The sequence below is a fragment of the Xiphophorus couchianus genome, chromosome 5, assembly GCF_001444195.1.
Source record: "Xiphophorus couchianus chromosome 5, X_couchianus-1.0, whole genome shotgun sequence".
NCBI lineage: Eukaryota > Metazoa > Chordata > Actinopteri > Cyprinodontiformes > Poeciliidae > Xiphophorus > Xiphophorus couchianus.
This window is the reverse complement of record NC_040232.1, coordinates 21,015,020-21,239,863: the sequence shown is the minus strand read 5'-3', so window position 1 is coordinate 21,239,863 and position 224,844 is coordinate 21,015,020. Positions and strand designations below refer to the sequence as shown.

General features: G+C 38.3%; 1 protein-coding gene and 4 long non-coding RNA genes across 6 annotated transcripts; 2 read left to right on the top strand and 3 right to left on the bottom strand.

Annotated features, from left to right (window-relative positions):
• Positions 1–4,298: 4,298 nt before the first annotated feature.
• LOC114145268 (uncharacterized) lies at positions 4,299–4,933 on the bottom strand. Its single transcript, XR_003595650.1, has 2 exons — positions 4,512–4,933; positions 4,299–4,398 (listed from the first exon to the last, which is right to left on the bottom strand). It is a non-coding gene; the product is annotated as an uncharacterized LOC114145268 (long non-coding RNA).
• Positions 4,934–9,516: 4,583 nt separating this feature from the next.
• Positions 9,517–10,689, top strand: LOC114145218 (uncharacterized). Its single transcript, XR_003595634.1, has 2 exons — positions 9,517–10,049; positions 10,312–10,689. It is a non-coding gene; the product is annotated as an uncharacterized LOC114145218 (long non-coding RNA).
• An 11,186-nt stretch (positions 10,690–21,875) lies between these two features.
• LOC114145220 (uncharacterized) lies at positions 21,876–34,079 on the bottom strand. Its single transcript, XR_003595637.1, has 3 exons — positions 34,050–34,079; positions 33,603–33,605; positions 21,876–22,049 (listed from the first exon to the last, which is right to left on the bottom strand). It is a non-coding gene; the product is annotated as an uncharacterized LOC114145220 (long non-coding RNA).
• A 64,015-nt stretch (positions 34,080–98,094) lies between these two features.
• On the bottom strand, positions 98,095–217,502 carry tsnare1 (T-SNARE Domain Containing 1). Of its 2 annotated transcripts, none has more exons than XM_028018544.1 (12): positions 217,417–217,502; positions 175,955–176,062; positions 161,926–162,003; positions 161,027–161,096; positions 154,995–155,085; positions 154,815–154,889; positions 154,586–154,642; positions 150,986–151,141; positions 134,122–134,194; positions 123,775–123,857; positions 116,367–116,476; positions 98,095–98,519 (listed from the first exon to the last, which is right to left on the bottom strand). In XM_028018544.1, exons 2-11 carry the CDS (start codon positions 176,037–176,039, stop codon positions 116,381–116,383), a joined length of 864 nt encoding a protein of 287 aa, XP_027874345.1. In that variant the 5' UTR covers positions 176,040–176,062; positions 217,417–217,502; the 3' UTR covers positions 98,095–98,519; positions 116,367–116,380. The 2 variants fall into 2 exon arrangements, with proteins under 2 accessions (XP_027874345.1, XP_027874346.1); XM_028018545.1 differs by lacking the exon at positions 217,417–217,502 and adding an exon at positions 177,474–177,565.
• On the top strand, positions 108,510–124,521 carry LOC114145138 (uncharacterized). The gene is made up of 3 exons (XR_003595618.1): positions 108,510–108,524; positions 114,862–114,869; positions 124,347–124,521. It is a non-coding gene; the product is annotated as an uncharacterized LOC114145138 (long non-coding RNA).
• Positions 217,503–224,844: the final 7,342 nt, after the last annotated feature.

Sequence of the window (224,844 nt, the reverse complement as noted above, 5' to 3'; positions counted from 1 at the left end):
GAGATAGTCCAACTGGCCTGAAGGATTTTATCTAGCAGGTGCTTTTGTTCAGTAAATAGGGCCATTACCTTATAAGTACCCTGGTAATGGCCTCAACGCATCTCACAGTTGCACAATTGTTCCTTAGACTTCGACTTCGACTGACTTTGTTGTCATTTTCAATGCACAGGGTGTATACAGAACGAAATTTCGTTGCATACGGCTCAGGATAATGTTTGAGGTTCCAATGTTGTGAGTAAAATAAAATACAGTATAAAATATGAATATAAATCTAAATATAAAATATAAAGTGCAGGACTGACAGTAAAATAGAAGTTATTTAGCTCTGTACATGTGCAAGGTATAAAGTGGAGACCAGTTTTTGAGTGCAGTCCAGTTAAGAGTTCAGCAGTCTGATGGCAAGTAGGAAAAAGCTGTTTCGGAACCAGGTGGACCTGCACCGGATGCTGCAGAACCTCTTTCCAGAGGGCAGCAGGGAGAACAGTCCATGGTGGGGGTGTGAGGGGTCACTGATGATGTTTCAGCCTCAGGACACGCATCCTGCATCGATGGTTGACCTGACACTTCGCCCTTTTGCCTGAGCTGGGTGTGGAAGGTTGTTGCCGAAGCAGTTTCTCCTTGTGTGCCTTCTTCTCACTCACATGAGAGTTACCGAACTCTTTTGCAAGCTCAACCAGGAAGTCCACACGTCTCTCCTGCACCCCAATGCATGCCTGATAAAGCACATGTGCATTCAGTGCTGCCATGTCAATCATGTTTGCCAGGTTTGCTGACCAGCTGTCACATAGTGATGGAACCTTGGTCACCCCCCGCAAGATTATGACTGAAATAAATGCCATTAGTTCTTGTGAACTAAATAGGTGAAGCAGTCACCTATTTATCCTCCACAGCACAAAAGGCTGCACGCAAATTTGCATGTGCTAAGTCTCCCAGATTTCTTTTGCTTACACTTTTTGCATGATTTTTTTGAGGTGGATCAACACAATTAATACCCTCTTAGCTTTATTTCAAAGAGAAACATTACTCATTTCTTTTAGAAAAACCTTTGCATATTTTTTGAAACAGATTGTATGTTTTGCAAACTCTATGTACATTTGGCAAAATGACCTGGATAATGCAGCACAACATCATGGATCAGCTGCAAAAGGTCACATCTCTCCAAAAACACTTCATGTATGCTTCAAAACTAAACTGAAGAGCACTACCTACAGGAGATCTGATCTCCTGCAGGTATCATAGATACCCACCCCCAACATGGACTATTCACATTCCTACATTCTGGCCTGACGGTCAACGGCCACATTTACAATTGAAGAAGAATGCTAATTTGAGCCATCAGAGTCGTCAGGGTGGACTCAGGGCCTTTTGGCCCTGTTCAGCCATTCTAGGGAGAAATCGAAAACCCAGCCATTCTAGGCATAAAGAAAAGGTGGGAAAATAATTGTAAAAATATATATATATTTCTAGGATTCTTTTTCCAGGTGGTCAGTTGTAATTTTCTCCAAATACAAAGTTGTTATTTGGAAAATACATAAGTAGTTTAGTTCTTTAGGGGTTTCTTGATGCAGGGGAGCTGCCAGGAAACTTGGGACCCATGACAAAAAATTATATTGCGCCCCTCTGCTGTTACAATTTCTTGAGTTTTTTTCACAATTTTAAAGGCATGTAACTGCCTTGCTTTCTTGTCATGAGTTTGCTATGAGACAGATAATCTGTGAAAACATGAATCTCATCGACCTCCTCCCTGACCTACTATTGACAGCTAAAGATTGTGATTGACAGAGCTAAAACCCACCTCATGCCTCTGCTTGGTTGTTTCTAGAGAGCACTGGGAAAAGGCAGAGGAATTAAATTATCAGATAATCTCTCAACATATTGACAGTCTTAACAAATATGTACTTTTTGTTAATAAAAGTTACATACTGCAGCTTTAATTTCACTTAGGAGGGGACGGGTCAGGAGGGACGTGGCAACGGATATCTGTAATTTAAGATTAAGGAAGGACTATCTGGACTGACAAGAGGCTGTATTTTATTATAATTTTATAAAGATTGTTTTAATTTCTGTCTTTAATAAATATATTATGTTATTGTGTAATTGTAAAAAGAGGAAAAATCTACATAGACTCCCTGGAATGATGCTAACTAGCTTGTCTCTGAACACAGTGTTGCTCACCTTTTTCACTGGGACAGGGGGAGGGATTATTCTGCTATGGGGGTTAGAGCTGCTGCTGACTGACTCATCTGTTAAGTGTGGTAAAAGGTACAGGTACAACTTAAATATATGAATATGTTGGTAGATTTTTTCCCCTTCCTTCTTTAAATGCTAGTGAAATGGAGGCAAACAGTCTGTAGCTAAGTTAACTATCCTAAATGGTTGATAATCTCACATGGTCTACTCACCTCTCGGAGAAAAACTGGGTTACAAATTGACACTCTTGTCATATTTCTCTCTCTCCTTTTGAAAACCTAACTTTATTATTTTTCTTGGCAGCATAGTACTTGCCACAGTCGTTCTTGTTGTCGTATACTGACTGCTGCTGAACATCGTCACCGTCAAGTTCGCCAAGCAGGAACGAACCATTCCATGCAGATCCAGGGAAGAGGGGTTCAGTGCAAATATGGATGTGTGCGTTTTGGTCTTTGAGTGGTAACATTTATTTTTTACTGATAATTTTTTTTTTAAAGAACACGATATAATTGATTTTGTAATTGACAAGGCCAAAAACTTTTTTTCTATTTCTATGAAGAAAAAAACAAAAACAAAACCATTTTGTGGAGGGCCTCCTGTCTCTCAGGGGCCCTTGGAATTGTCCTAACATTTCCCCCCTTAATGGAGGGAAAGTTAAAGAGGGAATGTCTTGATGTCACAATTTTTTTTTTACTTGCAATAATTTTCTTCAGTAGAAGGAGGGACTGTGTTGATTGACAATCTTTTTCACCTGTCTGCCATATTGGATTTAACTATTTTTTTGCACTTGCACTGGGTGGACAGTAGTTGATGGTGTATTGTCCACTTCAGTTCTGTGTGCATTTATTGTCCACTTCAGTTCTGTGTGCATTTATAACATAAAAATCCACAAGAAACACAAGAAAATGGCTTTTATGTAGCTGTCTACTACAGTGATCACTATGCCTGAAAGGGTTAATTTTCCTATCATTGTGAGGTAGTGTAACTAGTAGCATATTACTACAAAATTTGAAAGCTAGTAATTAGTTATTTCAGATACAGGTCAAATATTAACTCACTGGTGACTATTGGGTTAAACTGCTCAACTGCTTGTTCACACAATTTTCAAATCTACTAACCAAACTGCAGCAACTAAATTGTACAGGGCATCTAAATGTGGTGAAAATGACTTTGTGAAGTTCAAAGCTTGCATCAGAATGGGCAAGGAAGAGGATTTAAGAGACTCTGAACATGGTTTAGTGGTGTGAGGGATATTTTAGTGGCACACTTTGAGCCTCTTAGTGCCAACTCAGCAATTATATGCCTGAGTACTGCTGCAGACGGTGCCATTTCTTAACCTTTTACAGAGTACTGTCTTGACTTTGCCTTATATTACCTTGTAGCCAAGGTGATGTATATGTATCAATGCCTAGCATCAAATTAGAAGCAGTTTTACAAATGTAAGCAGTCTAGTCTGCCAAGTTCTGCTAATTTGAGTCGTAGATGCATACAGTTATATCTGCTATTTTCAAATTAACATCTCTATCTGGTTTGGAAACAGCTTGACAGCAAAAAACCCCAAGCCTTTTTCTTCTGCTACCAGTTGTTGAAAATTGGCAGATTATAATGTATCACCTTCTGCTGTTTAAAAGAACAATTACAGCACCTGACTTGCACCTCACACAAATGTATTGTCAACAGGATGTTCATTGTGGACACAATGTCCACAACGAACAATCACTTAGCCATTTTATGTCAATGGCTAAGTGAAGACATAAATATGTCTGAAGATGGAGGATGCAGAATGGAAAACCAAAGGTCTGCAGCCAGATGTGCAAAAGTGACATATTTGCAGTAGCTTTGATTTCTGCAGCAAGAAACAATAAACAGTGACAAGAAGTCAAAGAAGAAGATGGACAGAGTGAAGCAAGTGTTGATGATTTGTTGAATAGTAGACTAACATTAGTAAGTGAGGGAGACAGTAATGAAGAGATCTTCATTACTGGGACTATTTTACTGAAATCACTGTATTGCATTTTTAAAGTATTTTTGCACTTTATTAACAAGCACTTTATTTAGCACTGCACTTTAAGCATAGATTTGCACATCAGTAACAATTTGCACACAAGAAGTTTTAATTGTATTTATTGAGTATTTTTAGACATTAGCATGTAGCCTTTTGTTCTGGGCTCTGCACAGCTGCTCCTCATTGACGAGTGAGGTGGTTGCCTGTGGAGGGAGGATAATTGTTACTCAGAGCAATGGGCTACTAGTGGGTAAAACTGAGCAAATGCGTTGTGCATAATCTGTTGGGTGTGGAGTGCTAATGTAGAGTGACTCACCTGTCTTTTCTGTGTCCTCTCCAGGGTGTTTGGACAAATACTGCCCTGGGGGTCCAGACACCATATATAGTCTCCGGGAGAGGCCATTGAAAAGTGTGGGGGGGGGAATTGTTTATGGGTTTTGTGGTGTTTCATTTGGTGTAATGATAAAACATAAAATATTTATAAAAAGTAAATGGAAATGTTTATATTTAGTAAAAGGTATTTTAATTAAATAAGTGGATATTGATGAATTGAGATTCCCTTGTGAATTAAAGGTGGTTTGATCCGTCACAGCTGGGACTATTTAAGACTGCAGTTTTCACCTGTGAAGTGTTGGTTGATGTTGTGTGAAGAATAAAACCACTGCTGTTTTCCACCTGACTCTGCCTCAACGCTTCATCGTCACTGTAAAATCCTACCGCGAACGGCTACCTTGTTACAGAGACACTGACATAAATAAGGTCATAAGGTCAAAGTTTGTGTTTTGTAGCTCTGTAAAGTAATGCTAATCTACTGCCCAACATTACTATGCTAAATGTATGTAGTAAAGCCTGGTAAATAAAAATGTTTTTAATGGATTAGGGTTAGCCCTATACCCTTAAACCAATGCTCAAATTAATTACATCATGAACTAACATCCATCTGTCCGTCCGTCCATCCATCCATCCATCCATCTTCTTACACCCTTATCCCCAGTCAGGGGGACTTCTGGTGCCTATCTCCAGCTGTCCATAAACTAACAATACTTTATTATTAACATTAATATAAAACATAAACATGCATCAATTAAACAGCCAATCTTAAACTCATATAATTAGTATCACCAAGAAACAAAGTAAAAACTAAATATTCCTACTTAAAACTGAACTAAAACTAACTTAACCTTAAACTAATAGGACAATGTATGCATTAATGTTTGAGGATTATCTTGAGCGATCATTGCCTGACCAGTCACGGTGGACCACCTGGACCAGTAACGCCGGGGCCAAATTAATGTCCCAGTCCAGTCATGGTGAGAGACCAGCTGGACTGGCTTCATGCACTGCAAATGTTTCAAAATTGTGAAACATAACAAGAATACAGAGTTGTTGCAGTGTTGCTACCAGGATTGTATTTTTTCACACTCTTTTTAATCTCCTCCGCTCTTGCTGGTACAGATAATAGCTTTCTTGGGACAGATATGAGGAACGAGAGACACTAATGAATTCTTGTATCACATCTGCCGGGGAGCTCGCCACATGTCAGGTATTTACAGGAGGCTGATGGGGAGCTGTACTGTCCTCACACATTAACTATTACAGCTACCAGCTGCTACTTCTGCCTCCCAGTGTGGCTAAACCAGCATTTGAAAATAAAATGACAATTTATTCCATCGCTATTAATATCTGTAAACAGGATTTTTATTAAGAAAAATAAATAGATGTCCTTTTAATTGCAGACAATGGATCTGATGTCTGAATTTTATGTATACATTTTTAATCTTTTTACAACTGAAGCTAATAGAAAGTAGCAGCAATAAAATTGCATTGGGTGTTCCAGAAAAAGATAAAACACAAATTCTAAAACCCAAATTTACATTTTGTACAAATGAAATGTCTCTGTGGAAAGATGGTACCATTGGCATGGCCCGCTCTAAGTAATTCCACATTCACTCAGTCATCCAGACAGACCATTAGACCTCATTATCTCCCACCCATCAGCCTCTCAAATGAACAGCAAAGAGAGAAGAGGGCCCACGCAGATAAAAGGGTGATTAGGAGATGAGTCAGCTGCTGGAAAACCTGGAGCTGTCCCGGGGTATCTGCTGAGGTACAACTGGGAATAAGAGAAAAGATGTGGCCAATCTTTTTTTTAATGAAATAAAAGGTAGGTCTGCTAGTACCAAATTATCACCAAAACATACAAAGTTTGACCTATAGAAATATAATGTTTTAACAATTTGCTGAAGATATTTAAGTAGAATGAATGTGTACTTTTGATTAATGTAGAGGATAATTGTAGAATTATACAATGTTAAATACTTAACTGACTAATTGTTCTTCTTTGCATCCTTTCCGTTTTTTGAATTGCAGTGCGAGTTTTTGTTTGCAGCATTGTACTTTTTATTCAGACTCATGTGGGTCACCGGTACCCACTCCACCTGCTTCTGTCATTGTGTCCTAAGACATTTCACCCACCTTGCCTGCTGGTGTTGGTCAGAAGGGCCGATTAGAAATGGAAATGCTGATTTCATTGTTTTGTCCTAATAAAGCACTACATAAAACTGACTTCATTTCCTTCTTTCAGTTTTTAGTACTCATTTCAGTAACTTTAGTGTTAAAGTTATGAACCAGTTAAATTAGAGCTTTAATATTACACAATACATTGCTCTGTTTTGTTGAAATTTCATAAAGAAATGTTTCAGCTTGATGGCTGAGGATGAGCTGAAATGCTGATAAAATGTATCTGACATGTATCCAGAGCTGCCTGAGTTCTGTCTACATCCAAATCACATTGTCCACTTCCACCCTGCCTGCAACATGACATGACAATGAGAACCTGATGATAGGATTGAGTCCTCCTGATGGGATAGCTTTTCAACTAAATGTCTCCCTTCTTGTCTGGTCTTCTCAGAGTCATACTCAATAGTAATTGCAGATTTCTTCTATGTCTGACATCAAACCTCCTGTAGCATCCTCTTCTAAGACCCTGTCTGCTTCCACGTTTTTATGATGTTCTCCATTTTATGTGCTTCTCCACTCTGTCCCTCCTGTCCTGTTGTCTCCTGATTGATAACCACCTGTGCCACTGGCCATATTCTCTCCTGACCTGCAGTCTGTCAACGCAGGGTAGTCTGTCATTAGAAATGTGTGCAAAACTTTTCCGCTATTGTTGCAATTCCGCTAACGTCGATAAAACATGTTGGGTTGTGGGAGGAAACACCTTTACTTTGACATTGTTTAATTGACTTATCGTGAGCTAATAAAATTGTGCCACACTGCAAAGGTAGATGTATTCTTGCATAATAATGTAAACAAAATGAATGTGTTCAGTGGACATTCATAGTCTGCCATGTTTGGTTCCAGGATAAACCCCAACATCTGCAGCCACCTACCTGATTGTCTACCTGTCTTACCTCTCACACTGGTTGGTGTTCTGAAAAGTTTACTATGCTCTTTTAGGAAAAAAAAAAAACAATGTCTGCAGGTGACAGCTGACCACTCCAATTGTGTGTTCTGTCAGGAAGGGAACCTCTGGACAACCAGACTAATGTCTCATCAAAGAGACAAGCAGCCAAGTTGCACATCACATCACTTTGAGTGACAGCAAATCAATATACTCACAGTGATCACTGTGTGCGGGGGTGTGGGGGTGTGTGGGGGGGGGTAAGTTGGAGGATCCATTAGTGGAGAATCCTGCTGTTCTGTGTGTATAGCTCTGTGTCCTGGGCTTTTGTGGTTTCATATGTGTGTGGGGGAGAGTAAAAAAAAGCCTGTGTGTGGGTTTGTAGCAGGAGAAAGCTTTAAATGTTTTGGCTTGTACTTCATTGTGATCCAGTGTTATGTTGTGTGTACACATGTGTGTATATCTGGCTCAGTGTGGATTTGCACAATATGTAATTACAAACACCTCTGAAGCGTTCCTTGTGGACTGCAGGGAAAATACCATTAACCTCTGTTGCTTGGCTTCACAGCTACTGCAGGGGGGTGTGAAGGAGGTGTGGGGGGGCTGCTCAGAGACTCGGAGATTACAGCTACTGTTGTTGGCCGCTGGGAGCTGGCCGCTACAACTCCCATCTTGTTCTACTGGACTTCACGGGAGGTTCTGTATGCAGTCAGGGATTTGTTTTAATGCAGTTTGATCCCTTTTGGCAGAAGGGTTAAACAGCAACAGAGTGTAGTCCAGTGTTTTCAGGCTGGCCTGGCGCTATGAGGATTTGCTTATGAATCCTTTGCTAGAACTTGTGACCATAAAGTAAAAAACTAATGTTATTTTACTTCTGTATGTATATGTAAAGAAAGCCAGTCATGTTTTAAGGTATTTTACTGGCTCATCCTCAGAATTATGAGCAGGATACAGAATGAAAAGTAGCTTATTTACAATAATAATCATAAATATGCACAAAGAGAGACTTGGGTCTCAAACGTTTGTGTAATTTTGTGAAGAGATGAGCGTTTAGCTGGTATGAAGATGAATCTTGGTAAACAGGAAGTGACTTATGGTTTAGAGATCTGTCCACTTCCAGGTGTTGACCACTCTGCTAATTTGTGGTGGTAGGAGCTGGTTGCCAGGAACCCTAGACAGGTATGTGTTTGAATTAGTGAACAAGTAATTATCATGAATTAAATTGACCAGACTGTATGCTCAGATTATAGAAGCAGCTTTAACCTACCGTTTAATCTGTAACTCTGTAGATCCTCAATTAATGACTCACCTCAAACCCCAATCAGGGCCCCTAAAGTTCCAATCTGTCTCATTGGCACTGCCTATTGGCCCCTAATGGTTAACAATAATTCTTAAACTCAAGGTCCTAACAGATAGAACAAGAGGTAACAAAACAGGAGGACATGCCTGAACACAGAGATTAATTTCCTCATCGGAATCTCTGTGTTCAGATGAGTCTGCAGGCAGCAGCCTAATACAGTCCACTACTAACAGCTGCTGTACTAGAAGTACATGGCCCAATGAGTTTTAATACTCTCCTTTAATTTATTTTTATTTTATCTGGGTGTGTGGGGTTTTGGCCTGTCTGGGGAACAGTGGACTCAGCCGTCACGTTAAAGGAATCTTTTCCACATTTGACCGTTTTATTTTTTTTTTTTTAGTGCTGGAAAAATCTAAGGCCTGTTTGTCATTTTGACAGATTATAATTTACACTCTTGACTGTACTTGACTATACTTGGTGGAGATGTGCAGATATTTTCAACTTTACACACAGAGGTAACTAAATCAATCAATAAAAATAAAAATCCTTTATGATTATTATATCTGGTTTCGGTTCAGAAGTGTATTTCAAACTTTGTTCTACATGTGTTGTATGCTTGTGTAACCCAGGTTAATATAGCCTCATTAAAAATAAGCCTTTCCATAGAAACTAGCTATAAAATGCATAAATAGGAAATAAATAAAAAGAGAATAAATAGGTCCTAAAATAGTTAAAAATATAAAAAGTAATAATTACAAACATTAAGAATGCTGTATTTCATGTTATGATATTTTATTTGGTTAAAAATTTGTATAAAACAGAGTATTATTTTGTCAGCAGCTAAAACCGTCAAGTTGAGTAAAATCTCTTATTCTGAAGGGTCACATTGATGTGTAGCCCATGTGACTTGCTCCAGCCAACCGGGTTGCTACATTCTCTGGCGCTCGAAGAAGAAGCAGAAAGAGCGAAGAAGAAGGAGAGAGAACGAAGAAGCAAAGAGTTGTGCTGTGAAAGAGAGAGAGATAAGAGAAAATAGACGATTAAAAAGTCTACCTGCTGACTGGAAACCTTTTTTATTCTTCGGAGGAGGAGCTTTCCGCATTTTTTTACTGACTGCGTTCGGAGTGTTATATGTTACAGAACTGGACTTGGTGAGTTAAAAAGTGTATTTTATTTTCTGTGAAGGATGTATTTGTAAGACAATTTTATTTCATTGAAACGGAAAGCTAGAGTAGCACATTTATGTTGTTTTATGTTCAAAAACCGTGGAAGAAACGGATGAGCTGGTGTGGGTGAAGCATGTTTCCTCCACACACACGATGTTCAGCCGCCAAATCGGCGAGTATCTTATTTTATTCAGTGCAAAGTAAAGCTAAAAGAACTTTTGTTATGCTTTGTTGGTTATTAAACCAGGCCTTTTAAGGTTCTGCTGGAAATTGGACCGGGAAATTCGGAGTCGATTGCTGAGTTGGATTCCGCTAGTGAGAAACAAGATGGCGAGCCGTAACCCAGGAGCTACGCCCTCTGCTGGACATTGCAATTCATCCAAACTGGTATGACCTGCCCATGTTTTCCTGCTGAAATAGCACGGGATTCAGAGAAACGGGATTAACCCTTCAGGATCATCAGAAAGAAAAGACACTGATTTGAAGCACAAGTTATTCGGTCTTTTGCAGGATTGTTTTTGTTGTGTTTTATTGTTTTTTCTTTTCTCGAACCACATTCAATATCCATTGTTAGTGTTTAATGTGAAATTGTCTGTTGGTTATAATAGAAACAAGAAATGGTTAAAACAGAAAATTAAAAAACCATAACTTCTTAAAAGAACTCTAAATAATTAAAATTAGATTTAAAAGATTAAAACAACCAAACTGTAAATTAAATAGATTAACAGTATCAACTTGAACTTATATGGAACTATAACCTAGGTTAAAATAAATAGTATCCTTTAATACCTAACATTAGGTTTAAAATTTCAAGCAGGGATAAATACAATATTCTGAAAGAAACAGGGAAACTATTTTGGATTTAATTTTGTGTCATTGTACGTCACTTGTTTGGAATATTGTTGTTTCTTTTCTTTTCAACAAATAAGCCGGCGGTTTAAACTTATTTTCTGGTCTGTGGTCATTAATACACTTGCACATTTCTCTACTCCCGTAGCCGAACCTAGCACTGGTCTGATTGTCTGTTCTATAAACTGTAAACACATCGTGAGTGTTACACTTATAAAAATCACCAGTTCAGCCAGAGAAAACTAAAGATGATGCTATGTTGTGTTAACCTATTTATAATCTAAGTAGAGGAGGAGGCAGTTTACCTTGTTAAGGACAGCAAGGAAGGTGCATAACTATAACAAGCGCAGTGCTATACAACAAAATTGGCTTGTGATCTTTTCAATCGCACATCCCAGAAAATTTGCACCTGAGATGTTAAACGGAATGTTAGGTATTGTTTTTTTAATTTTTTTTTTGTCCTTTTGGGGTTTTCTTTTCCTTTTTGTTCGTCTGTGGTTCCGTTGGTTGTCCACCTGATAGTGCCAGAGGCTTCCTCCCGGGCAGGGCGTTACCTGTGGTTCAGCACATCTGTTGGTCAACATCTAATCATCCTGAGGTTTAAGAGGAGCGGACTGACTGCACTTCTTTGCCTGAGTGTTTGCCAGTGATGGTGTTCCTAGCGACGCTGTGTGAGCTCCTTGTAAAGATCTCGTTCTGGCCCTTTGGATAACCCATCCTCGTGACGCCGTGGTGAATACCCACTGGTTGCCCGAGTCCCACTTCCATTTCCTCAGTTGGATCTCAAGCCGTACCCGGACCTGCCAGTTAACAGTAGGACCGCTCCTCTGCCTCCCTCCACGCCTGAACCTACCTGTCCGTCCTCCACCGCAGCCTCCACGTAGCAACCTGGAACCACCCCCCATCAAGCCGTACTCTGGAATCCAGATCACCTCCCAGGACCTGCAAAATAGGAGACTAACCCCTAGCCCACAGCCTACCCTCTCCCGCAGTCATTATTCGACATCACAAGTAAGACTGTTCCAGTATACCCATGTAGCTCTCATTTCCTACAACCTTGAACTCAACATTGAATCTGTTATCCTTCAGTGCGCCAGCGACTCCGTGATCCTGCCCCTCTCCTGGAAAGACCCTCATCCATCTTATTTTGCTCAATTGTATTCAATAAACATTATACTACTGATTCCTTTACTCCTGTGGTGTTCTGCATGTGGGTTAAAAAACTAGATCCAAACATGACACGGAAGAAGTAACACTGGTTACTTAAATGGTGGTATAAAAACAAAAGCAGTGAAATCTTACTTAAAGTGTTTGGTTTACTATCCTCCAATTATATTTGATTAGTCTGTTGGATGGGGCTCAGACATAATTAGATCTTTTTAGGCCCAATCTAAAATCTAGAGCAGATTGATATAATTTACAAATTGACTGTTAAAAATACTATGTGATGGATATTTTTGGTTGCCATCAGTGAAAGTGACGGACAACCAAAAAGTCTAGTGCAACTTCTGAGTGGATTAGAGCTGTAGCTTTACAACAGTGCTGTGTCATGGAATTTTAATTCACATGTTTGTGGTCTGGTTAGTCGTGATCGGCATGGTGTGGGATGACGGGAAGGCAAGAATGATTTTTAAGGAGGACCTGGTCCTTCTGAAACAAAGCAGGATCTGTCTTCACCCTCAACACAAAGATGAGCAAGTTTCCACAGCAGTCTGAGCTGTAACTGAGTATTTCCTGTTTCCTGTTTATGATGTTCATAGTGCAGATCTTAAGATGTAGTCTTGACATCTGATTTGGTTTTTCAGATCTTAGGGTCTTGTCTTATTCAATCTATGTGTGATATTGGTTTGACAACATGTACTGCAGTAGTTCACAGATGAGTATGATTTTCTGGTGGAAAACCACGACCTTTGTCTTTGCAGTCTTTGCTTCAACTATCTTTGTGTTTTGATCACAAGTAATGTCACAATGAAGCTGGAGAAGGTTGGAAGGATTTGGGCAGGTTTGTAATGACGTAAGGGCGGAACCAAAAAAACAAGCACATCAATCAGTGTCACAGCTAAATTCCAATTTTCATCCAGAGAATGGAGAAGAAAAGAGTGATCAAAGTTTCCGGACACATACAACTGAAACTCATTAAATGGAATAAAGTTTTATATTCCTCATAGTCCTCAGAAATGTGCTGAAGCATGTTGCTAAGCAGAAGGGTAACTTAATTTTTCACCTAACCTCAGCACCTGAACTTGTATAAGTACAAAATAATAAATGGATATTTTAATTCATATAAGCCACTTTTGATTATTAGGATTATATAACATTCAATTCTAAAAATGATGTTCATAACACACTTTAAATTGATAAAATTTACATCTATTCATCTGTATTCAACTCATTAAAATCTTTTATGATGGGCAACAAAGACAGCCACCACAAAGGGAGATTTTCCTTCAAAGTTAAATGTTCGTATGCATAAAGAAAGAACTACAGAAGGGTTTGGAATGGATAAAATGCATTTATTTATCTGGGTAAGCCATCTTTTTACCATTTTCTTTATTACACACTTTGTGCTCTATCTTGGGGCCCCAGGCACTCCCAGTCCGCAAAGCTTTTGTATGATAAAGAAAGGGATGACTTTGGTAAATCTCCCCCACAAATCTTGTATACCTCTGGCTCCCACAGTGTGCTGCAGATCATGAATAATGCAAAGTGTTTCTCAGCTTCCCATCTTGTTCGCATATGACCTATAGCCAAAATGATTATGCAGATTTAGAGAAATATATAAATAATCAGATGTTATAAATGGTGACCTGAGGCACAGGAGATTAGTGTGCATTTATCAGTCAGTGGGGAACACAATGAAGGCAGTAGATCCTCCTGTTAGTTTTTTTTTTTTCATTCTTTAGCAAAAGCGATTGGCCTGAATTAACAGACTAATGTGGTAGCTGCTGTTTGCATAGACCTTTAAAATGTAATTATTTTCAGCTTTGCAAATGGGTGATGGAAACAAAGCCTTCAGCTCATGGATTATGTTGCCTTCTAACGTAAAACATCAGATGCAGCCGGACTATTCTGCCACTGTAAACTTACAGTGGTTTCTTAAATCCCACTTTGATATTTATAGCTCCAGTCAGGAGTTAACATTCACTAAATATGGTGACAAATATATACAATTTGCATTGGGACAACTTTTTCCAGACATACTTTCAACTTCAGTGAAATAAAAACAAGAATTGGATTGGCAAATGTTATATTATTGTAGATATTTTCATCTCTACTCACTGTATTCACAGGCACCTTTCAGCTGGTGATCTTTACCTCCCTGATCTTCATTTATGTCCCTTGATGTTGAATGGCTCATGCTCTTGAAAAGCTATTAAAAAACCTTCAGCGCCATGAATCCTCCAACTACTTCCTGTCATCTTCTTTGTGGTTTGCGCCAGTGGCAACAGCCGGTTGTTGATTATATGACTCATGGGTTGCAAAAAATGTGTTTGCAGTGCAGTTTTGCGAAATAATTTTGATACGCCCCCCCCAAAAAATGCATCTCATTATCCTAGGGCTAAAACTTTTCATGGAAAAATATGTTTGTTTGTTTTTCAAAACTGGCATGTTTCCATTAAGCAAATTTACTTTCGAAATGTCAAAGTGCACATTTATACGGTCAATGGACACAAAGCAACTCAGTCACCTCATAAAATTATTTGAATCAAATTAAGGAGTACATCCATACAATGCACTTTCCTGTGTGTGGTTAACTTAGTCCTTATTTAATTTGATATACATTCTGCATCAAAACTGGTAGTTAGCTGCTTTTCAGATTTGGGATCATTTGAGCACTTTTTTTTATTTTTGATGTTAAATTTTACCATTAACAGTGATCAGAGTAAAGGCTAAATCTCCAGGCACTTAATGTTCACATTGTAATGTAAACATTTTGAAATTTGAATTTAAACTTAAATCAAATAAATCAGATTCAGGCAAATGCTTTGCACCCTAAAACTCTACTGACCTTAAAGTGTTTTTTACTTCCTCTGTGGACACTTCAGAATGATTATTAGCATGAACTGTTTTTCTTTCTCATAAAGAATAATATTGTTCAAAATAGAATATATTCTCAGCGTAGTCCAAATGGCTCTGTGCTCAGCTGAGGGAATAAGCATCACAATGTCCAAATAAATTGTTCCAACTGACTGACGCAAACCAATGTGGTTCTAAACAGACCAAACTAACAGAAATCCTGTTGTTAACCAGATATCTGGCTGCTGGTTGGCTTGGCCAGGTAACAACACTGTTGAACAGAGAGGTTTGGTTTAGGCCACATAAGCATCCAGGTAAACACTGTTCAAAACATTCTTTTCATAATTCTTTGCTCTGTGTGTTGGGCTTAGTTTCACCAGTGGCCTGGGATATATTTTATATTGGGAAATACACCAAAATAGCGGCAGCTGTGGTTGCCAGATATTTACCATAAATACTGGCAACCAAAACTCTTACCAGTTTTTTACCAGTATGGTAAAATACTGGCAGTTTTGGTTGCCAGAATTTTACCATATTTTAGAAATACGGTAGCATTTTACGGTAGCTGCTAGCATTTTATCAATCAATCAATCAATCAATCAAATTTTATTTGTACAGCACATTTCAGCAGCAAGACATTTCAAAGTGCTTTACATCACTACAAACACAGAAACACAATGAAACATAGAATCAATAATCAAAACACAGCATTAAGTCAAGTTCCATCAATAAATTTGTAATTGATTACATTTCAAATACAATTCTAAACAGGTGGGTTTTTAGTTGAGATTTAAAAGAAGTCAGTGTTTCAGCTGTTTTACAGTTTTCTGGAAGTTTGTTCCAAATTTGTGGTGCATAGATGCTGAAAGCTGCTTCTCCTCATTTGGTTCTGGTTCTGGGGATGCAGAGCAGACCAGAACCGGAAGACCTGAGAGGTCTGGAAGGTTGATACAACAACAGCAGATCTTTAATGTATTGTGGTGCTGAGCCATTCAGTGATTTGTAAACTAATATAAAAAATAAAAAATTACTAATAATAGTATTTTAAAGTCTATTCTTTGAGCTACAGGGAGCCAGTGTAGGGACTTTAAAACTGGTGTTATGTGCTCTATCTTCCTGGTAATTTTACCGTAAATTAGAGCTATTTTTTTTTACAGTGTACACACCACAATAATTAAAAATCTATGACGCTCCTTTGACAACAACAACAATTACAGCTGATTTCATTATTACAAAATATCAAAAATCTCATCAGTATTCAAAGAGATTGACCTTATTAGAACCTTACTGGCAGAGTGCAGTAGAGCTCCGTGAGAGTGTTTATGCTCCCAAGAGGAAATTTCACTATCCGTCTATCATGTTAAAATCAATAAGCCGTTGCAGCATCAGTGTTGACATAGTGTCTAATTATCATAAACTATGGAGATGACTGGAGATACAGCTGAAAGTCATCTTTTGCATTGTCTATCTGCAAATGAGACTTGTCAAACAGGATGGAGCGCTTCTTCTGTCTTTATCTCACTCACAAGGACAGCTTTTATAAATGTCTTATATTCTAATACTTTTACTTTCACTCTTCTCCTTAGTCTGCTGTTAGGCTGCTTCTTTATTTGCAATATTTGTTACTATATCTAAAAACCCACCTACTAAACAGATGTGACAATATGAAAATGTAATATCACAATCATTGTGAGCAAATCTATTCCGGTTATCAATATCATTTCAGCTCTGATAAAATGTGTTGAAAGTAAGCAAAAAGCATTCCCACATACAGATACTGTTACTGCTACCCGAAGGGTGAAGCAGCAACATTAAGCACTTTAGCATCCAAAATGTCATCAAATGGATGAATATATCACAGTACAATAACTTCTAGGTTTGCTCAATTTGCATATCAACTGTTTTAGACAATGTAGGGGGAAAGTATTCACTGATATGCTGTTAGTTGATTTAAAAAAACCCTCTGCTTTACTCTCACTTCCTTCTGCTTGTGTCTGAAGGATCTGGCTGACATTGTTTGCTGGAGAATCAAGCAAAGGAAAACCTCTGGCATTAAGGTGGTAAAACGGTTTAATCACACATTTAAGGAAATGCAATGAAGCTGTTTTTGTTTCTTCCTCCAGTTAATTTTCTGATCTCTGATCTGGAGGACATTCAACATTCAGCATAAGATCTCTGATCTTATGCTGAATGTTGAAGAGTCCATTAATATTTAAACAGCCTATTTTATAGCCTCCCAGGCAGCACACCTATAGCACCAACACCTGGCTCTAACTTTAGGCTCAGTGTTTTCTACAGACACACACTTTCTATATTTGGATGTGGAATTGAGTGTCTTTAAGCTGGTCAGGCATTCTTACTTTGAATTTTTTTTACTAGCCTTTTGAAATTGTGCTCTAAGCCCTCCCTGAGGCCTAAGAGAAGGCAGACATAAACTAGTTAATCAGTATATTTAAATATAAAATTAGACCATTGGGGGTAGGGGGTGCCGGGAGAGCATGCAATGAAACAGAGGAATCCACAATCACAACTGGAAACTTAAATGTGGAGGCAGGGGTGGAAATGACAAACAAAGCAGATGAGTTAATTTTATTATTTATTATTCCTTTATTTAACCAGGTAAACCCCGTTGAGATCTAGATTTCATTTTCAAGAGGGAATATATGGGCCAGTTGTGGCAGAAGAACAGCAGGGGAACAGAGAGGGAGACTAAATGAGGAGGGGGCTTAACTAAGACTCAAAAAATCTACAAACCAACAGAGAAAACTAACAAATTTGAAATAAAGACAATGAAATGCAGGAAAAACACAAAAATAAACTAGGAAGCTAAACAAAGGAATAAACTAGTATGGCAAAATATGAATGAAGTATGGCAAGACCTTTCTGGCAATAACAAACCCAGAAATAATTAAAACTCATGTGGAGTGTGACACTGAGTTCATGGAAACTTGTTGTCAAAAAGCTGCAAACTAAATTGACTCAGCATCGTGCATTTCCATTGTTATGCTGATGATATTCAGTTACACTTATCCATAAATCCTGATGAATCATATCAAAAAGTATGGTAAATTACAAGTGTGTCATGAAGACATTAAAACCTGAATGACAGTAAGCTTTCTCTTTTTAAATTCTGACAAGACAGATGTTTTCATCCTTGGACTATGAACTCTAAAAAGGAAAGTCCTTAGTCAATCACTTGATCTGGGTGGCATTAAATCTTTAGTAAAGAACCTCTGGTTTTTTTTTCATCAAATTTTAAACAGATTCCTAATATATATATATTTTTTTCATCTCTATAATGCTACCAGAATTAGAAATATCCTGTCCAGGAATGATCATGGAAACATAAGAATGGAATCATCACAATTCTCCTTAACAAAACTAGGGAATGGAAAAATTGGTGAAATTCCAGCTGGATAAGGCCCATAACTCCTAGGGACTTGGTGAAGTATTTGAAAGAAAATAGGCTGCCCTTCCATCAATGTACTGCTGGGCCAAAGACCCCCTTCATTTCAGGCTGAGGCCCAGTCTAGGCAACAGTGCATGTGAAGCACAGCTTCACAGGCCAACATTTAAAATTCTATTAAACTGGGCCTAAGTCCTGAGAATGCTGAAGTCTAGGTCAAAATGTAAAAATTTCCATATTTTTGCTCCAGACTTTAGTCTAGTAAAAACCAGGCCCTTGTTCTATGCTTTGCTTTGTCCAGATGGTGTGGACCCTTGGCTATTGTGAAACGATTGCTTCCTGAAGGCCTGGACTTCGTAAAGTTTGAAACTTTACCCAATTGTAATGTCATATGTAATGACACTATCAAGCTTACTCAAAATTGCCTGCTCTGTAAACAGCCATCCTCCACTGAGAAGAGAGAAGTGCTGAGTCGAACAATTTAGGAGCGTGACCAAGATGGATGAACGGCTTCCTTCACTTCTTCCGTTGCCATTCCCAAAACTGCAGGCAGACTACAATTTTAAAACAGAACAAAAAATCGACATCACAACTCCTCTTTCTGTTCACTGAGTGGCCTGGTAGAAAATCTACTGGAGGAATCAAAGTGACTGGGAGAATGTCCAGACTGTGCTTTGAATCAATTTGAATCGAGGGCATTGCACATCAATGCAGTGACCAGGCTATATAGACTGTGGCGTTCAAATAATTTTAGTGGTTTAAAGGTGTAGCAGGACTATCATCATTTTGAGTACATTTGAGACCATTCAGTTGGTGAGGATGTGTTAGGTGCAGTTTAATCACCAGGCATCATTTAGCATAATGCTAAATGAATATGCCAAGGATATTTTTAAAAAGTCCAACAGCGAACAACTCTCTGTGATCTTTGGAAAAAACATATAATCAAAATCATTTTCAAAGTTTCCCCCCAAAGATTTGGTGTTTTTTGCAAGATAGGGTTAGGGCATGTGTTAGAAATGCAGTTTTTAAAATAAATGAAAGTCAGTATAAAATCCTAATATGGGTAGAAATTCAAGCTTATGTGTGTGTGGGTACTTGGATAAAACGCCTGATAGGAGAGTGCTAGATCAGAGATAAATGACTTCATTAAAGTGTAAGTCTCAGAAGCTGGAGTGAGCCACGTCTCCTCCCTCTGTGCCATCACAGATTATGAACTCCATAAATCAATACATTTCTGTAAAAGGATAGCTCTCGTTCTCCAGCTACATTCAGCCTCCAACACTGGGGCTGACACAGCTAAGGGCTTTCATATACTGTCATTATTTCTGCTTTGAGAGGACACTGCAGTGGCAGGGGGAATATGGTGATAGTGTCAAGTTTCCTTTTTCTCATGATGGTGGAGAAAATGTGCAATTACAATGCTGCACCCTTTAAGACCAACCTCTATCCCGAAAAGTCCTTCACTTTTAAATATCTCAGTATTGAATTTTTGGGGTTAATATGGGAGACTCATAACAAGAGGAATAGAAAGTGATCAAGTTTGCTTATTACCGACTAAACGGCATCAACAGACAATTATGGGTAATTTCACAGATCAAGCAGATTTTCCCAGATGCAGATGAAGGATGGAATTGGATGCAAAGTTTTCACAATTAAAATGATGATTCTCACAGAGATTATCAACTGCAGGATACATAAAGCTAAATGAGACATCATATGATAATAGCTTGATGTCTTAAACAAAAACATTAGAGATAAATTATCTACAAAATGATGGTGGTGTGACTAGAATAGTGAATTAGCTTCTGAGGAAATTCAATCAGTCAGAATATCCACTGTTTTATCACATACATTTGGTCTCTGTATCATTTATCATAAAGTCCAGAGAGCTGGTGGAATGTATCTTGGGGCAGTGCAGAGGAACGAACCTCAGAGATCCCAAAGTTAATATCTAATTCTGGGTTTCCCAGTCACACCAGGCTTCTACCAAGATCATGGAACATTTGCAGATCTTGATGATGGAGAATGGAACAGGGTGTGAGCTCCACCACACTTGACCCACGGAAACTAGACCAAGGGACTTCTTATGAGAATTACTGTTCCATTTTTTTTTTTTTTTTTAGAAAATGAAATGGATTTGGAAGATTGGAAGATATGGTTTTCTTCAGTGACCCCTCCTGGACCTGGCTGTCCTAGGATAAAGTAAACAACATTAAACCCATGTCGAAGGTTGTGTTACCAGATTCTTTGTGATGTTGTTTAATAACTCTGGAAAATTTAAAAAATATATTTAGTTTTGTGGTCAAGAAACTTTCCTTATATTTACTTTCAGAAGTCACTGCGAGGCATATAAAGTCAAAGAGGCCTGGATGGTACACAAACTAGCAGAGGGCCGAGACAGAGAGATTGCCGACTGTGCTACTATTTTGGTTGAAAATGTTTAGATTAGGGCTGTAGCGATTCCTCAAACGATCTGAGTACCTCAATTATTAAAATTCCTAAATTCAAATGATCTGCCTTGAATCTTCATTAAATTACGTTTCATCATTTAGCGCACCGTATTCTGGCTGGGTGATTATTTGTGTTAAGCAGCGCTCTCACTTGAGCTGTTGACAAATTCTAAGTGTTAGTGCTAAGTTCGGTCTGGGCAATACAGGGTTATTTCATTGAGTTATGATAATGTCCTGGTTTTTATCGTTTCGGAGGACCAAGAAGCATTCTTAAAATGACTGGCGCAATGCTTGGAGTACAGCAGCCTTTACAGCGAACAGCAGGGAAGAGCTCTTTGGGTGCATTATACAAGAGCGCACAGTGGCACTGCATATCTGGCAGATGTGTTACTGTGTGTGACGGAGGAGCCAAATCCAGTCGTTCACATGGACATAAAGCTATAAATGGATGGGCAAAGTGAGAATTCATCTATTAAATTTACTGAAGACGAATGCATAAACTAAAATCATAAACTTAAAACTGGACATTTATTTTTACAAATGTCGGTGTGAACCTGGCTGTTTATCTTTAAATTGAATATTGTTAGAATCATTTTATGATCATTGTTACATTAGTAGTGTTACTAGGGTCATCTATTGGTTAAAGTGAACATGTATGTGAGACAGAGCTAACCTTTCTTTAAACCTTAAAACATGTTCTTTAAAGATGGTCTTCTGAGAGTTTGTCGTAAACCTGTGTTTGTTTATACTCTGTGCCCCCTACGTAGAGATTCCTTAGTCGTAAATCTACCTTTTTGTTATATGTTAGTTCCTGAGTGACTGCTGATCTTATCAGCACCAGCCCCCTTTCTTTTGTTTTGTGTTAATAAAAGGCAAGTTCTACTTCAGAACACATGGTGAGCTGTTCAGAGGAGCAGTTCGCTGTGTCTTCTCCTTTTGCAAAAGCTTGGTTGAAAACTCAAACGTTGTCTGTGGTTCTTTCTTTGTATTTTAGGTACACAAAAATACCTATCAAATATCATTTCAGATTATTATCACTGTTGCCTTGCAGCAAAAAGGTCCTGGGTTTGATTCCTGGGCCGAGGTCTTTCTGCATGGAGTTTGCATGTTCTCCCAGTACATGGTGGGTTCTCTCCGGGTACTGGCTTCCTCCCACAGTGACATGACTTCTAGGTTGATTGGTCTGTATAAATTTTCCCTAGGTGTGAGAGTGTGAGTGCATGGTTGTTTGTCCAGTCTGTCTCTGCGTTGCCCTGCTATGGACTGGTGACCTGTCCAGGGTGACCCCGCCTCTCGCCCGTAGGAGATAGGCACCAGCACCCCTGCTGACCCCAATTTGATAAGGGTGTAAGAAAATGGACGGATGGAAAATTTCAGATTTTTGTGTAATTTTTGTCCAGGTTAACTTAAAAAGTGACCTATTATTGTTACAGGTCTAAACTACACAAAAGTAATTATTAGAGATGCTCAAATATTGGGCCAATGTTGATGTCCAATAGTAATACTGCTGTTATGGCAGCATTTACCAGCATTTTATTTTATAAAATTTTTTATTAAATTACCCGATGAATCGTCAGAATAATCGGTAGAATACTCAAATACTAAAATAACGGTTTACAGCAGCTCTAGCTTAGATCGACAAGACACCATATTAACATTATTTCCAAGTACTTGGAATGACTATAGAAGAACCCATCCGGAACAATATGAAGAGCTGATCACATTCTGTTTGGTTAATAGGTGAGTTACCCAAATAGAATGGGTAACTCTGTTTTTTCGTTTAAAAACTAAAAACTCCAGTTTTTAAACTAAGGTGGAGCACCATGAATTAGAGCAACAGCCACAGAATCACTGCTGGACAAACACTTTAATCTGCCAGCATTTTTACAGTTTTGTCATTTCTTCTTCATGACATGGGTTCCGGTGTGCAGTAGAATTTTAGTGCATGTTTTAGGAGCACATAAATATTTTATTGACATGAGTCGTACAAAGTCCCTAACTGCTTATTTTACATCACTATAATTTCCCTCAGCCAAGAAAGTTTTAATCCTGTTTTAATAGACACAAATGAGTGAGAGAGGAGAGTTAGTGCATAAATATGCTAATATGCCGGCTAACCCCAACACTGACTTTTTAAAAAATCAGCATATAAAATATTCAGCCCACCACCTAATGGAAAGACAGTCAACACTCTTGATACAAGAGAAAACTCAGAAAATGGCTGCTTATCAATGAATAATTAGCTGATCGATAATATCAGTCTCTTTTAACTCATAACTCATAACTAACCAATAACTTGCATCCTAGGCAGGAGGATAGTGAATAAAGATTATTGAAATGAAAGCAGGTTGAGGACAAGACAGGGTGAGTCTTGGAGTAATTGAACCAAGGAGTATTTACAGTGGCGGTTTTCGATATTGGCGACATGGGCCACCGCCCAGGGCAGCATCTTGTGGCTGACTTCATGAGCACGCCCCACTCCAAAACTCCCCACCACACCCCCTGCTCTTACAAGTTGAGGATCTGAATTTCAACAGTAACTAATTACATGCCAGGGGAACCTTTGTTTGTGGGAGTGTAACTCCAGACTGCCGCCCCTCACCTCAACTGGATGACAAACGCTACACCTTGTGTTAATTGCTGCTGCGTTTTTTCTGTATTTTTACAGTGGTCAACCAAACACTCAAAATGCATTCAAACTGTACGGATGTTAAAGAAAGAGTCAGTCATAAAGTGATTTATAGACTCTTTTTTTTACGTTAAATACAGTCTCAATCTGCTGCTCTTAGCAGAGAAAGTGTATAATCGTGGGTTAATTTGCCCTTCCCAGTGTCGGACAGGCGGGTGGCCAGTAGAGGTGGGTCAGTTTTGTCCTGTGTATTGTCTTAATGCCAGGTTAAACTATGGAACAGATTGGTTTCCCCCACACTTGTAGACGTTATGTTATGTATTTTATTCAGGGTGATAACTAATTTAAAATAAATAAGTGTTAAGGAAAAGTATTTTGCAAAGCATGTTCATGTCTAAGGTTAATTATTTAAATTAAGGTTTGTAGATTATTTTGTTTATGCCCAGAGTGAAAGTAAAACCAAGATTTAAGTGCTGAAGTCCTTAAACATTACAATTTAGTATATTGTTAATACTGAGTATAGTCTGAGTATACTGTCATTTACACTGTGTCAGCATAGTAGTTTATATTCAAAATTTGATTAATATTTAAGGGGGCGGTGGGGAAGGAGTGGTGGTTTGCCCAGGGCTAGGACTGCCTAATAAATGTCAATACAAATCTTACCATTAACTTATAAATTGCATTTTCTCATTCACAATTTATCTATTATTAAAGGTTTCACAACCTCAAGTAACAAACTTGGTTTTATATTCTGCTAAGTGTAGAATACTATGCTTGAAGTATTTCCATTTCTAAGCTAAATCAGATTAAAAAAACTCAAGATAGTGATAAATTAGGTGGAATCACTTTTGAACCATTTTTCAATCAGAAGCCAACTTCAGCTTCTGATTAGAAAACTGAAACTGAAGCTGGTTGTGTTTGTGATGTGGTAGGGAATATAAAACTCACACCTCTGCACCAACACACTGAGAAGATTTCAGAATCCAACATTATCAGCAACATATAATGGCCGTCCAGCTCATTGCAGGATTAGGAGCCTCTGTTTTATTGCGTGGAGGTCATCTCTGGTAATCTTCTTCCGCTTTGTCAGTTTGCTGGAAGGCTGGCTGCTGCCACTTCCTGTTCCCATGAACAAATAGCTTGAACTTTTATTTGTGTTGGTTTTTCAGATGTTTTATCAAATGACTTGTATTGAAAGTGCTAGGTTATGTTACTCCTCTTGAGAACTTTGCTGAGCATAAATTGGAGTCAGCATTTCCTTTTATCACCTTTGTTCACCTGGAAATACCTCCACACTGCTGACACAGCTCCTCCTCCAAAAACCGGCTGGCTAAAAGTCACGCTGCCGGTGAGTGGTTTGTTCAACTGGATCACCGTACGTAGTCGTCTTCTCTTTTTTATGTGGCTTATAGCATCTCTGGGTTAGAAAGTAAATGCTGTCTGTTAGAGGAAACAAACTCCCATCATGCGTCGGGTCCAGTAATATCCTAAATAATAATTATTCAAGTAAATTCAAAAATACTTAATTGATCCCAAACTAAAATTAAATAATTAAAGTACACACACACTGTGTCAGACAAATACCTAATGCTGATATCAGCAACAGTGAAACCCTCTTTATTTTCAGGAGTCCCAGCAAATGTGGCCAGCTCTGTTAAAAAACCTGAAAGGCTTTCAGTACCATTTGTTCAAAGGGAAGCTTGGATCTAGTTAAACGATTCCTACTCTGCAGCAAGTTAACCCATAAAGACGTCCAACACAGGCAGGTCTCAGACTGCTGCTGGAAACTGAGAGCTGAAGTGATTGGTCACAAAACAGACCTTTTGACTTATTGACAGCTGACTGGAGGGCAAAGACAGACACTTGTGAATGACTCACAGTGGTTGAAGGGATTAAAGGTCCTAACAAAGTGTCAGCGTCATGAAGTGTGAGCAGGTTGCCATTGACTGTATTTCAGGGCAGAACATCCATCATGCCAAAAGCAGACAGGATGAAATCTGTTCTTTAGTGATTGTTATTGGCATGTTGTGGTAAACTGAGGCATGGCTCACATCCAAACACAACTCCTGGAACATCATCCATGTCTCTGTCTTCTTTGTGCTTTGGAATGTAAAAATAAACAATAAAAACACCCAGACAGAAAAAAAAAGTCATGCATCAAGTTTTTGATAGATTTCTGCTATGTTAGCTGGTTGTTTACTGAATCTAAAGGGACTTAGTGAGAAAAATCAATAGCAAGACTTAAAAAAATTGCAGATATCCCTTGAGATGCGAGTTCAGAATGTAATTTAGCAAAGGCAAATTCATTTAGTAATGCTGCACTTCATACTCTGAAACCCTGAGAGGAAGCCAAGCGCTCCTCTCCCTAAACTCTGTTCCTTCGGGCCTCCGGCGTGCAGCGAGCACTTCACCCGTAGCTGTCCGCTGATCGAACACAAACTTGTGTGTAATTGTATAGAGCTCCTCTCTCGACCTTCTCTGTCAGGAGAGAAATAGGGGCCATCATTCATCCTTGCCATTACCAGCCTGCCTGCCGTGAATAATGCAATTTGTATCCTCTATGGAGTGCATCCAGAACAACAGACATTCCAATAAACAAACAGCAGATCGCAGTAGAAATCCACTTACAGGGACCAGCCTGGCAACCGGCAGCGCCATTAGAAGCCAGCTCAGGTCCCATCATTTCAGCCCGATGGATCCCTACCTTATCTGTTTTAGTGGAGGCCTATGATAATGAGCCTGCCAGCTTCGTTCTGCTGAAGTGCTGGAACACACACATAAAGTCATAGGCCCAGACAGAAGCACACACATGCACACAGTTGCCTCAGTAGAGAGTTGTGGGACCTCAAAGTGGAGGTAAAGGTCACTCTGTAACCTTTTGTGAGAACTAACAGCACTGAGTGAGGACTCAAATGGATCAGTAAAGCAGAGGCTGACGTGAATGTGTGTTTGTGGGAGCTGATGGATGGGAAGAGCCAGGATATTAGATGCATGCAGCTTATAATTGGAGTAGATGAGGTGTTGTTAGGGAGATTGATGTCACATGCTGTGTAATTGAGTTTTTAATTAACTTCTTAAATTGTACACGTAAGACTTGCTTTTCATTTATTGATGTTCCTGTTGTGTCATCCTCATCTTTAAGGTTCATTTAAGTTTTTATTATTAATTTTTTTTATCAAGCAAAAGTTTCAGAAGTGCAGCAGTCAGAATAACTGAAGTTAATTCAATCTTATTCATAACTCTTTGACTGATTACCATTGTCATGGTGTGGAGGCTTGACTGCTGGGCTGCCTGACTCGTCCTGAGCTGAAGGTTTCTACTGGTGGGCGTGGCCAAGCAGATGGCACCACTCACATCTCAGAGCAGTCGCCTCATCAGCCTGTAAAGAATGTTAACTGCTTTCCCTGGCTTCTTCTAAGATCTTGTTCATATGGATGTCCAGAAAGGCAGGACATTTTTTTAAGATTTATCTTTTAAGTCTGACCATCCATCCATCCATCCATCCATCCATCCATCCATCCATTCATTTTCTTACACCCTTGTCCCTAGTGGGGTCAGGAAGGGTGCTGGTGCCTATCTTTAGCGAACATTTCAGGTGAGAGGCAACAAACTTTCACCTTCTGATAAGTCAAGGGAAAAAGACCCACAACAGACTGCCTTTCATATAAATATATGCTATCCAAACCCGACACTCTTCAGGAAATTTAAAAGGAGGTGAGACGTTATCTTTTGCTCCTGAGAATCTACAGATGTGTCAGTTTATGCAATACTTACTGAGAGTGAACACTCCAGAGGTTTGTAACTCAGAGATACATCAGCAGTTAGGAGACATAAATAAAAGCTCAAAAGAAATTGTGCACAGCTGGCTTGAACGTCTGAACCTGTAGAGTTTGGTTGTGGTGACACAGTACGCTCAAGTGTTGATAGTAACTAGTACCCAAGTCATATTGTGTAAAGGGATTTTATAATAATAATGAATATAGGTTAATCATTTAAACTGTGTTGTCCTATAATATTCATTTACGGTAGTAAAAAAAGACAAAGCTGTTTTGAGCTGGTGAATCATGATTATTCTAATCATTTAAATGTTGTATGGTATTACTGAAACAAAAAAGCCTGATGAGATTAATTGTTCCAATAATCTCTAAAGTAACTGATAATGATTGAATTTGTCTTGCCTTGCTGTCAGAAGAAGTCTGCATGTTTAGAAAAACATTGTTCTACCAGTCTCACAGATTTTTAACAAATGAGATGTATGACGATACATCTGCTATGACTTCTTTTCAATGAGCTTAAATGTACATACAAAGTTAGAAGATTGTTTGATTTTTTTGAAATTGAAATGTAAGACACTGTTGATGTGAGGAAGATGGGATGGGAGAGAGACAAGTAAACATAAATTAGTCTGTTTTATTGTTTAAAGCAGGGGTTTAAATTTATACCAATTGAATATGAAAATGAGGGTTACTGCCTGAGGGTGTGAAATATTTTTCTATAAAAGTTGCAATATGAATAAAGAACATGAGTTCGTTTCTTATTATGCCTGGGTCAAACTTTCCCTCTGAATCCAAGTCTCCTGCAAATGCTGCTGAAACATTTGTCAAATTTGAGGGCGTTCTTTGGCAACACTTTAATCTCAGCAGGCTTCTCTGTGTTTACACAGAAGGCATCATTAATTTTTATTGGTTCTTTTCTATTGAGTGAGCATTAATAAGCATTGAAAGACGCAGTGGTGGGTTCAACAAAATACAACTAGACCATCGTTGTGTAAAAGATGAATAAATGCCTGAGCCCAATCTCAACAGCTGAATACTACACTGATCGACAGTTTACTACAATATTTTTGCATTAAGGTTTTTGTCATTTTTATGTCATATGCCTAATGGTCAAATCAAAGATTAATCCATCAACCTGGGTCCAAAACAATAAATGTGCTCTATGGCTACAGATGGGGGAGCATGTGGGCACATTTTCTTTGTGAAGTTGTAACTTTTCAAACGTGTGGTACAAATATTCATACACAACCTTACAAAGCAGGTCAAACATAGTTCATATGTCTATATATTAAGTATTTGCTCACTCACTTTTTTGAATTAAAAGACAGATTATTTCACTATTTCATTAATGTTTACTGTTTTAGGTCGGTTAGAATAGCCAGAATTATTATTTGAATAATGAGACAAATTTTTAAGAACAATTATTTAAAAATTTAAAAAAGTTAATTTAAAAAAGTTAAATTATTTTACTTTAAAGCTATTTACGAAAGATCAGATAATGAAAGTTTTTCAAGTTTCTGATCTGTGTCCCAGAGATGAATGTGTTTTGGAGTGAAATGTGTGAATCAACCCAATAACAAAAGCAAGCAATCTTGTGAAGGTCCTGGCAGAAGAGCGTAATTATCCAGTGAAAAAGGTTTATTTAAAGATGTGGGCTGAAGGCCGCTCAGAGAGGAAGAAGCCATTACGCCAGAAGCAATGTAAGAAGACAGATTACAATTTGCAAATGCATTCAAGGGCAAAGAGCTAAACTTTCTGAAATCAGACAGGAAACAATGGACTGTTTTAAAATGGCCAGCAATGAGTCCTGATCTCAATTTAGACATGTGGTCTGATGAAGTTAAATTCAAAGCCAACATAAAGCAACATCTCAATACACCGACCACTAGATTCAAGCTTGACTGTGTCTTCCAAATGGACAATGACCACTAAATTATTTGGTTGGTAAAAAAATAGCTTATTGACAACAAAGACAATGTTTTGGAGTAGCCATCACAATGTCCTGAGCTCAGTCCCACTGGTGAAAAGGTGTGTGTGGGCAAAGAGACTAAAAACCCAGACCCAGGAGGGAGGGACCAACGTAAACACAAGATATTTCAAGTCATGCCATTTAAAGGCAAATCTGCCAAACACAAAGGAAATGGGTGGAGCTATTCTAGCATTACCAAGTAAAAATAAGACTGATTGGTTTAATATTAAAATGATCTTTACTGGTTTCAGGTAAAGATATTTGAGTGACTAATTCAAGCTTAACTAATCAGAGTAAGTTATTGTGACTGGACTCAGTATGGTCCCTACAGTAAGCTAACATTTCATATTTTTAAAATGTGCTTCTAAAACTCTGAATAATCTGAAACAATATTCTAGATGTCTAATGTTCTTTTGCACAAACAGCATTTAAGTCTGTTTAGAACCTAGAGGTTTAACCCTGCTGGGGCTTTTATGACTTTGTAAGTCAAATTGACTACTTAATCATTTTTCAGGGTGCGTAATTGTAAAGCTTGTATGTGCCTGCCTGACTGGTACAGACCTCTTTGTGTGCTTGTTCTGCTGTTTTCCATTTGCCTTTCTGCCTCCTCCCGGCTACAACAAAATAATCTCGCTTTCTCCTATAAAATGGCAGCATCTGTAATAAATATGAGAAAGTGGCCAAGGAGCAGTCAACAGGACACATGTGGTGTTGGAGGGGGTGTCAAGTCTTTATCCCAAAGCAATGACCAATTAGTGAGAGCATTATCTTCTCAAGTGAAGAGGCTTTTAGTCCTACTGACCATTCAGGAGACATTCCCAGACATGCTGCCTGGGAAGCAGAAACACAACAACACATAACACACCCAGACAGGAAGTAAAAGTAGAGCCATTTCATTTCCTTCATCAGACACAACATGATAGATTTGGAAGGAGCCAGAGCTGTGCCCTGAAGGACAAAGCCCCCAACATGACCTCATTGCCAACTGCCATTTAAAATTCACATCAACACTTTGCAGCTTATGGAGCAATAGCATTTCTTCTCCCCTTATCTGATTAATTTTTCCCAGGGTAGACTCAAGTAACTGTGTGGTGTGGGTGTTTGTGTCCATGTGTGCAACACCACCTTTTGCTTTTGGGTCTTTTTGGGACCTAGAGCATTTTTTTCTATTACTCTAGTCAATAAAAGAACAGATGGGACTTCTCCAGAGGGATATTTCTGTAATGTCCAGTCGCTTAACATCAAATAGGCTAAAGGAACAAAAAATGATGATCTAAAGATTTAATAGACCAAACATCAACACAGAATCTATTTAAGTTAGAATGATGCTGTCATTTTTTGGCATGCTACTACACATGTATGCCTGTTGTAAGGACAGAGTTGAAAAGCAAGAGGAGTCAGAAATATTAGAAGCTTTTTTTTTTATCTCTTAACCATTAAAAAAAAAGATGATTGCAGAGATTATAAAGGAGGTCAAATAAACAAAACTGAACTCAGGCAAACAAATATGACCAGACTGCACAAATATACATAGCTGACCTGACAAAGAACTGACATCAGGGAATACAGTCCTGCTCACCATTATTGGCACATCTTCATGTTTTGCATAACTGAGTGAATATCTTCAGAAATAAATGGAAATGTTCAAAATGTATATCAGCAAGATCTTTCAGTTGGATGTCCAAAGTAATTTAACAGAGGCAACTGTTATTTCAACATACACCATGTTCCAAATTATTATGCAAATTGGAGTGTCATAAAGATGACATTTTTTGTTGTGCTATTAAATTTATAGATGGTATTGTGTGTCAGGGCTTTTTGAATCACTATAATTAATTTCAGAGAGTTGGATTGATTAGTTTGTCTGGTGAGCTCAATTAAAGGAAATCTGCTTAAGAAGGATGTTCCACATTATCAAGCAACTCTGTGAAGATATTTTGACATCCTACAAAGAAATTGAAGCAGAAACTTTCCACAAACTCACAAGTTCAATGGATGCAAGAATTGTGCAGGTGATATCAAAGGGCTCCTATGTTAACATGTAACTCAGTCTGTTGAGATGTTTTTGATTGAAATAGCTTTTGATTTTAGTACATGTGAACACTTAATGCTGCACATTCAAAGAATGACCGTTTGCAGTTCTTAATAATCCATAAAATATTTAATAAATCTGCTGTGCATAATAATTTGGAACATTTTGCATTTTGAGTTCTTTATTTTTGAAAAAAATACTGTTCTCATGGGGAGCTTTGTTTAGTAAAAATTGATTTATACTGTAATAGTTCATGACTTGAAAATTATACTGACCATCATTTGCATTGACCATTTAAGAGACAAAATATCACTTGCATAATAATTTGGAACATGGTGTAGATATTTTAATTCCTAAGGATAAAACAGAAAACCAGCATGTGAAGTAATACTTGACACCCCTCCTTAATATTTGGTTGCACGCCCTTTGGCAGCAATGTCAGCCTCCAAAGGTTTCTTATCTGCATTTGTAAGTTTGTGAAGTGCTTCTTGCACTTCTCAGGTGGTATTTTCTCCCACACTTCCTTTGCAATACACTCAAGCTCTTGAACATTGCTGGGTTTCTTTCACCAAAGGAACCCAAAAGCATTTATTCAGCTCCGCCCAAAGATTTTCAATTAGATTGAGATCAGGACTCATTGCTGGCCATTTTAAAACAGTCCTGTCAACCATTCCTGCGTGCTTTTGGAGGTGTGCTTTGGGTCTTACCTTGCTGGAGTACTCATGGTCTTTGCCTCAAACCAAGCTTCCTTACACTGGACAAGATATTTCGCTCTAGAATTGGTTGATAATATTCTGATTTCATGATGCCTGTGATACGGCGAAGGCCTCCAGTATCAGATGCAGCAAAGCAACCCCACAGCATTAAGGATCCTCCATCATGCTTGACTGTTGATACGGTGTTCTTTCCTTTAAAGGCTTCATTGCGCAGTCTGTAAAAATACTGTTGGTGTGAATTAACAGAAAGCTCCACTTTTGTTTCATCTGTCCATTAAACATTGTCCCAGAAGGCTTGAGGTATGTCCAGGTTCTCTTTTGCGAAGATCAACCATTCTATTTAATGTCTTGTCTTTATCAACGTGGTCTTCCTTGACTTCTGCCCATAAAGCCCCATTTTGTTTAGTGTGTGGCATATGGTACTAGCTGAAACAATTACACTGGACTGCTCCAGGTTGGTCTTCAGGTCTTTAGATGAAGTCAAGTCTATGATCAGTCCCACCGCCGTCCATAATCCTTCTGTATTCAATAAACCTTCTACTGATTTATTCCTGCTGTAATTGTGCTTGCACTAGAGACAGAACCTCATGAAACAAATTTCTTCCTATAATATTATTTCCTGTTATGCCTCCTGTTCACCTCTCAACCTCTTCCTTATTATATTATTCCCTCACTAAAAACATATGTGGAGTGTTACCGAGTTTTTTTCATGCATGTTTGTGAAATCCTATTTTCCATGGTAAACATTTGGGTGCCTAAATACTTGCTCTCACCAAGCACTGCATCTTCCAAGCAGCAACCCCTTTGAGCTGCAATTTCCAAGACACATGGTTGTCCACTGGTTCTTCTGTCTTTTTCAGTTTTTCTGTTTCCCAGTTCTCACTTCATGTCCATGTCCTCCCTCAGTCATTCCAGTGGAAGTTTCTTTGTAAATTGTTGAAGGCTTTGCTATCTGAAAACTTTCTACACTGCTGTCCTACCCGTTATACAAACCATGGCAAGTATTTTCAGCTTTTCACCATCAAACATAAGAAGAAAAAAACATGTCTAATTACTTTTTGATAGTTTAATTTTTTTTAATCATTTTACACATATGGAGTTCTTAGTTCTTGCAGGTACAACATTGTTACCAATTCATCTATTTTAGTGATGCAATCATGCAATCCATTTATGCCGCTTAACATGTCCTTTGGCTCTGCATATAGTAATGTAAATGAACAATGTGAACACAGCACACCAAGATGTGATCTGACCTACATACTGGTATGGGGATGTTAGTCCAATGGACGTGACTGATTCATCCATTCAGTCACGCGTTACCTCCTGTAGGTCTGTGGGACTGAATATTGGACTACATGTCTTTTATAATTATACATCACTGCATTCAAATAGAAACAGAAGCAAGACGTGACAACTGAAACAGTTATGTGAATCATGCCATAGTGATGGAAAGATGCTTTTTTTTCATTTTATGTTGGACATTTTTCTGGATTCCTGGATTTAAACATTGTTTTTCCTATGAATAAATTGATAAATGGTTTACAGGGAGGCTCTATTGTTAAGTTGTCTCAATTTTATTGATGTGCTAAGTTGTTTAAGCAATGATTGGACCTGCACTGATTCTGCCGTTAATTGCTTTGGAACAATCAAATCAGCAAAAATATGACTTAATGTTTGGTATGCTGGATGTCAACCTACTCAAACAGTTTTTTGTGAAGAGCATATAAGTACATAAGTGAGACAGAGAGGGAGAAAGATAAACATGCATAGAAATAATAAACAGGGCTGCACAGTGGCGCAGTTGGTAGCACTGTTGCCTTGCAGCAAGAAGGTCCTGGGTTCGATTCCCAGCCCGGGGTCTTTCTGCATGGAGTTTGCATGTTCTCCCTGTGCATGCGTGGGTTCTCTCCGGGTACTCCAGCTTCCTCCCACAGTCCAAAAACATGACTGTTAGGTTAATTGGTCTCTCTAAATTCTCCCTAGGTGTGAGTGTGTGTGTGCATGGTTGTTTGTCCTGTATGTCTCTGTGTTGCCCTGCGACAGACTGGCGACCTGTCCAGGGTGACCCCACCTCTCGCCCGGAACGTAGCTGGAGATGGGCACCAGCAAACCTACCGACCCCATTAGGGACAAGGGTGAACAGAAAATGGATGGATGGATGGATGGATGGAAATAATAAACTGTTGATGTATAACAGTGGGTTAAGGTTCATATTTTCAAATGAAATACAATGTCTTGTACAGTTAGCGTGGTTGGATGTGCATCTATAATAAAAAAAGAAAAAGGATTCATCGTATTCCTTTGTGAACTTTACAAAAATCACTATTGAATGCATTCTCTTTACTAAGGGACCATGGCACACATTGAAAATGGGCCAAGAACAGCAGTCGCAATGTACATATTATTTTAAGGATGCAGTTCTCCACCAGCTGAGCTTCTACAAAGCAGTTTACTAGAAATGCACCGGTGCAAGTGCTTCTTTAAAAATAACCCTATTATATACAGCTGTTACATTTAACTCCCCCCGGACAGTTTAGCTTGTGTATGAACCATGCAAGATGGTTCATACTGTGGCACAAGTTATGTACAAAATAAACAAATTAACATTGAAAACTACAAATACCACTAAACAAAAAAATAAAAAATAATAATAAATATAAAAAACCAACAGTGTTAATCAAAACAGACAAACATATATAAACAATCTGAAACATTTAAAATTAATTTCAAATAATTGACTAAATTTACTTTAAATAATATGCAGTTTTAAATAGTTTAAAACATTTATTTTAAATAATTTACTATCCGTTACATCATGTAAAACTTGACAGTAAAATATATTGCAAGTAGAACTGTAATATATTGCAAAAAAATGCATAAGGAGTTGCCGCTTCTCTTATATTCAAAATTACAATATAAACTTTTACAGGCAACGTTTATTAAATATTGCACTATATAAATACTTTAATGTGTGTCTGCCAATGCAACATTATATTGTGGAATAGATTTTATATTGTATTACCCAACATATTTCAGTAATTTTGGAGTAAAATATCTTGTCATAAATTTCTAATATATGAAAAGTGGCAATTTCTTATATGTTATTTCAGATATTGCAATAATTGGCCATATATTTGTCAACATATTTTGACGTACAGTATAACATGTGACCTTTTATTAATTTCTGTTTCAATTGACTCAGAGATTACGTACCTCATATGATTGCTTTTTAACATATAAACATTGCAAAAATACATTATTAAGAATTACAGTATGCATCATGTAAACATTAGCAAGGTATGTAGTAAAAAGATAAAACAGCAAATCGACCAACACAATAGCTTAAGCAGTCAAATGTTTCATTTCCAATGAAGTCAGTATTTCATTTTCAGGAGTACACCAAAAAACAAAAAAACATTCCATTTTTTTAACACTTCAAACATATTTATGTGTTCTGTTGCTCTTCAAACAACCTCAGCAAGTAATGATTATTTTGTGCATTCTGCTCTGTTTTGTCACTAACTTTGAGTGCCAATGGGTGTTTGTGGACTGTGTGAAACCTTCTTAAAACACTGTCCTTTCATTCACTCCTAAATTTGGAGTGAATCAGATTGAATCAGATTGGCCTTGCGTTGATGAAGCATAGTTTGGCGATGCTCAGTTAAAAGGTTTTCTCAAGAGTAGAAAATGAATTTTCTCATGAAGCAGTGTTGGCTCCAAAAGCCAGACCATGTTTAAATGTTGTCAAGAGAGAAGGCATAACTTCCTGTGGCCTCTGGAACTTTTTAAAATGACTGAGGCTGAAAACCAGTATAACAATATCTGTCTTTCCTCTGAATACTTCACTTTTGTACAGCCATTCAAAATTTAAACACAGCAATTTATTTATATTCTTAAAATGAGAAATAATATTTCAAGATTAAAGAACAAACAACAGTATTTTTTTTTGTGCAGGTGTAACCTGGTTCTGCTTCAGAACCAAGATTCTGAAGCAGAACCAGGATTCATCATCTGCTGTAAGAACCAGGTTCAATCTACCTTTAACGTTTAAGTTTGCACTGCTCATCTGCTACCTAACCTCCTTACAGAGTTCCACTTATTCCCCTTTTGCCTCCAGTTCCCCGGACAAAGATGCACATTCCATATTCATTAATTGTTCAATAAACTTTATTCATTTTTTCAATCGCCACCTGAGAGTGTTCTGCATGTGAGCTAATGCTGTATCTACAACCACTGAAAACACTAGTGTCATTTCATTAAACAATAAGAAATTTAAAAATGTGACATGAAAACTTGCTCCTGAATGAAGTGCGGATTAGGACAACAATGGAGAGAGCTCTGGTTACCAGCCCAACAGAAATTAAACGCAAGTCATTTACGCATAATGGGGTTCTATTAGTCAGATCATGCACAATGCCCTAGATCAAAATAACAAACATATGAATAGATCTCTTTCTTTCCATGTTCTCCAGGATTTCCAATCCATATGTCACGCTTTGACCTTTGATCTTATTTCTGCTGAATCTGCTCTCCTTCAATCACTCCTTGGCTCAAGTCTAAAGCCTTTCCTCTAGACCTTCTTCTGACTTTGCAAGGGTCAAACCACAAGTCTCACAACATAGCTTTCTTATCCAATCTTACACACAAACACACCCCCCCACCTGCGCACACACACACAGAACACATAATACAGTGCGTTCTCCTCACCATTTCAATTTTCCTTTGCCTCTCCTCTTTTGTGCCCCACCCAGTTTCTGTGTGTGCCCAGAGCAGTCTGCCTTCTGTGTGTAATGCTGCTTCCAACACCCTGCATGTGTAGGGGTGTGTGAGTGAAAAAAACGGAGAGAGGTGGGTAATCATTGCTTGGGTTCCAATAGCTACAAGATGGGTTTCTGGATGACACCACTATCTCTGCAAAACAGGCACAGGCAGACCTTTAAGTAATGAAAAAAAAACTCCAGCATCACCTTGTTGTCCAGAATGCACAAAAAGAGAAACCACACAGGGTGGGATTTGATTTGACAGTTACTTGGAATTAATAATACCAGACAGAGAAGCACAATGATGTAGTAGGCATTAGTGGTGCTATAAAAAGAGCTCTAATTGTGCCTGGGCTCTAGACTTAAGATACCGTGGTGAGTTACAAGAATAGCAGGAGCACCAGTAGGCAAGAAAGTTTTCCCAGGAACTTCACAGCAGAGAGGAAGTGTTGGTCTCTTTTCATTGCTGTTACTCAGTTTCTCAAGCTTGATGTTTTCTATCCACAGTGCAGACAAAAGGACTGAATCATAACTACTGCATCCTCTTCAAACTACATGGTGGAATAGCAGAATGAAACTTTCTATCGGTCCAACTATGTTTCTGCTCATTGGGCTCATAATTGTCCTTTGTTTTTACTGAATGAAGTAAATGCAAACAAACTGACTTGATAGTCTAGCACCTAGCTAGCCAAATGAGACCAAAACATTGCTTTTCTTCGTGCTCATGGAGCTGCTTTTCGCTCGCTGCTGCAGTATTTTCCTTTGTATGAAATGTTTAGATTAAGGATTATTTACATCTATTAGGGGAGTTGTAGCATTTCAATCTGCTTAATATAGATCTGTGAAGCTTCTCTGAGCTGAAAGCCAACTACATGCTGGACGCCGACAGATGCTGTTAGCATCAACAGACATGACAAACACTGATACTGGCATATTTCCAACAAAAGGAAAGCAAATTAAAGAATTGTTTTTTAGTTTTTTACAGATGATGATGATGAAAAAAGTTTTACAGATGATGATGGGATCATGAGATCTCATGAGACGATGATGATGATGATGATGATGATGATGATTGTTTTTACATATAATGGCGAAAAAAATCACAACCCCAACTTATCTTATTGTGGAGGCAACTTAGGTTATCCCATATATGGTAAGAAGAGTCATTTCCACCATCTGGTCTAAAAATACAGTGAAAATGTGTTTTTATATATTTTTCTTTGCAAATCTCATTATAATTTTATATATGAGTTCATTTGATTTCCTCCTGTTTATTTGTATTTGATTTGTGGTGGAAAAACAAGCCTGAAGAAGACCTTCTAAACATTTTATTTGCAGTTGTTCAGATATTTCTTATGTTTGTATTACCCACTGAACAAATTACCTGTATTAATTGATTGCATTTCTTTTTTTTTCCACAAACGATTTGCAGTTATTGCACCTATTGGTTTACAAATACCCTCTGTTAATTAGGCTTTGTTTATACTGCAAGCAACTTCCTTCAAAATTACCAACAAACCTTCTTTACAGATAACTTCAGAACTTTAATTTTCTTTATTTCAAGTATTCAACTTGTGTTTTTAATACAAATAGATAAATGTATTTGGTTAAATCTGTATAATAAATAACACGGAGGAAATGATAAATAATGCAAAACCTGGTCTTACCTAATTAAATCTACCACTGAGGTGTTTGCTGTGATAATTCAGTTAGCCTTTATTAACTTCTGATTCAGTTGTGTAGATTCTACATCATTTTGTAGTCCACTACTTTACTGCAGGATAGGATTTGTATAAGATTCATCTTCATCAACTATTAAGTCCTTATAATTGTTTTATTAAAAAATGGTAAGTTACACATCTGGTGTTCTTTGTAAATATGAGCCATTTTAACATAACATTCAGAATAATTTATGAGAAAAGATCCAACTATGTATGTTTTTGTCCATCTTGTTCATAATTCCAATATTTTTCTTGTGCTGTATTGGGGCTGAGCCCATCACAATAAAGGAGCAGAGAGAGAAAGAAAGCAGAGTAAACAGTCTGTCAAAGATGCCAGTAATGGAACATTAGTTTAAATAATTCCCATTTAATACATGGTCAGTCAAGCTCAGAGTCTCCTTTGTTGTGTTTTAGGTAAGGAATATACACAGTCATTCTGAACTGAGCTCAGAAAAGTTCAAGAAATAAAGATTTTTGCTCTTTCTGAATTCTAATCTGCAGCCATTAGGATCCACTGTTATTGATTTAATGGGGCCTAACATTAGTGTAGAACCATCAAGGCTAGAGGTAGTGAGACTGAGCCCTATCTGTTGCCTCCTAATGAGATGCTTGAGTTTATCTACCGGTGTAGGTAATGTCCAAACCAGGACAAATTACACTGACAAAGAGCTTCGTTAATTACTTGTGATTAAAAGATAACCTGTTAAGTGCTTGTGCTTCACCATCTGACATACAGCATTAACCTGGTAGTGATTTCCGTTGAGCCAGTTAAAAAGTTGCCCTCCTGTACAGTCTTTTGTTAACAAGCACAGTAGAATAGTTCTGGAGTTTTAACCGTGGGTTCCTTTCGACATCAGGTTTTGTGATTTTCTACCATTTTACAGTTTACATCTAATCTTTAATTGTGTTTATCAGAGGCTTCTTAAAATCTGCTGTATACAGAAGATCCTTCCTGCCCACTGCCATTGCCATTTGAAGAAAGTTGGATATTTCTAAAACCTGTATATTTCCTTTAAGAAACATTTATAAAGATTTTTTTTTACATATTTGTTGAAACTGTCACCATGTTGTGACAATATGTATAAGGCAGATAATCTGAAAAGATCTAACTCCCCTGTCTTCTCCCAGTGCTAATTAGAAACAACAAGAGCAACAATATATAAAAAACATATAACATATATGGTATACAAGGTCTTGCTAAAGGGCAAAACGACCGAGGCGTGGGGATCAAACCAGAAACCTGCAGATTGTGGGATGAACTTAAACCACCGTCATCACCATAATTAATTCTTAGAAATGTGTTTTTGCCTGAATGCTGAACATACATTCTACATAGCAGTAATTAATGAAGAATACTAGCTAATCTTCATTAATGTTCCTGCAGACTTAGCTTTATGAATCCAATATTTTCGCATTTAATGATTAAATTCAGAAAGTTTTCAGTGCAAAGTAACAAGCTGGGTTAAGCAATAGTAATAAAAGTCTCCATTGGTTTGTGAGGCAAAGCATTCCTGATGAAATGTCAGCATTCATTTAACTAATTCACTGACCTCCCCTTGCATGCATTCATGCCTTGTGTCTCTAGCCTCCTAAAAATAGCCACAGACTCCTTCTGAATCAGACATGCACTCTCCATTAAAACACTAACCTGCCTTCATTATTCAAGAGTCTGCTTGGTTCCTTCGCCTGATAGGTGTGCTGGGGGTGTGGGACGGGATAATGTAGAATCAGAAGTGACAGTAACATTCTTCTGCGCAGCATTCAAACACAGTGTTGCTCATTAAAAATGCATCTTGTTGAGTACGAACAGCCCTCGCCTTACAGAGTGGCTCATCAGGCGACTTGCTGGAGACAGTGGAGCATCACACTGACATTCGCCAAGGTGCTGCTCATTTCATTCAACAGGCTCAAAGAGAGGTTTGCTCCTTGTAGACTAAAACTTGTCTTTACAAGCAATGCGTTTTGTAAGGTGTCTAGCAACGTATGCAACCTGGATTACAATTTTTCTTTAAATGTGTTTGATTCTTTTATTTATTATACTGTGATATATTGTAAACACATCACCTGAAGCTAGTAGGTAAGACTGGGGCAAGTTGAGCCACGGCTTGTTTCTAGGAAACGGTAAAACACATTGATCATGTGACCAAATGGATAGAAAGCATCGTTAATGAAGTATGTGAAGGTAAGACTTTTATTTCTTAAATGTTTCACTCTCACAAGTGAAGTTAGTGTATCATACGTTTCATAAGAATTATGTCTAGATAATATTATTATTTTTTTTTTATAATAGTTTTTTTATATCAATTGTGCTATTCATGAGCTACAACATGAGGTCATAAATTGAAGATAACTTTCCACATAAACTTTGGATTCAAACCAGTATATACAACCAGTAAGTTTGGTACCTAGCTGAGGTTAACTTGTAGAGATCCCAAATGATAAAAATGGCTTGTCTTGCCCAAGTCTACCCTATGCAATATATATATACTATATATAGGCCTACAGTACAGACCAAAAGTTTGGACACACCTTTTAATTCAATGAGTTTCCTTTATTTTCATGACTATTGACATTGTAGATTCACACTGAAGGCATCAAAACTATGAATAATACATGTGGAAATATGCACTAAACAAAAAAATGTAAAACAACTGAAAATAGCCCTTATATTCTAGTTTCTTCAAAGCAGCAACCTTTTGCTGTGATTACTGCTTTGACACACTCTGCATTTTCTTGATGAGCTTCAAGAGGTCGTCACCTGAAATGGTTTTCACTTCATAGGTCAACCTGCCCTGTCAGGTTAATAAGTGGGATTTCTTGCCTTATAAATAGTCATGAAAATAAAGAAAACCTATTGAATTAGAAAGGTGTGTCCAAACGTTTGGTCTGTATATATATATATATATATATATATATATAAGTTTGGACACACCTCCGCCAAAGGTGGCGGAGAACGCCAGAGCTAAGATCCTGTGGGACTTCCAGATCCAGACAGACAAAATGGTAATGGCGAACCAACCAGACATTGTCGTAGTGGATAAACAACAGAGGAAAGCCGTTGTGGTAGATGTAGCAATACCAAGCGACTGCAACATCAGGAAAAAGGAGCACGAGAAACTAGAGAAATACCAGGGCCTCAGGGAGGAACTGGAGAGGGCCTGGAAGGTGAAGACCACAGTGGTGCCTGTGGTCATCGGGGCCCTCGGGGCAGTCACCCCCAAACTGGACCAATGGCTACAACAGATCCCAGGAACAACATCAGACATCTCAGTCCAGAAATGTGCAGTCCTTGGCACAGCCAAGATACTGCGCAGGACCCTCAAGCTCCCAGGCCTCTGGTAGAGGACCCGAGCTCAGAGGATAAGAACCACCCGCGGTGGGTGAGAAGGGAATTTTTATATATATATATATATATATATATATATATATATATATATATATATACACTGCTCAAAAAATAAAGGGAACACTCAAATAACACATCCTAGATCTGAATGAAAGAAATATTCTCATTGAATACTTTGTTCTGTACAAAGTTCCATTTGCACAACAGCAGGTGAAATTGATTGTCAATCAGTGTTGCTTCCTAAGTGGACAGTTTGATTTCACAGAAGTTTGATGTACTTGGAGTTATATTGTGTTGTTTAAGTGTTCCCTTTATTTTTTTGAGCAATATGTATAAAACTGCACCATTTTTGACATCTGAAAAGCTGTTATGAGTCAAACTGTGACTCATGTGCATTTAGCGCATACTGTTCTTTAGCTAAGGTTGCACTTTGCATCTTCTGTCCCATCCAGTATATGACCTTTAAAGTCTGCCATTACTGAGAATATGTTTCTACATTTTTGGCTGTTTGGAGGCGATAAAGGCTGAAGCAAACACAATGAGAGGCAACAAGGATGCAATGTTGTGAGAATTCTTTTAAAAGGAACAAGACAAACTTTCCCTGGTTATCTGATGAGACTTAAAGTGCAGGCTGTTGTGGAAATAATGTTGCTGCAATATTAATGATGTTGCATCAATGCAGTGATGCACTGGGCAGTTGGTAAGTGGAGGTACAACATAAATGCTGATTTTAAATCTGACAAATTATGTCTTTACTCTAAGTGGTTTATAAATAATCTAACATCAATTTGTCTGCAACTCCTTTAATAGCTGCAGCTCTGCAACTGTTTGTCTTTTTAAATCTTAAAACCAAAGGAAAAATAGTGAATGTGATGGAGGAAGTTTGCTTCACGGTTCATGGACTTAAAACATTCATTTAACTGCTCGGTTAACATTTGTAAAAATATTAACAGACAATGAGTTTGCTATTTTGTCAGAGGAAGTAAAGCCAGGCCTGGCGACATTTGTTGCATGTCTTTCCTCTCTCTACTCCGACCAGAACCTATTAAAGGAAGGCAGATCCACTGATAGACATCTCAGTTAGTGATCTTTGACTAGATCAGCTTTGTTTCTGTTTTACCTTAGTTCAGTCCTTTTATTATGTACTGTATGTCACTATGTATCTTGTTATTGAGTTAGATTCATTGTCATAGTTCTTGGTTTCATTGTAAAAGTTCTCACTAATGTACATAAAATACATTAAAATATTTTATGTACATTAGTACTTTCATGTACATGATGCTAAAATACATATTAAATGTATTTTTAATATTGTATTAAATGGGAGAAGAAGTTGCCATGTTTATTAACTTCCATAGGTCAATCTAACATAGATGTAATAATTTACCAGTAGATGGTGATGCAGTGATGCTCAGAGCATCTGTATGAAGGATAGAGGGCTTTAAATTACACATTAATTCCTTTGGAAGTGGCTTGACTTCCAGACATCACTCACTGACTCATCCTCTAAAGATGTGTTTATAAGGATGTTGGTTACTCACTTTGTGCATGTGCTTAAAATTACTCACCACCAGCTTTTACCAAGTCATGTGTGCCTTTTCCATTCAGGAGTTAGTGGGAAGAGAAGGCAGGTCTGACCTATATCTGTGGTTTAGAGGATGATGTTGCTACTTTCAATCATGGGACATCGTTTTAAAGATTTACCAGATACCTGAAGGTGCTATGTTTGTGTAATAAATCTCAAATTCTGGAATAGATATGTAGTTTTTTTAAAAAATGTTTTTAGTAAAAGTATTTTAAAGTTTTCTTTATAGTAAGCCATAGCTGCTGTAGCACTGTTTGCTATCTTTTTTCTTATGCTGTCATGTTGGAAACTACATTTTCCATGGGTTGAAACCTGAGGAGATGAATGGTAGTTTGTGTATTTTACCTCTTTGGAATATGAGTATATGCTTTCATGCATTCGTGTTTTGAATGGTGTGTTTATACTTGGAACATTAATTTTCAAGAACTTCATTGTAATGCTTTCTTTTTAACCTTTTTAGACATTGGCAGGATAGGAACTCTGAAGGAAATCTCCGGTTTGCAACTGGTGTGATAGATAGATAGATAGATAGCATTTATTGTCATTGAACAGAATTCAACGAAATTTCCATTGCAGCTCCCGTGCAAAAGGTCAAATATATACAGTATAAATAAGCAAACACACAATAATAATAATAACAATATATACAACTAAATTAACTAAAGGAACTAAAGGCACTCAACCACACCAAAGAAGTAGCAGCAGGTCCAATTATGGCAAAGTACAGATGATGTGACAGTGCAAAGTGCAGAACAATATGGCTGTGTGGGGGTGGGGGATATGTATGTGTGACTGCGAGGTTATGATATGTGTGGGAGGGGGGGGCGGCATGGAGTAATGGCTCTGACGGCTGTGGGGAAGAAACTGTTTCTCAGTCTATTTGTTGTAGTCCGTATATTCCTGTACCGCTTGCCTGATGGCAGCGGCACAAAGTCTGTGGCCCGGGTGGCTGGAATCCATCGCTATGGATCCAGCTCTCTTCTTGACCCGGTCTGTGTAAATGGAGTCCAGGTCTGGGAGGGGGCATCCCACAATGCCTTGTGCTGTTCTCACCACCCGTGTCAGTTGTTTCCTCTCCAGTGCTGTGCAGCTACCATACCACACAGTCATGTTGAGGCAGAGGATGCTCTCGATCATCGCCCTGTAAAAGTTCACGAGCAGCCGTGAGGAAAGTCCAGCCCGTCTCAGTTTCCTGAGGAAGAAGAGCCTTTGTTGTGCTTTCTTCACCAGGTGGGAGGTGTTTGTGTTCCAGGAGAAGTCAGACGTGATGTGGAGGCCCAGGAACTTGATGTTGTCCACACGTTCCACCACTTCTCCATCTATGAGAAGGGGAGTGTGAGCCGACCTCCTGGACCTTCTGTAATCCACAATGACCTCCTTGGTCTTCCCTGTGTTCAGCACCAAGTTGTTGGCTGAACACCACTGAGTGAGCTGCAGAATCTCCTCTCTGTAGTGGGTCTCGTTGTTGTCTGAAATGAGACCCACTACTGTTGTGTCGTCCGCGTACTTCACGACTGTGTTGGTGGGGTGGATGGCCACGCAGTCGTGTGTAAACAGGGTGAAGAGAGCTGGGCTGAGAGCTGCGGCGTGCCTGTGTTGAGGACCAGTGGGGACGATGTTGAGCCACTTATTCTCACCACCTGAGGCCTGTTGGTGAGGAAGTCTCTGATCCAGTGGCACAGTGAAGCGGGCAGCCCCACCTCGAGTAGCTTCAGCACCAGCTTGTCTGGGATGACGGTATTAAATGCTGAGCTGAAGTCTACAAATAGCATCCTGACGTAGGTGTTGGGATGCTGCAGATGGGTCAGGGCTGTGTGCAGAGTGATGGAGACAGCATCCTCTGTTGACCGGTTTGCTCTGTAGGCGAACTGAAGGCTGTCCAGGTTTGTGGGGATGAAGTCTCTGATGTACCTCAGAAGAATCCTCTCAAAGCACTTCATGATCACCGGGGTCAGAGCGACGGGCCGGTAATCGTTCAGGCTGGTGATGGACCTCTTCTTCGGTACAGGGATGATGGTGGAAGACTTGAGGCACTCAGGAACCATGGCGAGCTGCAAGGACAGATTGAAAATGTCCAGAAACACTCCTGCCAGCTGGTCGGCGCAGGTTTTCAGCGTCTGGCCTGACACCTTGTCCGGTCCTGGAGCTTTGTGGGTGTTGATCCTCCTCAGGGTGGCCGTCACCTGATGCTTCTGTAAGACGAGGGGCTGGTGCTGCTCTTCCAGTTGGGGTAGATGTACGGCTTCTCTGCTGCCCGCCGTGTCAAAGCGGGCAAAGAAACTGTTTAAGGTGTCAGGCAGGGTGGGGTCGCGGCTGGTCAGCTGAGTGCTGTGTTTGTAGTCCGTCATGGTTCTAATGCCTCTCCACATGCTTCGGGGGTTGTTGTTGATGAAATGTTCCTCAATCTGCTGTTTGTACTGGAGCTTGGCCTGCTTAATACCTTTTTTCAGTTCCGACCGGGCCCTGCTATAAGCCAACCTGTCTCCAGACCTGTAGGCAGCATCCCGGGCTTTCAGCAGGGCCCGTACTGTGCTGTCCAGCCATGGTTTCTGGTTTGGAAACACTTTTATGGTCTTAACAGGGAGGACAGCGTCGGTGCAGAACTGAACATAGGACAGAACGGACGATGAGTATTCCTCCAAGTCTGCGCCGTCCCTGAACACACTCCAGTCTGTATGCTCAAAGCAGTCCTGAAGTGCAGAGGAGGCCTCCTCAGTCCAGACCTGAACTATTCTGGTGGTCGGCTTAGTTCTGCAGGCCAGAGGCTTGTAGACAGGAATCAGCTCCACTGAGATGTGGTCAGACATGCCCAGATGTGGAGCTGCTACAGCCTTGTAGGCTCCGGGGATATTGCAGTAGACCTGGTCCAAAATGTTATTGTCTCTGGTGGGAAAGTTTATGGATTTGTGGAATTTGGGAAACACAGCCTTCAGTTCCACGTGATTAAAGTCCCCCGCCACAATCACGGCCGCCTCCGAGTTGGAGTTCATCTGCACGCTGATCAGGCAGTACAGCTCCTCTAATGCTAGCTTAGCATTAGCCCTCGGTGGTATGTAGACGGCCACGATCACAATGGACGAGAGTTCTCTCACCAACTTGAAGGGTCTGCATTTCACCGCCAGATATTCCAAGTCAGGAGAGCAGAATGCTCCGACAGAGTGTGTGGCTGTACACCAGGCATTGTGTACATACAATGCCAAACCTCCGCCTCTGCCCTTACCCGAAGCTGCAGTCCGATCCGCCCGGAACAGAGCGCGCCCCGTTATCTCCACCGCTGCGTCCAGGATGTTATCCTCCAGCCAGGTCTCTGTGACAACAGTCACACAGCTGTCCATCCGGCGAGAAGTAATCCGGAGTCGCATCTCGTCGATTTTGTTGACGAGGGACCTGGCATTGGCGAGGAAGAGGCTGGGGAGGGCCGGTTTATGAGGGCTAGCTTGTAGCCTAGCCCGTACGCCGGCTCTCTTACCCCTCTTTTGTTTGCGCTGCCTCCTCCGTCGCCTTGGCAGCATGGGGGGAATGATCATAGTCCCAGGTGTTCGTAGCAGCTCTGGAGGAATAAAGTCCAGCTTGGTGGGTGTGTGAAGTCCAAACTGTGTTCCTATGTCCCACAGTTCTAATCTGCTGTAAGTTGTAACGGCTTCCAGTAGTGTGTTGAGCGAAGACATCAATAAAAACAGGCTAAAAAAAATGAAAACACGGGAGCTCCGAGCCGCAGCGTTTACACGCGCCGCCATCTTGTTATCTGCATACACCTGCTGCTGCCATGGATACTCAGCCATCCCTTCAGATCCTCACTAGAGCCACGCTAAAATGCATGTGCCAACACTCTTCTTGAATGACTTTGAAGGCGGGCTGCACAGTGGCAGAATTGGTACAGTAGCACTGTGGAGCATAGCAGCTCTAAAGTGCTACTGCAACAAATCTGGAACAAACTTCCAGAAAACTGCCAAACTGTTGAAACACAGAGTTCCTTTAAATCAAGTCTAAAATCTCACCTGGAAAATTAATCAGCATATTTGCCTTGTACTGATGGTTTTAATGGCACTTGGCAAAATGTAATGCCTGTTACTTGTTTCAAAATTATTAACTAAATGATGTTTATGATGTTTTTATGTTGTCATGATATGAAGCACTTTGAACAGCCTTGATGCTGAAATGTACAATACAAACAAACTTGACTGATTGATTAGGTCAAACTCTGTGCTGGCTGTCAATCAGTCAGTCAATCAAGTTAATTTGTATAGCACATTTCAGCAACAAGGCAGTTCAAAGTTATAGAACACACAGTCAACAATTGTCAAGTACCACCGTTACACATATGTTCATCAATGTTTCATTCATATGTTTAAAAATCAGCTCTAAACATATGGATTTTAGTCTTGATTTAGAGGAACTCAGTGTTTCAGCTGTTTAACAATTTTCAGAAAGTTTGTTCCAGATTTGTTGTGCATAGAAGCTGAATGCTGCTTCTCCAGTTTTGGTCCTGGAGATGCAGAGCAGACCAGAACCAGAACTGGAAGGTTGATACAACAACAGCAAATCTGCCACAGGACTACAGCTGAAAATCCAGTTACTCAGATTAATCAGTAGAGCTACATTTTTTAAAAGCAGTTGTGACAATTATTGGTAGTACATGGGTGCAATGACTATAAGAAGACAGCTTGTGGCCCCAACCTCATGAATCAAACAAACACTCCTGAATTTTGGAAAAAAAAAAAAAAAAGCTTTCCAGTTTAGGTTTTCCCGTTTTATTTTCTGAATTCATGGCCTTTACCAAGTAGTTTAGATTAATTTCAAAGTCCAAAACATGCCATGATAGTTGACTCTTTAAATTGTCCTTGTGTGACTTACTGAGTTGCATCTATGCATGCCGGTTGGAGATGGATGTGTGTCAGTAATAGCCATCTAATGCAGCTCCCTCTGGGCCAATAAAAGCTGACAGTCTGCAGCCTTGCCTTCTGAAACACCACTGAGCAGGTTGGATGAACATTCTCTATGAATTCTTTTATGATGCTTTTCTCCTGTTGCTGGTTACAGTCACCAGCTGTTGGAAGCCATATTCATACTTTTATGTGTGCATGATGGTTTAAATATAACCAAGAAATCCTGTACAAAGAATCAGTGTTTTGTGCTACGAGAAATAAAAGTCATTAACAGAATTTTGTTGAGGAACATTAAATTTCAGCGAGAGCAGAAAGTCTCAGTCATGGTCCTGGACCAGGAAACACAGCTAAATAGCCTTTAACATTTATTACAGAAACAAAAGTATTGAAGAAGTCCAAGTCCTCCAAAAAGACTCTTCCAATTAATTAACTTTAATTGAGTATAATGTGGTTCTCCCCCATCTTTACAATGATTTCCCTGACTGCCGTACACTCAATTAAAACACAATATAAACTGACGTTAGCAGTCAACATTCAGTCTTTGCCTTTTCTTAAGACAATTAAAATGGAAAGGAAGCGGCGACTACTGCTCTGTCAGACATTTTTCTTCATTTCCTGCTGTCACATTAATTTTGTAATATTCAGCGGCATGCTGCTTGTTATGGATGGTTATAATCATTTAGGTGTCTTGATTGTTTTGTCTATATACTCCAGGGAGGCTCCTCTGCCTGTAGAGCAGAAGTAAAATGTCTCAGAGTGTGTCGCAGCAAAACTGATGGATGTAATAACTCCATGCTCATATGCACATTTCCACACAACCCCCTCTCCTGTAGTTTTGTCTGTATTATCTGTTTGGCAGTGATTGAGTGTGGCAGTAAAAAGGCAGTGAGAAAGACACAAGGCATGTGGGATGATTGCCGGGTGGCTTTGCAGAGGGTCCAGGTAATTTCCCCTCACAGTTAACTCAACGCCATCGTTTGTCAGATGCCACTTGCACTGCTGGCAGCTATTGTGCCAAGCAAAGTCAATGGTACAGTTTATGAATCTGCCCCGCCGTCAACTGCCTGGCTTATAAATCCAAACAGGAGTCAATTGCTCAAAAGACGACTCCATTGACACATCTGGCAGCTCTAGACAGTCGTAAGAATACCCATCAGCGGTACATCCTGGGGGCAGGCAAAGATGAATGAGAACGGTCCTGTCAGAAGAAGTGATGGCGCAGTCTAGAAAAATATTCTCGATAGATAGATAGATAGATAGATAGATAGATAGATGTAAAACTAAAGTTAAATATTAATGTTGTATAAAATGTGTTTAATAATAATGATAATATATGTAATTTTTAAGTACCAGTCATTGCAAAATAAAAGAAAATACAATTTTAAAAAATTTTTTTGAATTTTTGAAATCAAGAAACATCACATTATGCAATAACGCCACTTTATGTAATAATATAATAAAATCAGGCTTCACATTGTAATAAAACATAATTGGAACCACATTATGTAATACTCGACACAAAATGTCGAGTAGCTTAACTTTTTTTTTTTTCTTTTTCCAAGATGGCGGCACCCAAAATGGCTGCGGCTGCATGGGCTCTCGACAACTTGCGAGTATTTGAGCAAAATACGCCGCCTACAACGCTACAAACTTTGCATCCACCCAGTATGTTAGCACATGATCGCCAGCGTCTGCTGGAATTACGATCATCAAGTGATTTCGGACTCTTAAATACGACTACTCTGGAGTGTTTACGTGATCTCGGAGTGCTAGGAAGCAAGATCCAGCGGCCCGCAGCGCAGCGGACTCGCCTAGCAGCACTAGCCGGAGGAGGAGAAAGCGAAGGCGGTGCGACCGGCAGCGGAAGCGCGGCTGTCGAAGTGGACTAACAGCTAAGCTAAACGCTAACCCCCACAGATCGCCGCTTCTGTCCATCTTCCTCTCCAACGTCCGCTCTGTGGACAACAAAATAGACCATCTGCAACTAGAACTGTCTTCAAAGAGAGAGTTGAGGAACTGCTGCGCTCTCATTCTGACGGAGACATGGCTCAACTGTCCATACCGGACAACGTTGTTAGCCTGGAGGGGCTCGCTACATTCCGCGCAGACAGGAGCAGCGCTCTCAGCGGTAAAACCCGAGGAGGGGGGCTGTGTATTTACATCAACAATAACTGGTGTAAAAATGACATGACTGTTGCCAGTTACTGCTCCCCGGACATCGAGCTTCTGACTGTTAACTGCAGACCATTCTACCTGCCCAGGGAGTTTACTGTTGTTAGCATCACTGCTGTGTATGTGCCCCCCAGTGCTAACACTGACACAGTATGAGTGTTCTCTACTGGACCATCAGTGATTTGCAATCCTCACACACAGAAGGCGTTTTCATCATTGCTGGGGATTTTAACCAGGCCAACATGAAGACTGTTCTCCCTCACTTCAACCAGTATGTGGATTTTCCAACCAGGGGAGGAAATACTCTAGACTTGGCCTACACCAACATCAAAGAAGCATTCAGAGCAGCCCCCCGCCCCTACCTTGGCTCTTCAGATCACCTATCTGTTATGCTAATTCCTGCATACAAGCCCCTGCTGATCAGAACAAAACCTACAGTGAGGCAGGTGAGGGTGTGGACTGAGGGGGCCATGGAGGCACTTCAGGACTGTTTTGAGTGCTCTGACTGGGAGATGTTCAAGGCAGCAGCCACTTACAACGACCAGATCAACATCGATGAGTACGCCATGACTAGGCCTGTCGCAATAAACGATAAATCGATTAATCGTACGATAAATTAAAACTATCGACGTCATTTCAATTATCGGCATTATCGTCTCTTCCGGCCTTTTTCTCTTTCTGTTGATGACACCGAATGAAAAAGGCTCAACTCCGGTGCTCTCCACTGACTCCTCCCTTCCTCGTTTCCTTAGTGTAAAGCCCAGCGCACAGGACACGATCTTAGAGCTGTCAGCCGATTGTCGGCCCATTTTCAAAACCTGACAGATCACACATTACCTGACAGAAATCCTAGGTATAAGGGTTCGATCGGGTTCGGTCCTGCCGTGTGGTGTCCAACAATGGCCACAAAATAATGGCTACAAGTTCAGTGAACTAATTTTAAAACCAGGCATTAATCAATGCTTTACTACAATCTACCTGCAATGCATGTAACTGGTGTCGGTGTAAAGTCCTGACTGAATGAAAATCATTATAACCTATTTACGTCACGTTAACGAAGAACAGCTGAAAAGTTACTGGGTTTATCAACTGCGGTAGCAATTTCGCTCCAACTCCTCCTCTTGTCATTTCTATATTCTTTGCATGTTGAATAAACATTAATGTTGTTTCCACGTCGGCTGGACTTCGGGTTGCGCCGTGTCAGCTGTGTCCCCTCGCTTTCTGATTGGCTACCTGTCACATTCAACAGGCTGCTTTAAGCTCCCAGTCGGGGAAAAACCCTGATTTGGATCGGAGCCGCAACGACGATCTACCATAACACACCACACAATCTTAGAAAGACCAACGATCTAAGATTGTCATAAGGGGAAAAATAGGAGCAAAAAATCTTGTAGTGTGAACTATTGCATCAGGAAGTCGATGTGCCCATCTTCTCTATTTAAATCTAATTATTACTGAAGGGCAACATAATATACAGACTTCATAATCTGCACTCTTTTGGTTGAATGCAATATTTATTTCCACTTTGGCTTTATGTTGTTTAGTTTTTATCAAGTACATTTTTTGTTAATGGAGACTGAGAATCCATTTTGTTTTTGGTTGTTTTGTTTATTTTGTTTATCAGTTCCAGTGTTAAATATTCTTTTGAAAATAAAGTGTATCTATCTTTGGCAGGAAATCACATGCATTATTACGTCATTTCCATTAAATCGGTGTAAAAAGATCTTCAGACAATATTATCGTTTATCGCAATAATTTTTTGAGACAATTAATCGCTCAGCAAAATTTGCTATCGTGACAGGCCTAGCCATGACTGTGTCAGCCTACATCAACAAGTGCACAGAGGACGTCAGCATCACTAAGAACATTATCACCCGGGCCAACCAAAAACCCTGGATGACTAAGGAGGTACGGGAAATGCTAAAAGCACAGAACTCAGCCTTCAAGTCTGGCGACAAGGAGGCACTGAGGACAGCGAGAGCCAACTTGAACCGTGCTATCAGGTTAGCAAAGCGAACCCACAGTCGAAAAATACAGGAGTTCTTCCATGACACCAGCAACACCAGAAGTATGTGGCAAGGCATAAAGGCGATCACAGATTACAATCCATCCTCCCCCCCAGTGGGCGAAGTTGATGCTGAGTTTCTAAATGGACTCAATAACGTCTTTGGGAGGTTTGAGGCACTGAACAGTACTCCGGCAAAGAAAACTGTTCCCCACCAGGAAGAGGAGGCACTCTGCCTGGACACAGCCGATGTGTTGAAGACTCTGAAAAGAGTCAACCCACGGAAGGCCCCAGGCCCCAACAACATACCTGGGCGGGTGTTCAGGGAATGCGCAGGTCAGCTGGCTGGTGTCCTAACAAACATTTTTAACACCTCACTGGACCAAGCCACAGTGCCAGCCTGTCTCAAAACTGCCTCCATCATTCCGGTGCCGAAGAAACCTCAAGTCACCTCTTTCAACGATTACCGGCCTGTGGCACTGACTCCCATCATGATGAAGTGCTTTGAAAGGCTGGTAAAAGAACACATCGTCTCCAGACTCCCCCCCACATTCGACCCATTCCAGTTTGCCTACCGCTGAAACCGCTCCACTGAGGAAGCCATCTCCTCCGCCCTACACCTGAGCCTGGCTCACCTGGAGGAGAAGAACTCTCATGTGCAGATGTTGTTCCTGGACTTCAGCTCAGCGTTCAACACAATCATCCCACAGCATCTGGCAGGAAAACTGGGACACCTGGGCTTCAGCAACCCCCTGCGCAACTGGCTGCTAGACTTCCTCATCGACAGACCTCAGTCAGTCCGGATCGGACAACACACCTCCGATGTCATCACCCTCAGCACAGGCTCCCCTCAGGGCTGCATCCTGAGCCCTCTGCTGTTCACTCTGATGACACACGTCTGCGCCCCCAGGTTCGCCACCAACCACATCGTGAAGTTCGCGGACGACACTTGACGGTGGTGGGCCTCATCAGAGACGACAACGACCTGGACTACAGAGAGGAGGTGGAGCAGCTGGTGGACTGGTGCAGAGACAACAGCCTGATCCTGAACGTTGACAAGACGAAGGAGATGATCGTCGACTTCAGGAAGAACCAGCCCAGCCACGCTCCACTGCTCATCAACAGCTCGGCTGTGGAGGTGGTCAGCAGCATCAAATTCCTGGGGATGCACATCACCAACGACCTCACCTGGACTGGGAACACCACGTCTCTGGTCAAGAGGGCACAGAGGATGAGAAGAGCACACCTGCCCCCGCCCATCCTCAAGACGTTCTACAGAAGCACCATAGAGAGCATTCTGACCAGCTGCCTCTCTGTGTGGTGTGGAGGCTGCAGCGCCTCCGACTGGAAGAACGTGAGGAGAGTGGTGCGGACAGCAAAGAGGATCATCGGGGCCCCCCTTCCCTCCATTCAGGACATTTCATCCCAGCGCTGCGTGTCCCGAGGCCGAAACATCATCAGTGAACCCTCACATCCCCACCATGGACTGTTCTCCCTGCTGCCCTCTGGAAAGAGGTTCCGCAGCATCCGGTGCAGGTCCACCAGGTTCCGAAACAGCTTTTTCCCACTTGCCATCAGACTGCTGAACTCTTAACTGGACTGCACTCAAAAACTGGTCTCCACTTTATACCTTGCACATGTACAGAGCTAAATAACTTCTATTTTACTGTCATTCCTGCACTTTATATTTTATATTTAGATTTATATTCATATTTTATAGTGTATTTTATTTTATTCTGGAGTAACCTCACAACATTGGAAGCTCAAAACACTGTCCTGAGCCGTATGCAATGAAATTTCGTTCTGTATTCACCCTGTGCATGCAAAATGATAATAAAGTCAGTCTAAGTCTAAGTCTAAAATGTAATGAAATCCTTGAACGCATTGATTAAAGACATAGTTTATGCCTTTAATCATGTTCTGTGGCCAATAATTATTATTTACTGTCTTTTATTCACAATGGCCTTCATAGAATGCAGACACATTCACAGTATGGTGAATACTTTTGGAAAATATTGTCATGAGGAGAATGGCAGATGTCCAAGAAGAGTCCAACAGTCCAATTACAGTTTGCTGATGATTTGTAGATTTTATTGTATGGCTGGCAAGGCAAAAATAATATCAACGATCAGAATGATTAAACAAATTATCATAGCCATTTTGAAAACTCAAAACACCTATAAATCAATTATACAACAGCAAGTCTATAGTTTATATGCAGGACACCAAAGAATATTGTTCTGAAGAAGGATAACGAATAAACAACATTTTAAAAATTATGAATATGTGAATGCCATTGAAAGTTTTTATTCCTTTAGCAGATATTTATCCACAACAGCAACATAAATTTGTATTGCCACCATGTTTCAAGCAGAACAGTCCAGCTGACCAACAGCTGCTGCTCCCTCGATCATATCTGTAGTGGCACTGCATAAATATTAAAAAAAGATTTCATTTTCTGGTCTTCTGATAACCCAACACAATTTTCTTCCTCAAGGAGAGTGCATTGATTTACTCAAGACCAAAGCCATGATTGTTTTCTAATGCAAGTCAGCAAAGCAGAACGTGCTAAATTACTTTTCAGTTCATGGTGGAAATGCAAAAGCAACATATGTATGAAACGGCAAAATGTCAGTGATTTGTAAAAAAAAAACCAAACAAAAAAGAAAAAAGTAAAACAGTGCTCCATTTTTCAAAGCACTGATGATATGCAGATGCTGTCATTCACCCCTATAGCCAGACTTTATGTCCAACTCCCTCAGTGCAAACACCTGTTACTCTAGGTCTGTAATATTCCTTTAAGTCATAAATGCTTCTTCTCCTTTTTTAATATGATTTATTTCAATATGATTTTTTAAATGTTTTCCATTTTAAATAATACAAATAGTAATACTGTAGTAATAGTAGTAATTTTCCTAAACCATGTGAACTTGATTCAGATTTACTTGTATTATCAATGATTCAAAAGTAAATGTAAAATCTAATTTATGAGAAATATTTAGCTTTTTGAGGACTCTGCAGAGTGGCACCTGGAAGGTCACATGCTTTCATTCTTTAGTTGGAGCTTTTCTGTGAACATGAATATTAGATGTGGAAAAATAGCAAGGACTTTTCAGATAGACAAGAATCAGAAAGTTTATACAACTCAAGTGGTGCTTGAAGCTCTTAATGGAGCAACAGAGGAAGTGCATTTATTTTTTTATGGATTATTAAATGTTACTGAATAGATGTTTTCGTTGACAGGTTTCTAAAGGCCTTATAAGGTAATAAACCTGGTCTTACTGAATTAATGCTATGTTTTAAGAGGAATGTTTCAATCAGTTGGGTGAACATATCAAATATTGTCTTTTATTCTTTGAAACAGTTGTCCTGTCACCAACCAGGGTTACAAAATGCAAGCCAGTGACACATGAATAAGCTGCTGAAGTGTTTACATGACATGATCACAGCTGCAGACCATTTGTGTGAAAATGTGTACACTGTAACCTGGCACAATTATGGTGAAAAATTCTAGCTTTCACACAAATAACAGATATATATTATTTTCTATGTTTTCATGGTAAAGTGAAAAAAGTAGAACTTTTTTAGAAAATATGTCTTTTAACATAAAATGTTTTACATTTATAGTGTTGATGTTTGACATGCAGTAAATGGCTTTGGGCCGGGAATCAAACCCAGGACAGCTGTGTTCAGGACTTTAGTCTCACCATGTGGTGCTCCGGCACCACCACTGAACCACCTGCTGCCCCAGTATGCAGCAGTTTTCCTGGCCAGATCTTAAAGTAAGCTGACCACCTTGATTGGGAAGCAATCCCATACATGTGCTGCATCAAAAGCCTTACTTATAGTATGACACAGTTAGATTAGTAATACTCGGGGGGGTTAGCTGGACACCAGGTCCTGGAAGCCTCAAAAGCTGAACTGCAGTTTGCTATTCTTGCTAGCAAACAGTCATTGTCCAAAGCGTTTTGCCCTGTTGTGTGGGCAAATGCTCTTCAACTTATTCTAATTACAAAAGTAGCTTGACAATAGCTGTTTTCCACCAGGGAAAGACACATGGTGTGAAGGAAAAATTGTTTTATTATTTTTCTTATGTTTTCATTTAATTCTTTTACTCATCTAATCACATTAAATCTCACATGTATTGCTCAATCTGTTAGAGTGTGCAGACTCTGTTAGACAAGTTTCCTGTTGACCTCTCCCTGCTGCATTAAATGTCACATAGGCTCAGAGTTCTGAGAAATTGATACACATGCTAGGTGTCAGACAGATGTTCCTGTGAAGCAAAGATGTTCCATCAGCAAACTTGATTCTCAGAAACTTATATGTTTGAACAGAGGATGTTTACCATCTAAGGGATTAACTGACGGATAGGTTGCACCTTCCCCCACCCTGTTATCGCTCAACTTGTATGCTATAAAAAAATGTATCTGTAACTGATAGCCAGAACTCACTACAGCATGCTGTGTGCTGTTCTCCATTCACGGATGAAATAAAGATTTTGCTCTTTGCCGTTGCCAGAGTCTCAGCCTGATCTGTTATCACACAGATTTTGTTTCCCACAATGGTTAACCCCAACAAATAGATCAGTGACTGTAGTGTAACAACAGTGGTCCTCTGGAAATGATAAAGTGCTATACAAGTACAGGCTATTTAACATTAATGTTTAAAAATATTAAAAAGTGGGGAGTAAAACAGATGAACACATCAGTCACTAGTCAAGATTTAGAAAATGGGAGGGAAGTAATGAAGTAACAGAGCTGATTTGGAGCCAAGCTCACTGAAGATGGTTAAGCTAAAAGTCACAAACAGTAGTTTTCATTAACTTTACCATACTTTTCCAAACAGCTGTCAACTTTACACCATTGTTTGGAATTACTGCTATTGTTTCATTATTATTATGGCACTAGTATACCAATTTATAGGGTAGCAAAATACATAAAGTGCTTAAAGAAGAGGCAGCAATTTGTAATTCAAAATGCTAGGCTAGTAGGTTATGCTAATATTTCATTAACCTCTAAATTCACACAGGTTTCAGGCATCAACAGAGATGCAGTCACTTCATGAAGGATACTGTGAATCACACTAGTAAGCGTTCACCATTCCAGAGGAGAGGACTCCTCCTCCCTGGGTCTGGGGTATATGGGTGTTGTTGTGTGAGGTTAATGATGCAGAAATTGAGGTGATAAGTTGGGAGAATGGAGCAATCTGTGGCCTGAGAAAAGTAGCTTTCGCCACCTGTTAGCTTAGTTCTCCCCGCCTACTTCACCATCTGTTTGTGGAGGATAAAAACTGACCTGGCTAACTTCCCGCAGCAGCATCTTGAGGTTAAATGAATTCTTCCCTGCCCCTCTCTTATCATAAATGTCCACCATTCTGTCAGGTTATGCCACAAATGGAATAGACTGACCCTGGAGAAGACTGTCAAAGGACTCTGGTGCAACTAATGACTAGCTGTCCTAAATTTTTGCCCATTTTGTCTTTTTTATTTTATTCACATATGCCTTTTATTTAAAATTATATGAGAAACAAAATGCAGTGTGATTTATTTAGCAATTCCATACAGATTCTAACTTAAAAGCAAATCCATGTTCAGTTTGACATTAATCCCAAAAGACTCGTAATAAATCATTGACGTTGGCTGAAGCTGTAATATTCCTGGCTTTTTCTGAACAAATGTCTGCTCAGATTTAAGAGATTGACTAACAACACACCCTTTGGTTTAATTAACAGCTACTAAATACAGATGACAGAAATCTTACCTTTGAACAATGGTAGCATTTAAGAAAAGGCTAACTTAAAAAGTTAACACCTCTCATGATTGTATTCATCCAAACACATTTATGGCCAACATTTTTCAGTTCTTTCTCCAAATCAACTGTGAGCATACACACACGTATTGAGTGTTATACCTCAGGAACATCTCTATGTCTCTAAGTGTTTCAACATTTTACTTTACATTGTAAATGGCAGCACAGAAAAACTTAGATTATGCAAAGTAATGTGACAACAAATGGAAATAATTCTTCTTTATTAACTTTCCCTCCAGTGGGGTGTGCAGCTGGTTTTCACATACAGAGATGAAATGTTTTTCCAGTTTCTGGCTGTTCTAAAGGCTTTTAAAATGCAGATGGTAAACCAGTTTCTCAATGATATTTGCAAGAATCAGCTGGCCACTTTAGAAGATACTGTATGTTCATACAGTATTTTAACTACAGGAACACTTGCCTTTCAGAGCTGATTTTCACAAGAAACAATAAAAAAAAAGACTCCAGAAACACTGACACTGATGATTTGTGTCTCCATTTGATACAGTTCATATCTGTTGTAAAATCCGTCCTGCAGGTTTGCATTGCAGTCAAAAAGCAATTACAAGGCCGTAATTCAGTGTCACTATTTTTGTGTGTCCAGAAAGCTCTACTTCCCTTTAGCTAACAGTTTTCATGAAGGTTGATTGTGGCATTGACCCTTCCTGTGATCCTGACTGGACAAAAAAGGAAAGCAGTGAGAGACCTGCACACAAGATGAAAAGGGGGTAAAGAGCTTCCACTTTCCCATGAAGATTTACCTTTCTGTCATGACTTTATGTGGTTGAAATGGAAAAGAGAATTGGACCATGTTTACAGCACCATAAAGCTTTCTTTTAAACCCAAGGACTTGGTCACCCTGAAACTGTAACGCAGCACCCATAAAACTGAGGCTAACGCTGTCTTTTAAATCTGATGAAGCATTTATCGATTCTTTTTAGATCTTGTTTTATTTGCTCCTATTTCCCCACCTCTGTGTTAATAGAGGCGAATCAGAGGACAACAGAAAAAGACCACTGGCTTACCTGGGGGTTTAATAGTAACAAAATGCAAGACATAGGGATGCAAAAAACACAAAAAAAGCAAAAGTTACAAGAAGAAATTTATGTCAAGACATTAAGCTCAGTTTGATGGCTTCACTGTGGTCAGCATGGCAAACCTTTTCCAAAACAGAGATCTGATCTTTGAGTAAGTAGAGCTTTGTTTAAGAATACTTTGTTGTTTTTATCAGTTAAATGTTGATTTGATTCACAACATCAGATGAAGCAGTGTTGAATGTTTCTGAACAGAATGTGTAAAAAAATAAAAATAAAAATCATGCAAACTGATTACTGACAGATTGTGTCTTTTATTTGTTGACTTTAGAAAAATATGTTTACTGTAACTGGTTTTGCACCAACAGTACTACATAGGTACTTATTTATTTACTTATTTGATCAAAATAAAAAGTGGTTCCAAAACACAAGAGGTGGTAGAAATTATCAGTCTCTGCAATGGTCCACCTAAAAATTGTTATTTCCACAACAAACAGTTTTTAGTACATAGACAAAAATGAAGTGACAAACCTTAGTATACTCTGTGCTGTCACAATAATTTTAAGAAGAAGAGCAAAACTTTCTAAAGGATGCAGGCCATCTTACTCTTCACATTACTATAAGTAGATCTGGTTTCATCTTGTGTTTATTGTGATTAAAGTTATATCACAATATTTCTTCAAATGTGATACATTAGCTTATTTTGAACCTGAAACATATTTATTTGGGCATACTTTAAGTGTCATAGAATAATTAAAGCATGTTAACTATGAAAAGGGTGTTGCATTGAAGGAAAGTCTTTTAGGATAAACCCTGACACCAGAAAAATATTTTAAATGAAATACAAATTAAGTCCATCCACTGCCTAAAATGTAAAAAAGTTGATTTTTTTTCTATGGCAACAAAAATATTGAGCAACATTTATGAATGTAATTGCTTAAATATTCATTCACACACACACACGCACGCCCCCCCCCCCACACACACACACACCACACACACACACCCCTGCATTGAGGGTGATGACATTGTAGCCACAGGCTCCCACACTGAGATAAGCCTCCAAATTATTAACAACCTCAACAAATTCTTCTGTAGGCTGGAAAAATGCTCCTTTAGGTCTGGTCAGCATTCTGTCGGACAGTCACAGTTTTGCACTGGCTGGTTTGAAATGCCAGAACTACATAACATTTGTTTGGCATGATGTGCATATTATTCTTCGTTTGAGTGTTTTCTGGTAAGATAGTCAGATAATCTCAATTGTTTTCATTCTAAAACAATTGAATGAATTTCAATTTCTCATAGAGTCGGCCATGATAACTCTCATATGGAATATGGAATGTAACATTCTTTTAGGCTTTAATCTTAACTACCTAGGACTTTTGGCTCTTTCCCTTTAAGATAAAATTAAATATGTGGTCATAGTTGAGTACATCAAAACCACAACTTTTAGGTTCTCCATGTCTGAGTGGTAAGGTTACTTACCAATTGATTTAAATCTTACATTTAAATGCAAAACAATTTAAAATTTGTACTGAAGCTCTCAAATCAAAATAAAATGAATAGTCATTCTCAATAAACACATTAAAATTCTAGAACTATGGACTGTGTTAAATTCAAGCTTGGAAGGGGACCATAAGCAGCTGCATAGTTTACTTTGCTTTGGACTGGCCCTGAACACCAACCTGATCAACGCATTTAATTACAATAAAACATAGTAGAGTAGTTGACTGAGTTTCCAAACTGCATGCTAATCTTATTTTTTTTACAGTTTAGGTCCAAGAAGTGTTTTTCTTATTTTTTTTATCTGTTTTCGTCTCTTTCTCTAGCACTTCAGGCTTTCTAATGACAGAGGAGAACAAATGGAGCTGGGTGGTGCTGTTGTGAGAGACATAAAGGCGGTTTGGGGTTGTTAATTCCAAAAATTTCATGAGTGTCACTGCTTTCAACAATTTACATCCAGAGTTATTTTCAGTTTATGGCTAGATGTTTGCAGACATATTTCATGCTGCAGACAGTAATAGCAGATCTGTGGCTGGAGTTCCTGCAGTGAGTTGATGGGCCTTTGCTGTTTTCTTCGTTACCTTCTTGATTCAATTCAGAGGGCTGACCCAATTTTATCGATAGATTTTTCTATGAAGATTAAAATTAAAACACCAGTAACTCAGGCAGTAAGCCTTTCTGTAGAATCAAGCTGGGTCTAAAAATACAATTATTTATATATGTCTGATTCAGAAGATCACCTCAATAAATTATAGTATTATTAGAGTGTACGTTTTTTCAAATGAGGGAATATTTGCAAAAAACAATTAAGTTTAACCATTTGCAAATTGCATATCTTGTGAATTCAATTGAATACAGCAAAGACAACAGGAGAGGGAGAGAAAATAATTTACACAACAGAAAAAAGAAACAAGTTATACTATTTTATTCCAAGCTGTTTTAGAGTTAATGTGGTATATTAGCATTCTGGCAGTATAGGTATACTACTCTCATAAATTCATCTTCATCAGTTATTGCTACCAAACATTTGACACTGAGATACCTCAGTCGTTGCAGTACAAACAGTTCAACTTAGAGTCAATAATATTAGCACTTTCCTAGAGATAAGTTTTAATATACATGATTCACAGGATGTAAACCAGCTATTTAAACAAGTGAATGCAACAGACTTCAAAAACTAATACTGATCCCTAACTATCTACTGGTGTTTTACAGAGCAGTAAAACTGGTAAATTTTTACAGTTTTTGAATTGAATTTCTTGCCCATATCACCTACATTAGAGTCAGACTTAATTCTTTATAGGAATAATTTAACTTGAAAAATGTATTTTATAATTATTTCCTGAAAACGTGGTTAACTCTGCTAACAAGGTAAACCATCTCAGAGAGTGCTGTGCCCAGTCATGATTATAACTGATTGAAACAATTAGGAGGGACAATAGGACAATTTCACCAACTCTTATGACCTAAGGTTTTTATTGTGAAACAACAACAACACAAAAACATGTTCATTTTCCAACAATGAAGCTGCAGAATTCCAGAACCAATACAGCCAGAAACAGCTGGCAGGCAAAAAGATTAATAGTGGCCACAGTCATGCCAGACAGCCTCATCATGCCTGTAGCTGCAGTGCTGCTTATGTCACTGCCATCATCATCATCATCATCATCATGATCATCATCATCCAGCAGCAGTAGGAAGAGGTAAGAGAAAAGATCACATTACTATGCAGCCACAAAAAGAAGTTAATGTGCTCTTGAAACTGCTCTGCCTACCAGATGAGATCATTCAACTTGTGGCCTATGAAAAAGTTTCCTCACTCTTCTTCAGCACAGCATGGAAATGAGAGCAAAAAACAGAAGGTCAAAAGATACACACACAAAGAAGGAGCTGTTTGGATTAGTATGTGAAAGCACTGCGTTTGTCCAGACATATGATCAAATTCACTAAACACTTTTTGAATAACTTTTATGAAAGATAAACAATGCTAAAATCCTCTCAGTGCAGCATTAATAGATGTGTGAATAACCTGTCATAAATAAATGCTCCTGAGTGATAACACATGCTTTGTGTTGTAATTACCTTCATTACTAATTTTCCAGGCAAGTATTTCTTTTACTATAATCAGCATGTTAATGTGGCTGCAATTCAAAATGAAGTAATGTAATTTGTGTCAGAAGAATTGATTGGGACGTTAATTATTATGTGTCATACCAAATACGGCATTTTAAATTGAGCCGTAATTATGAGATGTTCCTAATAAACACATTTAATCACATGGGAAGCATTTTAGCACAGGCTTGTAAATGTGCAACATCCTTTTGTTACTTCAAAAGTGCCAAAAGGAATGTCTTTTTTTTTTATTTGAACTTTTATTTAGTAAACATAACAACCACAGATGGGCATTTATAGTACAAAAGAATTTCTCATGTTATGTGCCAACCAAAACCTTCAATGTGTCCTATTAGGATTTCATGTGACAGACCAAAACAAAATGGTGCATAGTTGTGAAAGGGAAGGAAATTGAGACATAATATTAACATTGTTTTACAAATAAAAGTCAGAATGTGTTGTGTGTTTGTTTCCAGCCCACTGAGCCAATACTATTTAGAAACACCTCTCAGTGCAATTAAAGCTTAAATTGTTTTTGGTTTGTCTCAGCCAGCTTTCCACATAACTTGAGACTTTTACCCCTTCTGCTTTGGAAAACTATTCAAATTCAGACAGATTAGAAGGAAAGATTCAGTAAAGATATATTTTTTTAAGTATTTTGAATTAGATTTAGACTTACTAGCCTAATCTACATTGGTTTATACAACAAATGGCAAACCAGTGTTCCTTTTACATTTAAAAAAATATCTGCCAAAATAATCTTGCACACAGATATTCCTTAGCTTATTAACCCTTTCTTATGTTGCATAATATAATTATAAAGATATAATCCATGATTATAAAGCTTTAAAATGTGACAACGTGTTTTCAAATCATTAGCTTATCTGTTTGTGATATAATATATTAAATGGATCCCTAGTTTTCAGATTTAATGGTTTCCTAAACCTGCTTTGTTCTGTAACCTTTCTTTAGTGATCAACAGTGAAAGTTGGAAACATTTTACCTTTTCCTAATATTTCAATCAATCTTTTATTGTTTCTTCACTTATTTTCAGCCTGGTTCTGCTTCAGGGTTGCTTGGTGAGGGATGATGTGAGGAAAACAGAAGTTCAAATTAGTGTGTGTGTGTTATTTTGTAAATGGACAGCTTAAAGTACATCTGTTCTGATTCATTAATACCATTTTATTTGTGCTTCATCACTGGTCATGATCACATCCTACTGAACCAATGGGATTTGACATACATCTGTGTCAAGCTTGCTCGCAACTACGTAAGAAATAGGACTGTATGTATAGTAGTTATTCATTTATATTATTCTGATAAAATAATTTCCATTAGAGAACATTTTTCAGAGTTTCGTTCTTTCTTATTCCAGTAAACAACTGAAGATCTTTTTTTCTGCCTTGCTGGGAACAAGCTGTATTCAAAGCTTGTTCTTTGTGTTTGGAGAAAAGCAACCAGGTTTAATGACTTGTCTGGCATTTTCAAGTGTAGCAAAGGGCAGATAAACTAAAAAAATAAATAAATAAAAAGAAACCCCTTTCCTTTTGCGTGTGCCACAGTGGCTGTTTATATCCTGCCTTTGGAATTTTTACATTTCCTCAGAAACTAGAACAGTAAACAGATCATTTTCCTAATCGTCTTTAAGTCTCTATACTTCACTTAGGTTGAACACGTTTTGTGTATAACAGTATCAGAATTGTCATCAAAGTTTTCTTCATTCATTTCAGTTACAAGCATATACAATACATTGAGAAATATCTAGAAGATTATTTTCAGCCCATCAAATATCAAATCTCCAGTTTAGGTTTTAAAATTAAAGTTGATTTTAAAAAAGGTTATAATGGATTGAAAACAGTGCAATATTATGACAAAATAATGGGAAAAAATAGCTAACCAGGTCTGTTGATCAAATTTTGTTAGCAAACCAGAGAATTGACAGAAAGAATCCAATTTCTTACTTTGTTTACTTCATGCAAATTTGGTAAACAGTGGAAGTACAACACAATCAAAGCAGGAGAATTTAGTACCAGTGCCAGACCAGCCAACTCTTATTCTACCTGTCATAGCCTCAAACATCTGAATTGATGTGTTAGAGCTCTGGAAGACATTAAATTATTGGATGAACATAGTGGAGGAAGGTCCAATAAAATCACCGATTAAAGTTCAAGAATGTTCTATCTATTGGTATCTAACCTTTTCAACAATAAACAGTCACCTTAACTGCTAATTAGCTGGACAATTTGGCATAAAATAATAAAGCTGCTACTTAAGATCCAAGCACACAAAAGCAAAATATAAATCTGCTGTCCTTTAAAACATACCAAACCTTTATCCAAACAAAACTCTTAGCATTACATTTGTGCATTGTGGTAATATGTTTGCTGTGACCATTGATGACCTCTGTAAACTTAAGTTAATATCTTTAAACAGAAGACTAACTGTTAGATATTCAAACATAGCAGGCGAATAAAAATTGTGCCCAGATTAGTTAGATTTTTTTTTTTTATATATATAATTTTATTTAATCATCCATCAACAACAGGTCATTGACCAAAGGAGCAAAGCAAACATGGCATTTTTTTTTGTTCCATCCCTTACTTCTCCCCATCCCTCCATACCTAGCTCCAAACAATAGAAACAACAAAATAAAGAAAAATATAAAATGTTAAAAAAAAAAAAAAACACGATAAAAACAACAATAATTATACAGCTGAAAAAAACAAAACACAAAACACAAGTATGAAAAACCAAAAGACCAAGACAGAACTCAAAAACGTAGAGTGGACAGCCTGTAAACAAGTGTCCACACAAGCATGGGCGCACAAACCAAGACACGACGTGGATATTTAAAACTACACAGGTTGACAATCACTGTCAATAGCCAGAACCACAAGTAACCGCCGAAGCTGCTGGGCCGGGGGCACAGGCACACACACACAGCAGAGCCAGCTCCTGTACAACTTTCAGGCTTTAGGGAGGGCATCCAGTCTCTCAAAATAAAATAATAGAGGGGCCCAAGTTTTATAAAATTTTTGGATCAAACCTCTAACACAAAATTTGATCTTCTCTAACTTAAGGAACAGGGACAGATCTTTCAACCAAAGAAAGGTGGGTGGGTGTTCTGATTTCCATGCTAACAGTATTCTTCTTCGGGCGAGGAGAGTTGAAAAAAACAGTACACTTTTAAAATCGTGTGTTAATGATATACCCTCCCCTGGGATTCCAAATATTGCCAATTCAGCGTTGGGTTGGATAGATTAGTTAGATTTTAAAGAAGATTGTAAAGGTGAGGGTTTGGAGTCATGGCTTTGATTAGGGAGAATAGTTTAGTTAAGGAGGATTTAACTAGGAAGGACCACGCCACAAAGATATTGTCATGATTTGAGTTTTTCTGTATGTTTATTTTAAGTTTCTGTGTCTTCTGTGTTGTCCTGTTTTCCCTTTGATTGTTCCCAGGTGTGTCTCGTTCCCCGATTACCTCCTGTGTATTTAATGTCACCTGTTTTTCTGTGTCATTGTCGGGTCCTTGTCGATTTTGTCGAACCAGTCTGTCTGTGCTGTCCATTGGTTTACCAGTGCTACCAGTGTTGAGCCTTTTGTCTTCCACTCAGCTGTGCTGCATGGAATTTGGATTTTGGATTGTTTTTGTGCCTTATTTTCTTGATTATACAACCATCATTCATCTCTACCTGGATCTACAGCGTCCTGCCTCACCACCTCACACCACAACTTATGACAGATAAAAATTTAAAGATTTATTGATGAAAGAATGTGGGATAAAGGGATGGAGGTATGGAGGCATGTGTGATGAAGGGATGGATGGATGAATGACAAAGGGAGGAATGAATGATCTTGATTTGGTTATCGGGGGACAATGATGGAGGACTTGGGAGGTTAAGAATATGCATGGGGGTTTGGTTTTCGGGAAACAGATCTTTTTATTTTTCCGAGCCCTCATAGGACACCCCAGACGAAACCTGCAGCACAAAGAAACCAAACATGGTTATTACTGAAGGAGGATGAAATGAAAGCGATAAAGGGTAAGGGAGGGTGGGGTTGACGAAGCGTAACAGACTGAGATGAGTGGGTGAGCAGAGGCTGCCTGGAAAATTAGAGGTGTGGTCAAGAGTGGTCGAGTTAACATTTAAGTTAACTTAAGTTAACACATTAACTCCATTTCACTAGCAAGGACCATGCCACAAAGATATGCATTTAAAGAGCTATTGATGAAAGGATGAGGGATGAAGGGAAGAGGGATGAAGGTATGAGGGATGAGGGGTGGACTATGAAGGATGTAGAGATGAGGAATGAGGGATGAAGGGATGAAAGGATAAGGGGTGGAGGATGAAGAGAGGAAGGATGAAGGGATGAGGGATATAGAGATGAGTGATGGAGGGATGGAGGGATGAGGGAAGAAGGGATACAGAGATGAAGGGATGAGGGGATGAAGGGGTGGAAGGATAAGTGTTAAAGGGATGAATGATCTTGATTTGATTATCTGGGGAGAATGATGGAGGGCTTGGGAGGTGAAGACTCTGCGTGGGGGTTTGGTCTTTTGGAAACGGATCTTCTTATTTTCCCGAGCCTGCACGGGACCCCCAAAAGTGTCTGATTTAAATAGAACAGATGAGAGAACGAGCTTGTCATGAATCACTGAGATTATTGTGGATGCATGAACAGTATGCTGGGGATAACCAGCAACTTAAAACTTGAATTGTCTCATCGGAGACGAAGGGATGGAGGAATGGAGAGATGAAGGTATGAGACGATGAAGGGATGCTGAAGAGGTGGCTCCTATGCAAAAGAGAATTGGTGGAATAAAGTTCGAGAGAGATGCTAGGTCTTAACAGGACTTGACTGAGATGGCTGGAGATGCAAATTCAAGTGGCTGGATTTCAGGATTATGAGATGAGGTGTGGACCTTGAGATGAAACGCTTGCTGAAATTCTGGTCTGAAATTAAAGACTTTCGCATAGGGGTTGAGGATGGAGTTAGGATGGAAGAGATTAAATGGATGGTCTACATGTGGTTCTAATACACTGTAATAAAACCATATGTAGACCAGTTACAACCAGATGTTGTAACTGGTATTACAACATCAGATGATGTAATACCAGTTTTCTGCCAACTATTAAAGAGCATTAATAATTGGGAGAAAACTGGTATGTAATAATAATATGGTACTATTATACTGTAATAAAACCACATGTTGACCTGATTACATATACTATTGTTGTGAAAACTGTTTAAACATTTTGCAGCTAATCAGAGTGATGAACAGCATTTTTATGTTTATATTTTCCTCGAGTTATTCTGACTGGAAGGCGCTTTGTTCAGCACAGTGTCTTTGCTTTTTTAGTTTGCTTGAAAGGTATTATGTGAAGATTTGATCCTTAGGAGATGCAATCAAATATCGTTCATTTACTTTCTCTGACTGAAGACATATATAAAGGAGCTATCATTAAAAAAGATTCTGTCTGTACCTAACCCAGTATGCACTGTAGAACATTTCCAGCAGCAAATCTGGTCTTCAGTCAGCCAAGAAGAGCACACTTCACCTCGCTGAGCTCCACTGACTACTGACTAAAATTAGCCAGCAAAGTGCTTAATAACATGGCTTCCACCTACTTGAATGTTCTCTCAAAAGCTTGTGGCATGATTTGATCCCTCTGGTCATCAAGGGCTTGTTGCCTGGCAGCGCCAACACCATGCTGTAGAATTCTCCAGGTGAATCCGAAGGCATTCCCAGACCAGCAGAGAGACACAGTCCCTCCAGGATGTCCCGTGTCTCTTCTGGGTGGGACCTGAACACCTGACCAGGGATACATCCAGGAGGCATTTTAAATGAGGCTAGGTCACCACAACTCCTCTTGATGTGGAGGAGCAGCAGCTCTCTGAGTTGCTCTCTGATGACTGAGCTTCTCACGCTATCTATAAGGGAGAGGCAGACACTGATGAGAAAAATCACTTCAGCTACTTCTATCCATGATCTTGTTCTGAAGTGACCATAGATGAGGTAGGAATGTAGATTGACAGTTAAATTGAGAGCTTCACCTGTTTACTGAGCTCTCTCTTCACCATGACAGACCGGTACAGATCGGTCACTGCAGACCCTGCACCAATCTGCCCATGGATCTGCTGCTCCATTTTTCCCTCATTCGTGAACAAGACGCTGAGATATTAAACTTCTCCACTTGAAAGCATGACCTTTTCTCCGAGCCAGAGAAAGCACTCTAACCTTTTTGGTCTTGGATTTGGAGGCACTGGTGTAATTAATTGATATACACTAAGTATTGATGCAGTTTTTAGTCAGGCTAATTCTGGAGTTAGTGGAGTTACTGATGTAACTACCTGGGCATGTAAGGTGGTCATGTTACATTTAGTTGTCATGATACACAACCAAGGTGGTAACATCCACAATTGTGTCTGTGTCTCTGTGTCGCTACTTTATGAAAAGTTCTTTCCAAATACAGTATATTACAAATGGTGTAAAAAGAAAAAAATTAAATACACTTCTTTGTTAAAGTACTTCTGTTTATTTGGTATTCCGGTGTAGTCACATTACCTCTCTGAATGTTAAATTTACTGTCATTTCACTTTGACAACACTTCTTTTTAACAAAGCACGTACTGAGTAAGCAGACAGCTCACATTGCTGGTGACAAACTGTTTAAAATCACACCTGTTTAAACTAAAAGAAGACTGGTCAACAGCTGGATATACATTTCATTTCTAATTATCCAACACATTTTTAGCTATAGGATTAAATTTCCAGTGGAAGATTAGCTAAGCAGGTTCATGGAAACTGGATTGGTGAATGGGTCAGTTTGATGTCTGATTTCAGAATTAGATTGACATTTGTTGCTGATACTAATAGTGGATGGAATAAATTCATTGCTACAGATTTAACAGAGGTTTTCTTACAGTACAGAGATGGCCAGAAGAGTGCATCTTTTTCAAATGGTAAAAATTTAAAGCAGTGTCAAATTTCAGAGAGGGCTTTACATTTGCTGCAAGCAAAATAAAGTGTTGTCTATAAATCAGCCAAGTACAAAAATAATTGTGGAAAACACACAACTCTTCATCAGCACCAGAAACAGCAGCAAGACTAAATGTGAGAATGGTAATCAGGAGGAAGCATGGAAATCAGAGTGTATTCACTGGTTGGTGCCATAATGAAATATGACAAATGATTTATGTCAGGCATTTGTTCTGCTACAAGAGGTAATTTGTTATGGTGAAAATGCAAAGACACTCCCCCTTTGTAATTGAATCACACAAAATAATGAGTATCCTGTTTGTTTGCTGGGACTGTTTGTCTTTGTTCTCTAATGTTTTGTTTTCTACTGAAAATGAATTATGCCATACATTACGCCAGCACATTTGATTAAAACTCAGTGATAATGTAAGAAAATTGCAGCGAAACCTTTAAAGTTTTAACTCCGCCAGAAAAACTTTCAACTTTGTTGTTGAGATTTTGCCACTTCTTGACTTTATTTCTCAATTTATAATTTTGACTGCTTTTTTCTCCCAAAAAAGTAAAGACTCCAGCAAAACTCCAACTCTGTAATTCATTAAAACCACTAAAAGAATTAATGGAAAATTTAAATTAGTATTGTAAGTAATTGCAGTAGCTTAACATAAATAACTTGTGCAGAATATACTCTGTTAATAATTTGACAGTCAAAACATTAAAACCAAAAACCTACAATATTTATCTTAGATGTCTGTGAACTACTTATTTTCAGCAACAACAAAATTTCTAACTGGTGACTATGCTGACAAGTATTTGAAAAGTTGGAAAGAAAAACCTTCAGTCTGAGTTTTATTGGTTTTTCTGCACTAAGCTTTGCCAATGTAAGTACTCCAGAATTTTCCTCTTATCAGAGTTTTTAAATTGGAGTTTTCTCAAGAGAGCAGATGTAGTATCTCATCTACAGGTATTCATTTTTGAGAAAAAAATGACTAGTAGACTTATAAATCATCACAGAGAAACTCAAGCCAAAAGAAATGGTTTTTAATTTTACTTCAGTTGCAATATTAATTCAACGGTTAATTTATAAACTCTTACACCATGTATACTTTTAGCCCAATTATTATTGGGCTAAAAGTATGAAGGTGTTGATATAGAATAGAATTTGTCATATATGAAGCCTGTAACATTCAAGCTCTATAAATATTACATCACAAATCTGATCACTTCTCTCCAGATCGCTGGAGGTTCTAAAAGAATAATCAGAGCCAAATATTTTAGTTCTCTGTTAGTTCTGGAGCCAGCTCCCAGTTTTAGTCCAAGAGGCAGTTTTAGTCCTGTCCATTTTTAAAACTTTCCTTCTTGACAAAGTTAAACAGACTTAAGTCTGAGCTAACGCTGTAGGCTTATGCTGTGTTCCATTTATTTCGAAAGTCCGGTCTTAGACCTCAACATGACATCACACCTGAGTTAACAGTGTTCCAGTTAACATAGTCGAAGTCAGAATTCTAATATGGCAATGTCATTGTTCATAGTATCTCTTTTTTGTACTTTCCATAAGCAAAGACCACTTTTAATAAGTGCAGTAAGAGTTGCAGGCGCCATCTGTAATGTTGATTTTAGACACATACTTTAAGTGTATCATGAAATATATGCATGTTTTCTCCACAGGTGTCTACTGTTGATGCGAGGAGTGGTCATATTGGATCTTGAAGTTGTAGTTTTAAAACTTCCCAGACTTTCCGAGTGGGAAGTATGACTTCAGGAAGAGGAAATTTTAGAGTTCCGACTACAAATGGAATACAGCAAATGACTGCTGGGGGAAGCTAATGACCACTTTTCCCTCACTTTGCTGCATTTTCTACTACTCTCCAGTTTTACAATTGTTGCTGTTTTTTCCATCTTTTATCTTTATGCTCTCTTTCAGGTTTTTCTCTTCATAAAGCTACTTCTGGTCTGATGGGGCAGATCAGCTACTGGTACCAACAACTTCATGAGCTTCAGTAGACATCCTGTGATGTCTATGGAAGACATCATGTAACAGAAACCATGCAGCTGCAGTTTAAGTGTTGCAAAAATCACCCAGTGCTATAATTTATTTCTATGCTGTCCAATACAAATGCTTTACACATAATGGGATGCTGGATGAATGAGGTGCAAAATGAATAAAGTAGTGAATGAATAAAAAAAAAATAAGAACAGGTAGTAACCTAGGTAGTAACATTAGGACATTAGGGAAAATTAACTGTTGCACAAACTGAAACCTACTGGAGTCTGTTTCTTCTATTTAGCAACTCTAGTCACACATACACGAGTAAATCTACTGTATATTTGAACTGAAGAAATACTTCAAATGATTAGGTACATGATGATATCTAAAAATGGCCACTTCATCACCAACTAATATCTTCATTAGTCAAAAGTAAATTCTGAGGTCTAGACAATTGAGGATCATTGTAGTAATTGTTGAGATGTAGAGCTGGTCCTTCTCCAGGATGGAGAACGTTTTTTCCAGGTTTCAGTAGAAGATTCCGAGTTATGCTGGGTATAAGACACTAAACCACACACCCTCTATCCCACACAGCGGCATCCTGAGGTCTCTACATGCAGAGATATTGTTATTTTTGCTTCCATGGTGTAGTCTTGGAAAGCATCCTATGGTTTCCAGGTCTCTATGAATCCAGGTCTGTATGGTGACAAACAAGTCACCATAATTAGTCGTTTTCACAAGCTAGCGGCAGAATATTTGCAGACTGTAAATATATGTGATATATGTTGAAGGCTCCTGCTAATAGGAGGAAGGATTCTCACAACGTATCAAAGCAGCAACTCATCCACAAACTATTCTATATCTTTCTAAGAGTGCAATATCATTTGTGCAAGTTGGTAAGTAGTTCTCCATTCCTCTCAGAATAACTTCTGATATAAATGACAGTGGACCTTTCAGCTCCATACCACACCTGGCTGGCCTTTCAGCCAGGTGTGGTATGGAGCTGATAGCTGCCATTTTCCTTTTCCAACATGTCTCGACCTCCACTTTAAGAGATAACTTCTAAATCTTTGTCCATAAATGATCAAAATTATTTGAAAGAATCAACACCTGAAACTCAATCACTCTAGAGTCTTGTAAACCAATGCCACTTTTCCACAGGCTCTACTGCAGCTCCTCTCTTCTCTGAAGTGATTGTGTTTCTATGGGCCCTGCAAGGTCTGTGGCCGTGAGGAACTTCTTGTACTTTTAGTGCAGTTGGCAAACAACTTGAGGTCCACTACTATCACCTTCTTTGTGTTGTTCTTCATAACTATGCAACCAAAATGGGTCTTATCATTTTTTCTGACAGAACAGAAGAAGAGAACTGGGCTGCTGCTGTTTTTATCTTGTTTGGGTTTCCTCTGACATAGCAAGAAGAGAGGCACAATTGGAGAAAGCAGCAAATATGATGAGAAGGACAGCAATATCTGCAGGAGATTCCTTGCTTTGCAGCCTGAGAAAAGCAGGTGGCCCAGAAGTTACATGGTAAGCTAATGCTAATGTTTGTATTCCAACTGAAAGTTGCAGTAGAGTACCAAAGTGGGACCATTTTTAGTCATTTTTAATAACAATTTTATGTTGTTGTGAATAACTTATTAGTGTCAGAATTGTCTCATGTTGGCACCACACATTTTTTAGTAAATATTTATAGTGTGTGCGTTTTTTGATGTTGGGAATTGGTCACCGCAGACCTTTCTGCAGGCCTCTTTGTGGTGTAGCGTCCCTGTATTCACTCTCACGGTGCTTTCACCCAGTGGGTTGAAAGCAAAGTTCAGAATATCTAGAGACATTCACCTTTCTGGAGCAGTGAACAGGGGTGGCACATTTTCTTATAGAGAATTTTGTGGGTGTTCTTATATTGTCAAAGTGCAACAACAATCTGTTCATTACTTGTTTTTAATTACTGCACAGGTTTGATTATAATTCATCTGATGTTCAAGATGTTCAGGTTACACTGAAAATGAATGAAGTGGTGTTCCTTAGTTTTGATCAAATCTTCAGTGTTTTCACATAGATACACTGAAAAGAATGATTGAGGGCTTAAGACAGCTTAAGTCTTCATAAGACAATAACAAAACAGAATCCAGTAATAGTGAAACGTTTTGGACATGTATTCTGACTTTCCTTCATTGGAGTAAAAATGCGTCTGAAGTAATTTGTTCAGAAGTTATAAGGTGCTCTGCATCAAAACTACTCCATAATCCACTCAACATCATAATAGCATAGTTTCTTTTTTTGTTTTTTGCAAATTGTTGTGTGTGTTTAATATAGAAAAATCATTATGGATGGTCAATGTGGGAGACTTACATAGAACAGTCAAGTAAAAGATAATATACCAGAATAACTGTTGCATAAACGTTTTACAAAAGAGGGTCAGACATACTTAATATGCTGATACTAGTTTACAAAAAATCTTTTAATTCAATGTTCTTTTCTTTTCTAAACAATCTCACAGATCTGTTGATCATGGTAACATTAAAATTGCACAACAAACAGCCTTACAGAAGCAGTTGTCAGTGTGTAACCAGTTCACCAGAATTGGATTAGACAGAGAGAACTCCTCAGCGTATTGCTAAGAGATACTATCAGCATTCAGCTGCTGTACAAAATCACTCTGCAAGCTCCACTGTGATTACTTTAATGCTATCAAAGCCCTGCTCTTTTTCAGGACTGTCTTAATTAGTACAACTTTAATTAAGGCCTGATTCCTCCAGCGCCGGCTTTACTGCTCAGTGCAGTGCGGTCCATTGTACATTTCAAAACGAAGCTACCGGCAGTGGGAGACCCCTGCAGAGAGTGTGCTGACTGCATGTTGGGAGTGATTACATTCACTCCTGATTGGCCATGTGTGTGGCAGCCTCTGTCATGTTTTGGTTAGACAATTGTACTCAAGTAAAGACTGGTTGTCAGCATCCCTGTAAGGCCTGATGATGATCGCGTATCTGCTGGAGGCAGAAAATAAATCTCATTAAAAGTGACACAGGGATTATTAAAACTTTTTTTAACATACATTGTGATACCAAATGTTGCCTGTCTCTACTATCTCAGCTTTTGGGGTGAATAATTATTGTAGTCTGTAAATGTGTTGCTGATGAAGATATAAGAGTACTGCTCAATGTAGAGCAGCAATTAATGTTTACCAGATTTCAGGCAAATTCCTGTCAGACTTGTTCTAGTTCTGACTTTAATGTATCTGACAGAAACTGCTGAGTGTGTTGGACCCATTAGAGCAGAGAACGCAGACACTGGAGGTCCAGATGCAGTCTGTGAGTGACAGTGATTGGAGAGCGAACCACAGTGTGTTCTTGAGGTGACAGTAGTGGTTTTGGGTCTTTTCACTAATGTGACGCTGAGACTGACCAAGAGACGAGATAGATTGAAGCTCTCTCTGTCTGTAGAGCTCCGAGCATTTCATATTTTACACGAGCGATTAATAGACTCAGAGTCAAAAGTTGTGTCAGAAGCCAAACAATTTTTGCATTTGGGATGAGTGTGTGTATGTGGGCGTGCTCGCATGTGTGTGTGTGTGTGTTGGAGAAGGGGGTTATTCCTTACCACTGCAGGTACAGGTCCACATTTATCATTACCAATAGGCCTATTTTAGAACAAAAAATTCTTGACCGTAATTACATTTGGCCTTGCCCCACCCCCATCATAATATTTTGTTATGTTACATTCAGAAAATAATATAACTAAAGAAGCGGAGTTAAACACATGAAATAAAAAAGTGTCCTCATAAGTTCGAGTTTGCTATAAGAAAAACTCCTGAATAATCAAACCCAACTGACCAAAAGACAAAGAAGCCGGCAATATACCTACACAATATGCTAGAGCTGAGAAAAAAATGACACATTCTCAATTTCTTGTAGCAAACAGAGAATGTGCCAAAGTGCTAGGTGTGATGTTTTCTGCTTCATTTCATGATGTTTTCTATGCATCGCACCTTTTCCCCTCCTGTACTCTGGCTGCCAGAGGGAAGCTCTTTATTAAAATGGATGCCAGTGTTTGCTCAGGTGAGGGTGGGACTTTCTGCCTTGTGGCCCCTTTTCCCAATCGCTGTTGACTTATTGCAGGTTGCCTGGTAATTAGGCTGGGTAATAGCCTGCTGTGAGCGACTGGGGTGCAATCACAGCCAGGTACTGTGATGTATCACATCATACAGAGGTGCCAAATGCAGGTCCTCCAGTCAGGGTCTGTGAGAACAGGGAGTCAAGGTGTGACAGGCCCTGCTTTAAGGAGGAGGTGGAAGTGTGAATTTAATGTAAAGGTGAGTGAGTAGTGTACGTTGTCATCTGATGGCTCTCTTCTAAGATCCGCCACACATATTGTTTTAATAATTGTTTACATGTAGAGAAATTAGCTCTGATATGTATAGTAAACATGATTTAGTCTGTATTAAAAACTAGGAGCTCAGGGATGGAGTGAGTTTGACGTAATTAATTAGGGTGACTTAATTAGCTGCGAGTCAGAGGATGAACAAAATGATTCAAAATATAGACACAAGCACTATGATTCTGCTTGGAGAATTTATGTGAATTAAATTTTAATTAACCGTTTTCTGTTGAGCTCTAAAACTCATTAACAACCTGGCAAGTCTGCCAAGTCTGCCTTGTTTTGTGCTTTCATAGATTTCAGGACATTCTCGTGGCAACAGTTATTTGCTACTACTTCATAATTGTGAAGTTTTTGTCTCAATCGAGAAAGGCATACAATTAAAAAAAACACTTCATGATTGGACAAAAAACCTGATTGTTTTCAGCAGCAGTCAGTGAATTTCAATTTGCATTGCTTAGTGTATTATGTTCCACCAAAGAAAGTACAAGGTTTTTCTCAAACAATACATATCAGATTAATAAAAAGTGAAAAGGTTTTCAAATACATGCGGCTGAAAAAATAAGTTTTAAACATGTCAATGTATTTCTACTGAAATGAAATTCCCACAAGACACTGTGTGAATGCAAAGAAATCAGAGCTAATTTGTTTGTACATGATGTTAAGCATGATGGAATCATATATGAAATAAGTATTGGATAGGAGTAAGACCTAGAAAAGCAAATAAATTACCTGACATCTGTCAGTATTTAGAAAGCATTCCTTCCTCATAAGTACTTCCTACATATGTCCAAATCCATATCAACTGATGGCCTATTAAAAAATTTCTCATCACTAAAGTATTATTTAAACTTATGAAAGCAGAGAAGCCTGCTCAAAATGACTTGAGCAGGCTGTTGAAAACCATACTAATGGAAATGATTACAGCTGCACTTCTAAACATTCTGACTGTTCCAGGCAGCACCATTGGTGCTGTAATCTACATGTGAAAAATGCTTCACTATAAACTAACCATGACATCGTGCATTTCACAAATTTCTGACAGGGGAATCAAAAGAATAACCAGAAGTGTTTTACAGAGCCAAAGAGCAGTCAGAGATTGAGAAAGCCCTGGCTGTATGGGGTATTGTTTTTCCCTAGAGAACAATAAGTAGTGCATTCAACTACAATGTGCTCTGTGTGCATTAACTGTACGAGACTTGGTGAAGAATAAGCACATAGAAGTGTGTTTAAAGTGTGCTGCATTATATTTGGACAAACTAGTAAAATGTTGGGAGAATATATTCTGATCAGAGGAGGCCAAAGCTGAAATCTTTGGGTTCTCGGTGTATGTGGATGAATGGGCCACATTCATCCACAACATTCTGAATTTCACAGCGCTGAATTCCACAACATTCCGAATTCAGCGTGTCGTCACAACCCTAACCCTCCATACAGCCTTTAACAACGTTTATACCAGTGGTGCAATGAAAAGTAGTTCACATGAGCACAGCAGATGTGTAGTTCCACCCAGATTTCGCCAATTGCTGCTGTCACTAGTCTGAAGGAGCTGTGTAGAAGGTGCAGGGGAGGAGTGCTCTGAGGCCAAAGATCGACTGGAGACTGCAGCACTGAAGAAGAGCAACCTGGAAATAGGCTTTTAAACAGGCATTTAGGTACCCATGAATAGTGGGCATGGGAGATTCAAGGATTTCTCAAACATGCATGAAAGGATCAAAACAGACAGGAATGTTTTTGAGGGAATAACATTACAACATGATGTAAAGCTCAAAATACTGTATTTTGCATAACCTCCACCCCTTTTAAAAATGATAAAGCCCAAATTGATGTCTGTGTTTAAAATCAAAGCACACATTAGCTGTTTGCTTTTGAATAAGACAATGAGAGCCTGTATGAAACCACATAAATATTTAGTAGTACTAAACGGAGCACAGTATACAGATAACTCATGGTGTGGACTGATCTGAATTAGAACCATGCACTACTGTATGTAACTTAACATGACCTTAATACTTGAACTCTCTCCCCTTGTGGGATTAAATGGAGCGCTCATCAGTTGCCTGACAGCCTGGTACTAATGGCTAATTGGTTTACTGTCGGTTTCAGGCCACAATAATTGACCCCACACCAAGTCGTTCTCAAAAAGCAGCGACTTCTGGCTTCATTAGTTCTCCCTTTGAAGCAGACAGAGGACAACTTTCCTGACCCTCGGAGAATTGGCTGCTTGATTCCTACAAATTGATGTTTGGCTTTCTGTGTGTTTTACGTTCCCTACCAACACTCTGCACTTTGATCATTTTTCAAAGCAATAGGGCTACGCAGAGACATGAGTCAAGGCTTTTACACAGCCTCTGGGATTTGGATAAGCGTTGGAACACTCAAAGAGTCTACCTGTTCACTGCAGGAGTGTTACACTGATCAGAGCGCAAAGGCACAGGGGGCCTGACATGCTTTGCACTAGTAGGCTAGAATCTAACTGTGAACACTGTTGTTTTATGTAGCTATTAGAACTGTAGACTTTCACTTTAGAAAAATATACTAAGTAAAGCCATGCTAATCTCAAATTAGTCAGAATATCTGTAGTGTTGCTTTGCAACCATAGAGCTTCTGATTAACACCTTTTCTTCTGGCTCTAGAAGGTCAGTACTTAGTTTAAACCAACAGAACAATGAAGTCAGAAGAAATCCCCTGTTCTACATAGGGCAATATGGCAGCTGAGGCACAGCCCAGATTTAACCAACAAGAGGTCAGATGGGCTCAACAACCACAGATGTTTGTTGTTTGTTATACACAAACATCATAGAAACATGACCAACATGCATGTTTTAGATGGCGGGAGGAAACTGGAGTTCCAAAGAAGGATTGTGTTGTACCTGGAGATCGCCCTTTATCATGCCCCATCCTCATCCTCACCCAACAGTAACCTGTAATGTGTACTTGACCTCTTCTCGCTCTCATTGTGCTTAGACTAAGTAGCATGTATGTGAATATTTTGTCACTAAAATTAGTGACAATGTTGAAATTTCTCATGATAGTAAATTGTTTTTAGATGTACCTGTACAATCATTAAAAACTGCGCCGATTGACTGAAAGGATTTTATGTAGCGATAGTTAACATCAAGTCAAAGCAGTTTTCACTGCTGCTGCACCATCAACACACAGAACTTGTAATTCAGAAAGTGCATTTATTGTTATAGGTCAGTGTAAACCAATACAAAGAATGAATACCTTCTGATAAAATAATGATACAGAACTGATTTGGAAATACAGCCGGCGCAGATTATCTTCCTTTATTACAGATTCCTGCTTTTAATTAATAGAGCCAAGGTCCTATGAAAAGATAATGCTTTGTTTTTGTTTCAATAAATCTGTTTAAAAAGGTTCTGTAAATTCCTTGATATTCATAAGGCCTGCTGTCTGTCTGCTGGAAGTTAGCTGGCCTGTCAGCCAATAACACTGGGCTGGAAATCACTTTGACTTCTCTTTTGCAATGGAAATTTGTTTGCAATGGAACTTCAAGTCACCCAGTAAATTCATTCAGGGGGTAAGTAGGAGCTATCGTCACATCAGTGTTTGCTTTATCCCTTCTGGGTTTCCAAAAGAGTGTGAAAATATTGATGACAAATCCTGTTTCTTTATGCAGAGGTAAGAACGACCTACTGTTCTGTAGTTGCACTTTCTCAGTTGGAGGGGGCAAAGAGCTGGAGTGACAGCTGGGGAAGAGGAGCAAGCCAAGGGATTTATAGTTCAGAAAAGACAGGCAGCTTCAAAAGCAAGACAGTGCCATTGTCAGAGAGTAATTTCATTTCATGAATAAGTGCTTGACTGCTTACAGTGACAGCCTAGTCCTCATCCTTCCTGTGCTGCTGTAGCTCCTATTCACTAACGTGCATATGTGATTCCAGAAAAGCAAAGACTAGTCAGATAAAACTCATGTTCCACCCAGCAGGATGTTCAAAATATTCAAAAAAGAAACATGCATGTGTGCGTGGAGTTGACTTTACTCAGGAAATGTCATTTCAATAGCTTGAGAAGGAAGTGCAATGTGGGGTTTTAAGTAAATATCATGTGTGTCTGGTGACAAGTTGAACAACGCAGCAAAAAACGTCTTTTGCTAAGTTTAGCAGCAGCTCTGCTTAGACATATTCAACCTTATAACACACTTCATCTTAATGCAGAGTACAAAACAGAGACACATCTTAGACAGCCAGTAAAATAACTGCTGCTGCTGCTTTCCTTAGAAAGTACCTCTGGACCAGAGTTCCTCTGTCCTTGACTTCTTTTTTGTGCTGCGCTCTCTTTAAGCTTTGGTGCAAAGTCTGCTTGAAAACGTTTTACTTTTGGCATTATAAGCTGAATTTGACTGTGCTTTTAATCATTAGGATTAGAATTGATTTTGAATCTGCCTTTTTCAAGAATCTCCACTTACAAACAATGGAGAGATCTGATGTTTCCATCATAGCTACACCGCAACTGCAGAATCATAAAAAAAAAATCAGAAAATGACATTGTATGATTTTTCAATAATTATAGGTGTGTGATAAAATAGAAAATTAGAACTTAACATTTGGTTCCGAAGCAGAACTTCTACATTTGTAGAAGTCAGATGTTTCCTGTATTTATTGGTAGGTTGGTACTGCAGCAGGGATTTTAGCTCTTTCCTCCATTCAGGTCTTCGCCTGATCTTTCAGGTTTTGTGGTTGTTTCTACAGGCAATGTGGAGTTTCAGCTCCCTCTGAAGATTGTCTATTGCCTTGAGCAATAGACAATCTTTGACACACTGTTCTTCATGTTTCAGGTACTTTCCTTCTTCAGCACACCTCAGTTTAATTGATGGCCAATTAACAACTTTTTACTGAACTGTACACATCTGAATCAGGTCTGGAGACTGGCTAGGCCACTCCAGGATCTTGAAATGCTACTTGGAGCCACTGCTTAGTTATCCTGACTGAATGTTTTTGGTCATTTGGGTCATTCTCATGCAGCCACTCCCCATCGTCAGTGCTCTACCGAGAGAAAGAGGTTGTTGCTCAAAATTCAGAGTCTATGGCTCAACCTTTTCTCTCCTGAATACCCTGCAGCTCTCCTGTTCCCTTTGCAGAAAATTTCTCCCCCATGCATGGTGTTCCACCCCCAGTCAAAAGGAAGAAAAAGGTATGAACTTGACCTGCTTGCAGCAGTCTTATAAATTATCTAACTTCTTCTTATTATACACTTAAATTACACTTTTATTATTTTTTTTACTTAACACCTGAACCTATTGAAACGGTCTCTGAAGCAAAAACAACCCATGGAACCTCAGAATGGGGTTTTATAACTTTGTTGTGTGGGTTAATGAGTAGTGGAGTGTATTTGTCATTTTGAGATTAAAACATGAGAGCCACCACACTCGGAGCCCAGCTCAGCATGCTGTTGATGCTTCATCATCAGTTATGCTTCCGTGCGCTGCTGCCTGATCGGTGGGACACAATAACGCTTGCTGCACCACCCCAGGTGGAAGCCTCACAGAGCAACATTTTCATGAAAACAAACACACTAATGTGCAGATGGGCTGAGTGGGACCTAGCCCATGATTCAGGGCCACATGTAACCGGGGGTGACAGTGCTCCATTTTAAAGAGGTTCAAGAACTGATCCATTATTCATAGGGACCCTTTTCTTCACGAGTCACACAGCTTAACTTTGCACTTTAACATTGTTATTTCTCTGGTTAATTTGGCACTGTCACATTTCTACTTTGGGTTGGTCATATCGACAGCTCACTGAAACATACAGGCTGGCATTCTATCAGTTACTTTTAAAAGGTAATGATTCTTAATGGATTAATTAATAATTGAGCAAGAAGTATGGTAAATATTTCCTCAGGCTGCATCTACCCTCTGCCATATAAAAAGATAATCCAAATCAAGTAATATTTCTAATGCTTTGACATTAAAGGTTCAAGGAGGAACATATAAAATCATGTAAACCATCAATTGGAAATGTCACAATGTAATCACCAATTGGTATTAGCTGCTCCATCAATGAACATCAATGAATGTCAAGCTCTGCATTGAAAACAACCCCCTGCTTGGGTTCAATAGTTCTTAGGATTCAACTATATTATCATACTTACTGCAATTACTGCATGTTCTGAAACACCACTGTGTCTCATTTGTCAGTAAGTAGACTCAAAGACTCATTATAAGGTTTCACACTACCTTCCTCAAAGTGTGTATCTCTACCTTTTCACTCCACAATTTCCCAACATTATTGATTTAAATGTGGTTGCTGCAAAACCAATTAGTCATAAAAGTGATTCAAAATGTTCAGGTTATTCTTTATTTCAAGGTTCATAAAGATCTCCCACCTTGCTCAAAGTGTTCATACACTGTCCCGAACCCAATGCAGAACAGTTAAGTATTTTACAACGCAGTGCAATGCCTTTAAAATCAGGGCACTTGGGTAGAAAGACTTGGTGTGTTATTTACTAAAACCTGGCCTATGATGAAGCCAATAAATCTGGATTCAAACACATTTCCTTTGTACATTCCAATCAATGTGTGTTAAGTAACTTGTCTCTTGACACACATCCACTTACATATGCAAATAGATGGAAATAAGCCATGCACATGCATATTGCCCATGCGTGTGTAACCTTATAGCATCTACCTATCATAGTTGTTTTAATTTTGCATTATGTAAAAATAAGAATAATGCGATGTTACGATGACATCAGTGAGAATGATGTCATTCTACCATATTAAAATGTCCATGTGTCTGTTCTTTTGAAAAAATAAGCAGAAATGAAGATAAAGCCACAGCATGTATTTGAAGAACTGGAGGATCTTTCAAAGCTGAAGTCAAATTATCAACATATGCATCCATTGTGCGCAAATTGTTGCACTTTTTATGCTTTTTATGGACCACAGGAAGTGAAGGACAGAGTCTAGAATTCTAAAACAGTGTAGAAAATTGTCGCCATTGTTGAAATTCTACTGGATGAATCCAAGTCAATGAAAGAAAGCCCTGAAATATTCCTGTAAGTCTGATCCATCTAGATCCTGGAAGCTTTGCTGCTCCAGCTCCTTTTAGTTGGATGGCCTTTGTTTGTTGACGGTCATTTGTCTATTATTCCATGACAACTCAGTTAGCTCCACCTCTGGACTGGGCTAGGCTATTTCAAGTATTCCACCACAAATTATCCCCGTGAATGTGATGAAAAATATGATCAGCATTTCCTGTTGCTGATGTGGTTTGCCATTTCTGAAATCGTTCACACCAGGGGGAGTACTTGTTTCCACCCCTCTCCTTCCCATTCCCTCCTTTTCATACTCTTTGACAAAAGAATTATGTCTGTTTTTGTTGACTGCTCAGTTCTTTGCCCAGAGGTCTTTAGTGCTTAAGCTTTTCATATTCACACATAGAAAAGCATAAAGGTCCCGGAACACAGATGTCAAAGCTAAATTACTTCTGAGGGATTACACATTCCCTTGATTAAAGACTGCCTGAATGAATTTAAATTTTATTCAGGAAAAAAAAGCTAAATAGTCTTTTTTAACCAGCAGCTTGTAACAATTGAATGTACCTCTGCCTCTCTTTCTTAATGGAGTACAACATTATGGCAATTCAAAACTCATCAAAGTAGACATTCTCTCATCCTTCACACCTTCATACTGCTGTTTCGTCCCAATCAATCGTCTTTGTTTGCAAGTAAGGAGACCCTACCTGGCAGCAGTCGGCATCCTGGGAAAACCCAGAGCAACAGTGGACAGAGTGACAACTTGAAAAACATCAGAGTTCCAAAATGTGTCTTTTCCTAGTTAGATAATGGGCTATTTCTGGCACAGAGATCAATCTTTCACATCATTAAGTCGTGTCATGGGGGCTTCTGCAGAGGAGCAAACAGGAGGGAAGCAGTGATGCTGAGATGAGGAATGTGATGAGAGAGCAAACTGACTTTTCAGCACAGAGTTCAACTAGTGACCAAGATCCAACTGAAACAGAGACAGTGATGTGAATTAGTGCCACAATCTGTATGTATAAAGAAAACAGTCTCATTTAGGGTTTTTCTACAGCAACTTTAATGAGAAGTGAAAAGGAGATGAACATTCAACCACATTATTTAAAAAAAAAACTTTAAATAAATTAATGAATATTTGGTAGGTAAGCATTTGCCACAAACCTAAAATTGTTATAAAAATAGGCAAAACTTAAAGAATATAAACATACATTTTCAGTTGTGTTCATTGATGGAGTGATCAAACATTAAACAACCTTGATGGATAAATAAGTTTTTTTTAGGAAATTAAGTTCCAAGAATGAAGAAATTCAGCAATCTATAGTCAGAACATGACTTTTGTGTTAACTGGCACTTCTGTTAATTTGATTTTAAGGGTATGCAAATAATTTAATCCTCTCTTCGGTCTTAAGGGATGGGGTGACTTAGAGTTTTTTACTCTGTGGGGTTGCACTGACTCCATGTTTGGAGGTTTACATAGGATTTACCTAAAATAGGTTTTAAAGAAGGTATATTCTCAGCTGTATGCCAAATGGATCTGCAGAAATGGTCTCTTATATCCAAGGATGAATGCACATATAGAGGTACAGCACATTTCTATATTTTTGCTTATCGGTCTCTTATTAAATAGGTCTGGTCAGTCCACAAATTTTTATATTTTTTTCTGACATTTCTCTGCTCTTTAGGAGGCAGTGGGAGAGATGAGACAAGCATGGCACTGGAAGTGGAAAAGCTCACAGAGCCACTCATTAATATGTCAGCGATCAGAGCGATCCTATAGATGCAGCTCTTACACTCTATGAAGGCTCCTACACCAGCAATCAATGGCTTCATCGTTCAGGGGATAATCAATAACAGGAGAACCCTGATGTTTAGCTGAGATCAGACATGCCAGGGGTTTCATTTACTGGTGGAGGGACTTCCTGTTTGATGGCTGCTCCATTGTTTGTTCAGCCATTATTCCCACTGTCAGTGTTTTTCATGAACCGATCAAATGAATGCACTCGTGTAGAGAGCTCACAGATTTGAGAAGTTTGAAATGAAACTTTTACATGATTAACCTGCAATAAATGCAACTTATCATGACATCGTTTTGTGATGCTTTCTTTAGGGGAAGAATTATGAATTTGTGAAAAGGGTAGCTTACCTCTCTGCAGATCTCACATATCCTGGACACCAATTCTTTAGAATTTCCCCTTTAGGTTGAAGGTTGAAGCACTTTCAGGCTGAGCATTACTTACCCCAGACTGCTCTGTTGCTCTGATAATTACCAATCAGAGTGCTCAGATTGATACCCTATTGTCTTCATCTTTTATAGTTTTTAGATATACAGTATACTTAGAATACCTTTACGTTTATTTTGTTGTTTTATATATTCATATTTAAAATGTCTCTATTAAGAGCAAATGCAATCAATGTCAAATCTGTTGTTTTTTTGCACAAATTTGATCATTAAAGAGCATCAAGAGGTGAAATAAAATCTGATATATTTAATCATTTTTAAATGAACAGAACAAGAAGACTTCCAAACAATAAAACACTGCAAATGGATCCTAAAATTCTGAAGCTTAGAGGAAATATCTATGTGAATGTATTATATTTCATAGGGTTTAAAGCAACAATTTGCATCAGCAGACCTCTCGTCTTGCTGGGCTGCTGTTTCATTTGGATCAGATGGTACAGTTTTGTTTCCAGCTGGCACTGATCCCACTCCACTTTGCAAACACTTCCGTATGTGCTCCAAAGTGATCATGTTCTGACAAAAATCTGCTTTCTTTTCTCATTTCCTGTCCAGATACTGGCTGTAATAAATCCTGTGTGTTAAGAAGCTTTTAGTATTAGCCTATATAGGGGATGTAATTGTATTGATTTTAATGTCAGCTGTGTCTTAACTGTACTCTGAGTAGCATTCAGTTAAGCAGTTTTGATTCTGTTCCTCTAAAGCCTGTGTAACAACATTTTATCTCAGCTTGATTTGTTCATGTTCCAACCAGCTTCTTTTTGATATCAGGAACAGTTGGCTTGTTTGCTTTAAGTCAAGTGTCTGGAGCCAAATCACTGACAGCCAGCTCTGTTTGATCTTCTGAAGAAGCTTTTAGATTCTTTCGGGTTTCTGTCCCTTTGTTCTGTGGCTTAAATCGAGTATTGTTGCATATCTTTGAAGAATAGCGTAATACCTCCCTTCTGTCAGGATGGAGTCCAGGATTTGAATTACATAATGGAAAAACAGCCTAGGATTTAAATTTTCTCAGCACAATTTTCTGCTGTGTTTTATAAATTTAATCATACATTCACATTTTATCTGATAACTCATAGCCTTGTGTTATTGTCATGCATCTGAAATGAATTTGATATCCATTACAAAAGAATTCCCGACTGCCCATCATCTGACAGATATCATGTTTTATGACAGTGGCAGCGGTGGTAGGAGTTTGTCCTGTAATTGGTGGGTTGCTGATTTGATTCCCATTCTGTTGTTGTTTTCTTGGGCACTTCACCTTGCCTGGTGGAGCCACTGCAAGGCAGCTTCACCTTTGTCAGTGGTTACAATCCAGTAGCTTGCCATCATCACTGTGTGAATGTGTGCCTGAATGGGTGAATGACTGAATGTAGTATAAAAACAGTATACAAGTATATATTTACCATTACTCATAATGTAGCCTTTTCTGATTCTCTGGTCCAAAGATAAAAACTTGTTTGCCATCCAGACTTTTGTGTCTTCAAGACATAAATACAATCAATTTTCCTTACTGATTTGATTCACCAACATCTCATGATGTCTGATATGTCAGAATTAGACTTAGAATCAGATTTATTATCCAAGATTGCGTGGACAAAGAAGAAATTTGACTTTGGTTTCACACATGAGCAGACACTAAGTTTAACCAACACTCTGCTGTGTTGACCTTCACAGTTTCCCACCTGAGTTCATTGTATCTATCTACATCCAGGCCTTACTGCTACCATGGCAGTAATCAGTAATCACTTTTTCCACCCAGGGCCATGCAGGTTTGAATTTTTTCTCCATTAATAATAAACATCTTCATTTAAAAATTGCATTTTGTGTTTACTTTTATTGTCTTTCAAAATATTTTAAATTGGATTGATGTTCTGAAACACTAAAGTGTGACAACTGTGGAAAAAATAGAAAATCAGGAAGGGAGTAAACACTTCTTCACATCTATGACATTCACTTTTCACGTGCCTTCTTTGGAAACATTATTGTCTACTCCTCTAAACGAAGAGTTAAACTGGAAGAGATCTTGCGCCCTTTTATGCTGACTGGTTTCTAAATAACAGATTGAAGGTTAAAGGTCATGTGAGTCCAGTCCTGGAATACTGAAGAGTTGGAGAGCAGTGTGGCCATGAGGTTGCCCAGTATGCTGTTAGCTGGTTGTCAGTTTATGAACACAGATGAGACATTGCATAGATACATTATGCAAGACTGATGCCCCAGAAAATGGGAATTTCTAAAAATAATTTTTACAGTGAGCAAAAGACAAAAAATATTTTCACAGAAGCATCTCACCTTGTTTATTTTCATTCATGGCTGACCTACAGTTTTAGTAGTATTGTTGTTTGCACTAAGTATTGGCAGTTCAACTCACTACTGCCCTCCTGTGGGTTATTTTCAGTTACTACTCTCCAAAGCTTGATAGCTGTTATCATTTCTTACTTTTGTACATTACATTTGTCAACGTACATCAGAAATATGAATTTCTTGCTCTTGTCCATCTAGGTCACCCTCTTAACCACTTTTTTTTTTTATCCACCGGCTTTTTTAGGAGAATTTAGAAATATTTCTTTTACAATAAATCTTAACTTTAACCGTACTCAGTGGCTGTAAATCAAAGCCTTCAAAATGAGGCAGTTCTGTGAACATATGATATGTAAATGACATGTGTTAGCTTTTTTTACTGAACGAATGCTGCTCAAACTGTAATGACGTTTAAACCTAAGAGAGTCTCGATATGCATTAACCAAGGAATTGTAAAGTAAAAGTAGTAATCTTGTTTCTAAATTGCTTTGAAAAATAGCAAATTAGCTTAATTAGGACTAACTGGCCATAACCACTCAATAGTGGAAGCTTGGAATAAACTTAATAGAAACACCCTATAGACAACATACTGAGCAGTGTAAAACAGATTTCTTCCTCTTTTATTAGAATGAAACAAATCATCAAAAAAATGTTAATATCATACAAAGATAATTTTAACTATGATAATCACATCTTTTTCAGGCAATTACGTCAATTTCACAAGCCACACCCAGCAGTAAAATGAGGATGCCACCCAACAGGACTCTGTCTGACAAACTGAGAATGGCTGAAAAAGCTCAAAAAGTAATTTCAGAGGCAGACGACCTCTGTAGACACCATAAAAATAAAAATAAAAAATTAAAAAAACTAAAGCTACATGTGATCACTTTTGAAATAAACAAGGAAATAAAACAGTGTTATGTGGCTATGTGGTTATTAGATAGGTTTGCACTAAGAAAAACTCTTGCAAAGAGATTCAGTGGAGATATCTGAATGAAGCACGCATAATCTCTTCTATTGTTAATCCACTTATTTTGTAAAACGACACATTTAGAACAGGAGACAGTGTTAGAAATGGGTGATTTCATTGTTAGTAGCAGCTGAATAGGAGGTGTGTCTGAAAGAACTCCTGTCAAACTACCAGCTGCATGAAAATCATTCCAAATGAGGGACTTACACACTGGGGCAATTGCTCCTTAGTGGAAGCAGAAGCCTGCGAGTATGGCAAGAAACCAGAGCACCCTGTCTTTGATGTTGTGAGTAACAGTAATATCTTTGTTTGGAACCAATTTCATTTCCTTTAAAAGCCTGACCCCAGCACTTAGTAGCTATAGGAGTTCTGTGGTAATGATGTGGGCTTGTGAGGAGAAACCTGATAGTAGAAAAGACCTGCAGAGCCCATTACTGCTGACCGCTGAACCACAGAGACCTTTAATGTGCTGTCACCAACTATCTGAACAGCTTTGTCTTGCCAGCAGTTCCTCTGGAAGGACATCACGCTGATTTGTAAAGCAGATCGATATGCAATGATATGGCTGAATTAAGTGGCAATCCATCATATGTTTGGAAATGTAGACAGCTCTTATAGAGCTGTAATACTTTCTTTGCTTCAGTTGTGCTTTGCCTTCATGACACTTTCTAGTGTTGGTTTGATGTGTCAGATAGATTTATGAAGGTAGCACCTAAAATACTTTCACATTCATCTCAAAAGGCTTCATCTCTTTTCGACTTAAAGTGTTCTTTGCTAGTATATATGTTGAAGCCATTTTTTTCCATTTTATTGTGATTTTTCAAAGGCCTTGATGAAATGCCTGGGGCATAAATTGGTCATATTACTTTCCTCTACACTTCTCTGTTTGCCACTAAAAAGAAGCTACACACTTTGTAGGTGGTTGTCAGTTCTAGGGTTGTAAGTCCTACATTATCTGTTCTGTCCATCCATTCACTGTCTATACATGCAGGACTATGGGAGGGGAGCTGGTGCCTTTCTCCAGCAGTCATTGGACTAGATTCTGGGTACATGAAGTGGAGACAGTTAATTCAATGATAAGACATAAACTGATTTAAAGGTGGATATTTAGTATGTTTATTACCTCTTTTAGTCATAACTATACTACATGAAAGCAGAGTACTTCCAATATAAAACTTGTGTTTCAAATTGTTGAATTTGCTACAGTGGACATTTGGGGTATACAATATACCACACTGGTTGTGTGGTCATTTCAGGTTTGCAACTACAGTCTACAAGAGAGGTTAAATGAAGCAGAATACAAAATGACAAAGTGTAGCAACAACGTTTACCACAAACCCTGCAAACAAAATACAAAGGTGTGTAAAACGATTTGCTCCCTACAGATTTCTTCTGTTTTTGCCTTTGTTGCCACAGCTTAATGTCTCAAATTATCAAACACATTTTTATATCATTCATAGAATATTAATTAACTTTGATCACATTTCTTGGCATGGACCACCCAAGACCACAATCAAGATATCACTTCTCTAGAACCTGTCTGACAAATTGAAATTGATATTGATATCAACAAATGATGTTTATTGTAGTAATACAAGCAGTAATTTAGTATTGGAAGAAAATACAGGTTGGTTTAGATAGGCTCCCACTCATTAATAAATGTGAGGCATTATTGATTTGCAACAACAAATTTCTGGGTTCAAATCCTGGCCATTCCTCAGCTCCCTTGTCTGTTGACTGCTGAAGATAGACTTTAGCACAGATTTAGTATAGCAAAGAAATGGACATATGGCTTTAGTTAGTAAAGGGATCAGTTAGTAAAGGGATAAGCGTATTAAGCCTTACTCTGATACATCATTGAAATTAATACAATGCAATTACATTTTTTTAATGTAAATTGTACATAAAGTAAACTGTAATTATTTATTACAGTTATTTTTTGGAATTGTAAGACAATTCCAAAAAATAACTGCACCAGCATGACTTCCTGGGGATACAACTGAAAATAATCCGACAGTGGAGAAGCAACATCTGGAGTTGAGTTTTCTGGTTGAGTCAAAGACCAATTATATAAAAAAAAAAGACCCGCATAACAGGACATTCATTGGAATTACACTAAATAGAAATAGAAGCAAGTGTTTACCTCTGGAGCTCACATCTGTACACATCATTTTTGACTGTCTATTTGGTCCAAAAAGTCATTTTTTAAATTTAGTCCAGTGAAAATTAATTTCTATGTCTATTAAACTCTGAAATATAAGCTAACAAAACATGATAAAAAGAACATAAATGGATGCAAAATGTTCTTTAAAAAATGCAAGAAGTATTTTAATTTATCTTTGGCACAAAGATATTTGCATGAAAGTGATGACAGCTTGGTGTAGAGGGTGATTTGTCAAAGGCAAGAATATAATTTTATTGCCTTTAAAAGGTGACATATCAAAGATTTTACAAAATATGAAGATAGGAATTCTCTACAACTTCACTGATCTGGATGCTTCAAATCAAATTGATGAGAAACTATAATAAAATCTGACAGGTTACATGTGATTAAGCTTTACTGATAAATATTAAGTAGATCAGTGAATGAAGTCATTCTACTGTGAGGCAAAAATCCAGACAGAAAACTCCTTATTTAAAGCCAAAAAAGTAAGCAGTGTGTAAATACACTGACCTGAACTTCTCATCTCCCACTATGGCAAAGTCTACATCCAACTGAGGACACACTGACGGAGGTCATGAGACCAAATGTCAATAAAGCACTTTAAAAATCCTAGAGGGAAAATTAGATGGCTGCAGAGTATCATTACCCAAAAAATAACAAAAAAGAAGACAGGAACATGTTGAAACCAAGAACTAAATGCATAAAGCAAATCAAATAAATAAGAAATAAACAGAACAGGAACTCAAATAATACATACACGTGTCATAACAAAAAATCCATTATGCATAGATAGATAATAGCAGAGTACTTCCAATACTAACCGTGTGTTTGTGTTGAATTTGCAACAATGGGCATTTATGGTATACAATTTGTCACACTCTCTGACAACCTACTTCCTGCTGTCAGACAGGTTCTGTTTAAATTATTTCTAGATTCTACAGACCTGGCAATTTAGCTAAAGCTGAACTAAAGAAACCAGAACCAAAACTGGTTTTAATCATAAATTATAACTTGTTTTTGTGTCAAACTGACCTCATAGGATTGTGGTCAAAAACGTATGGCTGGTTTCATGAATCACATTTCCCACTAGGATTTAGAATATTTTAGCCATCCTAGATCATTTTTCTTGTAGCTTTGAAATTACAAAGCAAATTGTTGTCAAATTTAGATCTTAACCAGTATCTGCCAGAAACACCTGCTGGTCCTTCATTCAGCGAGTTCAGTTTCTCTGCCCTAAAACTTAGAGTTCTGAACATACCAACGTCACTCAGTTGTTGTCGCGTAGGTTTTAATGGTTTTATTCTGAATCATGTTCCTTCTTAGAGTGGACCTTCACTTTATTGTTTTGACGACAGAGCTAGTGCTGGTATTGTTCCCTGGAGACAGACGAAGAACCACTATATTGTAAAACCCAGTCTCAGTTTTAGCTGTGTGGCCTATTAAGGAGGCTTTAATGTCTCACTGCAGAGTTCAGTCTGATCCACAGAGCCCATAGGAGCAATAAAATGTTGATTTATCTCCTTCCCCCACAGCTCTGCATCCGGAGCCTGGAGAAGAGCTAATGATGTACTACTGCAGCTATTTAAACCCCTACTTGAATGCTGGTTTAAATATGGAAAGCCAAGTGAGAAATTAGCAGCGGTCTTGCCAATGTGATTCCAGCTTGCCCTGTTCACCCCAGACACCCTGATGTGCATTTGCCCTTTTAAAGGGGAACGGAATGAAATATAACCAAAAAGAGAAATCTTGACTCATGAGAACATTCAACTAATTAAAAAAACAACTACTTTATCTACAGAACTTATACAAGTAAGGTTTTCACAGTCCTTATGAAGCAAGTGAACCCGTCTACTAGTTTTGATTAAGACCAGAATTAATCTTTTCCTTTTATAGATTGAAGCATTGTTTTCAATGCCATAAGTAATTATTTCTCAATATTTCTCAATATTTCAAATAGTTCATTTGTGCTTTAAGATTGGTTTTGTGTTCCAAAGTACTTTCTCAAGGGTCTGTTACTACAAGACTACTGAGTCTTTAATGTAATAAGCACTGAGGCAAAAATCCTGTTAGTAAGCAGCCTTGAGTGCCATTATGTGAAAAATTAGGTTCATCTGGTTGTTCAAGGAGGGCAGAATAGATGAAGCTGTTCAGTGGGCTAATGTAATGCTATGTGCATGTTCTCCCTGTGCATGCGTGAGTTCTCTCCGGGTACTCCGGCTTCATCCCACAGTCTAAAAAACATGATTGTCAGGTTACTTGGTACCTCTAAATTCTCCTTAGGTGTGAATTTGTGCATACATGGTTGTTTGTCCTGTCTGTCTCTGTGTTGCCCTGCGATGGACTGGAGACCTGTCCAGGGTGTACCCCACCTCTCGCTCGAAATGATGGATATATATAATGTCATTTAGAGTGAGAAATTTCTCTTTCAAAGTTAAGGTCTTGACTTATAGTCTGAAGGTTGCAAGTTCAACTTTTTCTTCACATTGCACCCCAGTGTCCCTGGTGAGGTAATGAACCAGAAATGAGCAGATTCTTAATAAGGTTCTGACGTGTCCATACATCCATTCATTTATCCTATAATCTTCTGTCTTTTGCCTGCGTGAACCAGCAGTGAGGATGTCAGAGCTCCATCAGTGAAACAAACATTCCTCTCCTCAGGGACACAAGATCACAAGGTATTCCAGTTAACTGGTGTGCCCATGGTGTACTCTAGGTGTACTTGAAAGATTGATTTTCTTCTCTTTTATTCCCATTTCTCAATTGGAATAAAATTATCTGGAATTCTGACAGGCAAATTTGGAAGTCTTCAAGCAGCCCAGCGTTCAGCATCTATCATGACCCCAGTGCATGTAACCAGCCATATTGTTTCTCTTTCCTACACAAGACTGAATTGCTGTGGTTAAATGAGTAGGAGAAAAAAATCAGACATTGTTGAGTCCAGTTACACTGTCCAGCTGAATCAGTGGGTCCAAAAGCACACCATACACTGAGGAGATACAGAGTCCCTCTGATCAGATGTGTGAACTTCTAACACCAGAAAAAAAGACTAGAAAGTTAAATGCTGCATAAACACTGGACAATGCAAATCAGATAGTAGTAAGTGAAAATAGCAGTGTGAGTAGAGTCCTCCAGCATACTGCAGAGATCACTCAGGATAACATAAGTCAGTCTAACTATAATCTTTATCAGAAGGTAAAGTTTTAGGCCTGGCCTGAATGTGTCCTTTAAAAGTAAAAGCTTGAGGAAGATGACAAATGACAGCATGTGTATCATATCAGTAAACATACTGTTCATGTCACCAGTGGTGGTCAGAGGCCTGGTGGCCTCACCAGCTTCACTATGGTCAAGCTGCACCAGGGGAGCTGGGGCTAGATGTTAATGCGTTTGTGTGTGTGGTGGTGAATGGGTGAATGACCTTCTGCATTAATGAGAAATTTCTGTTCCACCGCTGAATGAAACCATGTTGGATAACAGAAAATATGTTCAGCTTGTGGTCATTTCATTTGTGTCGTGTCTCCGGGTCCTGGGAGCTTCAATCTTTACATCACACTGACTGCTGTTCTGTTTTATAGATGTTGTTCATTGCTTTTAAATGAACTGGATTCTCTCCCCTGCCTCACTTTAACTTCGTAAGAACTTTATGATACATGAAATGAGAGAACTTTAAAAGGCATTCAGAGCTCAGCGGTAATTGGACTGCTTTTATCAGTCATCCTGGTCACTAAAACTGTTTTATAATTTTACTCTGTGTACTAAATTGTGTCTCAATGTTATACTCATCTCAGGATAACAAACATATGAAGTGAAATCCACATATTTTGAATCTTTCCCAGAGAGAGTGCTATATGATGAATGACTGAATAGTGTGATTTGGATCAAACATGCCTATTGTCTGGTTATTTCATAACCTGAGCACCTGACTGCAGTGTGGTGATTCAGCTTGGACAGTTTAGAGCATGAGTCACACTGAAACGGTGCCTGTTGCCAAGCAAGGAATATGACATAGCATTTGATGCTAAAATTATTAGTATTATTGTTTTTTACTATCTTTTGTGTGTCTCTGATTGCATAGCAACGTTTTATTTGAAACACAAAAACAAGTCAGAGCAATACTGACAATGAATGAATTGTCAGTATTGCTCAGTGGGCTAATGTAATGCTATGTGATACAACAGGAAATGTATCATTTTTAGTCTGGAAATGTTGAAAGATATCAAATAATTATGAATACAGTTATTTCCCACCAATATTTAAAATACAGTACATTGTTGGTATGGGTTGTGATAAAGAGGGAAGAAGCTGCCCTGCGGTAGAAAATAATTTTCTGAACTTTGTCTGCTTGATGTATTAGAAAAAAGCAATTTTGCAGCTGTAAAACATCACAGCAAACAAAACTGAAAAATGCAACACCTTAGGGATTTAATAAATGCAGAGCTTTGGGAAATGTGAAAGAAATTAATGATTGACAAATCTGAGATTAAAATAAAGCTGAAATATTTTAGCACTGCTGACAGAAGCTAACAGAAGATGATGCATGTGCGATTTAAACCTGCAGCACAGCGTGGCATTACACTTATCTCTGCTGAGGAGAAAACATAGAGCCTGGAGGAACTAACAGCATAATCATTCCTCTTAGAGATCAAATTAAGCCTATTACAATCTCTGAATTAGACCCCCTGCTGAAAAAGTGAAGACAATGAAGACATGAAGAAATGTTTCTGTCTGATGTTGATTAACCTGGAACATGGAGTGGCTTTAGGTTATTATGTTTGGAATTTCAAGGTCTTTGTTGCTCCTAGCTCAAGTCTTCAGGCATGAGAGGTTTGATGAATAGTACTTGAACGAATAAAATGATGCTGTGTGACTCTCTGTGTAGAAATGAAAGTCATATTAAATGTAGGACTGTGAGTCTTAATGATCATTCTATATTTGATTTAAGAGCTGGTGGATGTTTCAGAAAGCAAACTGTAAAGTGTTTGGTATTTTTAGTGATGATTCAGGCCAGGGAAAGTTAAAACACACTTTTATTCAGAATATTTGTTAACTACCATAGGATGAAAAATTATTAATATCCCTGGAATATTTCTACATTTTACAACATTCACAAGCTTTAATTTCTTTATGAGGATTTCATCTGACAAGCTAATATGAAGTGGTACATGGTTATGAAGTGAAAGGAAAATTAAAAACACATCCCAAGCTTTGAACATGCCTTAGAGCTCTGATCAGTCCAACATCTGATCATGGAGAGAGGATGGACAAACTACCAGGACATGGACGTGATCTCTGGACTGACAAGCTGGACAAGGACAGGATTAGCAACCAGAATGTCCAAGATGTCCACAGCTGAGGTGGAAGAATATGTTTACACAATTATTAATTTTGCAATTAACCAAATTGGTCCTTGTGGCAGAGAGACAAGTAGAAAGCCCTAAGAAAACCAATTTTTAGTTGCCATAGGTAACCCAGCAAACATGTGAATGAAGGTGCTCTGCTCAAATGAGACCAAATTTGAGCTTTCTTAAATATTCTCTGTGGGAAACAAACCCCCATTACCTGCTGCCTTTCCACCAACCTGCTCATAGCAGACCTGTTGGACATTAGATCCCACCTAACACAGTGGTGTCCAACCCTTTGCATCAAAATCCCCATGTTTAATGTTCAGAGGTGTACATCTGCAATGGTTATCAAACACGGATCATAGGATTCAGTTCAACAGCAACTGTTGATTTCATTGCTTACAAGGTTTTGTCTAAAAGTTAAGCCCTTAATAACAGAAATTCTACCATGACTTGAACAAATAAATAAATCAGCTATTACAACAACACAGCAATAGATTCAGCAAGAATATAAATGTAAAATAAGTCAATCATTTTTTGACAGTTTTCAAAGAACCACCTTATTTATGTTGGGTCATATTTTTTGTTTTCTAAGTCTTTTATTCACTTATGCACTGTCAGTAAAACACACATGCACACACGCACACACTCTTTGATGTTTTTTTGTCCAGACTTGAAAACTCCTCAAAAAACACCAATATTAGACTGACACTCTGGTCATAGCTCAACTTTAATATTTTTATTCAAAGAGCTTACATGACATTACATTATAATACTGAATAAACTTCATCAGATCTGAGTAGCTATCTGTTCAAAAATAAAATAAAGCACACTGTGTACAGCAGTAGAGACAGTCCGATTCTGCTTGGTCATTCCAGACATTCTCTGTAAAACACTGCATTTAGGAACTGGAGAAGTGCCACATTGATCAGAACCTCTTCACAGTGAAGACAGAAATGACAGATCAAACAGACAATATACATGCTCTTTAAAAACTGTGGTTTTACATATTAGGACATAGTGAAACGCATCTAATGGGTCTAAAATTACTTAAATCCAACCAAGTGAATGGAGTGAAAGAGGACATGAAAGTAGCCGGTGTGCGAAAAGATGTGAAAGATAGGCTTGAATGGAGACAGATAATTTGCTGTGGCACCCATAAAGGGAAAAAGCCAAAAGGAAAATAAGATCAAGTGGATAAAACACAACAAAATAAAAGCTTTATTAACAAAACAGAACAACAAAAAAAGGTTTGCTATTATTAGTTGTAATTATGACAAGTAGCAAACAGGTTCTGACAATTTACACTTGAGTCATGAATAATAAGTGTTTCTAATGATGAAAGGCGGCAGCTATGACATTAGAGAACCAAGAGCTTCCCAGAGTGGAAGTACCAAGAAATTCACCCCAATGTCAGATAAAAAGCTCCTAATACTCACTTCCTCAGGCCTCAGTGTGTCAAAAGTTACAATTCATGACTGAACATGTCAAAAAACACATAACAGGTAAGACTCATTTGGAAGAAGTGCCAAAAGAAATTATTTTATCTGATTAAAAGAAAATAAAAACATGACTTATGTTTTCAAAGTTGCATTTGAGTGACATTCATAAGACTTCTGGAACTAAATTATTTGAAAGGATGAGGCAAAAATCCTTTCAAATATAGACAAATATGGTGCTGTCAATATTTGACAATAATGGACAGCATCATGTTTGAGGAAAACCAAACACAGCATATCAGCACAAACACCTGGTATCAGTATCAACTGTTAGATACTGATACCAGATACTGAACTGTTAGATACAGGCCTGGATCATCACCCCTCAAGTAGAGGGGTGATGATCCAGGCCTGTTCAGTACCACTCACTTTAGAAAGAGGCAATTTCTAATAAAGGCTTCATATATATTTTAATGTCAAACTTTTCTTTGTTGGCTTCATTTGAGTTTCATAAATATCGACACAGTGGGAACTGTTGAGGTCAGATGTAAAGAAAGTTTAATGCCTGATATGTAAAACCATAAAAGTATCCTATATTCTAGTTTATTTTTACTATGACTGTGATGTGATCACTAAAACCCCTCTTGTGATACTTCTGGTTATAATTCAATGAAAACAGAAAGGAGTCAAATTTCCTAAAGAAAAAACTGAAAAAGCACAAGTCATGACTACATGAGTTTTGAGTTATGCTATAAAAGGCCTCCATTCTCAAGCTTGCAGACATGCACATTTAAGCAGAGCTGGAGATGATGGAGTAAAGATGTTTGTTTTCTACAGGAAACCAACAGAGCGGGTCGGGCATCCGACTGGGACACCGTGATTACAGCAGCTACCTGTAAAACACAACCAGAGCAGACAGAAGGCATCAATCATCCAGAAACATCACAACGGCTCCACCAGCAGCAGCTCTACCAGCAGCAGCTCCACCAGCAGCAGCTCCACCAGCAGCAGCTCCACCAGCAGCAGCTCCACCAGCAGCTTCATCTGGCAGCAGCTCCACCAGCAGCAGCTCCTCCCTCCTTAGTCTTATTAAAGACACAAGGTTCAGGACTCTCACTAGAGCCACAGACCTGTAATTTCTTTTGTGAAAAATTAATTGGTACAAATTCTAAAAGTGTCACAGGTTATGGGAAGTAATTTATGATTAGTGGTCAATGGCAGAGTTTTAATTAAGTCTGGGCCAGAGTTCAGAGTGCTTGAGATGGAAGTGGTTCATTAATCACAACCAGCAAACCAGCTCAGGACATGAAAGGCCTTTGTGCATCACTTTTATCTGAATTACATTTAATAACTGTCCTGCTAAAAACATGGCTGGGTAAACCCTCAAAGCACAATTTTAAGGATTAAGTTGCTGTTTGATTATAAAATATATATGGATGCAAAACTAACATGTTTATAAAAGGCATCTAGTTTTTATGTTATTTTTAGCAGTAAGTATATTTAAAAACAACATTTAAATGGAAAACTAAAATGTTCACAATAAAATATAGATAAACTAAATGACAAAATGCTTCTGCAAAAGTAACTGGAGGTCTGAGCAATTTTCCAAACATCCTCAGGTAATGATCAGTGAAAAATGTAAAATGTAAATGATCTGACGTGTGTCCAGGTAGATAACTGCTGACTAGAGAGAACAAACAGGTAAATGGGGAACTAATGGAGAGTTATCTATAAATTTGGATGTTGATATTCAAAGTTCCATGTTAGAGAAACAACAAGAATGTCCTCTGAAGTCAAAATTCAGAGTTTTTTACTCAATATGGTTGCAGGAAAACTTACAGCTTTAAACCATTTCTTAGCACATTTCATTATTTGCATTTTATTAAGCGAGAAATGCAGATAATGTCGCAAAATGTTTTTGAGTTATGAGATTGACATAAATACATTACTGTACTTGGTGTTGTGGTGCTAATTCTAGTTAGCACCTAGTTAGCACACTCTCAATGTGGTTGGATGTTTTTTCCACCTCCAACTTTTGAGAAAATGAAATTGAATACCTTCTAAAATTAAACAGAAGAAAATGTGAGGTTTTGCATATATTGCAAAATCAAAATCCCACAATGCTGCTGCATGCTAATAAACCATTTTTAATTATGATCATTTCTACCTCTGTGTAATTGGTCACACATAACTCACCAACATCTAAGACCAAATATTTTTGTTTGTTTTTTGAATGCATGCTTTCAGAGAACTGCATTGTTAGTAGCTTATACTGCTAACAGTTCAGGTCTCTGAGGTCAACTGAGGTCACTCCCACTGACCTTCTGATGTTCCACTGGGAACAGGTGTTGGAAACATCACTTCCAGGTCCGAGTTCTGATGGTCAAAGTGAATGGAGAGCAGCTAAGGTCCGACTTCCATCTAGTGTCTAGGACAGGATGCATTTGCCACCGGTTGATGCTTTTCTACACGAGACTGGCAGTCTAATGAACAACCAGTGTGATTCATTAACCAACAGACATGATTTCCATGTTGTGACTTTTTAAGTCTCAGTTGAACATGAATCATCTTTAATCCTACATGGAGTCCTAAATCAGATCCTGTTTTACCTTACAGTTCCTCAGAGCAGTTTAACCCTTAGAACAGACGGGGCAGTTCAAGGCCCGTGAGTCTCTTCAGCCCACTGACAACCTTTGAGTGGCATTTGTAGTAAAAGTGAAAACTTTGTTTAAGAATGCCAGTGAAACAGTTTTTATTTTGAAGGCCACCGTCTTAACATCATTGGGTGATTACATGCTCTCATCAGCGAGTTGCACCTTTATCTGGACCCAGTTTTCACATTTAAACACATTGAAAGTCAGTTAATTTTAATCACCCTACTGATGCTTGCTTTATACAAACAATACATTACTCAAAGTTACTGGGTGCCTCATAAGTGACACACTTTGTAATTATAACAAGACATGAAATATTTGAGACATTACACTTATTTTCTCTCCGTATGGACCTACATTGATGACAATATACCATTGATGACCTCTTACAGACCTCTATAATAGACTGTTAGTTAAACAGCTTTTCACCTATAATGTCCTGTGTACACAGCCAAAGACACACCACTTGATTCTGTGATTTCTTTTCTTAGATGATCTAGCTTCTAAACTGTATAGACTACAGTGCACAGGAATTAGACAGAATTAAATAAGGAGGAATAAAAGAGAAATCAAAGCTCACACTACATTTTTATGATTGGGACATCAAAAAACAACCAAAGCTATCATTACATTTTAGTGATAAAGCCAATTAAACACACACACAGTTGCCTCAATGGTTTCACAGCAGCATTACATCAAATAACCTAAATAATATTGAAGTTTTGGCTGAAATTCTTCCTCTGTGGTTTGGAGAAATGAAAAACTTCCATCTGACTAAGATGGGATTACAACCTGTGATGCAGGAAAAGTAAGCACGAAGAGGTGAGAATAGGGCGAGAGGGAGAAAACACAGAGCACCGGAGGGAGAGGAAGAGTGATGACAGGATTATGAAGTTTGACAGGAGAATGAACATGACCGCACTGCAGAGCCTGTCCATGCAAAGACCCCAGGCGACCGTCAGATCGGTGATTTTGTGCCCATCTGCACAATGTTACAATGCTGACCAGCTGCAGGCATGCCAGTTTAGGATAACAGAAGTTACGTTAAACACGCCAACCATAAGAAGATCTATGCGTGTGTGTTTGGATGTAGGTATAGAGAGGAAACATGTCAGAATGTCATGATAGATCTTATATATGATACCAAGACGTGGACATAATGGAGCCGGCTTGCTGCTGGAGAAAAGCCATCTCTGCCTGAGACATGCATTGAGAATAGATGAACATTTTCAACTTCATCAGGTTAGGGTTGACTGGTAGCTGGATTTTAATATCTTTTTTTCAGAGTGGAATGATTATACAAAATGTAATGGCATTAAAAAATTAATAAAAAGCAAAACTAGATTTTGGTGCATACATTTGAACTAATTGAGGATTTTTGCTATTCAACATTTTCAACTAAATCATTTTTAAATTGTGTTGAATTCTCCAGATTGGGTTTAAACTTGACAAGAGCAAGTTTCATGAAAGTCTCATCTGTTTAAGCATTCCTGCTCGAAAGGATTTATTCACAGCACTTGAATGATCTAATTCTCCCATCAATGAAAAAATCCCAGAAGGTCAATGAATATTTAAGAAGAAGAAAATGAGGATTTGCACAAATTGAGCAAATCTTTTAGAACCCAGCAGACTCTGTTACTAGTCTGTACATAAAAACAGCCTAATCAGATGTATCACCACTGCACCAAGACATGGAAACTGATACAGCCATTCTGTTCAAGGCTCAAGTCAGCCATAAAAAAGAACTGAGTTATTTCTACTAACAGATTTAACAAAGAAGACATCATCTCCAGGACAACAAACTAAAATAGAGGAACACATCTAAGCCTTACACCATCCAGAGCCAGAGTCAGATTCCCTTCAGGTAATCAGTCTGTTATAAACAGACTGATTCCAAGTTATAAACAATAACTTTGGAGATTGTTTATTTTTCCCTTAGTATTTACCTTTATTTGTTTAATCTGATTTTTATTTTTAATCTTGTCATTAAACCCAAACACACTGTAGTTTTTAAGTGTTAAATAAACTTTGCATTACTATACAAAAGTTTTTTTGTTTAGAGCCATGGTTCCACCTTCGTCCATTGTGCGATGAGATAACAGGCTCCTGTCCACTGCAATGCAAAGCTTAAAATGCAATTTTGTAAAAGGGACTACTGGAGTCTTCTCTGGAATGATCACTCTATGTCTGGCATTTATTTAATTGCCTTTCATTTAGAAATCAAAGGAGTTCTCAGGAAATCAAAGGAAACTTTAACAAAAAACTCCAAGCACAAAAAGAAACAAACTCAGAATATTTCTATACTGAATTCAAAAATAGTGCATTTTTTATTTAAAAAGACCACCTGCTTTGTGGCCCCCTGCTTTGTGACTCAGGCCCACACCTCATCCCTCAGCTAGCTCCGGTCTAAAGACGAAATAAATAAATAAATAAATAAATGATCCATGACTTTTGGTTTGCAAGCACCTTAACACATCAAGCTGCTTTTTAATAGCTGTAGTTATTTTCCACAGCTTTACAAACCAGAATCAACAGCCATTAAAACTATTTAACAACTAAATTTCATTTAGTTGTTAAATAAAAAGTCCAGAACCCACACATTATTATGCCAGGCCCTTTCCAGGCAACAGCAAGTTAACATTCATAAATCTGACTTTTTTTTTCTGAACCACCAGAAACATTTCTCCTTTTAATCAGGTAGCAGACAAATCTGCTTATGTTCGGTTGCAAGCGTCGCTATTAGAGTGAGGTGAAGTGGTTGATCACAAAAAAATAATGAACTGATTAACTGAGCAGAAATTTAAAAACACTCGGTGATAAAAAGTTGAGTGCAGACAAGGTCATTTCCATTTTCAGATGATAAAGAAACTCTCTTACTCTGCTCAATATTTACCGGCAGTAGAAGCGAGCAAGCATGTTTCCACCTCGAATCTGATGGACGGGCCTCTGATCTGGATCGACCCAAAGCTTTTTCAGACGAGTCTTATCTGTTCAGATCAACTTTGGTGAAGCAAACGTTTTCTTTAGTGGAGCTGATGTTGTAGCTTCCACAGGTTTCCACACAGTAACCCTCTGTTCCTTTTGTGACTCAGGCCCACACCTCACCCCTGAGACAGCTCCGGTGTAAAGAAGAAGCAGGCTTCAGATATGCAATATTAATATTTTCTTTGTGTGACTCAAGGTGCCTCAAGGTCAGGTATGAACTTGAAATTGCCCACATAAGGAAGAGGAATCTTCTGAGCTGTCCATGAAACAAACTTAAAACATACCATGTAGTTTATTTCAGTGGATCCTAAATAATTTGCTGATTTTTTCTTATTATAACTCTAAATCAGTTGCAGAAAATTCTCCTGATTGGGGATTTTTTCCTAGACCCGCGTTTCCCAACCCTGGTCCTCAAGGCACAATGCCCTGCATGTTTTAGGTATTTCCCTGCTTTAATCATTCAGCTGATTGCAGTTCAGCAAACACCTGTTAATTGAAATCACCTGGGCTGAAGCAAAGAAAGAACTAAAACATGCAGGGCAGTGTGCCACAAGAACCAGGATTGGGAAACACTGTCCTAGAACACATCTAAAAGATTTGAAAGAGCTTGGGAAGCTGAAAAGGCTTCTGATGCTACTTGACAATCTATTGGCAGACATTTTCAAAGAAATCCATCCATAATTGCCTTTTATTTTTCTTGCTGCTGATTAGCTGTAGTCCCAATAGCAGAGATAAGGAAGACCGTGGATGTTAGCTTCTGCATTAGTACTGGGATGGTTTACACTGTACGTATTGATGCATATTAAAACTGCGGTATATAATTTTATAAAGAAATGTGTTTTATACATATTTGTTGAAATTTTGATTATGTTGTGACAAAATAATATAAAGGACAGATAATCTGTGAAAAAAATCAAGCTCTTCTGACTTCTCCCGGTGCTTCCAATGCTAACTACAAAAATACACCACTCAGTCAGAAACAGTGGTGCTTCCAGCCTTCCCCCAGTCAGAGTCAGGGAGATGGTCTTAGTGCTGTCAATCACTTCATGTAGGTGCCGTTCATATCCTCCCCCTTGCTCTCTGCTGCACTGCAGCTCCTTCCCCACATTGGAGAATGCCACAAATGCTAAGGCTAGCTAGCATGGTTACTGATGACGGCATACAAACAGTTTTTCTTTAATGCTGAGGTCTCTCAGGCATGTCTGATCATCTTCATTAAGAGCAACATTAAGAGCAATTGTGTTAGCAGTGCTGCTGCTTGCACTCAGACATCTAATATTTGCTTATTTTAACACTAGTTTAGATTACATGTGCACTTTCCACAATGCAACTTAGTGTAGTGCTTCATGTATTAGAAGCCAAAGAAAGACAGAAAAAAAAGTCAATTCTTTTCTTGACCTGACATGAGTTAATGACAGCTGAGAGGAAAGCATCCAGCTGAGCAGACAAACATGCAGTTGAAGGTTTGCTGTGTTTCGCAGTGGAGCAAAAGGAGGTATTTTATATGGATGTAAGATTAAAGGTCATGAGAAAGTATGAAAATGCTTCTCCTCAACTTTTGGCTAATCATCCTTCCACAGCTGTGAGCTAAAGGAGTCAGCAGCCCCGTCAGATCACTGTTGTCACAGCGTGTCGTCTCCCACTTTGCAGTGACAGAGCATTACCCACCCAGCCTCTAATCCCCTTCAGCAAAGTTTGTGGTAAGCTGACGGCATGGAAGAAGATAAATAAGGATTTCCTTTTTTTTTTTTGCCCTGAAATAAAAAAAAAATTAAGAAGTTGCTTAGCCCTTTGCAGCTTCAGATAGAATTTCCTGACAGGTAACATGCACAAAAAGCAGAAATAATCAAACCTAGTGAGAATAAACAAAGACCTTCCAGCCTCTTCCTTCAGTGAAGAGTTAAGTTAGCAACAAATCTGTAAGCAAAGAAACTTTGCACACTCTGAGTAGAGACTGAGGACGTCAGTGACAAATGTCTTGCATTAACTTTGTTGTTTATGTTTCCCACAGAGGATGTGAAATAACCCTATTAAATCAAGTACTCACTTGGCCATTAATCTCAATGCAGCTGACTAGTCCCTCAAAGCTAATGGGGTTTAGAATTTGCATGAGGCGAGTTTACCCACAAAGCTTCGCCTAAGAGGATTGCTGTTCAGACAGAGAGCTTATTGTCACACTTGTTCATAGACACGGATTAACGATACCCGGCCCAAAGAACTCCAGGAACTGTTGCAGCAACTCATAAGTTCTCCTTCACTGGCTCAGATATCCATCACAGAGAGACAGACATTCAGCCTGCATGATGCACGGCAATATCGCCAGCTTTTGTCTACAAGATACCATAACATGTCAAGCCCCCTGATATAATGAATTATAATGAAAGTTCTTGTTACCAAAATATATGTTTGTGTTGTTTTGAAACTTCCAGAGTCAACTTTTTCTATGCACACACATTCTTGTTTCAAACAATTCCTCATTCCCGAATACACAGTATTTATTTTTTTGTCATATCATCAAAGCCTGCCTGATTTCTGGCTCTTGTGTTGTCAGTGGAGCTTTTTATGTGATTTGAATAAGCTACTTTCAGTGTGAGCATATCTGCTGTGTTTCATAGTGACTAAAGCAGCTTTTCAGGCTAAATATAACATAGATCAGCTGCATTAATTCTTCATAGTTACCGGAAGGAGAGAGGTGCTGTAAATGTGGCTTACAGTAGAACCATAACTAAAAGTCAGGTGGAAAATAGCAGCAGAAAAATGCAGAAGTTCTGACATAGTTTGATCAAAACATATTTTTATCGATCAGGTTACACATTAAAGTATTTAGAAGCATACGTAGGAACAATGATGCAGTATTGGATAATGATGTAACATTTGCAATTGATCTTCTAGTTTTGGCTATTTTAATGGTAATGAAGCCAATGATAATAACTAGCCAATGACATAATAAAATATGTTATTGTGGGGTATCATATAAGTGTATTTATAAAAGTTAATTGCAGCTAATAATACCATACATAAACAAGATTGTATTCCTTGGAAGAAAATATGTATATTTCCGTTTTTGTGCATTAATAATGGTGTGTGTAGACCAGCATATTAATAATTACTTTAAAGTCCATTTGACAAATATATCACTTTGCAGAATTTGTAAGAATGTGACCACATTTCACACACTTATACATTCTTCAAGGAAGAATTTAGTGTTTTGCCATTGATCTTATAAACAGTCAATAACATGACTATTTATAAGCACCTTAGATTAATGACAAATGTTAATACATCACTGGCTTTATTACAACTAAAATGGACATTATTAATATGCTATAGGCAGGTATTACATGTTTGGTTGACAGTGTTTTTCTTTAAATGGAGGCAGTTGGCTGGGTGAAGAAAATCCTGCCTAATATCACTAGGCTGTTAGTGATCAGTAGCACACTGCTGGCGGATGCTTAGTGTACTACGGAGCAGAAAGCTGACATCGTTCTTTCTCCCTACGTCCAGTGGGTGGTGAAGATTGCTACAATCGATAGTAGCCACACAGGCACATCCGCTAGAAGGAAACAAATGCACCCAGTACAACACTTTCATTCTATTGGCTGAGACCTTGCCAGGCGACTGTGCCAAAAGGCGTTTTCAAAAGGGAGCAGAGTCTGAGCAGAAACGTAAGACGTTTTGAGAAGAAGCATTACAAGTTTTGGGAAGAAAGACAAGAAGTCCTGCTTTTAAAATGAAAATATAAGCAAAAGTATTAAAAGTTTGACAACAAAATTCATAAAATCCTGCTTTCAGACTGAAAATTGATTATGATCTTGGACTATGGCAGATAAATTCCCCCATACAAAAAAGCATAATGCAAAGACATGATTTTTTCAAAGCACTTTTATTCCTAAGCTAAGGTGTTAAGTGTTAGTTTCTCTATCCATTGTTGCTTTAGAGGTTTTTAGCCCATTAAATGTATTTAACCTAGATCTCCATCAAGTTTGATATTCAGTATGATCACACAGGCTCTAACCAATTTAAACCCTAATGATACATTTACTGATGTTACTTTTAATTAGTCTTTTTAAAATGAACTTCCATTTTCAGTCATAGTTTTATAATAAACTTTCTAAAAATGTATTTTATAAAACAAAAAGAACAGCTGTATTGTTTGTTTTTCTGTAAAATTCATTAACAAAACTGAAGTCCCTTTTTCCAGGTCTTTGTTGCTCTAGTGGCTTTTATTCAACAATAGAAGGACAGAGAGAGAATGTGCAGACTGGTCCAGGGCTGAGAATCTGCATATTGTGTGTCTGCTCACTATTGAACCACGTAGTACCCCTGAAGTCCCAATTTTAAGCATAATTTGCATATTACTAAGTAAATTATTATTTTCTATAAATTATTAATTGTCTATAGTTGCCTCCAATTTCTTCTTATGATCAGGTTATCAGACATAAAGTCATCAAACTAACCTTAGCCATGATGCATCACATGACAGAATCCTAACCAATACACGAGCAATCTCAGCCTGACAGCTTTCACTTCCTGAGTCTTTCTGAAATAAATCAATACGGTTTATAAAACACATACACAAAAAAAACAAATATTCCCCAAATAAGTTGATAGAAAAATATTGATCACTGAACGTAGAGTGGATTAAGGAAAGTTTCATGATGATGAAACCAGGAAAAATTTAATTATTTGTCACAGAGAATCAACGTGTTTGATCAAAGCTTATTTACATCCTCATCATTAGTGTGATTTGTCACAGCGTTTTGCCATTCTAATCATTTGACCACGTCATCTACTTCACAATAGTTATTAATAATTCTTATAATGCTGAACTGTCAGCATTTTGCTGTGGTCGTCTTCTTTTATAAACTTATTTTTATCTGGCATAACAAAAAACATAAAATGGAGAAAAGACAAAAACCAAACAGCTGGAGATTCTCCTGAGTACTTCCAACATTTTGTCATGTTAGAAGATATATATTTTTTTATCTTACTCCAGTAAAATTATGAAAAAAATCTTAGAATTCCAAAACTTTTAGGAATTTTTTCAAAATCATGTCACAATGAGCTACTTTTAATCTGGGCCAGGTCTTTATCTTCGCTTTTTCTTTGCTCTTCTGTATGTGTAATCTGGTGTGGGTAGTAGGAAGTATAAGGCCTCATTTTCAGGTAGATGTAGAATTAGCACATCTTAGGACTATGCACACACTACCCAAATGACTGTGTAAACAAGATGTGAGGGCATAATTCCTTTAGAACCTAGTGTCAGTTATTGCATTATTTAGAATGCCGTAAAGAACTGGCCTATTGATTTCCAAGCTGAAGTGGCTCCCTTGTTATTTCTGTCATTGTCACCCTCATTAAACTGATGTATGGCACACACCATCCTTCATTCTGCCTTCTCTACTGCTGCTCTCCACTTCTCTTTCATTTGCTGTCTACCTTATAGTGTGTTGAACTCTACTAGGCAGATTTACTATGGCTTTGTGGCAGTTACAAAGTCCAGTCTGGTATAAGTATATGAGCACTGGTCTTTTTTTTTTTTTAGCTGCAGTGCTGTTGTGCCTTCTGAGAGATCACAATCACAATCATCTTTGCATATGAATGAGAGTTTTCTTTTCAAAAAACAGAATTTGGGGGAAGAATTTAGAGTGGCAGAGCAAATCAGCTATGCATCAGCAGGAAAAAGTGCTTATCTGCCAACTGGAAGGCTAGAATTTTAATTTCTCCCCTCACCACACATTGAAGTGTCCTTAGGCAAGACACCAGGCCCCACATTGTATGTCTGTGTGTGAAAGGGTGACTTGTAGTGTGTCTTGTAATTGGTCAGAGATGCTACATTCTACAAATCCCTTCATTTATTATTTTTAGAAAGTTTCCTGTAGCCAAAATTAGAGAATTGTAATGAGATTTAACTTTAACTTTTATTTAACTTTTGTTGCTTAATACATTTGTACTCTGTGTAAGTCTTCATCAGACAAACCAAGATGCAAAAGCTGTGTCTTGTTCTTGCTCTCATTCAACAGAAGAAAATACATATATATATATACATATATATATATATATATATATACTGTATATACACAATGGAAATGTCTGCCTGTCCATTTGAAATCCTTTAAAAAACACATTACTTTAGTGTTCCAAATTTTTGTTGAGGCTGATAGGAATCACGCTGATGTAGACTGTGCTACAGGTAAAACATCCAAGCTGCCATTTCTTATTAAATGTTGGGACTCTATGCATTATCAGGTCTTTTATAAAAGGCCTTGAACTGCGTGTACTCCTGTTAAATTGGCAGGCTTTTCTCTTCCAAAAACTGTGAACAAGCATTTTTTAATAGCCAAAGAGCCAGATTAGTCCATCACATTACAACATTTTACCAGTAACTGTCATATGCCCTGTCTTTTAAATGTTCTTTTGATGATCACAGTGGTAGGTCACAGGGAGGCAGTTTATTATTGTAAATCATGTTGGTAGTCATGTTCATCATGTTAAACAAATGCTTAACAGTGTTTACAAATCATGTTTTAAACTCTGGAGAAGAATTTTACAAAGCAATGCATTCTGTTCCATTTTTATGGCTGCTTTTCATGCTCCATCCATTTCATTTTTGCACCAGATTCACAAAGAAGATGGTGCTAATAAGAAAATTTACCCACATACATGGAATCCAGAAAATAGGAGCTATTTGCACCACTTTTTGCCAACAAACCCAGTAGATGTAGAAAGTGATTACAGATAAACAGTAAGGAAGAAGCACAACCTAATTTGCAATCTGTCTTAGTGATTTCAGCCTCTGGTCACTCATACTGTACATAAAGTTACAAAAAGGAGCCCTGAAAGTTTACAATACTTATATTGAATATTTCCCCATTCTTAAGTTCTACCACCTGCAGCATATCTTAATTTCTACCACTATCCATTACTTTGCAGATATATGTCGAGAGCTCTGACAATCTAATTTACACCAGCTGGTACATCATCGTCATTAAAGAACAAATGTCTTCTCTCTGAATAAAATATCTCAAATAACACCTTACTTAATGAGCGTGGCACTGTTGGGATAGCCCTGTGTGTAAAGGAGAAAATGCAAATTCAGGTACAAATGTATTTTACATTGCTTAATAATTCTGACTCCTGCTTTCAGAGTAATTACAGTTTGGATTTCTGCCAGACTATCAGACCTGTGTGATGTAAACTGCAACATCAGTGGCAGTAAAATATTCTCATCCAGATGCTTCTGTGACCAGTAATTTGAGCTCTAGATTGTTCTAATCACTGATTATACAGAATATTATTTTCACATTAGGATAAAACCTCCAGTGAGAGGGAACAAAGACTTGACCAAGAACAGCAGATCTAGAGGCTCCATCTCCTGATGATGGTTGACAAGTGCAAATTTGGTGTTTTTTTGGTGAAATGTCAGTCAACCACTAAGCTTGGCATTAATATTAATATAATATTAATAAAACTACACATTGGACTTGAATGCAAGACAGATGAGTCAAGCACATGTTTGACCCAGTACCACATAGAAAAAGGTTACACGAAAAACAAAAGTCTGGGACACCTAGTCTGGGACACCAGGGAAGCACCCACACCCCCACCCTAACCTGTACATAGCCAATCATCCCACTGTAAAACATTTTTCAGTCAACAGCATCTTTTCTGTCTTCTTAAAATGGCAAAATTCAACATAGACAGAACTCTGAGGTGTATATGTTACAAATCCTATGTTTAATCAATTTTGACTCTTTTGATATGTTGGTGTGGAAATCTTGGTGTAAGAGACAAAACTGCTTTAACAAAAAATGTGAATGTCAGCAGTAAAATCACAGGTGCTTCTGACTGGCCTGTACAACTTTCACACTTTGAAAAAAGCCAATTCCATTCTGTCAGTGATCTCTGTCTCCACTCACCTTTTCCCCATTGAATCATTCTTTTGATTCCCTTCTGTTTGGAGCAATAGGTATCAGCATTCGTTCATTTCTAGTGTTGTCTCTCTCCTTAATGTAGGCAGGGAGAGGAGTTGTTAGTCTTTTAGTTGGTAGAAAAAAAAAAAAAAATCACCGCTCAGTTTAAATGGTGTGTGCTCTCTTATTGACAGATTTTTATTTTTTTAAGAATTATTGATATTTATTCACCTTTTTGTCATACAGTCATCTACTTTTGATTAACAAGTTTTGTATTTTAACCTCCGTTGGGTGAAGCAGGGGAGTTTAGTGCCACACTCTCTATCTAAATATTAACTGTTGGTGTGTACTTGTTTTTGTTATTTTTATTGTGACCTGCTGTAAAATGAATTGCCCATTGAGACATGAATAAAGACCTGACTCTGAATCCACTGGAAGCCAGAGCAGGCCCCAGACCACCCAAGGACCAGGGTCCAGACCCCACACCTGCCCACAGCCCAGGGTAGAAGCAGATGTCTATGGACAGGATGGAGCTCTTGTAGTGGTGAGTATTAAAGCAAATCTGAAGAAGCCTCTGACTGAAGACATTCTTTTGTTGTATAAGAGTCTCATGAAGAGGATTACGTTGGATGCAAGTCATTCAAAGACCAGAGTTTTGACTTGCCTATAAATGAAATTCAGCATGGATATATCCTGATTTAATGATCATTTTTGTAATGAGGCTGAGACTAAAAATCATCTTCTCAATTTTAACAGGTATTGTGGAATTGATGTTATAAATTGCATAATATGCAAGGTGACAGTAAGTTCCACAGCAATGAGAAAAGTTGCTTACTCCTGCTTATAAAACCAGCTTATCAAACACAGTGAGGCAGTCGTTTCACTGAGATTAAAGTGTGTCTAAAATCCAAATGTTTGATGGAACGTGCTAAATGTGACAAACTTATTACGGCTGTGCTGAGACAAGACTGTACTGGGCTGAACTCAACTAGTGAGTAACAGCATTTCCTCCAGTAGGAATAATAATACTTAGTGTTTCTCCCCTCCTACACAAACACAAAGATTTGTTGTAATCCTGTCTCATCTGCTAAAACAAATTTTGGTCTATTTACATAAACATGAAGTGCTGCTAATCTGAGATCTGAGTAAATACAGAAGCAGTCAAATCCTGCTTGAAATACATGCAGCAAAAAAGCATAATGGAGAAATCTGCAAATAGTACAGCCTACAAAATTGTGTTAAAATTAATGAAGTTAAAATGCAGCCAGACATCCATTAATGATGTATCTGTAGATTATGTACTATTACTGTCTTACCCTAATGTTGGTTTGAAATGTACTGTAAAATTTGGAGAAGGTGTGGCTCTAACTAACATGTTTGTCATGAATGATTAACATTACATTGTGTGTATATACTGTATTTACTTGGAAGGTTTTGATTTTACAATATTTGCTATTACTCTCCTGAGTAAACGAATCAATAAGATTAACTTGTATTTAAAGAATTTATGCAGTATTATTGTTTTTGTTGTTGTAGCTATTTTCTGGCTGCACAAAGTTTATTATGAATATATAGTGATTGAACTACAATTGTGCCAAATCACCAATGATAACTGAAGGATAAATTAGAATAACACATGTCATCTGGCAAATTTGCTGTTAAAACACGTTTATCATAATTTTTCACAATACTTTATAAAGTGCTTAAGTTAACCAGCAAAAAGTTAGCTTTTTCTATCAAAATTATTAAGAGATATACAATTTCATTTTTTGTTTAGGAAACAGTGGATCAGTAGGTGGAGTCATCTTGCAAGCAGAAGGTTGTAGGTTTGATTTCAGCTTTTGCATTTCAATGTGCCCGTGGACATGGCACTTTACCCCATGCTGCCTTGTGATCTGGTTATTGGTTTCAGTGCAGCTGGGTGCGCATGACTCTAGTGTAAAGTGTTTTGAGTGGAACATATGACTGGAAAAATTATGCATATTCACAATTCAAATAGCAGAAGATTGGAAGAAATAAACATTTTCTCTGACAGCAAAAATATAAAGAAATAAAAAAGTGACTGAGTGCAAATGCCTTTCCCAAATGCAATAGGTTTAGGACACAATACAGGCGATGGTCTATGTGCACATCCAGGAGGAGTGAATGCTGCAAGTCAGTGACTCGATGCAATCTGCTGGGTTTCCTTAGAACATTTTTTAAACTACTTTAAATAACTAATTGAGAATATTTACTGTTTGAGAACTAAGATCAATTGAAATATAGGTGATTGAATTTAAATGATTTTTTTAAAGTGCCTTTAGATGTCATTTGTTGTGCAGTGGTACTATGTAAATAAACCAATATGAAGTGAATTTTTTATCAATCAAGCAGATGGTAAAGGATGGAAACTTCTAAAATGAATAATATAAATAAAATATCAGCAAAGTTTAATAGTAGTTCTGAAATTAATATCTACCGACATTGCCTGAGAGTTAAACAAGGCTAGCTATCAAGCCACCAGAAGGCAGTTTATTGATTACACATGGTAGCAAGCTTTCTGACGTTATCTTTAAGGAGTTATGATATGTTGCGTTCATGTGGTTGCTGTGATGGTGTGGATTTTTTTGTGACTTGTTCATTTAGAGGAGTTCTCTTCCTTGGCCAACTGACTGACAGATTACAGCAGAAGTGAAGGAGACAGACAACCATAAGAAACATCCCATTAAATGGAATTTAAACTGCAGGGCCAAAACAAAAAGTTGCAATAGTCCATGTTTTAAAACATGGACATAAAACTATTGAACACTCTTGAGAACATATTAATTTCTTTTTTTATGTGCTGGATACTAATATACTGATTACCAGATTCTTGGTGACATGTAAAACAATGCAGTAAATAACATTAAAGTTACCATACCTTTCATCATCATTTCTAGAATGGGAAGCATTTTTCTGCTACACAGGATTTGATTTCAGTACAACCCAAACATTAAACTTGGTGTGGCACTGAAAGGGTGAAAATGTGTTACTCATAGAAAATACCTCACTCTTTATCAAGTGAATTATACTTCAAATTGCTGCTATTAAGGACCTAAAATTGTAACCAACAGTTCAGTTCAGATGAACTGAAGAGTTCAGTTCTTCTGAGTGACTCCTGCTGTGCTCAGGTGAACACAGTCAGACAATAAAACAACAGTCCACCTCACAACAAGCTTGTTTCTTTTATTTTCTGCAACTGCCGTGTCGAGTCACTTTAGGGTTGACCATCAATTGCTGAGCCTCAGCACCAGGTCCTCACCACAGGGACATTGATCCAGCATGCTGTTTTATGAATAGAGTTCTTTGCTCCGCTGGGTTACCATTTTACTAGCTCAGAAGAAGATAAAAGACAATCAATATTTTATGCAAGCAGTAATATCTTCTATTGAACATGAGGAGGAAAAACAACTTCCCACCTCAGAGCAACATGAGGGTATAATTACTTTGGTTCAGTTTAAAGTACTGAAACAAAATAAGGGCTGTTTAATAATGAGGAATTTCAAATCAATTTAAATACAATGAATTAAGAGTTACTTTTAAAAATTAGGTGAATATAGCCAAGGTTTCATCTTTATAATTATGCACATTTACCAAGTATTAAGACTTCATGTAGCCTGTCCCAGATTAGAAACAAAGTCATGTTTTGCAGCCATAAATTATAGCATAAAATGTTTTGTTTTCAAATTTAAAAGTATACCAAAAAAATCATAAATGTGGCTACCATTCTTGTAAATTTAATTAGAAGGAAAAGGGATGAAATGAAGAGAAGAGGTAATTCATTGATGGTAAATGGAACATCGCCTCCTAAAGGTGACCTTGTTGAGCTGCCTTAATTACATCGAAAGTACAGAAAAGCACTATCAACTGTACCTGAAAGCAAAAGGAATTAGTCAGAAATGGGATTCAAACCCAAACCTTAGAGTGCATAAAGATACTGTAAGTCCAACTACTCCCAGCTGATACAGCTTAATCTCACACATCTTTGCTGTCTCCTCCCCTACCAGTGAAGTAGGATTCCCCACCATGAATGAGGATCAATAAACCATATAGATGCCACTACCTCTTACTGTCTTTATGAATTTAGTGAAATCATAACTTGCTATTGATTTAGAAACACCAGCATAAATGTGATTTGTTGATGAAAGTGTAAGGCATTGGTTGCAAACGTCACTCCTTGAGAAGTCCTACAACTTTTAGATGTCTCTCTGCTTCAGCAATCTGGGTTCAAATATTAGTTCATTAGCATAACACTGTAGAGCTTGACTGCACACTAGTGAGGCAATTTTGACATTTAATTTAAATGTGTAGGACAAGCAACACCCTGGTCCTACACATCTAAAAGTTGCAGGACTTTTGTCTTTGCATCTGATGGCAGTCTGAGGCCAGTGGCATAAGATCTTTCAATTTTGAGGAGAGATTTTGTACATCATTAATAATATTTTCTCTGCTCTGTGGTCTAAGTGTATGCATATCTTTTTTTATTTAGTTAGAAAAGCATGAGAGAAATAAAATACTATACATTTTGCATGGCATGTTTACTTATTTATAACATTTTATTACATCATACTACTTTTTGATACTCTATCACATGTATTGGCGTTTGCAGTTGTAATGGGACAAAATGTACAAGGGGTGTGAATACTTCGTCTATGTATTCTACAAGGCAAAAAACTTTACTGCTTTAACCAGAGCCCCAGATGAGTCAAGATTTTATACCATTCACTCAGTAAAATAAATGATTTCAGCTGAACAGGAAACTGAAGATATTAAAGCATCAACACTACAGCAGAACATAAATAATTATTTTTCTGTACTAGCCAGATAGAGACAAAATTCATGACCTTATCATTTAAGTACCTGTTCAACATTTATGTCATGTCACCTTATCATTTAATGACATGCATATAACTCAAAAGGGTCTGGGCAATATAATCAATTCAGAATGCAATCTTAGGTATATCACACCTTAGAAAATGCCATAACTTTTGTGTGGTTATTCCACATGAGCGTTACACAACCTGACTTTGTAAGTAAAGCAGTAAAAAAAAATGTAAGCGCCAGCTCTATACTTCGACTAAACAACAGTTACATTTCAATGCAAAACAAAAAGTGAAAAGGTTAATATCCTAATAAAGGTACGGGAGTGATTTGTTCTTATAGCTCTTACCAAAGAGGTAGGTTTCATTTTCTTGCTGAAACAGCAATAATGAGGATGAGGATGGCGAGAATCAAGGCTCCGGCCAACAGAAGGTAACACTTTCTTTTCCTCAACTGCCTCTGTAGACCAAAAGAAGCATATTTCATCATTAGGGCATAATAATCATCTTACTTTTAAGAGAATATATGTAAACATTTTAACATTACATTCCCACAATAGCATAGGGAATCTGGTTGTCATCTAAGCCATGGAGGTCCAATATATTTTATGTGCATGTTTTCACCTATTTGCTGCAACTGGGACGGTATGATGGACGTTTCTGTCCCAGTTTTTCTGTAGAGCTGTGCTTCGTAAACAGCAGAAGCAGTGCAGCTAGCTATGTGTTCCAGTGTGAACGGACAAGAAGCAGCCAGCAAGCAGCAGCTGAAAAAGGCCGCCATATTCCATTCATATTTCATTCATATTCCATTCACGCCTGATAGTCCTATGAAAAACGAGGAAAACGTGGTCAAATACAAGTTGCCACAAAAAAATCACATGCTCTAATACTTGGTTGGGCCACCTTTAACTTTGCACACCATAGCATTGTTTGAATAAACTTCTGCAATGTCACAAGATTTATTTCCATCCAGCTTTGCTTTCAATTTTCAGCAAGAAAAATGAAAGCAAATGATGATGGCAGAGTCCTACCACTGTGCCAATCCTTCTCCAGAACATACCAAGATTCTCAGTGGAGTCTGAACTCTCCATGTGGAAAAACAATGTCTCATGCTCCCTGAATTTATTTATGTAACATTAAATATACTTTGAAGTACATTTATTTATAAAATGTTACATTTAAGTTGTATTTTAACAGTTTATTTATTTGTTTGCTTTTGATCCTTCCTAGTTTAGAAGGTAATTAGTTCCATGAATTTTATTTAAGGGTAGAGGAGTAAAAGAGAGTGAATAAAAATGTATGTCACACTTTTTAGGAACGTGTTTGCTAAAGTGTTCTATTTCACATTACAATTATGCATTTTATGATAGTAAATAATATAAAATGCCTACAAAATACACTGAAGTTTATTGGTGTGAAAATGAGAAAACGTTGAATTAGTGTAAATAGTTTCCAAGTGATTGTATATGACTTTTTTAACTTTATGAAGAAAAAGGGATAAAAACAGAAACATATAAACAAAAACTGTTCAACAATTTTACCATGAAAATAAAAGTTGTTTTTCATTTAATTTCTTTATCAGCAGTGGGAAAATTGAGCTTCTAAAAAGGCAAGCCATTTGTCTCACAAAACAAATTAAATTAAAATTTCCAGGTCAATTAGCTTGTGGTAAAAAGTAGAAGACATGTTAGCTGTGGTGTGCAGAAAAATTGTAGGAAACATCGAAGAGCAGGGTTATGGGGATATTTCTATATTTTCCTTAGCTGCTTGTCTCCTCAGGCGGTGACGATGTGTTGGAGCACAGAATCTATGTTGTTTTGAAACGCTTTTTCTTCCATTTTTTCCCAGCCTGTTTTCTGCTACAAAGGCAGCGAGAGCAGCGGCGTTAGACCAGAGCTGAGGCTGGAGTCTTTAAATCCTGACGCGCTTCAAAGCACGGAGAGAGCAATTCATCTTCTTATCTGAGACTCAAAACAGGCTTTCTGTGTGGAAGAGAGAGGGAGTGAGGAGAAGAGCGAAGATGGAAAGAAAAAAAAAATGCTGTCGAGTAATTTTCCATTTAAACGTTCCACTCCACAACAATTTGCATAAGCAGCCCTGCGTCTGTGATAAGAAGATTGGTAATTTTCAAAGGCTCTGTGGGGATTGAGAATTAAAAGCCTTTCTCCACTATCTCCCCTCATGCAGCTGGCCACCACAGATTCCCCTGCCTCTCTCTCACATTTCCTCCTAAACTACTCCTTATAAACTTTCTCTTCCTCTCTCCCTTTTTTCCTCTTCTCTTTCCTCCTTCCTCCCCACCCGCTCCTCCCATACACCCTTCCCTCTCTTTTTCATCCCAATGCTGCTGTTATTTGGGGAGTACACAAAAATAAATAAGGTAGATTTGGGAACAAGAAAGGGCTTAACATAACAAAGGAAGTGTTGCTGTATTTTTAAACTGGAATTTTACAGAGCGCTATGCAGACTAAGCGGGAAGACAAAGCAGCAAAAAGATGGGACGCTCTTATCACCAACAACTTAATCTTCTAGCGTGTGTCTCCTTAGTGTTGGCACTTCAGGGCAGATGGGTGGCGCAAAACGTCAGAAGAAATACACACCTTCACACAGTTTGAAAATCAAACTTAAATCCTCCAATGGGAATGTCTTATAAGTTCTGGTATATCATAAATTCAGACAGTTTTAAGAGTTGTAAAACCAGTTGCCAGGTGACCTGATATGTTTGCAGCCAATTTTTATATCTATGATGAATTTTTATCTTTATATAAAATATCAAAGGAAGGTGAATGATAATTTGGAACGTTGCTGTCAGTTTGAATGTCTGGTCCTACAGTGGATCCTTATCTTGTATATCACATTTAACCGATTGACTTCCAAACTACAATCCACAAACAAATGCTCATTTCTATTATTACAAGCCATATTTCACCAATGTGAAAAGCATTCGCCAGCCTGATGCCAAATGTCCAGAATGGTGATGAAGTGGCTGATGAATTTGGGTTTTTCTGCTTCCAAAGGCATCTTACAGTAACCAAGCTGTCTGCTGTCTATCTGTCTCTATTGAAAACATGTAGTGCAGGATAATCTGATAATACATCAACATTATGTTAGGCACAACCTCAAACTAAAGATCAGTGTTCCTGAGCCTTAAACTCAACCAGTCAACTATAGTGGTGTGTAAAAGAGTTTGACCCTTTCTGATTTCCTTTTTTTTCCATGTTTGTCGCACTTCAGTGTTTCAGAACATTAAACCAAATTAAATGTTAAAGACAAGTAAACACAAAATGCAGATTCTAAATCTACATTTGACCACTCATGTTTGCAGAATGTAACCCTCCACATTGGAGGGTTAAAAAAGCATGAACTAACTTTTTAAGTCCATGCCACAGCACCTCAATAGGCAGTAAGATCCTTATCTGCCTTCTTATACGCAGAAGGCAAATAAGAAGCTCAAGAAGTACCAAAGAGGCCACAGGAAACAATGACACTCCTACAGGAGGAAGATATAAAGACTTCCACACTTTACCAAAATATTTGTGACTACTTAACATCTTAGCATGACATCATACTGCAATAACACTGTGAATGCAGTTTATGGTACTGCTCAACTAATCAACTATGTATCTCACTTATCTCTACATGTTGGAAATGCTTCCTCAGTCTCTAGGAGGGAAAAAAATATTGTGTGACATGAGAAATGTCCTCATAATCCAGTAATGTAATGCAATGATAATGACCATAATATTCTTCTCTCTTTATCACATTTGGTTGGGAAAATTGGAAGTCCATAAAATAAATAATATTTACAGCGGAACTGCCTCACTTGTAATCGGCTTATGTGCAATTTACATAAACCTCAGAGTCCCTTGCAGCCACCCTGATTATGATATTTAAGAGGAGCAGCAAATAAACATAGACTTCATGGCCAATTTTGGCATCATGAGGGAACAACCTGCAATAATAATCATCAGCGATGCAGCATAAACCTTAAACACCATCAGCATATTTGATGTTTTGCAGATTGGCTTTGGTAAAAAAGTTCAACTTTTGCTAAGTTGCCACACAAAACCATGCCCTGTGGTGTCCTCCAGAAGAGTTTAGAATTCAACTTTTTACTGTTTATTATTATGGTTTTGGTTTAGTGATGTTTATTCCAGATCAATGATACCTATTCAAAAATATTGATGTTTATGTGGTCAACATGTTAAACATTGTTTATCATTTCAGAACAAACATAATGATGTTTTTATTCATGAATATATATCACATTATATTCAGGAAAAGTTTTGAGATAATTCATCAAAGACTAATATTTTAACAGGGCTGTATGAACTTGTATTACACTGATCGCCATCAACAGAACCTGTGGATTTTGGTGTCCATTAATTTTAGCCAGGATTTTCTAGAAGACAGTGGAGGAATCAACACTAACAGAAAAAGAAGCGAGTATTAGTATATATAGAAATGAGATAATGAGATAATTCAGTCTGAAATATGACAAAGTGTGACAAACATGAAAGACACATGGTAAGTGCACTGAGTGATGTAGAACAGAGACATTAATGTGACTAAGGAAAAATGACATACTCTTTATTCCTAGAGTATGAATAAAGCTGTTCCGTTTGGGAGAATCACAGGTCAGTTTGGAAGTTTGTCTCCCTGACTTTGTGTGTCTGTCTTTGCCTTTGTTGTTTTTTTTTTTCCCATTCAGCTGGTCTGCCTCTGTAAAGACAGCGAACGTCTGGATTGGTGGAGAGCTAAATTGCTTGGTGTGAGCTCCGTCACGGCTCAGCTCTCCTTGAGATAATGAAATGACAATTAATGGGAAAGCTGTTGCTGTTCGCTCATTTGTTCGCTTGGAAGTGGAGCAGCAGCTTGGGAGGAAAGACAGAGAGCACTGCTGTCAAGATGGAAACTGGAGAGAGCTCAATAGTTGTTTTAATAGCACATATAGCAGGTTATTGGATGTCAATAATTTATGAAAATTAGGAGATGACTGACTAAACAGATCAGTTAAAAAACATTTTGTGTAATGGGCCACAGCCAGTGGATGTGTCTGTAGGCAGGGCTACAATGAATATCTGTAGATCTAAATCCAGCCCATCTGACAGTCAACAGGCAGGAGGCAGAGTAAACACATACACATACACATGTTCACGCCCCACACCCACATGTGGGAGAGTTCATTCTCCCACATGTTTCAGGTTGTGAGAGGAGACGGGAGTAACTGGGGAAATCTGAGGCCTGGATGAGGAGACCATCATTCAACCCACAAAGTTAGACCCTGATTTTACTAAGAAACCTTCAACATATAAAGTTAACCTTGCTGATTACTCCACTGCTGTATAGCAGCACGTTGTGTTCACTATTCCTGTTGAATGATGAAGGTGTTTACTTTTAGAGGCCACAGTTCTTTTGACACATATTTAAGATTTTTCTTCGGTTTTGGATTTCTGTAGCATTTTCAGCCTTATAAGTTCCTATTTTTAATTTGTCATTATATTCCTTTGTCTTGCGATTTGGGTCCTCCATCTTGTCAAAACTTTTTGACAAAAGATTTATCAAAAAGTCAAACCTTTTTGACAAGACATTAAATTAGTTTGACTAATTTAATGTCTTGTTCACGCTGGGCAATAAGGCTTAATTAATTCTTTAGCTTTCTCATACCAAATCCGATTTTCAATCGACCTGAGTTCAAAGTTTAGATAAACAAAACCTACAAAACAAGCTTGTCAAACAAAATGAATGGCTGTGGTTGGGCTAGCATCAGTTAGAACTATGTAGTTCTTCCAAAAATGAAATCGTCAAAATCAGTAAATGTGATTAATTAATAAAACTGATTTACCACCCAGCCCTGCCTGTTGTTATATCAGATAAGATTTTATTGTATCCTGTTATGAAATGCCAAAATCTTACCTGCAGTAAATAACTCTAAGGGTCCAAGGAAATCAATTTTTTTTATATATTTCTATTTTCTTCTCTGAATTCCAATTTTTCCACTTTTATTTTCTAATTTAAAAATTTCAGAAGTTAATATCTAATAGTATTTATTCAAGTTATTTAATAATGTTTACACAACTGAAAACAGAAGCAAAATAAACTAAACTTAAGAATTTGTAATAAAAAAAAAACCTAACAATTACCTTTCTTTTTTTAACAAACATTTCTGCTGGAAAAAGAAAACTTTCTTGTTTTATATGACTATATAAAATGACAGAACCAGAAACAGAAACCTGTGAGAATGTAAACATTAAAATATCAGCCTGTGTTGGCCAACCGCTAGCTGGAAAAATAATCTGTCTTTTGCAGTGAAGATACCAAATATGCTAACAGAGTTTCTATTTCAACTACTTAACCTTTCAAGAGATCTGCACTTAAAGACAAAAAACACTGACCTATCCCTTTAAGACTTGATGTTTTTTCAAGATCTTCTAGTAATTAAATTTGTTTGAGAAATAAAAGTAGATTTATTCACTTTTAAAGCTTTTAAATTTAAATAAAGACTTAATGATTGTCATTTGCTATAACTAAGAGATTCAGATGAAACATACAGTACAGACCAAAAGTTTGGACACACCTTTTGATTCAATGAGTTTCCTTTATTTTCATGACTATTGACATTGTAGATTCACACTGAAGGCATCAAAACTATGAATAATACATGTGGAAATATGCACTAAACAAAAAAGTGTAAAACAACTGAAAATAGCCCTTATATTCTAGTTTCTTCAAAGTAGCAACTTTTTGCTATGGTTACTGCTTTGCACACACTCTGCATTTTCTTGATGAGCTTCAAGAGGTAGTCACCTGAAATGGTTTTCACTTCATAGGTCAACCTGCCCTGTCAGGTTAATAAGTGGGATTTCTTGCCTTATAAATAGTCATGAAAATAAAGAAAACCCATTTTAATTAGAAGGTGTGTCCAAACTTTTGGTCTGTACTGTATATAAATATAAATATTATTATGTATGAAAAGCACAGTAGTTTTTCCTGTTTATCTGATAGATGTGATGCAGTTCTGTAGATGTGTACTGCATTTAAAGAGTTGTATACTTTATTAACCCCTTGACACTTCAGTCAATACATTATTTACCACAGCTAGAGGCTTACATAGCATAGACATATAGAGCACAGCCAACTGCTATAGTTCCTGAAAGAATGGCACAATATACACATATTTCCTTGAACAGAAAGAGCAGAAGCAGACCCTGGGGCATCTTTTAAAACGTCTCTCCAGAATGTGCTCTGAAGTGGAAATTTTAACCACCCCAATCCACAGAACAGAACAAAGAACATTCCTGCCTAATTTCTAACAGCAGTTGTTGCCTAATAACACATTTTTCTCTAATGTAACGTACGTCTGGGCCAACACCCCAAATGTATAATTATTATCTTGGTAAAAGGCACTCATGTACTACAAATTATATATGTTGTTCTGTTATTCTGCAAGACACAAGCACTTTATGTTTCCTCTCTCTACGTATAATTCATTGAAGTGAATGTGGAAGCTAGTAAAGGATGACATGAAATTACATCATCTGTGCAGTTATTCTGGGGGTGGTAGTAGGGGGAGCAATAGAGGGGGGGTGATAAAGCTGTGTAATCAAGTGAGCTAAGTCTCTGTTTGCATGGGCGATCAGGCTAAGCTTCCTGAGGTCGCATTACAATGCAAATGCCCAGTACTGTACAGTTAGAACAAACAAAGATTATGCAAAGCAATGTGCAGTAGACTATAGTGCAGCACAGCTGATTGGTTACCTGATACTGATTGGCCTTGGCAAGCTCCTGATTGGCCGATTCCACGCTAGATGATGTGGTCTGAATGTAGTCTTCAATACTGTCTGAAGCAAAGCAAAGACAGTTTCAGTCTCTTTCTATACTACATCACTGTTTGCAAGCAGTAGCACAACTTCACAGTGGTTAACCTTATCCCCTAATAAATGTGTGCATTAGTATCTCAGTGGGTTTAAAAACTTTCAAGCATAAAAGAGTCATATTACTAAAATAAAATCAGGGTTAGATGGACAAATCAGCAAACACTGAAATATCCCAACTCTTTCATGTGTCCACTAATTCATCTTCAACCTGAGGTTTGACAGGTGTAAGGAAAAGTCAATAAAGACCCAGGGATAAGACAACAATGTATGCTCATTGTGACCACACCCAACATGACATTTATTACTCCAAGGCTGAGTTACATGGTCTAAGTTCCATATATTAGCAGCATATTGGACAATGTAAAGCCAATGTTGCATTTCTCCCAAACTGAACTGTTCTTCCTCTGATACATCAATAGTTGATAGGTATTTTTGTGTACCTAAAATACAAAGAAAGAACCACAGACAACGTTTGAGTTTTCAACCAAGCTTTTGCAAAAGGAGAAGACACAGTGAACTGCTCCTCTGAACAGTTCACCATGTGTTCTGAAACTCTGCAGTAGAACTTGCCTTTTATTAACACAAAACAAAAGAAAGGAGGCTGGTGCTGATAAGATTAGGAGTCCCCAGGAACTAACACATAACAAAAGCAGTTTTACGACTAAGGAATCTCTACGTAGGGGGCACAGAGTATAAACAAACACAGGTTTACGACTAAGGAAACTCTCAGAAGACCATCTTCAAAGAACATGTTTTAAGGTTTAAAGAAAGGTTAGCTCTGTCTCACAGACATGTTCACTTTAACCAATAGTTGACCCTAGTAACACTACTAATGTAACAATGATAATAAAATTATTCTAACAATAGTCCTCTTCACTCTTCCATCAGGCTCAGGGTTTGTGTAAACAGATGTGGAGTCACAAAAGTCAGCCATCCTAGAAAGGCTGTTTGTAGTCTGTCTCCACTTTGCAACCCTGCCTGATAAGAATTTCCCTAATGCCTTTTAAGTCAATGAAAAAAATGCATTGCAAGGAGCAGAAGGTGGTGCATCTATAAGCTAGAAACTGATACTTAACATTGCTAGTAATGAAAGAAAATACTCATCATGAGCTTGAATGCCATTGCTTTTTGGATTTTAGTGATTTATTTCATTTATTTTTCTAGGCAGGAATTAATATTTAAAGTTTTTTTAATAAATCTAACTTTTATTAAAAAATATATGTTTTTCACATATTTATTAAGTCTGTGAAAAGAGCAATCTCTTCCACCCTGAGCTACTAGACCACTCCCAAGTACTGAACAAAAACAGCCAATCGGAGTCCAGAGGTGGGCCTTAGCGCCATCAAGCGCTACAATACATGTAGCGCCATGTAATCGCTGCTTGTGATCTGATAATGGTGGAGAAACAACTTACTGTTACAGAAAAACAGCTTCCCATCCGTAGCCATGCTAATTAGACTCAGCATTCATGACAGGCTGTGCTAGCTGCAGCGAAGCAGAGACCAAGCGGGAATGAAAAGAGGGAACAAGCAGCGCCACACAGACAGTTGACTCACAGCTCTAAGGCCCTCCTACTAGATCTGATTGTTTCTTTCTAGTCAGCACTGGGTGCACTTGGAGAAGTGCACAGATTATCTGTCTCATATCATACTGTAACAACACAGTGATAGTTTCAACAAAGTTGTAAAAAATATGTTGTTGGGTAAATTGTATTATTAGTAATTATCAAATATTTGTTGTATCATGTAGCCTTGTAGTTACATTTAGATAATGTTTCTGTGTGTTAAATAACTTTGATTCCATCCTGAGACTTCCCTGGGAAATAGGGGTGACAGCTACTCTCAGCAGCTGTTGCCCTGCAGCACTTCCTACAAGACAGAGGTGTTAGTTGCTCCCAGCAGAGTTTTACAGTCCTGCAATAAACTCTGCTCTGTTCTACAAAGCCGTTGCTTTGAAGCTATACAACGTGTCCTATTCGACGCCGTGCCTGGAGCAAGAAGGATTTAGATTGTAGATAACATGTGTTTAGTTTAGTGATTGTCTTTTAGCACTGCAACTAAAATGCTTTGACCCCACCCCATAGAGTTGCAGTGCTCAGTGTGAGAGGGTTCCTAAGAGCAATAAAAGAGAGGAACAGACAGATGTGTTTCAGAGCAGGTTGGAGATTTGTAACTGAAAGCACATCTCTGTCTGCTCTCCTCGCGAGAAACAAAGAATCTAACTCTCTTGTCTTTCCTGTGTTTGTTTAATAGGTATTTAGACCTGACATATGTCTAATAAAAGATACCGTACATACTGTTCTTTGACATATAAATTAAATATTTTATTATGACTGGAGCTAATGTAAAATTGTGAAGTTTTAATGGATTTTTCTAAATAATGCAGGGTCATAATAATACATGCTGTTTAAGCTGTAATATCAAACCATAATTATTATTTAAATGTAATGTAACCTTCAGGCACCATTCTAGCTGGAACTACTCAGATTCCTTTCAGATAGAATTTGACTATTTAAATGGACTGGCTGCTTGGAAACGACTCTGTCCACAAATCTTTAAGGTTGACAGGTGTTTGGAAGAATGTTCTAGAAACGTAAATTAACCTCTTTATTACAAAACAGAGAACCTTTTAATCAGCATGTTAAAAATTATATTTGTGTGCAACCATCTAATTAATTTTTTACACAGATTCAAGCAGGGACACACTGCAGAAAGATGTAAATAATAAAAAAATACAAAATATATGAAGAAAAATGTATGAAATGACCAAAAAAAAATAGAATGGAATATTTGAAAAACAAACCTGCAGATGGATAACAATGATAGCTAAGTAGTTGCAAATAATTGATTGCTAGCTTGTAAAAGTAGGAAGTGACATATTTCTCTTTTTTTTTCAGAAAAATGACTTGATATACATACCAAAGATCTAACTTCTTTTTTTTTCAAACTAAGCACCCTGCAGTAAATGGGCCAGTGATGGGCAATGTAAAGACCCATGGAGATGGAGGAAAAACATAGAAAGTCTAAGTTAAAACAATAAAACATTTGGATTTTCGGCAACAAGTGGATTCAAATAATAATAATAACTAGGTTAAAATAGGTTTATTTTAGTTACCGGTAGTTTTTTTTTTCTTTTTTTTTTTTTTTTACAATTTATAATTTTTCTTACTATGATCTCTCCATGTCATGTTTATTGCCTGATTAACTGTTGTAATATTAGTTCACAGCTGTTTCTGGTTTAAAACACAACACTTAAGTGAGCCTCAATACGGGCTGATCTTAGATCCTGTTATTTAAATTTTTCCCCCTTTATTTTGCTGTTGTTGCAGCAGTTCTGCCTTCAGCAGCAGGAGCCCTGGGCTATGTGTTTTACGACGAGAACCAGCCTTGGTCACAGGGCCAAGCATCATCCATGTTCTGAGGAGTGCCTCAGAACATGCAGCTGGGATTGAGAGCTGCACTTGGTCACATCAATAAAATATGTATTGGGAATGCCTCAGTTCAATAGGTCTGACTGAACTACAGTATGTCACTATTCTCATGCAGGCTGTCCAAAGGGATTCAGTGCTTCACTGCCCCTAATAAAGGGGCAGTATCATGCAAAATTGACTTCTTTGAACTTTACATTGTGTTATGTTATTCCCTCATCAAAAACATACCTGGAGTGTTGCCTTGATTCTTTCATGCATGTTTAAAAAAAATGTTTAGTCTCCCATGTCAACCATTCAGAAGTGCAAAATGTATTGGTGGACTAACTACCTCCTTTGAGGCACATCTCCTCCTTGAAGCTGCAGCTCCCAAGCTCCAGCCTCTCAGAGCGATCCTCTCCCACTTTGCTCCTTCTGACTAGCCAGCAGCAATTAGCAAACGCCTGGTGGAACTGCACAGCTGCTGGGGTCATTATATGAGCTACTTCTCAGTGCAATGTTGGTAAAACATTGTTAAAGGGTCAAAAGAGGAGGCATGTTGTGATGACTGTTGTGATGAGTTTCAGAAAGAGATTTTAAAAGGGTAACATAGTTTCTTGATTGTGCTGTAAAGTGTCACTATTTGCCTAAAAATACATAATACTGCCTCTTTATGAGCTGAATAAGTGCAAGTTTAGCAAAAGTTTGAATAAACCCAGATGTATTTCAGTTAAAAGTTTAGATTAAAAATGTAATAATTTCAGAATTGTTTTTAATTCTTGTAAATACACTGAAGCACTGGCTTCATTACCGGCAGGGCCATTGTTCATACTGTTACAGCACACAAACAGCCCTGACAGCCCATATCATTACTACTGATCCAGCACAAACTGCTGAAGTGGCACAGCCTACTCTTCTTTTCTGTATATAGAAAGTTATTGTGATGACACAGAATATGCTTGATGAAGTAGATGCTTCAGAGGGTTTTGCATCATTAACTAATTACTCATCTTAATTTACAGATTCCAATAACGCTGGGAGAGTGGCTGGTTGTTGTGGGGTGGTGTAAGTGAAAAGGCTACTGTCACAAAAAAGAGGGTACAGGCTTCCTCTAGAGTCTAGACAGACACTGGACTGCCTGATGGTGCTGAGAATTAGCTTTAGGATGTAGGAAGAAGGGGAATGACGTGCTGAGAATGAATTTTGCAGTTAAACCCAGCAGTAAAAATAGATGTTAGAGTTTTGTTCCTTCCTTTCTCCTTTCTATAAGTTCATCTGAGATACTTGGAGTATTTGTTTCTCCAAATAACAGATCAGATAAAGGACTGAATTGATGCAGGTAACCATAATTGTGATGAAAGGTGACCACTGTGAACTTTTAAAAAGTAAATTTATGTATGTATACAATTTCCTCCACCCAGAACCTCTACAGGACTAAGGCCAGTTCACATTGCTGTATACCTGGACAGACCTGGAGACAAGGTGTTAAGACCTTTGCCTTCTGGTGGACGCTGCAGAGCAGTAATTGCAAAAACCAGCTTCCACGTAGACAGCTTCTTCTCCCAGGCTGTCTCTAACTAGCAAAACGAACACCTTAAAGTCTGAATAGCCAGTTACTCTGCTGGAAACCAAGCAGAGGTGAGAAGAGTAGGTAAAAATTGCACTAGTAAGAGCAGCATTACTTTCACATTTATACTGGCTGGCCAAAAAAAAAATCCTCCAAAAAAGTCACATTAATATATTTTTTGACCGCCTTTAGCTTTGATTATGGAACACATTCACGTGGCATTGTTTCAATAAACATCTGCAACGTCATAAAATTGTCCACCCAGTGTTACATTAGTTTTTCACAGAGACCTTGTTTTTCTAGTGTTTCTAGAGTTTGACCACTGAGCAAATCCATTTTCAGAATTAAAATGAAATTCACCCACAAAACATTTTTTTACTAATTAACTGTCTAAGTATGTTATTTAGAATTATATCTTTATGTTTCTCTGCAAATTTTGACATTTTTATGCAATTTATTCATTTTGGCATTATTTTGCCTAAAATCATCTCTGCTGGTCTCCTTCAATCAAACAATTCATAGGCAGTTGAATTTTCCTGTTGGTTGCAGCGGTATAGCTTGGTACAACTTCTGCACAGCCCTTCATTTGGATATAAAAGCCCACCCCTTTTATTCTCCTCCCCAACCCCACCCCATGGTAAGAAAGAAGTTGGAGTAGTGAGAGTTACCATGGTGACAGGTTTGCATTGATCAGTAGCATTTCTTGACTGTGTGATTTATTTGCAGTGTAGGCACAGAGTGGAATGGGTCTGCTATGCTCTGAGTATTTGGTGAAGGTTTGGTGCTGAAGGGCTGCAGTGCTGAGGAAGCGGGGAAAGCTAATGGAGGCTAATGGTTGCTCTCGCTGCTCGCTCAGATAGACAAGCTATAGCATTGTCGCTAAAGAAGTCTCCAATAACACAGAAGAAGAGTTGCTAGATTTATCAATAGATGTTTTGAAAAAAGTCACTATAGCAGTCTGAAAGATCGATAAATATACCAACAAATTGGATAAGTTGACAAAAGAGCTTCTTTCTTCCTGATCACAGAGCCACTCATACCCCCCACTTATCCTTACACTTCGCCATGTCTCTTGTCTCTAAATTTGCTTTCAGAGGAGGGTTAGCTACACTTTTACTCTGTGGTGGCCAATTTATAAAAATGACCTCTCCTGCTCCCTAAACTCCTCTTTCATAATTTGATCATGGTGAGTCCTGGCACTGGCAACTTGAAATATGTCAATGACGTTGACATATTGACGTTGACAATATGGCGTTGACATATTGTCAATGCCATATTGACAATAGCATTGACATATGTCAATATTTGACAATATGTGCACATATGCTGAGGTCATCATGCCTACTACTTCTCAGAGTAACACTAGCAAAACAGTAGTAAAAGGGTGTATGGAGAAACTTTGTGATGGTGTGTTGCATTGGGAGTGTCAGAAGAAGCAGGAGCTTCTTAAAGAGACAGAGGCCCAATTTCAAGATGCTAAATTGCAAAGACAAAAGTCTTTAAAGTAATATTGGATATATATATATAGCATTTTTATGATGATTGTCAGTAACATAGTTACTTGATTGTGCTATGAATTGACACAATGTGCCAAGAAAATAAATAATATTGCTTCTTTAATACAATTTTAGCAGTTTCTGTAAGCTCCTAGGATTGTTTCTGTGCTTGGTGGCAATGATTTGACCCTTCCTAAAACCTGTTAAATCTGTTCAGTTTTTCCAACTGAAACCTCAACATGTTCAGTTGAACACCGCTAACTTAAAACCATGCCTATTCCAGCTTTGTACAAATGACAGGCTTTAACATGTCCTTTGTTTCCTGTACCAGTGTCTGTCTGCTAAATAACCTTGTTGACAGCATACCTTCACTTACAGGCCCATTTGGCGTGCCTATATTCTTGTGCTAACATGAATAGGCAATAAAAGCACAAATCCATTCTTCTACAATCTATTCATTTCTTTGTATTACTTGCTGCCTTTCTTGCACACACCTCCACAGCACAGTCATGTGTTATTCATATATGCTACTACACTAAAAAAGCCATGTTCACAAAGAGGCCAACAGCAATTTCAGTGCATCCCTTTTTAATGGGAAAAGGTCCATTATCGGCTGACTCAGTAATGATCAGATTGGACCTCTGCTGTGGGATAATGAAGTCTGTGGTCTTCCTCTAAGTCCTCCTCTATCTGTCTGCTCGCCCATTTGGATGGAGGCACACCATGTTCCTCCACCATGCCAATCCACATCAACACTGAAAGTCAACAGGTACTTACATTCACTGCAAAAAAGACACAACCTTTAATTCCCTCTATGTTTGAGATTAAATAAAGCTAAATGCTTTGTGGATTGGTTCAGTTAAAATGATCTACATTGTTTCCACATTGTTTACAATATTTGCTGGCCTGTTATGAGATTTTGTAATTTGAACTTTCTTCAAATTCACAATTTTACATATATTTTCTCATTGAACTGCATGCTGCTGCATATTTTATGAGTGCAGCAGAAGCTTTATAAAAAAAGAAGTTTTTTCAACATCTTTTAAGCTCTCTGTAATTAATTTAGTGCCATGGTTATGGCCATTATTCAGTTGACTGTAATCATGGCCAGCTGAAACCTGAAGCTGACTTATAAAGGTCTTGTTGTCTCCTTTACCTTAATATGCTGCTTTCCATCATTAATCATAAGAAAGATCAGACCGTACCTAACCCAGCATGCCACCCAGCTCCTGATGGTCATATATGGTCAGCTACTGTTTCGACTAAAACAGCAACCTCCTCCTGTGAAACCTCTGCAGACGGTCCAGAGGACGAAGGCATGTCTAGTATTCAGTCTGCCTAAAAGGACTCATGTCCTCCTTTTTTTTGTTTACCACTGGGTACACTTTCGCAGCATGCATCAAATTCAAATATTGATATTAGTCCCATCTACTTGAATGTTCTCACTAAGGCTCATGTAGCGATTAGGAGTGGCTAAATAGAGCAGGCTTCAGCCATTTTGGCGTTCTACGCTGCTTGTTTCCCACAACAATTGTATGTATTAAAAACAGAATTAGCCAGACAAACATTTCTGTGGCATTTATTCTTGCATTTAATTGTTAGATTAGCCTTAGGCATCTCAATGGAGCCAATAATAAGCCAAACTTATGGAGATCCACCGGTCTCTTCCTGATGTCTTGGTAGATTTCTTTCTCCATGATGTCACAAAAAGAAGCAATGTGTTTAAAGTTTTTCCTCAACTTTATCATCTGTTCATGGTCTTGCAACATGCAGCAGCAATAACAAAACTGTGACAGTTTAATAAAAAAAAATCTGAAAAATAAATAAATAAAATAAAATGTACATATGGATTAGCTGAAAAGTGTCATTTTTGTGAAAAATTGTCTGTCCGATTAACCTCTTAAAGCTGATTTAATGTCAAAAATGTATTTGTAAGAAAATAGAAAATGCTTTAACTTTATTTTTGTACCAGAGCAGTGAAAAGAGTCTCATCTTCACACCTATTTAGAAAATGCAACACGGTGCAGCATTTGATACATATCCAAAATAAAAAACAAAAAGTAAAACTAAAATAACACATATCAATCTCACCTTTATAGAGTGAGTCTCATGCTAATTTTAAAGATAGTATTCTTGACTTTGGAAATTATGTTGATTTAAAACTTTGTGGTTTATTTTGGCTTATCCATTTTGTTTTACTTTTTGCACAAAAACAAGAAGAGCTGTCAGCATCATTAACTTTTTTCTCTTTAACATGCTGAATGGGTCACAAAGAGAGCTGTGTGGGGAACACTGTTTAGATTATTTAAGCTCAAGCTTGGCATTTGGCTGATAACATGTTGTAGTTTTATTTTTTTTTCAAACTCATTATTCTTGGTCCTTTTTTTAGCAGTTAATAGGCTGTGAGTGAAGAATGACTGTCCCATTCCAGACAGTTTCGTTCTTCATATTAAACTCATCTTATTTGCTGTTATACCAAAGCAGTTACTTGGGGCCTCGTCCAGGATTCCAGAAGTTGTCAAGCACAAACATTTTTGGGTATGTGGTTTATGATACTAGCAAAATACCATGTAGTTATCTTTAAATATAATCTAAGGTTTTACCCAAAACTACTGCAGCTGTTACCAAAATACTTAAAAGTCTATTCACTTTTAAAAAAGCTAGTGAGTATTGCTCTAATGCTAATCAGGATGAGAAAACTCTTTTAAATAAGTCTTCTCTTATTGAAAGGTTATAAGGTTCATTTGAGGTTCTAAATTGAATCTATATAACATACATTTTAACATATTACTAACTTTAAATATTGGTTTCAAAAGTTTTCTTTTTTAAAGAAATAAACATTTGAAAATATGTGCTTTGTTCTGCTTAAATGTATTATTTAGAAGTGGTGTTATTTGTTTGTACTTTTATTTTATTATTTAAAATATCCACATTTGCAGTTGCCTTTATACATTTTTCTGTCTAATACTTTTTTCCCCAATAAATAAATCTGATGTTATAATCAGTCAGTTGCAGAATTGTTCTTTTAATCAAATACTGTTTTTCTCCTACTCGACTGATTTTTCTGAATACTATTTTCTACTTCTACTCGCAGAGAAATAATGAAGTAACGTTACTCTTCGGTACAGTTTTTACTTACTCTACCCTCCTATATTCATATATCTGTGGCAGCCTTAAATCCATGTTTAAACAGTTTGTTCTCCTTGACCAACTAAACTTTGCAAACCCCAAACAAAGCTACGGACAGTATTCTCAGCTTGGATCTATCTATACTCTGAGACCTTTCACCTCGCTCCAGAACTGATGTACCACCCAATCAGCTCAACATTTTCCACGTATGTCTCTTTAGCTTCACGGTTGTTTGACATTTATTAGAGATCAATTCTCTTTTGAGTGTTCTTGATTAAACCAGACGGAACAATCCCTGCAGCAGAGCATGTGTATCTCAGTGCTAAGTTTCATTCTTCTTGCCCAGAGTAAAACACTTCAGGGAACTGAGGAGCATTTACAGAAATCAGAGCGTCTAACTGGATTTTCTCTCACAGACCAATGTCTGTGTAATCCCGACTGCATTTTGCTTCACATCAGAGAAGCTTTTCTGGTGCAAAGGTTGAAAAGTTTGTTTTGACCACAAGAATTGTTTATGATAGTAAAGTAGTTTTAGCAGTTTTCTTATGAACTTTTCTAACTGAGTCAGGCAAGACAAATGAACCAGCCTTTAAAAAAAAGAGAGAAAAAAACAATACAACAACGTCTTACCTATTGTTTCTCCTTGTTCGTGGACCATACTGGCTAGGTCCTTCATTATTTGACTGACATCCAGCATGTCTCTCTACAGAAAAACAAAACAAATGAGAGCTATTGGTTAATTATATTGAAGGAATTAAAAAATGTTGGAAGCGTGATCTGCAGCAGGTGTTGTGCGCTTCTCTTTCTACAACCAAACCAAAAAGGGATTTAAGGAACCTGACTGGATCGGGGTTCTGATCATGTCTGAATAAACTGAGCTCCTAATATCTGTTTATGGTTGTGTGATATTGTGTCAGCCACAGCCCAACAAACATATTTTGCTTTCCTAAATTTAAGAACCTTCAGGCTGTTTTTGGATGCACTGCTTGTCAAAATGTTATATGCTAGAACAATTTTGATGATTTTAAAAATCATCAAAAATCTGCGGTTTCCCAAACAACCACAATGAAAGATGTTCATGGTAAAACCTTCCTGTCAGCTGTGTTCAGACCTCTGAACCTCTGGGAGTTTGGTTGATTTGTTTTATTTTTTATTTCATATACAGTATTTTGTCAATAGTACAGATGAAAGACACATCATAAGAATGTGTCTTTATGAAAACAATCAAGTATTTTCACTTAGACTTTTCCCATTATTATCACCCAGATATATTAAACCAAATACAAATATACAGCAAGTATAACATTCAATTCTATTAAAATATTGGGAAATTAAATATTACAGTTTTCTTTAAAGAGTTGTCGTAGAAGCTGATTATTGTGGGCAGAAAAGATTTCCTGTAGCAGTCTGTATCATAACGGGGCTGAAGAAGTCCCTGGATGGCAACACTGATATTCAGGTTTGTCTGTAATATTTTTTTTAATGTTTTTGAAGAATTCTTTTTTGCCTCATCATTTTCAGAGGCTCCAGAACAGAACCAGCCTCTGGTTCTGACCCTGGCTCTGATGCTGCTGACCAAACACAAGACACTGCACTTTCCACGGCACACTTATGCATAAGACAAGGGAGTGATACAGTTGCACGAATTAAGAAAGCAGACAATATAAATAATGAACAAAATACACAAACACATTATGTAATACTCTTGGACTGGTCTTATTATTAAGATTAAGATATTAGGAGAGCTTCTGAGAGTGACCCATTCCTTCACAAATATTAGTTAAAAACAGTCTACATGCTTAGGAGCTTCAGTTTATTCAGCTATTGCTGTGGAAGTGATTGAAACACCTGATTCTTATAATTTTTATAATTTGGATTATTTGCAAATACTTTTGGCAATATAGTATATGTTTAATAAAAACCTTCAACTAAAACACGGTTTGATCACGGAACCAAACATTTCCATTTTTCATGTGGCTGTACAGAGTTTTTAAATGAAGTAGGTTCCCCCTTTAATAACCAAATTCTGTTCGTTGGTGTTTAATCCTAACTACTCTCTGCTTTGCCTGACTGGACAAAAAAAAAAAAAACTTCACAGTTTTTATTCACTTATTCTTCTGTCAGGGCACAGAGCAAGCTGGAGCAGTTCTGGATGACCGCAACTAATTCTCCACAGTCTCTAAGCTTTGAATCTACTCTCAATATTTCTGCTCAAAGCAAATGAAAGCTTATAAAACCTCTGTCTATCTCCTGCTCACAGGCCCTCCCTCCCCCTTTCTATTCCTCCATTATGGCTCTGTGCAATCACAGCTGCGTTGTGTAGACTAACCCACTGGGCCATCCATCACAGGTGGCGGAGATTGCTGTGGAAACTGGCAGCCATCCTGTCACTTGGCAAAAAATGCTTGGAAGGAGCCAAAAAGGCCTCTGGCAAACCTTGCACTGCTAAAGACTTTTTTGAATTTACCTTTAGGCAGGCAGGTCTATCAAGCTGTAATAGAATAACAAATTTATTTTACCTGGCAAAGAACTGGGCAATCAGGGCTCATTTCATCACAATGACAAAACAGTGTGTTGCCAATTTAGTGTCAGTGGAGAGCTGTGTGTGGAACAAGCACACACACACAGCAGAGGAAAATGGCAAAGATGTTATGGGTTAGGGCCTTTGCCCAAGGGCTGAGTGTGTGGCCAGGCCTGGAGCCAACAATGTGCCCTTTTCCATTTTTCATAGGCTTTAAATTCTGATAGCAGTGAGCCTAGCAGCCTCTGGATACTGGCAATAGGCTTAGAACCAGGCCTGAAGATTTTTCCATTATGTTTCCGACAACAGGTTTATTACAGCGGGGGGGTTTATTACCCAGAGCAAAGTATATCAGTACTACTCAGAGATGGGGTTTAAATTCTGGTCCTTAGGGGAAATTAGGCAAAACAAAGGGCTGCTTCCACATTTTGATTGTTCACTACCTGCTAAAATTATTAACTTTTTGGAATGTATTCATTGTTTTAAGTATGACTTTATAATACTTCAGCAGTACTTCAGGACTGTGTCAGCTTCATGAAGGTCCCAGTCAGACCTTCGTGAAGGTCTGACTGGGACCTTCATGTCACACCATCTGTGGACTGTTTGCATGTTCACCCTGTTTTGTTATTTTCTCTAGATACTCTGGTTTCACTTCACCATCCAGAAACATGGACGGTGGATTAAAGAGTGAGATTAAATTGCTCTGAGATGAGAGTGTATCAGTATGCCTCTCTGTCTGTATTGGCCCAGTGAAAGACTGTTGGATCTCTTAACCTGAAGGAAGGCACCAGTTCATCGAGCTGGGGGTTTAAATCTGATATCTACTGGCAATGAAAGCATCATGACAAAGTTTCAGAGGATTTAGAGAGCTGCTTCTTAATATGTCTGAAAATTAAGAAACTTGATAACTTATAGGAACCAACTGAGGATGGATTTGGAAAAATAGCAAAATAAAGTCTGGATCTAATTTTTTAATTAATTTTTTCCTCCCCTCCAGGGGGTCTTTTTGTGGGCTCTAGTGTCCCTTATATAAAAATAGGCTGACAGGAAAGGGGGACGGAGAGGTGGGAAGACATGCAGTAAATGTCGACGAGTCTGGGAATCGAACCCGCGACTGCTGCGTCAAGGACTCAAGGCCTCCAAACGTGGGTCACGCTATCCCCTACGCCACCACAACACGCCCCTGGATTTAATTTTTATATTTGTTCTATGTATGTACAACCTTTATTTTGAGCTTAATGAAATGAAAGTAAATCTGAGTATATCAAATCAATGGGAGATACAGGAGGTTTGTGCCCCTTTAACTGGCAGTTAAAGGCCACCTTATGCTTCTTTCAAAATAAAAAGCCTCAGGCAAAGGACAACAACATAAAGGTCTGAGTACACAAATGTAAAGGACTTAATGATGATTTTTCTTCAAAGTTTCCTTTCACAGCTTTTAAATACAGACTTTTCTTATGATAAGCTTTCCAAATCATAAACACATTCAGTGTTGGAAGTGATACAGAGTTTGGATTAGATGAAGCCTCACTACTGACAATGTCTTCTGATCAGCCAGAGAAACCCATTTCCTCTGAACGCATGAAGAGATTATGTTTTTCTTTTCAAATGGTTTTGTCTTTTTCATTTGACGGGGAGTTTGAAATTTGTGTTTTGAGAGTCTATGTAAGACTCGTGTTTTAAACTTCTTCCTGCAATTGGTTCACTTAGTTCTTGATTTTCATTTTCTTTCCTACGTGAAATGACCCAAACTGTATTTGATCTTTTCATGACAGTCTGAACATTGCAGATTGGACACATACATTATCATAATAAACCCCATAAGTATCGGCTGATGCAGGTAAAGTAGTACTGCAAGAAATGCTTTTTTTAATTATTATTATTACTATTACTATTATTATTACTATTATTATTTTCCAGAAGAATCAGCTGGCAGAAAACCAGCCTCTTATTTATGTAAAGTTTAGCCTAAAGCTGCAGCAGATGCAGAGGGCAGCACTCTACTGCTTACCATGGCCAGGGCTCACCTCTCACTAAGCAACACGCAAAATTTGAACTCACAAAGAATCAAAGAAGTGTCCCCAGGCTTTTGTTGGATGCTCCAAAACATTACGATCTAAGCCTAAGACTTCCTCAGTGTCAACGCTCACCTCTGGTCTTCTGGCACATAGTCAATAGTGCTGTTGTTTCTGTAAGGAGAGTGACTAGAAAGAGACCATGCTGGAACAAATGAAGGGCTTTGGGTGGGTTCATTTCTTCATGAGACAAACATGCCAATCTGAAATTCAGACATTTTTTCTGTCTGATAAAGTGACCACAGCTGAGACAGCAAATAATTAAACTTGAGTCCAAGAGGGGAAAATAATCACAACAACAAACCTGCCGGAGAATCTGATTGACATTTTAAGTCAAAATGTAGCTCCAGCTGTAAGGATTCATCTAATACCGCTTGGTTTGAGCAGTTGATGGAGAAGCTGCAGCTCAGCATAAAGCTTTGCATCCTGTGCAGAAAACAGGTTTCATTTACAGTGGAAAGCCTTGTAAATGATAGTTCCTACATAACATCTGGTCAGGACATTCAGTTTTAAAAAATCAGCAAACCTCTCTGCAAAGCAAAGATTTACAGTTTGTTCATATATTCTGATGCATGATCACAAGAGGTTTACTATTCATTATAGCAGGAGGGGAAAAGGGATTCCAGAAAGTAGATTAAAGGGTGACACGTTTTCTGTCTTTGCAAAGATTGAAGTTAATAGAGGCCGACAGCAGTGACATTAACCCTCTGATGTGTGAGTGACTGACTATACAGTCTTCCGTGACTGGGTCTTTTTTGACCAGGGTTACAATCAATGTGTTTTTATGCCACTTTGTCATTTTGATTCAAAATAATGTTTTGTATAATACCTTTTACTGTGTTTTATTTCACACAAGTATTATTTCATGTTTGAAATATTTTTATTTTTCATTTTTTTAAACATTTTTAGAACAATTTGTTGAACATTTTTAAAACTTAATGACAACAGCTGCAATTTTACAACAGCAATGATGAAATGTCAATAACGGACAATGTCAACATCCATTGTGGGCATGAGTGAGAGTGTGGGCATGGGGAGGGGGTGCGAAAAAGCACATTTCTTGAAACTAGCTAGCTAACCAAGCTAGCTAACATTACTGTCTGTATTCTATTGTGCTGTGTGTATCAAGCAGGTGAGTGTATGTATGTGTGTGCATCCATCCATCCATCCATCCTCTTCCGCTTATCTTGGGTCGGGTCGAGGGGCCAGCAGCCTAAGTAAGGAGGCCCAGACTTCGCTCTCTCCAGCCACCTGTTCCAGCTCGTCCAGGGGAATCTCAAGGAGTTTCCAGGCCATCTGGGAAACATAGTCCCTCCAGCATGTCCTGGGTCTTCCCCGGGGGTCTCTGCCCGGAACACCTCACCAGGGAGGCATACTGATGCCCAAGCCACCTCAACTGGCTCCTCTCGACATAAAGGAGCAGCATCTCTACTCTGAGTCCCTCCTGAATATCTGAGCTTCTCATCCTATCTCTAGGGGAGAGTCCAGACACCCTATGGAGAAAACTAATTTCGGCCGCTCCTATCCGTGAACTCGTTCTTTTGGACATGACCCAAAACTCATGACCATAGATGAGGGTAGGAACGTAGATTGACTGGTAAATCGAGAGCTTTGCTTTTTGTCTCAGCTCTCTCTTCACCACGACAGACGCTGCTTCACTGCAGAGGCTGCATCAATCCTCATGTTGATCTCTTGCTCCATTTTTACCTCATTCGCGAACAAGATCCCAAGATACTTGAACTCCTCACTTGGGGCAGGACATTCTCCCCGACCCGAAGAAAGCACTGTATTCTTTTCCAGCTCATTTATTTATACATTTATTTATATAGCTATGAGTTTTTATTTTATTTATTGAGATGATAAAAAAAAGAACCTTGAAGACAATGATCAACATGTTTTGCATGTCATTCAACACACTCTCTCTCTTGGTTTTCTCATCCAGGGTGTCAGACACACACAGAGACACGTACACACATGCACACGCAAATAATACACATGCACAATAAAGTATAGGCAGTAATAGTAGCCAGTTGGTTAGATATCTAGTGTTGGCTAACTTTGAAGTAGGCTAATATGTTGATTCGTGACAATAACTCTGTCATAGTACTCATGATTGACACGCACACACATATTTGTGAGGTAAAAAATAAAGATAATTCTTATATGTAAAAGTTATTGCTATGTAAAATATTATTACTCACGGGTGACACTTAGGACTTAGTGTGTATGGTTCAGAAAACATGTGTTCCTGACAGTCACAGTTGGTAAGAAACAAAGATTCCCATTAAATTTCATAGGAAATGAATGCGGGTCATTTTTGATCCACTCATGGAAGAAAGGGGTAGTAATATAAAGCATGTAATTTCTTAAAATGTATAAAAGCTAAATTAAAAATTTTAATTGCATGACATGACATCAGTAACATATTTTTTGAGGAATACCTGGAATATGAAGTGATAAAAACTTTTCATTACAAAGATATTGCAAAAAGATTACTTCACCTGGTCAAAAAGGACCCACTTAAGGGTTAAGGGGGGTTATCAGAGGGTTAAAATAAGAAGTCTTCGAACTATATGATGGAGAAAAAAAAACAAAAAAACAAAAACAATCAGATGTGGATGTTTCCACTTGTGCCTGCAGAGGGAAGTGTGGCACAGTGGAGTACTCCTGTCAGCTTCCTTAAAGGAACCAACACTCTTAGAGCCTGTTGAACACAAGAGGCAGCAACAGGAAGACAAGTAGCACAGAGACTGCACAACCTCTGCTGGAGGGCTGGAGACATTTACGCAGTCTGGTACAATGACATGAACGTCATAGGGGACAAGACAGCTGGGCAACATTAAAAAATAAAATAAAATGAAATAAAATAAGAAAAAAAGATTAAGGAAAGCATTAGTTCTTATTACGGTAATTAAAATTTTAAGTTTATCAGTTAGTATTTTAAAAGTATCAAATGCTGTCTCCTGCTGCTCTGCTCGTCTGACCTTAGTGATGCTTTGGGAGTGTGCATTCAGACAGGTTTTCTCTTTTACAGTCCACTTCAACCGGACCGAGACCTAGGTTTTTAGGCGGATCAGAGTTCAGTTTTTAAGTTCATTTTGCAATTCAAATTTGCATTCAGACCGCCCCAAAAACTCAGACTTTCTAGACAAACGGATTAGAGTCTGATTCAGGAATCTAATCCTGGGTTGGTCTGAAAACACCCTTAATCACGACTTGCATATTCTATTTGAATGTGTGTGTGACTTGCAGTGTAAAATTGCTGTGAGTTTGTCAGCATGAAAAAGTGTTGAAAACGTTTTTTGTTTTTGTTTTTTAACTAGTTTTGCTAGCTCTGTAACAATAGGAGCTGTTATACTGGCCTTTTTTAAATATATTTGTTCAAACATGTTGAAATAGGAAATGCCATATAAACTGTCAATATTCCATGCTGGAATATTAAGAGTTTTCTTTGGAAACCAAAGAAAGCCCTCCTGTTGGTGTTGGTCTGATTTTAACAGTGTGTTACTGTATATCAACTGCCCTCTGGGTCAAGGAGCACATCAGCAGATTCTGTCATGTCAGCTGTGCTGTAGCAACATTCTGTGATGCATTTACTCACCATAGATACGTTAGTCACAATTTGCTGTCAACACTTGTCATCTCAAGTTTATTCTGTTCTTGATGTGTACTGGCCTACAAGAGGGAAAACTATTTCTTTATGATGTGACTCTTTTTTCTAAAGGGAAACAGTCAGCAGCTTTAGATAAACAAAACTTACGGAGGCAACTGATTAAACATTGTCCAAATGACGACGTTTTACATAATTTGGTGGGAATCATTACGTATTTGGCAAATTGATCTTATTACGATTCAGAAGACTAATGTGATTACAAATCAACTGATGACAAAATCAATGATTACCCCTCACTGCTCATGTTAGATACACAGGTTCCAAACATAGATGTTGTGCATTAGAAAATTCACAGTTATGGTGTTATAAGTTATAAGATTCTGGAAATGGCTTTCTGCGTATCACATGTCAGAGCTGTTTTTACCTGGTTGTGATCGTGTAATTTTTTTTAATCTTGCATCCATATGCACTTATCCATAGTGCATATGGATGTGTGATTCAGCGAAGTATCTTTAAGGTGGAATGTCATAACCAAATAGTTGGAATGAACTTTGCCTTTTAAATATGAGGGGCCGTTTAGGACAAAAACTATGTTTTGTCTCTCACACACTACTAAAGACTCATACACACACAAAATATTAAAATTGCACATATATACTATTAATCCTTGTGTTGTCTTGCAGGTCAAAAGTGACCCATTACCATGTTTACCTGTGGAAAAAATAACCTAAACTATCTTTTTCTGATTTTTGTGTATTTTGTGTATGCATGTAAGACAAACATTTTATGCATGTGTGATATTTTGGTAGTGTATATGCACAATTTTAGTATTTTCTGTGTGTGTGAGAGAGAAAAAAATTATGTGTGTATGACATTTTAATAGTATATATGTGCAATTTTAATATTTTTTTGTGTGTATGAGTCTTTAGTAGTGTGTGAGAGACAAAACATAGTTTTGGTAGTAAACTGTCCCTTATATTTAGGAGTTACCATTGGTCACTTTTGGTTACGGTGTTGTTTTACTTTCACTTCGATGTTGAAATGTGTAGCATAGTTTATGTTATTTTTTGTGATTTCAGTGATTTTCGTTGTATTTAACATATCCTGTATGCGGCTTGAATCCTATCCAAGAAATTTTATCTCAGCATGTCATATTTACCACAAACAGTCAGGATGCCAGAGTTATGTACTCCTCACATACCAGTTTTCTTCATTATACATTTTGTGTTTTTTTAAAATTAGTTCCTTGATTAACATGAGGATTGCCCTGTGATGAACCAGTCGCTTCAGTGAGGCACCACACCCAGCTACCCGGTGAGGATAAGCGAGTATCGACAAAGGATGGATGGATGAATTTTAGGACAACTGAGACATTTGTTAATAAAATCAGAATCGCCCTGCTCTACAAATTGATGTAGCAAAATCAGATTGTTTTCTCCTTCCCCTCCAGGTGACTGGCATTGTGCAATACAAACAGATGAGAAAATATGCATAACAAACACTTGCTATCTCCTTAACAACAGCACATAATAGTGCTGAGATGTGTTCCTCTATCACCTCCACCCACAGCACATATGGAACAGCCATGTGGGCTTGAGAAGTGCCCAGATTTTTAAATGTGTTTACTTTCATGCCATCTCCTATATTATGTAACCTGTACAGCATGCTACATGGAAGAATAAAGCTATTATGAACCATCAATGTGGAGCTTTGGATTCTGATAATATGTACAGTTAACTCTAAACACGCTCCCAGGGTTCATTTGATAAATTAAATATAAAGTACAACTGGAAATGAGCCCATCTCCAAAAACTCCAAATATATATATATATATATACAAAAATACAATGTTGCAATCAACTTGTCAACCTAACAATGCAGAGTCTGGATGGATGATATGGGTAATCAAGTTAGCAAACCAAGACAAAGGACATACATTTTCATCTGCTGCTCACTGTGATTCCTCCTAACCCCTAACACTCCCTCACATGTCTCTCACTTTATTTGAAAAGTGTGTTTAATGCAGATATGAAATTCTCCCTACATCTCCCACCCAAACCCAAAGGCGTTGGGAAAGAAGAAACAGTGTCAATGCTGCAGCATAAAAAGAAGTAAGAAGATTTACTCATAGTTTCAGTACTGAAAAAAGCGGGAAGGGTAAAATCAGAAAAAAAAAGACAGAGTATGACGACATTTCTTCTTACCAACTGTATAAGTGACATCTTTTTGCCCTCTATGAATAAATGGTTTAAAAATGTATATTCATGTTTCCTTTTCTGGCAGACATCCAAAGTCTAAACATCAGTGACGAAAGTGTTGCCAACAGCAGGACTGGAAGGACTTTAGGGACACAGAGACTACTGTTAAAGACAGAGACAGTAGTTAAAAAAGGATCTACCTGCTTCCTTATTTGAATTTCAAAACAACAAAGATGAAAGTATCTATTTATCTCTAACATTTCTCTAGTCTTTACTGCAATGGCCGTCAGCTCAGAAGCCAAAAATGTATTCATCTGTTTCCAAGGGAAAGATTCAATAAAATCACCTTTAACATTTGGAATGGTGAATTGATCTCTTATGAGAGGTTTTTTTTGTTTTATTTTGTTTTTTTCAAATGAGCAAATGACTTCTACTGAGGTTTTAGTTTTCTTATGTGCTCTTGTCACTACAAATATCTGTTGCAATTGATGGATTGCATTATTGAAAATATCCACTCTAACCAAATACTTTGCACTGCAAGTTTACTCACTATAAATAGCTACAGCAGTAGTTCTTTTTGTTATCAGTGTCTGAGCTAAATAAATAGCAGCTTAAATATATTTTTATTGTTTTCACCTCCAGTCACCACACGTGTAGCAAAAGATTAAATTGACTAGTTAAGAAAGTGAGAAAAAGTATAAAAACCAGCTCATACTCCAGAGTTTGGTTTCCAAGACAGATGGGATCTTCAGCTTGGCCTTTTGAGAGCTGCATTAAGAATAAAATGAAATGGTCTGATTATGCATGTGTTTTCATCATGCGTAAGTCGAGCCTGATGTTATTGGCATAGTATCGGTATCGGTATTGGTATCGGTCGATATTAGCTGTAAAGTTTTATAGGCCAGTCCGACAAAACAATTCACCGATATAAAAGGAGTTGTTTTTATTTGATGAACCAGTGACGACAATGTCTGCAGCACAGCACGTCATAAGACACTGTTAAGTATTAATGCAAAACTGATGTGCTTTTCATTTATTGCTTGTGAGCAAGTTGAGTTTAGTTGAAGATTTAGAAATTTGCACTGTTTGTGTTGTCATTATCTCAGAGAGATAAAAATGCATTTTGCATTTGGTAGCAGAGTAAATTGACAAAGATAATGCAGTATTTTAATTCCACAGTAGAGAAAGCCATATAGTTTCAGTAAGTAGGTATAGGCAAAAATATATCTGTATTGATATTGGTTATCATCCAAATGAGTTTCAGTATATCTGCATATCAGATATCAACCAAAAATCCGATATTGTGCATCCCTAAAATACTCCCTTCAATCTCATATAAATTGTCTTATAGGAGAGAATTTTGGATGTTACACCAAAATGGTCTCATACACATGCTTATTAGCATTATTATTTATTGAGCAATCAAATGTTAGTTCTTATTGGGCTTATTAGAAGAAAATGTATGTATTGTTTTTATGAAACAGTATATCTACTCTATGACAGATATATTCATGCGTCAGTTGGGACTATAATTTCTTTCTTCCATGTCTTAATTTTACAGTAATAATTGCAAGGAGAACATTTCCTGTCACTTATTAGTGGAACAAGAAACCTGAATTAGAACATAATAAGGTTTCAGTAGAATATTAGTGTTTTGATGTCACGCCAGGCTGTCATGATCTGTGTCTTTCTGTGTTTATTTAGAGTTTTCTGTCCCCTTAAGTCTCTTCGTTGTCCTGTCCTCCCCTTGATTGTTCCCAGGTGTGTCTCGTTTCTATGATTACCCTCCCATGTATTTAACTCCACCTGTGTTCCTTGTTCGTCGTCGGGTCCTCGTCTATGTCTAGTCAGTTCGTCGTCAATGTTAGCTTCTTCGTTGTCAGTGTGTCCATGTTCCTGCTGCTCGTTGTTTGGACTGTGCTTCATCATTAAATTCATCATTCATCATTCCTGGGTCCACTGCATCTGCCTCACCACCCTTCACCACACCGCTTCCTGACAGTAGGACCCGACCAGACCGAACGGTGAGGAAGCAGCTATTATGGACCCAGCTGGATTAAGGAGATTTCCTCCTAAAGGGCAGAGCGGCCCGAGGCGGAGGTCTGGCATGGAGGACAGGGAGCTGGCTGAAGCCCTTGCCGACTTGCAGCGGGAGCTTTTCCGGGGGACAAGACTGGTGTTGGCACCCCCCGGATACGGCCCCCGTCGATTCCTCTGTCCGGGAAGTCAGCGACGTGAGCCGCCGGTGGACCCGGCCCCTCGTCGCTTTCCGGAGCAGCCACCTCCATGGTCGGCTCGGAGACAGCGACGTGAGCCGCCGGTGGATCCGGCCCCTCGTCGCTTTCCGGAGCTACCCCTGCCGCAGCCGGTTCCCAGGCTTCGTCCCGGCTCGCCGCTGCAGCCGGCTCCCAGGCTTCGTCCCGGCTCGCCGCCGCAGCCGGTTCCCAGGCTTCGTCCCGGCTCGCCGCCGCAGCCGCTTCCGAGGCTTCGCTGCGGCTCGCCCCCGCAGCCGCTTCCGAGGCTTCGCTGCGGCTCGCCCCCGCAGCCGGCCCCGAGGCTCCGCTCCGGCTCACCTCCAGCCGGCGCACCCGAGGCCGAATCAGCCGGCGTTCCAGCCGATGTTACTTCCGAGACTCCCAGTGTTCCTTCCGAGACCCAGACTCCCAGTGTTCCTTCCGAGACCCAGACTCCCAGCGTTCCAACCGAGACCCTCTACGTTCCCTCCGAGACCCCGACTCCCGAGACCCCCAGTGTTCCTTCCGAGACTCCCAGTGTTCCTCCAGAGACCCTGACCTCCTGCGTTCCTACCCTGACCCTCTGCGTTCCACCCGAGACCCTGACCCTCTGCGTTCCACCCGAGACCCTGACCCTCTGCGTTCCTCCAGAGACCCTGACCCTCTGCGTTCCACCCGAGACCCTGACCCTCTGCGTTCCACCCAAGACCCTGACCCTCTGCGTTCCTCCAGAGACCCAGACCCTCTGCGTTCCTCCCGAGACCCCGACCTTCTGCGTTCCTTCCGAGACCCCGACTCCCGAGACCCTCTACGTTCCTTCCGAGACCCTCTACGTTCCTTCCGAGACCCCGACTCCCGAGACCCTCTGCGTTCCTTCCGAGACCCCGACTCCCTACGATCCTCCTGAGACCGAGACCCCCAGTGTTCCGTCCGAGACCGAGACCCCCAGTGTTCCGTCCGAGACCAAGACCCCCTGTGCTCCGACCGAGACCCAGTCCCTATCTGTTCCTCCCGAGACCCAGAACCCCTGTGTTCCCACTGAGACCCCCTGTGCTCCACCAGAGACCCTGCCTCGGGGGGCTCGTCATCGCCATCTGTGGGCGGTCCCCGGGACTCCCCGTTGCCGGCCGCCGGACCACCTCCGTGGTTCCCGTCTCCAGCGCCACGGACGGCCGCTGGACCGCCTCCGTGGTTCCCGTCTCCAGCGCCACGGACGGCCGCTGGACCGCCTCCGTGGTTCCTGCCTCCAGCGCCGCGGACGACCGCCGGACCACCTCCGTGGTTCCCGCCGCCGCGGACGACCGCCAGACCACCTCAGTGGTTCCCGCCTCCTTTGCCTCCGCCCACCCTGTGGGTAGTTTTTTTTTGTTGTTTATGGACTCTTGGCCCTTCTTGTTTTTCCGCCCACAACTGTGGGTTGTTTTCTTGTTAGTTTGGACTCTGGCCCGCCGTCCGGCACCCCTCCACCCACCCTTGTTGGGTTTTTTGGTTTTTTTTTTTTTTTTCTTGGGCGTCTGGTAGCCGCCCTTGAGGGGGGGGTACTGTCATGATCTGTGTCTTTCTGTGTTTATTTAGAGTTTTCTGTCCCCACCTGTGTTCCTTGTTCGTCGTCGGGTCCTCGTCTATGTCTAGTCAGTTCGTCGTCAATGTTAGCTTCTTCGTTGTCAGTGTGTCCATGTTCCTGCTGCTCGTTGTTTGGACTGTGCTTCATCATTAAATTCATCATTCATCATTCCTGGGTCCACTGCATCTGCCTCACCACCCTTCACCACACCGCTTCCTGACACAGGCTGATATTCTTGTTAATTCTGATGGGGCAGCCAGCTGTATGCAAAATGATATCATGAAATTAGCTGTTCAGGTTGTGATGAGAAGTAAAACAATACAATGTAATAATAAACATGTTTCATTATTAACTTAATATTTGAAAATTCTGCTGAATATGAATAAAACACTGTATGCTTATTAGAATTAATCTTGTGTAGATTTCAGCTATAGCTCTGGAGCTGAAGGGTATTTCCAGTGGACTCATAATCTTTAAGCAATGGTAGGATAGGCACGATTTACTATTCGATCCTTTTTTTTTTTTACCTATTAGCCATGTGTAGTGTTGAGATTCCCCTTGAACACTGTCCTGTCTTATGTCTTTTTTTCAAATTAATTTTTGATAAAAATTGTATCCTGTGCCAAAGCACATAAAGTGCGGATGGAAGGTGACAGTAAAAATGGGAATCTGAAGTGCAGCATTGGCTGGATAGAGATATATCAGCCTTACTAGCCTTACTATGTCAGAACATATTTGATGAGTCAACCCTAAAAGCTGATAAGAGATCTACAATAATCAAAAACAGTTGAAAGTGAAACGGTTTTCTAAACTGCAGATGGCACAGATGTTCTCACATCCAGTTAAAGCAACATGAGCTTCAGTTAGAGCTGCAACTTTGTAAGGCTCCTCTGGTCTCTGAGGGGGGAAAATTAACCTCAGATCCAAACTTTTCATGAGCGAGGGAGAGAAACTGATAATGATGACAGATACGAGGTTCTCTTGGTCCTTTGGGAGGAAAGTTAAAAGAAAAGTGAGGTGTGTTGGGACTCACTCCTGATTTACTGGTGGGAAGAGATGTGAGTGGGAGGGTGTTTGGATGGAAAGAAAGGAGGTGTGGAGATGAAAAAGAGCATTGTCAGATTGTAGCACTCCCCAAAGGAGAAACGTCAAGCCCCTTAGCCCGTGCCTGAGCGCTGCTGGTGACATTTGTCCATACAGCTATGACTAAAGAGCAAGCCAGGCGACCCTGCCTGAACACCAATCATCTGCCTGCCCCATCTCTGCCACAGTGCTAAAATGAGACTGTCATTTTGTACCGCTGTTCTTTCACTACATGTCACTGCATGGCAAAAAAAGATTGATGCTCTTCCTTTTTTCGTTCTTATTCAGAACCCAACTCTTTGTGGTAGGATTAGCTGATTTGGAACACTGATGAAGTTCAGACAGCTCAACTGGGCACTAAGATATGTCTTCATTATGCCTAAAGTGCTCCTAAAACATTATCATTAGCCTTGAGAGAGCTGGATGGCAGGCTGCGGTCTGGAATGGGGCTGCCATGTAAAGGCCTGTCATTTTAAAAGAGGAATCTGGCTGCCTGTGTCAGGTTTCTAACTGCTTTCATACAGTCAGATGTTTCAGATGTTCTTGTGGATAACAAATGAAGCCGAAGTCAGTTTTTGCCATGAAAGTTTTTACATTTTTATGAGATTGAATTTGTCGCTAATTTCAGTTAAATTAGCGACAAATTCAGATTTAAATTGTCCTACACTCAAAGGATTTTAGTATAAACTCTTCTGGCATAAAGGCAGCCATGACTTTCTGTGCTATTAATCTTAGTCACCATATAGGTGTTTCTGTGCTGCTTACACAGGAAAGGGCAAAATGTAGAATTTTGCAGCCGAGGAGTCTTACGTTTTCCCCCTGAAAGATGCAAAGCAGAAATGTAGGCAAAATACAGGAAAGCATTGAACATAAGCATATCGTGAAGGTTAATTATGGTGGTGATAGTGGATGGTCTTACATATATAACTGGCTCTTTATCCATCCATCCATCCATTTTCTAACACCCTTGTCCCTAGTGGGGTCAGGAGGGTTGCTGGTGTCTATCTCCAGTTAACGTTCCGGGTGAGAGGCGGGGTTCACAGTGGACAGGTCGCCAGTCTGCTGGCTCTTTATTTAAACTAAAGATCCATTTTATCAAATAAGTCACAAATTTTTAAAGACCAAGTTATCAAGTTTCAAGTTTTTATTAATTTTTAGGTTGACAAAGTGTTCATCAATAAAAATGTCAGACTGATGGTTTAAAGATCCATCCATGGATAGAAACATCTCTGTAGTGTTGTAGCTTTTGGTATTTCTGTGGTATTTCATGCCTGCTCCAAAAGGTAAGTTGAAAAACATTTTAATTCCAAACACATTTTTCAGGTATAGGCACAACAAGCCTTGATAATTGGGAAGCTTTCAATATCCAGAAGCAACTTGGGAGAACTGTGACAAAATGTTAATACGCTTTTGAAGGTAGCAGAAGAAAATGTTGCCTGACTGAATTTAAACTTCCTAACTACACCTGTGTTCGCCTCCAGGCTACCAGTATTTGAAGAAACATAAAACAATGTTGTTTTTCTTTCTCTTCTTTTCTCACCCAATTCTATGGAAAGTGAAGAGTGCCATATTACAATCAATAAATATGAAATAAGGATATTAATGTGTCATTAATTTATTTTAACTTTAAATAAATACAAATATAATCAATCAAATATAGAATTCTATGTGAATTAAATGCGTGGAGTTAATTTTAAAACCGACATCTAAATATTTCACAAATTAATTTATTTCATGCTCTTACGCTGAAGCACATAGTGAAATAATTCAAACTGTCAACTGCACCCATCAAACAGAGTGGGGGGGCTCGGGGCAGACCCTGACGTCTGATTGTTATCTATGTTCAAGACTAAGCGCTAGCTGGTGCAAGATAGTGGGCGGGGCTAACATTGATTTTGAAGTCTGTGGTTGCATCCTCCATGAAGGACCACTGTGAGCTCTCTGATGAACGTATTAGACATACTTCAGACCATTAACCAGAGTTAAATATTAATCACTTTAATTTTTAAAACTTATTGTAGCTCTCTGTTCCGAGGTACCATAATTATACATACTCAGCAACATAACAGTGTTTTGTTTCTACCACTTTAGAGTCATAGTACATCACCACTCCTTCAGGGGTTCTTAACTCTGCAGTCACTGGGTTAGTAGCTCACTCAATTGGACTTTATTTCAAACCTCCAGATTTATTATGGTGATCCCTTACTTCTATCTGAAGAAGAGCCTCCTCTCTTTGACGAAGCACCTCCACATCCTCCTCACTGATCTCAGACAGGAAAGCTTGGACTCCTTCCTCAGCACCTGCTGCTTCTGCAAACAGTGGGTCCTCTTGGTTCGGGTCACTGGATGGACTCTGGGGACTCTGAGGGCACATGTAGATTAGAGTCATCTATAAAGTTGTCATATAATTGAACTATTACCTGTAGAAAACATGCAAACATGACATGAAGACCCTGGCATTTATCTTCAGTTGAAGTAAATACTGCAATAGTGTCTTCACTGTCAGGGTTCTCACTAAAATCAGGAAGATAGAGCACATCACCCCACTTCTTAGGTTATTCCACTGGCTCCCTGGAGCTCAGAAAATTAAAATACTTAAAAACACTAAATTACTTAACACCAAAATACATTAAAGATCTGGTGTTGTTGGATCAACCTTACATACCACTCAGGCTTTCTGGTTCTGGACTGCTCTGCATCAGAACCAAGCATGGAGAAGCAGTATGCCGCTTCTATGTGCCACAAATCTGGAACAAACTTCCAGAAAATTGGAAAGCAGTCGAAACCCTAAGCTACTTTAAATCAAGGCTAAATACACACCTGTTTAGAGTTTACTTTCATAAATTGTAACTGGGATATTATTAAATTTAGTCATTATTCCAAAATTTTATGGTGATAATTTTGATTATAATATTTGAGAAAACGTGACATTTGTTGCTTTTATTTGTTTTGTGTTTTCATCTTATAAACACCTTAAATGACCTTTTTGTTGAAAGGTCAAAGTGGTCCTCCTGTCATTTGCATAAATACACAGCTCCCTGTCAGAAACAACCAATCAGAGCCAGGAGGAATGTCTTAGCAGTGTTGATCACACTCGTGCTCTCCATAACAAACAGCACTGATCAAGCTCAAGATTGACAGTGGGCTGCAACTGTGATAATGAAACAACTTAACATTACAGGATTTTTTTTTTTTTTTAAGTATGAAACATTGAAATGAGAAACGTTCAGTACTGCTGAAAACTTTAGACATGATTGTAGCTGCTGCCACATACTTTCTGAAATGGTTTTTAAACAGGTGAGGATTAACAAAACTAAACGAAGACACTGCAGTAATGTCCTGGGAATTCAACTCTATGCGTCTTTTTTATAACTGAAAAAAAATTTGCAAGAAATAATGACAAAATGTCTGTTTAGTGCATTTTGCTGTAATGACTAAGTGAATGTAGAGCCACATTTTTTCCACATGCTCCCACGGAAACATGCAAAGGAAAGAAAACAGAACATGAGCCAGAGTTAGAAAAAGACATGGTTTCCTTTTTTTGCATTGCTAATATATTTCACTTTTGTGAGGTTGATTGCACAGCTACTTCTTGGTTGAGGGGTCAGTATGTGTCAGAGCACAGGGACCAACCTGGGCTGACTCACAGCGCTGTGTCTATTGGCCAGTGTGACTCACCAGTCAGCTAATTCTGTAACAGTGTGCTCACTCCTCCACAAAGATACACGCCACTGTGGAATGAATTAGTTTAGCAAACAGACGAGGGGAAAAAACTGTCAAGACAATCATGCTGACACTTTATTCCATAAGTTCACAAGCTGCTGACATGCTCAAACAACTTCAAGTTTCCTCCTATTGATTTCTAGTCCATTATGATGGTTATTTTAAAGAAGTGTGTGGGAAACAGTCAATACCTTTGGTTGAGAAAATGCTTCCGGATGCATATGTATGAGATTCAAAATGTCACCTTTCATGATTTGATATTCTCCCACTGCAAATGTTTTCACTTGCTCCACAGTGCATAAGATGTTTTTAGATCAACTAGTTGTTCCATAGCACACACTCTGATTAGTGAACTCGCCAGGACACAATGAAAGTGGTCAGAGAAATATAATTTACCATTCAGCTTCCCACCCCCGGACGTCTCTCTGTCGCATTCTTGCAGACCCTGCTAATGTGCCTTTCAGAGAGGAATAAAATAATAATTTATGTGACTTTCATATCATAAAAAAGATGGGTTTTAGGGGTTCTATGTGGAAACAAATGTTCCTCATTAAACGGTTTCTGCCAGATCAAGCTGCAGTTCTCTTTTCCAGTTAAGAGTACAGTTAGTGTTTAAGTACATGTCATTGAGTAACTACAGTATGTTGTTAGAACACAGAGCTGCTGACAGAACTAAACACTTATGCACCCTTTGTTCTGGATTATTGCTTCACTAAGACATAAAAAAAAACTGCCCAGAATATGAATGGACTTTGCAGGTTCTTGGTGAGACCTTCTGGCGCACAGAACTTAAATAGACATAAAACAACAAAAATGTTCTTAGATTACTTAAAGCATGAACAAAACCTCTGCATGGAGATATGGTGGTCCTTTTACCATGGTGGCTATATATAATTGTCCCACCGACAATAAGGGAATAGTGGCAATGTGTTCATTCAGTGAGGAATGAACACATTGGGTGGGCACTGCTGACCAACGAGTCCACATCAGGCTGTTGCAGTTCTCCAAATAAGTTCCAGTAATTCTTTTGGCCCAGCAGCTGCTCCACTAGGCTATCTGTGTTTAACTCAACCACAACCATTTTAAAATTCAACTTTAACAAGTAATGTGTGTTCTCTCTGCCAGTGACATGCAGTCGGGGGAAGGCGGTGCGTCATCTGACGTCAAACAAAACCAATTTGTCCACTTGACTGTTCTATAAATTTGTAGAACCGCCAGGTTTTAAAAACTGTATAATTTAAATGTTTTTAGAGTCGAAATGCTGAATTTACTCGTTACATGTTCAACATGGGAAAACAGTGAGATCCAAAACAGTGAGGTGCAGCAGTGAGGGGCTATACCTCACTTCTGGTGGTTTACTGTCACACACTCTGATTGAAGCGGGCAGCTGGCACATTCATTACTGTCTCTCTTTGTATCAGGAATATATTTGATCACACATGTGCTACACATATTGATGTCCCACAGTCTGTCTAGCATATTTAATGAATCTGTGTCCTTCTGATTGGCCATAAATGCGTAGTACAAATGCAATAGGTGAGGCAAATAGTAAATGTGGCGTTGGGGGCAGCACTGATCCCTCTGGGAGGGAGGGAGGTGATTTTCTTTGTGTAAATAAATCATACATTCACCTAGACCTTCACATAGATTCCAACACGAATGCTCAGACAGACAGATTAATAAAAGTGATGACAACAGAATTTCAGCAAAAAACAGTAAAGCTGACAAAAATTGCAGCAGCTCACCAAGGTATTTTCACAACTGTGCTCAACATCAAATACTCCAGTTATTAACCCTCAGCTCTGATCTGTTCACGCAATGATAATAAATTAATTCCTAGCAGCCTTAAAAGAGTATAAGTTCCAACAAGTTATGTGCCACTAGTATATCGGAATACACTAGTATACTATACAGTGTATTCCACTCCGAATACACTGTATAGTATACTGTATTGTGTTGAAGATACAAAGGGCATCTCATTTAATCTCATCTCAGCTCATCTCAGCTCATCTCAGCTCATCATGCCACTCTCACATGAATGGTGGTTAAAAAAAGAGGATTTTCACCCACTGCATCAACTCACCTTCTTCTTGTCTTTCTGTGCTGGAGGGAGCAAGGCCCTTGATCGCTCTGCAATTTTCTGTAAGAGAACCAAATGAACAGACAGGGTCAAAAGAACCGATTTCTCCTCTATGTTAAGAGTTTTCTTTTATTACTGTCAGCATGTGAACAGATATGTATGGTTTTCTGCCAGAAATGCCAGTTGATTTATCACTAACAGTCAATGGAACATGGCTTTGAATTCCAGCTACCTTCTGAAGATCCCCGTAGCGCTGCACAGAATCTGAGAGTTCAGTCTTCAGTCTGGTCAGACGTAAACGATCTTGCTGTGCAACAAAACAAGATTAGCTTTAATTAGCACAAGTATTGTGTAATCTGCTGTCTATTCTTCAATTGACAACCCATGAGGGAGGAGTGGCAGCATAGAATACCCGTGAAGACCCGCTGATTATATCAGAGAGCTGTTTGATGACATGACTTGTGCTGGTGATGACTTTGTTGGTCTGCTGCTGAGTGGAATGTCTGGGGCAGAGACAGAGACAAAGTACTGGCTTATAGGCAGGCATGAGATGACATGTTCTCAGCATAGATATTGAAGCCATACATATAATCCACTGGTCACGTTATTAACCACAAACACAAATCAATTACCAAAAATAGCAATTATCAATAAGATTTGCTACCTGGATCACAAACCCCATTATATATACATAAAGCATTATGAAAACTTATTGACTGTGTGAATTTTCAAACAGTTTGTATCTTATTTAAAGTAAAAAAAAAAACAGTTACCAGAAAATATTCAAAAGTTTTTTTCAAAAGAACGACTTCATAATCTCAGGGGGGAATGTAAATTCAAAGATCACAACCACAAGAAGTTTGTGGTCAGTCTGTGGTCTGAAACTATAGAGCAGTTTGACCGTGTCCAAACATTAAAAACATTTCAGACTTCTGTATAAGGAAATGCTCTACGCTAAAAAAAGACACTAGCTTGATTATATTGTGTTATTATGTTGTTATGGCATCATTAGCATCAATATTATTGTTACTGTTGTTAATACTATAGAGCTAATATTAGTAATACTCTTATCTATGACAACATTGTAAGAACATGATTGGATGTACTGCATCATCAAGAATCTGAGAGTAGTAATGTATTGCTACAATACTTTAAAAAAAGAAGAAATCAGAAGTATTGTCGGTTTTGTTGGTGCTTTACAAAGAGATTTTGGCTTAAACATTTCACGTTATGACTAGCTATAGTTTTGCTGATGCAGGACTACCCATGGCATTAACAATGGATGTGGCACCCATGTAGAAAAGGCTACATCTCAGAGAGAGAGGTTTATCTGATCTCTCTGTCTGAGGTCAACGATGACCCATAAAATATTCACCGGTTTCAGATGAACACACACAAACATTGATCTTCTGATGGCAGCAGATGTTTTAAAGACTTCTCCCAGACTAAAAGACACACAACAACATTTCATTGTCAACACAGAAAAATCAAGTGAGTTTTTGTGGGTTGTTTACGTGGGTTGTTGTTTGTCTTATTTTCACAGCATATCATGCATAAGCTGTGCATGATTGCACAGCATATTACTAAAAGGTCCAACTTGTTTTACGTTTGGTCCTTTTTCCTTGGTTTCATGTCAGGAACAGTACTATGTTAAATATTGTTTCATTTAAATCAGATGAATGTAGGCTTAGGCTCCACATTTTTTTCCCTCAGTGTTTGAAAACATATTCACAGTTTATGTTAGACTTCCATTCAATAGTGCTGCAGTATCATGCTGTGCCAGTAGGAGAAATTATTGGCGGTGAAAACAGTGTATTCTCTGACACTGGGTTCGCTTTCCTCATAGTCAATAACTTTCTCAGCTCCCTTTTCAGGTTTCAAAGAGAAAAAGTAACAATAATATATAAATAAAATGTTTGCAAAGACAGTTTTTTAAAGTGAGTGTGAGCGTTTGCTACATGGGTCTGGTGTTGTTCTCTGACTATTCAGTTCACATAGATATCCCACTAACAGACTTCAGAAAATTCTCTATATTGGAAAACCTTTCCAGGATTTGCTAGTTTTTCTCAATATAAGCAAGTTTAGCTTGTGGACATGCTAAACTTGTCCACATGCTAAACTGTGAACCACAAGTTTAGCATGTAGTCCACAGCAGAAATACCTGTGAAACAATAACCTTGTTCAACTGCCCCTTAGCTATTCACATTCAACAGAATTGCTGATAAAAAAAAAACCAATATGTTACTAGGAGAAAAGACATATAGTGTATAGAATATTTATTGATAATGTTTTTTGGTTGTGTTGAACAATCCTTTGTTTTTAGGTTGATATATTAAAATTACAGTGTAGCACAAATTGGAGCTGAACTAGAATTCAGTTTGAAATATTATTAAATAATCAGCATGCATTTCTCTGAAAAAGGTGAGTTCACAGATTGTGCTTTCTTTACCCTTTGCCAATAAAATAATGGCCTAATTTGACATTTTTCAAATTGGCCTGGAAATCAGATGTTTTTAATGATAAACTGTTCATCATTAAAAGCCACTGACTGATTGCTTTGTTTGATAAGTTGATAACAGCTGACTATGCTGTATTTTGTGCATGCAAACATCACAACATGTTCAGTTTTAGTGACTGGAACCCACTGTGTGTGAGCGTGATTCATAGAAAGAGACTGGTGAGATTCTCTGAACATGTTTCCCACTATAACTGTAACTACTATCTATGAAATATGTGCTGTTGTGAATGGTAAGACGCAAACAGCTTATCTTGACTTAACCATTCTAATTATTAATTTATATCCTTTATATCCTTAAAAGCTTAATTTAATTATAGTTATCACTTTGAGACAGCTTTCTTAAACATAGCTTTATTTCCTTTGAATAATATAGTGATGATTAACCTAACTCAACATTGTAACATCCATACTCTCCCTTCTTTCATGTTTGTATTTTGTCTGTGACAAGTGCTGCTCAGGAAAGAGGTAGAACATACAACCATTTTCATAACTCTGCAGCATGTGTCCTAGAAAGTCAGCTTAAGACTGTTATTAAATATCCATGCTGTCAGGTCGTCCTGGGGTTACAATACACACATCACTCCACCTTGCAATTTTCCTGACTTGACACTGTGTCAGTCTGGTGTGCAGAGAAGGGATGCTACACAGAAACGGTTCAGTTATGGTTACTCAGATATTAATCTCCATTAAACTGATGGCAGGGGAAGGACCAGTAGACCACAGAAGACGCTTGTCAACATAACTTTGGATCTGTTGATTAAAAAAAATAACAATATATTTTTAATAAGTTAGGTTATGCATTCTGAGGAGGCTCATTTCTCAAATTAAAACTACATTTGAAAATAACCTGTAAGCCGATATTAAAGATATTTTTCATTTCAGTATTATTTTATTCTTATGTAAAATTCTAGTACTGTACTACATGTCTTGTTTCCATTAGTTGTAAGCAGACTCTCATAAATCATTATAATAAATCGTAATAAATACTTGAAAATGTCAGTCGGTTTAAACAACTTTTCATTCAACCCAGTATTTATGACAGACAATGAGAAAGAAATCTTTCAGTAAATATCAGAACAATGTAAAGCTGTATCATTTTTGTAAATTAGCTTGGAAAAGGCTGGATGTATTGGTACACAATGGCCAGAACAGTCTACAGTCATTAACACTACAGTATTTATCCATCCATCCATTGTCTATATCTACTTATGCTTGTAGGGTTGCAGGTGTTTAGTGCCTATCGCCACTGGTTGTTGGACGAAATCTATATTTTCTATGATTAAACAATAATCTGTGATGGGTAAAAAAAAGAAAAAAAAAACTTTTTATTTGAATTAAATCAGCTCCTTCTTAATGAATAACCAACCGTTTGCTGGTGTCAGTGAGAGAAACAGAACAGATATCTTTAAAATGTCAGCTATCATCTAAAAATACCATCTGACCTGTGCATTGGTGCTGATGACCTGCAATGATTCATCAATGCGTCAGCAGGAGTCCCACTCACAACAATCAGATCATGTCCACCTCTGTGGACCTGAACAGCATCACTACCCAGCAGGAAATCAGCTGGTCAGAGTCCTGCCTCTGCCTGCTTCCAAATAGAAACAGCATGGTGAAAGTGTAGATGCTTATTCTGCAAATTTCAATCAGCCACTCTGGTCGTATGTTTCTCCTGTGTGTCTGCCATTTGCTTTTCCTTTGGGGTTGGGCTAGTTGTGATGAGGGAAGCTGGGAGCAGCTGGCTGCAGGGGAAGGTGTGAGGCTCGGGGGAGGCATCGAGTGGGATCTGCATTCTGCAGAGCACGATGAAGGAGTGCTGGCTGTTCTTAGACTGCGGTCACAATCTCAGGATTCTAACTGATAGTGTCCAATTTTCTGAGCTCTGACGTGCTGGAGTTGCTTCTCTCAGCCTGCTGCCCTCGCATCGATTCACCTGACAAATCAAAATGTTTTTTAAAAGCAAGCAGTGACTAAAGTCACAAAAAGCAAGAGTGCTATGATGACACCTTGCCAACGTAAAAGTGGAGTCAATTCATCACAGCAGCCCAATCAATATCTTTGCTGAAAACATCAAGCGGCGTTCAGAATTCTTCTTCTTGGTTTATCTGATGGCAGCAGAACTATCTGAAGCAGAATCTGGGTGAACAATCTGATCAGGTCAGTTTGTAGCAAAAAGCAGATTATATTCCAGATTTATTTCCACTGTTAACCAAATAAGAATCAGAGGGACACATCTTTGAAGTTCTGTAAAGTTTGTTCTGTGCATCTACAATATCTCCACACTGTTATTGTTTCTTAACTGAAAAAAAATAACATTCATTCATAGACTTTAAAGATTTACATCTGTCACTTTTAACTTGTGATTCCTGGTTCACCAAGAATGTACCTAACGGTCTACCACTGTCCTGAGCCGTATGCAACGAAATTTCGTTTTGTATACACCCTGTGCATGCAAAATGACAATAAAGTCAGTCTAAGTCTAAGTCTAAGTCTATCTCATAAAGAATAATAAAAAAAAGTCCACCTCACTGCTATCATACACAAAGCTGCAGGTTTGGATTCCACGTGACATATAAATATGCATCTCAGATGAAATATACACCTACAGTTACTCATGCATAGCCGGAAAGCAACAGGACCCCACACTAATGTGGGTTTGAGAGGGAAAGTGATGCTGGCTGGTTGTGTAATAGTGGAGGAGGATGAGGTGGAGAACCACATCAACACAATGTGTGAATAAATATCTGTGGCATATTCTACCTTTTCCCTGCTGTAAGAAAAGTTTGTTTTTTTATCATTTATTGTCTATGTAAATTTGAGGTGATATTAGGTTGTTGCAGATTAACTATTAATTCAAAGTCACTGTGTAGTAGAGAAATGGTACACATGTTTTTAATTTAGACAGTATTGTGTCTAATGTTCAGGATTATTAACACAAAATGGAACTTGTTATGATTTTCTTTTGGAATTGTTTTTTTTTTTCTTGCCTCTCGTCCATGAAGACCAGATTATATGAGTGTTCCTATCAACAGGCTTTTCCACTGTTAACATGGGACTCTTGACTCTTTCTCTGATGAATACTTTTCATTTGGTTCTGGGGGAGAAGATTGCAAGATGGCAGCTCTCCTAGAGTGAACTAAAGTTTTTGTGCCGTGTATCAACACTGTCAGTCGTCATTTTAGCTGTCCTAAGTTTCAGTTACTGGGTTGGCCATTTACTGCCTGTCTTCCCCTTTGCTTCTGTTAATTAACTAACCCAGAGACTTTATTAACTGTTGAGTAAAGACAACCACAAAAACTACTGAAAATTTTAAAAATCACTCAACAATTATGCACTAAGTTATGTTGGTCTCTCACATGACAAAAACAAACAATGAAACGAAATGTGATCAAATATAAAAAAGTGCATAGGATTGTGAACATTACAAGTACTGTAAACAGTGGGCTAACAGACACTGTGAACAACCGTTGGCTTTACTTATACATAAATCTGAATGAACAAAAGCATCATTCTGTGTAAATCTTTTGGAACAACTGGATTTCTTGTTTCTTTCTCTTTTTATCGAACAGCATCAATGCAGTAGAAAATACAGACAGGTAAAAGTAAAAGCAGCCAAACATTGAAAGCTTCCAAGGCTGTCATAAAATTGTTGGATGGGATTGATGACATGCCAGCTAAAACAGCAGGAGGTGATGCATTTTAAAATGTGCAATCATCTTAGATTGGACACTTTGTCAACAATGTAGAATCTGGCCATTTGCAGAAGATTGGCTGAAAACAACAATCAATAGGATTTTAAAAACTAAGAGAAAATAAGAATGCTTAGCCGTAACAGCAAGGGTGTGTATGCATGCGGGCGTGCGCAGGCGAGTGCGTGCATGTGTGGTGTGTGCAGGGGTGTGCGGGCGTGTGCATGTGTTACTCACAGGTTCTGTCGCAGCTCTGTTGTGTCTCTGGAAGTACCCAGAGACTGAAGACTTTTCTCCAAGATGACAACTGAAGAAACAAATGCATGAAAAAATCTTTTGAGGTCATCAAAGGATCTCACACACACTTCCAGACACTTTAAGAATCAGTTGGGCAAGCTTAATATTTTTAACAAATAGATTGGAATTCTGTTAAAATGACCACATTGTTTTAGTAAACATTTAGTAATGAAATTTAAATCCATTGTTCTTTTCTAATAGAACAATGAGTGTACGGTAGCCAGTCAATCCAGACTACCGTAAGAATGGGCCCTGGGGGAAATGTCATTATGTCATAATACAGGAAATTTACGGGAAAATACTGATACAGGAGCACTGCGGGTAAGAGGGATAAAATGCGGTGACTTCCCAGCCAAAACAGGAGACTTGGCAGGTATGACTTGCGACGCTATTGGCTGACGTTTACAGAGCAATCAATCCAGGAGTACCATTTCTTTCCCTTCGTGCTGATTGGCTTAAACTAGGCAGTTCTTAGTGTTTTTAGAGGGAGTTTGAAGTATTGGCAAATTTCTTTCTATTCACTTGCAGCTGTGGTCACTGTGTTCCTTAAATTAAACATTAATGCTTTACTTCAGATTATTGTTTTTTTTGTTTGTTTGTTGTTTTTTTTTTTGAAGAAAAGTTCGTGATTTCTCAAAGTTTGTAAATGAGGATCAATAAATACCTCCAGCTAAATAAGTTCCTAGTCGTGGAGGGGTACGAGTCAAGGTCAATAAAAACTCCCAAAGAGGTGACATTTACAAATTACATAAAACCTAGAGTTTAAAGAGGCATGTGTTTTCATGTCACCCACACACATGCAAACCACACCGAGTTTAGGTGGTGAGTCATGACTCTACCATTGCCGTTGATCTGGAAGATATTGGAGGAGGCTTCTTGAAACACGTCTTGTAGTTCTGAAGGGCTGACCTGTGTGGCTTTGAAGAAAAAACAGTTTGAGAAAGGCAACATCACAAACATGTACAGCACTGCAAAAATCCCTGCACATTATCAAGGTTTACAGCTATCTGGTTGTTTGTTCAGAGACACCAGAATGACAGACCTTATGGTATCTCTCTTGACTAGTGATGATGGAGGTGGATTGAAAAAAATGTTGCATTTGCATTGTTTAACAATAAGACATGTTTTTTCCTAAAACAGAATATGAACACAATTGATACAAATTCGAACAGAGCCTAAATAATAATAAGCACCACAGGACTCTTCATAGTAGCAGACATGTGACTGTAGACTGTTATTAAAACCCCTGTTTTTACATACATGAAAGTAAGAAAGTTCTGTAGCCATGCTATGAAGCTCTTCTTATCTGCATTTAAGCCAGAAAATGAAACCAGCCTTTTTATAAGCAGGTACAAGCTTCAGCTGTTCATGACTAATCCAACCGTTCTGCTGCTGCCCTAATTACTGATACTAGTGCATATTAGAATACAACAGTAGTGGTCAGGTACAGTTTGTATTCTAAATATGCAATTCAGCGGTTGTAGTATTTTAAAATGATGTTTCTTGTTCATTTTAGAAAGTATATTTTTTCAGGAGCAGCGCTTCTATCTGGGGAAGGAACAGACTCAGTTGTTAGTGTTGTTGCCTGGCAGCAAGAAGTTCCCGGGATCAAATCATGACCCAGGCCTTTCCGCATACTCCCCCGTGTGTGTGGGTGGGTTCCCTCTGTACTTTGTGCAAATTATTTTCTATGAAATGTTGCTTAACAAAGTTGATAGAAATGATCAAAATATGGCTTCACATTTCTGCTAATGTCATCTCTGGACCATATTTTACCAACTTAGGAATGTTTGTCTTGATATGAAATTTAGAAACTTCTCTTTGCCTGCAATGAATCTATACATTGGAATAATAGAGATATGAATCAAGATATGACTTAGAGAGTCATCTCAATATCAAGTGAAAATTGGTGAAAATTAATGATGGGGATGGAAGTCAGCAACACTGAAGTATTTAAAGTGTATTAAATTGAACTTTGTGAGTTATCAAAAATATTAGCTTCATTTAAACCTTGAACTTCAACTATGTTAGACTCAATCCCAACCAAAAGTATTTAAAGAAGTGTTCTTTTTGATCACTTTCCCAATTTCTGATATGATTAAGCTAGCCACTCTAAACACATCATACCACAGGCCACACAGTCATTAAACCTTTATGTAAGAAATCTTCTCTTGATCAAGATGATTTGATAAATTAAATATATAATGTTTATCTAATCTTCCTTTCTTTTATGAAATTCTTGAGAAAATAGTTGCTAATCAACTGTGTGAGAATCTAAATGGTAATGACAGCTTTGAAGAGCTTCAGTCACATTTCAGAGCTGATGAACTCTAGTGAAAGTTGCTTGGGCCAGTTCTCTCTACTTATATTATATTCTATTACTCAAGTATATTCTTCCATAAATCCTGTTGAATCTAATCAGTTCGGTAGGTTACATCTTGAAGACATAAAAACCTAAATGACTTTAAATTTTCTGTTTTAAATTAAGACGATAGAGAAGTTGTCATGTTTGAACCAAAATCAAACCACTTAGCAGGTCTCTAAATTTGAATGGCATTATATTGACCTCAAGTATTAAAGTAAAAAAAAATGTTGTTATATTTTACCTACTTTTAAATCTGGACTTAAAACTAATAGTTTCTGTTGAAAACTTTATCCATTTTGGTAAAGCTTATATTTAGAGATATACACTTGGTTATTCTGAGCTGATTTTATAGCTATGCTGATATAGACTTAGGCTGCTAGAGAACAAAATGGCCACCTTTTCTCATGTTTCCGCATTCTCTTTCCCCTCTTAAACCATGTATTATTTGCTATTATTTCAGCTTTTGGTGTTATCATCTCGCAGTGTTGAAGCTACCGCTGGCCTAGCATTCTGGTGAGCTGTGACACTTTCTGGATGGCTGGATGGCTGAACTATGCAGCAAATAACTTAATGTTCTCTCTTAATTGTCTTTGTGTAGAGCACCCTATAATTAATTTTTTTGAGAATTTATCCTACATAGATCTATTGTTTCAAAATGAATAATAGACATGGAAGACCACCTCTGATGAAGGTTCCCTTTGTAGTAATGATAATGCAACAGACAGAATCATTAGGTTGGAATCTGTGGGCTGGATTCTTCCTGTTCAGAAGGACGTCATGGCTAAATGACAGGTGCGGGGTTAATGGTCTGAAGCTGCAATACATATCATGACCCTCATAAGCTTCATGCAAAAACACACCAACCCACACTTTAACCAAATACTGCAAACTATTAACTACTCAAAATAATCTTCATTCTGACATCATCATGAGCGCATATCTACAAAATGATGGACATGTTAAAATACTCAACAGTGTGAAAAGAAAGAAGGTAATTCATGTTAGTGTGTCATTGAGGCAGGCAGGCAAAAGTCAAACATAAAAAAGACATTTGAAAAGTACGTGTGCGAGTACCGTGACATTCTGACTGAACATCATTAACTTCACATCCCTGATAAACTCTTTAGGTAATAATGAGCAGTCAGCTGATAACTGTTACAGTGTAATAACATACATACAAAAGGTTGGTTTTCCAACTGAAAAACACTGATTAAATCAGAACGACCACACGTTTAACATAAAGCTAATTTATCTTCCATTTATGCTTCTCCTATAAAATAAATTACGCTACACAACAGATGCCAGATAATAAAAATTGATAATAATGTATCTGTGATTACATCTGCTGTGAAGCCTGTTCATTCCATGTGCTGTAAAATTAAGAAATGCAATTATTTATTTTGTTAACTGTGAGAAATTCAGGAGGATTTCTTAACCAGAAAAAAATTATCTTCAACAGTATAAAAGCTATTCTGGTCTAAAGATCAACACTCTTTAAATGAGTAATAATCACAACTAGAATCCTTCCTTCTAGTCAAAAATAGATGCATGGAGAAAAATACATGTGCAACCAGAAGTAATGTGTGATTAAGACATTAAATTGTAATAGTTGTTCCTTCAGAACTCAAAGGTCTGTCTCCTGTCACTTTTGGATTCTCAACCTCTTAAAGGTTAAAGAGAGAAACATATAATTTGTTTTTGGTATGTATACAGCATTTTTAAAACTCAAAGTGTAATTTCCTAAATAATGAAGCCATAAGCTTGACGCTCTCCGTCTTTCCCATTCGGTCCACTTGATGACGAAAACGACAAAACCAAAAGAAGGGACTGGATCCTCTTAATATAGTTGAATGGTTTACTTCAGAAATAATAATAAAAACGGTACAAAGGTTACCTTTCCACAAAAAATAAAGAGAAACGACAATTTAAAAGGAAAGAGAGTGAGGTCAAAAAACTGTGTGGCTCCACTCCAACGGCCCAACTGACTCTGGCTAGCCACACCCTCGAATCCTTAATTTCAATTAGATATGCAAATTTTCAAGACTTTAGTGTAGTCAAATATAGTAAATTACTATGCAATAGATTCAACTAGTTATCATTTTTATCCAAATAAACAAATATGAACATAACTTATCCTAAAGTCTGAATGAACAAAAACTGAATTTAGGCTTCTACACAAAGTATTGTAGTTACTTGACAGTGGAATAAAATGCACTATGTGCCTGAAAAAAAGACAAACGTAGTTCCTCCCCTTTAACAAAAATATTACATAAATAACTCAATTGAAAATAACTGATTATCTAATCACATTTGATAACAAAGCATTAACTATTGTTTATGTTTTAGTAAATAAAATCAAAAGAAAAGAAAATTTAAATGAAATTAATCAGAGCTTCTGCAGAGAAAAAGTGAATAAATAATAAAGAAAGCTGTGAAGTATATTTTTACTTAGCATATCTAAAATTGCTAATGAGAAACTGCAGTGAACTGATTGATGATCATCAGTAAAGTTAGCTTCTCTCTCTCTTTTTAAAAGAACAGAATAATCAAAACAAAGTGCCTTCATGTCTTGTTCTGAACTGGGCGGCAGCCCCTCCATGCTGGGGATAAATTATCATCAATGCCATGTTTCAGACAATCTGCAACCTGTACAATTATACTCTCAAATCAGAGAGGAGTCTAATCAGGAGCTCCCATCTCATTATAGTCCGGGTCACTGGTTGTCTCCTCACTGATCAGACATTTTTATTGTCCTAAAAAGTTCAATCCAGTCTCTGAGGTAAAGTGGCTCCAAAGGCTTGTCCTGTAATAGTGATGGTCTAGTCTTCACATCATACACTTTTTTAAAAAAAAATTTTTTTAATTTTATCTACTACTACTACTCAGTGGTAGTTGTTATTGTGTCTTGTCTCTATGCTGTAACTGCGAAGTAATTTCCCTGCTGGGATGAATAAAGTACTTCTATTCTATTCTATTCTATTCTATTCTATTCTATTATATTCTATATAACACACAAGGATGTTGCTCAGATGCATCTCCCATACATCTGAGGAAACATCTTTGCAGATCTCCATTTCTCTGGAGTTTCCCCAGAAAACATGACTGGGTGTATTTCCACTGACGGAACCAGAAACTACTTAAACAAATGCTATTTGAAATCTACCAGAAAACTACCCTGAAAGAAACAGAGGATTTGTAAGGTAGAGGTTTGTTGTGGCAGACTGTTAAGCATGTTAAACGGTAGAAATATTTTTTTCTCAAAATTATTTTCTTGGATACGAAATAAAGCCATCAAAACTGCTGAGTATTGTTGATTGTAGCATTTTAGTTTTCCATGGAACAGACACACAGCAGCAGCATGCATGCATGCAGCTGCACAATGTGAGACACATTAATTACTAAAGATCTGTGGATTATTAAAAATAAAAAAAAAACTGAACTAAACTGATTTAAATTCTGTGTCAGAGCTTGATGTCATCAATTATGAGTTTGGATGGTAAATTTTAAGCCTTTTCTTTCCACTTTTTCTTTCCTCCCACATTCTGAAGTTGGGATTGTCGCTCTCTAGCTCAGCATTTTCACACAGTGGTCATCTGTGGTATTTATGCTGTAATTTTGAGTGATTACTGTAAATATTATTAATTTACATATTGCTTATGTGTAAATTATTACATATAAGCAGATTGTATTGTTCAATTATTATGTGTGTATTATACAGGTGTGCTGCTTGGGCTGGTTCTGTGTGGAAAAATAGATCTTTATTTAACCAGATTCCTGGTTAAATAAGTCCATTATGAGAAGAAGCCCTACATATTGTTTAAATGAAAACACTTTACACAGCTCATGGTTGCTCTCACATCTCTGCCCCAGACAAATCATCTTCTAGTTTTCCTGAACAATCTGAATGAGATGAAATAGATCACACTGCTCCTCTCACTTAAAGTACTTTCTACAGACCTTGGGTCCCTTTTTTATGCTTGTCAAGAACTGAAGAGGCTTCTTGGCTGCCCTTTGTGTCACAAGACATTGTCTTTATATCATATTCATACAGATACACTCACATCAACCTCATTCTGCTCAACTCAATTCAAAAAGACTTTATCTGTCCCAAAGGGAAATGAAATGTCATCACTCATATCATCCAAGTATCTTCAAAGAGTCGTGGATGGTGATGCTGTGGGCAGGAAGGATCTCCAGTAGCAGTCAGGCTTGCAATGACTCTCAGAAAGCCTCTGACTGAAGCCACTACTAGCTGTATGCTAGTCTCATATTTTTAATGACATGCTAAAAGGTCCCTATCCAGGCAGCAGAGATGATTTAGTAAAGTAAACTTTGAAATGAAATAACCTGATCTTTACCTAATAACCGCACAATAAACTAACAGCATTCTCTAAAAACCCAGAGCCTCCAAGCTGAGTTCATAGAAAGTATCAACAGTTTAATCTGCAACTGTTTTTGAATGCCTGAAGTCATCAGGCAGTTAGAAAGGCAGCAGTCATTCACCCAGGATGTAATGTTGGGATCTACAAGGCAAACTCAAGCTGAGGTTAACACAGCTGTGTATTATGATGCAGGGCCACAGAAGCTTGGATCAATGGTATCTCAGTCGGTCCATTAATCTGAGCGTGGATGTCTGACACGTGGCCCACTTTGGCCACTTACTGCCCATCAGCAGAGCATGGAGCTGAAGGAGCGAGCGTTCATCACAGCTTTGTCACATCCAGCCCAGCCTCGTGCTTCATTACAGCTTAATAAAGCAGACCCACATGTCCTGGGTGCTCATCAAAGGCAGCTAACCATGTGGAGCAATGGACGGGTCAGGTCCAACGGCGGGCTGCTTCTTCTGCTGCAGACGGTCAGGTGGGATTCCGTTTACCCGCCATGATGGAAGAACGTTGGGATTCTGAGGTCAGCAGATTTTCTCTCTCCTCCAGCTGAGGTAAACCTGTTTTTAGTTGTAGAATTTCAACTATTTTTTGAAGTGAAAATAATTATATAATCTAATCTAGATATTCCTGACTACTACTCAAGCATAGAAATGACATTTTCATATCAACTAGAATTTGATTTATCATTTTTAAAAGTCCACAATGAAAAACCTTATATGGTTATACATTTCACATGTTACATGATCATTTGATTGCAAACAGTTGTTAACCCTGTATGTATACATAATATTGCATTGACTCATGAATTACTCATAATCATTCATAAGAAAATTCAGGCAATGCCATCTATGGTGTATTTGAAGAAAGGAAGGACGATAAATGTACTCATTTCATTTTTCTGAGAAAACGTTATTTTTACTTCAGGGTACTTCTCTCCAAAGAACCAGATTGTTCAATTTGGTTTAATAACTATAATAATTATAATTTTATCCAGTGTATTTTATCTCCTCTAACCCATTCTCTGAGCTTGCCCCATCCTTTTCTAAGAAAACACATGTAGCGGTGGTTGTTGGGGGATGGTGAGGAACCCACTTGTTTTGATATTGTTTGATTAATACATTTCCATCATGTAGGGACATTCTATTTGTGTTACATGAATGAGATGAATGTATGTGTGCATATTAAAGGGTATTGTTTTCCACCACAATCAAGTATCTACTGTATATGTCACAGAAACTGATTTCTCAGTTGCCTTGAAAATGGCCTCTGTGTCTTTAAGAAGCTTCTGCTCTTTCTAAAACTTTGGCTTCAACACATCATCACAACATGATGCCCTTTACAACTGTCTTTAGGACTGCGGGACTGAGAAGTAGTTTCTATTTTAAGCTCAGCAGACATGTAGTTCCACCAGGTGTTAGCTCCTCCAGACTAGTGCCAGCAGCACCTAGCAGAGAGGTGAAGGTGCCTTGCAAGGATTTCAAGGATTTCTTTGACATGCATGAAGGAATAAAAGTAACACAGAATGTGTGTTTTTGATGAGGGAATAACAACATAACATGATGCAAAGCTCAAAAAAGTCAATTTAAAAAAAATAATACTCCCCAGTGTGGCCCATATGCACTCAGGACCAGCTGGTACGACTCAGACCTCATTAAACATCCCTGTTCAGTTAAAAACAAATAATATGAACATAAACTATTACATACTGTAACAGCTATTTGATGCTGTTCAGCTACCGATTACAAATTCTGTAATGTATCTGGTCTACTTTTATTTTTAATCTCGCATTAATCAGAACAGCATATGGCTCGTCAATATGTGTTGACACTGAAACCTGTGTTGTCATGCCATCATGCATGAGATGCTGGGCTGTGTTGGTGCTGACATGCTGCCTCTCAGACAGAGAGAGACGGTGGAGGGCTGGGAGCGTTTGCCGAGAGAGGGTGGAGAGATTAGCCTAATCGACAGCTCTATTAGAGACTTAACCTGTGCTTTGATCATTTTCTGAGCTCCCCCTCAGATCAGCCTGAGCAACAGCCGGTAAATCTGACAGGCTCCTGCTCTACTCCCCATCCCGCCTACATTCTCTTCACATCACCTCCACACATACCCCTCATAATGTACCCAGGCTCCACTACGATGAAAGGAAGCCTTTCTAGAGACTTAGCTTTTCATCTGCCTGGCTACAGCAGAAGTGATTTTAAGAGAGAAGCTGACGGCCGTACTAAATCAAAGGCAGATGTACTGTATGCTTACAGTCTCTGCAGTCTATAGACAAAAAGCCACTGTGAGGGTCTTTTCTTCTTTTCCTGTGACAGAACCTCCCTTTCTTCCTTAATGAACTGCTAAACTAGACCATAATGAGTTAGTGAGGCAGAGTGAAGACAGTGATTGAATTGGACATACAGATGTAAATTGTGACACACATGTCTGGGACTCAACAAAAATACACAGGTGAAACCAGATATTTACATATCAGATTACTGACTGTGGCTTAGTGGACAGAGTACAGTACTGTAGTCTAGAAATGGAAAGGTTGTTGATTGGATTCTAGTTTCCTCCTGTCACATGTTGTTCTTCTCCTGCTCAAAGTACTTAACTCCATGTTGCCAATCTGTGTATTAGTATATAAATGTGTCCACAGTCAGTGTGATTGGGTGAATGACTCAGTAGTGTAAAGCACTTTGAGTCAGTACAGCAGGAAAAGTCAGAAAAAAATTCTGTTCCACTTCCCAAAAATGTTTGTATTTGCTAAATGCCATAATGATACGCAAGCAATTTCACCTTCTTCAAATTTTGAAACCTACATACATTTCATTGAATGTATGTAGTTTGAACAACTGGCAATCTGTAAAAGGTGCATCCTGCCTCTCATCGTATTACTGCTGCCAAACCATTAAACCACTGTGAGGTTTAATGGTTAAACCATCCTTGGAGGAAAAATGTGGGCAACAGTGGAAAACATCTTGTTCCCATAAAGGTTGACTTTTTCCATCAGATTAGAATTTGGAAAATTTAAGAGCATATACAAAAATTGGCTGGATTTTATATCACACTGAGATCAGATTTTGTCGAATAATATTGGAGTTTTAGGGGGACCCTGATAGAGATACTGAATGTAAATAGGAAATTTAATATTTTGTTGACCTGGAGGAGAAGACTGACAAGAAAACTTAAATTTGGTTTTGAAACTGTTTGGGTAGGCTGTGAAATATAGTAGATAGGAAAGGTGTCCAACACATGTATAGAATGTGTGTGAAGCTTCTCTTGGATAGCCTCTATAGAACATTTAAAAGAAAGAGCAAAGTCTGGATGTACACTTGTTTGGAAAAGTAATTTCAATAAAATTTGCATGTGTGTGTGTATGTGTTATCCCTTTTTGCTGTTCTATCCTCAAAGTAGCAAAAGTCTAACAAATTAATATTTTACCCTTACTTATTTGCTATGCTGCTCATAGATTGCTAGCTTTAGTTTTAATAATGTGTGGGACTTCTTTGGTTTCCATAACAACCTTGCTGGATATTTGAACACAATGTGAACACAATGTTTTCTGTCCGGTGTCTCATAGAATGGTATATTCATCATCCAGCCTACTTGATCCAAGTTATGGGCCTTTCAATCCCTTCTCCATGTGGTTTTATTTAGTTCCTAACGAGAGCTTAGGAACAAAATTATGAACCCATCTGAGCTGCCTCACTGTCATTACAGTTACCTTTCAGGAGCGCTCTCGGCTTTGAATGTCTGACAGATCATAAAGCAAGAAGTTTTAAAAGAAACTACATTAACTTCATGTTTTATTGTTCATGATACAGAAAATAAAATTTTGTGACTCAATGAGAAAATTGCATCTATCTATCTATCTTATCTATACAGTACAGACCAAAGGTTTGGACACACTTTCTCATTGAATTCAATGAGAAATTGTGTCCAAACCTTTGGTCTGTACTGTATATATAGATAGATAGATAGATAGATAGATAGATAGATAGATAGATAGATAGATAGATAGATAGATAGATAGATAGATAGATAGATAGATAGATAGATAGATAGATAGATAGATAGATAGATATGCAGTAGATATAACTATATATAGAGAGAGATTGGTAAGCAAGGCATGTTTTTTCATAAAGGTTTTGTTTGGCTCTAGTGGCCTTTGTTTGAAAATGCTAGGATAGGAAAGTAGGTAATGAGAGAAAGGGTAGATATGCAGCAAAGGTCACCAGGCCAGGATTCGAATCTGCAACGGCCTCATTGAAGACTAAGGCCTCCATATGTGGGTTGTGTTTAACCCCACATAAGACATGTTTGTGAGAGGTTGGTGTTTTATTCATTTATAATAAACTAATAAAGCACATTTCAAGAATTATCCTGAAATGTTTTGCATTTCAGGATAATTTTTTTTATTTTAGGTAAAGCAAGGTCTGATTCATTACCCTGTAATTGATTCCATTCAGCCAGACAAAGCAAAGAAATAATAGGTTTCTGACTGACTGGCCTCATCTGACTGACCAGATAAGGCTCTAGCATTAACTAAGTCTGGCTATTAGCCTGGTCTGGAGCAGGCTAGCTGCACAAGATACAGTACATTGTCATGGTGACTTACTTGCTATTGTTTTTTTGTGAAACAAGAGTCCAGGCTTACGTAAACCAGGATATCCAGAAAATTCTAGCTTAAGTGACTGTCCTGGTTTTGTGGAACAGCTCTCTGAAAATTAGGTGAAAGGTTTGGAATCACTTTGGTTTGTCTTTGTATTTACTGTTTGTGTGTCTGGTGATCCAGTGATCAGCTAATGTCCTGTTGTTTACACCACAGATCAGCTGCATGTGCTCTGTAGTGTGGCAGTGATGCCTCCTCTTGAGGTGGCATCTTGTTTGTATTCTCATTTGTAGTGATTTATTTTTAATGATGGTCTTTCCGTGTTCTTCTATTTTTATACATTTTGCTTTTCTGCATTGGGAATTCACCCACCAAAGAACAATTAAAGATTTCCTCTATATGTAAATCATTTTTCTCATTTCCTCTGGAGTGTACAGTCTTTACAAATATTAACATAATGTGGATGTTCTTCAGCAAGTTTCAAACTGTCTTGAGAAGGCTCTAGAGCAGGTGTCTATGCAGCTGCCTCTCTGTGGTGACAGAGAAAAATAAAGAAAATCCCTTCTGTTTGTAAATCATTTAAAGAAAAATGAAAATTATTGTTCTCCCAAAAGTTAGAAACATGTTTTTTGAAAGAGAGGTCGACCATCCACCCAACTGTCAGGCAGTCTGCCCAGCAAGAAGCTAAAATCCACAGCCGTTCTTCCCACAGCTAGAACAGTTCTGCTTCCAGCCTTGCATGCATTGAGTTTCTCTCAGTTGGTCAGAGAAAATCTGTTTTACACACATATACCTGTAGCTTGGCTGAACATGTTTTCCCTCCAGGCTTTTGTCTCACTCCTACCCCATTACAAGGCTAATGAAAGCACCAAGAGGATCAAATCCAATGAAGCTGCTTTTCACACCGCTTAACCCTTTAGAAAACCTGTGACCTCTGCATGAGAGCATCAGCTCACACACACAAGCACACACTCCCATCTACTGCTTCAAATATGAATTTTATTGTAGAACAGATGAATTCCTCTCAACCATTCAGCATCTAATTGAAGCTCAAAGCTGACTGTCTGAAAAATGAACTGCCTTTCTCAAAAGTGTCTGTGTGGGGAATCTGAAACTATGATTCAACTAAACATAAAAATGGTTTCTCCTGACTCAAACCTTTAGTATGTCATGCTGTGAATAAAACATCACAGCTCTCCTATCCATGTCTCTTTTACTACCTAGCCCACGTGACTTCAGAATATGTTCAGGAAACCTTTTTTTCACATTAAGACTTGTAAAACATTTTTGAACATATCCTCTATAATTTTACACTCAGTGAATGTATTGATAGAAGAAAATCAAATGTATTTTCTTTTCATTTCTACTTCCGGCTTATGTGATGATGTATTTGTTTGCTTTTCATCTCATGTGGTTCAGATTGCTTGAATTATTCATTTTTTCATGAATGACAAATGTGTTTATTAATAATCCGTGAGTTTGACTGTTTGCTTCTGAAGGCTGGAACAACGGTGACTTCAGGTGGATTCTGATGAAACCACAGTGATGACAGAAACATCTGGTGAAAAACAAGTTTAGAATGGATTCTCCTATTTTACATTTGTTAGAAAAGTTCACAGTTTCTGAAAGTGAAATTGTGATCTTACTGCTGAACTCTTAACTGGACTGCACTCAAAAACTGGTCTCCACTTCATACCTTGCACATATACATAGCTAAATAATTTCAATTTTACTGTCAGTCCTGCACTTTATATTTTATATTCATATTTATATTCATATTTTATACAGTATTTTATTTTATTCTGGAGTAACCTCACAACATTGGAACCTCAAAACATTGTCCTGAGCCGTATGCAACAAAATTTCGTTCTGTATACACCCTGTGCATGCAAAATGACAATAAAGTCAGTCTAAGTCTAAGTCTAATATCACAAAAGTTGATAGAAGATTTTACTTTAATTTACACTGTAATAGCTTTCCTACATCCTCACTGGTAGGAAAGATATTACCTATCAGTGAGGTAGGTAATACCTCACTGATAGGTCATTTTACCTACCTTCCTGGTAGGTAAAAAGAGATGTGAAAATGGGATGATCAGTAGATTAATATCAGTAATCATATATTTTTTAAATGGCTGGTATTATGTAAAATTCATGTTATATTCTTATTCCCTCATCAAACTCATACCTGGAATGTTGCCTTGATTCTGTCATGCATGTTTGGAAAATACTTTAAACCATTCAGCTGTGCCAAACACTTAGTTGGACCTTGTGAATGTACCTACTTATAAGAGATGCAGTTTCCAAGCCTCCACCTCACAGAGCAGCCCTCCTCTTCAATTCTCCCACTGAGCTCCTTCAAACTAGCCAGCAGGAATTAGTAAACACCTGGTGGACCTGTGCATCTCCTGAGTTTAATATGTCAGTTACTTCTCAGTGAAACGCTGTAAAAATAATTTCTAAAGAGTTAATAGAGGAGTGATGCTTTGATGATTTTTTGAAGGCAGAGTTTAAGAAAGAGCAGGAGTTTAGACAAAAGTCTAATTTCAATGTGTTAAATTACAAAGTCAAGCTTCTTTCAAGTCATATTTGACACATATAGCTTTCCAAAACAACTGAAGGTAAGATTACTTGATTTTGGTATTGTGGTGCCTGGAAATCACATAATACTGTCCTTTAACTGATTACTTTCAACTAGTTTAGTTGGACGCATTTTCTCTATAGGCTTCCAGTTGAGTCATGTTCTGTCTGTTTTCAGATGGTGGATTGAATGGTGTTCATTGAGAGGTCGATGATTTTGCTTATCAACCTAACCCTGCTTTAAACATTCTCACATTGTTCTCCCTGACCTGTCTGCTGGATCTTCATGATGCTGGTTTGTCTCTAACCAACTGACCAGAAACAGAAAAGCTGCAGTTATACTGGAACTAAATGACACAGAGCTGAAATATGTATGCTAACTAGATGACATCTGAAGGATTTTATTAAGGGGAATCATAATAAAGGGGAATAATACGGTTTTCAGATTGCTTTTGTCTGATACTTTTATTTCACATATTATTTTATTTTTGTCACATGTCTTCCCTCTCTTTCATTACCAACTTTCCTGTCTAACTACTCTCAAATAAAGGCAGCCTGAGCCAGAAAATACTTTATTAGTTTAGGTTTTATTTCAAGTAAATAAAAACTTCAAATAAGTTTTTATTTGAACTTATTTGAAGTTCAAATAAATTCAAATAAAACTCAAATCAGTCTCATGTAAGACTGATTTGAGACTTACTCAAATCAGTCTTACATGATTTGAATAAGACTGACTTAAATTTATCAAGTTAAACCAGCTTAATGCATTAAGTTGGATAAACTTCTTACCAATTGAAGCAATTCAGTGAAGTTCAATTAATTTCTTTTTTCACTGTGATTTGCTGAGTCCTGAAGCTCTAAAATGCAATGTGAAGGAACTTTTCATGTGCAGCATGAAGAGGCACAGTCATTTGATGAAGCAGAACTTGCCCTTACCTACTGGCTGATAGCCCTGCCTGGTGGGGCCCCCAAACGGGTTTCGGCTGCCAAAGGATCCTCCATCGATGGACCCATACGACATTCTGATGTTTGGCGGTGTTTCAGCTGAGTGCAATTGGAAGGAAAAGACAGTTGGCAAGAATTAAACAGGAGACACCAGTTTATTTCCTCTTTCAGTCTGCCAGCCTTGAAATGAATGCACTCACAACACTGACAACAAACATCCATCCATCCATTTTCCTTACACCTTTTCGCTAATAGGGTTGGGAGGGGTGCTGGTGCCTATCTCCAGCGAGACATTTCGGGCAAGAGGCGGGGTACACCCTGGACAGGTTGCCAGTCTGTTACAGGACTGACAACAAACAAATAAATTAAATATGGATGGGATCTGAACTCTTAGCAGGTAGAACTATTGAACAAGGTTAATGACGGAAGCTTAAAAGGAGCTCCTCTCCAACTTCTGCCCATTTCTAAAGCAGTCTTTATTGTTCTACAAATATGGTCAGTTCATTTATGCATTGTTTATACAATATAGAATTATGTAGCACCATAATAAATCAGTTTTATTATTTTCCCAATTGTTTTATTTTCTTCAAAAATTCCACTTTTTCCAGTTTAATTTTTCTGAATTAAATGTTTTTAAACATATTTATCAACCCAAAAAGCACATAATTATGGTGTGTATGAAGACACTAGAACAAAAAATAGCCATAAGTCTACTGTTTTTCTGTTTTGCAAATATAACACACTGCTGATGTTCAACAGAACATTGCTTTTACAAGATGAAAAAAAAGATGTTAAATAGGCGTTTCCTCATTTTTTAAGTAAAAAGTAAAGTAAAACTTGTGCAGACTTTTATAATGACCAGGACTTTTGTTTATTTGTGTTCTTCCATCTGTCACAGGAATCTCTACTGGAGTATTGACTGTAAGTGTTGCTTTCATGCATGATCAGAAAGACGGGACATAAAGCTTATCAGATTCCCTGGGCTCAGAGAGGAAAAAGAAAAGTCCTGGCCTCAACAGTCCCACTGGTCACTGGAGTATTTGGAGTTGAGACTCCAAAACTGTCCCAAAGATAATCCTAAAGATCCTCTAGTTCCCACACTGGCACTAGAGCACCCAAGCTCTAAGTAGAGCCCTCTGAGTGGAGGGTTTAGGCAGCTTCATCAAGTTCTGCACTCATATGAAATGAGTGCAGAAATTAAAAAGCAGCTGTTCTACCTTCTATTATATGGTGATCCAGTGTGAACTGTCTGGATCTGTATATTTATTCCCAGGCATAGAAAACCCCCTCAGACTGCTCCGTGTTGATGGTGGCTGTGTTGGTGTAAATGCAGTGAGACACAGAGGCTGATAAGAATCCCTAGTGTCTGCAACAAAAGGTTTATAATTCTGAAACTGATTCTGAAATAACTCAGAGTTAAACAGCTTAGGATTTCCTTTCAAACTCAGCTTCATTCATGTTCATTCTGCCTGTCCATGAATAAATAAACAAGTAGATAATATGGACAAACCTTGGACTGTGCCGAGGTCTCAGTTCAGGGCTTCCACAGATATCACAGCTTATAAAAGCAGTTGTCAGGCTGAAAACATCTTCATCAGCTCAGATCCCCTCTGTATGGATGGCAGCAGAACTGTGATTCTTTTACTGTTAAGAGTTCTGTCAGGTTTGTTTCTATGATTACAGTGGTTTCATTCATACACAAGAACAGCAACACGTCTTTGAATTTCTATAGCTTTTTAAACATTATGCATTTTGGGATAAAACATCTTGATGAGGCTCCCTCTTAGAACTGATGCAGAAGAAGACTATCACCCTGGTATTAAGGGTTTGATTTATTGGGATTAGTTTTCCTGCCTGGGGAAAGCTTCTGAATGAAAAAGAACATGTAAGCTGTGGATTTTTACTTGATGTTTTTAGTTAGTTTAGCTTTTAGAAGTGCTCTGTTCCCTCTATATATTTTTTTTTTACTAATACCACATAAGTGGGCTCTTATCGGTCCCTAGTGTGTGACCTAAATCAACAACATCTGTCTTTTTTATAATTATGTAGCTTATTATGGTGCTGGACATGCAGCTAAATTCTTTCAGAATGTTCAGCCTGTTTGATGTCCTGAATTATCATCCACCACCTTCCCTGACTGTAGTAAAATTATTACAGACAGTTACAAATGGTTTATTTTCAGCTTTGAAAATCAAGATAAATATTTTATACATGCATCTTAGTAACATGTCATCATGATTTCTCCTCAGTAATTTTGCTTTAGAAAGTGAAGCTCGTAGATTCATTTCACACAGACGTGTTAGCCAAGCTTTTGTTTCCATTCATTTTGATGTTTCTGGCTAACAGCTGAAAATATTCCATGATATTCCATAATATTCCAGGCATTCCTCAACAAACATGCTATTGATATCATGCAATTCAAATTTTTAATTTACACATTTTCATAAATAGCATGTTTTATACCACTACCTCATTTTCAACTTGTGCTTAAAGTGCACATTTTAAACTACTCACCAGTTTTTAAATTGTGTTAATAGGCCAAGTAAAACCGGAGTTATGCTAAAATAAGCAAACCATATTTTTCAGAATGTCAGAGACATGTTAAAAACCGGCTTTTCTGGAATGTGACACGAAATGAGCTATCAAACATAACAAAAACAAACGCAACATAAACATTTGTTATTAGAAATCTCACATCTTCAACAAATAATTATGTACTGTATTTTGTTGCTAAGAAACGAAATAAAGTTTCTCAAGTTATGGTGATAGAGAAGCGAAAACGGAGTAGCGGCAAAAGCAGTGAGATCGCAAAATTGATGCAAGGTTTGGATATCGGGGCGATCGGTGGCATCCACTTTGTTTTAATCTTAGTGGTTTCTGTTCTGTATATAAAGGATTATGTGAAGCATGAACACGCAGCCGGAGTCTGGGCGCAGTGAGGATTTCTATAATGACGTTGACTGATCGATCATTCTTATGATCGATCAGAACTGACAAAGAGTATCAGAGACTGAGAGTACGATGAGATCCTGGCAGCCTGAGAGGCAGCTACTCAGAGATCCAAGCAGGGGAATAACGGCGCTGCGGAGTCTATCACTACGGGGTGAGGCAGAGCCACTCCCCCAGCAGCTAGTAGTAAGCAGCTTACAGCCACTGGCTAACTCCGGGAGCCAAGGTTTTTCCTATAGTCCAAAAGACCTTTTTTTTTTTACCTTGTTCCCCCAAACAATTACACAGTTTTTGTCATCTTTTTTTGACCTATGATGTTTTTTTCAGCCCTGCGACAGACTGGCGACCTGTCCAGGGTGAACCCCGCCTCTCGCCCAAAACGTAGCTGGAGATGGGCACCAGCAACCCTCCCGACCCCATTAGGGACAAGGGTGAACAGAAAATGGATGGATGGATGGATGTTTTTTTCAAAAATTGCATACACACAAATGAGGAATTGCCTTTATTTTCATGCTAATAATGTTGTAAAACTTTGTTGTTTGCAATATTTTTACACCAGTTTAAGAAATTTACAGTATACTGTATATTGTAATTCTAAATAACAAAAACCATTTGTTGTGAATATTTGACATTTTCACACTGAAAAAATTTTAATTTTTCCAAATCGGATTTTGTTTTTCTGTGACTCAAGGTCCAAAATGCAGCCACAGTATGTCCAAAGGTAAAAACTAAGTGTAAATTCATAAAGTTCAGGTTGTCCTGAAAACAATGATACTACATAAGGCAATATTATATATAATATAATGGTTTCTATTAAGATAAAATGAAAATTTGTCAAAAATGACCATGTATACCCTGAACCAAAGTGAAAAATGAAAATATTTCAAACATGAAATAATACTTGTGTGAAATAAAACACAGAAAGTATCATACTAAACATTATTTTGAATCAAAATTACAAAAGTAGAATAAAAACATATTGATTTAAACATGGGTCCAAAAAGACCCACTCATGGAAGACTGTATAGTCAATATGTCATGCATCAGAAGGTTAACCTGACTGTCCTTGACTGAATAGTCAAGAGTTAATGACTGGATGGATGTGATTAGGGACATATATTTAAAAATGTTTAGTTCTGTTGTGATATTTTTTAATGTTCAGAATGATACGGTGCACACTCAGAAGAGTCACTAAGAAAACATTTTGCACCTTTTCATATAATTTTGGTGCAATATTTATTTTACTTCAGTAAAATTCCTTCCAGAATCTTATATTTCTTATACTGTGGACCAATGGTATTTGCAGGGGTTTGAGCCCACAATCAACCTGGAACAACAGAAATCTATGAAAACTAGAAACTCTTTGTAACACTCTTATAACTGCCTATTTTAATAGCTTCAACACCAAATATACCTTAACATGCATTGATACACAAAGTGGAAACTACCTTGGCTCTGCTGCAGAAGCTATCATACATGGTCTTATAGTCTATCAGCATCAAGGATTCATGGCATTGTATGGCACTCGAAGATTTGCGGTATTGCAAATGCTAGCAAGTAGTATATCAAGTAGCACCAAACTGTTTCAGTTTCCCAAGCTGCATTTTCTTTTGAATATTTTAGATGTGTTTTACAAAAATATCTGCAAATTATCAAATGTTATACAAATAAATTTAACTTACATTCCACAGAAAACACATGAATAGATGAGAGTACTTCAGATTGCTTATGACTGCTGATACTGGCATTGCTGTATAGGCAGAATGCAGCATAAGGCTTATGCACAGAGTCATGCACCCATCCTGTATGTGCCAATACTGCACATCCAGCTGTGTGTCAACAGAAAGCCATGAGTATATTTTTAACTTCTTTGCTTTACTTAATAAAAGAGTTGAGAAAACATAATGTGCTGTAGTGTGATGAAAATTAAAAACTGCAGGAAACATGGAATGTTGGAAGTAGGTCAGAACATGCCTGAATGAACATATTAGTCAGAGGCAACTTTAAAACATTTGCATTTCTGCAAGGTCACAATTAAACATGGGTGTAGATAAGTCGAGGACTGGAACATTTGGAGCCATCAAACATCCAGGGGTTTAAGGAACAAGTGGATGTTTCACAGTCAGCTTCTTCAGGATGTTAGCCCATAACCCACTTACAGGAAAAGAGGGGCACAGGGCATAGAATGCTAATCTGAACGCTGCTGAAAAGGTCAGAACATCATGAGAACATGTGTTTGACCTGCGGCCAGAGACAAACAGATGAAGCTCTAATCAACAAATCTCTCTCTACCCTCCTCTCCAGGCTCTTCAGCATGCCTAGCAAAGGTCGGAGTACAGCACTGGTCAAGTGGCCAAAGCTCTTTCCCCAACCGTGAAAGACAAGCATTCAGACAAGCAGGAGAATGTGATTACACTCCGGCGTCCCAGCGCTGCCCATTGTTGCAGAGAAGCCAGTGAATCCAGCTTATAACCGAGGCACTTCGGGAGCAGGCGCAGGATGGAGAAGCAGCAAGAGATTCAGTGTCCGCACATTACACAGGGACAGATTCAGTGGGCCAGGAGAAGGTTTAATCCGATTAATTTTCATTGAGAAAAGAGATTAATTACTTTTGGCAGTCCACAAACAAGCTCCACTCTGCTTGTTTCATGTCCACTGACTGTGTCTTGCATCCCTCTGAAGTGGGGACACGCATCATCTACGTCCGGGGGCATGAGGAACACTCTGTTCACATTTAAACACACAGGCAGAAAGCTCAAACCTTTGCTGTTTGAAATGGAAACAATATGGTAAGTAATTATTTTCATGCAGAAGAAAACACTGAGTACTGAGAAGCCAGAAATTACAAATTACTCTGCAGGATATGAGACCATGAAACCCCTAGAGGTCTCCAGAAAGCACTCCTATGAGTCTTACTGAGATCATGAAATCCTTCCACTTCCAGTCCACATTTAACTCAGAAATTTACTTTTCCATGATGGAAAGAAAATCCAGTTTATACAGCCCACCTCAATCTTTGAACATGTTCTGTTTAAGTTCTTATAGGTACAACAGCATGAAAGGATTGGAATTGAAATAAACAAACAAAACAGGCATACAATTGACATGACTGAATCCTGTTGTCCCTATATTTTATGACAGAGAACTGCGTTTTAGAAATAAAAATGGGAACATGTGTTATTGGGAAGCTATGGTGATGTGTAGATAGTAGGATTGTGAAAGATTTTACATGGGACTTCCTCTAGCGTTGTTTTTTAAAAATGGCCTTCTTCTTGCCACTCTGACTTAAAGGCCACATTGAAGAGAACATGGCTTGTGGTTGTCCTGAGGACAGATTATCCCACCTGAGCTACTGGATTTCTGCAGCACCTCCAGAGTTCCCTTGAGCCTCTTGGCCACTTTACTGAGTAATCCTGCTGTTCCTCTGGGACAGGAGTGCCTGAACCATGGCAACCCAAAGAGGTTGTGCAAATGTTACTCCCATTGTGTGCTCCAACCTTGGATGAAATGAGTTGGTGCTTTTAAACAGTTTAGCTGATCAGTCAGAGAGCACTTTGCATCTAATCAGTTCATGTTTCTCTAAAATAAGTGGGGTGTGACAGAAAGCTTCTTTCTATGTGGGGCCATAAGTCCCACTTGCTCACCAAAGCCCCCACCTGTCCAGGGTTCTGAAAAAAGCCCACATGCCTCAACAGATGTTCTGTACAGTCTCCTAACTGGGTATGGCAGGTGTAGAGAGCATGACATAAAAGCTTTACAGGGAGTGGTTAAAGTGGTTGAAAAGGCCATCAGCACTTTGTTTCATCCCCGTTCTAGAACATCTGCACCATTACATCATCTATATCTTCTGGCACACTGTTTTCCTTCTGCCCCCTAGAAAGCAACACCCCCTAATTCACATAATCAAGCAACAACTTCTGTCCTTAGATGTTGCTCTGGCAGATCAGAGAATACATGTTGACTTTATTTACAGAATAAAGTCAATATTCTGTAAATAATATTGATGTCCTCTAAATTGACCATTTAGAGGTCCTTGGGCCTCTAAATGGTCAGTGTTTCATTTATTATAGTTCAAGAGTAACTCTAAACAACTAGGTTTTAAGGCTTGATTTAAAAGAACTCAGTGTTTCAACTGTTTTGCAGAAGTTTTCTCTAGATTTGTGATGCATAGAAGCTGAATGCTGCTTCTCCACATTTGATTATGGTTCTGATGGAGGCCAGAACCAGAAGACCTGAAAGCTCTAGAAGGTTGATACAACACCAGTAGATCTTTAATGTATTGTGGTGCTAAACCGTTTTATAAACTAACAACATTTTTTTAAAGTCTATTCTCTGAGCTATAGGGAGCCACTGGAATTACTTTAGAAATGGGTGATGGGCTCTGTCTTACTGGTTCTAGTCAGAACACCAGCAGCAGCGTTCTGGATCAACCGCAGCGAGGATTGATTTTTTTAGGCAGACATGAAAATGCACTGTTGCAGTAAACAATGTGACTAAAGAAAAATCCCTGAATGAGTTTCTCTATATCTTTCTGAGACATTAGTCCTCTAATCCTGTAAATGTTCTTCAGGTAATAGAAAGATGACTTTGTAACTGTCTTTACAAAGTTTCAAAGTCACATCTAGATTTGGGGCCTGGTCACTAGTTTGTAGGTTTAATAACTGAAGCTGTCTGCTAACTCTTGATTGGTCCTCTTTAGGTCCAAAAAGGCTGTGTTAGTTTTACAACCAGGCTCAAAGGTTGATAAGCCCAGCTAAGTATGAGTGTACATGTTAGAAGTTTTCAACATATGCACAAGACAGAATTATTTCTTATCTTCTCTTATCTCTTTTCTTCACCAGGTTAAAAAACATGTATGTTTGAACTCTTGCAACTTGCCTGATATTTGGCTAAATGCATAATATCGGGCAGTTGCACCTTGTTCAATATTGTTGTGTTCCTACTAGCTGGTTATTTGACCATTTTCTTCAGAATTAGAGTTCATTTAGTTTGCTTAGTTTCATGGCACAGACTGTGTGACTTTTCGTTTCATGCAAAAATAAATATTTTATAGCTCGATGTGGACATTATATCCTTTGTAGTAGTTTATCTCTAGTAACTGTGCGAGTAACTGTAGTAGTACTGCATCTTCACATTTTTCTAAATCCTGAAATGCTAAAATTCTGCAGTGCTTATTTTTATTTGGTTTCGGAAGAATACCTTTTCTCTAAGAAAATGTCTGGCTTTTCAGGCAATTTTAGAACTCACAAAAAGCCAGGTGGTAAAAGCTTACTCCAGCGCACCAAATGCCACTTTTGTATGCAGACAGCCTTGGTTTGTGTAGAAAAATAAGCCCTACACTTGTAAACAGTGTAGGTGCTGCAGAGCAGCGTGCCCCCTCGTGTGACTCTGCAGGACACAGAAGGATGGTAAATACAGGCATGGCAGGACAGAGTGACTAGATCCGCAGCTTCTCACCACCCCCACTGCTTTTCATTCAGTCCTCCACTCCTTCCCCAGCTGTCATTATCAGTACCACAAGGCTTAAGCTCAGCCTGTGCAGGCAACTGAGCAGAAATAAGCCGACACCCTGGCCACAAATGCTGCATTCATCACAAACAAGCACGGAGCAACATGAGACCGCATCCTGTGCAAGAGGGCATAAGAGGTTAACAGGACGATGTTGTCAAACAGATTATTATTTTACACAAACTAATTCATGCTTTTTTATTAATTTTGACATTTTTTTAGGGATTTTTGTTTTGGTAAGAAAATGATGCACATTTTCTCAGGTAAAAAGCCCCTGAAATAGAACTTATCAGCAGACTGCGTGCCACCACAACAGCAAGTTTATCAGTTACTCTGAAGCCTTTTAAAATGAACTATGAGGAAAATTTTATGTGAAAATGATTTTATATGCCTCTGAAAGTAGTCATCCAGTTGTAATAAACTGATTCAAAAAGTCAACTGCTTTAAAAATGTCCTGTTGGCTTCCTGCAGTAATATAACGGATGACATGTTTTATATTGTATTCATCTCTCTAGCATAGTCAGATGCATTATGTATAATAAAGTGTCTTGGTAAATAGGAAAGTACTTCCTCAGTTCATTGGTTTTAATGTATAAATGTTCAAGGCTTTAGCGCATTCTAAAAGGATTTCAATCTAACCCAAGGTGAATAAAACTACACATGACCGATTCCCCCATGATGTTGTTCAAAACAGAAAAAATTAGAAAAAAATGAAGTCCACCCCGAACTAAGTACAAGCAAAGAAGAGTTTGATATACTGAGTCAGAGAATAGAACTGTTCCTTTGATGATACCTTCTTCTCTGTGGAGTTTGGCTGTTTCTCACACTCCAGAAACAATTAAAGTATTTTCTCAAGTCAGCCTCCTTTAGCCAACATGTTAGCAGTTCAATGCTTTTTTTAAGACAAAAAAGTGAGCAAGTTCAGACAGACGTATAACCCACTTATAGTTTCTTGTTGTATGTGCTGGTATACAGAACATCCAGATGTTCTGTGGATCTTAAGCGTGAGAAAATGATGGGGATTTGAAGACATTTGTAACATTATATTTGAAAAATGTGTTGCTTTTGATGGACTCACATTCTTAATCGTCTGTATACAGTTGTCACCAGAAATGTACACACAACAAATAAACATACACGTTTTTTCTGTCATTGTGGGAAGATAAATAAGATCAAACATCCCTTGTTTTAGGTTGGTTAGAATGAACAAAATTATTTCTATTTGCTAAATCCCACATTAATGAAAAAAAAGAAAATGTCACAGATCTATCCATTAACGTCTCCATACATACATTTCTTCCAAATCTGGTAGCAATGCCTATGAAGTGTATGACCTGGTGTATGACCAACATTTTTTGAGGTTTAACTAAGAGGTTAAACCTCTTGGTTAAACCATCGAGGTTTAACCAAGAGGTTAAACCTCGATGTTGGTTAACCCCAGGGTTAACCCCAGGTTTAACCCTGGGGTTAAACCTCTGGGGTTTCCTTCCACCAGCTTCTCACAATAGCTTCTGGTCCATTCCTCCAGACTCAGGTTCAGGGTCTGGAAGTGACTCAGGTTCCAAAAGAACTGAGGGCTCGCTCTCACACATTCTTCATAAGGTAATGGTATTTTACAGCTGTAGTTGGCAAACTGCAAGTCAGTTAAGCCTCTGCTAAGGTGCAGACTGCAGCAGAACGTTCAACGACAAAAATTTATTATTTTTACTAAAATCAACATATTAACAAACAAATAAATTACTTAAAGTTATAGATACTATTTTAACAGTTGCAATTTGTTACGTTAGCAGCAATTCAGGAAGTTGTTAGTACTTTGTTTTAAATAACTGACAAGTAGATCATGTTATGCTTTTGAACCTTTTTGTAAATATCATAATAAAATGAAAAAGGTGTAATTCTATGTATATCTCATACTGGCCCTCTCAGATGTATATCTCAGACATGACCCTGTTTACGACATCTTATATAAGTCAATGGGTCATTCATGGGCCCCTGAAGGCATGATGGCATTGTGAGGAGGTAATTACACGATTTGGATGTAGTGTGTTGGAGCAAAGACAAATCTTAGACACACACACCAATCCCAGAGGGACCGGAAATGGACACAGCTCGGATCAAGAGTTGGTCGGATGTTTGAAGTTGTTTGATGAAATGTTTTAGTTGATGGAATGTACAGACAGAACCCCCACCGATCTCAAAGATGATGTGTGAGTTTTAACTAGCAATTTGAATATAATTACACTGCAGCTTCACTTGGTGGGGAAATGAGAGGCACCGGTATGGACGCTGCAGTGAGGGCTTCACTGTCAGCTCTGTTGAAGGATAGTTACAGGTTGGGCTTGAGTGTGTGACGGAGTGTGACTCAGTTTTAAAGATGCATTTTCTTTTTCTCTTGTAACATTTAGGCATAAAATGATCACTTTAGATTTTCACTGGAAGAGTTTGGAGTTGCTTTGACAGCTTGGGATAAAAGTGTTTTATTTGGAAATTACACAAAAGTATTCAGAGAAGGCATGCATACAGAACAAGCATCCAATTTTCAAAAACAACAAAATAACATGTTGTTATTAAATAAATGTATTTATTAAAGCCTGATGTCTTCTAAGCTGATTTGAGAAAGCTAATCATTTGTATAAAGACAAATTGGACAATATACATCTAAAATGTACTATTAATAAGCAAAATTTGATAAGAGAAAGGGTGTCCCTCAACTTGAACCCAGATTTTAGTTTGCCTCTGATCAATGTAGCTGAGAAAAAGTACAATACATCATTACCAAAAAAAACAGACAGTGAAGGCTCAGGGATTGCCATAAAAATTAAACAATCATTCTTTTCAATCTTTTTCTTCATCAATCTGTTTCAATGAATCATTCTGTCTTTGCTTGCTAATGCCCCATACCTCCATCATACAGCCTTATATTTATCTTTTGAACAAAATTCCAGTCAGTCGGTCAAGTGGCAGATTAAAGTCACATCTACCCTCGTAAAACTTTCTGTTGTGCAGAAAAAGTAACCAGTTAAAATATATTTGTGTTTCCTTATAGAATGTGCTGTAACCCAAAACCATAGAAACAGAAACCAGAAACAAAACTCCAGCCTGTGACTGTAGACCACTTCCCTCACAAACACCTTGGATCTGCATGGAAATTCTGTTAAGGCCTGAGATTAGGGCTTTGTCATGGTCATGCTGCAACATTGACTTTGTTGTCCTGAAGCAACTTTGTAGCAATATTGCATATAAATACACACGCATACACACATATATGTCTGTGGTTTACAAATGTGTTTTTCTTTACACAACAAATTTGTTCATGACCTCAAAGAACTTCAAAGCAGTGAAACATGAGAATGACCCCAGGCCTTTATTCTGTGTAAGCACATTACTGTCACGGGTCTGGAAATCGAGTCCATGGGACATGATCACCATTAAAAGAGCAGTGCTGTCTCTGTAGGAAAAGACTGACTGTAATGAGGCCGACTCATTTTAGCCAATCTGCTCATTTTGTCATCTGAAACATCCTGAGTCCCATCTCACATTAAAGCTCCACAACTAATTATCTTTCTTACACAGTACAACTAACTGACTCAGGTCAATGGATATATAAATGTGTTAGATATGATTCATTTACCAACCCAGAAATGTCTGGTGGAATTATTCCACACTGCATGACACACAGCAACAGTTCACTTTGCTGTATGTGTATGTGTAGCCTTAGGCAAGTTCAAGAACTCTGATATGGATGAGGAGATTCATTTCTTCATCAAGTTATCTAATATCTAGCTAAGAGAAACCAGCAACAAGCTCATTAATGTTCTGATAAATGAATTTCAATAAATTGTCCAGTTTAAAACAGGAATTATTTTACCATTTATAATTGGGACAAATGTTAACAGATATCAAATATACATAAATAAGGAAATGTGATTTAGAAACACCTTAAAATTAATGGGATTAAGTTTTTATTTTTGATGGAAAAAGCTTAAGTTAATAGAAAATAATTCATCACCCCTAATTACTTTTCCATATCTGTTACCAGTGAAGCTTGAGTCTTGTTTGCCTTAATCAGAATATTTGCTTATAAAATATTTATCTCAAATGTCAAATCATAATAGATGATGCAGTCTGAGTCATGCAATTACCCACCTGCATCTGGCCAGAGTACCTGTCACACAACTAGATGATTATTTTATAAATACTAAACATTGATTAACAAACTTATGTTTCCTTTATTATCATACTCTTGTAAAGTACCAGCATAGAAAGAAACAAAAACATTTTGTAGGAATGTCTATTAGAATAACAAAAAAAAAACAAGCAGATAATCAGCCAATAACTCCAGAAAATTTATACTGAGACTGAGACTGTAGAAAGCAAATATTACCATAATTTAATAGTTGTTTTTTTTTTCTAAGAAGATGAGTAGACAGTGAAGAGGACAATGCAGGACATGGGAATGAAGAGAGTCTCCGGGAGTTTTTGGGAAGCTGGACGTAAACCTGGAACTGTAGTCTGCTCACCTGAAGAGTTACCTGCATAAAACAATGAAAAATAAGAGTTCATTCTCTTACATGAAATGCCAATCGTAGGGAAATGTGTTTTTTTAATTTATTTACAAATTAAAGTATGGTTCTCTGATGATTAAGGGACATTGTATTAAAATATTCCACCTACTACGAATTTAAATGCCCAAAAACGGTTAATTAGCTAATAAAAGTAATTGGTTTGGAAAGACTGTGTTGACACAAATTATAAAATACCAATATTAACTAAATAAATAAATATAAAAAATGTCCTAAGAGAGAATATATTTTCTATTCTGCTGCTTGCAGTTAACTACCGTATACACTTTATATCTCACTTTCAGCTGCTACGAACAGATAACAAGCAGCGGAAAATGACAGAGTGACTTGCCAAAATCAGCCTGCGGTTAGCAGGGAAAGAACGTTCCAACTGCACGTTAAACCGGCAGCTCCCCAAATTTTAAAGTATAAATATTCTGGATGAACTGAGTGGATAGATGAAGCTATAAGGTCTACTTTCTCAACTAAAAACAAATTAAAATGAGTTTTCATGGCAATTAATAGTGGTAAAAGTGCAATACATTTCTGTACTCACCTTCTCTGTTTGACGCTGCTCGTGGCGCCTTGCATTGTGGGATATCTTGCCGGCTCAAGGGGATCGATGCATGCTCGATAAAATGGGCGGAGCAAGAAGACATCCGGGTACTTTATTTCTTGCCTGGATGCGTACTTAGAATTGGAACAGTACTTGGGCTGCTCTCGATGACGTTTCACGGGGAGCGAGAACACAAGTACTGACAAGAACGCATATTGAGAAACGGCCCAGGACTTTCTTAAAGAGACAGAAGCCCAATTTGAAGTTGCTAATTTACCAAGTCAAATTTGATATGTATAACATTTTCATAACAACCGAAGATTACATAGTTACTTGATTATGCAATAAAATGATTCAGTGTGGGTAGAAAACACATAGTAATGGATCTAAAAAAAACTATTTGCTGATGCAGATGTTGGTGCTGACATAACCTACTGTGCATCTAGAAAAGTATTTCATGCAATTTGCCATAAGTCATGTAGCAGAAAGGGCAAACCTGTAGAAGATACTCTTAGATATCGTTTGTCAAATCTGAATGAGCTTCAGATGTTTTCCAAAACAATTAGTAAAACCAAAAAGTAAAGACATAACACACACACAGAGACACAAAGCTTACAGCTAAAGATTGTTCTAAAAGTATTGGATTGGGGAAGATAGAATACAAATTCACACATGTTTAACATATTCACATTTGAAGACCTTTCAGATATTAGTTTGTAAAAAAAATGAAAACCATTCATTTCTTCTTTCTCAGACTTTACAGTTAGAAGCCAAATTTTGCTTTAGATAGAATTACTCAGAATTCCAATGAAATATAAAAATTTGCAGTTATAGTGTGTGATTAATTTCAACAAGCATACACATTCTGCAAGGCACTAGGACATTGTACTGTCTGAAACACACAATCCCAATGTGGAGGCATAGACACCTCATCCCCAACACTGCATCACAACAGGCTTTAACTGCAGGCTGATGAGACACTCCATGCAGTGGCCTAAAAATTCAAAACAATTCAGACTGTTTACATGAGCTCCATAAGCTCTCTGATAATCTGACAAGGAAACATGAATCAAGTCATGCACTCATTTTACAGCAGCACAATATTAACGCAAAGTTATTCTAGTAAGGATACATTAACATAACCTAATTTAAAAAAAAATATTGCAATTAAAACAAGGTAGCCTAGATTAATGTTTTATGTTATATTCTTTTACAGTCCAATTCTTGCTAGTGTTGTATGCACCACAATATTCAAAGTCAAACGCCATAAAAATCAAAAAGAGGAAACAGGTCTGATTGTCTGGAATATTTATGGGTTAAAGTAAAGAAACGTATGTGAGATCTTATGGCAAAAGCCATCAGTCAGTGAAACTGGAATTTCATGGGTTTTAAAGTATGCTCTGAATATAATAAATGACAGAATGAAAGAGGAACTTAATTTTAAAAAAAGTAAACTGAGCTTCTCCTCACAGCCATGCTTCTATGTTTAATTTCCATTCCTCTGACATCAAACATGTCCAGGTTCATACACACAAGTATATACAGTTGAGGTCAATATCATTAACCCACTTTATTTTGAATGATTACATTAATTTGCTTTACACACAGAAACCAAATTATTTCACAAAAATCAAAGGCTACCTTTGATTATTTTCTCTTCTTTGTAAATTAAATAAATTTAGTCTGAATCACAGGAACCTGATTTCCTCTCTTGAAATAAAGTACAAAGTAAACTTAGAACAACTTTCCCATAACTTTGAAATGTTTGAACCTTTAATTTGTGATTCTTGAGCAGAGGTTTTCTAAATGTGTTACCCTACAACAAATAGTTACCACAACTCTTTAAAATCCTTCATCACCCTGTCAGGTTGAGGCAATTAACAAAAGCAATGTACTATATATCATACCAGATAATCCTCCTTCTTTTTTATATTTCTCTTTGTACCAAAAAATATGAAATAGGGAAATATAATAAAATATACACAGGAACTACCCCACTATCCTACTGCTGCAGTAAAGCAGGTCAGACGAAACCCTGTTGTCTGTACAACTACTGTGTGTCCAAACTACTACAGCATGAAATTTAAGCTTGCTTATAGTTGATGATTAAAGTAAACTGAGGTTTTGCAAAGGCTGTGAAGAAATTCAAGTTACCTGGCATCTGATTTTGATCTTACTGACATAGACAGACAGCCACATGGCAAATTTGTATGAAAGGATCGAAGGAGGGAAAGAAACTCAAAAGGCAATGTGTTTTAAAGCTCAACCTTCTACAGTCATCTCTTCAGAGAAGGGAAGAATGATGAACACTAAAACCACAGTCTGTATGTGTAAAAATGGGCTCTGCTTTGTCGCCTCTGTTTACTATCATCTACCTAGCTGACGCTGCCTAACTGAAGCAAGGATCTTTGTGGGGTTAATAAATCTCCCACATGTTTCTGTTCTGATCTCAGGTCCTTCTGAGATCTGCCTTCTGCCTTACTTTAGAAACAACCTTCAGTCTCAAGAGGAAAGCAAGAAAACAAAAACACCTTTGGACAGTGAAATTGCCTTGTCACAAAAAAAAGAAGGCATTATTGTGATAAATCACCCCATTTTTTTCCATAACTAAAGTCTGCCATGGTGTACCTTCCAGTGGCACCTACCATCCTGAGCTCTGATATGGATGGACTTTACAGAATAACAGAGACTATGGCACCTCACAGGAACACTTACTGGGTCAATTGTTTTTATTATATGTATGCTTCCTCTTAGACTTAGACTTAGACTTAGACTGACTTTATTATCATTTTGCATGCACAGGGTGAATACAGAACAAAATTTTGTTGCATACGGCTCAGGACAATGTTTTGAGGTTCCAATGTTATGAGGTTACTCCAGAATAAAATAAAATACAATATAAAATATAAATATAAGTATAACATATAAAGTGCAGGAATTACAGTAAAATAGAAGTTATTTAGCTATGTATATGTGCAAGGTATGAAGTGGAGACCAGATTTTGAGTGCAGTCCAGTTAAGAGTTCAGCAGTCTGATGGCAAGTGGGAAAAAGCTGTTTCGGAACCTGGTGGACTTGCACTGGATGCTGCGGAACCTCTTTCCAGAGGGCAGCAGGGATAACAGTCCATGGTGGGGATGTGAGGGGTCACTGACGATGTTTCGGCCTCGGGACACGCAGCGCTGGGATGACATGTCCTGAATGGAGGGAAGGGGGGCCCCGATAATCCTCTCTGCTGTCCGCACCACTCTCCTCACATTCTTCCAGTTGGAGGTGCTGCAGCCTCCACACCACACAGAGAGGCAGCTGGTCTGAATGCTCTCTATGGTGCTTCTGTAGAACGTCTTGAGGATGGGCGGGGGCAGGTGTGCTCTTCTCATCCTCCGCAGGAAATACAAGCGTTTCTGTGCCCTCTTGACCAGAGACGTGGTGTTCCCAGTCCAGGTAAGGTCGTTTGTGATGTGCATCCCCAGGAATTTAGTGCTGCTGACCACCTCCACAGCCGAGCTGTGGATGAGCAGTGGAGCGTGGCTGGGCCGGTTCTTCCTGAAGTCGACGATCATCTCCTTCGTCTTGTCAACGTTCAGGATCAGGCTGTTGTCTCTGCACCAGTCCACCAGCTGCTCCACCTCCTCTCTGTAGTCCAGGTCGTTGTCGTCTCTGATGAGGCCCACCACCGTTGTCGTCCGCGAACTTCACGATGTGGTTGGTGGCGAACCTGGGGACGCAGTCGTGTGTCATCAGAGTGAACAGCAGAGGGCTCAGGATGCAGCCCTGAGGGGAGCCTGTGCTGAGGGTGATGACATCGGAGGTGTGTTGTCCGATCCGGACTGACTGAGGTCTGTCGATGAGGACGTCTAGCAGCCAGTTGCGCAGGGGGTTGCTGAAGCCCAGGTGTCCCAGTTTTCCTGCCAGATGCTGTGGGATGATTGTGTTGAACGCTGAGCTGAAGTCCAGGAACAACATCCGCACATGAGAGTTCTTCTCCTCCAGGTGAGCCAGGCTCAGGTGTAGGGCGGAGGAGATGGCTTCCTCAGTGGAGCGGTTTCGGCGGTAGGCAAACTGGAACGGGTCGAATGTGGAGGGGAGTCTGGAGACGATGTGTTCTTTTTGTTGTGGTTCGGGGTTCCTTTGGTTCTTTTGTGGGTTTTTCTGTGCATACACTCACCTTTCACGACAGATGGCGCCATACTCACCCGACTGGAGTGTGTGTGTAGACTGCCATCAAGCACACCTGAACCTGATCAACTCATCAGCGGCGTGTACTAAAGGAGGCTCCTGCCAGTCCTTCAGCGCCCGAGTGTTAGCCAGAAACGGTACCTCTGAGCCTCCTAGAACTAGCCTCTGATCTTTCCTCGTTGATCTGAATCCTCGTTGATCTTAATTCCCCAGTGACTTTTTTCCTGTTGTTTTCTGCCTTCAGGTTTTTCCCTCCGGAGAACCTGTTACGGATCCTGTTTGCTTCTCTGATCGAGATTCCCCTCGTGACGCCGTGGGTCCTACCCACTGGTTGCCCGAGCCCCCAGACTCACCTCCTCTGTCTGATTACAAGTTCCCCCCCCCGGATTCCACGACTGGCAGTTGCACCGCTCCTTTGTCCCCGCCAAGCCTGAGCCTACCTGTCCGCCCTCCGACGCACTCCCCCGTTTTCTTCCTGCACACCAGCCGTCAGGCACCGGACCACCTGGACCACCTAAAGACAAAGACCCCGAACCTCCCAGTAAACCCTCCTGGATCTCACACCATCGAACCACAAGTAAGCTCCGTTTATTCTGTGACTCTTCCGTTTCCGACAACCCTGAACTCACCATTCTGCTCTGCCTCTTTAGAGAGCCGATCGCTCCGTGAAACCGTTTCCTCCCTGGACCAGACCAGAGCCTCTACATCCTTTACCTACCGTTTCACAATAAACCAATTACCGTACATACCTCTCCTGTATTGTGTTCTGCATGTGGGTCTGAAAATAGTAATCCATCATGACACTTTTACCAGCCTTTCAAAGCACTTCATCATAATGGGAGTCAGTGGTAATCGTTGAAAGAGGTGACTTGAGGTTTCTTTGGCACCGGAATGATGGAGGCAGTTTTGAGACAGGCTGGCACTGTGGCTTGGTCCAGTGAGGTGTTAAAAATGTCTGTTAGGACACCAGCCAGCTGACCTGCGCATTCCCTGAACACCCGCCCAGGTATGTTGTCGGGGTCAAATGGATCTCTTGTGAGAGAGAATGGGGAAATTTTTCCTTGTTATGCTTATGATATTCAGATTTACGCAGCTACCAGGATGACTCCACTTGAGGTTTCATGAACTCTCAAATTTTACATTTGGAAAATTGCCAAACATTAGAAACATTTTGTCCATAAGTTATGCTGAAAAACTAGTCCAAGGATTTGTAACTTCAAGGCTGGGCTACGGAAAGTTTTTACTATCAGGAAGTTCAAAGAGTTCAGTTAATAGTTTTAAATTCCTAAACTACAAAAAGTATTTTTATTAAATCTGTTTAATTCAGTTCATAGTTGATGAGTTCAAATGTTGTAGATTTGTACCTAGAATGGATTGTTCTCCAAATTAATGAGTTCTTAAAAAGTGAAATAGCCCTTTAATATAGTGTTGATAGTGGATTAAAAATCGGGCATAGACTTTAGTATTGCAATGTCCCTCTTAGTGTCATTTCTTCTTTGTCTTTCTATTATGTTTTCCTTTCTATACTATAGATGCTAAATTGCTGCCACTTGACAGTGGTGAGCCCTTCGGAAATGCTAATTTAACTAGGTGTTCTCATAACAGCAGACAAAACACCTATGTGATCTACATCAACACTACAGAAACATCAGTCACTAGTTGCTTTCTTCCTAAAATAACGAGTCTAAAACACAGAAACAGAACAAGACATTGTTAGTGTCCTGTTTTATTTATTCTTACTAAATGAAAAAACAACAATGATTATGTCCAGAAGTCTTTTAAAACGTCCAGCTTATGATCCAGGATCTTTGTATTACAATAAACACTATAGCCTCGAAAATATGTAAGTCTGTCAGGTCTAAATACTTATTAGAGACAATTTTAAACAAACACAGGAAAGACAAGAGAGTTAAATTCTTTGTTCTCGCGAGGAGAGCAGACAGAGATATGCTTTCAGTTACAAATCTCCAACCGCTCTGAAAACACATCTCTCGCTCCTCTGTTTTATTGATTTCAGAGTCCCTATCACAGAGAGCACTGCAACTCTAAAGGGGTGGGGTCAAAGCATGTTAGTTGCAGTGCTAAATGACAATCACTAACTAAACACATGTTATCTACAATCTAAATCCTTCTTGCTCCAGGCACGGCGTCGAATAGGACACGTTGTATAGCTTCAAAGCGACGGCTTTGTAGCACAAAGAACAAAGCAGAGTTTCCTACAGGACTGTAAAACTCAGCTGGGAACAACTAACACCTCTATTTCACAGGGATTCCTTAGGAAGGAATCAAAGTTATTTAACACACAGAAACATTACTTATACTAAGAGTAAAAGAATAAAAGCATATAAGTAAACATTATCTAAATGTAACTACAAGGCTACATGATACAACGAATATTTGATAATTACTAAAAATACAATTTATCCAACAAAGTCGAATAAAAAATGTTTTTTCATGTGTAAAAGATGGCTCTCCTCCACCTCCTCCAAGTGCTACTATTGCTGTCTGAAGAAATACACCGCTCCCAGTCAATAACAACCAATCAGAGCCAGTAGAAGTGTTGGGAAAATTATTATCTAAGTTCATTTAAATTCTGAGTTTATCTGAAAGGTTATGTTTTCATATTATTATTATTTCGTGTTTTTTACTAGGTTCCTTTTCTTTCTGTGATACATTATTAACTCTTCCAGGAAATGGGGACAGTGGCGACCAGAAGCTTGTGACTCACTGAGATAATATCCTCAGAGAGACACAGGAAACAATGCCATGTCAATAGTCACGCTCAGACTTAAGGAAAAGAGCTTGTACTGTGTAATCAATTAGGCCACGTTGCAGCTGTTTAGAGCTACAATGTTCATGTGATTAGGTCATACTTTGTTTCAATAAGAGGTAGTTGAGGACTGAGAGCCGGCGGAGTTGATCCCAAACAGTTGTTTGACGGCGGCTCTCCGTGTCTGGCTTCTCTGCCCTCTTCTGCAGAAAAGCAACTTGTGTTCTTGGTTGATTCCTTGCAGGTTGGGAGCCAAAATAGACCCAACAAGGAGGGTCTTAGTGCTGTCAATAAAGCTTGCGTACTCACTGCTTAATGTGCTAATGGTGGAGAAACAACTTTCCACCGTCATTGGTGGCTGTACTAACTAGCCTGATAAGTTGTGGCAGGCTCCGGTGACTAGGAGTTATAGTGTCATAAAGAGAAAGAGAGAGGCTTTGAGCAGCGCATGCACAAGCAAATTTACAGTACTGACATTCCTCCTGGCTCTGACTGGTTGTTTCTGACACAACCAGGTTTCTAAGGTTAGTACTTGATGGACTGGGAGAAGGCAGAGGAGCTTGATTTTTTTCACAGATTATCTTTCTCATGCTATGCTGTCACAGCAAAGAGAGAATTATAGCAAATATGTAAAAAAACGTAGATATATGTGGGTTTTTTTTATAAAAGTTACATACCTCAGCTTTAAATTATTTTTAGTAGATCAAAGTAGGTATGAATATTCACTTATAAACATTTAAAGAAGGAACTGTTCTTTTACAGGGACATTTGTTCAGGAGGTGACTATGATCTGGATGCCTATAGGTCTTTGAAGCAGGTTTTATCTCAGTAACATCATTGAACCTCATGTATCGCGTTAGACCTCTGATGTTGGGGATTTGCTTTTAAACACACACTTGCACAAAAATCTAATATTAAATCTCTGAACAGAAGTTTCTGATTTACACTGATGTAGCTCGGTGCCACATCAGTTAGTGCTCACACAGAATGCTGACTGTGCAGAATCAAGCAAGGGAGACACAAGGAAAGTATCCAAAATTTGTGCTAAGGGTATGACTAGCACTACTTCAACACATACTGACTCAAGGGACGATCAAAAGAAGCCATCCGAGAAATTCCTCAAGAAAGAGTAGGGACGTATTTGCTAAAAATGGTGCCCAAGTTCTGAGTAGGGTTTTGAGCATATACCTGGTTTAATATTTAAAATGATGTAACCAGACAAGTTACATCAAGGTTGCGAGTAAATTTTGTTCACGGTAAGATCATCAGTTCTCACTATGTTGAGTCTCTTAAAATAAGACAAACATATCCATGGTGTGAGTAAGGGCATTGGAACAGGGTTTTACTAAAGTGTAAACGTCTTAAGAAATAAAATATATATATAAAAAACTAAGTAGCACACTTAAAAAATTAAGTGTGCAAAGGACAACTGAAATACTATCATTTCCTCCAATTTTGGTCACATTTAGAGGAAAAATGAAGATGTAGCTGCAGCCATCAACTGAAATCAGAAGTGCAGCAGGTTGAACCAGTTGTACTGTGAGGTACAGAGACAATGCAAATAACTAAACCTCTGACAGCAGCAGACGCTGCAAACCTGCATGTGGGAGTTATGCTGGGAGACGATCTGAGCTGGACGTGGCCAGTCGAGTGGCTACTGACACTCTGCAGTGACGTCAACTGATAATCACTCTATCAATCAATGGTGCACTCACATTTGCAATCACTATGGTGCAGTCACTATTTTTTTTAGAATTTTTTTTTTTTTTAATAATTATTTTCCAGCAGACATCATGCTGGTTTAAAGAAGAAGAAAAAGTAAATTACTCAGTTACCGCATTGGGGTGTTTGATAATTTTTACCATTGTCTCCCAGGAAACTGCTCACTGTGTCTCTGTGTGCCTCATGATCCATTTGAACAAATTGATGGAAAACAGTATTCAGGGGGCACAAATAACACTGAAAATGTTGTGAAATTTTTCTCAAGGACTGAGAAATGCTGAACCTTTCAGAGCAAAATCTAATAAAACATGTTTTTACACGTCTTTGCCATAAAGAGCTTGTCTGCTCACCCTTTTATCAGTTAGGAAGAGCAGCACTTGTAGATTATAAGGGCTTTCTAAATGTTTTTTGCTCTAATAAGGCAAGAAGGGTAACATCAACGCTGTACCAAAACAAAGGCAGGAACTGCGCACACAGGATAAATTGACCGGGTTTGTTTGAGTTGTCCACTTATTCACTGTGTATGTCTTTATTTGGCTTCACTGAGCAGCAGTGGTAGAAAGCCCCTGCTGCATTTTGAACAACACTTGATTGCAGCATTACTTCAATTCATCTGGGATTTATGGCTTCAGTTGAGGTATTACTTCAGCTTTTGTAATGTTAATTAGCTACTCCCAGTTGTAAACCACCTTGTTGCTATGGTTATGCATAATAACAGATAATCAAAAGTAACAAAAAGCATCATCAGAAAGTCTTCCAGCTACCTGCCATCCACAACAAAACAGAATAATGGTCCAAAAGTATTTTTCCAAAAATTTTCCAAATTTTTCTGTCAAAAACAGAAAAATTTAAGTTTTAAAAAAGTTAAAAATCTGAAATAATAGCTACTCCAACTCACTGTCACTTTGAGCAGAGCAGTTCTAGAAATGTCCATGTTGTTGACTTAGTATGAAGCATGACCCTGTTGTGCTATTGGTACTTGATATATACAGTAGATTTATCTTGTTTTCTTGATCACCCTAACACAGAGGTTTCACTGTGCCACATCTGCTCCAAGTTTTATCGCAATCGTCACACATCCCTATCAAGTTTTCATATTTCATCTGTCAAAGAAAGAAACACCATCGGTGATTTCATCAGCCAAGAGGAAACAGAGGATATGATTTTCTGCACAGTCAACTGTCCACTGCTTATTATCTATTACATTGCTTTGTGTGTATAATAATCCAATGGAAATCATGCTATTAAAATTATATTAGGATCCCTGTGAGCTCAACCCAGTGCAATGTCAGGAAACATTTAGCATTTGAACTGCAATCTGAAAAACTCAACTTCTCTTTTAGTCCCAGGAACTTTCCTACATGTGAACAGAAATACTCTCTGCTCTTCAGAGGGAGGCCCACAGTACCACACCACGCGCTAATCTCAATGCAAGACTTCTGGGCACGTTTTGCTCTTTGCGTGGAGTAGGACTAGTTTGTTTCAGCTGCATGGTCAGAGACAAGACAGCAGGTTCATTGCAGCTGCCATGCCAAAAGTGTCACAATAAATTGTGACACATTCCAAATCATAAAAGTTGCTCAAAACAACCTGGAACGTATCCAGGTGTGAAAGGGTGGTGGGTGGTTATCAACTACTCAGTTACTCAGCTAAGACACTGGGAGAGAAATCACCGACCATCTGTGCAAAATACACACACACATTTTACCAGAGACATTAGATAATGCTGTTGTCCACTGACAGGTAACAAGACCTATCTGGTGAAGAGACCTTCCCATAATAGGAGACACGAAGTGTTTCTCCTGTTTGTGTCTTCCTGATTTCCACAATGCCTTTGTGTTGCAAAGCCACTTGTACTTATTCAGTGTAAGATCTTTCAGGGCAGAGTGAGAAAACAGGAAAGCGAGAGCGCTATGCCAGATGAGTGAGAGGTGGCAACCCTAAGGCCTTTACTCCTGTCTCATGTGTTCTGCTGCCTCCATCGGGTTTTCTTTGAGTGTTGTTTTGTTTTTGACTCCACCCATCTTCCCGTCAACTCTAATATCCCTTTGGGATCAAGAAAGTATCTTTGAATTTGAATAGTTAAAGAGAAGCATCTCCAGAATGATGCCATCACGATTTGTTTTCACAGTTTGGATGCCGTGATAACTTCTTTCAAACTTGACATAGAATTTCCTTCGTTTTCTTCCAGAATTGCAAGATTTTTAGAATTCCGTACTCCCTGACTAATATTCTCCTGGCCTGGTTGGCTAGTTTAGGTAGACGTCCATCTCTTGGTAGTTCCAGTTTGTCCATCCTTTCTGCATGTTCAGAAGATGGATTGAACAGAGCCCTGTGAGATTTTAAAGCTGGGATATTGTTTTAGAACCAGACCCAGCTTAAACTATCTACTCTAATGTCCCTGTCAAGTAAAGTCAAATCTTATTTTGAAATTTTCAGTAAAGTCATTCCTTTCATTGACAGTGAACCCTATTTTCATACAACATAGTTGTTTACAAATGGATTGTTATTTTTATTATATGTGCACAATCGTCTGACAGGTCTTGTGCCTTCGGTGCCACAGCATATCAGCATATTTCTGTCTGATCACAAATAATGATAGCACCGCTGCTCCAAAGCAAACCGGCTAACAGTAAGCAAGAGTAATAAAGCAGAGCAAGAGTAATAAAGCAGAGCAGTTAGCAGTCAGAAAGCCTTCTGCAGGGTGAAGTTTTTCCCTCACCCTGCAGAAAGTCCCATGTCATTGCACAAACAAGGTCTGCTTGTCTACAGCGCTGTTTTCTCTTCCTCTTCAATACTACGTGTGGATTTGCAAGGATAAAGTAAACAGTTAGAAGGGATATTTCAATGGAGCATTAAAGATCAGTTATCTGTGTTTGTTCTCTGTCACAGCCTTGGCCTTAGGAGGGCAAACACCAGCAGCACTCTGGCTCACTGCATAAACAGTTTGTAAGGAGAAAGATGTGTGGATTGGAACCTCTGAGGATATTTTACTGATTCCATGTTCATTCTCTTATTGCACAGATTTAAGACCAATACAATAATAAACCCATAAATAACAAACAGCATTTGACATGGGTTCTTTACATGACTTACTGAACACAAATTGCAGCTTTCTAACAGCGATAGATGGAAGGTGCTGCTGGCTCACTGGGTGAGGCAAGACTCTACAAATAACTCCAATGTTTGTGCGTCTTTAATAGAATCAACTTTCTTTATTTGGTGTGGAAACCATGGTGACAGGTACTCTATCTCAGAACTAATAAGCTGAAAGAGACACCTTAAGGAGAGGCCTTAGATTGTTAGAAAGTTGGTTGTGGCAATGTCAACTGGCAGAGCCACAGGTATGTAACAATTTTTCAGTTGTTTTAATGAAAAGAGTGATGAGGACAAGAATGTGGAAGAATTTGGATGGAAACAGAATTATATAGAGTTTTGTGGTGAGAGCTATTTAATAATGTTACAGGTTGCATATCTGCAGAGTTACTGTCATATATGAACTAACCTATATCAACATATATTGATTGATACAAAAAAATTATAATGTTTTCAGGTCAGATCAAATGGAGATCATAGATCACGATTCTGTTAAAGAAAAGAAAATGTATTCTCCATCAGGATGATACATCAGTCACATCTGGTGTTTTGTAAAAACGTTGTAAAGCAGGAATGCAACGGGCTTCCAAATCCAGTTTTTTGAAGTCCTAATTTTTTGGGGGGGGTTTAAAATTAAGTTCTCACAGATAACTATCACTTGATTTTGTGTATGAAAAATTGATTTTTGCTGCTTTCATCAACTCCTGCTATGCTGTGCATTATATTTTGTGATAATATTGCAAGTTTATAACATACTTTTAATATATATATATATATATATATAACAACTACAACCTGAGGACAGTTCTAAAATGTCCCCCAAAAATCCAAACTGATGTTATATTTGTGTCCTTGAATTGTTAATGTAAACCTTTACTACTATAACAATACAGTTCAGCTTCATCTTGAAATCAGAATCATTGGTGTCAGTAAATTCTTAATTGGGGGAAGTTTTCCAAACCTGGAAGAGTTTGTAGGAAAGGATTTACTACTTTTTTGAACTGGGTAGTCTTGGCTATAACATTTCATTACACTTCAAGGATATTTTATAATGGATTGAGTTGGGCTTTTCACATTCTAATGCTTCATGAGTAAAACAGGGTATTATATTCATCTGGACTCTGAACATTCAATTATATAACAATTCAACTGAAAGAAGATGCATTGTTTAGGCGAGAAAACATAAAAGCGCAGTATATGTTCAAATGAAAAGAAATCAAAACTCCTCTGAAACAGCATCAAAGCGACATCAGAGACATTGTGTTAAACTAGCTTGTACAAAACTGTGTGGTAAAATAAAGATATTGAGGACTGACAGAATCACTCAATGTTCCTTTGCCAATAATGTTGGGCTGCAGCTCTGACTCATACTTCAAGAGTGCTTTTACATTTCTTTTTAAGTGAATATTCAGATACATTTCAAAACTGACTTCCCATCCTTATTTATATTATTGAGGAAATGTTACCTGCTGAACTGTTCCTTTGAAGCTAAATGCATGTCTATATGCTTCTGGCACCTATATGGCAGCTATATGTGTCCTTTCCTTTCCTTCCATTCCTTTCCTTTCTTCCATTCCCCTTCTTTTCTTTTCCTTTTATGTATTTTCCTTTTCTTTCATTCCTTTCCTTTCCTTTCTTCCTTCAATTCCCTTCCATTATCTTTCCTTTCCTTTCTTTCATTTTCTTTCCTTGTTTTTCCTTTCCATTCCTTTCCTTTCCTCTTTGGAATCCTATGCCCAGCATTCTTCTTCTATATGTGAGGGAAAGGATACTTTCTTACATAGATGACAAAAATTGATAAAAAAAAAAAAAAATATATATATATATATATATATATATATATATATATATATATATGAATTTATTAAGATGGCACTTCTTTCATCTTTGGCTGTTGCAATCATTTCTGTGCCCTCAAGCTCTAAAAGCAATCATAGTAGGGTCAGACTAAATGAAAGTTGTATTTTTTTTATTGTATTGAAAATGTAAAAAGAAAAAAAAAAATTTTTATGAGAAAATATATTACAAGTTTACAAGTTGTTTTACCTTACAGCTGGCAGGAGGTGACTTAGAGGGGACTGGTTTGGTCATGTAAGAGTTGGGCTGATGTACATGAAATGCTTTTTCATAGTGGACATTGAATGCATTTATAAGTTGTTTAGTTGTTTGTTGAAATTATTCAAGGAATAATTAGTAGATGAGCATTTAATCCATATTCAGAACATGATTCTTGTGGTTATTGTTAGGTTACAGGCGTAACATCAGAAAAATCTTGAGTTAAAGGTTCAGAAATTCTAGTATCTCCATTTTTTGCTTTTTGGAACTATTACACTAAATGATAATGTAACTTCACCTAAATGTTTTGAATAGTCAATCACATTATGGTTGGCAATCAGTGGGAGGTACTCATTATGAAATTGATTGCAGGAGACATGTAGCTCTGATCAGAAAAATGTCAGAAAGCGTTCCTGATATTATCCTGCTCAAACTTTAGGAGACAACTGTTTTATTTATTTATTTTTTTAAAAAATAAAACAGTTAATATTTTATTATAAATAGTTTGTTAATATCTCCTTAAGACCTTGGTTTGAGAGCTGATTTAAGGTTAGCTACTGGAAACATGCACAACTCACTTCAGTTTTAGTCATAGAAGTGATCGCTATTTAACTGTGGAGGCTATGTTCGAAATGAAAAGGTTTTAAGAACCATCGCCTGCATAAATAAAAGGGGTTGTTTTAAGTCAGTAATAACAATGAGAACCTTGATGAAATAAGGAGAGCCTGATGAATTAATCAGAATTGACAGATAATTAGATTTCTGAGTAACCAGATAATCAAAACCCGATATCTACATTTTACGTATTGAAAGACATATTCCTTTCTTTATTTTTTTACATAAAAATGGACAGAATCATTCCCTTTTGTATAATTTCAGATACCAAAGATATTTCTAGACAAAAATCCCAGAGCTTATTTCTGGAATTTACTTGAGTCTGGGAGAAATGTGTAATGAAAAAATAAATAAAATAAAGTCCTGCAGATTTGAGGCTGACATTGTAATTTCTGTTTTGATCTGCCCTATTGCTGACCTGCACCAACATGAGCACGTCAGTAGACATCAGTAGTTTAACTTCAGTGGATCTGAGAACATGAATGTGGTTCAATTTGAACATGCAGCCATTTATTTCAGTCACTCCATCACTAAGAAACATGTTATATTGATTAATCACAGACAGACTAATGTTTCCAAACATTTATTTCTGTTAGTTATGGTGATTTTCTAAATGAAAGGATGACGTATACAATTAGATTGTTGCATCCGACAATGTTCCTATTTAAATCTTTAGTAAGGTATGTACTAAAGATTTAAATCTTTACCAGAAATGTCTATTATTTCTGGTAATGTGCTTTGTGTTCAATCAGTCATGATCTCCAAAATGAAATATTAGACTGTGGTATTTCTATGTTACAAGACACTGCTGGAACCTTCAGCACCTTTTATTAAAATATTTTAACTGTATACATGTGTCTGAGTGTGTATATGGAATTATAATCTGCCATTAATTAGAGAAATTCACACAAAAAATTCAAACTTGAACCTGATTCTTGTTCCCAATGATAACTGTTGCTGAATGTTTTAATGTGATCATACTGCTCTGGATGAAAGAACTGTTCATATGAATCATTAATAGCATAAAATGAATATAAGATTTATCCACGATGACTGACAACATCTACTACAGTATGCTAGATTTTATTAGAAAATTTAAGACTGGAATCCTTTAGCATGATTTGTAAAATCCCATGCTGTTTTATGAAATGATGATTTGATATCTTTCTGGTGCAGCTGTTGCTAAGATTATTTTAGTCTGGAACATCTGTAGAGAGCTGACCTCTTACCTACTAAGATCCTTTAAACAACTCCCTGCCTGTTCTTGTTCAGTGTAGTGAAAGCAGCAGCATACATCTTCTTGCATTTTGCCATGGAAGCCATACCTTTGCTCAGTTATGATGAGTGAGACTGTTTACTTTTTTAACCTTTGCAGCCATGCTGGGAGAGGCAGCATGATCAGTGTTCGTAGCTCCCACTTTGATCACTCCATGCCTGCTGGCTGTAAAAGCATTTTCACCAAACATGACCATGGGAAAAATGTCTACTCATTTTCTTAATGCCACAGTCTGCTGACATTTAGTCACACTTTGGTGCTTTTATAACTGAAAAGCCACACTTGTAGACTTATCACAGGGCTTAATTTGCCTGAAAAAAAATTGTTTCCTGTTAGCCTTAGAAAAAACACCATCTGTGTCTTTATGAATAAAGCAGGTGTCAAGACACACCTTTCAGCTTGGTGACCATCAGTAACAATGAGTCAGAATTCAACAAGAATGCTCAAGGTAACCTTGAGTCAGTGAGTTGGAACACTGTGCTGCTTTCATTTGTTTGAAAGGACCAGAGAGGTTGTCCTCTCTGCACTTATTTTATTGGACCACTACTGGCAGGTGACATTGCTGCCTCACATGCATACAAATGTCACAGTGAGCAGGTGATGGTCCTGTGGAGATACTATTCAATGTTCTACTAATTCCTCTCTTTAATCTGCGTTTGGGAAGGGTTTCTTCTCCTTTCCCCAAAAATCCCTCACCCTCATTTTCAACCTGGCTGGGGGTTTTCTTTACAGAGCATTCCATCATGCAAATAACTTAGCATGACCTTTCAGTTGACCTTTTCTGAAGAAAAAAAACAGCCTTCATGTTTCCACAGGGTTAGGTTTTTACATCCTTATACCTACAGTAATGTTTTAAGTAAGTTTAATAAATAAATACCTCATGTCCTCTAGAAGGGAATGTGATATAACTAGAGAACATTGTTTTATTGTTAAGACTTAAGCATAATAATACAACTTACACAACTGTCAGACACAGAGTTTGATGTCAGAATACATTTGCTGAAGGTACAATTTGTTCATTCAGAATTTACCATTCCAAAAGCAATTACACAGAATACTCTCTTCTCTGAATGCTACAAACACATTTTGTGGAAGAGAGTAAGCTACCACAATTACTATACTGGAAAATAAGGTAGCCTGGAGAGTCTCTTAAGATGTATCTTAAGATGTAGCTTTCCATTTTTAAAAAAACATAGTTTGTGATTTTGAGTTGTTTTGAAATGAAATCGTTTTCACCATTTAAAGTTCCTCAAATTAGAGCACACTAGCATGCCAAGACCACTGCTTCTCTCCACATGTGTTCTTCCACTTCTTCATGCAAAAACTGAAGAGTATTCAGTAACAGTCAGTTTATAATTATCAATATTTTATCTATTTGCTAAATGCCACAGTAATAACAGAACATGTCAGAGATTTACTTCTTAATGTCCTCAGCATTATAAGTGTATACAGAAGAGCTTTCTAGTATATTTTCTTATTTTCCCACTGAACAGCAGACCACAGCAGCATCTGTTTTAAACCATGAACCTCTTCAAGCTAAGGTCCACACAACACACAGTCCCTTGTCACTTCTTCTATTTCACAAAAAATCCAATAGTGTTTTAATTCAATTAGTAAATAGTTAACAAAAGTAATTGTAACATCCTATCAGCAGTGGAATATCTGTCTCCTCAGGACTATGGGCAGGCCTCCAGTGAATTGGTAATGATTTTCCTGACTGGAGTGGAAGAGAACAGCCTGAGGACTTGGCCTGAGATAAGGACAAGTAATGATCTTTGGCCAGTGAGTGAGACATGCTGTGGCCGCTTCCACTCTTGTGGTCTAATTCTGCACTCCAACAAATGCTCTGCATGGAGTCATTGCCCCACTCAAGGATGTGTGCTGGAAGTCCCACAGAGGGAGACTAAAGCTCAGTGTCTGGGATGTGCTGGGAAGTTCCTTAGGGGAAGCAAGTGATGTCCTCGACTATGCCATTTAAAAAGGCCAGTCTTTCATTCTGGTAAGGGGAGGGGAAGAGAGGATATAGAGGGTGGGGAGGGGGTGAAGGGGCTTCCTGGCTGTGTCTGCATGACCGTAACAGATGGCCAACTGGACAGCCACAATGGGGCCTTCTGGTGCCATCCTCATGCTACATATGCTTCACCCTCCGGCTATGACTTCCTAGAGATTGAAATTCCTCACAATTTTTCACAGCCGTCACCATGACTACACAGCCCTTAATGGCTGAACAGACTTCAATATGGATCAGCACATACACACAGCAGCATTAACCACCTCTTCAAAACGTAAATCACCGTATGTGAAGGAGTTTAAAGTTGGTTGTTGGTTATTTGTTTAAGAGACTTAACACAAACATGGATAATGGACAGCTGTGATAACTGCCTTTCAATATTTGTTCACTTTCTGATTTCTTGGATCCAGATGATTAATTAATTTAATCTCTTTCTATTTATGACAGGATAATCAGGGGCATTTCCAAACAATGCTTAGCAGTCATCTGGAGAATCCTAATGCAGCAGTTGGGCTGTTTTCTTTTCAAATGATAAGCCCTCTCTGATTTGTGGAATACTTTGAGGGCAAACACAATTGATTTTATTGTTATCAAAATGGTTCTGCAGAGTGTGGTCAATGAACTACTGAGGCAAGTGGACAGAATAGAGAGCATAAAGTGCTTTGAAGGAATTTAACCAGGATCACAAAATCATCATTCAAGCCAAATCCATCCGTTTACATTCAAGGCAAAAACACAAAGTTTGATCAACTTATAAAGAAATACAATGTCATACAACTGTTAGGGAGTAGTAGGAGAATGATCGTGTAGCATGTTTTCCAATGACATTGTGTGAACAAACTTATTCATGCGTGCTTTTAATTGTTTTTTATTTAATAAAAACAGAAATTGAAAAATTTTGTTTTGTTGACAAGCGGAATACTTACAAATTTTTGCACAAATCTGAAACAACTGGTGTTGAAGGTATGGCAATGAGATGCACAACCATTATTCAGGAATGCCATTGCGCATTGAAGGAAAACAAAGAAGTGGACAGAGGTTAAAACATTATGGCCATTCTAAACCTGACCATCACACTAACGCTTTACTGCATAAGAAAAATGGTTGCAACAGACAAGTATAGAGGTCACTGATTACATGATCACTATTCAAACCGTGCACCTGCAGTGACTTTCTGGATCAAAGACAATTGGTAGCTGGTAAAACTGCTTAATCTTTTATCTTTATATTTTGGTCAGACACATGACTAATTACAAAGAAACAACACAAACACAGCTGCTCATTATCAGCATTCTGTTGTTCTATCACTCCATTCTCAGGGGAAAGTAAACCGTGGCATCTCTATGCCCTTGCCAATACTTTGTGAAACAAACAAAGTTGTGAAGAAGAACTAGGAACTAATTTCATTAGCGGCTGCCATTTGTGACTGATTACAGGGTGTTCTCAGTGGCGGGCAAGGAGGTCTAAGGTTCTAAGAGGTTAATAACCAGTAACAATCAATTACTCACCCAATTTGATATGATCAATGGGGTTTCCAATCAGACAGACAAGAAGACGAGGTGAAGAATACAATAAAACCTCAAACATGCTGAGCAATGAGCAACAACTGAGCTGCACATACATGTTTTATTCTAGAAGTTTCATCTATGAAGAATGCACTGTATCACAATGCACATCATGGTGATAGTCTGAAAAAGAATCCATGTCCCTCAAATTGTTTCAGCATTTTGTCACTTTACAGCCACAAACCTAAATGTGTTTTCTATGGAGTTTCATGTGAAAAACCAATATAAAGTGGTCTAAAATGGTGAAGTTGAAAAGAAAGAAAACTTGATTTTTAATCTTTTAAACCAATAAAATCTGAAAGGTGTGAAGGGATTTGTATCCAGCCTTCCAGAGCAATATTTTACAAAACCACCTCTAAATACAATAACAACTAAAAGTCATTTAGGGTTTCTGTCTTTGGGTACATACAAAATAATGAAATATTTGTTCACTCTTCTATGCAAGATAACCGAAAGCACACTCAAATCAGATGAAGAACATCTGTTAACTGGAATGTTGAAGTCTTGCTGGAGATTCTCATTGACTTTCAGTCCAGATTTCATTCACTCTGCCTGCATGCTTATCCTGGTTATCCTGCTGAAGGGTGAACCTCTCCCCCCAACCCTAGTCTTAAGTCTTCTGTAACATTTTTTCTTCCATGATTGTCCTGATTTAGCACTAAGCATCTTCCCATTAACTCTGACTAGCTTCCCTTTACCAACTGAAGAAAGCATAAGGGTGCCACCACCATGCTGTGGTGTGTTCCAGGTATTGTCCTGTGTCAGGAAAACCAAGACAACAAGAGTTTTTTCTGGGACAGTGATGTCCAGTGTCTGACCTGTCCTTGGTCTTCACAATGTTGTTTCTTCACTAACGTTGTCTAACCAACCTCTAGATTTGATTTACGAGTATAAAAGTAAAGGGGGATAAATATATGTCAACTACACTGTTCAGATTTTTATTCTAATAAAGGTGTTTTTTAAAATGATCATTTTCATTCCCCTTTCTAGTAATTATATTATGCTAGTGTTTAGTATCCAAATTAAATACATTGAAGTTTGTGATTCTATTAATGTGAGAAAATATTAAATGTTTCTTAGGTCTGAAAACTCTTGGACGGCAGCTAAAAACCATTTATGAACACAGGATTGGAAGATATTTGAGCAGATACAGCATGATAAGAAACAGATAAAACCAAATTCCTCAGCAGAATAAATCATGCTCCATGTGTATTGTCAAAAAAAACACTGTACACAATTGATATTTTAATAAGTGCCACTGGTAAGGCTTTGATATCTAAACCTCTGTCCCGCTATTATTCACACAACAGAGTCTAGGCTTGTTATCTGAGGTGGCTTAGTCTCATGTCAAATGTAAAAAATATTCTTTCCTTTCTTTATTCCAATCACCATTGATTTTGAAAGAACTTGTATCACCAAAGCCTACAGAATCCTTGTAGGCTTCTATGTATAAAGAGATAAAAGGCTTCTATCTCTAGATATCCTTAACATTTGGGTTAAAAATATCAGCAGGTCCTGATCGTAGGACTCAAGGACCTGCCAGTGTGACGTGGATGTAGATGTTCTCTGATATAACTGAGCTCTGTAAGTCAGTAAAATAATCTTACTTTGCCCTCAGACAAGAAGTAGTATTACCAAATCCAGCATAACTCAGAGGTGCATGCGGACACTAACAATCATATTGCAATACTAGTTATGATGTCCATTTTTAAAGCTCATAAAAACTTATTTTTCTCATTAGCCTTCAGCTTAACGAACCTGATTTCACTCAATTTTTTATGGATATTGATCTTATCAGTCTAGCTACATTTTCTAAATGCTTTCTTTATCTTATTTATCTAATACTGATGTTCAGCACTTTGTTTCAGCTGCGGCTGGTGCTAAAGCGCCTTATAAATAAAGTTGATGAATGATTTGACTCAGACAGTTGGCAATCAAGGAGAACATTACTGCTCATGTGCCCAATGACAGCTGGTGTGTGTTACTCTCTACCACTGAATGAGCAACAAAGAAGCAGATTAGCAAAACTACACAAACTAGAAACAAAGCACTATAGAAGGGTCAATTTCATCACAAAGAAGAATCCAGAAAAAATGAGACAAAACAAGTAAAAGGGGAACGTACAAGTTAGGCAATGGACATACTGTAAGTCTTAATAGATTTATGTATTTTTTTTTTTAGAAGTTAGTTTCACTTAACCAGGGCTGGACTTAGGAGAGTGTGGGCCCCTGGGTTTGAGCCAAGGTGCGGGCCTTACTTAATCATTGTTATACAGTTGCATATATGTATATATATATAATATACAGTATCCCTGATTTCCTTCCCTTTGGGTGGTCGGCGCTTGGCAATGACTTACTTGTGGAATCGATCCTATCCACAAACCTTATCTACCTACAAGGTCACAAAAATCTGCCACTGTCCACCATGAGAGAGAGCTGACCGAAAGTCCCAACCAGCAGATCATCTCTCCATGCAAAGTTTACAACAGTCACTCCATGATTGCCAACGGTTTTGCTATATTTTGCACACACACGCACAAAAAAAGTTCAGCAAGTCAGATTTTTAAAGATCGTGATGGACGAGAAAATTGCTACCAGTGCACCTTTAATGAATTTAAAGATCATTACTTCAAACAAAATAGTTATTAAAGAAATACTTGAACATCTTGAGTATGTCTATACAACATAGCTTTCCTAAGGAAGAAAAATTTGACAATGTTCTCTATCCATCCTCTATGTACATTATTTATTTATCCTTCTTCAGTTCTATCTTTATCTGTCTCCCTCCCTCTTTCAATTTTTATCAACTGTATATTTCTCTGTTATTAGAGAACCTCTCTTTCTCAGGTTTATTTCCATACCAAGTTCAGACAGTCAGGTTATTTCCCCTCTGAGAGCCAAAATTGGTCAAAACTTTTATTCGGTGATGATTGGATTTTAGCTGCGTGTCAAGGCAGGGCAGGGCAGGACGCACTCGAGCCAATTTGTAGAGTCGGTCCTTCGCCATAGGAATAGGACAGTTCCTACCGCTGCTGCTAGCTGGAAGCTAAAGTTAGTTCCGCTTTTTTAACTTCACATTGAGTGCAAGCGAGCAGAGCAGTCTGTTGCTTTTTCCCACTCACGGTAACCAGTTTCAAAGCATCACTGATTTTTAGCATCGTTTAAAATACAGACCACAGGGTGGGTGGAGGATAACTCACCCTGTTTGGATGTACTCACCACTTGCGAGATGGCTTTCAAAACGTGATCTAGAGAATAATTGTTTCTGATGTTTGTAAAGCTGTTCCGGTGCTTTAAAATTAGCATCCATATTCCCTGCTTCTTGCCCAGTAAGCTCACACAAACTCATCAGTTTTTTACCCAAAACGCAGGATCAGTACTGTACAGAAGCAAAGAAGTTCGCCCTTCTGCCACCTCTGAGCAGAAACCGGATCAGTCAGAGATAAAGATTCTGGGGGACCATAGAACTGCTGTTTGCAAGGCTAACACCTTGAGAAGCAGAGAGGGACGATGGTTCTCTTCCATATCCAATATGAGTTTTAAAAAACCCTGTTAGCTTGGATATTTTCTTCATCACCCCTCGGCCGCGCTCCTCTTTGTCTTTCGCTCCTGTGTTCTTCCGCTGTCATTCATTCTGTTGTCCGCCATCGTAAAAAAATCCCTCCCTGATGCTCCGCCTCAAAGCGTAAGAAGTGTCCAATTTGGACCAATAATAATTAGGGATTCGTGATGGACATTTGCCAGAACAAATCAGACATTTTTTCAACAACACCGCAAAATCCTCTTAGCCAGTGATAAAATTAAGACATTCTGACCTTATTCATTCACGAAAATACAAAGCATCTTTCTGGGCCCCCAAAGCGCCGGGGCTGCAGCCCCAGCAAGCCCACGCTAAAATCCGGCCTTGCACTTAACATCTTCAGAGGTTGGTGGAGATAATAAACTGTAATAAGGCTGCAGGTTCTGTGGTGTAAGTCCCAGAGCCCTGAAGGCTTTTGCAAGCCAGCTTTGAGAGACTCTGCAGCCTGTTTTCAACCTTAAGGTGTTGACCTACCTTATTCCACATCATGAAAGTCCTAGAAACATAGTGGTCCACTTGTGTAAGAAAATGAGAACAAATCAGGAGGACCCTTGCAGTTTGCTCATGGCTTTGAAGTTGGAGTTGAATATGACATCATACACCTGCTTCAACAAACCCACTGTCATCTGGACAATCAGGCAGCGCTGTGAGGATCCTGTTCATTTAATACAATTCAGCCTGATCTGCTGATCAGAAATTCCAGACACAGGTGGAGGCATCAACAACTACCTGGATCTATGACTATATCACAAGCAGACCACAGTTTATGACACTGAAAGGTCATGTGTCTAACTAGGTGGTTAGCAATAGAGGAGCTCCACATTGGACTGTACTCTCACCATTCACTCTGTAGACCTTAGCCTTCCAGAACTAGATGGTGTCTTGTCATCTACAGAAATACTCCAATGATTTTGTAGTTGTTGGGTGTATCAGAGATGGACAAGAGGCTCAGTACAGGCTGCTTTGTGTCATGGTGTAGAAACAATCAATTCTTCTGTGAAGAAGAGGTGGTGGAGGACTATAAGCACCTTGGTGTACTTCTGCTCAAAGAATACATTTTGGTTATATCATCTATGTATAAGGTAGATAAATGCATTTCTACACTGTCTAAGATCTGTTTCGCTCTCTTTTATTATGGATCTTTCTCAATTTGCAACTAGATTATTTTAAGTTAATATTTACTCTAGCAAGCAACAACAGTACAACATTTCTCATGTTTGTAAAGTTCATGTCCTCTTGCTTGTTCTTAGGCCATTACTTTGTGATTCATTAACATATTTGGTCAAATTACTTGTCTGGTCTGGTCTTTAATTTAGATCATAACTGTAGACATATTTTGCCTTTACACCATTGCTAAGTGGGAATTAATAGTATGCTTAAAAAAGTCATACCACAAACCTTCGATAAAAGTTGCAGTCCATGTAGAGGTCAGCCCTGGATTAAAGTAATCTGTAGGACATTTCCCAAAGGGCATTGGATTTACTTTGGAGTCATTAATACTAAAATATTCACGCAAAGTCAAGCAAATCTAATTATTTACATAGGGGGACTGTTTGCCAAAGGACGATGAAAAAATTCTGTCCATAACATAACAGATGGCAGTTCAGAATGGAAGCCATGTGTAAAAGTCAACCACAAATAATATGGAGCTTTTGGGTCTCATGCCATACTGACACAGCTAAATGCCTGGATGTGGCTCTGAGCTTCAACATTGACATCATTACAAACAGTCAGGAATAATAACGGTCACTAACATTCTGTTAAACATGGAAATAAATACAAATTAATAACATAATAAAGAATAACAGCATTACTAGTTTACACAATCCACAGTACTCCTGGAATATTTGTGCCTCCGTAAAGGTGCAGTTGGACCGAGTTGGCATATGATTGGTAGCTTTTTAAAGAACTGCCCCTTTTATTATACAGTGGAATTGGAAGGTATTATTCTGATGTTTCACCTTTGACCTGATGCTAGAACAGTCTTATAAGAGTTTACCTGCATACTGCAAGGCATAAGATTGTATTTAACTAAAAAAGAGACGTAGATTTAACTTGACTTGCGTCGATGTTTTGCCAATACTCAATTAAAGTAAGTTCAGGGAACATTTGGGTGTTTTATGAAGTTCAAATATGAACTTAAATCAAGTAAATAAATCGGTTTATTTCTCTTCATCAAGAAAATGCAAACTTGTTTTTGTGAGGCAAGAAGTTTGCATATGGTTTTTAAGTAAGGAGAACTCATTAGATTTCACAGTGTAGAAAAGTTTGTTGGAAAATATTTTCTCTGTTATTTGGACAGGGAGAGATCATAGCAGATCAAAAATAAATAAATAAATATGAAGTGAAAAGCTAATATGAGACCCATTTTTATTTACAAGTTGCATGCTCTTGGTGCACAAACAGCCAAAAGTTGTATTAGATGTAATTCATGCAATTTATGTAAACTGATTAGTGTGAACAGAATGTGAGTCTCTGCTTAGTTTTACTGTCAGGTTTCATTTTCATCATTTGCTTTTTTTATGCAGAAATGAGTCTGCCTCTGGGAGTGATGTATTTCTTTTTTAAATAATTAGATAACAGACTCAAGGTGAATCTATACCTGACATATTAAAACTGGAATGGCATAGCTGCATAATTAAAAGCATTATAGGAACAGATGAAGGGTTGGATGAAGAAAAATAAAGAAAAACATGTGCCAATTTCCTATAATCGTCACATGGGTTTTGCCAGCACCCAGGGTTGACCACTTTGTTCAGCCCTCTAAGCCATTAAGCTATAAACATACACAGATCACCAACTTCAATGATAAAGCAGTGCTTGACAGACTCTGAAAGAAAGTTTCCCAGTAATCCACTGTTAGTGAGTATCAAATAAAAAAAAAATAAAAAGCATCACTGATGTCAGGATTCCAACAGCTAAAGGAGACCTACTGGACTACAAATACTTTGTGAAAGCTATTAGGAATGGCATTGAATTTTGGACCCACATTGATTAAGACTGTCTTCTGCTGCTACTGCAGCACACAGGTGGAAAACCACAGGAACTACTCAAATGCCTTTAGCTCTGCTAATTCTAAAATTCTGAAGAAATTTCTTGAGGATTTTGGTTGGGGAACTAAAATGGCCAAGAGACTCTGAGTTGATATAGATGACTAGCCTGCTTTTCCTCAAAGTAAAGAGATCTATCTCCTGACGTGTTTGGCAAAGATAACCAGTATGATAAATGCAGGTGGAGGCAGACACATTATCTCACTGACGGCTTCTGGAAATGCTGGTGAAAGGAATTCCTTATGTCTCATTTCCACATGGCGGTGTGGTTGGCGCTCTGTTTTATGATGCACCGTATTCAGGTGAGTTTCCACTGCTGGGCAGACTCTCACTCACCAGGCGGGGTTAAAACCAAACACCTAATGTGTTGCCATACTAGTGCAACAGCAAGTGTGTTGGTTCAGTATGTTTTGTGCCTGTCACAAGCAGTAACATTTTCTGACCCCCAATCATGGTATTGGGTATAGTGTGGCACCAGTAGCTCCACCTATACCATTCCCCCACAGACCTCCAACTGAAATAGGTTTAACAGTCATCCCACAACAGTGCAGTACTGCTAAGTGGAATTACGCAACTCCAGGAGCTTCAGCAAGGTGTTTACATCTGGAAGACAATTTTGTGCTGGTGATGTGATGCTTAATATGGATGGCACTTCACTCAGAAGTTCATCAACTCTTAGAAAGGTCATATATTTAGGACAGCAAAAAACGTCACCCAAGTTAAAGACCAAGACCAATAAGGTTTATTGGCCTCTCAAGTAAATATCTGGTCAAATGTCACATTTTATTCTTAATGTCACATTATAAAGATGGGAAAAAAATGTATGAATAGTAAAAGCCTGCCTTAGTAATAGTATTTAAAACTCATTTGTCTCCTTTTTAGAATTAAAAATAATTACTTCAAAGACCATGTAAAGTAAATTGTTATAAATGACCAGTTGTAATTAATTTTGGAGTGGAGTCAACACTTTGCTTCACCTGTCTATGATTCTGTGCCCTCTTTTTTCAGGTAATCTCCCACTGGGTATGGGAGCTGAAACTTCACTCTTCAAGAATCTACTCCTGCTTCCCCTGTGAACCCTGAACCTTTGTGACTTTATGTTCCTGTTTTAAAAAGTCAGAGACAAAAAAATATGGCAGCAAGAGGAGAGGAGGAGCATTGATGTCTCCTCAAGGCAGGTATGAACTGATTGGTTACTATAAAAAGAAATGATCTGATTTGAAAACTGAAAAAATTTGGACCCAAAATGATCAAAACATCAAAGGTACACAACTTGTTTCCATGCACTGTAAATGAGGCAGCTTTGATTTCTGTTTGATTTATTATGCACTTCAGACATGAGGAGAGTTTTACTGTTGAAGCCTTAAAAGAGAAGGAGTTTTACATGTTGACATCATTTACAGTAAATGCTGCAACTCCAAAAGGTGGCATTCAAGTTCGAAGGTCTCGTAGTGTTCTGGACACTACGTACTTATAGTACACTTTACTGACATCCTCTGCATTGAATTGCACAGCATACACTTTGTAAACTCCTTGTAAGCAAAGTCCAGCTTTTTACAGCTCACACAGGACCTTTGGAGAACAGAAAGGAAAGAAAGACATGCAGGAGTCCCCCGGCCATGCTTCCTACTCCACATATAACTCCTGCATTAAATCAGAGGTAAACAGACTCATCTCCTTTTCACACATCTCCAAGCCAGACTTGTCCATGCAAACACTCCAGCGTCACACACAGCCTGCAGGCACACAGTTTTTACAGATAGATTTCTACAGTATGAACATCTGTGCTCTATTGTTGTCTACAGAAAAGCCCTTTTAAGGCCTCCCATCCCCCTCATCCTTGCCTCCTCTCTCCGCCTCTCTCATCCCCTCTCCTCCCCTCTCTGTGCTGTTAGGCTACAGCATCCCTCTGTAAGGGCAGAAAACGATAAGGTGAGGAAGAGCGACCACTCCAGCTTTACCTTTCAACGCCGGGAGTGATGTAAGGGATTCAGCTGAGACGTTCCTGCTTCTGAGTGTTGGCTAATAACATCATATGACCACAAACCACCTGCTCCCTCTGCTCGGTCATATGACCAGCTTTAGCTCTGGAACAGCACTCTGGGATTTGTAGTTTGTTTGTGTAGATAAGGCCAGATAAAAACATTTTGACTCTAATAATTGCTATTTAGAGCTCAGGAGAACTCTTACGGATTTAGTTTTTATTAAGAAGCTACATAAAAAGCAGTAAACGTCTAGTAATGAGATAAATTAACTCATCATCAGGGTGTGGTCCTCTCTTGTGTATTAGCACAATGCAATGATTTAGAGAAGCATTTGTTTCTGAACATCAGTCTTAACCCCTTAACAAAATACATTGCTTCTCTAAATTTGATAAGTCAAAATTCTAACATACTAAAAAAAGAATTACAGAGCTTGCACAAAATGCTTTTATGAATTATTATTATTATTATTATTATTAGTAGTAGTAGTAGTATTATTAGTATTATTATTAATATTTCTGAACTGGGTTTGAACCGTCCATTGTCACATTCTGTAGGTGCAAATACCAGAGTTGTGAAGTAAACTTTCCTCCCATCTTTGTAAGAGGGCTGGTAAATATTAAAAGCGATGTACTTTCATCTTTCATCCGGACTAGCTAGGGGAGTTATTGCACATATTCTTTGCTTAATCTCTTAATAAAAAAATAGCATTTTGATTTGTTCTTGATTAACTCAGTGCTTCACCTTAGGTAAGACTTGTTTAACCTTAATCACACGTCCTTTATTCACTCCTCCCTGGTTCTTCCTGTTGCTTCCCCGGTCCCTCTGCATTTTCCCCATCTCCCTGCTGGAGATAGCAGGTTTTAGTATTTTAAAGGTGTTGGTTTCCTCCTTTTTCTTAACCATTTTTATCAAATTGTGTCCATATGGTGACTGAGCTCTCCTTCTGTATATACACCTCCCACATTGTTTCAGTAGTTGTCAGATCTTCCTGGCAACTACTGAAACAAACTGGAGATTCCATGTGTTTTCTCCTAATATGCTGTCTTGAGTTTGTCTTGTTGTAATTTTGCATCTGACATTTTAGCATAGGCACCTATTTTATGTCACGTTTTTTGTTTTTGTTTTTGTGTCATTATTTTTGTAGAAATCAGTGTTAAATACTGGGAGGTTGAATGCTGGAACAATAGACCTGGGCTGATGAGCTAACAGGTGAAGATGTGAGGGGAGAGAGAGAGAGAGAAAGTGACACAATTGGCAAGGGAGAGCATACTGAGGTCTAGGAGATGATCTAAGAAAATAACTAGACATAAGAATCATAATAAGATTATGGTAAATAAAAAGGACTAGACACAAGAAATAATCAACTAGAACCATTGAGAAGGAACTGAAGTAAAAATAAAAAAGGCAGAACTAATAGAAATAAGAAACTGGAACACAAATATTAATAAAACCCAAAACAAACAAACAAAAAAAAAATCCTGACATTGTCATGATCTGTGTCTTTCTGTGTTTATTTAGAGTTTTCTGTCCCCTTAAGTCTCTTCGTTGTCCTGTCCTCCCCTTGATTGTTCCCAGGTGTGTCTCGTTTCTATGATTACCCCCAGTGTATTTAGTGTCACCTGTGTGTCTGTTCTTGGTCGGGTCCTCGTCGTTACTTGCCGCCCTTGTCGTTTGTCGTTCCGTTCCTGTGTGCCCAGTCTATTTTTCATCCCTCGTTTACCGGTTGCTACCGGCGTCGAGCCCTGGCTTTAGCTCGGCCGTGCTGCCCGGCATTGGGACTGTTTTGGACTGTGTGTTGCATTATTAAATTCATTATTCATCTTACCTGGGTCCACTGCGTCTGCCTCACCACCATCTACACCGCATATCATGACAGACATATCCTGAGATCCTGACAAAAACAAAAAAAGCATGTTGATCTCAAAGGGACATTAAAAAACATTTGTACTGTATTTTTCAGACTATAAGCCACTACTTTTTTCCTACACTTTGAACCATGCAGCTTATAGCCCGGTGCGTCTCTTCTGTGGATTTTTCTTCAACCGCCACGGGGCTCTTTAGCAGGAAGTGAATCATTGGAAGTCAAAATTTGAAATCAAAGAAGAAAGTGCTAATTTTCATTTAGAACAAGCACATGCTAGCAGCAGGCAAGATGGAGAAATTTTTCAAACTCATACCCCCTCATCATGGAATAGCTCGGTGCAGCTTATATATGCATGTTTCCAGTCTTTTTGTTTTTACTTTGTGGGTGCGCCTTATAGTGAGATGCGCTCGATAGTCCAGAAAATACGGTATACGTACAATTCAATGAATACTAAACACAAATATAAAGAATTTTTAGACCCATGGTGATGTTAAAAAAATCATCATGAATTATTTGAAAGCAGGAGTGATGGTGTGAAGGTGCAGGCAGTGGGAGTCGTGCTGCCCACCTACAGGCTCCAACCAGGTTGGACCCCTGTATTGACAACCAGACCAGCTGGACAGCATCTCTCAGCCAAATGTGAGCTTTGCCTCAGGCTTTAGAAGCAATATAGAGCTATGCCTTGTTGGTTGAACAAATACAAGGCAACTTAAATTTGTAGTGATTCTGCCACAATCAGAGCAGCCATTCCTTTCCTCGGAATTAGGCTCCGAAATATTGTCTAAATGGCCCATGATGCTCCAAGCTGTATCATTTGATCAAGGAAAATAAGATTATGTTGCCCATTATTGTAGGAACAAGAAGGGAATGTTGTATCCTGAGTCGAACATTATGTGCAAATAAAGCTGATTAAAATATTCTTCAACCTCATGTGTGCAAATGACGGTTAACAGCTGAAAGGAGCTCAAAACAGGCAGAACTGATTGGGTGAAATCCCAATATCAGAAAATGATGTTTGTGTATTAAATGTAATGAATATGTTTTGTGTAGCCCACAGAGCTATCCTAATGTAAACAGGGAAGCTTATAATGAGTCACTTTTAAACAAGTTTAAACATGCTCTTCAGGATGCCACATGGCTCCGTGGTAGAACAGGCGCATCAGGACGCTGTAGTCCTCCTAGTAGAGGTGGGTATCCCTGGTTTGATTCTTTTGGTCTGTGGCTCCTTTTTTGTCTGTGTTTGCACTTGTCTGTCATCATCTATGCTGTTATTTGGAGATGTTGTCTGGTCTAGTTGGCTGCTGGATGACGAGAGATAGTAAGAGAGTGAAAGCAGCAAAATGGTGTAGTTTCAGAAAATAAACTAAGACATATTAAAATAAATAACTTCCCTTACATAACTATACAGGGTGGTGAAAATTACAATTTTAAGATAATCAAATAAATTTATTGATTAAAGAGGGAGACAAAAGGCAGTTTTCAAAATATTTTATTACAGAAATTGAGCTCTACAAACCAACCTGGCCTTGGATGAAATTGTAATTAGTATACATCGAATTACAGTGTAACCATTCCAGGAGTGATCAACTTACCAAAATTATACCAAGAGTGCATCAACAAATCACCCAAAATGTCAAAAACAAACCAAGAGCAGCATCTAAGTGAAATCATCCTGGCTGACCAGGATTGAACTAGACCAGCCTGACATTGACAATTCACACCTGCCATGAAAATCAATCATGAGCGCTGTCTCTGCTAATGTTTTGGAAACATCACAAATACTTGAACTCCATTATTATTCAGGCATGGCCTTTTCAAAATCCAGAGCTTAAGCATTACCTAAAAGAGGATCTCCATCCTCAAAACCCCTCCAGTGTGACTGAATAAAACAGTTCTGAACTAAAACCAGCCTTAGCTAAAAGAGGTTTGTATGGATTTGTAAAAGAAAAACAAAGGAAGAACTGCATTTTGTTTTCACTATGGTTATCTTTGTTTGATATGTGGAATACATTTAAGTATTGCAAAAAGCAGAAACAAGAAATGTATGAAGCAAATACAAATCACACCACTGTAAAATAATTCTGCTGGATCACTCGTGTTTGTAACCTGCAAAGCATGCTAAAATGTTACTTCTGGACATTTATTCTGATATTCTTTTTGTGATTAAAAAACAAAAAATAAAATAAAATACATATACTTGTCCTTTTAAAAGCTATTAGTCTGGCCATGAACATTGCTCTCACCTTCAAATAGCTCTGCTTTGTGTTGTTAAAATGCTGTTCTGCTCCAACCACTGCAGCTCTTTTTACCAAAAACTGGGTTTTCTCCTGTGGCTCTCGGTCCCCAGAGACATCTGCCTCACTGACACTAAAAGTGACCTTCACACTCTCCCACTGTCCAAACAGTGAACTGCATATGGCAAGAAAAAAAAACAGCAGAGAGTGTGGCCAGCTGTCCTGTTCAGAGTGACAATGATCTATGTGGTGATCAAGCTGTTAATGACTTAGTTGGACCTCAATGACGGAAAATTCTCCTGCCTTTAAAAAGTCTTTAATGCCATCCATCAATGTGTGAAACAAGCTGTCCAACAGGAATAATCATGTTGATAAAAACACCATAAAAATCTTTAATAGGGCAAATGAATTGAGGGAACATTAAAGGGAATACACCTCAATAGTTGAGGATGTTATAAATTTATAACATCTGAGATGTCTGCTGGACATTAATGAAAGAGCAGAACAGAACAGTTGTACTGAGCCTGTGTAGTATACAATGCCCTGTTAATAAACATCAATACATCTTATTGCTTTTTAAAGCTGTTTTGTATTTCTAAAACACTGTATTCAATATTTATGTCCCAGAAAACTGAAAAACACAAAAACAAAGTATTCATTCAGTCAATGAAGTCATCATTTAAAGGATTGACCTGTTTGTCTAAGCAGAATCCCCTGAGACCACAGAGAAGTGCAATACTCCTGGAGGTTATTAAAGGGCTGTAACAGTTAAATCAATCAAAGCAACCCCACGGTTTAGATTACAGTTAAATAAACATTTACAGTGACAGTTAATACGTTATTCTGATATTTATAAAGTGACTCAAGTATAACAAGCAGACATAAGTGGTTTCTGGAGGGTAAGTGAACAACAAAACAGATATTTTTTAGAGGAGCCATTTTACAGCATATACATTTGTAAAACCAGCTGACCAATATGCTGGTTGCTCAGCTTGAGTTGCTAAATAATGGACTGGCCTATGGTGGAGTGGGGAGGTGAGGGACAGTACCTGCTGATTTGTGATATTACATTCTGGTTTTGGAAACTGGTCTTTTTCCAGACACCAAAAAAACATAAAGTTATTGCTAAAACTGGCTAGGTGTTTTTATAAGAAGCACTTGAACTATTTTGAGAAGCAGTTGAGACCAAACTGGAAGTAGAAAAACATGCAAAATGTGAATTTTGCATAATATGTCCCCTTACAAGCATAGGAACATTACGACATGCAAATGTTATCACCAATTTTTCTTGGAGACGATCCCTTTTTAATCAGATTTTGTTGTTTTCAGTAAGCAAAGTCATTCATTTTTCATAATTTATATTAGTTACCAGAACATGTTAAAAATCTAAAGACTGTATGTGAAAACTGTGTATTTTTTATCCTCTCTGTGATTTTCATAAGGTCTTTGGTTTTGAACTGATCCATGTCATGTTCCTCATTACCATTATTCCTTGCACCTGTGTTGCTCCCTGATTGTTTCCCTTATTAAGCCTCACTCAGTCACATTCTCACAGACTGATTATTGAACGCATTATGCAAGTAGTTTTCCAGCAGTCTTTATCTCACCCTCATTGCTGTGACCTCGCTCTTGTTCCCCGGATTTGCCCCTACCTGGATCTTGACAAACACCCAAATTACGGATTCCCCACTCACGCCTATTCATACGGATAACTATTCTGCTCTCTGCCTCTTCGTATAAGACCATAGCCCATCTGACCCAGGACTTTGATTGAGATTTGTTCTTTTGCTGAACTTGGAGGGGAATCTAGTCTGTCCTCACCGACTGAAGCGCATAGCATGAGCGTCGCCCCACATTAATCAATCAATCAATCAATCACATTTTATTTGTATAGCACATTTCAGCAGCAAGGCATTTCCAAGTGCTTTACATCATATCAAACACAGAAACACAATGCAACATAGAATCAACAATCAAAACATGACATTAGCGCTCTTCTTGCCCAGGTTCACATCCCTGAGGCCTCCTTTCTTCGTTCCTCGGTACAGAACCTAATCAGCAGATAAGGTTGGTGTACATTCCACACACTAACCAATTCTTTTTGAGTATTTCTCAGATCACTGATCTCTTCTCTCAGGCCCCTTTAGTGCTACAGCTGAATAAATAAACTCAAAATAAATCTGAGTTTATTGCTCACTCCTGTGTCGTGACTTATTTTCTGGGTCCCTCTAGTGAGTCATTACATTCTCATAGTTCCTTTCTTCAATTATATGGTATACGCTTGAAAGGAACATATGTTTATATTTCTTATCTTTCCTGATCCAAAGACAGAACCTTCCTTGCTGCACATTGAAAGTATGTATACAGCAGTCCTTGGAACTGAGTTGTCTGGGCTTCCCAGAAAACTCACAAACTGATGAGGAGCTTCACACGACCTGCCAATTAAAGACATCTTTAAAGATGACAGAGCTGGTAGATGACAAACACAATCTGTACCATTATTTATCATGACTAAGCATGCCGTCTGGAGAACCAAGGCAGCATATGCCAAACACAAAGTAGGTAAACAGAAAGGGAGCAGTGGTGGAGACTTACAGCACAGCCAGTAACAGGCAAAAATATTACAGGACAGATGCTTCAGACGCCACAGCAGATCTACACAGAACAAGATGGTGGAGTGGATGAGAGATGAATTGCAAAAAAACTTCAACAGCAAATAACCTAATCTCAACCTAAAGTTATGGAACACAAGTAAAACTAAATAGTGTTTCTCCTGGATCTCAATAAAGTTGAGTCTTTCATCAGACGTAGATCAAAAGCCTTTAGGAGGGGAATATTACCGGTAACTTCACTGGTCCCCAACCAGCAGAGAGAATTGCAAAAGAAGTAATTTTAGCTTTTAGTCAGCAGACACTCTGCAGAGGAAGAAAGTTTTTGTTTTTATTACCATTGGGAGACCTTGTTTGGTAATTGCCTAAATTACTCCAATATTTAAATCTAGGGGCATCCATATTTTCACCAATTTCTATTACTATTAATTGCTATTGAAATATCATGACTTTTTCAGTAGTTATGCTGACACTTTGCTCCATCCATCGAGTCTGGGCTCTCAGGTATTGCAAAATGATTACTTCCTGGAGGCGTGGACTCTGTTGAAGTTTGAAATTTACCCAATCACTAACATTTGTCTGTGTGACATAAGTAATGCACCAGTTTGATGTTAAGAAGCTTACCGGAAATTGGCTGCAGTGTAAACATCCATGATCCAATGTGAAGAGATTAGAACAAAGTATGTAGATGTTAATG

Coding starts and splice junctions, on each gene's coding strand:
- tsnare1 (XM_028018544.1), bottom strand. CDS start 176,039: ATGTCGTATGGGTCCATCGATGGAGGATCCTTTGGCAGCCGAAACCCG. Junction 155,086..161,026: donor ACAGAGCTGCGACAGAACCT/GTGAGTAACACA, acceptor TCTCTGCCCCAG/ACATTCCACTCAGCAGCAGA. Junction 151,142..154,585: donor CACAGAAAGACAAGAAGAAG/GTGAGTTGATGC, acceptor ATGTGCCCTCAG/AGTCCCCAGAGTCCATCCAG.